The 272,113-nt window shown below is 39.8% G+C and overlaps 31 protein-coding genes and 2 long non-coding RNA genes across 58 annotated transcripts; 16 read left to right on the forward strand and 17 right to left on the reverse strand.

Annotated features, from left to right (window-relative positions):
- Positions 1–8,601: 8,601 nt before the first annotated feature.
- Positions 8,602–11,810, reverse strand: LOC136416016 (transketolase-like protein 2). Its single transcript, XM_066400973.1, has 6 exons — positions 11,429–11,810; positions 10,268–10,603; positions 9,807–10,213; positions 9,400–9,758; positions 9,083–9,349; positions 8,602–9,031 (listed from the first exon to the last, which is right to left on the reverse strand). The coding sequence occupies exons 1-6, from the start codon at positions 11,518–11,520 to the stop codon at positions 8,627–8,629; spliced, it is 1,866 nt and encodes a 621-aa protein (XP_066257070.1). The 5' UTR covers positions 11,521–11,810; the 3' UTR covers positions 8,602–8,626.
- An 8,575-nt stretch (positions 11,811–20,385) lies between these two features.
- Positions 20,386–25,202, forward strand: pink (WD40 repeat domain-containing protein pink). Of its 2 annotated transcripts, none has more exons than XM_066401095.1 (10): positions 20,386–20,579; positions 20,678–20,788; positions 20,991–21,224; positions 21,277–21,771; positions 21,826–22,033; positions 22,083–22,461; positions 22,516–22,864; positions 23,688–23,838; positions 23,893–24,200; positions 24,259–25,202. In XM_066401095.1, the coding sequence occupies exons 1-10, from the start codon at positions 20,493–20,495 to the stop codon at positions 24,475–24,477; spliced, it is 2,541 nt and encodes an 846-aa protein (XP_066257192.1). In that variant the 5' UTR covers positions 20,386–20,492; the 3' UTR covers positions 24,478–25,202. The 2 variants fall into 2 exon arrangements, with proteins under 2 accessions (XP_066257192.1, XP_066257193.1); XM_066401096.1 differs by having other exon boundaries at positions 20,402–20,579; positions 20,682–20,788.
- On the reverse strand, positions 24,534–26,557 carry LOC136416094 (probable cytochrome P450 301a1, mitochondrial). The gene is made up of 9 exons (XM_066401101.1): positions 26,230–26,557; positions 26,071–26,175; positions 25,893–26,009; positions 25,563–25,841; positions 25,344–25,506; positions 25,121–25,290; positions 24,992–25,070; positions 24,726–24,935; positions 24,534–24,668 (listed from the first exon to the last, which is right to left on the reverse strand). The coding sequence occupies exons 1-9, from the start codon at positions 26,550–26,552 to the stop codon at positions 24,555–24,557; spliced, it is 1,560 nt and encodes a 519-aa protein (XP_066257198.1). The 5' UTR covers positions 26,553–26,557; the 3' UTR covers positions 24,534–24,554.
- Positions 26,558–27,539: 982 nt separating this feature from the next.
- Positions 27,540–30,299, reverse strand: LOC136416093 (probable cytochrome P450 49a1). 2 transcript variants are annotated; one of them, XM_066401100.1, is made up of 9 exons: positions 30,073–30,299; positions 29,775–30,021; positions 29,012–29,128; positions 28,881–28,957; positions 28,636–28,831; positions 28,428–28,584; positions 28,082–28,251; positions 27,734–28,019; positions 27,540–27,671 (listed from the first exon to the last, which is right to left on the reverse strand). In XM_066401100.1, the coding sequence occupies exons 1-9, from the start codon at positions 30,239–30,241 to the stop codon at positions 27,561–27,563; spliced, it is 1,530 nt and encodes a 509-aa protein (XP_066257197.1). In that variant the 5' UTR covers positions 30,242–30,299; the 3' UTR covers positions 27,540–27,560. The 2 variants fall into 2 exon arrangements, with proteins under 2 accessions (XP_066257197.1, XP_066257196.1); XM_066401099.1 differs by having other exon boundaries at positions 28,881–29,128.
- A 1,203-nt stretch (positions 30,300–31,502) lies between these two features.
- Positions 31,503–33,349, reverse strand: LOC136416096 (E3 ubiquitin ligase Rnf121). The gene is made up of 7 exons (XM_066401106.1): positions 32,995–33,349; positions 32,899–32,933; positions 32,702–32,843; positions 32,496–32,650; positions 32,218–32,446; positions 32,032–32,165; positions 31,503–31,946 (listed from the first exon to the last, which is right to left on the reverse strand). Exons 1-7 carry the CDS (start codon positions 33,055–33,057, stop codon positions 31,724–31,726), a joined length of 981 nt encoding a protein of 326 aa, XP_066257203.1. The 5' UTR covers positions 33,058–33,349; the 3' UTR covers positions 31,503–31,723.
- Positions 33,350–33,752: 403 nt separating this feature from the next.
- Positions 33,753–40,992, reverse strand: Synd (protein kinase C and casein kinase substrate in neurons protein Synd). Of its 3 annotated transcripts, XM_066401103.1 has the most exons (11): positions 40,799–40,992; positions 38,018–38,215; positions 37,216–37,396; positions 36,520–36,708; positions 36,445–36,456; positions 36,061–36,287; positions 35,886–36,006; positions 35,696–35,800; positions 35,457–35,617; positions 35,250–35,404; positions 33,753–34,935 (listed from the first exon to the last, which is right to left on the reverse strand). In XM_066401103.1, exons 1-11 carry the CDS (start codon positions 40,825–40,827, stop codon positions 34,823–34,825), a joined length of 1,491 nt encoding a protein of 496 aa, XP_066257200.1. In that variant the 5' UTR covers positions 40,828–40,992; the 3' UTR covers positions 33,753–34,822. The 3 variants fall into 3 exon arrangements, with proteins under 3 accessions (XP_066257200.1, XP_066257202.1, XP_066257201.1); XM_066401105.1 differs by lacking the exon at positions 35,696–35,800; XM_066401104.1 differs by lacking the exon at positions 36,445–36,456 and having other exon boundaries at positions 40,799–40,990.
- A 1,638-nt stretch (positions 40,993–42,630) lies between these two features.
- LOC136416342 (cyclin-dependent kinases regulatory subunit-like) lies at positions 42,631–43,198 on the forward strand. The gene is made up of 2 exons (XM_066401461.1): positions 42,631–42,941; positions 42,994–43,198. The coding sequence occupies exons 1-2, from the start codon at positions 42,803–42,805 to the stop codon at positions 43,101–43,103; spliced, it is 249 nt and encodes an 82-aa protein (XP_066257558.1). The 5' UTR covers positions 42,631–42,802; the 3' UTR covers positions 43,104–43,198.
- Positions 43,199–43,247: 49 nt separating this feature from the next.
- LOC136416340 (ATP-binding cassette sub-family B member 10, mitochondrial) lies at positions 43,248–45,961 on the reverse strand. The gene is made up of 9 exons (XM_066401459.1): positions 45,405–45,961; positions 45,143–45,349; positions 44,886–45,088; positions 44,549–44,830; positions 44,262–44,493; positions 44,047–44,202; positions 43,844–43,994; positions 43,553–43,792; positions 43,248–43,504 (listed from the first exon to the last, which is right to left on the reverse strand). The coding sequence occupies exons 1-9, from the start codon at positions 45,745–45,747 to the stop codon at positions 43,276–43,278; spliced, it is 2,043 nt and encodes a 680-aa protein (XP_066257556.1). The 5' UTR covers positions 45,748–45,961; the 3' UTR covers positions 43,248–43,275.
- Positions 45,962–47,491: 1,530 nt separating this feature from the next.
- Taf12 (TATA-box binding protein associated factor 12) lies at positions 47,492–48,451 on the reverse strand. Its single transcript, XM_066401460.1, has 3 exons — positions 48,173–48,451; positions 47,836–48,119; positions 47,492–47,784 (listed from the first exon to the last, which is right to left on the reverse strand). Exons 1-3 carry the CDS (start codon positions 48,324–48,326, stop codon positions 47,632–47,634), a joined length of 591 nt encoding a protein of 196 aa, XP_066257557.1. The 5' UTR covers positions 48,327–48,451; the 3' UTR covers positions 47,492–47,631.
- A 372-nt stretch (positions 48,452–48,823) lies between these two features.
- LOC136416277 (uncharacterized) lies at positions 48,824–54,185 on the forward strand. Its single transcript, XM_066401384.1, has 10 exons — positions 48,824–49,040; positions 50,525–50,660; positions 50,718–50,936; positions 50,989–51,139; positions 51,196–51,307; positions 51,359–51,738; positions 51,791–52,090; positions 52,144–52,284; positions 52,331–52,492; positions 52,856–54,185. Exons 1-10 carry the CDS (start codon positions 48,894–48,896, stop codon positions 52,905–52,907), a joined length of 1,800 nt encoding a protein of 599 aa, XP_066257481.1. The 5' UTR covers positions 48,824–48,893; the 3' UTR covers positions 52,908–54,185.
- A 163-nt stretch (positions 54,186–54,348) lies between these two features.
- Positions 54,349–55,907, reverse strand: Ndfip (Nedd4 family interacting protein). Of its 2 annotated transcripts, none has more exons than XM_066401386.1 (6): positions 55,688–55,907; positions 55,287–55,460; positions 55,124–55,237; positions 54,939–55,059; positions 54,700–54,885; positions 54,349–54,649 (listed from the first exon to the last, which is right to left on the reverse strand). In XM_066401386.1, exons 1-6 carry the CDS (start codon positions 55,742–55,744, stop codon positions 54,546–54,548), a joined length of 756 nt encoding a protein of 251 aa, XP_066257483.1. In that variant the 5' UTR covers positions 55,745–55,907; the 3' UTR covers positions 54,349–54,545. The 2 variants fall into 2 exon arrangements, with proteins under 2 accessions (XP_066257483.1, XP_066257482.1); XM_066401385.1 differs by having other exon boundaries at positions 55,115–55,237; positions 55,688–55,906.
- A 320-nt stretch (positions 55,908–56,227) lies between these two features.
- Positions 56,228–72,163, forward strand: LOC136416276 (nucleolar protein dao-5). 6 transcript variants are annotated; one of them, XM_066401378.1, is made up of 14 exons: positions 56,228–56,539; positions 58,152–58,254; positions 60,154–60,331; positions 60,796–60,961; positions 63,700–63,849; positions 67,677–67,751; positions 67,816–67,873; positions 67,951–68,148; positions 68,293–68,609; positions 68,662–69,866; positions 70,108–70,467; positions 70,532–70,731; positions 70,787–71,055; positions 71,118–72,163. In XM_066401378.1, exons 2-13 carry the CDS (start codon positions 58,152–58,154, stop codon positions 71,050–71,052), a joined length of 3,276 nt encoding a protein of 1,091 aa, XP_066257475.1. In that variant the 5' UTR covers positions 56,228–56,539; the 3' UTR covers positions 71,053–71,055; positions 71,118–72,163. The 6 variants fall into 6 exon arrangements, with proteins under 6 accessions (XP_066257475.1, XP_066257479.1, XP_066257476.1 ...); XM_066401382.1 differs by having other exon boundaries at positions 68,389–68,609; XM_066401379.1 differs by having other exon boundaries at positions 60,157–60,331.
- Positions 72,164–73,192: 1,029 nt separating this feature from the next.
- fid (fire dancer) lies at positions 73,193–80,774 on the forward strand. 3 transcript variants are annotated; one of them, XM_066401116.1, is made up of 15 exons: positions 73,193–73,540; positions 75,578–75,769; positions 75,829–75,932; positions 75,997–76,337; positions 76,388–76,630; positions 76,685–76,900; positions 76,957–77,169; positions 77,475–77,885; positions 77,943–78,240; positions 78,296–78,676; positions 78,730–79,037; positions 79,092–79,263; positions 79,320–79,758; positions 79,813–80,101; positions 80,168–80,774. In XM_066401116.1, the coding sequence occupies exons 2-15, from the start codon at positions 75,610–75,612 to the stop codon at positions 80,304–80,306; spliced, it is 3,714 nt and encodes a 1,237-aa protein (XP_066257213.1). In that variant the 5' UTR covers positions 73,193–73,540; positions 75,578–75,609; the 3' UTR covers positions 80,307–80,774. The 3 variants fall into 3 exon arrangements, with proteins under 3 accessions (XP_066257213.1, XP_066257212.1, XP_066257211.1); XM_066401115.1 differs by having other exon boundaries at positions 77,946–78,240; positions 78,727–79,037; XM_066401114.1 differs by having other exon boundaries at positions 73,194–73,540; positions 78,727–79,037.
- Positions 80,775–82,060: 1,286 nt separating this feature from the next.
- Positions 82,061–89,843, forward strand: LOC136416110 (uncharacterized). Of its 3 annotated transcripts, none has more exons than XM_066401125.1 (4): positions 82,061–82,192; positions 83,534–83,696; positions 85,741–85,832; positions 88,013–89,839. In XM_066401125.1, the coding sequence occupies exons 3-4, from the start codon at positions 85,750–85,752 to the stop codon at positions 89,700–89,702; spliced, it is 1,773 nt and encodes a 590-aa protein (XP_066257222.1). In that variant the 5' UTR covers positions 82,061–82,192; positions 83,534–83,696; positions 85,741–85,749; the 3' UTR covers positions 89,703–89,839. The 3 variants fall into 3 exon arrangements, with proteins under 3 accessions (XP_066257222.1, XP_066257223.1, XP_066257224.1); XM_066401126.1 differs by having other exon boundaries at positions 82,062–82,200; XM_066401127.1 differs by lacking the exon at positions 82,061–82,192 and having other exon boundaries at positions 83,639–83,696; positions 88,013–89,843.
- Positions 89,844–90,632: 789 nt separating this feature from the next.
- On the reverse strand, positions 90,633–92,487 carry LOC136416180 (uncharacterized). The gene is made up of 6 exons (XM_066401234.1): positions 92,226–92,487; positions 91,945–92,175; positions 91,504–91,883; positions 91,189–91,444; positions 90,859–91,124; positions 90,633–90,807 (listed from the first exon to the last, which is right to left on the reverse strand). Exons 1-6 carry the CDS (start codon positions 92,357–92,359, stop codon positions 90,746–90,748), a joined length of 1,329 nt encoding a protein of 442 aa, XP_066257331.1. The 5' UTR covers positions 92,360–92,487; the 3' UTR covers positions 90,633–90,745.
- Positions 92,488–95,002: 2,515 nt separating this feature from the next.
- LOC136416193 (uncharacterized) lies at positions 95,003–102,404 on the forward strand. The gene is made up of 6 exons (XM_066401254.1): positions 95,003–95,481; positions 95,534–96,062; positions 96,116–96,406; positions 100,077–100,296; positions 101,028–101,484; positions 101,538–102,404. The coding sequence occupies exons 1-6, from the start codon at positions 95,064–95,066 to the stop codon at positions 102,359–102,361; spliced, it is 2,739 nt and encodes a 912-aa protein (XP_066257351.1). The 5' UTR covers positions 95,003–95,063; the 3' UTR covers positions 102,362–102,404.
- Positions 96,424–98,723, forward strand: LOC136416234 (uncharacterized). Its single transcript, XM_066401312.1, has 4 exons — positions 96,424–97,254; positions 97,356–97,768; positions 97,816–98,344; positions 98,394–98,723. Exons 2-4 carry the CDS (start codon positions 97,363–97,365, stop codon positions 98,686–98,688), a joined length of 1,230 nt encoding a protein of 409 aa, XP_066257409.1. The 5' UTR covers positions 96,424–97,254; positions 97,356–97,362; the 3' UTR covers positions 98,689–98,723.
- Positions 102,405–102,997: 593 nt separating the features above from the next.
- LOC136416233 (probable methylmalonate-semialdehyde/malonate-semialdehyde dehydrogenase [acylating], mitochondrial) lies at positions 102,998–105,150 on the forward strand. The gene is made up of 5 exons (XM_066401311.1): positions 102,998–103,142; positions 103,368–103,536; positions 103,595–103,789; positions 103,842–104,122; positions 104,177–105,150. Exons 1-5 carry the CDS (start codon positions 103,128–103,130, stop codon positions 105,074–105,076), a joined length of 1,560 nt encoding a protein of 519 aa, XP_066257408.1. The 5' UTR covers positions 102,998–103,127; the 3' UTR covers positions 105,077–105,150.
- A 1,440-nt stretch (positions 105,151–106,590) lies between these two features.
- Positions 106,591–108,261, forward strand: LOC136416221 (lipid storage droplets surface-binding protein 1-like). Of its 3 annotated transcripts, none has more exons than XM_066401300.1 (6): positions 106,591–106,737; positions 107,189–107,320; positions 107,380–107,577; positions 107,652–107,819; positions 107,878–107,960; positions 108,014–108,261. In XM_066401300.1, exons 2-6 carry the CDS (start codon positions 107,192–107,194, stop codon positions 108,018–108,020), a joined length of 585 nt encoding a protein of 194 aa, XP_066257397.1. In that variant the 5' UTR covers positions 106,591–106,737; positions 107,189–107,191; the 3' UTR covers positions 108,021–108,261. The 3 variants fall into 3 exon arrangements, with proteins under 3 accessions (XP_066257397.1, XP_066257395.1, XP_066257396.1); XM_066401298.1 differs by having other exon boundaries at positions 108,018–108,261; XM_066401299.1 differs by having other exon boundaries at positions 107,664–107,819; positions 108,018–108,261.
- A 570-nt stretch (positions 108,262–108,831) lies between these two features.
- On the forward strand, positions 108,832–110,804 carry LOC136416281 (protein ST7 homolog). 3 transcript variants are annotated; one of them, XM_066401398.1, is made up of 6 exons: positions 108,832–108,961; positions 109,021–109,180; positions 109,230–109,470; positions 109,523–109,884; positions 109,945–110,048; positions 110,098–110,804. In XM_066401398.1, the coding sequence occupies exons 2-6, from the start codon at positions 109,037–109,039 to the stop codon at positions 110,693–110,695; spliced, it is 1,449 nt and encodes a 482-aa protein (XP_066257495.1). In that variant the 5' UTR covers positions 108,832–108,961; positions 109,021–109,036; the 3' UTR covers positions 110,696–110,804. The 3 variants fall into 3 exon arrangements, with proteins under 3 accessions (XP_066257495.1, XP_066257494.1, XP_066257496.1); XM_066401397.1 differs by having other exon boundaries at positions 109,523–110,048; XM_066401399.1 differs by lacking the exon at positions 108,832–108,961 and having other exon boundaries at positions 109,021–109,140; positions 109,206–109,470; positions 109,523–110,048.
- A 401-nt stretch (positions 110,805–111,205) lies between these two features.
- On the reverse strand, positions 111,206–124,444 carry fwd (phosphatidylinositol 4-kinase beta fwd). 3 transcript variants are annotated; one of them, XM_066401395.1, is made up of 14 exons: positions 124,098–124,444; positions 121,869–122,133; positions 118,247–118,433; positions 117,816–118,193; positions 117,631–117,764; positions 114,940–115,165; positions 114,721–114,885; positions 114,442–114,672; positions 114,175–114,387; positions 113,920–114,123; positions 113,688–113,869; positions 113,420–113,638; positions 113,108–113,361; positions 111,206–113,061 (listed from the first exon to the last, which is right to left on the reverse strand). In XM_066401395.1, the coding sequence occupies exons 2-14, from the start codon at positions 122,033–122,035 to the stop codon at positions 112,856–112,858; spliced, it is 2,766 nt and encodes a 921-aa protein (XP_066257492.1). In that variant the 5' UTR covers positions 122,036–122,133; positions 124,098–124,444; the 3' UTR covers positions 111,206–112,855. The 3 variants fall into 3 exon arrangements, with proteins under 3 accessions (XP_066257492.1, XP_066257491.1, XP_066257493.1); XM_066401394.1 differs by having other exon boundaries at positions 111,206–113,064; XM_066401396.1 differs by having other exon boundaries at positions 111,206–113,040; positions 124,098–124,443.
- Positions 124,445–126,457: 2,013 nt separating this feature from the next.
- LOC136416174 (coiled-coil domain-containing protein 40) lies at positions 126,458–129,413 on the forward strand. The gene is made up of 6 exons (XM_066401220.1): positions 126,458–126,892; positions 126,951–127,143; positions 127,199–127,567; positions 127,619–127,779; positions 127,835–128,513; positions 128,564–129,413. The coding sequence occupies exons 1-6, from the start codon at positions 126,491–126,493 to the stop codon at positions 129,394–129,396; spliced, it is 2,637 nt and encodes an 878-aa protein (XP_066257317.1). The 5' UTR covers positions 126,458–126,490; the 3' UTR covers positions 129,397–129,413.
- Positions 129,414–129,418: 5 nt separating this feature from the next.
- On the reverse strand, positions 129,419–130,868 carry LOC136416173 (N(4)-(Beta-N-acetylglucosaminyl)-L-asparaginase-like). Its single transcript, XM_066401219.1, has 5 exons — positions 130,428–130,868; positions 130,154–130,379; positions 129,868–130,103; positions 129,710–129,817; positions 129,419–129,661 (listed from the first exon to the last, which is right to left on the reverse strand). The coding sequence occupies exons 1-5, from the start codon at positions 130,682–130,684 to the stop codon at positions 129,436–129,438; spliced, it is 1,053 nt and encodes a 350-aa protein (XP_066257316.1). The 5' UTR covers positions 130,685–130,868; the 3' UTR covers positions 129,419–129,435.
- Positions 130,869–131,140: 272 nt separating this feature from the next.
- On the forward strand, positions 131,141–133,153 carry LOC136416065 (U1 small nuclear ribonucleoprotein 70 kDa-like). Its single transcript, XM_066401050.1, has 3 exons — positions 131,141–131,376; positions 131,427–131,676; positions 131,828–133,153. The coding sequence occupies exons 1-3, from the start codon at positions 131,226–131,228 to the stop codon at positions 133,116–133,118; spliced, it is 1,692 nt and encodes a 563-aa protein (XP_066257147.1). The 5' UTR covers positions 131,141–131,225; the 3' UTR covers positions 133,119–133,153.
- LOC136416066 (transmembrane and ubiquitin-like domain-containing protein 1) lies at positions 133,142–134,985 on the reverse strand. The gene is made up of 6 exons (XM_066401051.1): positions 134,967–134,985; positions 134,764–134,886; positions 134,537–134,695; positions 133,796–134,243; positions 133,422–133,745; positions 133,142–133,362 (listed from the first exon to the last, which is right to left on the reverse strand). The coding sequence occupies exons 2-6, from the start codon at positions 134,831–134,833 to the stop codon at positions 133,182–133,184; spliced, it is 1,182 nt and encodes a 393-aa protein (XP_066257148.1). The 5' UTR covers positions 134,834–134,886; positions 134,967–134,985; the 3' UTR covers positions 133,142–133,181.
- A 296-nt stretch (positions 134,986–135,281) lies between these two features.
- Positions 135,282–139,845, reverse strand: LOC136416014 (zinc finger matrin-type protein CG9776-like). 3 transcript variants are annotated; one of them, XM_066400971.1, is made up of 12 exons: positions 139,681–139,845; positions 139,422–139,507; positions 139,269–139,340; positions 138,957–139,077; positions 138,101–138,282; positions 137,795–138,024; positions 137,388–137,605; positions 137,158–137,276; positions 136,687–137,013; positions 136,118–136,635; positions 135,619–136,066; positions 135,282–135,563 (listed from the first exon to the last, which is right to left on the reverse strand). In XM_066400971.1, exons 2-12 carry the CDS (start codon positions 139,431–139,433, stop codon positions 135,390–135,392), a joined length of 2,421 nt encoding a protein of 806 aa, XP_066257068.1. In that variant the 5' UTR covers positions 139,434–139,507; positions 139,681–139,845; the 3' UTR covers positions 135,282–135,389. The 3 variants fall into 3 exon arrangements, with proteins under 3 accessions (XP_066257068.1, XP_066257067.1, XP_066257069.1); XM_066400970.1 differs by having other exon boundaries at positions 139,422–139,526; positions 139,681–139,838; XM_066400972.1 differs by lacking the exons at positions 138,957–139,077; positions 139,269–139,340; positions 139,422–139,507; positions 139,681–139,845 and adding an exon at positions 138,340–138,945.
- Positions 139,846–140,189: 344 nt separating this feature from the next.
- Positions 140,190–141,242, forward strand: CCDC53 (Coiled-coil domain containing 53). Its single transcript, XM_066401248.1, has 4 exons — positions 140,190–140,363; positions 140,429–140,593; positions 140,641–140,948; positions 141,002–141,242. The coding sequence occupies exons 1-4, from the start codon at positions 140,322–140,324 to the stop codon at positions 141,030–141,032; spliced, it is 546 nt and encodes a 181-aa protein (XP_066257345.1). The 5' UTR covers positions 140,190–140,321; the 3' UTR covers positions 141,033–141,242.
- RpL36A (ribosomal protein L36A) lies at positions 141,091–142,028 on the reverse strand. The gene is made up of 3 exons (XM_066401249.1): positions 141,958–142,028; positions 141,529–141,702; positions 141,091–141,273 (listed from the first exon to the last, which is right to left on the reverse strand). The coding sequence occupies exons 1-3, from the start codon at positions 141,958–141,960 to the stop codon at positions 141,136–141,138; spliced, it is 315 nt and encodes a 104-aa protein (XP_066257346.1). The 5' UTR covers positions 141,961–142,028; the 3' UTR covers positions 141,091–141,135.
- A 1,010-nt stretch (positions 142,029–143,038) lies between these two features.
- Bacc (Bacchus) lies at positions 143,039–146,371 on the forward strand. The gene is made up of 3 exons (XM_066401313.1): positions 143,039–143,228; positions 144,911–145,067; positions 145,124–146,371. Exons 1-3 carry the CDS (start codon positions 143,127–143,129, stop codon positions 145,183–145,185), a joined length of 321 nt encoding a protein of 106 aa, XP_066257410.1. The 5' UTR covers positions 143,039–143,126; the 3' UTR covers positions 145,186–146,371.
- A 1,287-nt stretch (positions 146,372–147,658) lies between these two features.
- Ten-m (teneurin transmembrane protein Ten-m) lies at positions 147,659–227,724 on the reverse strand. Of its 4 annotated transcripts, XM_066401226.1 has the most exons (22): positions 227,555–227,723; positions 205,825–205,891; positions 196,187–196,402; positions 162,846–163,022; positions 161,605–161,913; positions 159,501–159,662; positions 158,511–158,696; positions 157,854–158,131; positions 157,580–157,796; positions 156,948–157,142; positions 156,648–156,857; positions 156,256–156,591; positions 155,993–156,200; positions 155,643–155,669; positions 155,049–155,461; positions 154,607–154,996; positions 154,216–154,465; positions 152,691–154,122; positions 152,438–152,640; positions 150,659–152,079; positions 149,518–150,602; positions 147,659–149,258 (listed from the first exon to the last, which is right to left on the reverse strand). In XM_066401226.1, the coding sequence occupies exons 2-22, from the start codon at positions 205,838–205,840 to the stop codon at positions 148,866–148,868; spliced, it is 8,124 nt and encodes a 2,707-aa protein (XP_066257323.1). In that variant the 5' UTR covers positions 205,841–205,891; positions 227,555–227,723; the 3' UTR covers positions 147,659–148,865. The 4 variants fall into 4 exon arrangements, with proteins under 4 accessions (XP_066257323.1, XP_066257321.1, XP_066257324.1 ...); XM_066401224.1 differs by having other exon boundaries at positions 158,511–159,662; positions 227,555–227,724; XM_066401227.1 differs by lacking the exon at positions 158,511–158,696.
- LOC136416240 (uncharacterized) lies at positions 180,075–180,776 on the reverse strand. The gene is made up of 3 exons (XR_010752691.1): positions 180,709–180,776; positions 180,503–180,652; positions 180,075–180,451 (listed from the first exon to the last, which is right to left on the reverse strand). It is a non-coding gene; the product is annotated as an uncharacterized lncRNA (long non-coding RNA).
- LOC136416288 (uncharacterized) lies at positions 185,582–185,962 on the forward strand. The gene is made up of 3 exons (XR_010752698.1): positions 185,582–185,625; positions 185,675–185,827; positions 185,880–185,962. It is a non-coding gene; the product is annotated as an uncharacterized lncRNA (long non-coding RNA).
- Positions 227,725–245,715: 17,991 nt separating the features above from the next.
- On the reverse strand, positions 245,716–246,395 carry LOC136416070 (uncharacterized). Its single transcript, XM_066401057.1, has 3 exons — positions 246,268–246,395; positions 246,060–246,206; positions 245,716–246,005 (listed from the first exon to the last, which is right to left on the reverse strand). The coding sequence occupies exons 1-3, from the start codon at positions 246,314–246,316 to the stop codon at positions 245,767–245,769; spliced, it is 435 nt and encodes a 144-aa protein (XP_066257154.1). The 5' UTR covers positions 246,317–246,395; the 3' UTR covers positions 245,716–245,766.
- Between the last annotated feature and the right edge of the window lie 25,718 nt (positions 246,396–272,113).

The following is a 272,113-nucleotide window of genomic DNA, read 5'->3' on the forward strand; positions in this document are numbered from 1 at the left end:
ATATTATTTGATATTTAAGTGGATATGTTCCAGTGGGGAAGAAAAGTGACACGTCTTGCTCGGGGGGTTATTTACGTTCGTAATAAACGGTTCAACCCCCCGGGTTACTTGTGATTGCAATTAACACCGGCGAAATTATTTACGAGCTTTGTAATTTGCAATTTAGTCGTCGTTTTCGGTTTATAAAACACACCGCGTGATGAATGTCTCTTGGAACGTACACACATAGTAAAGGGGTTAGGAAAAGAACTTTTCCACGGGAAATTTTAATCATCCTGAAATTTAATGAGTCGAGAAGACGCGGCCACGGATTCTTATTACATTTTAATTGAAGCGACGTGTACCGGTGGCCATATTGATGCTCGCAACAATACCTCCCGTCCCTTTGTACATAAACTTTTAATAGATACTTCTTTTGGCATTCATTATCAGCGGACTGGCGGAGCCCCTTAATCAACCGAAATTTTGATATTGCGGTCGTTTTCTTTCTGAAAAGTTTCGTTCCGACAGTGGCACCCTTAACCCCCTTCCCAAGACCTATTCAAGGCCGTTCGCCCGACGCACGCCGCTGGCAGGTGCTTTTGTAAAATGAATAAATAAGGTTCAGGGGGTGTTTTAATTATTATTTTCCCTGGGCGAGCGCCTTCTTAATTTCTACACAAAGTTTATTTAAAAGGAAATATTATCTCTTAATCTAATGAAGGAGCCCCGCGTTATACTTTGAATTCCACTTCCCTCGGCGTCTTTAACGTCGTTAGGGTTTTATTTTCTAAAGGATACCTGACTCCCAGAAGAAGTGTTGTATCGGTATAGGCGCTGAAAAAGCAAAGATTGTCCCTGCAATAATGGACCGAAATTCCCTGCCGAAATGTTATAAAAAGGAAGGAAAAATCTTAAAACTAGCGCGGCTGCCAGCTCCATCAATCTCATAATTAATTCCATTCCGTTTAATTCTTTTCAAGATGACGTTAATTCAGCCCATAATGGATTCCTCTGGTGATTTATTCTTCCGTATGTTTTGATACAATTCACGATGGGACTTTGATTAATCTTCGCCGAATTTAGATCAGCGTTTTCGGATAAACAGTCTCCATGTCCTATGATAGCTTTCCTCATTACCGTACAGAAGATAATGGGTATATCAAAAAATTCGCTCTCAAGGTGTCATGATGTACCTCATTATTTACCAGTGAAAGAAATTGAATTTAGCTACGGCCTGCGAGTAGTAAACGAACAAAACTTGCTTTAAAGCACACTCAACCACGAATTTTTGTTACGCCCGTTACAACGTTCAAACAAAAACGTTTTTCCGTATGCATCGCAATTTTTGCGTTACGGCACTTCAGTCCAATAAAAGGCGGCTACCGCAAAAAGCAAACAGGAAATACATACTTCAAAAGAAATGTTGGGGAAACAAAGCGATTCATATGAACGTTATGAAGAGCCATAAAATGCCTGTTATTGAAAATTACATTCCATTCTTTTTTGTTTGGACGCTTTAAACGATTCGAATCCGGCTTTCGGAGGGTCCTCCGATGAGCGAATGCGTCCCGATAAGTTTCATTATTTTATTTATTTTTCACATTTATTTGTACAATCATGTTCTCTAATCATTATCTCGAGTTAATCTCAAACAGAAAATAAAGTATCTGACAAGTTTCGATGCTCCCGTTCAATCGGGTAGGATCGGGTTGGTTCGGAGCTCTTCGGAGAATTTGTCACCAATAGCGGCGCTAAGGCCAGGCCCACACACTAACTGGTCTCAAGGTGACCTAACGAATTTATGTCAATTTCCCAGAAACGATTTCCTCCTCGCAACTCCAGTATCTCCACAGTTATTGCTCTGGTTTAAAACCTCTCTTGTCGTCATGAATAAGAAAATAACAATAAGGCCCAATTTACACTTAAATACGCATCGAGAACGTGTCACGATGTCGAGGTCCATGACTGGCACTCGGGTGATAGATGGAGCCAGTGTTTTATAGTCCCCAAGCCAAATCTGGCAGGCCTGGAATGCCAATAGCGACATGACACGCAGTTCAATTGTTCGCCATTGTGTCATTTGAGAGCGTTCGTTCCCCGTCAGGCCAATCAGGATTTGTTGCCGACGATCGTCTGGTTATAATGTTTTTTAATTTATTTAATTTCGGAGCTCTGTGGCAATTTATTAGTGATCTGCTCGGAACAGTGATCCGTTTCCGATCATGATGGGCCACCGGAGGCATCAAGAATATGATGAAACCGCAGCGTCGTAGGGGAGAGGGCGACATAATTTAAATATAATGATCGTTTGTTCGGCACTTAAATTTAAATAAAACAAACATTTTTCTTCGGCATCAGCGGCGGGCATTAAGCCCCGGAATCTTGTTACTGTTGAACGACACCGGAATAAATCGTTTGCCAATAGCAGAGAAGCGGCACATTTGAATAGCAATTTGGCATAAGGAGGGCGAATTCTAATCAGCTTTTATGACACCCGTCGTCTACGTAATATTAGTCTGGTGTAAAATAGCTTTTTTTTAAATTTTTTGTCGAAAGGGAAGTAATGTGTCCGACTTGGTGAAATAACCTCTGCTGATTCGGGTGAATCAACCGTCAGTGTTGTGCCCACCAACAACCGTTCCTCCAGTAGCCAATTTTCTTCACGGTCGCACAACCTCCACCAAAAACAACTCCGGAAATGTCATTGTTCCCTTAAATTCGTTTCCGATAGTTTTCTCCGAATAGAGAGAACATGAATTCAGATTGGAAATTTAACGTCGATCAGATCGACAAAATTACAGTAAAGCTGTTTCTGGATTCGAAACGAGCGCCGGCGAACGTATACAGGCACAAACACATCAAAGCGACAACGGCGGGCTCGCGCTAGATTGCTCGCGATAATTACTATGCAAAATTATTAGCATATTAATTAAAGAAAATGTAATTAAAATTGAGTTGTATCGAGTTATCATGTGGCCCGGAGTGGAGCGCATCCAGGACTGGAATTGCTGCGAAAATTATTCCAGAAGGTTCACATATCACGTCTGAAACTGCACTAGAAACTTGATGCTGCTATGAGCAAAACGATGCCAAATTGCATTTAAAAGTGAGTTTTACTTAAATGGGTGTCATTTTTGTTTTATTTGTGTTAAGTCCTGTACTGGGCATGTCAGTTGATTTGGAAATCATCTCGGAAAGCTTGTCCAGAGCAAATTAGCGTCGAAACATCTTTCGACGCCGAAGTGATTTATACACGCACCAAATTTAGATGATGTTTTTATTAGTGTCGAATCCATTTGCATGTTAATTTTCCAGCTTGTTTTGATCTGTCGTTAAGGATTTCGAGGGCGAAATTGCTTTTCGTCGTACACTTGTTATTAATTTCCGTCTTAATGTGGCCACGTTCCAGATTTCGGAATATGCTTTTTTCATTTTCGAAATTAATTACATTTTGTCGATATTATTTTTCTCTACCTATTCTCTTGTGGCGGAACATAAAACTCCGAACTGTCATGATCTCACTCCGCCTATAAATAAACCCTCCATATTTCCAAAAGGAACAAACATTTGCATTTTAATAGTTCCACATTTCACGTCGCTTTGTTTATTCGAAAGGAAATATTAGAAGAAATTTACCGCGGGCCAACTTTCACGACTGATGGGGGAGACATAATCGTTTCGGTTTAGTTCCAAACGGAGAAGTTATTTGAATAATTCGTTACGGGATAAACGGGCTTGGGGAGGTGGGATATGAAGGTTCGGTCGAAACGATTTCACGGGCCTTAGGGTCGTCTTGTGAAGATATGAAATAACGCGAATGCTCCCCAAAATAATTGTTTTGATTTGTGAAAAAAATGTGTCAAAAAAAAGTAATTAGCATTAGGGTCTTTTCAAGCGTAGTGATTGGTATCTTTGAAACAGTGAGAGTGCTTTTGAATACTAAAAGATCAATACAGGGTGTCCTCGAATTGCGTGGCCAAAATGATACCGCAGATTATTTAAGTAAAAATAAGTCGATTTAACTAAATTTGCTTCAGAAAACGTTTTTCTCAGAAACCGTTGCTTCTAGTGACTTCAATAAAGTATAACTTTTCTAAGTATAAAAGGTAGGAAAAAAGATTTTTCAATGCCAAAACATGACATACATTATGGCACAAAAAAATTGCAGAGGTTTAATGTGTCTTAATGGTCGCTTGTGGTGCCCTCTAGAAAATACAATTAAATGGTTAATAAATTTGAATTTCGCATTCTAAAATACCCTCAGATACGAAATTTCGTGAAATTAGCTCAAAAGAATCGAAAGATATTAAAGAAAATGCGATTTATTTTTTCAACTTTCACACCCTGTAACTCCATGATTATCAACTTTTGGACTGAGGCAAATTTAGTTAAATCGACTTATTTTTACTTAAATAATCTGCGGTATCATTTTAGCCATGCAATTCGAGGACACCCTGTATCTTATTTGTCTTTTTTTTAGTCGTCTACCTAATTCTAACGATATGACTCCGATAGATATATAGTAAAATAAAAAAAGTATAACGTTGATTTAAAAAAAACAAATAAAACTATAGTGGTCACACTTTAAATAAGACACACTATATATCTGCGATTACCACAAACTTCATATATCTTCAATTTCAGTCAATTCGATTTTTTCATCAGGAACTACACAATAATTGATTCACTTACCTATGGAGAAAAACAATACACGAAATTATTATATGTTTTCATATTAAATTGAACTATACATACCTTTCAGTTTCTGTTGTATTTATACCGCCGAAAAACACTTGTACAATTCTAGTGACGCCGCGTTACGGAGAGACAGTAAATCGATTTTTTTTACGTACCCGGAAACACAAATGCCGAATTTATGTTATACATAGATTTAATGTAAAGTGGACTATAAGTAATTACTAATATTATTGGGAAAAACTTAAAAAAAACACATAATTTTTATTAAATATTGGAGCCACAAATAGCAAAAGGACGCCTCGACCGAAGCCACGAAAAACAATTGAACAAATTTAACAATTGCAATTTTCGAAATCAAACATCTAAAAGAGTCTACTAGATATTTTTAATTAGAGAGATGAAAATGAAATGACCTGGACCGGCATATTTCCCTCTTTATTAAAGGCAGTTTATAAGACAAGGACAGAATGTGATTAGACGGGCTGTCAACTGATGCTGCTGACACTACTGTCAACTACCAGCGACTGCTAAATTGCGCCCTTTTTCTTAACCTTAACTTTTTGCCCATGTTATTCTTAACTTTATTACAATAAACACATAGATTGCCAATTATATTTTATAAGAAAACCTTAACTTTTGGAATCTCTTAGGCTTTGAAGCTTTAATATATCTAGTCGTAATTCAAAACACCGTAAGTACCCTTAAGATACCTTTAAATGTAGCTGAAAGTGATTAAATACCCATATTTTTGTTGTATCCAGTAGGAATGTCCCGATATATTGTAAATCATGGTTTCAATCGAAATGTTATATGAAATTGTCGTTAATATGTTGGATAGAGTAGTCCGGATCTTTATTACTTGAGTTGGTTCATTAGCAGTTCATATTAGAAAGTTTCGAGGTGAACTGCAAAGTTGGATCCTCATGAGGGCAAAAATAACAGGCGTAACGGGACTCTATTGGTAGAAAATACCTTGTGAGATTTACAGAGCCAACTAATTGGGCTGTTTTTAGTTAAAATGATGGTTACACTGTTATTTTTATCCTAATGGAGATTTTTCGTTAGACTTTAAGGGATGTCAACATAGTTTATTGCAGCAGATATGAGGTAGGTAATTATTTTAATATTTTTTTTGTGGAATATTTCTGGAACCAGGAGAAACTGGAAGCCCACTGATTTTTTTAGGTTGGTATCAGTTCAGAATATATAGGATAGTTGTAATTTGAATATAGTTAGTACATATTGAATCCCTTGCCTATAAAAAATAAGCACCTTGACACAATATTTGCAGTTAAAATTTAAGGTACCCAGTTGCTAACCTCATATTTCCAAATATGCTGGTAATAAGATTACCATAAGCTTAATTTCCATTAAAATGATAACGGTTGTGTTTGAACTGGTAATTTTCTTAGCTTCTCTGAAAGTTCTCTATATGAATTTGAATCCCTTGAATTAATTAAGGAGAAAGTGTATAAGAATAAGGTCCTCCATGTCTTCGCTCTACCAAATGTCCAATTTTTGAATTTATAGTGTGTATGTTTCATTCACTGTCTACAAATATTTATAGAAAGAGTTGTCACGTGTCCTGAATCTACGTATGTTTGTGACCCAAAATCCTTCATATCATATCTCATGTGACCCGTAAAAATATTTGAATCCCCATACCAACCATTGAAATATGTATAAGTAAACCTTACATTAAATGATGTAAAAATAAATAATAAACATCATGCCTTATACAACTCCATAACTGTTTTGTATGCACAATACACGATACGTAAACTAAAATTACTTTCCTGCTAGTTTTATGTAAATTGCAGGAAGAAATAAGCATAATTAATCAACCCATAATCGGTTGCCTCAACAAGAATGTCTGTCTTTTACAATACGCTCAGGTCGTTATTGAAAAACGCCAATAAGGGATATTACACTTGATTGTTCGTTTCCCATTTTACAGTTAATTTCCCGTAATATTGGACGACAATCGCTTTCGAGTCAAATTGGATTTGCATTGGAAAAAATGGGAAAATGGCCTTCCCCGTGGGCCCGGGCGGGGAAAACGTAACGAATTCATTCCCTTTGAGCGGCGTATGATGAAGAATAGGTCTTTCAATCGCAAAAGTAGCCACTCGATATCCCGACGGATGCATCGCTCCCCCGGGACTCCCCATATTCGGAAATGCGAAATTGACCGAAAGAGATATTGGAAAAGATAATGGAGCGTATACTTGCTTATTCCGGGAGGTACAGTGGTAATTGCAGTCTCTGAGTAATTTTCCTGATGTAAGAACTCACTTAAAAGAGCGTTGGTTCAATTTATCGTGCGAGTAAACGAGGGCGGGAAATCTTTTTTAGGTCTAAAAATATGAAAGCTAAACTAAAACAGATTGCTTGTCAAAGGGCGCTTTCAATAATAAGTTCGTGTCGGGCCGACATCATTCATTTTCGGGAGAAACGTATGAGGAAATTACAACATAATTCGTCAAAAATCGATGAAATTTATTTGGATTAGAGGAAAATTATAGGTGTAACTACCTACGTGCGATAGCGGGGATGACTACGTGAAAAATACTGGGAAGAAGGTCCCGAGACAGCCGAGCATTAATCTTCTGTTTCGTGTTTGTTTTTCCACCTTTTTATCCATTTTCGTATAGGTATCTGGTGATTGCTTTATTCCCAGGTTTCAGCAAATAATACTCTCTAGTTGAAATCAAATTCAGGCCTCGGGCGTTTAATTCGTGGCTCGTACCCCAAATCTAAACAGACAAATACAACCCGGAGCAGCTCCTTCATTATTTAAATTCCATGAAATTTAATCAAAGTAATACGGAATCAAACAGACTGTTATTGATTCTTGAACCCTAATAATTCACTAGGCCGTGAGTTTTCCAAGTTTACACAACTGATCCCTTCAAGATGTTCACTTTCCCACAGGGAGTCATAATAATACTCTCGAATGCAAATACTCCTTAAATTCCTGACAGTTAATGAAATTTCGCCGGAATACAAGAAGGCGAACACAAATAATTTAATGGGGCATTAGCCTGCAAAGGCTGTTGATTCGGAAAGACTGCCAAATCCGGAAACCGCTACAAGTGTTAAGCTTCCATTTAGTCTTAGTCTGATTCCATTATCTCCGTTGCGGGCATTCGACCCCTCAAGATTTTACCCCTTTGGCTTTGCGTCGTCTTTCTTCTTCGCTTTTAGCCCTTTGGGCAGCCGACCCTTTGTCGTTTCGGATTGTTTTCTTTGCGATTTAGAATCCTCCCCTTTACTTTCTAATCCCAACGATTAGGCATTCAACTTGACCCGATTTGGTTTTATTAAATTTCAAATCTACACCGATTTTCGCCGTGCCGAAACAGCAGCAGAGTTCGACGATAAACTGCCAGCTTTCTGCTCTGCTAACGAGCTGATTGCTCACATGTTAGAAGTGACCTTTATCGCCTTGATTTCGAAGCACACAAGAATTCGTATTATTGCCTATATCGGCAATTCCAAAAAAAAAAACGTCATTATATCTGCCAATTTAAAACACCCCAAGCGGGCTGCGAAAAGACAAAAGAGACCGAAATTAGCCATCAGGCCGTGAGGGATGAGGGTGCCGAGGAGGAAGAGGAGGAGGGGGAGCCCGATTAGCGTCCTCTTTTGTCAGTCAAATGATGAATGTCCTGCGATCGCAAAACATCGTAAACTTTTAAACGAACCAGCTCGGAACAGCTGCAATTAGAATTTAATTAATTATGCGATATGAATGAGTCGCTATTCTGGATTCCGCTGCTCGGCCGATATAATGCAGAAAACCGCTTTCTTGCTCCTCGGCTCTTTTCACCGCGAATGATTTAGGACCATTCTAATTTCCTTTTAAAGTCGCTGAATTATTGGGAAAACTTTCCGGCAGTGGCGGCCCCAGCAAAACCATTATGTAACAACGGACAATTTTATTTTAGTATTTAATTACGTCTTGCACGTAGTTTACGATATGTTTGGCGGATAGGCCGTAGTAATCCAGCACCGCTGCGGTGGTGCCTGAACGTGGTACTCTAGGAATTGCCACCTTTCTCACGTAAATATCCCTCACTTCCGCCACAGCTGACAAAACGGCCTCACCAATGCCTCCTTCTGGATAGTGATCTTCTACCACTAAAATCCTCTTGCCAGCCTCAAGGGCGTTCTTAATTATCCCTTCTTTGTCGATGGGCTTAATTGTGAAAAGATCTAGAACTCTTACACCAATACCTAGTTGGACCAGCTTCTGGGCAGCAGTGATGCCTTCTTGCAGAGTTACTCCTCCGCCGATATACAACACTTGGTCTTTACTCGATGACAATATCACATTGGATTTTCCAATCTAAAATTTTCATTGATTTACGCAGTTTTAATTGTTATTTAACAGTTAAACCTGGAAGTGAAAGTCATTTGCGTAGATCACTTTAGTAGGAGGGCGGTTGGTTCGTAAAAAGCACACTCCAGGGGTGTTGGCCGCCATCTCCACTGCCCTTTCTGTTGACACGGCGTCAGCTGGATAAAACACAGTAGCTCCAGGAATTACCCTAAACATCGCCAAATCTTCCAGAGCCATCTGACTGGCTCCGTCCTCACCAATGGACACACCACAGTGGCTTCCCACGAAGTTTACGTTTGTTTGGGAAATGGCCCCCATACGAATCTGCAAAAATAACATGAACAGAAATAATCAGGAAATACTTGAATGAAAACCTGATCGAAAGCTCTTGTAAGGAAAGCGGCAAATGTGGACACAAAGGCTACGGTCCTGTCCCTGCATGAAGCTCCAATGGCTACTCCCACCAAATTCTGCTCCGCAATAAAGCACTCGATGTACCTTGCAGGGTCATACTTCTTTAGCTGCTCTGAGAAGGTCGAATTCTTCATGTCACCATCCAAAGCGATTACTCTAGGGTTATTTTGGGCGATTTTTACCAGAGCAGTGCCATAAGCCTGCCTGGTAGCCAAAGCTTCTCCGATCTTGTAATTGGGAGGGGAAGCCAGCTTGATGTTTTCGATACTTACCACTGGAGCTTGTTGAATTGGTGTGGGGATTGTGTAGTTCAATTTACCTTAATCATACTTCGATTGGTTCCAGAATTATATTGCGGACAACGTACCTTTGTTTATAATAAGCGCTTTGAGATGCTCTAATACCCTATCAGTTTCCTTGCCTAAAGGTTTTCCGTGCCACCCTTCGCGGTCCTCAATATTAGGGAAGGCTCTGCCCTTATAAGTTCGGGCAATCAACGCAGTGGGCTTACCCTTGGTGGCGTTGGCAGCATCAAAAGCATTAACTAGCTCCTCCACATTGTGCCCATCTACTATAATGGAGTTCCAGCCAAAGGCATTCAACCTGGCGTTGTAAATATCCAACTTGTGACCAATGGTTGTCGGCTCGGATTGGCCCAGCCTATTGGCATCGATGATAAGCACCACATTGTCCAATTTGTAATGGCTAATGAAATTTATGGATTCCCAAATGGAGCCTTCAGCGCTTTCACCGTCACCAATCAGACAGTACACCCTGATTACAAGCAAATTTTTCAAAACGATTTAATAAATATTGTCTTCAACTCACCTGGCATCGATGTTATCGTATTTCTTGATGGTATAAGCCATACCAGCAGCAATGGCCAGACCTTGACCCAAAGATCCAGTACCAACATCGACAAAACTGAGACGTGGAGTGGGATGACCCTCAAGATCCGTTCCTAACTGTCGCAGCTTCAAGAGTTCTGATTCTGGAATGACACCATTTTCCACCCATGCAGCATAAAGGGCGGGGGCCGCGTGGCCCTTAGAGAGGACGAAACGGTCGCTAGAAGGGTCACGGGGGGAAGATACGACGTAGCGCATAGTGTTGAAAAAGAGCACGGAGAGGATTTCGGCGATGGAGGAGCATGTTGTCGGGTGTCTAAGGGAGAAACAGAGGAATCAATAATGATTATAATTAATAATCCAGGCAACTCGAATATTAACCACAGTTATTTGACTTCACGGTTCTTTATTTTCCTTTCATTAGTTAGATTTCGGTCGTGAGCAATAATAAAATGTATGAAGTCCCCGTAACACTTAAGTGGTTACTAATTAGTACCATTCGGAAGTGAAGAGATTTCGCATTATATTGAGGTAATCAAATAGAGCCTAACGAGGCGTGATTGTAATCCTGCTTCAGTTGTTATAAATATATTGATAACACAATTGTGGTAATCGGAGTAAAAAATCCTCGTTAAATATAACAAGAAAACATTTCCTTAGTGTTTTAAATTTTAATTCCATCATTAAAGTTATGTAAATAGATGCAGATATAATGTATTTGCGATGACCTCTAAATGATATTGTTCACTAAGGTCAATACTGGGATAATAACGACTGACACAGTAAAAATACTCAAAATAATTGCGATTAACGGATTATGACACCATGACTTCGCGCCATGGACACCCGCATTGAGCTACGTGCTCATCTTGACAACTTTGACACCGTCTTTACTATATTAGAATGTTGCAATTAACGGTTAAACGTTAAAGGCCTTAAAACCAATATACTGTCAATCGTAACTGCCAGCCAATTTTCATGGAAACAGTTAAATAAAGATTGGTCGCATTTCGGTTTCTATGGAAACTAGCCTACCATTTGGTGCTTAAGGCTTAGCATTCCAATCCAAGGTAAAAAAAGGATAAAGAGACACAATTGTAGAAAATTCCTCAATACATAAATTGAACAACACTATTCTTACCCAGAATTTGCAGCTGACGTAGACTCAACACTCAAAATCCTAATTCTAGTAGCAAGGTCCTTGAGGACCTGAGAATCGGTGACGAGCGGCATTTCCTCTTCAAGTCCACCACTTTTCTTCTGAAGTACACGAGCTGACTGGCCCCAAGAGCGTTGATTATGAAGTGATGTTATTTTCTATTTTCTTATCTCTGTACGCACTCTTATCTATTTTGCTCGTAAATAATGAGTGGAAAGTATTAAGTTTTTGTCACTTTCAATGATTATTCGCCTGAGTTATCGGTATCATGCAGGAGTATCTACAAGAAGGAAATTGGTGGTTCTAAATGAGAAATTTTACCTGAAGCGATAATTTTGGCTACGACGCTGCAAACGTCTAGGAACTACTAGCTATCGGTGGTTCATTGAAATAGAATACGGGGGCAAAGGTTAACGATTTTTTAATGCACATTTTAATGAGTGCTCATTCGTGTTTAGGATTGTTTTAACTATGACATGACAACTACCGTCACCACGAACGAAATTTCGATTCTAAGGTAAAGAAAGGTGTCTGCATAGCACCCGAACTACCGACCTAATAGGAAAAAAGTAGATATGAAAAGTTTTCAAATCATCCCAGAGATATTCAAATCGAGGAGTTGTACAAGAGGCTCAACTAATCCAAATATTCCAATCTAGCCGAAATAAAAAAAAAAGTCCCGAAGTTGAGTTTTTCCAAAAATCGCAGTTTTTAAATACCAATTTTAACGTCCATCGTTTTCCACAAAAATTGAAAACCAGAATTGCCCGGTTGTGCTTTACAAGTATGCATAGGCGGGACTCTAATTATTTTCTCTACGGTTCAAAGATGATTTCTGCTGTCGTTGAAGTTTTATAAAGACGGATCAATAAGGAGTTTGAAACGGGCGGCGACCGCGAAAAGCCTCATCCAAGTCGGAAAAGCAATTTCAATAAAACTCCGAAATGGCTTCTTAATACAGAGAGGCATTATGAATATTAATACCCAATAAAAACGTAACCCCGCAGCGTTCCTCATTCGAGTGTAAAGGCACAAATGCCGAACGAAGGCGATTGAGGGCGTTAATATTGGCATTTCCGAACCGGAAGAATCATGAATATCTTTCATTTTTTATTGGCCATTTGTAACCAAATTTATTCCTTGTTTTAAATTAGAGAAAAATTTTAAAAGCCTCCTGCGAGACCTGCAAAAATCGAAAAATCTTACTAATGTCAGTCTCTCCATTTAGAAGATATGTGGGTGAACTTTTCAAAAATTGTGTATTTTTTTGTTAGATTATTTGGTTTTTTTTAATCTAAAAACTCAAAGTTTTTTATTTCGTTTAAGTTTTTGTAACTCCTGTTAACTTTGCCTGAGGAGATAGTTTCCATGAAAGTATTCTGGCCTGAATTTGTAAAAATTATCTTGTCGCTGAAGTTACCAAAAGCTAGAAATTCCAGGCCTTAACGTCGAGGGTACGTTTATAATCATTGTCGATGGTATGCCCAGCGCATCCGGTGATTCCACCATTGGCTAAAGTAAATGGAAGGCAAACACTGTGAACAAGTTAACCTGCTCGCTGGATGAACTCGGCATGCACCTGATAATCACTATGAAAGGTTTACGCTTGCCGTCCGATTTTTCTAGATTTTTCTAGATTTTTCTAGTAGCTGAGAATGTTGTGCAATTCAGCCCCACTTGTGTGTGAGGCTTTATTCCCAAACACAAGGTGTAACATACATATCATCATGGAGATATTTGAAGAGGCAATAGTACTCCGTAAAATTTAAAAAAAATGCTACTAGACCCATGGTCAAAAACGCATCATTTTCGACATACAGAGTGGCAAAGACATTCGGGAACGTCTGAATTAATGCAAAACGTCAAAAATTCAAACAAAATTTAAAAATAGCTGAAACTCGGACATGGCATTCTAGATTATAGACCAGAATATGTAAACTAGACTTTTTTCATTTGCAGCGATAGATATTTTTGCAAATTCTACAAAAACGGTGAATGACACGAAAATACTGCAAGGAACCAAAAACCAAAGAATTGAAAAAGGAATTTAAATTTGATATCAGAATTTATACATAGTGTTTCAGAAAAAGATACAAAGCATAAAATAGCGCATGACTCAAAAACAACACCCTGTATATTGTTACTGACGTTTTTGACATTTTGTTGTAAAGGGTCTTAAAAAAATAAGTGTACGAAGCTCCAGAAATTTAACTCAAGGCCTACATGAGAAAAACGCAAAAAAATGTGATACTCTGCCACACTGTATATAGAAAATTATGCGTTTTTGACCGTAAATCTATTAACATTGTTTTATTATTCTGTAAAATACTATCGCTTTCTGAAATATCTCCATAATGATAGGTTACGCTCTGTGCAATTTAAGAAAAAAATCAAAATGCCGCATAGCAATGTCAAAGTATTTTTTTTGTTAAATACGAAAATGTCCGTTGAATCATAATGTTAGCTTGGTCCAAGGACCTTCGGTACGGTACGCAAGTGATTCACGATAATTGTTTGTTTACATCCGGGCACGGCATTCCAACATCACTTTCGGCAAAAAATACCAAACTATGCGAAAAGATCATGCAAAAAACTGCATTTTATTTACGAAATATCTGGATTTGGGTGTAGGAACTTGATGCATAGTTTTAAAGGAAATTTAATTGTCTTTCGGCACACATGTTAATATATAGATGTGCAATTCCTCCTCTACTTGTATATGAAGCCTTCTTCCCAAATAACACAAATTTCCAACAAAAATGATGTCGCTTGAAGCTGTTAAAAAATCTTCTTGCCGAAACCGTAGAATTAATAATCATTAAAAGAGTTTGGATTGGCATTAGGGGTATAACCCTTTAAGATTGGGTCGATCAGTCCCGGGTATTGGGAAAGTAATCGAGGGATCCTGTCTAGAAAGAGACTTTGGTAACAGAGGAAAAAACTTTTCGTATTAAAGTTAAATTACAGTGGAACACGGAGAGATATAAAAGATAAAGCTGAAAAATAGGCTGTTAGACGTGCCATCAATCATATCCGGAGTGCAGAAAAAAGCACAATGAGACGAGGACTTATTTTTATTAAAACGTTTCCAAATTATAGCGAACCGTAATCAAAGCTATAAAAACAAATTAAATCTTGTAAAATGGGCTTGAATCGTTTAAGGGAACCCATTACCAGTGCCGGTACCCTGTCATTAGGGCCCGGGTTTTGATGGCAGATCTGCTCAGAGAGCCACATTTTGAATACGCAACGTAAAACACTTTGATTCATCATCTCTCTGTCCGATCCGCAATTTGCTTTTGTTGCGATTTTTCGCATATCTCGATGCCTGATTTATTGTCTCACTCCAGACGTTTAATAATGGAAACCAGTCTCATGTAAAAAAAAGCGGAATGTCCCCCGCTAGAAACCGGCAAAGAGGCGAAACTAAAAGTCATCCGATATTAAATTTAATTTAAAATATAAAATGGAACGTCAACAATAGAACGAAATCCCTGCCACGTTCCCGGACGATTTCGGGATGAAACGACCCAAAGAAAGGGGAGATCGGAGTGACTCTACGTTTTCATTCTGGCTGAAACTGTTTTTTATTAGTTACAAACGAACAACGACAATTATATCATTGAATTAAAATGTTTGCTCTATGGAAAGGGGGCAGGACCGTATTCTAAAAATTTACCTAGAAATTTAAAGATTACTGCTATCCCCAGGAGGATGCGTGATAAACATTTTACCTAGACTCAAAGAATTGAAAGAACTCCTCGACTTCGCACTCATTTTTAACTTTTTCCCAGAAAAGCGATTGGCACTGTCAATTTTAATGTAGCGGACACTCGGTTCAACACACGGTTTTAAAAAAATCGAAATTTCGAACAATTCTAACTTACTTATTTTTTGAAACTGTGCCCCCCGATATGATGCTAATTTCAGCTCATTTTTCCCGAAAAAATGAGTATCATTGTTGGTTTTCACGTCACTCAGCTCGACCCCCTCTTTTGCATTGTTTTATAATGCTTTCGTTCTATTTTTCACAACAGCCTTTGCATAGGAGGATTTCCAATTATGACCAAAAGTTCTTAATTACCAAGTTTTGGCATTTAATTCTTAATGGATAAAATCCGATCCTGGTTGTCGGAAAGTGTAAAAAGTGTCTAAAATCTGCTGGGTCACGGTTTCGCAATATACATAGGGTTGAGCGGCGCACCCTATCTCTCTACTGTGTGTTCTCTTTAATGAAACCCGATCCGAATCTGTCTAATGTTTAAAAAATGAGTTTCAACTTCGTACGAGAACTGGGAAAGAAACTGATGGTTTGCGCTATGCAAATTGATTGACTGTGGAAGTAGAGTTGTTTTCGCCGAAAATCATATTGATACACTATCAAATTTAATAAATACTTGGGGAGTTGAAAGGCAAAGAGATATCGAGGGCCTGCGTCCTGGTCACTTTTCGGGCGATTCATCTTGATGGCAATCTTTTACCCTGCTGTCAGCTGTCTTTTCCGCTTTATCTCTTTTTGTTTCTTTATTGTTCTCAATCCAGTTATCGATACACCGCCTATTCCTCCTCGATCCTAAGGGACTTCGCGGGAGATGGATGGATTTTTTATGGTCTTTTGTTATATTCCAATTTGGAAGGTGGGTCGCATACATTACCCCGTGGAAGAATAATAGTTTCTTAACTCCTAGATGAATCGAGATCCAATCAAGTATCTATGCAGATAAGTGCTAATTTGAGCTATGACGAGAGACCGTCTAGAGGAGGGCCTAATTGGATCACGAGGCTGTTAGTTATGCACGTCAGATTGGTGCCCAATCTAATTAGCAGACAATTTGTTAATGTGTTTTATCCCGTCTGCGATTGGATTCCCGTCTCCAGGACTCGAATTTAATAACGGACGAACCGGGATCGATGCGCGCGATGTGTGCCCCGAACATAATTATTGCTCTTGTTTGTCGTCGAGTACGGCCAAATTTGATCTTTGTTGATTGTCTTGTTTTGGAAACGGATTTCCCCGAGGACCCCGTTAGAGGCGCCTCCTTTGGAAAAGGAAACGGGCTTAAAACCCATCAATTTCCAGTTTTAATAGCGTTAGGTTTAAACAGCATTTTCGTGTTACTCCCAACTAGGAAGCGATTGCTTTAAAGGAGTCGCGGCAACATTTCCTCATAAAGCTGCAACTGCAATTTTTTTTCTTTTTTTATGGGTGCTGAAAACGCGACTAATGCCCTATTTACTCAGATTTTTTAAAATTTTTTACACATGAAATCCCCAGCTTGAATGCATTGCAATAACTGCAACATCGCCTTTTACCTGCAGCAATAATGGTATTTCTAGTGGGCAATTTTGCACAATTAAATTTTGCATATCTGTCTTGCAAGGAAGGCCCTTACGGAAAACATGCCGACTGAAAGCTGTTTTGTAACGATTTTTCCACTTAAATTCGCATAACTTCTTCACAGCAGATATAACTACAGAAAGTCGTTGGGTTTTGATGGCGTGCAGACACGCTAAGCGTACGTATTTATCGCCATTACAGTTGAATTATTCACAAAAAATAAGCATTAAATATTGTCGTTCCAGAAAGTCTCATGAAAAGTAAAATTTCCCTAATCTCGTCAAATTCTACACCCCAGTAGAAGAGCTGGAGAGCTAAACCTGGAAAGTGCCCCCTTCCCTTCCTTATAAACAACGTAAAAATGACCTATAACTGATCTGATTTCGAGGAATATGGTTCAAGTCAATCATTCCACATACAAATTTCCCAAAATATACGTCATCTTAATATCGTTTCTTGGCAATATTTTTCTAAAATCAGGAGACGAATAGGAAATTATGTCAATATGACACACAGCTGTTGACATTTTCTAATGCATTGATTGCCACATCAATTTGATATCGAATCCGAAAATGTCCTGCTTCCAAAATTCTGATACTTGTCACCTCTAATATCCTGGATATGCAATTAAGACTTTGCTTCCTCGCCAGCTGGCCCCGAGTCCAAGACAAAGTGCCGCTTCCACATTTCGGTCGATAGCTAAGCTGGAAGCGCCGCCGAGGAGGTGGCGGCTCCTTGCCGCCCCCGGGTGCTCCAGCGACTCTCACTTATTGTCTCTTTTCCAGCCAGTGACGTAACCTACTGGTTTTTCGACACCTTCCCAACTTAAGCAACGACGTCAAAGTGGCATGAAAATGGAGATCCTGAAACTGCAATGTTAACAAGCATACGTCGCTTCTACGTTATTGTCCCTTTAACTTCAGAAAGTAAATTCTGATATCGAAAATTTGTTATATTTAAATATCTGTCACAATTTGGCAACTACGTGGAATGTGTCGATCTTATAGCTTTGTCATCAATTTCCATTGAGGTTTAACAAGTCTTGATTTGACGAGTACTCGATAAACAAAGTTTAACATGCCCCTCTACATCAAGTCATTAACAAAGATGACAGCTTCGTTTGCCGATCAACATTGCCGGGGTTAACAAGAATTCGCATTTTCGATGCCACTGTGTTCCTCCCATCGTAAAACATGAGAAAACTTAAAGATATAACTGCAGAGAAATTTTAACTAAAATTAAATTTAAAGTTGCCGGGGCCGCATTCTTAGACCCGAGGTAAAACAAAGCGGAACGCGAGCAAGAGACATATAGAGCGAGGTATTAGAAGGACGGCTTTTAGATTTATTAATTTAATATCCCTCTCCTGCTCGTCTCCCGCAGAAATTCTGAGTGTTTTCTGAAAACATTGATGCGGTTTCGCACGCCATCGCGGCAAAAATTGATTTCCGAAATGGGGAAGGAGCAATAATTGAGGAAAGATGGTTTTTGTTATTCAGAAATTGACGAAGGAAAGAAGAGTAGGATATCACCCCGCGAGCCGGGAATTCTTCAAATGCGCACGCGCGGTTAATACGTTGCCAAGTTAACTTTTTAGCAAATTCAAAATATTACATAATATACGGGGTATTCTATATAAAAATGTTGGATTTTAGTGCTCCAAGCCTAAGGTAAAAAATAGAAGTGAACACATCTTCTGCATCTCTGACCCTTTGGGGTGAACATGATGAAGATATCTTGCATCGGTAAAAAGTCCTGCGCAGTTAGAAAAAGACAAAAAACCACTCGTAGAAAACGACAATAGTAGAAAAAAAACGGGAATGCGCCCGCCAATGGAGCAGGGCAGACGACGCCGCGCGCAATAAGATCCGCAGCAATGCGAGAAACTCCGCTGCAGGACCGAATGTTCCGATTGGGCCGCGCAGAGTTTCTCGTATTGTCATTGGCCCCCGCTCCCGAAACGACACTCCAATGGTACAAAAGTCAAAATTACGGCTGCTCGTGGAAATCCAACCGAATCCGATTCCGTTTCCAGCATTCCCACGAATTTTCGTGTGATTCGGCGTCGACATCTTCTAAAATCGATAAAGGAGAACTCCCACGGTCATAACCCGAGCTTTGAGTTTCCCAGCTTTAAAATACATTCCCATTCTCATTGTAAAAACCATACAAAGAAGACGTCAGCGATGTGACGAGTAAAGCTGTTAGAGGCCAATATATGAGGCCTCGCGAGATTTACAATATGAAAAACCACCTTTCTCAGGTTGGGAGAGTCACTGAGCATGGTGTGAAAGAAAAACGTTTCATTTTATTGACGTTTTTATGAGATATTATAATTCAGCTCTGCTAGGAAAAGGTGGGGCGCGACCGCAGGCTTGGGGCAACGGAGAGGAGGAGGAGGAGGTGGGAGGAACTGAACTGGAAGCGGAATATCAATAGTACGATCGCAATTGCGACGCCGAAGCTGAAACGTTGTTTCCTGTGGAGGAGCGAGAGACGCGGAGGACTCAGTCTCAGACGTTTCGCAGGAAAAACTTCTCGAATTTGATTAGTTTTTATTGGCAAGCCGGGCCTGCATATTGCGATACCGGAGTAGCCTATTTATAGAATTTTCTGAGGAGTTTATAATAAAGTGCACGTCGTACCTTATGAAATTATGCTCAGGGCAATTTCATTTAAACTCCTCGGTTTATAGTAAAATGCGCACAGAAGAAACGTAAAGTAGCTCATTTTCTCAAAAGAAACTCTTCGGGATTCAGATTGAAGCAATTTTATTCGCGGACAGAGACGGGCTGGGGGTTTTTGACAGGCGGACGGCCCTGCATTGATTTATTGTTCCTATTTGTGGGTTTCATGTAAAAAAAGCCCTTCACGCTGCCAGTCTCGGTTCAAGATTGATGCTTTCCATTTGCGATCCTGCATGCTGGTAGCTCATGCAGACTTCGAAAGCGATACGTGTATGGAAACGTGGCTTTCTTTCTGTTTTGGCGCCGATTTCCCGTAGGAAAAACTTGGTCAATATCATCTGAACTGGTGCATCCATTAAAATAAGAAAGGAAAACCCTTTCTTGTTTTAATGGTCGGTAATAAAGTATACAAAATTCAAAACCTGCTCTGCTTAATTTCAAATAAATTCATTTAAAATTACTTAATTTTAAGTAAGTGGATCTGTCAAAATTAATCAATTTCCAGTACTTTGTAAGTACTTTTTGGCATTCGAGACTAAGGACCAAGCTCATATTATTAATTGTCCTTGGTACCTAACGACTTGTTTTCTTATTCTAAGATGGTTAATATTAGAGTCTCCATCTGTGTTGGATTTTAGGAACCTAGGCTTCAAACGTGACCGCAGCTGCCTTTAAAACTACGTTACCGTGTGAAAATTTTAAATAAACTTTAACAAAATATCTTTATTATGTTCTTCGCTGCATTTTTTTAAACCCTTTTACTCGCATAAAGCTTCGATAAGTGTAAAGAAACTCCGAATAAATCAGCCATCACAGAAGGTCTCACTACCGGCAACAACGCAGCCAATTGTCAGAATTTTAACTTCTACATAACCTCACAATTCTCGGATTATTTTGATAATAGTTTTAACAAATTTATTTATTTTCAATATTAAATAACTGCAACTCCCTTTGTTTAATTTCTGCATTTAAACCCTAATTCCTTACTCCAGACTTCAGTGAATTGGTTCATCTATTAACTATGTATAAAGGTTTCCTCTTGATCGAGCACTCGAATAAAATAAACAGTGTTGTAAAACAGACGTTTCAGTCTATGCGCCGAATAAAAGTAAGATTTCCCTTATAATTTTCAATATTTATTCCAATTTACTACAGTAATTATAATCAAATTCCTCAATATTGTGTTATTTCTGCTTATTTCTTCAGCCAGTGTGCTTCAGCGCTTCTTCGAGCTTTTTGGTATTTGGAGCTACAAGTGGAGGTGTTTATATCTTTAAACGAGAGCCGTGTGAGTTTCTAAAGCTCATTCCTAGCAAGGTAAGCCCCACAAGACCCTGCCTCTATAAATCTAGTAAAAAATCTAATTTGTAATTCCCAAAAGACAGATCACTTAAGTATTAGTTCACACACTTAACATATTATGGAAAGTTTACAACATATATTCAAATATTTTGGTGTGTAGAAGTTCATCAACAATCTCGTCCTCAGCAAAACCTTATTGGAGCACACATATTTATAGGAAGGCTCTGCCGACTTAATCACAATATCCCAAGATGAGAAACTCATGGGAGTAGCCACTTCGCGAGGCCTAATCCTAATTCTTCAAAATTTCATTGAAGATCCCAATCTCCATTATCAAGTGTTCAGTCAACATGAAGGCAGACGCATTACTTTCATAAAATGCCATAAACTTCAGCTCTATATTGGGGATGACAAGGGGAGGGTTTCAGTGGTGTCTACAGACACTGCTTTGGTGAGTTCTAAACGCCGCCTGAATAGCTTTATCAAATTGAGGCTAATTACAGTTTCAAACAAAATCAATGTTTCAAATGCCCGCAACAATATTGATGACCCTTGATTCTTGCATCGTGCAAATCGACTGTTTTCAGTGTTATCTGTTGATTTCTACTAGAACTAAGACGTATTTGTGTAATACTGAAAAAGAGGTTTTTGTGCAAATTGGTAAGAAGGCACGTGAAGGCTGTTATGGTGCATGTTTTCTTACTACTGAGGACTTAAGCAAAGGGGCACAAAACAGTTTAGTGCCAAGCAGCGGCAACCCTTTCCGATCTGCCACAGAGGCAGAAATAATCATCTCAAATAGTGAAACTAACAAAAACACAAAGATCTTTTGCGCTAGACCAGGCGCTCGATTATGGGAAGTTGGTTTTAATGGAGCAAAAGTTCTCTTCACTTATCAGTTTAAGACTGCTTTGGCTAATACACCGTCAAACTTGCCTGTGATTGGTAATGAGGAGGAGTCAGTGCTCCAAATCAGACTGCATAAAGCAAATGAAAAAGTCAGTTTGGTTCATATTAGCTTAAAATAAGTTGTATTAAGTTTCAGTTTATAGATTCCAGATACATTCATGTTTCAAAATTTATTCCCAGTCTGTGATAGATTTGTATCAACTGTTGATTCAAATAGATTATATGTTTTCGATCCCTCAGCAAAAGAGTTAGCTTTTTGGCTTTCTTTCGAAAGTGGCATTAAGAGTGTAGTCACATCAGACAATCACTTGCATATTTGGAAGAACGACCTTCAGATTGTTCATCTATCAGGTATAATCGTCAATAAAGAAATTTGAAGATAGTAAAACCCTAATTTTAGTGGTTGAACTGGAGCATTTGTTATTAGCCACTCTGTACAAGAAACAGTTTTATTTATGCACAGACATTTGTCTCCAGTACAAGGCAGAATTATTGAAGCTTCTTGAAGAGCCATCGAAAAAATTGTACTTACTCTCAGCTCTCAAAAATAGGATTGGCAGTGCAGAGATTTTACAGCAAATGCAGCCAATTTTAGATAGAATCCAGGAAAACAATCAGAGATTATTAACAATTCGACCTCAAAAGGGAAATATAGTTTTAGTGGAGAATTTGCACTGTAGTTTGCCATTGCATCCCGTAGAAAAACAGAGTTTAAAGGAGAATTTCAACAAAGATTTAAAGATAATTCTGAAGCAGTATAAATTGAACAAAACCCATGGGTAAGTAAAGTCGAAAAGTGGAGGCGAAGATATCCATCAGCGCTGTAATATTAGGACTGTGGAGATTCCAGAAGTCACTAATTTACTTGATGCAATAGACCAAGAAGATGTTTTTGCAATATTTAAACGATTTCGAGCATTTGTTGAGGAAGACCTTGACGAAAACGCAACTAAATGGTGTCAACAGCAATATTTAAAGCAAATTTCCAAGAGAAATTTCCCGGTTAAAAATCTGATCGACGAATGCTTTGATTTTGTGGTTGAAGCTCTGTTCACCGAAAACACGTCTCATCAGGATTATTCATGTCCTTGCGGATACCCCTTACCAGAATGCCACAAACACCCTTTGAAATTCCATAAGACTGCCCTGAATCTGCTGGAAACAAAGAGGAACAGCGAAAAGGTGTTTATATACGTATAGGGTGTCCTAAAAATATTGTGTCAAACTTAAGGAGATTATAGAAGACATCGATGAACAATTTATGCCTAGAAACACTGGTTCAAAAATGCGCCGTTTTGGCTCCAAAGTCATTTGTTTAAAAACATAATGTTAGCTCGTTAACATCAAAGGACTTTGATATTTAATTAATTTTTATTAAAGATAATGCAAAAAAATATATAATAAAGATTTAAAGTAACGACTCCCAACCTAATTGAAGGTTGATCTTTGAATCGCCCTCCCGTTATAAGATGTGCGGAACTTGCTGCACGTAAAGAGAGGCTGTCATTACTCTTCTTAACAGTTCTTCTTGAGTGACTACAGGAGTTTCATACATCAACAACTTGATGTAACCCCGGAGGAAAAATCCAACGGACTTAAATCACACTGGCCACCTGATAAGTCCGCCTCTTCCGATCCATCCATCGCCCATAAAAATGTTGGTTCAGATAATCCTGCACAATACGGGCAAAATATGCAGGTACACCGTTATGTTGGAACCACATTCCATCCTATATCTCCTTAGAAATGTTTTGATACTCTTTAATTTAAAAAAAAGGAAAAAAAATATTTATTTTGTTTGTTTTTATTCTATTCACCTATGTTGAATATCGAAATCTTTTGATTAAAAATGACTTTGGAATCAAAACGGTTCATTTTTGACTAGGAGTTTCTACGCAAAAACTGTTTGCCGCAATGTTCCCTTATAACCTCTTTAAGTATGGCACAACTTTTTTAGAACACTCTGTATATTTATTCAATAAAGTTAATTGAGGAAATTTTGTAGATCCTCAAAAACTTGCCTTATTTGTGGAGATACAGAATTAAGACTGAAATTTATGGCCTCAATATGATAGTCCTGATTCAGTATAGTGATTTGACTTTGCTCAGGGAGCACACTGCTGAGCTCACGTACGATAGTTGGCACGATGTTTTAAGTATAGTTTTGAGATATTCTAAAATAATTTAAGCACAAAAGCTGCGAGTTTCAGGTTACTTTGTTAAGATCAATAAAGGGATTTGCCTGAATTGTGATCGGAAAATCGACGTATCATCGCTGATAACCTGGTCCGATTTGAGCAAATTAATAGTGCAATCTTTGGGCTCCAAGAACGCTATTAGAATATTACAGAAGTACCAAAAAATGATACCCAGTGGGGCTTTAGATGCCACCTTCTACCAGGCCTGCATATTTGCCCATACTTTTATGAACGATAATAATTATTCCCCTTTGAAAGTGAAACCTCAGGATCCAGTGGAGTTCCTGGAGGGATTAAAGGATTCTTGCGACTATAAACAGGTCACAAGATTAAAGACTTTTTAGGGTTTTTTTTCTATTCTTTTAAATGCTTCAACAGTTTCAGGACACAATGGCGAAGTATTTCAAGCGTAAGTATGCGGCCAGCAGAAATCCCTGCTACACGGTTTGTGCCGACAATATAGGGCTGTGTCCTGCGTGCAATTTACCTTTGAAGAACGATATTTTGATCGAGAGTGAAACAGCGAAGCGCTGTGGGCATAAATTCCACAAGTTTTGCTTCAATAGGGAAAGGCAGGAGTGCAGTGCTTGCAATTAATATGCAAATTTAATATTAAATAAATAATATATTTGATACAGTTTTATACAAATCATGGTTTTTGAGTGATGCAACGGTTATTTCTGCCTATCGGTCATTTTGAACTTTAGCTCCCCATCTGGCGCGTACATAAACGTAACTTTATACTCCAGTGGTTGATGCAGATACTCCAGTTTGTAAGACCTGACCAACTGTAATAATGCCTGCTTATTATTAAGTTACTAAATATAGGGATTATATCATCTTGCCTTGGCCAGCAAAACCTGTATCTCTAAGTCTGCGAAGCGCCTTCCCAAACACATACGAGCCCCATACCCATAGGGCAACGATGCAAAGGGGTGAATTTTGTTAGACGGCCCTTCAGTGGACTTCATCCATCTTTCTGGTAGGAACTGATCCGAATTTGAGACGTATTCCGGCATGCTCCCTGTGACCAGAGTAGGAAATACCACTTGAACCTTTAATATATTTATTTAAATGTGATAACTTAGTCTTTATTTGCTTTAAATCGTACTCCTTTGGGAACTTTATACCCCAAGAGAACCATGTCCTCCTGGAGAGTCCTGCCATTGCCTATAACTGTTGAGTACATTCTGCAAAAAAAGTCTTTAAACAAATTTTCTGGGAGCAGAATTGTTATCACCTAAAAACCTCCTTAACGAACGCCTTCAAAAACACCATTTGGTTCAGCTTTTCTGGGGTCAAAGAGTCGTTTTTGTTTGGCAGGACTCTTCTCAGTTCTTGGTATAATTTTTCCTGCTCTTCCTGTCTTGTGGCTAGTTGGTAGAGAATCGAGCACACCGCCATTGAAATCTACAAACAAATTATTTGTCCCAGTCGATGTCTCATTACCTTTGCTAACGTACTGTGTCAATTCCCACTAAAATCAAATCTAGAGCTAAAATGTACGCAATTTTTGGGTCGGGTTCTTTAGCCAAAATCCTCTCCACCAAAGACAAATCCCTCTCGTCCTTCGCGGATTTTTTTTTCAGTCTCTCTATTGCAGTATCAATATGCTTCATGCAGATTCTGAAATTTCTCCCGTATAAATTTTGCCACATAATTCAACATCACGGAGCTCATACTCGACGAAATAGTCCATATTTTTAACATATCGCGTCCACAGAGAAGTAGGGAAAAATCTCCAGAAGGGAAATCTGAGTTCCAAAATAGCAATGTTTCTGAGAGCATATTTAGCTGCGTCTATGATTTTCAATGCTTCAGAATCTGGTGATAAATTGCGGTCTAAGCAGCCCAAGCGCACGTCCAAGGACACTCTCCCTATGCATTCCAATGCCCATTTATGGATTTCATTGTCGAAGTCGGGGGGCATTTCCTGATTCCCGTCTTTCATTTCGAGCATCCTGAAGTGCATAAGTAAAGAGTAGTTATTAAGCATTCTTTTATGCATGTACCTCTCAATGAAATCCTTTGTGACCGCCTCGATGGGTTCAACATATTTATTTACGGTGTGAAGTTGCAGAATCGGCTTCTGCACTTTGGTCCTGAAGGTTTTCCATGGTTCACCATGACTGTAATAATTATTACCTATTTAAAAAAAAATGTATTTGTATTATACCTATATAGACTTACACCCCGACTACACCCCCTTCTCTTCCAAAAAAGTCCTTTCTAACTTCTCCCTTATACTTCACTAAGCACGGCATGGAAGGTCTGAAAGGGGTAAGACCCTCTTGCCTAGAACAATAATTATTACCAAAAATTTCCCTCTAAAATAAAAATTTCCTTTACCGATAAATCTTCTCAATTTCATCAACATCGTATATAAAAAGCAAGTCAGGCCTCCCTACTAAACCTGACAACTTCACAATTTTCCCATACTCCTGGTAAAATAGAGCGGACAATTTAGCTACATCAGAAATATCATATTGTCCTACAACGGGGAGAAGTCTCCAAGTGTTCCCTAATACGGGAATTGGTTTGGGGCCAGGGATTTCCGAATATGGTTTTATGGCGTCTTTGGTTTTTAGTAAGGAATCATCACAAACAGCTGTTTGGCATCGATAGCGAATCAAAGATTTGCTCAAGCGAACTGATTTTTTTAATAGTGACATTGTTCCTAATGATGGAACAGTTTAAACCATAGTTTAAATAGTGTATTAAACACTTACCTAAGATTTTTTTGGTTATATGCACGGCTACAGCATTGGAACTGCGCTGGTACTACGCCATGACCCACTTTGCTGATGGTACTTTCTACGTTGGTCATCAAGCAGTAATGCGTACGGGCTTGGAATAAAATTATTATGAATGAAGGTCGGTGGATCCCGTTTCTTTAGCCTTCATAATTTGACGAAGAAACATTTTTATTGGTTTATTCAGTTTGTTTTATCTTGTGTGTACTTTAATTTATTTAATAGCATTTAACTTTACGTGCAAAAGAGGAATAATGTTATTTTTTTAATGTTGATGGTAAATGCGCTTTAGTTTATTGTTCCGTTAAGTTGAGAATACATAGACGCTAGCACTACTGCAACCAACAGATTGTCCCAGAAGTTATTGATATCACTGGCGATTAATAGGTGTCGCCACGATAGATCGATAAGGGTATGATCGTAATTTGTTACTGCAATATAATTTTGTGACAAATATTCAGAAATATGTTTTCATAAATTACAATTTTTTATTTAAATTCTTATGAAATATTGCTGAGAAGTAAAAAAATGCACTTAAAAATCTACAGGGTGATCATTTTTTAAGATCCCGTCCCCATCGATTTTTATGCCCCAATGTATTATTTTCTGTTTCTAACACCCGGTAGGCCAGAAAAATTTTTAATGTAATTTTTAATTTTTCAGGAGTGTGAGCGGTAAATGCGCTTGGGCTAATGCCATTTCATGAAATTAGCAGTACATAGACGCCCATACTACTACGGATTGATAACCGCTCTGACAGTACTGCACATGGCACAACGTCTACTTCCATTAATCGCTCCTAGAGGGCGCCACGTTGGTTTATATGGACAATGATCGCAGTTCCTTCTGATGATGCGCTTGGGTAAGTACTATGACCAATGACATATGGTTGTTTCAATCAAACTGAGTATTATTTTTATTGTTATTTCACGTTTTATCTACAAATTTAAACTTCAACGGTCCGTTGGGCGTATACATAGGATGAATGAAGTATTCCAGTTTTTCGTGGTGATACTCGATTCTGTAGTTTTGTAGTATCTAAAAATAAAACAAGAAATAATTATGTCTATCAAAGTCACTAAATTCGGCAAAAAAAGAACCTTTGCCAGCAGAGTTTGAATTTCTAATTCCGCAAATCGTTTTCCCAAGCACATTCTTCTGCCGAATCCAAAAGGCAGGGACGCAAATGGATGATGGTCCTTCGATAGGGGACATCGTTTCAACCATCTCTCCGGTATAAATTCGTGGCTCTTAGTGAAAAACTCCTCTTGATTACTAATCACATAGTGCTGAAACACTATTTGGACTCCTTTGGGCACTGCAAAGCCGCCTATAACGCAGTCAGAGGTCGTTTGTCTTCCATTGCCAATCACTACAGGGAACATTCTACATAATAACGATTATGGGCGTTATTCGTTTTTTGTAGATGGGTTAAATCAATAAAAAACCTCATAGTCTCTTTGATGCAGGCCTTCAGATAGTGCATTTCATCCAATTTTTCTGGGGTTAGTCGGACGTTTTTCCTTGGAAGTATTCGGTCTAGTTCTTGATGAAGCACATGTTGCTTTGCAGGATGTACAGCCAATTGGTAGAGAATCGAGGCGACTGCGTTTGAAGTCTTGAAATAAAATTGTTTTGTCCTAGTTTGCGTTGTTATCGAGATGTAACAATCTGTTATTTATTAATGCACTTTATTTAGTACTAAAGAATATTGTTAACCCGCCCGGTAATTGTGATAATTTGGCCAAGGCCAGTCAACGCCATCAAATAATTTGATGCGCAAACAGCACTTACCGTATCTACCCCCACAAGAAACAAGTCGAGGGCCAAAATACTGGCCAGTTTGACGTCCTTTTCGCTTTTGAGCACTTTCTGCATCACCGACAGCTGGCTGTCGTTACTCTGTAAATCCAAACTGGTCATAGACTGTTCTATGTACTTCAGGCAAATCCTGTAACCTCCATCCTTGTTAGAGAGATGTAATGGGGGCACTAACACGTACTCTTTAATGCAGTCCAGTGCCTCAATGTACAGGTTGAAGGTGGGAGTGCTGAAGAGCCTCCAAAAGGGGATTTTCAGCTCCAGTATCGGCACATTCAGGAAAAACGTGTTGATGGCGTTGATGAGCCTCTGCGTGTCCGGGGAAGGGTTTTCGTCAAAGCACCCCATTCTCACATCCAAGGCTATCCTAGATAAGGCTGAAAGAGCGTCAATAGAAACGCGCCTAAGCGATTGTGACTAAAGTACATTCCAAGGACCATTTATGAATTTCATTCAAGAACTCATCGGGCACTTCAAGCTGCTCGTTGCGGACCACTGATATCCTGTAAATCACACATTTGAGCCCATTTCTATTAAGTACTAAGTTTAAGTAACACCTATGAACGAACTCCTCCGCAGTGGCTGCGATGACGTCGGCATACATCTTTGCTGAGCGGGGCTGTAGCATTATTTGGTTGACCTTGGACCGGAATTTCTGCCAGTTTTCGCCGTGTCTGTATTAAAAAAGACCTTAGACGTAAACAATCGTCCTGCCTTGAGAATTTGTTACCAAATGTAATTTATGACATCACATATATCACGCAACTAATTAGTATTAATTGAATGAGTTTGCCTTCGTGGGACCGTGAAATGACACTGTAATGATGCCTAGCTTTGCATACGTAATTCGTTATATTGCGCACACAGTCTTTAATAAATTACTCCTTAATATCATTAAAATGTAAGGAGAGAGTGTGCGGATTAGCATATTGTGAAGAATTCAAAGGTCGTCAGAAGTTGTCTGGGTCAAATCATACAGAAATCAGTTAGAGATGTATGAAAATAGGCAAATCAGGCTGAGCAGTTGGTACTGCCATTGTCTATCGTCACAGAACATATCTACTCATGAAAATGTCATCATTATAGGTAAATCTGAGGGAAAACCTAATTTTTCTTTGGGGGCAAGTCGCTATCAACTTAGTGGCAAACTATATTTATTAACTTGAACAAGTAGAATTTTCGCTGGCATGGCCATTCTGACAAGAACACGAAAAATCCACCTTCATATTTACTTCTCAGACCTTTTGCAGTGTAAAGAGAGCCATTAAACCTTGACCAGTCTCACATCTTCCCCTTACTTCTTTATAATCTCATACTCACACAGAAATGACACCCCCCAAATCCCCAAAAAACTCCCTCCTCAACACGTGTTTGTAGTAGTTCAAACTGGGCATAGAGGGCCTTAAGGGCATCGCATCCTCCCTCCGGAAAACGTCCTCGATTTCATCTGGGTCAAATAAAAACAGCATGTCGGGCCTCCCTAACAACCCCTCCATTTTAACGATTTTTCCGTATTTTTTGAACAGGCGCAAGGAGACTTTGTCGATATGCTCAATTTGGAAATCACCTAAAAATGTCGTTTTAATTTCCCCCATGCTTGGGCTGATACTGTGTCAACCTATATGGGGAATGAATCTCCAACTGTTCCCCAGGAACGGTAGGGGCTTAGGCCCTGGAATGCTAAGGTAGGGCTTCACATTCTCGCTTACGTTGAATTCATTACTTGTCACTACACTTTTGGCATTGGTAAAACTTTTCAAAAATCTACGGACACTCTGCGACGTCATTAGAGACTCAATGGAGGTACCATCGGCGTTCCTGTTAATACGAAGCTATTGCGACGTAACAAACACAAAATTCGTTCAGACTTCGGTAAAGGCGCGCTGGTAGTGGTACGAACTTGTTTTAATCGGATACTTGTTTAAACAGCCGGTCAGAAAGCGACTGCCCTGTATATTTCTACAAGGAGCCTAAAAATCTGATTCGGAAAAAGTGAATGCCGCTTACCAACAGTAGCGCAGGTGAGGTATCGGTAACACTCCGTTATTAGTCTAGAGAGTGATTACTTCAAGAGTCTGTAATATTTTCTTTATCAATTGATGCGAGTTTACCAGTTTTTTATGTAACACCAGGAAATACAATAGATCCCATTTTAGTGTGCATTAGTGGAAATCATTTAAGGCCACTGATGACATTCTAACTATTATTCCATTATTGTCACAAGTGGGCCTCTTATATTCAAATTTCCTCCATAAACATGCAGTCAATGTATTGTAGGAAATCATGTGGGCTAATGTCTACCTGAGCAAATAAATCCGTCTGAGTTGTCTAATGATAAAGTTATAACAGCACAATTCTGAATTGCTTGTTCCACAATTCAAGCATTAAAATTCAACATTAAGATCCAATTATATGTTACAAATTACTTTTAGTGTAGTTGGGCGGGGAGAGACCTTTGACGTCTAGTAAACAACACAAAAATTTGTGTTCGCACTAAGTTGCCGACGTTGTAAATTCGAATACATTTTTCCTATTTTTAATCACATGTATTAAATAGTACGAGTACGAGAAAAATTTGAGAGAGACTCCAGCGGAGAAATACATGTAAAGGACTTGGAAAACAATTCATCTATCAATTGTCAAAAACATTACTGTGTATTTTCTTGACAATTGGTGAATAAAAAGTTTTTCCTATCAATTTATTACAATCTAGTACGAATCTGATTGAGATACTGTAAATTTAATCACCCTTTGCTTTTCTTGAATCGCATACAATGGTTGTGAGCAAGATAAACATAAAATATTATTTACATAAAGTAATAAATTTCCACAACTAGTGATGTACTTAACAAATGGCGAAGGCATATGTTTCACTTTAATTAAGCGAAGATACAGGTTAATTAAAATCGCCTTTTCGTCATATACATAAACATACTTCAATGAGAATGACAAATATTCAGAGGTGCTCTGGTGAACAATTTATGGAGTTTCTTAACAGTGGTTGACGCATCTGAAAAACAAGTAAATAAAAAAACTAAAAAAACCGTATTTTTAATGTTTTATTACAGAAAGTAAGCTAATTGTCACGACACATGATGAAGTTGGACAAAACCAAAACGTCTTAGAAGAAATTTTAAAAGTTTAATTTTAATACAATTTTACTGAGACACTTTCCACCTGAACACCTCACATAAATAATTCCCTAATACTTAGTCCACAATAAAACAACCTCCCCTCAAACGAATAATCACTTCTATTAACATTCATTATCATTCAAGCCCCAGCAGATAATTGATTCCTTGCACCAGAAGTAATATTAGTGGCTGCCATGACACCAGCCACCGAATTAAATCCAAAAGCTGCCCAAAGAGCATATGGGGCTTTTCCCATGGATTGGAGAACATTTTCTGAAGATCCACTTTTTCTTTGCAATAAGGACAGGTCTGTTTCTTGCCCACTATGCACCAACCTCTTATGCAAAACTCATGGAATCTATCGTAAACATTTATATCATTAGAAGGCTGTTCTATTAGGGAGGATTAAGAAGATAAATACCAAATCCCTATAATAAACTTACGTATGCTGGCAGCTTAGCTGGTATGCGTTTTCGATTACCCCTTCTTCGTCCGTGGGCACCAATAAACGATTACCGCATATGGCGCACATATTCGGATCGAGGTTTTTTGTTGGGATGCCTTGAGGAGAATAGTACTAAAATCCCTTTTTAAGCATCCTTTTGAAGTAGTTTTAATATCCATTTTACCCCTATGTGTGACGCCATTTTGTCCGCACATATCTCGGAGATATCCCTGCCCAATACCCCGTAATACAACCCATAGAAAATAAATTGCACAGCTATATCCATCCAATCATGGGATTTTACATCAAAGACTAGATAGAGGATCAACAGATTGACCATCATAAGAATGTAACCGACAATTCCTAAGATGTAACTTAACTTATACAATAGGAAGAACCATTTGTACACTAGTCTGAAAATTCAATGATGTATTTGAAGTCAAAATAGTATGAATTTTGAACCTTGGAGTGGTCCCTTGCAATGGTTTTTGCATGGCTTTTCTGAAAATTAAACCAGTGATACAAGAAAAGAGCAGCCAAATAAAAACAAATCGCCACCAAAGGTGTCTCAAACAAATTCCAACTGGAACGATCCACATACCCAGTAATGTGGCTATCTGTAAAATGGCTTTTTCAGTTATTGAACAGATGTTTTAAAGAGAACTTACAGAGTAGCTTCGATAATACCTCCTTTTCCATTCAATAAGAGCTACTTGGGCAAGGAGTAATGTTACAAAGAGGATAAGAATCATCTCAAGGTGCATTTTCTCATGCCCTTTGTGCATTTCATGGATTTTTTGGTGCTCATAGCTGTGCAACAAATAAATGTTATCATCACTCACTAATGAGATATTGGTTCACTTACCGCACTCTTTCTTCTTCAGAGAGTTCATCTATAGACTGAATACAATAGAAAAATTTGCGTTAAGTATCGTGAAATTATTAGCATATAGGTTCTTACCCTATTGCCCAAGATGACAGGATTGTGCAAATTTTGAAAGTCCTGAAAGCTCTGTCGATCCATCCTTATAAATTGATTAACTAAAATTGATTAAGGTTAGTTGTTATGATAGAGCCTTTCATTGTCTTTGAATTGGGGGAATGCAACTTCTTATCTCTTATCACCAGATTTTCAAGGACCGAAATTTTTGGTTTGTTAACACGTCAAAATAGGAATTTCTATTGGTTTTTCTTTCAGTTGATGTAACCACTTTTTCCCACTAATTCATCTTGCTATTTTCAAGTTAAGTTCAGGTAAACTACAATATTCGCATGTTGCAATCAAATGTCAGTGACTGTTGCCGTAATTGACGATTTTTTTTTTTTTTAAATAAATTAACTTCAAAAAATGAGGAAATGAAGCTCCGAAGTGTGAATTGTAGGAAATGTCAAAAACGTCGTATGTGTGCGTTACAGCTTAAATTTTACAATATCAGTGTGTTCCCTTTGGCAACATTGTAAACCGTTCAATTAAAGAATTCCAATGTGTCGCGACAATTTTTAATATTTTAATTTTAGTTCAAAATAAGCCGGGTGCTTATTTTGTTTTTAATGGTATACCGTATATATTAATTTGCATGAAATTTACAAATGGAATTCAAGAGAAATCAACAAATATTTATAGGTTTGGAAAGTGGTTTTTTATATTTATATAATGCTCAGCAGAACACATACCAAACAGCTTTATTATCGGAGCAATAAAAAAAAAAAACAAACAAATCAAGTGTTGTATGTAATTTATTTCAGTTAAAACAGAATTTTAACAAATATCATCTTCCTTAAAATTCAGGAGAGCATGCATAATGACGTCATTACAATACGTCATCGTGTACGCAACTTTGGTCCTCAAAAAGGATTAAATTCGATGGTAAAACAATTTTCAAGGGTACAAACATAAATACAAAATATATTCAAAATAATGATAATTAGAAATGCAAGAAAAATATGATCCATATTTGGCACTATTTAGGCATTTTGTCCCATTTACATCATTTTTAGGTCACTGTTTATTGAGCTAATTTGTTATTTTAACAAACACATAACCAAAAAATCTCGTCAAAAAATTATTATAAAATTCCCTTGTGTACCTTTAATAACCAATTTTGAATTAAATAGGCCCCATCTTTATATAATTTGTTTACTCGAATGAAACACTTAATTTCGCTACCTACCTACAATATGTATATAAGTAACTTTTAGTATACTTTATATAGTTCTCATAAATAATGATTCTTTACAATTTGTACAATTTTTTCACGTGCTATTAGTGATAAAGCATTTTTTGTCTATCCGCTAATTTATACCTACTAATTAAAAAAATTACTTTTGAAACAAAGGCAAATTGGAAATATGTTTTGAACACTTCTCTACTTGCGTTTAGACATCACTTTATATCACGATGAAAATATGTTTCATATAAATTAAATGCTGTCTTGTACAACAAACCAAAAACTTCGGCCTATAACTGACAATTTACACTTGAAAACAACAAACCTATATTATCATATAATACAGAATTCATATTGCTCAATTTTAAAGACAAGAGAATATCTAAACATCAACGTTAACGATAAAAATGCAATAACAAATGACATCTCGTTTGGGGTGGTTTGAAAATTGAGCTCACCTAATCATTTAAAGCACGGTATTCTGCTATTTATTACCCGTCCTACTTAAAGCAAATTAATACGGTCCTTAACCTCTGAACAAGGTTCTTGTAATACTCTCTTACCACACAACCGAATAAACAAATAACAGTAACTAATGATTCACGGAAAATGATCTTATGTTTACGGTGAGACTGCCTCTACATAGTTGGCGGGATAGAGTCCGACTCGCCCGTCTTTTCGTCCTTTGCACCAGCCTTGTTCGTCTTCGTCTTCTAATTTTTCGAATACATCTCCTGGGGGAATAAAATAAAGACTAGAAATCAACTACGGTGGTTTTTTTCATAATTCGTGAACAAAAAATTGTTCCTTTAAATTGTATGGATACAAATCAACTCTCATTTATCTTGATGACATATGCAACAATTAGTCCAACGAAGACGAAAAGTACACTTATATAGGAAATTTCCCATTAATAAACTTTTTTATGACAAATTGATGAATATCCAATTTCCTCTTAGTCTACATGAAAATCAGGCAAGTCCTCTAAATCCTATACATTACCGTGAGACAAAGACGGAAAGACATCCTCAACCGACTCGACACTTACCGATTTTAAAAGTAAGCTCATCACCTTCGGCACCCACATAATCATACAACGCTTTAACAGGAACTCCCGGCTCCCCGTTGTCCACCAAAGCATCGTTTTCCCAGTCTTCTTCTTCGAACGGATTTGACTCGTTCGCTTTAGCCGTCGAGCCGTTCCTGAAACAAAACTCCTTCAAAAATATCCAAATTTTTTATATTGACGACTTACGTAATGGCCGAATCCCGATTTGAGGGACTTTCCACCGCTTTGGAGGGCGATTTTGCTTCTTGCACTTGCGTAATTTGCGCAAGAGGGGCCGTCGCACTGTTGGGCCGAGCAGCCGCCACTGCTTTCGTTCTGGAAGACTTGTTGGCGCTCGCTGAAAATTCCTTAAAACGCACAAAATCATTAGAAACCTTAATCCCTGAAAGATTAGTAAAACAAAGAAATAAATAAATGAAGCGTACATGCAAATCTTCGCCTACGGGCCTTTGGTTGATCAGGGTGATTCCGGCAGCAGAAGAATCTTTGGATTTGCCTTTGTGAATGTCTCGGAACTCTTCCGTGTAATCCTAAAGGCGCATGCCAAACGCAAAAAAAAAGAAAACGGAAAATAAAGATCAATCACATGCAGCGATAAGAATTAGCGCGACTCACATCGAATTGCGGCCAATTCATTGCCATGTTAACACCGTGATTATTCGACCACCATTTCAAGTCCTTCTCGAAGTCCGCGTTGTTGATTGTATGGTACAATTCATCGTAAATTTGATTCAACCTTTAAAACGATTATTAATAAAAGTTATTTCTGTTATAAGCAAAAACCTATTACATTGGATCCTGTGATATGTTGAGATGTTTATGGATATCGAACAAAGACTCTTTGATAAATCGAAGCCTTTGCGCCTCCATCTCTTGACATTTGTCGAAAACCACCGTCATGTCTTCCATGTATTTGGGGTTGTATTGGTTGATTTCCTGCAAAGCTAGCTCGTATTTCTCCCGGCACTTTTGCACTTCCTCTTTGCACTTCTGCACACGGTCCTGCATCTTCCTGACCTAATTAAAACGCTCTTCATTGAAATGGCACCGATTTTGATTATGGGAGGTACTGTTATGAACACACACACACACACACACACACATATATGGATATCTAGCAATAAATATCGACTAGCTAATGCACTCAAATATAGCGGCATAGCTCATCACTCACCGATTGAGACCTCTATAATGTAAAAAAATAATCGACATGATTATAAACTTGAAAAATTGGGAATTTAATGCTTACTTGATCGGTTGAAAAGGAGCTGTCGCCCACCGCATTTCTCTCCTGATTTACTGCGGATTTTTCAGTTTTGCATGCTGTATGAAAATCGGTCTTGGCTTTGTCTACCTTTTGTAGGAGCTTCGCCCATGGTTTCTGGGCTTTTTTGAACGCGTCGTCCATGTCTTTTTTCTCCTTTATGTTTATCATGGTCTGAAATCAAGCAAAAATCTAAGAAAGCGTCTCTAATATCGTCAAAGGGTATTGCTGTTGTATTGGAGGTTTGTATTTATTTTGATAACATTATTTATCTGCATTAATTACATGGACATGAAAGTAAGGCGCATGCCGTCACACCATCCTATTAATAAAAGTGCTTGAATGTTCTTAAAGCGGAATTAAAGAGACTTTTACTTTCGTGCGAGGAATTGAGAGACCATTGTATGCATAACAATTAGTGCACCGTTTAAGAATGGAACATGCACGTTGAAATTAAAAGTGGCTGATAAAAAGGATGCCACTTATCGGGAGGTAACTTAAACGACATGTATAAATAGTAAATTTTTCAATTATTAATTAACCGAGGCTATAAATTTTATTAGAGGTTACGCTCGCTGTATCTATTCAATAACTTATAAAACGTTATAAAAATAATATACTAAAGCTCTTTTTTGTTTGGACAACAATAAATCACAAAAAATGCAAGGAACCGAGCTTTACCTTGTGGTATGTGTCTTTTTGCCATTGTTTCACTTTTTGCATCACATCATTAACCAGACAATCTCGCACTTTACTGTGCAAATCGCACCGTCTATCCGCTTCCACCAAGACGCCTTTCCAGGCCGCTTCCGTTGTTCCATATTCGGGGCCTTTTTCCACTATGTCGTTCCATTTTTTTGACCTAAACAATGCAAATAATTTAACTGGTGACGAAGAGAGCTGAGGAATCTTCGGCAGATACGTAAATTAGATAAACAATGAAAACAGTTTAAAAAAATATCTTGTCATTTGAGGTAAGGGCCAAAGCTTGCACCAAGTCTGGAGCCGGAAGTGCGGCAGTGTCGCCGTTAGAGACAAGGGCGACCATTTTATGGAATATTTTAATTTTCAAAAAAAATTCCACAAAAACATGATTCTCTATTTCAATTGGAACTTGTGTAATACTCGTGGGCAGTTAGTGGAGATTCTGGCGTATAATTTAATTCAACATCTAATTAAATCTAACTAAAAAGAAAACTAAATCTCCGCTGACAAGTCTCAGACCAAAAATGCGACAACGTCGCCATTGACGCTAAAAAAGGGCACCATTTTAATGAAAAACATTGAGCAAATTCCACGTGTTAACTGCACATTTGCGTACTTAAAAACAACAATTTAGCCTGTACGATTCCGGAATAATACGCAATAAATATTTATCAGCAAATCTGCAATGCAAATTCCCTGACTTACCTCATCCTCCTGATTCGCTACTTACGAATAAAAACTCCACCAAACAATGCACTAACAATAAAAGAAGTCTTACCAGGCTTTCAATGCCTTGGCGTAGTTCTTCTCTATTTCCGCCCTCTCATTGACCAACGTCATCAAATCGGCGCACAACTTATTGCCGTCCTCTATCCGTTTGGTGGTCTTTTTATAATTTCCCGGCTCCCAAAAAGAGTCGCTGGTCGCTATCAGCATGTTGTCGTCGCTGTGGTGCGACATCTTTAGGCTGCCACACCTTCAGCAAAAAAAAAATCACTTTAAAAAGCGAACTAATTTGGCAGAAATCAAGCCAGTGCTGCAGCCACAAAAGCACTTACATATCAAAGTTGAAGGGGCATGACCGCAGGAAAACCATCCTCACAAATCCCTGTATCATATTACGTAAAAACTGCGTTTTATAGGGAACGACAAGCACTAATTCTAAGACATTTTTCCCTCCCACTGAACAGGCCAACTAATTCCGGCTTTGATGCCCATTGTGGCCCGCAATTGTTATTGAAAACGTTTCGGAGCATCAAGAAAAATTAAATTCGGGTAACCTTTGCGCAACGTCGACCGAGGCTCAGCACGATTGTTTGTCCACAGTGTAAATACATGGTTTATGGGATGTAAATCAAATCCCCATATTACGGATTTTTGGGGAATTAGAACGCACTATTGCAGGCCTGTGTTTGCATTGATAAAATTTTGCGGAGGAAAGCCGCGGTTTAGAGGAAAACTGACGACTAAATTAATATCGACGAGGAGGGGTTTTAAATAAATTATTCGCATTCTTTTAAGGGCTTCGTCTCAAACGCTCATGCCTGGAAAATTTAGTTTGCCACCCTTAATTTGAACTGAATACACACATAGAAAGTAGCAGTAATTGGTTTAAATATAGACAACCTTGTTCCAATGGATGAATATATCCTATATTGATTCATAGACGCGTAACGTTTTTATTTACACCACTACCATAAGATTATTAATTACAACTATTTTGGGTTTTAGTGCAAGGTAATATTAATTTAAAAATATTGTAGCCTTGCTAGGGATCGAGCCTTATACCCGGTGATTGCTAGTCCGTTGCGATGTCCACTAAGCTATTCAAAGAATCGTGATGTCATTTTTACTACTGTCACTTTGATAAAGGTATGAGTTGGCAAATGTAGCAACGTTGCAAAAATATGGCCGCGCCGCCATTTTCTGATGCTTTTTTCGTTTACAGAAATTTGTGGTATAGAAATTGAAACCAAGTGAACTGCCTTAATTCGCTACTACATACTTGAAAATGACGCACGCACACAGAATGATTAACATGTTTCCTATCACTGTCCACAGAATTCGCAGAAAATTAAATCATGCCGGGAAATTTTCCTGCAGCAAATAACAGCACAAAATAAGAAGTTTGCCTCTACCGATTATCTATTTATTGTGTAATCATTACAGTCAATTATGGATCAATAAGGGCAAAGCTAAAGCAATAAATTAAAGGTATGATTTGCTCCACGCTATAATTTCAGAGTCAAGCCTGTCTGGATCCTAATTTAATGTACGGATTAAAGAATGTAGTGCATAAATGAGAGCAATAATAAAGGAAATTTAGACAAATAAAATGGCTTTTTTTATATAAAATAATGTTACTCCTGCCGAAGACCGCACCCTGCATCATTTTGTAAACGCTACGCTCACACCCCCATGGTGCAATTGTCACACTTACTATTCTTATACAGTCTTTTTGACAAGCCGCGAATTGGAGATGGCAACTCCCAATTAGCATAACTGCGAACGTAATTTTCCCGCACATTTTAAAAATTAATTTTAAACGAAATTAGAAACTCGTTTCACTGCTATCTGAAGCCGCTGCAGACATAATGTTCGTTTTATTCCGTATCACTATCCACAGAATCCCCGGAAAATTAGGTCACGCCGGGGGTTTTCCTGCGGCAAATAGCACTTGACATGTGAAATTTCCTCTCCCAATCGATTATCTATTATTGTAACTCCATAGTGCTGAGAAATAAACGTGCGATAAGCTAACAGCAGTGCAATTTTATAAGGAATATAAACGCTCATCATACCCCATTCCATTTCAACGTTCGCTAAAAACAAATATTTACATATACTAAAGAATATTGCGAAATATGTGCTGGTACAATTTAACAATGAATTTAACTTCCGATTATCGGGACACGAGTTCGTCATCAATTCGCAGGTGCGCGTATTTTTGATCTCCTGCTGGGCACGCCCTGAATCTGATTCCTTTTATAGTGAGCGGAATGCAGACCGGCCGGTCTTCCTCTTCCAATAAAGCCGAATATAAACTACCTGCTTAACTAATGCCCATTAGATAAGCCGTTCGGTCATTGCCAGAGGCCGCGCTATGTGGTCTCAGTTTCATACTATACACAGTTTTTTTCTAATTGAGTATATTGACCTACGGCGGGGAATTCAACTGAAAGAAATCCGCGTTATTTACCTTCTTCAAATTTGACCCACATTCCCGACCAAATAACAAAATATCAGCGCCACGAAAGTACATAGTGTGCAATTTATTGAGGATCCCCTCGTTTGGAATGTGACTTAGAAATCCGCTGCATACAGTTTTGTGCTTTGGAAAAATCCTCTCTTGTTTCTCTTTAGGTAAAAACAACATACATAATTGCTCGCAAACCCGTTAAAATAATAGCAATATTTATATCCAGCGAGAGACAGCTCCGTTAGGCACAACGAGCATTTCAAAAATGCAAAATACGTGCATTTCTGATGCGGCCTGAATCTCGATGAGCACTTGAGCATAACTGAAATATTGTCACGCAAACCATACATCATAACTCACCCATCGTCGTTATCCTTTGAAATCAACATACTTAAAATAATCTCTTAATTCACACACTACCACAATACATGATACGTTGAATTCGGAGTTCTCAATGTGCTTTAAATGCTCCTCAACTCACGACGCGTACCGACAGTTAAATGGCATGGACAAGTACCATGAAAAGTGTGTGGCGAAGCACTGCAAGAGAGACTGGGAACTGGCCTCAGGCTTCATAGAACTGGTACTTGACTTCTCGCGGACCTCTTACCTCCATTTTTTGCAGTGACTGACCGCGTTTAGCTTTGTCGCATAGGGCGGTATCATTCCTGATTTGTTAATAACGACTCCTGACAATATCAAATATTGTGTACGCACCAAAAGCGTGTCAAAAGTGAAATTATGCTCTTTAATTAACAGTAAATTAATCAATGTATTCAATTAAAGTATTACTTGTGCCTGTGTGTGTCTCATAGAACTGAGAGCATCAGCTCTATAAAAAATTTAATTGAGGAATTAAGCGTCAGTGGCTCGCGGAATTATTTATCTGGGAGCCCTCAGGGTCCTCAGGATTAAAGCAGAGAAAAGGCTACAGAAATTTATTAGTGAACAACAACAGAGGTACTCTCATGGGTTAACTCTATGCACTTTGAAGCCTCAATGGTGTATAACTTAAACTTACACAGTATAAAGTTAAAGCTGCATTAGCACTTTAAGGTGCTTTCAGAATGAAAAAGTGTAATTTTAAAAGCTGTGAAATGCACAAAATATTCGTCCCCATGATACTCAGTTTATTATGTCTTTGTAGCAGTACTAAAGGCAAGTAAGCTCGATAGCTTAACAAAACTGCTTTATCTTTTGATTTCATTAGCTAATTGAATTTGTTGAGACTACTGAGAACACATCATATACCAGCTAAAATTACAAATTGAAAAAAAATCGAATTTAACCAATTTACTAGATGATAAAATAATTTCACCTATGGCAATCAAAGCCCATAAACAAAGCACCCATTACACTCAATGACCTCAAGCCATAATATGTAATATTAACGTTATCTATTACCTTCGCTCGTGTTATTTTGCAGGACTATTTAATTAATTTACAGCGTTCTTGTTGATAGAATAACGTCATTTCGCTTACCTGATTGGGTCTAGACTGCAAAATTCACGAAATAAACGATCGCCTGTTTTCTTGTTGTTGACAGTTCTTGTCTCTCAAATTCTTAACGAGTGGTTTGGGAGCTTGCGGCGAATATTGCTGTAGAAAATTCCACATAGAAAAACACCCCAGATGTGCAACAAAGGGGAAATATCGCTAAATTCCTGCTTCAAAGTAGTTTCAGAAATATCAGTTCCTTTTAAGAATTAAGTCAGACTAATCAGCAGGAATAATGTCAAATGTTAATTTCCATGAGCAAGTGTCAAACAAAATCATGGCCATTATTAGTAAGTAGCTACAATTAGTATGTGGCAACATAGCCAACAGTCGCCATTTTCTGGTTTATTTTCGATAAATATGTAGAATATTATGGTATTTCTCATTTCTTAGTGTTTGTCCTTAACAACAAAATAGAAAAAAAACATTTAGTATAAAAATTTTATGATGACAATGCTTCTGGGGACAGAATTTCTCAAGGAGTATTATGAATAAAAAATTTAAACTATAGCACTTAGTGACGTCATTGCTGCAAAAGCATTGGGTTGAATCTAATTTCAGCGGCTTTCACATAAGAATGAAAAATGTAATTAAAGAGACGATTTTGACACTGTTGGCAGACGTAGGATAGTAACTTAAATAGTGAGAAAATTTAATAACATTAGTTTAATTAAGTATAAACAAGTAATTGTTGTACTATTAAATAATGAAAAAGAAAGATTCCTGACTAAATACTCCATTACCTACTAAACCCCATTCTTTTGCCCAATTCACCATCCATTGATCCAGTAAAATTCGTATGTTTAAATACAATATCTCTAAACAACAAATAATTAGTGATATTCTCTTTCCTAAGAAGCCCTTAAAATGCCAGTGGAGAATATCCAATATTCTGAAAAGTACTGTGATAAGAACTTTGAATACCGGCATGTAATACTGCCCCCTGACATAGCAAAACTTGTACCTAGGTGTCACCTTATGACTGAAACTGAATGGAGAAACTTAGGTTAATTGAAATGAAACTTTACCAGTGGATTTTCAATTTTCTGATCTTTTAGGGGTGCAACAGAGCCCTAACTGGGTCCATTACATGCTCCACAATCCTGAACCCCATGTGCTACTGTTTAGGCGACCTACTTGTGAGTTGGATGAGGGATATGCTCGGTAAAGTTTCTATATTCAAATTCTATATTTGTATAATATAATTGTATATTCAAAGTTATTTTGTGATATAAAGGAAATAAAACAAGTTGTTTTAATGAGTTTTAAATATTATTAATATATCACCCATTTACAAATGTCTGTAAAATTTTCTTTTACAAATTTCCTAACAAAAACCTTTAACTTTGGAAGGCTTGATGCTTCATAAGCTCTCTAAAGACCCCATCATCTTTCTGTAGTAACTCCAAGTACTTACCATGCTCAACAATTTGTCCATCTTTAAGTACAGCTATACTATCTGCATTTTGAACTGTGGACAATCGATGAGCGATTGTCAGCACAGTCCGGCCTTTCATTATTCGTTCCAAGGCCTCTTGGACTAGCTTCTCAGATTGAGCATCAAGAGCACTGAAATATTCATGTTCCTTTCTAATAATAAATGGTGACCTGAATTACCTTGTTGCTTCATCCAGCAGCAGGATTTTAGGATCTTTAATTAAAGCCCTTGCAATCGCAACCCTTTGTTTCTGACCGCCGCTTAACATAACTCCCCTTTCTCCTACTAAGGTGTTAAACCCTTCAGGGAGTTTTTGAACAAATTCCAAAACATTAGCCTGCTTAGCAACTTGCATTAATTGCTCTTCAGTTACTTTCTCTGGGTTCTCAGCTCCATATAAGATATTGTCTTTTATAGAGCTGCAAATTTAGAACTCTTACTCCATCAAATACACTAAAGCTACTTCACACCTTGAGAATAATATTGGCTCCTGACTGACAGTCCCAATATGCTTCCGAACCCAGCTGGGATCAAGATTCTTTATGTTTTCACCATCTAAGTACACAGCCCCATCTTGAGGATCATACAATCTCAGTAATAAGGCAGCCAAAGTACTCTTCCCTATTATAGAAAAACTGCATTTTCCCAGAAATTTTTAAGAGTTCTAACGCACCTGAACCACTAGGCCCTACTACAGCCACCATTGTTCCTGGGGATATAACCAATTGTAAATTCCTAAATATTTCAGAGTCTTCCCTTGAGGGGTAAGCAAACTTTACATTTTCATATTTAATATGGCCTTGAAGTTCTTTTCCAAACTCTAATCCTCCTATAATGCATAATGTCAAAAAATATTATATAATTTCATCAATTCTCTGGCAAACTAACCTGAAATAGGAATAACTGGCGTTCTATCCATAATTTCCCAAATTCTTTGAGCAGCCCCAACAGATTTGTTAAGCTCACTATAAAAGCTTGAAAGGCCCCCAATAGAGATGCCAATATAGGCTGCATAAAGAAGAAAAGAGGACAGTTGTCCCACTGTTATTTGATGTGAAGTGACCATCACCCCCCCATAATACAGCACAGAGATTATTATTACATGCCCACTAAAGCCTGTCTATATAATTTTTTTGTATATAGCAGGTTTCACTAAAATAATTTTCTTTTATTACCATTCCATAGAATATTGCCCTGGCTTTTGCCTCCAAATACCCCAAACTAAGAACGCTTTTAATTGACTCTTTATAAGCCTGTATTTCCCTAGGTTCCTGTGCAAATGCTTTAACTGTCCTCATATTAGAAATTTTTTCTTCAGCCACCTTTGTAGAATCAGCTAAGGAATCCTGCAATCTCCTTGAAATACCCCTGACATATCTACCATATATCACAGCCACTCCTGCTACTGGAGGGACAATTGCAAGCCCCACAAAGGTCAGCTTAGCAGACATATAAAACTGCAATTATTATTTGATTGGATTTATATAAAATACTCAAGTGACATGGACCAACCATCATGCTAGTACCTGCTAGGACCATGACAGTGGATCTTAAACCATCAGAAATATTTTGAGACAATGCCTGTCCCACTATCTGAGTGTCTGATGATAATCGATTAATGAGCTCCCCTGTGGGTCGCTTATCAAACCAACCCTGCTCTTGCTTGATTATTGAACTAAACACTTTAGTTCTTAAAGCTTGGGTCATTCTATAACCTTAATGTATGACTTACATATGGTTTTAATTTGAGGGAAGTAATAATCAATTACCTGCCACAGACATAAAGTAGACTCGTCCAAAATTGCATACACCACCTAAGACAAAAACACAAAGCAGAATTCCACACACTTTATTCAGCTTCACTTTGGCTTCTACTAAATCATTAGTAGAAGTGTAAATGATATCTAAGACTTTGCCTAAACTGAATGGAACTGCCATAGTTACTGAGCTTGATATAAGTAAAAAACCTATAGCACCTGGAAAATTTTAGTGTCCAAATAGCCTGACCAATCAAAACCTGTAATTGCTTACTTGTTAATTTCCATTTTTCTGGTTTTGCTAATGCAAATAATCGACTCAAATCAGCTTTATTAATTTTAGGCGCTGGTTTCACCTCAGCGTCTCCTTCTAGTTCCACTTTATTTTCGTTAACCTTCTTAGAGGCCTTCCGTTTTAAAAGCCAGAATACTCTTTCACTTTTCCTCGAGCTCTCTTCAGAGGCTTCACCCCCCACATTCACTGCCACATAACTTTTGTTTTGGCTCACTTTTTCGGCCATCGTTTTGATATTTCGCACTAGATTGATATTTTTGGCCAGGTTCAGTATTGTTGGTAGAGTGGAACTTTTAGACATTAATAGAACAGAGCTAATCATGACTTTACAGTAATAAATCGTTTATGTGATGGATCCACGCCGATAGGAAATGAGAGTAACTCATGGTGCTGCTCGTTTAATGAATGTTAATAGGATTTTTCATTTTATTTTATGAATTAATTCAAAAAACGACAAAAAGTGGAAAATAATAATTTCATGAGATTATGGTTAGGTTAATGACGTTGACATTTGCAAGTCTTCCTCTGCAGTCGGAAACTACACACTGAGTTTAAGTATGGCACCGAATCCTTGTGCTTTGAAGAAGATTGTAAGAGTGTCCCAGAAAAAAATTTTTAAAAACAAAAAATAGTTTGCCTCAATAACGGGCATCATATTTGAATATGAGATCATTCACTAAATCATAGACAAATTCTACTTGAATTAATTATTAAATACTTAAATTTAGAATTTTTAGCATTTAGGCAGGCGCAGACGTGAATGAAAAAGTATGTTAAATCACAAAAATTAATCTGCAAGCATATTTAATAATAAATTTCATGCGGAAAAAATACATCTTCTCTGTGTATAAAAGAACTTACCAATATTACACTAAATATCCTTTTTTATTGTTAGTTTAGTACTTTTTCCTAATTATAAATCGGTACCTCTCATGACAATAAAATTAATAACTTATATTACTGTTTAAATCGTAATTTCTCTTGTTTTCTTCGCGAAGATATAGGTACTTAACTGATAACCATATGTCATGAACTGTAATTATAACGAATATTTCAATGTTGGTTCATAAAACAAGCTTAGTTTATCGGCCCGGCACGTTCACGTACACGTATTAATCTACATCAATACCCAGAGCAATACAAAAGTTAAAAAAAAAGAGAATCCGATGCTTCAATTTATTCATTGTTAGAATATTACTGAATTATCTCTTATTGTATTATTATCTCAGGTAATTAATATGAATAATTATTAGATATTATATTCTTTCTTTGCAAGTTCTCCCTGTAGTGGTCCATTTAAACACAATGAGAAAGGCGGAGAGGCAGAGGGGAACGTATAGAAAAAAAGTCAATATAGTTGCCTCTGTAATCAAAAAGTAAGCAATTTAAGTTCTATATTTGACGACAGACATTTAATCTCTAGGAAACAAAATGAGCGTCCCAAAATTAGTTATAAAAAGCATTTCTCTTATCATTACAACCGACTCACTTTATCATTTGTGACGCTGTTCGTGCCGCGTTTAGTACGTGTGTTTGTACTTAATTCTAAACAAATAATAATGCTTACAGTTTATCTGCGAATGTGTAACTTTCACTCATAACTTAAAGTTTTCAACTTAAACATGGGTCACAGTCATTCCTCGTCACATAAGCGACTACGATCGATATCATCTTCAAAAAATTATTGTGGGGAATTTACGGAAGTTGTTGATCTCGAGTTCAGTGACGTGGTTACCGAAGCCCTAGGCGCAGACACCCCTCAACCCAACATGGCGGAAAACGCACAGGAAATTGTGTACCCCTCCGATCTGATATTGATAGAAGCGCACGTAAATGAGCTGGAAGATCGGGTGTCCGGGATGAGCTCTGATGAGTTTTTTGTTTATTTTCCGACTCTCAAGGATGATTTGCATAATTGCTGGCAAAAGGTGTATGCGGTAAAAGAACAAAATTTGGAAACGAGATTGAAAAAATACAAGATCATTGACCAAATCAGAGAAGCCCTCAGGCGGTTAAACGAGAGACTGCAAAGATCTTCGCAACATTAAATATCACAGAAAAAAATATTTGATTCATGACAAGTTTATATTAATGAACTATTTATTGTAATATTAAATAAATCGCAAGTATAAAACGTTCTCACCAGTAACTGTTCTTTCCCCAACAAGCACCTGTATCTCTTTGCTACCCTAAACCTATAGTAACTTTAATACTTTTTCAATGTCTTTCTAATCAAAGCAGTTCTCTGTTTATGAGCCTCAGTGGTAAGACTCCTCTTATAGGGTCGCAGCTCATCAGTTCCAAATCCAGGAGTCCACATGTTATAATTACGACTAAGAAACTGCTGCACATCTTTAACCTATCAAGGAGCACATGCTAATTCATAACAATCATACTTACAAAAACTCACCTCTATACTATTGCACCTGCGATTTCTCGCAATAAGCGCGGCCCCATTTAAACACCTATCAACAAACTCATCGACATAAGACAAGAGAATTTCTTCCACATCATCCTCTAGGGTTAAAGTTTGGTCAATTTCCCGAACCAGATCTTGCAACCTTTGTTTGGTCACCACTTGGGCTGTCTCACTAGTAGCATTTACGGTCTGTTTGCCTAGCAGCGTGGAGCTCTGAGAGTGGATATGCTGTGCTGGGGGGACCTGCTGTATGTTTTGCACTGGAGGGTTTCTGACTGTTCGTAAAGGGACCTTTAGAGGGATAAAGGTAAGGGAGTGTGGAGCTTACCTTGTATGGGTTGGGACTCTACTATACTGTTGTGCATGATTTGATTTTCCTGAGGCAAAGTGTTAGTGACTGTTGCGATACCGTTGTTTTGGGTGATAAGTTGACCCACTGGTTGGTTTACGATTATGTTTTGTGACTGGAAATTATTTTGCATGTTGCAGAAAGGCTGGGTTGGCCAATTAACTCAGATAATCGAATAAATTCCTTAAACGCAAAATTAGTAGTTTATAAATAAATAAACGGAAATGTCTCACGTCCCGTCGCAATACTGCAATACCGCGTGGCGGCCGCAAACACTATAAGAAATAGGTATTTTCCGAGACAGCAATAGAACCGCCAAGCATGCGCATTAGCGATGCGACATATTAAAACCTATTTATTACCGTACGAGTAGAAATATCTATACAAATGATTAGCAGTGGATAAGCAATTAGTAATTTCGTTATTCATTTTCAGCTTAAAACATATATTAGAATTATTTTTAAAATAACGATTTAAAATTGTGCCTTATATTTTTACTTCCTATTGAGGATTATTACCACGGAGACCCGCTCTCTCTTTTTAACCTGAAACAAAAGCAAAGAACAGAGACACGTCTGGATTATGCGCACTAATGTCGCTTTAGCTGTCAATTTGAGGTTATTGAAAAAAGTGGGGGGACAAAATTGGTCTTCGTCTTGGCTTGTTTCTGGCGCACTAACTGTCTTAAAATATCAGCATCATGGAGTGTTTAATTTGCAAAAAGATTCGAAAAAAATGGTTCCCAATAGATTTCTCCTGCGGAGCGGGACAGCACACCACTAATGATCTTGTGAAGGGGAAGCAAAATACCATCAGAGATGACATTATCGAGTTTCTGGGCACTTCAGTAAGTCCGAATTTTGATAGTTCGTTACATTCAAACCGCTTTTGAACAGGTCTTGTTATTGATTTTAATCTTTTCATTTTAAAGGTCTTGTTTACTGTCCCTTTAATTTCTTGGAGATCAATGTGCTTTGTATAGCCTTGAGTAGTTACCGCTGAAATTGCATTTGCACCTCCAACGGCAATGCCATCTCTAAATGATAGCATTGTCACTGGGATAATTTACATTGATGGTCAAGTTTAAGCCACACCGGTTTTCGTTATATAGGGATTGATTTGAGAAGTAGTCTCTTCCCAAGAAAACCTGTTTTCTACTACAATATTAGACCTTAATAAGGAAAAAAAATCGGGTCACAATTTGCAAGTTATGCACATATTGGAATTTTATTTTTTTTCCTTTAGCGGTGTCCGGAACATTATTTAACGTTGTTATTTGTTTGTTCAAAATAAGACCTTGGGGGAACCTGAGATTTGAATTCATGAAAATTTTGGAAAGATCCAAAAATTTGCCCTATGTAGGAGAAAGGGGTGGCAATGGATGCTTTTACGGTTAGACATTATACCTGCACAAAGGACGTTTGGTTAACTTGAATACCCCGTATATTAGCAAACGCGCTGAAAGGCAATTAAATTCCCTTTAAAACGATGCATCATGTTTCTATCCCTAAACCTTCATATTTGTGAATAAATGCAGTTATGTTTATGAGATTTTATGCATAGGAATGTTTTGGCATTTTTTGCCGAAAATGTTTGGAATGCCGTGCCCGGATGTAAACAAACAATTGTGAATCACTTGCGCATATATCGCATGTCGCTGGGACGAGGAACAAATGATGATCAAGCCGAGATTTTCGTACTAAACAAAAAAATAACAGTGACGCGAATTCATTGGCGCAGAAAATAAACAAAGTTTTATGACGTAGTAAAACAAATTTGTTATCCAACACTATCATGCAACAATCTGATTTTTTTTATTATTGCATTTGGGAATAAGGCCTCACAAGTATGTGAGAGTGGAATCACGCATTATTCTCAATTAAAATTAACCGAGAATAACAGTCATTATTTTCTAAGGGCTCGGAAGAACATTGAATAATAACAACAGCAAATAATTTGGATTTAAGGTTTGGGAGTTGTAGACGGTCGTCACTGCAAAAATTCACTTCAGTTAATTTTTCGTAATGTACAAGATCCAACTAAAAACGTTATCGATTTTTTACCTGGCAGGCAGGGCGCAACAACAAAATAATACTGACAAAAGGTTGAAAATGCACGGGATTCACTTAACAGAAAATATCTCGAAACGCGACAAGAGCGTTTTTCTTCTAAAAATATTCCACGTTTTTCTCGCCCGAAAACTGGAATATTTCAATCAAGCCTACCCATTAAACACATACTATCCTGATGGAATTAAATCAAAGAACCATTCACTCTTACCTCATTCCCATCAAATTTAGTGATACGACCGACCTTCTTAACAATATATAGGTCGAGGATTACTTGAATGATGGCCAGTGCGTATGCAATATCTGCATGAATATGCTCGACGAAATAGTGACAAACAAACAGAACGTTTTCGATTCTATCAGATCTCAAGGAGGACAGAAGTATGCGCCCAAGTTGGGTGAGTGTAATACTCAAATCGCCACCAAAAACGCTCCAAAACCTACGATAATTGCAGGCAAATTTTGGAACTTCTACCAAAACAATTTCGCATACGACTATGGAGATATTACTCCGAGTAACATTCCGAGCACATCCACTTTAACGGGAACTACTAGGGACTCTACGCCTCTAGTATTTATTAGCAACTCTAAACCCTATAATGAGCCAGTCGAGAAAATATTCGAGTTAAGGGAGGGCTTGAAAAGGGAGCTTAGAGAGGACCTTAGGGATATTGGTAAGACTTTTTGTCCCGATGTTAACAATGCTTTATTGCAATGAAATGAAAGATGAGAAGAACTGGTGGGATGGCAAGAAAGTTGGAAGGGGACGGGGTCAAAAGCAGAAGATTTTGTACAAGTCCAAATCGACTGTGATTAAGAAACTGAAAAGGGATTTGGCGAATGTTCATAGTGAGAACTTAGCTAAACGCCCATTCAGGCTGGTATATGTATTTTCCTAAAGGCAGCTATTAATTAATAAAAAAAACATTGCAGTGCTTCCAGCGACATAAGCTTCTTAAGTTCCACTGCTGATGAGAAAGAAGAGTTTCGAGAACAATCAAGTAGTGAAGTAAAAAAGTCAATTAGCAAAAGGGAGCGCAAGAAGGTAAAAACCATCTTTTAGATTAAACTATTTGTTCATTATTATTATTTACAGAAATTAAAACAATTAAAGAAAGATCCAGAGATGACCCAACTTAGATGCCCACATTTGCCCTGCAGGAAACTAAATTTCGATGGCAGTTTAGCCTTTTACACGTCACATAGAATCGAAATCCACGATGAGACACCTTATTATAGTTGTTCGGCTTGTGGCAATGAATACTTTACCAAAGAGCACTTAGAAATTCACATGAGAAACCACGACAGGCACCCCGTTTTATGTGGGATTTGCGGCGTGATGCAGGACAATGTGAGCTGTTACCAGAAACACGTGGAAAAGCACTTAAAATTTTCTTTTCAATGCTTTTTGTGCGACATGACTTTTCTGACCAAAAAGGACTGGAATAATCACATTTTGCTAAAGCACGGACAAAGGTATGTTTCTGTATTGATCCTCAAACTGTTTAGCCCAAGAGTGATGTTTCAGCCAGCTTTTAATGGACACAAGCTCTTGTAAACGTCCAGAATATAGGGTTTTGCAGCAGAAAAATTATGAGAAAGGAAGATCTGATGCCGGTTATAGTCCTACAGCGGGTGATACCAGCTATAGTTCAATAACCATGATACTGTCTACTCAGAACCCAGATAAATTTCGGCCGTATACTTTCAGGACTTGGTTCGTTAGACAGAAGTTGAAGTCCTCTCCAATTAACTCTGAAAGTAAAAGTCAAAGACTTTTGAGTTTAGGGGACGATTTGTTCCTCTCTGAAAAAAACGAAGAGGACAGGTATGTACGAGTATTTTAGAAAGAGTTAACATCGATATTTCACTGGCTTTCAGCGATGCTTCTTCGAGCCGAATCACGGACAGTCCCAGCAGTATTTACAACCAAAACAACATGGTTTCATCACCGTCCATTCGAAGGCAGCGAGGTCGCACCAGCGTGAGTGCCTACATGACCTCTTTCAGCCCTGACGAAAGGTAGTTTTGCCACAAATTTGAGACTCTCTGTATCGATGTTTTGCAGGATCAATGTTCAATCAGACGAATATTTGACTAGACTAGATGACTTACCTGCGTTCAACAGTAGCAACAACTGGTATCAAACCAGGCGCGATTTGGAGTCGCGGAGCAGCGAAATCGAGCAGTATTTGGCCAGCGACTCTGAGGAAGACGGAGAAGCAGTACGGTCAGTTTAGGAAAACAGAGAATAATAATCATCTCAAAAAATGTTACAAAAATGAATGTCAAATGAAACGGCACCGTTGGCGTCATGGTTCAAGACACGTAATATTTTCGTCATTTAAATATAATTTATGTTTAATTTGGGTAAATTTATTATAACTTTGGCAAATGCAGTTTGATCTAGCAGTGAAAAAATTATATCTATATGTCTTAGATTAGTATTGATCAGATTCTTGGATTATATCGAAACTAGCTCGATGTTAAAGTTAACAGCACACTGATAATTCGACCCTTAATTCATGTTAATCCCAATACCGAGTTGCTAAAATCGAATGGTCTTTAATTATTGTAAGGCGTTTTGTTTCAGGACGGGGTTTTTCGAGAGAGGAGATGGCGAATTACAGACCCAGGTGCAATGATTTGAAGGAAATTAATTTGTAAATACTTCTACGTTCGCACAATGGTGAAGTAAAATAAGTTACTTCTTAATAGAAGTAGCACTAGTTTTTTTTGCTTGCCTTAAGGTTAAGTATACAGGGTCTTAAACTAATAGTATATATTGTTTTCAGGTATATAATTGATTTTTGTTAGATCTCGATAAGTGATTAGGGATTGATTCAAAATTTTGTCTCTTGTTTTAGAACTAAAAAAGAAAGTTCGATTTTGACCATTTTCGATAAACCTTCGTTAATTAGTTATATAAATATAAGTACTACATTATTAGGATGCTTTCTTGAATATGTTACGATGATGTTAAGGAAATTTTTATAATGCAATATTATTAAGTTATAACATATTTTTTTAAGCAGAAGTCATAGTTAATTTGGGCATTATTGCAGAGGATTTTTTCCTTCAAAGTAAACATCGACTTTTAGAACTGACATAGACTGAACTTACTTTTTTTATGTATCTAGGAAATACTTCACTCTATTTACACAAAATAAATTGTTTTTGAGCGTTATTTCTTGCAGACACAGTGACAAAGATTAGTTTAGATTTTAAAAACCTTTTCACTATTCTACGAAGTGAAAAGTAGAAAATGTAATTTACGACGGTTATATTTGCGTTAATTCTGTACGCAGGATTGTATAAATTAAAAATAGGGCTGTCATTGTAAGATCATTTAGACACCATAGACGAAACTTGGAACGTATTTGAGGGTATTTTGATTTCTGGTTTACATGAAAGATTACGGAGGAACTTTATATAGTTTCTATTTTTTATCAAATCTAGCAAAAATAACAATATTTATTTTCTGGCACTACATTCTGAATTTTCTTTGAAGGTGCCGCGGAATGTCGCGCCTTTTGATCGTGTTTGAAATGAGCTGTTGGGTTTTTGCACAATAATGTTCTCTTGTACTGTGTACTTGAATACTTTTTTATAACACACACAAACGAAGATTGTAACGTACTTAGGGCAGATTAACAAATTTCTTGCTTTACCGGAATGTCACATCATAGACGTATAAAGGAAATAAATATAAATATTGTAGTAATTTACACTTTATTAAAATAATAGGTATCAACTACTCCAAACCAATCACGAATTTAATATGTAACAAATCAAGTACAAAAGTTAGATTTTGTTGAGAAATGAGTATGCTTAGGAATCAAATTTAATGAAACGCTTGATAGCTTTAAGGCGCACTGAAGGCAGTTTGTTTTGCCCAACGCATCCATAAATTTCCCCATTAAATAAATGTGAATGTTTTAAATACTGACCTCATAATATATTGCTGTTTGGAATGTTAACTTTAAAACCCAGACTATATAAACTTACATTTTTTAGAACACCTATTCCTATAAACTTTGACAAAAAGCAACAAAAACACACAATAATCGCAGTAAAATTCATAAATCAAAAAATAAAATTTTAGTGTAAACAAAAAACAATTTTCACACAATCACAGATCAAAATATTACATAATTTGGCTAATTTTATAACTGAGAGTTGAGAATTTACATTGCATTTTAATTACTGAAATTTAGCACTTAACTCGAAATCTACGATACGAGAGAATACATGAAAATTTCTACAAGATTGTGCTTATAGACTTAATAGAAAAATAGAAGCCTCTCCTGGTGACTGGCCGACAACATATGCCAGCCTCTTTTGATGTTCAAATACTGCAGAATTGCTCGGATGCAAATTATAAGACCTAATTTAGGCGATTCTAGAAAAATTCAAAAGCCAAAAACTGATTCTCACCAAAAGTCATTATCAGCCACCATAACCAGCTGTTATCTTTTGAAGCTAATTCAGTGGAATGCTGGACGATGAATGTCCACTTGGCAAGGGATAAGCCAAAACCAGACAAGGCCCCATAACGGGAGGCGATTGTGTGGCAGAAACACATCAGCAGCAGAAACCCAATCCAATTAAAGATAAATGCCACTGAAAGCCAGCTTTTAAAACTATTTTATTATAATAGACCTTTAAGTTTATACCAAAAAATGCGATATAAAACATAAAATCCGTGCCCAGGAGGCTAGTATCCACATCCTCTGCTGCCTCATTGTCAATGGGCATTAAGATCCTTTGTACTGGCTGAGATCTATATTGGGATGGCTAAACCCATTTAAAAAATTACTCCAAAAACCTACTAATTTTGGGAAAAAATTACATTATTTACAATGGGAACCCCAAGTTCTTCTTCCAAATGCTTCTCACGTTGTACCTCCTCATATGTAGGAAGTTTGCTTGTTTGAGTCGCCACCTCATAAGGTGGAGGAGCATTATAATCAGGCTAAAGCAAATACTTCTGTAATAGTGCTTATGCAGCTACAACCTTCTACCTTGGGGGGTGGAATATCTTCCAGGGACGAACTTGTCGGTATATCCACGTAATTTAAGGTGCAAGGCAGAGCCTGAGTAACATTTACTGCATGTTCGGTATTAGCTGTTATATTTTGGTGTTCCTCATTGATTTGAATTGAATGAGGTTCAGATGATTGGGAGGCATCTGTAGTCTGCATACAATTATACATTGTGAGCTCTCTGATGAGTTTGTAGAAAGGAAATTTCAATAAACTACTGAAATAGACTTTATAGAGGTGAGGAACTGTAATGTTAGATATTTTGATTTGGATCAAAAGATGAGCAATGCGTTTATTGTATATTAGTGGGGTAACTAGATTAAGTATTTAAGCTTTAAATGGTCAAAAACTGCTGCTTATGCAAAAAAAATGGTACTTACAGAGTTGGTGTCCTTTTCCTCGCATTCTTGTGCGGTAGTTAATGGTGATCCGTTCATTGCGACGTTGTTATATGGGGATACGGAGTTAAATCATAATTTCCGCACAATTTAGTGCGATTTTAATGATTTCTAGAGGTTTATTAGACGATTTTAAACATGAATAATTAAAATTAAAATCAATAATTGTTTTTTTCATTACTGTCACTGTCAGCAATAGTGTCGAGCACCTGTCACTTTCCCCGAGCATTCCCGAGCAGATGTTGCCGGATCTTTACATTTTTGCGCAAGTTACAGGAAATTTTCATTGTACAAAAAAAAGTACAATATCTAAATTATTGTTTATGCTTAAGTAGAATCAACTTTTTTATTTTTTTAACGAAAAAAAAATTAATATCAACTTCTAATGTTTCAGACTTCGCAAGGATTCTGAAAACACCAAATGCCTACGTAGTACAATTATTCAACTGCATACAGTACAATACAAGCCCAGATTTGGCAATGCCATCCGTTAGTAAAACAGTCTTGTCAAAAACAAAAAACAAAAAAACAGTCAACAGTTGACGTGCTTGCTGCGGTGGCTCGTGATACTTAGCGGGGCTCCAAGAGAAGCCCGAATTTTCTGAAATTTCCCACTAGAAAACCAATTTTCTTGGTTGTTTTCGATAAGTACTCAATGAACGTCCACCATTCGACGACCTAACCGGGTGTGCAACGCGTATTTAAGACAAGAAAATGTGAAAAACTGGAGGCAAAGTTCAAAAGTGATCTACAAATAGTTATTGGTTTTATGCGTCTTCAACCCACGGATTCTCTTTCCTGTGATGATAATTAATTTACTCTCTTCGCATCAAGGTTTGTAGAACTGTCATTTTGATTGTAGCATTATCCTTGTTGAAGTGGAAATTGGAACCTAGTTGTAAATATTTGAAGTTTATTTATTGCCATCCCAGCCCCAGCTCAACCTCAACAAACTTTTAAAAGTATGCAAAATGTACCGAAATTTTAGGCAGCATAGCTGGGCATAGGTAAAGTTTATTGCCTCATAAAACACATCACCCTGTGCATTTATTACATTTTGGCCAGCTGAGAACATAGAGGTTCTTCAGAGTATTTTCACTGGGATTTATAAGCAGATTGGTTGGACTGAAGCAGTACATTCAAGCTAAAAATTGTTAGCCAATGAATAGTAGTAAACAGCTGTTGCTTGCAGCTGTGATTTTCTCCATAGGGTCATTATTCAAATGAGTTCTAATGACTAATCCACAAGACCACATGAAAACATAACCTTAGGTTAAAGCCTTGATATACCTAAGTTAGATCAATGCTAAGGCTTGGTTTTGAAAAACCTCACTCTCGGGATGTTGTTTTTTCCAAATTTATCCAAGACTGATCAATGGCAATACAAACTTATAAACAAAGATCAGGCTAAGTCATGACACCTGGCCACATGAAGAAATTCAAGTATGCAGATCAGTTTTCCATAGGGCCCAAGTTACACCAAAATAATTGAAAATAAAAAGGCGAATGGGCTGGCCAACAGGGAGAGTAAACAGTGGATTTTACCCTGGACTACACAGAGATGTCTCACACAAAAGGAAAACAATATGGGGATTTAGTGGGATCTCCATACAGGAGGCCACACATGATTCATCCATTATTGAGTTCTGCATAGAAGAGATATTGTAAATGGGGGTTTAAGCTGCGAATGTGGACAGCTGCAAAACTGGAGCATGTACTATTCATTTATCTCCTGCACAAAAATGAATCTGATGTCTTATAACGATGGAGGATTAAGGAGGATTGGATGGTTCAAAGAGAAATAACAAGTGAAAATGAGAAATATAAATATTTCATGAATTCAAAATCAAGGGTAACTCTGAATCATTCACCTTCAAAGGGATTTAATTTCTACCTATCAATATACTTTTTTTGGAAAAAATTGTTCGAAATGTTTTCATTTTATGCCCACAATACTCTATGGTTTTCGAAATTTCCGTGTTCAAAATTCCTCGTGCAATAAGAAATATTTATACATACTTTGAAAAGTATTTTGCAACCAGAGCAAAGAGTTCGTTGGACCAAAATAGATCTCCTGATTAAGCGGACCACCTCATGAATAATTTCGGTTAATTTCAAACCAGAATTCGTTACATGTACGAATTTCTCTGCCATTCTAGGTCAATTTACGCATTAGTAAAAGTGCTTTTGGAGATGAAAATTTGCTTTTTTTGTCTTGTTGATCCTTCGGGGAAGCTGCGACGGTCTCAGCGTTAGCGCAGCTGAAAAATCGATTGCGTTTGAACTTGACCCGACAATGGGAGAGAACTTCCACGACCTCGACAACTCTCCCATTCGTTCTTGCCTTTCAACACGTGTCACCGTTTTTTTTTTGCGGAATTCAGGCAATTAGTTTTATTGTGTATACTACAACGACCGTGAAGTACATGTAAGAATTTTCTTGCAGATGTCTGCAACTGTGGGGACACATTCGGGGACAGGGCCCCTAAGTCTCATGTCGTGCGTGCGAGAATCCTCCCCCTTACAGGACTTTGAGCAAGAGAAGAACGGTAAGATTTAAGTTTGTTTGTATTGATATAAAGTTTGATCAATTTCCGCATTTTGTAGATGAAACATTAAAGAGTTATGCGTTCAAGCAAATGGATGTGTTTATTTATAGTGCTGGAAATGCGCCAATTTCGTTGTTGTACACGGTTTTCCATACGTGCATTTACCAGGTATCGAAGTCGGTAACTGAAAGGCCCAATGGACGTGTCCGCCTACCACTGTAAAGATACCGTTAGGTTTATCGTGGCCGCTCTCGGCAGTGGTACTTAATTATTATTCATACTATGACCCATTCACTGTTTTGGTGCCGTAACCGAAAAAACAATAAAAAATTCAAAAGCCTTTTGCGCCATTCCCCCGAGTCCAGAGAGCAAAAAACCACTCGATATTTACTGCCTTTCGAGATTAGCGCTAATAAGTAATCCTCCATTAAGATAGCTTTGTAGCTACACCTATTTTCCCACTTGTGCTCAATCAACTGATAACTCCTCACGTCACTTTTCTATACTCCAAAGATAACATTCAGGCGTTTTTACCACCGAATTCATCGACGCGTTCAGTTAAAGATACTTTTTACGTGAGTGCAGTTATGCCCAAATTGACGCGGAGCAACACTTGGTCGCCCACCGATGAGACCTCCGACTGGCGCTACCTCAGAAGTAAGTGCCAAAATTGAGTTCATTGCTTGATTAAGCCAACTTGAGACATCGACGCTAATTACTTTGTAACAATCACTGTTAGTTAACTGGGCTAACCACTGCAATCCGGCAAATCTTTTTTGTTATTTTAGACAATATCGACAGTCTCTCAATAGAACTGTATCTGTAAGTACTACTGCGGTTTTGTTGAAATCGTTTGTTGTCGGAAACTGTTTAGTTCGTAGTTCAGTTTAGGATGTGTGCTGGAGAAACAAATGTGGTCACGAGGGAGTAAATATCATTTAGGTATTTGGACAAATTCTCATTATTAGTAACAAAATTAATTGGGCAACCTGCACATTGGTTATGTAAACCAATTCCGAATCAACGACCGATACCGAACATTTCAGACTTATTTCATGTTGGAAATGATTCGTAAGTTTTAACACGCTCCGATAGTTGTGCTCTAGATTTCAGATCTTGTGCGCTGAAATAAGGGAAAAGTTCGCGCTCATCTTCCGAGTTGCAACATGTGCGATATCTACACATGCGAAAATACCTAATTTATATCGGATAAATGCATAATTTAGAAGCTGATGTGCATCGAAGTGTGGATGATGATATAATTTCCAAAGAGCATTCGAATGTGCGTTTAAAAAGAATTGACGTTGCGTTTTGAGGTGCCGAATTTTGAAGAAAATAGGAAAGCAATATGTGGTTCCTATCGACTTTAATCTTCGCAAAATTAGCTATCGCACCTTCATCAAAGTGGTGTTCTCTTGTCTGCAGCTCACGTTTGAAGCAGAGATTTTGAGGATTGTTCTCATTTTTCGCAGATTTCCTGTGAAAACTGTCTGAAAATTAAATATTTATTCACCTAACAAGCGAAAAAAGCAACTCTTAACACAGGAGCGCGAAACCTCGTTCATGAGGTACAGATAAGGGCAACAATCAGGGGAGTGTGTTAAGAAACTTTCTTACGAGTTATGTACACTATTTTTCCCACAAGCATGGATCATGTACCAGACTGGTACTCGAACTTTTCGTGCCATTTTATTGAATATTATTATCGGAGATAACATCTTTTAGCCATTATAAAAGTTTTTTAAAACTTCAATTTAACTTAAGATTAGTCCTTTTAATAATCACAGAAAGATAAACGAGAACAATTTACGTTAGGCTTTAGTATGAAGGTCTCCTGCTGTAGTGCGGGCATGAAAGTCGACAAGACCCAAACCCTCTAGTAAATAATTTGTTTTACAGTAGTTTCCAAGAGGAAATTCTGGAATCCAAAAAAGTGGTTCCGGAAAAAGCAGAAAACTGGAGAAGATACAGTGGTCCATTCCCATTCTCACCATCACCCAGAGCAGAGGAATGTAGATGGCAACCGTAGCAGGTCTACTGGCGAACTGTCCACTGACGAGGAAATTCCCCCTAGAAGGTACTATTTGCGACTTGATTTGTACGTGTCCGTTTTGCCCGAAACATATCGAAAATGCGCATATTGAGAAGCGCCATAATGGACAAAAAATATGTCCTTTTTGCTGTCACTCTGTATAAATAATTTTCGCCCGGATCTTCAAATCTACTGCAAAGTACACTTAAAGTTAATATAAGAAATAGACGAGCCAAACTAAAGTAACTTTAGAGAAAATTGTCAGGTTGACAACGTGGAAGTCACGCGCTAACAACCGCTGTTTATGTTTTGTTTCTCTAATACGTAGGCACGGCGGCCATTTTGCTTTGACAAATGACTCAAAGACCGCCAAAGCCCAAAAATGTCGCAACCAAGATGGCGGTGACTTTGTTGTCAACGTCAGCTTTCGTTAATAATGATATTCAGTGGCAAAACAAGCAGGCGGAAAGTTAAAATTTAAAAGTGCCTATGGTAACGTAATTTTCTAGCCACCATGAAGTCAGAAACTCGGCATCAATGCACCCGGGCCTCAGTGTATCTCACGACAGCGTTTTCCACCCCCTGAATTCGGGTTCCTCCGATTTGGAATTGGATGGAGCGCAAAGTTCCTCCTCTCTCTCCGTTTCGCAACCTTTAGTAGACGCCAAATTACAGGTAAGAACTCTTCAGATTAACATCCCATTTAAATTATCTCAACCAAGGCATTAGTAGCTCGTTAGTCTCATCAAGGGGTGATTAGATAAATTAATCGTAGGCGCGGGTAATTGTTTCTCGGATTTTACTGTGCTGTTCGAGTTGATAAACTCTGATTTACAACCACGTAATCGTCTGCATGTGTCTAGAATTCAAAGCGCACCAATGTTGCTACTGGGGTTAATCATACGAAGTGCGTCGTTATTAAGAGCTGTTGACGATTCTGGATTTCCGCTTGCGGAAAGAAATGCACTCACTCATCTGCTCTTTAAATCCGAGGAAGTTTACGAACATCTGTCTGTAGGTCAACAAACTACCACCAGTAAAGATAACATTGTTGAATAAATTAGCACCTTCTCATTGTTGCTGAAAACTATAATTATTTGAATTACGCCATGTCGCAGTAAACTCGCCTTATGGGACTGGTCGCTCAGAAGGCGAAACAGTTGTGTAAACTAGTATTCAATGCCATATACGGAGAAGCCAAGGTCCAGCCATCAAATACCTGTGAATGCCACCAATTTGTTGTTGATTCCTCGTTTGCTTGATTGCTCTTAAATTGGATAACTCACTGATTGGCGGTTCTATGATTCATGCAGTGAAATGATTGTTTTTGATTGAAAGGAGTAAAACAGCCAAGCCGCATATCGGCTTTTTGTGACAACTTTCGATCCGTCACTTGACGAATGCCTGTGAAATAAGGCTATATCATACAAGTGGCAATATCTACAACGTGGATTTCTCAGTTTTGTTTAATTTATTTATTTTTAAATGCTTACAGCAACCAGTTCGTCGCGAACCGCAATCGGGTAATGTAGAATTTTTTACGTTGCGAAACCGTGGATTTGTGACTTTCATGATAGTGTGTAAATTTTGGGAGATCCTCAAATTTCAGCAGGACAGTTGATTTCAGCGCCGCGACTTCTTCGGGTTACACATTCTCATTCAGCTGCGTTTTCACGTTTTATATTGCGGCAGAACACGCCCTTCTCAGTGTTGCCCTCCACCATTAAATTCTTCGGAATTTAATTGTGACTTGTCATTCGTTACGACACCGAATAAACTTATTTTCTAATCCACCGCCGTAAAAATCGCGATAATACTGTACGTTTAATCTTCTAATACCCAATTTAGCAATAATTGTTACACATTACTTAGTGCGGACGACACGCCGCTAACCGGGTTAAGTTTCTTCAAAGTGTTAATTGTTGATAGTTTTATTAAGGACAATTAATATAAATTCAACGTGCACGAAGCCAAGACTGGTTCCGAAAGGTCAATGTTGAGGCAGGCCGGCCCCTCGGTTCGTAATTATTGTTGTTACACATCGCACACACGATGGCCTGGTTCGTTAACATTTTTGTAAGTTATTTGTTTAAATAAACTATTTGCGTTTTGGTACTTATTAATGAAACGAAAAACGACTGTTTATCAAACTTTAAAATGAGACGTAAACATGGCGACAAAGGAGGGCGAGCGATCGGGAGCGTTTCAATTCTCGTTTGCAGGCTGCGATGACAGTTTTGTGTTGAGATGTAAATAAATAAACGCGGATGTTTTTAAATAAAGCTACTGGAAGTCGGATAAAGAAGGTTCTGTGGTAATTAAATTTAATATAAGGTTTGGTGCGTGCCCGCTATTTTTAACTATGCGTAAACGGAGCGTCAGAATAATTAACAATAAAAATCAGAACAAGGTCGAGATGCCGAAATCTCAATTATCCATGCCCGTGGTATTGTTTAAGCGAGTTTAGTCCGAAATCGAGGTACTTAAAGATTTTTCAGGGCAGGAATATCAATATTTTCTTTCCGCGCTTTTTTTGCCTCAATAATAACTTTAATCGGTAAGCTTTCCCCGACAAATACCAACTGAAAGTGTCGTGACAATCCAACCACGACCAACCAATAAATAAAAACATCTGTTACGCCATCGTAGTTACAGTTTTACGATTTCATTTACCATTGACATTTGCTGCCTCGTTGACGGATATTCCTATCGCTACTGCTGCAGTTTTATCTTTCGGTCCTTTTGCAATGGAAATCGGCCTACGGAAATGATTATTCATTTCGCAGAGTCGACTAGTTTTCAAGCAATGCCACAGTATTGTGACAATTTTTCCTTATCTGGTTTAATTTTCAACAATTATTTACGATTTTAATGCATCATTATCTAATCGTGCCAAACATAAACACTACCATATTTGGACATGCGGTGAAAGGGAGCCATCGAGCCACTTTAAGTTCGATTTTTGGCCGACAAGATTTATTAGCTAACATTGTGCAAGTGCTGTCCGCACCCACGAATGCATGCATGCATATCTAGGTGTATCTGCGTGTTGTCCCATGATGCAGTTACATAAATAAGTCGTCTACTGTCTCAATTTCAATCGTTCAAGGCTGCCCTGCCTCATTGCCCAGCCCTGTATCTGCTTCGGAAATGCTTTATAGCAATTCTAGTCTTATTTTAGGGCAAAATTTAACAGGCTTATGTTATGTAAATTGTGTTTGTTAGTATTGGGTAAAACCGGGATTATGAGGATTAACGGGACATGATAAATCTCAGTCGCTTAACAATATGCTTTCGAGAGGCCTGGGTTAATCCTTCACGAGATTCTTATTAAAAAATTCCCATGAAAATAAAAATTTAACGCTTTTGTTCGTTTGGGGCAAACTTGTACAGTGATTTATAACGTATTCCAGACTGAATTGAGCTCAAAGCTCCGACTGAGAAGAGCGGGAAGAGGCGACACCAGTGAAGACGACGAAGGTTTGCCCAGAAGTCCGCCATGCGGTTCTCCGGCCGCAGCCACCGATTCCTTTCTTATTCTCGAAAAGACTGCCAATCACAAAGTAAGTATGGTTCAGTCCAACATACATTGCACTGCGGAGTTTCGAGATGTTAACGATTAAAGTTTGAGAAAAATATTAAGGAGAAACATCGTGCGCAAGTGGCAGCTTTGCTAATTTAAATATGATGCGGAGAAGATGAGTCAGCTACTACTTTGTCATAAGAAGTAACGAGTGTATCAAAGGCATGTTGCCACTATTGTTTTTTTGTCCAAATATCTAAGGAACTGGAAAACAAACCAGAAATTAAACAAACATTTTCCTCAATGGAGAGCTGCAATCACGAAGAAGCAAATACGAAGTATGCAAGTTTCTTTGTAATACTAAAAAAATAATTAAAAAGTCTTCGTTATTCACACCCGCATCAAAGCCTTGAATGACTAATCAAATATCTGCACCTCTTTTGCACTTAAGCAAGTTGCTATAAGACCTCAATAAAATTATGGTGCTGCGAGTTATAAACTTCAAATCATCATTTGCAAAGCCGCAATTCGAACTGAGAAATGATTAAACAAACATTTAATGTAACTAGCTGGTATCGAACTGACAATACTTTTTGAATGATTACGTGTTGCTTACCAGGAATCTTCAGCTTGAGGGTCTGCAGGACGATTCGCGTGCACAAAACTGCATTGGTCCGCTCGTTACGCGATATTTTAAACAGTGTTTTACATATTTTCATTAGCAGAATATGGAGGACGATTTGAAACCACAAACACGCATTAATCTTCCCGTTTCGCGACATTTTTAAACGTTTTAAAGGGAAATTGAAACCAAAATTCCCGAAAACTGTCATTAACTGAAAATCCGCCGTCAAACTAATTGTTAACTCCGGAATGAGGTGCTCCTGAAATCCTGCCGAATGCCAAATGTTTGATATGTAGAGGTTTTTAATTTGAGTATTGAGAGCAATTTTAGGGTTCGATTGACTTTATCTGGGGAACTTAAAGCAATAACTGACAAACAATTAATTTAAACCAATTTGCCTACAGTTCTGTGTATTTAAAATAAAGTAACCTTTTAGTCCTTCGGAATGGAATTTTCTCGCTGAAAGAGTCAAATTTTCCAGATCGCGAAGCGAAACAATATGGCTTTAACAACACCCCTTTTCAGTGTCGTGACAATTAATCCTATTTGTTTAAGTCGTAAATCCCGATCAAGCCTATAAGTTTCCGTTGATCATAGCCTCTATAAGTACGTGGGCATTGTAATGATCGAACTGTAATTACATTAGGCAGGTGGGCAGTCATTACGTTATATTGTATTTGTACCTAATTGGTATTGCGTGAAAAATATTGCTTTTCTATGCCCACTTGTTTGCAAATTTCTGATCAAGGAGTTATTTAAACTTCATAAATCTTCGTTGCTTATCAAGAAGCATGATCGCAGACTTTCCAAGTAGCAACCTTACGTAATCGGGCAAACAATGTGCAACTTCTGTTTTATCCTTTTAATATCGAACACACACCATTGTGGTACCAATTCAGAGTGCGGCGTGCTCACTAGGCCGTTAGCCGAGGATTTGGGTACCACCGGCAATAGAAAGTATTTCTGTTTTATAACAAGACCAGTAGGTTTCGTGGCATCGTGCCATTATTAGTGCGCTTTTGGCGCAAATGTGTTGAAACAAATTCTTCCAGCAGCGTTTCATGAACAACGTGCAATGTTTTGCGTCGAGAACCGGTGTGAAAAGCGCCAGGACGCGCTCTGGATGAAAAAGATACGGATATACCTGCCCTACGAGGTAATTTTCGTTAGAGCTAACCTTTTAGGCTAATTAGCACTGGATTATAAATTCGCGTTTTAATGAATAATCCAAGCGTGTTCTCCACGTACAAGAGGCAGTTGCATTGTGCTGCTAAAAAGCGGACAAAGCCCCTCCACCGGGTCGATTTTCATGTGCAGGAACCTGCAGCTTTCCACTTGAAGTCCCAAAGAGCTTTTATTCAGTTACACATAAAAAAGGCATTTAAAATTGGAAAAGCTCTATAGCAGTTTTCCCTTCCATGCTGAAACAAAAGTTCCACGGACAATGGCTTAGTTTCATGCCGCGTTGTAAATTTAATAATCCCATTATTCGTTCTGAGCAATTGTTACGATGGAAACAATCAAATATATTCAAGAAGCTGTGGCGTTTCAAATGCGCAGGAGAAATGTGTGTATTTCAGCGCAAAATTTCAACTTTCTTGTAGCAATTAAACCGACGCTAGTTTCGCCGAAAACCCGTGAACAATTATTGCTTATTAGCATTATTTATTGTGCGTGATGATTGGTTATCAAGGCAACTTACGAGTGGGTTTTTTCTCCTAAAATTGTCAATAATGTGAAGAAGGCGCAATCCAAACGAAACTTATATACCTGTTGGGGCTCACGCAATGTTGTCTATATTATGCTAAAAGAGGATGTTCACGTCTTGGAAAAAGGCGTTATACTGGGTGATTCGTAATGCAGCACGTGTAAAAGATGTAAAACAAGTCGCCATAATGTCAAGTTCAAGAAGAATGTTATGTTGTATGTAGGGTGATTCGCAACGCAAGACAGGGGCGTGTCAGGGACATCAAAACAAGCCGATTTTTCCTATGAAATATTTCTCGCATGCCTACGGTTGCTGAGATACTGGTTTCAAATTTTTATGACATTTTCTGAGTCCCAAATCTCAGCAACCCTAGTATAACAAATATCTTTTATATAAATAATCGAATTGTTTTGAGGCCCTCGATAGGAACTTGTTCTGTGTTCATTATGTTGCGAATCATCCTGTTTACAGCATAAAATTCTTCTTGAACTTGACATTATGGTGACTTGGCATGTATCCTCTACACGCGCCTATTTCACATAGTGAATAACCCAGTACGATCCCTTTTTCCAGAGCGCGGGCATCCACCTTTAACATAATACGGACTACATTGCATAAGTCCAAACAAATATTTAAGGGTGGTCTGGATTGTGCCTTTAAATTTTTGAAATTTTTTTGAGGCCAACATCCTAGCAACTGTGGGCGTGAGAAAAATATTTCACATGAAAAATTGGCTTGTTCTGAAACTGTCCACACGCACCTGTCCTGTGTGCAATGCGTTGAAAATCGCCCTGTATTTAGCATAATATTCTTCTTGAACTTGACATTATGGCGACCTATTTTCAAATGGGATTAGCTGTCCGGATCGAATTGAATGGGAAATGTCAGTCTATATTAGCCACTTCTCTTGAGATATTCGTTTAAATAATAAAATCTAATCTATACTTGCGATAGTGCTAATTTTCCACAAACCCGTATAAATGTAGGCGGTCGCTGACGACATCGAGTTGCAATAATAATGCTTATTGACTTATGCGACGTCCATTACGAAACAATGTTTCTAATGCTTCCTCGGTTTGCAAAATAACCATTTGCATCTCATAATGGATTATTGTTGCGATATGCCGCGAACCTTGGCTCGCTTTACAGCTAATAATGAAAAAAAGAAATCCGTAAAATAAGGATTTTATGACCTTATTTTCGTGCGTGCACGCTCAGAAACAAATCGAATTACTTCCCTCAGTCGAGGAGGCCCTACAAGCGGGGATATCGAATTTCCCCTAAAAGCCACTAATACGATTTCTCTTCTCGAGAAAATAAAAATCTGCATTGAGCTACTAAATCACCGGCTTGTAATTATCATTGTCAGCCGAAGATTAAAAACGGTTATAACATTTTACAGTTAGTCATCTGGGTTTCACTAAGTGCGCCTGCTATTGCCGCCGTTCTCAAAACCTAAATATTATTTTAAATGTATCGAAAAATGGTCTTTAATGATTTCCATAAACATTCAGCGCTTTGTTTATACTTTCAGGATCTTCCAACTAAATCCCATAGCACGTGCAGCGATGGGTCCCTTCTTAGTATGGATGGTTCGGAAATGGATGAGGTAGATATACATATATACATAATTTTCGTTGGGATCAAATGGGGTTTTAATGTATTTTTTCTAGGATTCAGTGGGCCCTCAATCCAGACATTCTTCTAGGGTTTCTTTGAATGATAAACAAGGTAAGAGAATTTTACACTCTTAGTCTTCATTTAGAGGGAAAAGCAGTTTACGTTTTCTTTTGCACTTTCGGCTGCAGAATCCGACTTGGAATTCGACGTCTCCACGACTCCTTTAAACCACAGCGCAGCCCATCACCGGGTTTCAGTGAGACCGAAACGCACTTATGGGGCTCCAAGGCGGAAAAACGGCCAACTCTCCTCAGCTCTCCCTGCAACTCCTGAGGTGAACGAGGATTCTTCAGTGCGAAGCATCTCCCCAGAAAGCATCACCACTGGTAAGTTGTGTTTGTGTTTGCAACGCCCCGTATTAAAACCAATCATCATTGCAAATCATCAACTAATACCAATCATTTTATTGTACCGCCTCATTCAGCTTGTGTGTGACTAATTCTCGCTTCCGCTTCGCTTATTCATTCCAGAACCGATAACCGATCTGTACAGCAGCAGTGTGCGCAACTTGCACAACTCCACTTTGGTCCCTTCCGAAGTGAAACTAAAATGTAATTCTTTGCCAGCGGGCGTAGTGCCTCCCTCTTCCAGCTCATTTCGGTTGAGCAGGAGTAAGTCCAATGCAGGCAAAAGCCAGGATGATTCCTTACGCAGTGAGGAGTTGAGGGAGGAGAGGGTATCGCTATTCGAAAGGTTGTTTCCGAGAAGGAGCGGCAAAAAGAAGAAGAAGGAGGTGGTGAAGATGGAAGTGGATGCTGGCAGGACCAGTTTGAATGAGGAAAAGAAGGTTCGAGTGTAAGGAGTGTTGGTTATTAGGGTTGACTCGATGTTTCTTTTAGGGTTTTTCCACAACTCAGATAAAGCAGGCTGTGTGGTCCCAGACTCAAACTAAGCCTTCAGTAGCGCCCCGTACAGGGGCTGCTTCGAGACAACGAATAGAGCCAATAGACATCCCGGCTTCCCCCAAAGAACATCGCTCTTCTGTCCAAATGACCCAGGAAATTTCTCCCCTAGAGCCATCTGTCCTTCAGTCACCTCCGCTTCAATCACCTCCACTTCATTCTTCTCCAATCCAAACAGAACTCGAGAACTTACTAAAGCAACGCCAGTTGGCCCCCAAAGACACACCTTCACCAACTAAGCTTTCACCCCCTCTCGTGACCACTACATATTCTTCGGAAACTAAAACCACCACAGAAGATATAAGAAATAAAATTAAAATTGCAGGTTTGTCCTCGTTACAACAGAGAGTGCTCACTCTAAACAGCGAAGAAGACTTTTCCTGCAAGTCTCTGACGGATCCCCCGAAGCCCGCAAGAGCACTGGCAAAGTCCCATAGTTTCAAGAGCCGGATAAAGGAGGATAAGCCCCTGGAAGAGCCTGATAATGTGACTGAAAAGAGGAAGTCTATTACTAAAGCTTCCTCATTGGACAGCGTTAAGGATTTGGAGGAGCCGGTGAAGAGGTCCGAATTGAAACTTATATTAAAACCTGTGGAAACCTATCGTGAAACTGTAGAGGAAATCGAAGTGGCTACTACAAAAACTACACAAGAAAACACAGTTTTGAAACAAAAAGCATTTAACACCATTACAATCACCGGTCCGAGTCACACTGCAATCGTCAACGTGATTAGCGGCAAGTCCGAGAGCTTCTCTTCTGCGACTTCAGAGAAAACTTCAGTTGAAAATGAGGACGAAAAGAAACATATCACTAAAGACTCTCAAGTCTCGATTACGAAAATCCAACTGAGACAAGAAGCAAAGTCGCACGTACCGGAATTTATGAACAAACAACTGAACAAAGTGGAGGTGAGGCCCTCGAGTAATATTATCTTTTCCATGAAAAGTCCCAGGATAAGCCCGGAGAATTCTCCTTCGAGGCCCAAAACCCTGTTTAATTTCCCCAGTGGGGAAGTAAGTAAAATGTCCAGAAAATTTAGTAAGGAGGACGTGGAGATCATTGAAAATAGTCCAGAGGTTAAGGATGTTTCTCCTCCGAAGACTCCTCCGGTTGTAGCGACTACTCCGACCACTCCAACCAGGTAAGCAAGAGTACATCACAGTTTTTTGCAAATTTTACACGTTACCTTTTATTTCTAAAATTTTGACTTCCTTCAAAAAATAGCAACGTCGCGTTCAACGTTTGTTTGAACAATAAATAGTTTTTCTGTCACATGTGTGGGCATATCAAAGCGCTGATCTTACATTGATTTCGATTGCTTAATAGTTAAATAATTTATGCATGGAAATTTATTACATTTAATAAGATTATTCACTTCCTAGATTCAAGAAAAACGACTCCAAACCCTCCTCCCGCAAATCGTCTGTGATATCCATCACCTCCCCAGAGTCTCCTCCTGTAAAAGCTTGTAGCCGAGACAGAGCTATGAAGATGCGATCTATTTCTCTGGACTCATTGAAAACCGAAGAAAAACTGGATATCAGCACTCCAGATAAATCCTCTCAAGACAGCTTAGACAAGAGAGCCAACGACGGAGTGGTTTTGAGGAGGAAATCCTTCGCTAAACAGAAAAACGATGAGGAGCCCGAATTGATGAAAGTCTTCGCTAGGAGATCGTTGAAATTGAGAGACGAGGATATCGGGCAATTGCAGGAGGCTATCGCCGATGAGCGGAGGCAAAGGTGAAGTTTAATAATAATAAGTCTTTCGTGAGTTTTTGTTATAGGGACTTACTGTTTTCCGCAGAGATTCAGATAAAGAGAATAACAGTGGAACCACTCCTGAGGCGGAGAAGAAGAGCATTATAAAAGAAACTAAAGAGGAAGTCAAGAGCAACAAGCTGCCCCTAATGGAGTTGAAAAAATCACCGGAACTGATCAAAAACCTGGCCAAAGAAGAGCCTGAAGTGCAGATGCGGAAAAGTCTCAACAATAACGTGTTTTTAGGTTACAGATTACCACTTAAAGTGTAATAAATTTTATAATAGAGATATATTTCTAGCTACTCAAAGGGCAGCGAGTTTAAACATGCCCAAAACAATAGTGACTGATTTTCACATAAAAAAGCAGGCGTCATTGAACGAGAGGCGGAGAACTGAGCAGTGGATCACTCCTAAAAAAGCGGAATCCATAGAAGAGGCAAATACTGATACGGAGATGATCATTGCGACTGACACTGTTAAAGAGGAAGTGCGGACGGAGACCAAGAAGAACTTTAGTCAGCGCAGGGCCGAGTGGGAAAAACGGGTTCAGCAGGCTCAAAAGTAAGATGTAAGTTTATTTCCAGTTGGACTTTGCAGGCTAAGACTAAATTATTATTGTGTGGTTTATAGGCGCATTTATCCACCCAGACTTGGAGCGCATTAAATCAGGCCTAGATATATGTATATATTAGTCAAAAAATGTGATAGTACTATATTAATCTAGGACTAAAATCATCATGAAGGTCTTCGATTTAAACGTATTGGTATTGATAATAATAATGCATTTCCATATTAGGAAACTGACTTACTTTTGCACTCACCTTTTAAAAAAAAATACGTTTAATGTAAATACTCTAGTAGCCTTTTTTTATAATTTATATACTTCTCTGTGATTGAGACTTATGCGAGCCAACAGGGTGAAGAAAATTTACACTTCTATGTATTGTTTGCCCTTAAATCTGCATTTGTACAGTGTGTTTTCTAAACATTAAAAAATCGAAGTCATCGTGACAACATCGGCCTGGCATGTGTATCAGAGGTAATACGTGGGAAACTTTAAACAAATACCAAATACGACATTGGCATTAAAGTATTTTCGAGAAATTAATGGCAATGTATAAAATTTGCCAAAAACAGTGCTTATAAAGAATCTAATTTTGACCCAAAGAATAAAAATCTCCTATACTTGAACTGTATGTTTAGGAAATATCCTGTATACTACTAGCTCTTACATAGTATTTCCCTCGTCTTATACAGGGTGATTCGTAATGTAATGGAAATAGACCAGGTACATGTAGAGGGCGTCAAAACAATCTTGTCTTCAGGGTCTCTACAGGCACCCGTTCAGTATTCGTTACGTTGCGAATCACTCTACGTATTATGTAGATATTAGATAAGTGCCTTTTTAAGTTCAATGTTTAGATTTATATGTCGACAATGTATTAGTTCGCGTGCGGAAACACACGTGCAAACTCCCCATTGTGATGAAATTGATATAGTGAACTCACGCTTGCCTTTCAGACGAGAATTTTTGGTGCTTGAGAGAGAGAATTTATTAGGAGATGATATTGTATGATGTGTGTTGATTTCGTATTTATGTACGTATACTGTTAGATTCCTAAATATTTCAAACATTTAAAGTCTTATCACCTAAGAATAAACGTTTATTATGCTAATTTGTTGTGGTTTTCGTTTCAATTGCAACCAATAGAACTTTTGTTGGCTTCAAGAATATCTACATAGATATCTTAACAATAAAATGTCTTTCTATTCGAGTTGAACTTTAGCTGATTCTAGCCTATACTAGAGAGGTTTGTAGTAATGACCTAAAATTGCTAATACTAGCGTAGCATATGATTTGCCCTTTTAAATTGGTTTGGGGCTGTAAACATAGCTGATTGGATAGATTTCTAAGTGATTTGTCGGTGTTATTAGGCAGTAATTGGAGGGCTTACACGTGTAAGTTTTCAAATTCACGAACGATCTTGCAGACTCCTTGCTTGCTTGGACGCAAACGTGGCACATTTCTTTTTGGGACATTTCGCTATTTACTCGATTGAATATTAAGTAATGAGATAATGAAATTAAGCAGCTTGTTTGTTAGGAAACCTGCAATTTGAGACACCGTTGATATTAGAAGAGTGAAGGAACAATGTGGCGTACAGGTGTCAAAAGTGTTATATCGTACCGAAATTTCATAAAAGGTAATCATTTACGAGCCACATTTCACTTTAAAAGAAGACTTTTTATGCAGGAACTAGGAGGATGGAAAATATTTGGTTTAGAGGGCAGAAAATTTGCGCAATTTATGATATTGGAAGGGTGAAGTTATTGGCACATCAAGGCTTATAGACGTTGTCTTTATTCAACTCATGTAGATAAACTAGGAAGGATATACTAAGAGTGCTACATATTAAGTAGTGCTGTTTCTAATAATTGTTGCGCTCTTTTTAGTTTCGCTAAACTAAAAATTAATGAGGTTCGTTAACTGTTAAGTTCCCTCCAGCACAATTTAAAAACCGATGTTAGCGCAGATAACCGAAGTAAGAATCTCAAAAACCCTGAAAGGGAGAGATCTACAATACTTCAACAAAACACAATTATCTCAATGACTAAGTTGATGAATAATTTTCGCCTACATTATCTAATCCCACTCTTCCTCCTTCGCCCAATTCAAGCCGAAGCTGCTGAATCGCGAGATGAAAACCATTAGTTATACGGTCCTCGTCAATGGCTAAAAATATGCCACCCCCTCTACAGTGGGCCCAAAATTCCAATTCACCCAGTTTCCCGTGCTGCCGCGACGCTACCGACGACGCGTCCTGGCGACGCCGCGGCGCATGCCGATGACGTCAATACGCCTCCACATTCAGTCTGGCCGTAGGAATGATTAGGGGATGTTGCGCCCCCTTTACAAACACCCCATGTCTCGACTTTCGGAAACTATGTCCACACACGCTCAAATCGTACGTCCGGGTCGCCTTTGAGTACTGTTCGTAGTGAAACACCCCCCCGTTGGTTCGTGGCTTTGGTTCCTTCCCGGATTCAAGACGGTAAGTCCTGGATAACCCACACCTAATAGTGCGTTTTTGTCCGTCCTCACCCGACCTCTCTGCGCCTCCTTTCGAATTTTCAGCCTCCAAAATTTCGTTATATTTCAGTACAGTCTTGAGAGGTTTTTCAAAAACAAACGTCAGTTTTTTTCCCACCGTCAATTGTTTTCACTCATATAACATTACGTAATGTCAAAAAAAAATCTACGTCACAAGGTCGCTGGTGCTATAATGACGTCAAAATTCGAAGAATGTATCAATAATATTTATTCTTGCAACTAATGACACGTTTCCCCCGTTTCACTTATGAAACTTTTATGACTGTTTGTGCGCACAATTCCGTGTACTACGAGACGCTGTTGTTTAGACTCTGCAGGTCGTAGAGTACGGGGAAACGCTACTTATCTGCAACCCCGAAAGGGACTCAAGTTGTTCCCCCTCGAGAGCAGGCAATATAATTTACAAGTCTAGTGCATTCAATTTAGGGTCTGTATAGATTCCATATCAGATCATTGGACTGAAAAATAGCATTCAATTCTTTCAGATTTTGAGTGCCAACACCTCAGAAACCCATGGAGCATTTTTTTTTTTGAATATCTCAAATTAATCGTTTCTCCATAACCACGCTGAAAACGAATCGTAATATCTTGTCGCAGGATCGCTTGATAACTGTTTCCGCGATATAAAATGGACCTGAGGAGGGTATTTCCGGGCTTCACAGACCTCAATTGAAGCCACTGCATGCTCCATATTAGTCGATCAGAGCGGAAATGGACCTCTGGTAAAATTAAAAACCTTCGTAAAGTCTTCCAAAACGTAATTTTGTATTCTTGACATATTGGTGATCGTGATTTCCATGGAGACGCATATTTGAAATCTTACACATACCGCATCACGTGTTCTGTCCTCAGAAATTTTCTTCTGAGCTCTCAAAATCCCTAAAAAGGACATATCGAAAAGCTCCTTCACTGACCTTACGTTTACGCATTAAATTACGATTAAATTCGCCGATATCAACTCAACACATTCACGATTTGCACAAACACGCGGTTATCAGACGACATAATTTGCTAATACTTGTATAAAAATGTTGGGGAAAGTGTCGCTAACACGCGTAATAAAACATAATGGCCAATCAACACGATTCTTATCACAGATTGTGCTCAACACGCCAAGAAAATGTTTGTTTTTAAGCTTATTTCTTGTTCTGGCAAATCGATAGTGTTTATGCGGATTTGTTTGGAACAGACACTACTCTGGTTCATCGAACTGGGCTTGATCGATTCTAAAATTGGGCCGGAATTTCATTTTCGTTGTAAATGAAATTGCACCGGCAATAATAATATCATCATCGGAGAGGGATTTTCTGACCCAGTTCCGGCAAAAATGCTCATCTCACACTAGAAGGGAACTTTTGTAAAATTCTTAAAATAGAGCGGTGTATAGATTAAAAGGCTTTTGTGAATGGATTAGGTGAGTGAAAGAAGAGAAAGAGATGCCGGGAATAGGGGCGATCGATAGCTTTTACCACACGTTTCTAAGTAATGAATTAATCACTGCTTTCTTTCAACGCTTCTTAAACATTAATATTTCTCCAGCGTCTCAGTAAAACTTTTATGTCCAAAAATCAAATATAAAGCGGGCAAAAAGTTTTATATGTTCCACGTAAACGCCATACTTTGTGTGTAACAGATTGAGAGATATCGATTCGCAAAGCCGAAAGAGAAAAGCATTTTTGCATTAAACTCTTCTAGAAAATACGTCTTTCCTCCTACAAATCTTGAGGTATTTACTTAAAATCGTTCTCAATCTCCAATCCCTGATGCCTCTCGCCTAAATTAGCTCAGTGACGAATAAATTTTCTTGACAATTGGTGAATGTAGAAGAATTGAAGAGACGATCTATAGTACATTTCTCTCGGAATTTCATCGTAAGCGCGCCTTACTGCAACGCGCTTCTAACTAATTCTCTCCTAGTCACTTTATAAGGCCTTTTTAGTCTATAAATAATGTTTTTCCAAATAATAAACTTTTCCAGACATTAATCTGCAGAGCAGCCAAGGGTCGGAGATGGCTGCGAACGAGCGAATTTCTCGCAGCTTCGCCTTGGAACAAACTTACGTCCATGAGGTGTACGAACAGTACTACGACAATCCGCACAGCAAGCCTTGGCCCAAAGTTCAAGAGTTTTTGGAGAAGCTGGAACCTGGAGCTCTAGTGTGTGATGTTGGTTCGTAGCCTCAGGAAAATAATATATCGAGAGATATGCTCAGTGGGGATTTGTTTTAGGCTGTGGCAATGGGAAATATTTGAAAGTAAATAAGTCAATTTATAATCTAGGAGGGGAGAAATCAATTAGACTGAGTGATTTAGCTAGGCAAAACCAAAACGAAGTGAGTATTATTACATAGAGAGAGAGATCTGGGAAAGGATTTTTAAAACGATTTTCCATAATAGGTAATTAGATTAGATAATTTGGCACTGCCATTCAGAGACAACAGTTTCGACACAGTACTATCCCTATCGGTGATCCACCATTTCGCCACCACCGACCGAAGGGTGAGCGCCCTAAGGGAGATGACCCGAATCCTGCGAGTGGGAGGTAGGATGATTATCACGGTGTGGGCAATGGAGCAGGACCATCGAAAGTTTGAGTCGCAGGACGTTCTAGTGCCATGGCGAAGACCCAAACTGAGAAGCGCCTGCGATATTTCTTCTTCCACAAACTCTGAAGACGATATTCTTCATCCTTATCATTCTTATAGTCAAGAGGATTCCGAATCTAACAAATCTTTTAAGTCTGTCTTCATTTGTTAACATATTTCAAGTACTAAAAAGCATTTTTTAGGTTTAGAAATACATTCAAAAGAAGATCGAGAACGAACAAGCAACGAGCAATGGACCCTTACCGTAAAACCTCCTCCGGCAGCTCCTCTCTCTCCTCCCCTAGTGAAACTTGCTACGGTTTCGTTCGAAGGGCCTTACAGAAAATCGCTGGAGGTGGGAGAAGAGTTGTAGCTAATTCTTGGTTTCTGGACAACTGGATAGCTTGCATGCACAAACAGCAGCCCCTCCACAAGCGCTACCGAAGGTACAAAAATCCACCTTTCCACAACCCCTGCATCAAAATAATATCTTAATACAGGTACGACCCAGACGGGTGCGAGTACTGTGAATGTTCCGGCTGTGATAATGTAGAAGATCAGCCCATTGAGCTCCTCAGGATAGATGATGAGGAGCCTAAGCAGATCTCCAGAAGGCAGACATGCCCAGTGTCTCAGATGAGTGCTGATATTGATGCGTTTAAGTCAAAGAGCATGAATAACATAAGAAGCAGCGCCCCGGAGAGCAATAATAATCGGTAAATACGATTGTGGTTTGGGAATGGGTTTTTTTGATAAGTCGAGTGGGTTTTAGGTGTAAATTATCTAAGAAGCAGCAGGACAGTCAGGGTAAAGATACTTCCGAAAAACCTCCGATTTTGCTAAGCAAAAACACGCTGAAGAAGCCGAAATTGGTTAAGCAAAAAAAGTCACTGTGCGATGAAGATGCGGAAGAGGCTTTAGATCAGCCCACAGACATGAAGGATTTAGTTAGGGCTCTGCCCGATTTTAAGTCCTCCTTGTCAAGGTAATATTTATGGTATATTCATTTTTGCAACTTTACCAGCATTGCATTCCCATCAAAATTCAAATCATTTATGTCTCAGTATTCTGTCAGTTTTTTTGATATTTAACCGAATTATTGTCATTTCTTGACAATGGCGAATGTAATTTGTGAGTAAATTAAGCACCTGAAAATGTCATTTTGAGCACTTTTTGAGGCTTTGAGTTTCACTAACTATAAAGAAAACGTTGACTCAATATTTTCATTGATTAGTAGCATTTTTATGTGATTTAATGACGTTGAAAACATTCATAATTCTCACTTTTTAGGTACGACAGGGGCGGTGTGTTGAAACAGCGTTCGCTAAACGAGGAAATCTTGTCAACCGACAGACTGAGAGAGAAAGAAAGACTTAAGAAAAATATACAAAAACAGACCTCCCTAAATGAGGACCTAATTTACAAGAGGACAAATACTTTTGAGTCTATAAGAGAGTCGTTTTTTGCCGTAGCCTCCTCTAAGGGCTTTCAGCTGTTCAAGAACGGGCTAACTAATAGGATTAAGAACTCCACGACAATGGAGAAAGTCACTAACGCCTCCTTAAAAAATGGATTCGTGAAGATATTCCAGACTTGGAAAGGTGGAGAACTAAAATCGCCAACGAGCAGAGACAACGAAGGAATCAAATTATTTATCCCTACCTGCCAAGTTTCAGAACAAGTTGAAAGAACCACTGAAAGGTGCCGATTTACATGGTGACGTAATTAAAGCCCTCCTATGGTTTTTAATTATTACAGAAGACACTCAAAGGAAGACGGCTCAGATTCCTCAAAGGACAGCAGCCTGCAGTCGGACACCAGTGTAGACTCAGAAGACTCCTTCGCTTCGGTAATTTTTGTGCCTAAATCGGACCCCATGTCCCCGATAGGGGGACCGAGCTTTTCTGCAGGACCCACATCACCGCTTCTCAAAGGAGGCTGCCACTCGGCCCCCCAATCCCCGAGGATAAAGCAATCAAGCTGCCCCACCAGCCCTAGGGTCAAACAAATCCCCAATGGGATGCATCCATTAACAAAGCAATTGAGTTCTCCAAAAGTGAGTTCAGGAGCTCCTCATTTGGTTGAGGTCGAATAACCTTCTGATCTTCCAGCCTTCTACTGAGCTACTTTCCACGGCCGCAGCCTTTTTTCCTTGTGATAACGATAGATTAAAACCCGCCAAACTCCTGCCAATGCAGCCAACAATCAAACGGGAAAACATTAAAATTTTAGCTCAGAAATACTCAGTTGCGCCCATACCTCAATTCAGGCGGACTACCCTCAACACACCCTGCAGTCACAATGCGGAATCGATCTCTGTGCCAATCACGAAGGTCACGAGTCCGGACCAATCTCCCCCTGATAGTTCTGAGGCTTCGAGAGCGGAAAAACTGAGAACGATCCGGGAAATGTTGGCTCAGAAGCCTGAGTTTGGAGTTAAGTCCAAGGCGCGCTGTCCCATTGTGAGGAAGATTTCTGATCCTGCAAATAAGGTGAGAGGAGTGGGGGGTCTTATTAATCTCAAAATCAATTTTGTCTGCAGGAGCAAAGCTTGGTGAAGTCCATCCCCAAGTTAATGAAACTGGAGATATTTAATCCGGTGGAAGACGATGATAGTGATAATAGTTGCGTGTCTTCTCCTGATTCGGTGGAGAGCGTCAAGACTACTGTCCAGAACTTAGGAAATGGAGGAGAAAAATTCCACTTCCCCGATGCAGCTGCCAATCAAAAAGCTCTTTTGGAAGCTGCAGCCAATGTTGCTACAAGCCTGGATGAAGCCGTGGAGAAGGTGATTAACTCAAAACCCAAGAAAAAGCTGCCTTCAGTAGACGTTTTCTCAATTCTACACAAAAGGTGATGCTTCATTGATTTCATTAATTTGCACCTCGTTAAAACCATAAATCTTAGGTTTTCCTCCTCAGACGTGACCCCCCTCCTGGATGAAGATGAGGAGCTCAATGATGGGGAATCTAGGAGATCCAGTAGCACCTGGAATGAAGAGTGCCAGAAGCACTTGACCGCATTTGCAGATAAGCTCAGTGAGAAGCTCATGAAGGAGTTGGATGAGTATCAAATCACGGTAGTTCTCAAGCCTTTATAGTAAATATTTTCTATGTCTGTCCTTATTCTTCTCAGATGGACAACATCGACGATCCCTACATTCATCGCCTCAGTGAAGAACTGCACGATTTGTCGATTCTTAGCGAGGAGATCAAGAAGCAAAATGAATACCTTACGCGTCTTTCCCACAAAAAGAATAATTGTGATTTCGTGGCGTGTTCACCGAATCGGACGAAAAATCACCAAAATACTCGATTGATCAATGAAGTGCTGCCTTGTGTGAATAATACTAGTGTAAAAAGGTTTAGTGTGAATTGTAATGTGCCCAAATTAGAGGAGGGTTTTAATGGTAAAAAGCTGGAAAGTTATCCTTTCTGTTGCACTGACGGGGAGCAAAGCGAGCGGAATGGGGATAGCTTGGAGATTGGGGACGGAAATAGGAGGACCGAGGAGAGTCGCTCTTTAATGGGAAAGGAAAGCTCTTCCTCAGAATCCTTCGATTCAAGTGAAAAAGGTATTGAAAGAAAAGTTTCTTGACAATATGGAGAATGGTCGATCTTCCTTATAGGAAGTAGCAGCAATTCCCTGTTATCCAGCGGTGCTACATCCATCAATTTCGGAGGCCAATCCATCGCTTCTTCGGTGACGGACCTCACTGGGGAATCGAGGGACGGCTGCAGCAATGGAGGCAGCACTGCCTCCCTAGTCTCCATCGAATCCAAGGAAAAAAACAAATTGGATAATCTGGACACTTTATCCCCTGGTCATATGAAGAGAAGGGATCCCTCAGGCTTGAGTGATATTTCTGCAGATTCCTGGCCTCCCGACGAGATCGGAGGAGATATTACTTATCATAGGTATGAAAGCAAAGGTGATTTGTGGGTCTTATTGAGAAGTATCGTGGATTTTTCTCTATTATATAGATATTACCACGTGTTCCGGCAAGGTGAGCTAGAAAAACTAATAGAAAAATACGTGGATGATTTGCACGTGGTGTCGTCCACGTATGAGCATGCCAGCTGGTGTATCATCGCCGAAAAGGTTCAAATTTGGACCATCTGACCGTCGAGTCATCTTTATAGCTTTAAAATTGGCCTAAATGTTCGGCCATTCTTTCGCACAATGTATCATATTTCTAGTATAGATCTTGTATGCCTTTGAACGCCCCAAATGCCTGATAAGAAAGGACCATTTACCCCCCATTATAGTTTTGAGTTGATTCTCTACGCTGTCTACCTCAGAACCATGTTTCGTTGGGACCTTTATATGCCAAAATCAGACACTTAATGACTGTATTGCAAAGGGATGAAGGCCCTTTCTTAGCCGGATTTGGCGCATGTAGATACTTTAGGGTACTTTACTGTACATATTTGTAGCGTTAGTTTCACGAGTCTTGGTTTGTCGCATCTTAGAGTTGATACTAATAATAATAGATAATAATACGAGCAAAAGAACGTTTACGTATGTTTTCAAAAATGAAATCTTTCATGTTACTAATTGGCGAGTTTTAAATAAATGCGTTATCCTTTATGAGAAGCATGTTTGCCTTTGATTTAATTTATACTCGTTCGAATGCAGGAAAGGTGAAAGTACACAAAAATCAACGCCCGGATTCCAGTGAATAGCTAATAATTATGTAGATGGATTCTGGTCAGGGAGGAATTCGAAAGTGCTGGTCATTGTATGGTCTAATAAAGTGAGTGTCAGCATTAATAAAAAGTCTGTTTTTCTTTAGAGTTTTTCCGGGTTTTTAATTTCTGTGCAGATTCTGCATTATATGGACTGTTACGTTCTCAGCCCTACTCCTACAAATAGAAAATGTATTATCGGCACAAACTCATACAATTTTCTTGACAATGGCGAATAAACACTTTCAGTGGTTCCCTCTAAGGGTCATTACTTGAGCTACTTAGCGGGAAATTCCGAGGATTTCCCAAGTGTCAATCTAAGCGCCATCTACCGGAATGCGCCCCTTATTGAAATCCCTCGAATTCATTTTTGGGTCATTCAATTGTTTTTGAGGGTCTTTAACTGCTTTAGCATGATTAAATGTATCATTTACTATCTAATCAATAATTCCAGAATAATAATTAGCCGATTTAAGTGCTCAAATGGTGTAAAAAGAGCTAACTGTAACGTTAATACTCTACAGTTTCCAGTGCTATTCAGAACTTTCATCTCCCGTAAATGCATATCCTTGCCATCGGCAATTTCCTTTTTAAGACATCAATTCAGTTTTTAATTGTCGATTTGCTATTCTAGCCCAGTCAGAGAGTAAAAGCACGACATGCTGCACTTGAAATATCAATTAATGCTTAATTGCCTTTATGTGGCTCACAGGCGAAAGTATCCTTTCATACAAAAATGATCGATTCTAAGGTCTACAACACATACTTCAGTAGCTCAGCATTTTTTCTTCGCATTATCTACTGGACTATACCGACGTCATACGATCAAACTCGGCCACCTCCCAGACAGAAATGAGTACGTCTGATGGTGTTGTGATGTAGTCTGCTTTCAAAATGTGACCGTGACCACCAAGCTAAGAAACCTTCGAATCTATCACATTCAAAACCCCATGAGAAGAACAAGCGCGCTTCGCGGAGCTTGTATCCAAATACCGGCTGCTCTTAGTCGTTTTTAAGCATACAATCAAGTTTTAACAAAACACACGCTTTCGTCGCTCTTGGTCAATTAAAGATCCAGCAGGGACGATGATGATGACCGTAATCGTGATTAGCTTATGGTTTTTTTGATAGTAATTGCGGCTGTTTGAGAGTGAAGTGAGTTTTTAACTATAGTTCAGTGATAAAAAAAAACGGAAAAGCTGCAAATAGTGAGGACATTATTGGGTAGTACAGAAGGGCCTAGATCTACCTACTGAACGTATGATATGATGAGGATTTTTCATGAACTTAAAAGATGTACTTCTGTTAATAAGGAATGAGGTATGCAAGTAGACATAGAACGCATTAGATCTAGAAAAAAACTAATTTTTATATTGTACAAATCCGTGTTTATTCGTGTCAACGATGAATTTTAATGTTACTCAGATATTTACAGACCTACAAAATTTCTCTCCGAAAATATTTAGTCATCTTTGAGAAAGTAAATCTTGCTCGTTCGTTTAAATTAAAAAACAATTTGTGCGAAGTTTTCTGCCCGAACCTTGAACCAAATTACGGCTGTTTAAAACTTCTAAAATCAGCACATGGGTGAAACAGAGCGATTTGTTCAAATAGCAGAAATACCTGAGCATATCTCAAGATGGTACAGATGCATGCAATTTAGCAGTTTACGGACCAAGATTAGGGTCAATTAGCAATCAAACAGGTGACTTTAAGAAGCGTTTGTCTCAGGGCAGCATTCTTTAATAATGACAGTCGTTTATGTTGAGCAGATCACTCTCATTAAAATCTTATTAAAATCTTGATAAACCCCAAAGCAACTGCCAACTTTCTATCTAAGAAATTTCGTTTTACATCTCCTATTTCTTAAATCGCAACACCAAATTCTAGTGTCAAAACACAATACATACATTGTGGTCTAGTTTAAAATTATTCATTGTATGTAAATTGCAGCTTGAAACCAAAGTTGGACAGGATTTGTGAAATAATTCCTTCACCATTTGTCCAGAAGAAATCGTAAAATGTTTTACGAATCAAAAGAATTGTTTCTTGGTCATAACGTGCTGCCTAGGTAATAATGAATATGCATTTATCTGCATCAAAATCGTGAATTTTGCGGCAATAGTAATGTGCTAATTGTCGAAGTCCCTGCGGCATAGTTATGACAAATAAATTACACACACAGATACGAATAATTTCAATTCACCATTCTGGCCAGAAAAAATATAATAAGTTACGTTTTATTAATTATTTTGGGTTACAAAAATGCTTTTAGTTATTTATGATAAAATTTAATATTTCAATAACATAAAGTCACCATTAATGATATTGTAAATGAATACTAATTAACATCAAATAAAAAATGAAAAGCAATATACGTCAATTCTACTGCAGGATTCCTATAACGAAGAAGAGGAATCCCCGTTATGCTACAGCTAATTAAGAAGCAGTTTAATAGGTACCGTTTTTTCTTATGTGTCTTCAACCATTTATAAAACAAAAAATAACATTACCGATGCATCTTAGGGGACGTTTAGGAGGTGTTCAAAGGAGCTCTGTATAGGACGAAACTCTTTGAATACTTGAAAAAGCTCGGTTAATGGGTCATGTAGGTCCGTAAAACGAGGTACCTATCGCAACCTGAACGTTTGTATGTTCCAGGTGGCGTCAGCTGATATGGGTACCGCTACGTCGAGAGCTTCAACCTGCAGCAGGGGCCTTCCAGCAGTACCGAATACATTAGTGATTCTTCCGTGCCCGAATACTGTGTGGTGCGCGACAACTGATCGAAAAACATACGGACCAATTGGCGAACGTAAAAAAGGTAAGACTTTTTGTATGTTATTGCACTTTGCATGGTCGATTTGGTTGTTGAACTCGCAGATATATTGTATGCAAATTTGTCGGTACAGAGGTTCAAGTCAGGACACGTGAAAATTTAAGCATTTTTTAAATTCAATTTGTCTTTTCTCGGACATTCACCGTGAAAGTACGCGCCCAGTTTAGTAAGGGTTTAAGCGTGTCATGAGCCACGGTTGAAAATTCTCAGGAATGCATGGTCAATATTCGTAATAATAGTTCAGGATTAGACGATTTCCAGTTTGTACGTACACTGAAGCTAAGCACGAGCCAAACGTGATATAACTAACGGAAATGAGGTCCTTAGACGGATTTAGGCACCTCGTTTTCGTAAGGAAATGGCCACTAAATGTCCTTCAGATTATTATCGACTTCGTGCAAATGGTAAATAAGTTTAGCTTCAGTATCGTCACTCTCTTTAATAAGGCGATAGTGAGAAAATTCCTTTTCGTTACACTCTCGGTAGCTATTAGAACCTACATGCTAACTATGATTATGGGGACGACAATTTCATGTTGGGTTTTAGTTGTTATGTCATGAGGCAGAATCTCTATAAATCTCCTTCCTCTGCGAACCTCTAGAGATCCTCTAGAAACATTCTTAATGTAAATGAGACGGGTGTAACCGTAAAAAGTTGAATTCAAGGTGCGCCGTTACTGCAGGAAATAAACCGCGACCTTTGACATGGAATTACTGCCGCAGAAGGTTTTTTTAGTTCCCAGATGGCAATACGGATTACTGTGTAAGCCGAGAAAAGGCCTGGAGAACTCCGAATTAAGTCTTCATTGTTCTTTCTCCAAATTTAGATGCGCCTGGTTTGAATACGGCGGCGAAAATTAAATCATTACTGTTTTCTTGTTTATATGGTTGCCTATGAGGGTCTTTTTTACACAGCACTTCAGGCTATAAATGATTCAGACAACAGCCGTTTTATTAAATTTTATATCCTTTATGAAATGTCTTAACAATTATTCTAAAATGGAGTTTTGTTTAAACTTTTGGGGCATTTAATCAGGTCGTAAAACCCTGAAACTTCGGACGATCATCCCTTAAAGAGCGCCCCCGTGTGGTTCTTCGCTCAAAGACACAAGAGGTGACGTCAACAGGGTTAAACAATTTTACACAGTGAGGGCAAATCTCGATTTCGCGGGTCAATATGAACGATCACATGAAAGAGTGCGGGAATAAAAATTGTGGTTTGACTCACTGCAAAAAGTTCAATTTGTCTGCATACTCTGCCCTTGAAACTACGGATGAATGACCATCAAAAAAGCACCTTTATTAATAATATATTGATATTATATATTATTAGTACATATAATTATTATTTTTACGCCATTTTTCCTCTATTGCCAGACTGTTATGTGACACTATTCACATACTCGTGCATAACAGTCATCCACGGATCGCACAATGGAAGCTTCGATAACAGCCATGAGAATACAAGAAGTACATCCGCAATTGCCAAAGGATGTTTGTGGAAATTTCTGGTTTTAAATCGCACTTTCTGGTCTAACAAGATGATGTATACGGGAATGGTAATAGTGATGTCGTTCGCATTGACACTGAGGAATGTAGAACGTGTAATTTTAAAGTCAAAACGCAAAAATACCGTTGGCGGAGTACACGTTCAGCTAAGCATATTTAGCAGCAGGGTTGTTGGAATGATTCCACGATAAAACGTTTGAGTAGAATCGTATTCATGTCAGACATCAATCAGGCGATTATTAAATTTTTATGGTTGGCAGAAATCGAACACGAGCCTTCCATGACGCCATACGGTATGTTGAGGGAATTCGATACCGTTAACAAATTAAAGAAATGCCAGGAAGGATGATATAAATAATTATATGCCTTTCAAATATGTGTTTCACATAGGTTTGTAGGCCAAAACGTTTGATACTTGAATCTGATTATGACTAAACTCTGTATTTACATCGCCAAATTGAACAACAACCAATTACTTCTTGTAATACCCACTAAACTAATGCTTTCTCTATCTTTTTCAGGTGGCAATAATGCGGGGCCTAAGAACTTTAAGTGTGCTCTCAGTGACTTTGTCAATAGTGTGTGGTATGACCTTAGAAACAAACTCTACCAGGTACCTAGAAGCCCTTAGAATAGATAACGCGCATTCCAAAAACGTTGTAAATAGCACTTTTAGCAATAATTATAATTTAAATGTAACTAAACATTACGTGGTAAGTGGCACAAATACCTCATCATTAACTCCTCGCTCTAGTCCCGCACCCGTTGAGGGTAGCGCCACGGTCCAAGTCAGGAAAATTTCCAGGCCCAAGACTCCACCAAACCTTCGAACTACCCAAAAATCTAAATCAGTCACCCGAAAACCTCAAAAGCAAAAATTCAAGCTCTCAACTCTAGCCCCTCTGACCATCCATCTAACCAAACCCACCCCTAAAACGCCCCACTCAGGCTCGACTCTCAAATCCTACCCTGGCACCAGCACTACCGCGAGATCCACCACCACGTTGAAAACCAAACCTAAACCCACGCTAAAAAAGATCCTCATTAAGTGGAAGGATGAGACTGCCGATCTCAAGCAAGATTGGTATGAAGAGGGGGTGCCCTACCCTAATCCCAATCCTGAGGTCACCTCAAGCTCCCCCCCCTTTTCCATCAGCGAAGACTCCCAGATCCAGCCATCAAGCACTGAAGACAATTCCATTGATGCAATTGAGATCCTCTCGAACTCCCCTTCTGAGCCTCTGCAAGGGGTTCCCTCGATTCTCCCTCAAGACTCAGAAGCAAATTTAGAATCTGTAGTGGTCTCAGCAGATCCTACGAACCCCATCAGCACTTTTAACTTAGACATGCTTCCAGCCGCAGATTCCGTCGGAGACCCATGCCCTACAGTCCATATAGCAAGCGCAGTTTTATCACCTATGCAACGACAAGGCTGTTCTGATTTAAATCTAGTGATGAACACGCACTATCACCAGAATCAGGACACCAGGAATCCCTCTGGGATTAACACATATGATGCGGCAGCTGAGGATGGGATTGTGGATGCTGCTGTAGTCGAAGACCCAGGAATTGCAACTTACGCAGACCCAGGGGTTGAAACCCTCGCAAACCCAGCATCCTCAGTTGCCGCAGGAAGTCCTGGAGGTAGCGGAGGATCGGGGGGCGCTGGAGGCGATGGAGGGGGCCTTCCTGGAGGTTTCCAACTCCCGGATTTAAAAGCCATGTTCCAAGCCATCAGTTTATTGATGAGTGGCCTCGGGTGGCTCTTGCAGAGGCTCATGAATCCCTGGCTTTACATCATCCCCATCATTCTCTTCTTTAAGCTAGGATTCCTAGGCATTATCACCCTCTTCCCTTGGTGGATCCCGCTGGTGTTCCTCTATTTCAGTGTGCGTAGTGACGAACCCAAAAACACTGTAAGCCACGTTAATCACCATCACAAGCCAGTGGTGATTAAACATCAAAACGGGTGGTTTTGGGACCATTACACGAAAAGCTGGAGGGATGTCTATGATCCCCATAAACATAGGAGCGATGATGAGCTAGATGAGGAAGGTTTAGATGAGAGGATTAGGAGTTTTAGGGATGCTTTTGTGAATGAAGAGGATGAAGAGTTGCTTAAGAAGAGGTTTGAGGATAGGTGAGCGAGGAGCAGAATCGTGGCGGAAAAGCGTCTTGTAAGGTCACAATCCTCAATGTTTTAAATGAGGAGGATCTTGATGATATCTGCGGATCTCACTCCCTCTCTCTCTCTTTCTCTCTGTAGGCAGATCATTTTCCGGTTAATATCCTTCAGGACGCTATAAGGGCATGGGGTGGGTAAGAAATTATTTATTGTAAATGTGATGTATAAATTAGATCGTAATTATCCTTAGAATATGTCCATTTTATGTGTTAAAAGTAAGTTACTTAAGCCTGCAAACTGCGAGATTTATTGTTGACTGTTGATCTCACCAGATAGCAGTAAGACTAAATTCACACGTATGGTTGGCAACCAGCAATACATCGTTAGCATATAAGATCATATAACTCAAATTTAAAAAAATCATGAGCTGTATCAAGTGTGCCCAAGGATCTCTCAATTCTGGCCAATTCTTGACTCTATTAGCTCTCAATTTGGGTCTTAAAACGTAATATAATTCGTTCTTAATCATAGATAATTTATAATAAACATTTATGTATTGTTATACTATGGTTTCTCTCTTGACCTATTTAACTCCCATTACCCCCATTCAAACTCCAACGTACCAGCCAAGCACGCATTTCAAACACTAAACTCTGTCTTAATTTCAGATCAGTCCCCCCACCCATCAACATCACCATCGAAAATGTCCCCAGTCCGACCCTGGACTCAAACATATCAACCACAAACGTCCTGGACGTACGAACCCCTCCCCAAGTCCAAAGCCAAATCAAGGAGAAAATCTCCAGTAAATATTCCATTGAAACTTCCCATGCTGGAGTGGCTATACCTATTGAAGATGAGGTGGAGGAGATCACCAAGAAGATGAATTTTTACAAGTTGGAGAGACCCACAACAGCAAATGGGGGTTTGTCCACTTGGATTCTTCTAAGTGGGCAAAGCACCACCAAGAAGCCCATTCTGAAGCCTCTTATAATGAAGGACGAGAAGAGCAGTGAGACTTTGATTCTCAGTGAAAAGCCTGCTTTAAAACCGATATTTAAACGGAGATCAACCACTTTGAGACCGGCCACCACAAGCAGCAAAACCACCACTACAGTCCGGATTAACTCGTTTTCACCATCCTCCCCTACAAAACTCACCAAAATCAAAGCTTCACTGCTGCGCAACATCACCACCACCACCACTACCACTGCCGCCCCCATTATCACAGAACTGACAACCACCTATCAGGCGTCTGGGGCCCTTCCCATTGAGGCCAAAAATGGGGATCTAGACTTGCCCTCCACAAGTGAGAGTACCAAAAAAGCCAAGAAAACCCAGAAGAAAAAAAAGAACAAGACCCGGAGACGCAAGCCGAGCAAATCCAGCAAAGAGGGCAATAACAAGCTCAAAGAGGAGGAAGACTCTCCAGGAACTCAGCTTTACAGCTACCTGCGCAGTGAAATTATTCCAGTCACAGTAGGAGTTAGTCTTGTAGGTCTGCTGGTCACGGCAGGATTGGCAAGTTACTACTTTCAGCCGTTCACAGCTCTAAGACGGAGTGATCCAATAGATCGCAAAGATACAGACGGAGGTTACTACTACCAAGATTCCTCTTACTCTAACGCGATGCCCGAGGAGGAGGCCATAGGGAAGGTCATTGCAGGGATGCCTGATAACGCCTTGCAGGATGGTGGGGTGGCTTACAAGCAGCCCACCTCCAGGAATACCTACCCTCAAAATGTTAGGTACAGACATGTGGATAGGCGGTCGCAGATTTACATGAACCCTTACGGGTCTGTTGAAGACGTTAAACTGCATGATAGGAGCGTTGCTACTACCCCCTATGAAGGGGACTATAAAGGGGTCAACGATAAGTTTGTAGTGGAGGTTACTCCTGCGATGGTACCAGAACACGGGCCTAGAAACATTAAAGGGGAAGAGGGACGGAAGTTTGTTGTGGGAAATATTCCTAAAGAGTTCTTCTCCTCCTCTGGTGCTTCTCCCAGGAACATTAGGGTGAAGAGAGGGGCCTTATTGCCAGACGATTCTGAGAATGAAATTCGAGATGAGGAGGAAGTTGTCATTATGCAAACCACCACGGAGAACGTTGAGGAAACCACCACAGAGCTGATCACCACAGACGAAACCCCCAAAGAGAGCACTCCATACAGTGTGATCAATCCCAGCGAGAGCACCAACACTCTTTTTCAACTTTTCTCGGATTTGTTTAAACTTAAGGTTAAGTTAGGGCTAGAGCTAATCCAGAATATCACAAAGAGCGTATCAACGTACGTTTCAACAGTCCACACGAGGCTTGATCAGCATTATAGGAAAGCCACCAGGTGGAATCAATAGTATCTGCATGCTTAGTCTTAGAATTTAAGTGTAAGTAAGCAGTATTGGTTGGATAGGGCGAGTTTGTGCTTATTCTAGATCATTAATATCCATTGTAGAACTTTATCTGGAGGCTTAGAGTGGAAATTCCCTTAATTAGAAAATTTTATAAATTGGCTCTTAAAATTCTAGCGCATTCATCAAGAATGCTCTTATAATTCCGGCGCATTCGCCAAGAATGCTCTTAGAATTCCGGCGCATTCGCCAAGAATGCTCTTAGAATTCCGGCGGATTCACCAAGAATAGTCGTCAGCAATACGCATTACCAAAATAAGAATATCTCAAGGATGGAAGAAACTATCAGCTTAAGTCTTCCACCAATCGATAGAGGATGAAAATTCGCATCTTCAGATCCATCATCTTAAGCATGCAAGGAAACTGTCTAGATCTAGAATAATCATGAACTATAATTTATGCTTAGGTTAGAATTCTGTGACTGTTTAGAAGGTAAATAACGAATAGGTAATTTACCCAGTGTTACGTTATCATTGCCTGCTAATATCAAAGCTCAAAAATAATTGGCGATGATAATTAAAACGCAAGGAATATTGGGTAAATGATGACGTCTTATCTATTTAAATAAAAGTAAGTTTTAAGACTGTGAGATTTGTTCGATTTCATCTATTTATGGGTTAAAAATCGTAAGATATAAATAAATATTTAAAAAGTGCTTCATCATAATTATATTCGCGCTTTTATGCAGATGATCTTTTGAGGTTCTGTTAATCTCATACAGGTGGCAGTACATAGAAAAATTTCCAAAGGCTTCAAATTAGCATACAAGACTAGCAACCAACAATACACCGACAGTATTCAAATGCGCAGTCTGATGTCACAAATTTAAAGAAATAATGAGTGGTCAGTTATTTTGAACTCATTGAAATCTTCATTTGAGTTACATAAGGAAGAGATGTAAAGCGACTTATAAAGGAATAATTTATTGATAATTAACGGCAAAAATATCTACATCAGTGGAATAAATTACTATAAAATAAATAAGTGCGCTACTTTCCATTCATTGCAATGGGCACCATCATGGCCATGGTGGCAGGAATCATTCCTGCACCTAAAAAAATTCTCCATAAATTGAAGCCGTAAAACCTGAATTACCCCATACCCACTGCGGCCATTACGGCCCCAGGATCCCCATACTGAGGAACAACACTATGACTAGACTCTTCATCATTAGTAACCTCGTGTTTATTGGGCTTCCTCTTCTTCCTTTTCCCCTTCAGCTTCAGTACATTTTGCTTCTTATCGAACTGTTGCTTTGCCTGTTCCACACTTTCAAATGTAGACTCGACTTGCAGCAAACCTCCGTGGGAGGTTGTCATGTTTACGTTGGAGCCCTTGAGGGGAGGTAGAACCGTGAGGCGCACTCCTCTGAAAGAAAAAAATCATTGATTAAGAGAATGAGTAGACGCGCTTTGAGGGAGAAAAGTGATACCTTGAGGCCCTTAAAGTTTGAGTAGGCGAACTAGTTGCTCCATATGAAAGCGATCTGGCTCCATTTCTCGGAGGCTTATATCCTTTGGTGGTGGACAATAGCACCCATTCGCCTTCTCCATTGAAAGGATGCCCTTCGGAGTGGACCTCGATTTCTGAGCCTCGTCGGTTGAATGTCTCGTAGGGGTTAGATTGGGGGAAATTTGCAGGACGACCATCAGTAATGATGTCCTCGTAGGGGTGCTTACAGTCTTTTTCTGAAGAAAAAAAGCTCAATTCAAGATTTGCTCCAATGGTATGCTTTAACTAGTATTACTGTTGTGATATGAGTAGGGCCTCTGTGTGCTACTGTCAGAGGGGAAATGAGTCTCCAAATGGATCTTATGTCCAAAGTATGCAGTGGGGCGTGGAGGGTATTTGCTAGGGTTCGGGGTCGGTCTGAGCCTGTCCCCTCCTTCATAGTAACTATCAAATCTATCTGAAGACTCGGTGGGCCTATGATACACGTAAGGGCTAGGTGGGGTTATGGATATTGGGCGATTAAATTCCAAATCATCTTCGTGCAAATAGGGCCTCTGGCTGCTTGCTTCAGGGACATCATACTCATCCCATGGCCTTTCTGAGGAGGGCTTGTACTTGCTTTGCCACTTTGATATTTTGGATACTGACCATGGGACTGGATCCAAGCTCACCCATCTAAGAGAAGAGAATTAAATTATATAAATACCGAGGAAATAAAGAAAATAGTAAGACTTGCCCGTTCCTGTCATCAAAAGGGTGGTTGTGCCTTTGAAGGTCCATTAAAGTCCATTTATTCGCTTTGTCTTTGGCCCTTTCACGGAGGTTGGGATCGTGAGTCGTCTGGTCCTTGTTGTACTTTTTGGTGAAATTCTCCAGGAATTGAGTCAAAGAGATCTTCGAGTTTTCTTTGCGGTCGTTGCTGTTAAATTCCGCGTTCGAGTGAATGCTGCGGGGCGCGTTCTCGGACCTGCCAAACCAACATTGAATCGTCGACGTGGATTAACACGAACCACTTACCGCCCTCCTGCAAACTTCCCCCAAAACCCGCCATCGGCCAACTTCAAACTGTCACCCACACCATCCTCACCCTCTTCAGTCCTCACCACTACACTCAAGCAAAAAACCGTCAATAGCACCACTGCGTAGCTCATTTTGTCAAATCGTCTACCGGCCTCAGTAAAACTGGAGGGTTTACATTGAACTTGAAAGCACTTGAGCCAAAACGAAGCTGACGAAAGTTCGGTTTCTCGGTGAAATGGGCCTGAGCGGCATGAAGATGGTGACTATAAATGTGTATGGAGCCCCCTTCTTTGTTTAGTCCGGGCGCGCGGGTATAGGAAGTGGGCAGTAATTGGGACCAAAGAGAGTAAGGATTTTAAGAGGTGCTTCAATAGCAAAGGATTGTTGCTCTTATTTTGAGCTATTGGAGAGATTTTCAACAGGGTATTTTTTGCTAAGAGCGAAGGGTTTTTGGTGTGTGGCGAGGGAGTTCGGGTTGCATAAGGGGCGCATTCGCCATTACGTCAGGGAGGAAAATTAAACTGAATCATCCTGCTAATATTAGTCGAGCGACGAGCTGTTACCACATAAGTTCTCGTACTACATTCCCTGTTTAAATTCCTGCGCTGCAATTTCATACTCAACGGTGACAATATAAAAATCTCGCGATCCGGCCTTTGTCGGAGTAATAATTGTACCAGTTGATATCTCATGTTCTTTTTGGACCCATCACCGTTTGTTATGATTTCTTTGGTTCTCGTAGAAAGTTGGAAACGCCGCTCTTGACGTGAAACCAACAAAGAACATTTCGTAGAAAGGCTTTCTCCCCGAGGCAATTACGTTTCAATGCAAATTATGCCGGGCATGCAATTTGAAGATTGTTGTTATTATCCAACTTCAATTAGATGTAATACTTATCGACTCTCACTAGTCAGAATTGGCGCATGTAGGCTCGCAGTTGTTTGCTGAGTGTTGCTCTGGCCCAATTTTCCGATTATTATAGCGGGTATAGCACCTACTTAAGACGTTTAACCTACTGCGGGACGTGTTTGCTTAAAGACTTTCCATTTCGTGTAAAATGTCAAATGCTTATTACAGGCAAAATGTTCCTGTAACGAAAATAATTAAACTTGATCCGCTTCGAGCCATTCTGGGTCATTTTTTTACTGATCGCTTGACTGGCACACAAAAGAAAAACATCATGGTCAAGATGGTAAATTTTACGGTGTAACCGCTGAATTTCTCGCAGATTTGGTTTATTTTTCCGTCACTTTCCTTTCGATTTCTATGAACCGGTCGTTAGATATCGTCTAATTTTATGGTCAATGTGACGGCAGGCCTCAAATAAACTGCTCGTGAAAATAGGCGAAATGGCGGGATTTTCGTTCATTTTCCTAGGCTTTCACGGTTTTCATCAATTCACTTGAAGGAGAAATTTTCATGTTTGGCGGATTTTCGATTTTCGGATAACTAAGAAGGTTACAGGGGACGCTCAAAAAGTAGCAATTTTGTCTTTGAACACCCTGAATCTTAGGAATACCTCCCCCAATTTGATCCAAATAAATTGTGTCAAAAGACCATTCCTTGTAAAATCAGTGGCGTAGCCTGTTTGCCAGTCAAAAATCGTTTCGATATCGTATGAATCCGAAAATAACAATGTACAACTGAGTACATTGCCATTCTTGACAAAATGGTGATTGCACGTCTGCTCGTTTAGGGGTCAAGTACAATATCTCGAAAGGTACTTGAGAACCTTTTAATTCCTGTTCTACAAGAAAAATTAAAGGGAGGTTCATAAAATTCCTTTCTTCGTGAAAGTTCAGCAATATTTGTTGTAATACTCCGAAATACGAGCGCCCAAAAGCGCTGACCATTTTCGGGAGCAGTTTAAGTCTACACGAACGATCGATGCTGTGAATTTCGCTTATTCAATTAACCCCGCACTAACAGAACCCATTAAACGTCATGTAGATAGTTCAGTGGATTAAGCAGCCTTTCTAGTAACTGTTAAGCACCAATCACAATTATAATTTCAACAGTTATAGCTGTATAAGAGAAGACACGCGGACAAGATAGACAAGGAGAGGCGGCCTGCTGGTCACCTCTGTTATTCCGCACTTCCTCAATATCAGCTGGATATTGTCCCCCAAATCGAAGTTTGACCGCTCCAGAGAACAAGCGACCCAGTGCCCACCTCTTCTCCGTGCAGAAATCGGGGTGCAAAATTCGCATAGATCATAACAGCACTTGTTAATTAACCGGACGCAAAACACACATTTTTGACTTGATTACGGCTCTAAGGTTTCTATATCAACTCTGACACGCCCTTTAACGCCGGGAGATCTGCCAAGGCATTGCCGAGCAATTCTGTAGATAAGCATCGATATCTGCGTTAAATCACGGTGGCAAAAAGGCCTAACTGTAACGTAATTGAAACTGGAAATTTTATAACATGAACCGTGAGAAAAATGACAAGATTTATCTCGATGCTTAAACCGAGGAAAGTAACGCAAATTGCGGCTGGTGACTTTGAGCTACAACATCCGCAAGCGATTTGCGTTAATTCCGATCGGGAAGGCATTTGCAAACGGTTCAATGTCGTCATTTGATTATACGGAAACACATCGTAATGGGAATGCTTAAAAGCATGTGAAACTGCCCGTGATGGTCGCTTGTTTGAATGTTTCAAGCTGTATTACAATGGAGAAATATATCAATAAGTACTTACTTGCTTCGTGATGCAAGAATTACATTGTACTTGATAATAATTATCTCTTATCAATAACGGAACACGTAGATACCCCTGGGTGAATCATCCACAACTCAGCTATTGCGCTCAGTTCCGTTGAAAGAACCATGGCGCTTGAAGGCTACACGATCAAAGACATAGAGAAAGTGATTACGGGCATTAATGGCAAGAAAGCAATTCAAGTCGATATCGCAAGATTGACGGCTCCCGGTGAAAACTACATTAGTTTGGTGTTTGGTGTAGACATCTTAGTAGAAGATGAAGAAGGAACGCGTGAGACCATTAAAGCTGTGGCCAAGCGCCTGCCTCTTGCAGACATGAAGGATGGCATGTCTGTCATGTCCATGAAGAATGAGATTAAGTTTTACTCTGACCTAGTACCCCTGCTCACCGAATTCGCCGCGAAATACGGAATCGCCACTGATTATTATCCGAGATATTTAGGCTCAAGGCTGAGCTTGGACTCTGAGAAAACTGAACCCGACTCAGAGTCAGTTTTACTAATAGAAAATTTGCTTCCTCAAGGTAAGAACTGATACTTTATCAGCTGATCATGACGAGTTTACTCTCTCTTCAGGCTATTTCAACGAAGACAGATTCACGGGCTTCGATTTGGCAGCAGCCAAGGCGATCCTAAAAGCTCTCGCGCAGTTCCATGGGATTCCCCTGGCGATCAAGTTCAAAAATCCAGAACTCTTTGAGGTGGTCAAGCAAATGCTTGATCGTTCCCCCTTTCCTGAGCCACCTGAAGACGGTCCTCATGAAGATGCAGGCCCTCCAGATAAGCTAATGTTCGAGAGCATACTTAAGATTCCTGCCTTCGAGCCATATGTGGGAAATATTCAGAAACTGCGGGAAAATTTGCCACCTGCGGAGGAGCGGTTTGGCCGAAAAGGAAAGGAGCCTTGGAACACACTAAGCCATAATGATTTCTGGATTAACAACATGTTGATCAAGGTTCCAGGAGAAGATTCATCAAAGCATATGGTTAAATTGCTCGATTTCCAAATGTGCTCTTATTCCCCGTACGCCAAAGATTTGGTCTTCTTTTTGCTGACCAGTGTACGCGACGATGTTCAGAGAAAACACTTTGATGATCTACTTAGGTTTCACTTTCAATCAAAACCGCAGAAATTTTAATAACACAAAAATATTTTAGGTATTATTACAAGGAATTGACCGCACTTCTGACGAAAATCGACGTTCCAGAGCTGAAGCTTTCTTATGAGGAATACATGGAGGAAATTAAGTTAGTGGCAACAAAGTTCGAGATTTCTCACTCACTTTTCTTTTGCAATATAATTTTTGCTGCTAAAGAGAGCCTGAAGGATCACTTGACTGGGGAGGTGGACGTGTTTGACCAAATTAACTCCATGATGAGCAATTTGGGGGAAAGGCAGATAGAAAAAATCGAGCTTGTTCTGAAATTGTGCGTCGAGAAGGGATGGATGTAAGAAAGTAAAGTGTAACGAAAAAATTTAATAATCAAAATTGTCATTTAATTTTAATAGTTATTGAAAAAGTGCTTTTTCTTCGTGTAATGCTGTTTGGTCGTTTTTCTCAGTATAGAAAACGTCAAAATCTTCTAGAAGAGGCGTGACTTAAATATCGTGAGCAACCAATAAAGGGGCTGTGAGTCACTTCACGACCAATGAAATTCCTGCTATTTCCCGCCATAAATTGAATCAATATGTATTAGCAATATTTCATTATGCATACAGAGTGTACCTTTGAATACTTCGCATCTGGTTTATTTTGAACTACGTTCAAAATATTGAAATTTGTCGCGAAACAGCGATTCGTTTTTGACGGGGGCATATTTAGCGCTAAATACAGATTTACCAGAACGCCAAAATTTTCTTGACAATATGGTGTCTGGAAATTACATTCTCAATTTATAAACTGGAGTAATTTTAAAATGTTGAACATGTATTCTTAAGCTTAAGGCAAAAATAAATCGGGCTTAAACAAAATTAACCAAAAAAGTTACAAATTACATTAGTATTTTTCAAATCATCGAGTTCCTCGCACCCAACGGAACCAACCACAGTTCAAAAAATCTAATTTGTATAATAGGAGCGTAGTAGCATCACAAGATTTTGTTTAATTTTTAAATTGACTGGGAACATTGCGCAACCAATAAAACGCACAAAATTATTTGCTGATCACTTTCCATCATTTATCAGTTTCGACTGTGTAACGCTCCAAGTTCAACAACTGTACTCTGCTAATTGTAAAATACTTTAATAAATACCAGTCATAACTTAATAAACTTATCGAGCATTTTTCCCCAATAAAGTAAGTACCTTATAAATGAATTATCGGTGGGCATTGGATAAAAATCGAATGCCGAATCATCGCCACAATCATCCTCACGAATCACTTTATTAAACTTCCAGTATCGTCATGTCGTTGGTAAACTACTCAATAAAAGATATAGAGAAAGTTCTCAAATTAGATGGAGACAAAAAGGTGTCAAAAGTTAACATAGAACGACTAACGGCTCCTGGGGAAAACTATGTTAGCTTAGTGTTTCGTGCGGATTTTCACCTGGATAACAATGAAATCATCCATGCAGTCGCTAAACGACTGCCCCTTGGGCAGGGAAGCAACGACCTCAACATCATTGCAATGAGGAACGAGATCAGATGGTTTTCCGAAGTGGTTCCTTTAATACAACAATTTTCTGAGTCCTATGGCCTTGAAGCTGCCTACTTCCCTAGGTACCTTGGTTCAAGGTTCAGTCTGGATCGTTCGAAAACAGAAGCAGACTCTGAGGCTGTGCTAATGACCCAGAACTTGAATCCTCAAGGTAATTGTAGCGCCCCAATTGTGAAGTTATTAATATTATTTCTAAAGGTTACATCAACGAGGACAGGCTGAAGGGTTTCGATTTGGAGACTTCCAAAGCAGTCCTAAAGGCTCTGGCAGAGTTCCACGCCGTTCCTATGGCTGCGAAGTTCAAGAAGCCTGAACTAGCTAAGAAAATCAGAGACTTCCTTGCGAGCACTGTTCCTCTGTTTCCAGAACCTCCAGCAAACGGGGCTGTAGACGACCTTGTCATTCCTGAATTGTTAGTGTTGAACAAGACGCTGGAGATGCCTGCTTGCCAGGATTATGTCAAGAATTTAAAGCACATTAAGGAAAATTTTGCGTCTATAAATCAAGGACTTGTGGGACTTGCACTGGAACCATGGAGCACGATTTCTCACAATGATTTCTGGACGAATAACATCATGGTGAAGTCTCAGGAGAGTGGGAGAATTTTGGTGAAAATCCTGGATTTCCAGGTGTGCATCTACACTTCTTATGCCAGGGACGTGATCTTTTTCCTGCTAACTAGTTTGCAGGACGATGTTCAGAGACACCACTTAGACAGTCTCTTAAGGTTCGTTTTTAGTTTGATTAACTTGCAGCCCATCACCGAATTTTAACAGGTATTACTATGAAGAACTAACTTCAACCTTAAGCAAAATCGATGTCCCCGAACTGAAACTCTCCTACGAAGACTATTTAGCGGAAGTCAAGAGAGTGATGATCAAATACGAAGCCATACACGTTCTGTTCTTCTGCAGCATGATCTACGCCTCCAAGAGTAATCATGCCGATCATTTAACAGGGGAGACTAACATGTATGATCATATTATCAAAGTGATTAATAACATGTCTGAGCGAGCAAAAGAGAAGATCGCCCTTGCTGTCGAGTTAAGTGTCGAAAGGGGATGGATGTAATTAATTTTATTGAAAATAAAGTTTTTTTTTTATTATTAACGAGATTTAAATTCGCCGCTCAAAATTCCGAGGTTTTTTTTGACACTGAAAAGTCCTTGATGGAATCAGGCTATTTCATTTGTCATTATGCTTCGTTGCAGGTTGAAGTAAGATAGAAAGCTGATCTAAGATAACATTTGTCAAAATGAATAGCAGCTGGCCTTGGGACCATGTTTCTTTTTGAGTGTTTCACTGAGAGAAACCACCTATTGTGGGAGGAAAATTGGATACACGGAGAAAAAGCACTTATTAAAAAAATAATAATGCACTAATCGTTTACTTCTTCATATTTAATAACTTGATAATTTAATTTAATTGACACTGCTCCTCAGCATAACAGCTTTTTTCAGTACCAGGAATACGAAACGCTTAAGTTAATTCCAGCGAAACTGATTATTTCTAGACAAATTAATGCAGTGGAACTGAACTATTATCATTTCCTATGGCAACAAAATTCTCATTACTGCGCTGATGCGATTCTAAACGGTCACTTAAACTATAATCGAGTAGCAAGCAGCTTCACTGGCAAATTTTTCAGCTTTATTTAAAAACAATACGTTGGAGGTTTGTTAATGAAATCATGACTCGTAAACTATTTAATCTCCTTATCAGGTCAAAAAGTATTGGCTTTTGAAAGTTCGTACATCATCAGTCATTTTTACCATCAGAATGTCCCAGAACGAGTATCCAATTAAAAACGTAAATTGATAATGTTATGAAAGTCATGAATGTAAGCGCATATTTTACATTTCCTTTTATCAGACACAACACATGTATATGTGTGTATATATATACGTATATTCCTGATTGAATTATCCATATAATCCAGTCACTGTTTCGATTCATCTGAAGCCAGCATGTCAATCCAAGGCTACACGATAAAAGACAGAGAAAGTAATTATAGGCATAGATAGCAGGAAAGTAATTAAAGTCGATATTGCTAAATTAACGGCTCTCGGTGCAAACTACCTGAGTTTGGTATTTGGCGTAGATATCTTGGTTGAAGATGAAGCAGGAAGACGTGAGACTACCAAAGCAGTACCGAAATGGACTACCGAATAAACTCTTGTCGCGGACACGAAGAACAACTTCAATGGTGTAGCCATGAAGAATTATATTAAATTTTACTCCCATTGCTCAGGAAATTTGCTAGAGAACATGATCAGTGACCATTACGCGAGACATCTAAGCTAAAAACTGAGTTTAGATCCTTCGAAAACTGAACCGAAGTCAGAGACAGTTTTACTAATAGAAAATCTCTTTCCTCGAGGTAAAAAACAAAAAATTGTCAACTCATCATGATAAGTTTGTTCTCTCTTTAGGCTATATCAATGAAGCCTGATTCACAGACTTCGACTTGAAAGCAGCGAAAGTAATCTTAAAAACTCTTGCGCAATTCCATGGAGTCCCCCTGCTTATCAAGTTCAAAAATCCAAAACTCTTTGGAGAATCAAGAAGTTGCTTAATCGTCCCACCTTCCCGGAGCCGCCCAAAGGCGGTCCTCATAGACCTCCTGAAGATGATCCTCCTCTTCCTCCTCCAGGTGGTCCTCCCGGTCTTCCTCTAGGTGTACTCAGTCCAACATTTACTTTTTGAGAAGCTAATTAAAATTCCTGTCTGTCAACCATACATCTTTTCATGAAGAAATTCAAGGTGAATTCGCTGCCTGTGTGCAAGTGGTTTGTTTCATCTATCATTGGGCTTTACTGAGGGCTGAAGTGAAATAGGTAGCTGATCTAAGATGGAGAGCTGTCAAAGTTGTATAACTTTGGGATATCTAAGCCACGCCTCCTACTGTGTTCTACACTGAGAGAAGGCGTCTATTTTGAGGAGAAAAATTAGGCACACGGAGAAAAAGTACTTAATAACAAAATCTGATTATTTAATCACTCTATCTGGTAGTGCTGGGAGATTGCAAGCATCAACATGTTGTTTACCTACATATGAAAATTCGTAATTCATTAGTATTAAGTTAATTCCAGCGAGTCTGATTATTTCCATGACAAATATCCTGTCTTTAATAGCATTTTTTTAATTGTAGGTTAAAAACTAATGCAGTGGAACTGGACTGTTATTATTTTCTACAGTAGCAGCATTCCCACTACTAGTTATTATAGTTGCTGATTTGCTGATTCAAGTGCCAAACGTTCACTTAGATTTTTATCGAGTGGTAAACATTTGTATTACTGCCAAATATTTCAGGGTTATTTATAAACAGTACATTAGAGATATCTTGTGAAGATCATAGCACGTAAATTACTAATCAGTCTATCAAATTCGAAAATATGATATCTTAAAAGTTCATAACAGAATTCCATTCATCCGTCACTCTTATTACCAAAATGTCGTCATTGACGGAATATAAAATTAAAGATATTGAAAAGCTCATCGGTGATGGCAAGAAAGTAGTAAAAATCGACATTAAAAGACTAACAGCTCCTGGTGAGAATTACCTAAGTTTAGTGTTTCGCGTGGATGCTTCAGTGGAAAACGAGAGAGGAGAGATCGAAACCATCAATGCAGTAGCAAAGAGGCTTCCTCTGACCGAGAAAAATGTGGATTTCAATGCCTTGGCAATGAGAAATGAGATTAAATGGTATTCTGAGATTGTGCCTCTTTTGACAGAGTTTGCCCAGGAATATGGCATTGAGACTGACCATTACGTGAACTATTTAGGTTCCAGATTCAGCTTGGATTCATCAAAATCTGAAGCTGATTCTGAGGCAGTACTGCTACTTGAAAACCTAATTCCTCAAGGTAAGTTTCTGATCCGTTGAATGTTTAAAATGTATTGAAAATCTAAATTTAAGGCTACGTAAACTTGGAGAGGCACAAAGGTTTTGATCTGGAGACATCTAAAGCCATTCTAAAAGTTTTGGCGAAATTTCACGCAATACCGTTGGCAAGCAAATTTAAGAAGCCCGAGCTTTTTGCACTTATCAGGGACTACCTACAGAAAACTGTGCCGAATTTCGGTCAAGGAGAGGGAAATCAAACCGGGGCCGCCCCTTCAGAGAAGCTGATTTTAGCTAAAGCCCTTGAAATCCCTGCCTGTGCGCCTTATGTACAAAACATCAAAGCTCTGCAAAAAAATTTCGTGCCAATGAGTGAGAGATTCAAGGCCACAGGCAAGGAACCATGGAACACTATCGTGCACAATGATTTCTGGGTCAATAACATGATGATCAAGGCCAATGAGCAGGAACGTAGCAAATCTCTAATCAAAATACTGGATTTCCAAATTTGCCTCTATACTTCCTATACCTGGGACGTAGTATTTTTCATGCTGACCAGCCTTCAGGACGAGGTACTCAAGCAGCATCTCGATGACCTCATCAAATATTACTATGAGGAATTCACAGGTCTTTTAGACAAATTTGATATTCCGGAATTAAAGCTTTCCTACGACGACTATTTGGAGGATTTGAAGCATGCTGCTACTAAATACGAAGTGATGCATGCTTTGTTCTTTTGCAATGTGATTTTCGCCCCCAAGGGGAGCAAAGTCGACCACTTAACAGGAGAGGTTGATATGTTCGAACACATGATCACGATGATCAATAATCTGGGGGAACGATCGAAAGAGAAAATCTCTCTTGTGGTGGGGGAGTGTGTCAAGAGGGGGTGGATGTGAGGAGGATGAGTAAAGAGTAAAAGCATGTCATAAGAATAATTTTGTCCGTTCTGGTTTTGTATTTTCTTGACAATATGGTGAATACAAGTTACGTTCACCATATTATCAAGGAAATATAAAAAACGGTTAATTAAAGTACTTTTTAACTTATTTATGCATGTTCAGTCATTAATATATTATCTTCTATTAAAAAATACGTTCTTCCAAATCTTTTCGCCCTTGAACCATCATAATCCGAACTTTAACCGCCTCTCTTTGGGTCACAACAATCCCTTTAGGTCGGTACCTGCAGCTAACGGTATCTACCTACCAGTAAGCAAGGTCTTATGCATCTTTTGCTCGTATATCCATGTAACTCATTACAAAACACTGATAAAACTTACTTAATTCAGTTTATAATGTGTGTAAATTTACGATAACCTTAAGCACTGCAAGGTAATGGTACCCAGTTGAGTGGGTTTACTTCCAGTTGGGTCGAAGCTAAGGCATCACGATAAGCACAGAATTTACCTGCCATTAAATTCTCATTGAATGTCTGCGTTTCTTGTCTTATAATTGAGTTTTTCGCGTCAATTTACCGATTTTTGAATGAGCCGATTGTTGAGGTTGATACAGAGACTTGCAGAGTAAACACATGCAAAGCTGTAATGGAGGGGACTTCGCTGCGAATCTGAATGTGTTATTGATGTGTTGTTTTCATTATCATTTATACGGGTTTTGGTGGTATTTTTGTGCTTTTCATCAAGGCTGAGATATTTTTCCCGAGATGATACGTCCTTCCGTAAGTATGCTGTAGGGGGGCCTCATAAATGGCGGCTTTTAATGGACATCTGGGACTAAGATTAATATTAAGTCAGCTGATTGATTAAATTACGTATAACATATATGAGAAGAACTCGCTTTCGCTTTATATTCAATCCCTATTAAACACCCATTGTATTTTAATAACACTTATCATGCCAGTTCAGTTTAGTTCAGGTTAGTAACAACCAAAATCCTCCTTCAGGCCTCCCCTTTGCTCAATGTTCTCAAACGGCAATACTCGAACCTCGCTCCATCCACCAAACTATTCATCGATGGACAGTTTCTGGACTCCAAGACGACCCAATGGGTGGATCTGCACGACCCTGCTACCAACAACGTGGTCACCAGGGTACCTCAAAGCACCCCAGAAGGTTCTGGACTTTCAAAACCAGGCTGAAGGGCCTATATGTTTATACTATTCTATTATAGAAATGAAAGCTGCAGTTGAGTCGAGCCAGAAGGCTTACCAAACTTGGAAAAACACCTCTGTTCTGACACGGCAGCAGTTGATGTTGAAGCTGCAGGCAGTTATCCACAGGGACATAAAGAAGATTGCTGCCAATATCACCCTGGAGCAGGGAAAGACCTTGGCCGATGCTGATGGAGACGTTTTAAGGGGAGTACGTAAGTTTTCCCGTTTTGGTTCTCGATAGGAATTGCATTCGAGGTGTTTCAGAGGTGGTGGAGCACGCATGCGCCGCAGGCACCCTCCTGCAAGGCGAGTCCCTTCAGGGCATCGCCAGGGACATGGACGTCACATCATATAAAGTGCCAATTGGGGTAACGGCAGGAATTTGTCCCTTTAACTTCCCAGCTATGGTGCCATTATGGATGTTCCCCTTAGCATTGATAGCCGGAAACACTATGATCCTGAAGCCATCGGAGAGAGACCCGGGGGCTACAATGCTGCTCATGGAGCTGCTCAATGAGGTGGGATGCCCCCCTGGAGTCGTTAATGTTTGTAGCAGTCGTATTTTGCATGTAATCGATTATTAAATTTTACGACTTAAGGTAATCCACGGAACTCACGATGCTGTGAATTTCATCTGTGACCATCCAGATATTAAAGCCATAAGCTTTGTCGGAGGGGACAAAGCCGGCAAGCATATTTACGCCAGAGGGGCTGTCAACGGCAAAAGAATCCAGTCCAATATGGGGGCCAAAAATCACGCCATAGTGCTTCCCGATGCAGATAAGAACACAGCCCTGGATTCCATAGTCGGGGCTGCATTTGGGGCTGCAGGTCAAAGATGTATGGCCTTGAGTGTCGCAATACTAGTGGGGGAGGCTCAAAAATGGGTCCCTGATCTCGTGGAAAAAGCCAAGAAGCTGAAAGTTAGTGCAGGACATGAGCCTGGAACTGATGTGGGACCAGTAATTTCCCCTCAAGCCAAACAGCGAATTCTGCAACTCATTGAGGCTGGAATTAAGCAGGGAGCGAAGTGTCTCTTGGACGGCCGTAATATTAAAGTTGATAAATATCCCAACGGTAACTTTGTGGGGCCTACTTTGCTCACTGAAGTTCTTCCATCTTATGACTGTTACACTCAAGAAATCTTTGGGCCAGTTCTCTCAGTGATATCTGCCAACACCCTCGAAGAGGCTATTTCCATCATCAACTCCAATCCCTATGGAAACGGCACCGCCATTTTCACCACCAGCGGCAACCACGCCAGGCAATTTGTCCATGAAGTGGATGCTGGACAAGTTGGAATCAACGTCCCAATTCCAGTTCCATTGCCCATGTTCAGCTTCACGGGATCTAGAGGTAGTTTCCATGGAGATCTACACTTTTATGGTAAACAGGGCTTGAACTTTTACACGGAAACCAAGACGATAACATCATTGTGGAGAAAGGGGCTGGTGCCAGCTAATGCAACCCCTTCGGTGGCTATGCCTGTACACAATTGAGAGGAAAATGGCAATATTATGAGGTTTTCGGGTGTCAAGACTGCAAATTAAATTAATGTTTTGTATGAGTTTCATTTGGGAAGATTGATTGAAAGACTTAATGATGAAATTGCATTCCACACATGCTTTGCAAGACAGCAATGTATTGTTGGTTGTATATAAATTTTCATAGCTAGATGTACTAAATATTTTAATGTTGTCCGATTTTTTTACTTTGAGTTTTTTCTTAAAAATTACCATTGTAGGATTCTTTTAGTTCTATAATATCCTGGAGGTTTAATATCAATTTATTGCGCGATTTGATGATAATTCAGAGTAATAACATCTGTCTCAGGACATGTTCCCAACCAAGTCGTTTTTTTTTATAATATAATCATTCATATAAGTACACTTTTTGCAGCTTTGAGCTGCCATTCTCAATAGCGATCTTATCCATAAAATTATGCCATTATTTGCACACTTTCAACGTAATTTTTTATGTATTAAGTAAAATTTACCATATTGTCAAGAAAGAAGAAATATTTTCTTGACATTATGGTGAAAAAAAGATTCACACTAAATTATCTTGCTCTTTTTCAAACCCCTTAACAATCCCTTATTGGCCTGTTGTTACTAATTTCACCTAGTTAACTTACCTAGAACTTTCAGCAGCCAAAAAGAAGAATAAATCCTTTGAAGAAGATGTGTTACAGTGGTACCCTCAAGTCAGTCTGTAAATGTCCACTTTGGGGGGTTTGACCGTTAAATTCATTTAATTTTTTTTCTTTGCACCTATTTTTGTAAATGGCATATTTCTAAACCGAATTTTCAATGTTCTTGAATTATATGAACAAATTCGAAGTTGAGGAAAGAATTCTAGAATGAGTTTAATGTTTAATTGGATATAGTATTTAATGATATTGATGAGTGAAATTGACCAATAGGAACGCGTCTTTATTTCATAACTTTATAGCACCCAGAATTGAATCTATGATGAATTATTGATAAGGAAGCCTTGTTAGTCACCAGACTGGCGGACATGATGAACTTTGCACCTTTAGATCGAGTTCAAAAAGCAAATGGTCGTACTCCACGCCAATGGATTATACACCAATATGGGAAAATGTCTATGTAGAGTGTATTCCATTAAAATCTTATTTCAATAAAGACGTGTCATGTAAATGTAGACCACATAAAATCTTAATTGCCATTGATTAGGGGAGTTGAGGGTGGCGTTGTAATTAATCAACTGCCAGCTGAGTTTATTTTCCCCCTAATACGCTTTAAAAGACGCCGTTATTGGGTGTTTTAAATTACTGCAAAGTACGGTTTCTTGATTTTAAAAAATAGAAGGAATAATAAGATATGTGACCATCGTCCCATTGTTAATTAGTCATGACTTGAAAGAATTATCCCAAGACATAAATAAATAAAATCCCTTGGAGGTGAACTTAACGACTTCTTATTAGATGATTATCAGCGGTACCATCAAACATGGGAAACAGAGTATACATTGCGTCAAGGTTTAATAAATTAAGTCGACTCTGTGTAGAACGCATTTGAACGTACCGATTAATGCGATTCAGTACTTGTAGCTGCTTGTATAGCGATCGTGTAAAAAGCCTGTTTGTCGTTTTTTATAATATTTCTTGTTTTCTTTGTGTGGAACCGTGACCGTTCTGGTAAGTTTCAAAACAGTTTTCGCTCTTTAAGTTATGTATTGCAAAATATTTCAATTTCTCAAAAAGGAGAAAAACTCCTTTTAGAGTCTAATAAATCCATGAAATTCAAGTTAAACAAAATAAGAACTAAATTCCCCAAAAGTATCAGAAAAAATTCAAAACTATTTTTGTCCTTATCTCCCCTAAACAAATCAATCAACTACAACTTTAACATCTCGAAAATAGCTCCTTCAATGACACTAAAGGTCACTGTGGACGGCTCTAAGGCTTAAGATAATATTAAAAAATACTTCCTTTATCTGTAAAGCTATTCAGACTATTATAATAATAAAACCATCTATCTTTTGTCGCACAGTGATACCGTTTAATCAATCGCCAAGAAAGGGGAATAATTATGTGTTGTAGTTAATTCTAAAGTCCAAGATATGTCTATTGTATTAACAATTTACAGAAAATGTCGACTTCAACTGAAACCCCAGCTACTCCATCCCCAACCTGCATGGAATCAGTTAACAGGATCGCCAAGTTCCCTGTGGTAGAGTCTACCCTTCAAACCGCCCATAACATATACGAAAAAGTCAAAGTACGTGGCGAGCCCTGATTTCACGATTACTTCTTATTCATCACAATGATTAATAATAGGATTATAACAGCGTGACCAACTGGACGCTGCAAACGGCCGAAGACACCGCCTTCAAGGCGGTAGACATCGCCAAGCCCTACGCAACCCCTGTAATGAAGAACTTGGAAGGTCCCATCAAAAAAGTGGACGACGCCCTTTGCTCCGGGCTGGACTACGTCGAAAGTAAAGTACCTGCAGTGAAACTACCTCCCAAAGAGGTAAATATCATCACCATCACCTCATTTACTCCATTTCCACCATCATCACCCTAATCGAGGATCTCCTCAACCAGTTACTTCTGCAGATTTACGAGACCACCAAGGGGTACGTCACCCCCGCAGTGGAGACAGCTAAACATTTGGTGGAACCTGCGGTGAAGGTTTTGGAGCCTGCTGTGACGAAAACTCGCAATATTGTAGAACCCATTGTGGAGCCTATTGTGGAGAATGTGAAGCACAGGGTGGGTGTTAATTGATACCATTGAGGGTTAGCGTTTCATGAATTTGAGGGTTGTTTAGGTCGATGAGTATTTGCACGGGAATCAGGAGGAGGCGCCGGAAGGCCAGCAGTCCACTGAGGCGGCTAGTGGATCAAGCGGCACGTATGATACGTTTCTCAATACTTTGTGGATGTACTAATAGAATTTTCTTCCAGGAAGTGAAGTTATATGCCAAGATTGCGAAAAATAAAGGAGTAATATAATGAAGCCCTTTCGTGTAGTTTTAAGTTTCTGAGTGTTTAAGTTTTTTATATTAATTATCTACTTAATTTAATACTCTCAATAACTAGTAATAATATTCTCTCTGGTTTAGTAGGTATTGAGATTTACGATGTATTTTTTTATTGCATAATACGTGTAAGACTGTTTCTTTTTAAGCAAAATAAAGTTGTTGTAAGTTTGATTTATTGTTTACGTAGTTAATTTACATTCACCATATTGAACAAAAATAGATTTCGCAATAATTATAAAAGAGGGAACATGTCTCGCCATCTGCAAGTCGAGGTCCAAACTTAAATTTCAAGTGCTCAATATTGTGTAATATCTTATCAATTCATTTGATTGAATTCAAAGGTTTTAATAGCTACTCCTGTGGAAAATTTTGTAAAAAAAAGTACTTTAATTGATCATTTATTATTTAATTCAACCTAACTCATAAAAATACAATTAAGAGTTCATTACTCCTGCATTTATCTTTCCAATAAGAAAACTGTATCGTAGAGGGCACTACTATAAGTCTTACTTAAAATGCCCTATTGCCAAATCTAACTACACAATTTCATAGTGATCATTAAAAAGGAATTTATTATCTAATATCAAACATCTGACTAACAGACGAATTGGTTGCACATACGCTTGTGATATATTCAAAGCCTACTTGAGGTTTTCATTTTAATAATCACCCCTAATAATATAGATCCCTGTGTATGATTTCTTGAAATTTCAAGGATACTGAACTAATTCTTGCGTAGCGGCAACACTGCTAATTTTGTTCTTGTCAAAAATTAAAGCAATTTTGTTAAAAATAAATATTTAGTAATAATTTATTTGCATGACCGTAAAGCAGTTTTTCTTAAATGAAACGGCTATCGTTAATCGGCTAAGTAAGACTGGCACAAATTCCCCTTCAATATTGACATATAACATTTCCCCCCCTTTGCAGAGCGTTCCCCAACAAAATGTGGGATTCCTCTATGTTTCTCAGCAATTTAACGCCGAAATTCTACGTTGCTTTAACCGGGACTTCATCTCTCATATCAGGCCTGATTCTCATTTTTGAGTGGTGGTATTATCGGAAATACGGAACTTCTTTTATCGAACATGTATGTTGCTCCTTTCCAACGGCAGTTCCCCTTATGTTATTGCCTTTAGATGTCTGCAAATCACATCAGCCCCTGGATAAGTGGAGAGTACAAAGAGGATACATCCAACCCCCTGACATCACACTCTATGTTGCCTGAATGCAAAGTGTGGAGAAATCCCCTTAGTTTGTATCGAGGGGCTGAGTATGAGAGATTTCACAGGGCCACCAATAAAGACCCCTTAACATACTATGACATGAATCTGTCAGCTCAAGATCATCAAACATTCTTTACATGTGAAGTCGATGCTGGTAGGCACTATCTCAAATGCATTTTGTAATGTTACTATGATAATAATTTCAGGAAAAGCTGAGTATGAGATAATGCAGACTGCGTGGAGGGAGAGAAACCCGCAAGTGCGGGTCAAAGCAGCACACAGTGCTCTTGAAAAAAACCCTGATTGTGCCACTGCTTACATCCTCTTAGCCGAGGAGGAAGCCCCTACTATAACAGAGGCTGAAAAGATACTTAAACAAGCTTATAAAGTGGCTGAAGCAAACTACAGGAAGTCTCAAGCATTGCAGCATCAAGGGAGTCTTATGGAGGCTCAGCACAGACGAGATACAAATGTGCTGATTTATGTGAAAAGGCGTCTGGCGATGTGTGCGAGGCGGCTGGGGAAACTTAAGGAGGCTGTTAAAATGTTTAGAGACTTGACTAAGGAGGTACCACCTATTATGAATGTTTTGAACATTCATGAGAATCTTATTGAGGCCCTGCTGCAGATGCAGGCTTATGCTGATGTGCAGGCTGTGCTGGCTAAGTATGACGATATTTCCCTGCCCAAATCTGCTACTATATGTTACACTGCTGCGCTGCTTAAAGCCAGGTGAGGGAGACTAAACTTGTTGGTTTGTAATGTCATGTAATTGTTTCAGAAATGTGGCAGATAAATTTTCTCCAGACGTGGCGAGTAAGCGGGGCCTTAGCAACGCAGAGCTACAAGCTGTGGAGGCTATTCATCGAGCGGTTGAATTCAACCCTCACGTCCCCAAATATCTTCTAGAAATGAAACCCTTAATATTGCCCCCTGAGCACATCCTTAAAAGGGGAGATTCCGAGGCGCTGTCTTATAGCTTTTTCCATTTGCAGCATTGGAAAGCCATTGATGGAGCTTTGAATTTGCTTCACTGCACTTGGGAGGGCACTTTCCGTATGCTTCCTTACCCCCTAGAAAGGGGACACCTTTTCTATCCCTATCCAACATGCACGGAATGTGCAGATAGAGAACTGTTGCCTACGTTCCACCAAGTTTCCGTTTACCCTAAGAAAGAACTGCCGTTTTTCATTATTTTCACTGCCGGGTTGTGTTCGTTTACCGCCTTGCTGGCACTCCTGACTCACCAGTACCCAGATCTAATGGGCGCAATAGCCAAAACCGTTTTGACATGGATTTCCTTGCCGATTTTCTATTTGTACGAGAAGATGGAGAGTGTGGTGCCGCCTAATTTGTGGCAGCAAGTAATACGGATTTAAGTTGTTTGTATTCGGAGTCCGGTGGACCTGTTTCTTAGAGAAACTGCAAGACATTACTTTTTCCAGGTCCCTTTAAGTGGATTTAAGAAATACAGTGTTTTATTGAAAATGGAACTCTGCGTTATATTATTTAGTGTTTAGTGTTTAGTTATTAGTTTACTCGGTACAAGCGCTGGCAAAAGCCTCCGTCGTAAGGTCTCTGGAATATTGGGGCTTCTTCAGTGACGCAAAATTAGTTGTATAGGGAAAATCTGAGATAAATTAGCATTGCAAGTTTTTCTTTGGAGGAATAGAAAATGGGACAACAGGACAATATGAGACAATGCTTAAAGGAACGCAAATAGCAATACACGGGCACAGTTTTAGAATAAGCACATGAAATATATGCTGATGTGATTGAGCAGCGCCTTGAATAAGGGCGGGTTTAAAAAGGGTGTTTCCCATTATTTTTAACGTCACTTTTTATTAACGTCAGTAAATGATGACTGAAATAAATTAACTCCATCGCTCTTATTAAATTTTCATTTTTATTGGTAAATAGATACATATCATACTTAAATCTTCTCTCAAGACACGTATCAATATCCACATCAATCTTTCTTTGTAAACTATAACGTCGTCGAAGCATACAAAGGAAGATTGACCATTTAACTTTACCATAAAAGTAAAAAATTGAACATATCATATCATAGATCATTTTGATTTAGGAGCTGGTTTAAACCAATTAATTACAAACATTTTCTAAATCTGCAATGACGAGTGACTATCAGTCTTTTGCATATAGTCGCTTTTAATAAGAATAGATATCAAGAAAATGGTTAGAAGAGCAAAATTAATAACGCAATTAAACAATTTTCACCTAATGATTCATCAAAGAAAGACTAGAAATTCCCTAAATGCGCACGTGAGTGATGGTTTCACTGAACCGTGATAATTACAGATACAATTTTAACAAATTTATTCTATTAACTTTCCTCCGTTAATACAGGCATATAAAATGGATGGATACTTGTCAGTTATATTATATTACGTAATGCTAAGAGATAGGAGAGTTTATATACATTGTTACATTAGAATAGAGTACATTAAATTGCTCAACAAATACACACCAACAAATGCCTCAAAACAACCTTTATGAATGCGAGAGATTTACCTATATCGATTCAATTGAATGTCTTTTAGGATCGTAGGAGAAAGGTGGCTATGAGAGAACTACTTTAACAGTAATTTTGAAGGCCAAATTATCTTAGATATTTTCTCCCAAAAACCAACGAATAACATAATGGTGATGGCACTGGTACTTGTGATCAAGAGCAGTTATTGACGATCCCGATTGAGTTAGCCCTGGACTCTCAATAGCGTGTCGTTTATAATTCAACCAAATAGCGATGGTAAACTTAATTTCTGGCTTGCGTTTCTCGAAACCTATGATACCCCGTATAAAAATACCAAATAATGTAGCAAACGAATGGTCGTATATGGCTTCCCCGAGACAAAGGTCTGTTATGTTCCTGACAAACGTTACATTAAATTAAAAATTTGGCCCTAATAAGACCATGTACACATTTCAAAACCACAACTAAGAATCAGTGCCTTCGATGATTTTTGGTATGTATCCACCTTCAAAATTGACTGCAACTTAGAACTCCGAAGTTACTTAATCACACTCACACGCTCGCGATCTTCCTTAAATGAAGGTAAATAACATTCGCACTGAGTATCAAAACCTATCTAAATCCTTGACTCACTCATCGATTAAAAGACGAGCCACATAAATCTATCTTGAGCATTTAATAAAACGAAATTAAACACACTCACTTAAAATAAACATAAAGTGTTTCGGAGATGGCTCAGTCCATTTGGTCTCGTGGTAAAGATTACAAGGAAGCTATAGAACCCTGTACCTTCTTCAAACATACCTAAATTAAATTTATAAAAAAACGTTAAATAATGATGATTACAAAGGAGTATTTGCGTGAAAGTATTTCATATACTTCTTCTGTCCATAAAACCTGGTAAACAGGAATTTCTCGAAATTTCTTTTGAGAAGAGAAACCTTCTGTACAATGTCACTGGATCCAAAGTTTTGTTCTATTCACTCGGCCCAACACTAGAGCTCGAAAGTTACTAAACCACACATTCTTGGAAATTATCACAAAGCTATAGTATCCCGTTGGTAAAATACTGATACCCGTCATATAACTTAGTCGACAGAGAGTGGATACTTCCCTCGACCATGCGATTCACCTCCATCTGAAGCTGGTCCTCGGTCAGGTTCATGTGGAAGCGATTGCGTAGGTTTTGTACTGTTGGAGCTCCGGATTTGAAGCAGGGAAGTTGGTTGCCTGTAACATTCAAAAACGTCTCTTCTGCACTCTTAAGCAACAAACTTACTGGCAGCATGCAACTTACTAGATCTCATAATCTCCACTAAATCTATTATGGTTCCATGATGTTTGCGGGCGGCGACCAGGCCTTGCAGGATCAAGATCTTGAAATAGGCGAACATGTCTGAATGCTCGCCGCCCATCACTTCTACGAATTCGTGAGTTAACTTAAAAGGCGACTTTTCGAAGCCCAAATTCTTCGGCGATGTGGAGAGGATAAATCCAAAGTCAATGTGGATCAAATGCCCGTCGCTTTTTAAGAGAATATTCCCATTATGTCTGCATGCGAAAAACTCACTATAATAGGCTTCAGGGAACATTTTTGTGTTTCTCTCACCGATCTTTGACTTGAATCAGGTAGCAGATGAGGCAATATGCCGCGCAGCTTTGCACAAAGTTTTTCTGGGCGGTTAGGAAAGCTTCAGAAGTTTCAGGCCCGAATTCCTTTTTGAAATACTGGAGCAGAGAGAGCTGGCAATGTTTTTTGATTTGGTGCAAGGACACTGTATTCAAAATCGGTTCTATTAAGCCGCTATCGTCTGACAATACTAATATCCTATAAGAAAATATTAGAGACAAGGCCTCAATTGTACTGAAAAATATACCTATAGGGGTGAATCCATAGAGACACATGCTCCATTTCCCAGATCTTCTGAAACACGGACAAGAGCTGAAAGGCCATCAACTCTTGCCGCAAGTCATCGCCGCACTTTACAATACACGAGAGCAGCTTCCAAGTAGCCAAATGGCCGTAAGGCGAGGTTTCCCTAATACGAGTTTCTTTGTCCTGCACAAAGAAAACTACTACAAACCCCCCTTAAAAACTCTAACACTTACCTGCCAGGGCTCCTTTAAAACTGCAGCAGAGGGATCTTCAGGATCATGAGTAAACTGTCTGTTCTTTTCCTCATGGAAGAAATCTGACAACCTCCTTCGAATCTCGCTGGCAGGGATCGACACTGCAGGAACGCCCGAATCGCTAGAATCTTGACTCATCTGCGATATCGTGTCTCTGTCCACTGTCTTCTTCATTTGAGTGTACTGGAATTTACTATGTTACATCTGTATGGAGGCATGGAGGGGTATAAGAACCTGCTGAGAAATTTCATCGTCCTCTTGGCTCCACTCGGGATCGTTGTCTTCATAACAACTGCCGCATACACTGAAAGCCGATAAAGAGATGGAGTCGTGCTTTAAATTCTCCTCAGATTTTGTATGCCTCAAAGTGGACATGATTTTACTGGGTACTGAGGAAGTGTAGATATCCTCCACCTCCACCACTTCGATATAGACTATATAGGGAGCCTATAAATCCATATTTAGCTACTTCTTCCCAATCGATTTCATAGTTAATCAAACCTTGTCTTTGGAGTTTAAGACTGCAGCTACTTGAGGAGGAATCCGCACTACAAAATGGGGCGATTCCGTGTGCAAGGGCAGCCAAACCCTCGCGGGTAGATTGAGGTTTAAAGTAGTGAGCTCAGCTACAAGTCTCGTAGTTTTCGCCTCTTTAGTTGGTATGGAACTGAGCAGTTTTCCGATTAGGATGAGCGCTTGCATGAACTCCAACTCAGGCCTCAGTCTTGGAGCCTATCAACTGCCGTTAATTTCCTTCTGACTTAGAAAAATTTCACTTACAGAGCAGGTGCATTCAGTCTTTTCTCCCCTAAGATCGTTCACCAAACTGCGTCTGCTTTCGAAACACACACAGCCGTTCTCAAAGGCTCTGCCCGAGCTCAAGTCCCCGAGGCTCAGTTTCGCGGATCGCGGCTCGATTGACCCCAATAAAGCGGAAGCGTCGCTCTTAATTAAACCTTTAGTTAAAACAACGATTTTGCGGAATAATTAGCATCGAACCTGCGATCTCTGGTGCGACTTCTTGGAAGGAACGGTTAAGGTTAATGAGAGCGTCATCCTATCTTGAGGCAATGAGGCCTGACCTTTGGGCCTTAGCTCTTCGGAAAGTATTAAGTTGCGCAGTTTAATGCCGTGTGGTTTCTTTTTTGAGGGAACTGTGGCGTTGGTACTGTATGCGTGCAGTAACCAAGCGCACTTCAGAGAAAAATCAATGGAAAGTCGACATCTGGAAACAAAAACGATCATCGACGATAAAATAAAATCGCTGCAAAATGGCAACTACGCAACGTTCATTTGTCACAATAACATGGCGAACATGCTTGGCAACTATGTGATTGTGACAAAGACAAAGAAAAATGGCAGCCAAAATTTAGGAGTGCCAGGTTGCTACATTGACAAGTTTTTAAACTGAATTTTCAAACTCTCAATCCCGGACCGTTATTTACTTTACAATCGGAATTAACCTGAATCTATCCAAACCTACATTGCGGGTGTATTGACTCATTGAACATTGTTGATCTAGACAACCAAAAATCTGGGGCAAGGTGTGAAAACTATTTAGCTCGAGCATATTTACACGGGGAGGAAAGGCAACGTGAAACTTTACAATAACCATAACAAACGTTTTCGTCAAAAATTGTGAATCTAAATATAGTGAAGCCAAACGGAAATCGAAAGTCCAAAGCTTGAAACAGCCCCCGCCTAGATTACGTTTTTTGAAACGACCCAATTTACGTCTTCGCCCAGGAATCAGGAAATGGGGCGCGGCGTCATAATGATGGGCCAGAAAGGCTAAAATGCGGCTGTACATTTTACTTGGCTCTCCTACATGTCATTTATTATCGCGAAATGGGAACGAGGCGTATCATAAGCGAAGGGTGGAACGGAACTCCCGGCTGAAAGCTCCAAACGACAGAGTTATTGTGTATCAACTTTGTTTGTTTCGTAGAGCGATTATTGCGGCTTATTCCATATAAACTTTCTTTTCGTATTAAAACTTCCGCATCGACACTTGATATCTCCGAAATATAAATAAACACTTCTCGTGGGAATCGAAATTTTTCCTAGTAAACAACAACAAGCAAAATTTAGCCATTGCCAAATTAAAAAATATTTAGATAAGTGGCTGATTGGATATGCTCAGCGGTTTGCAGGATATTACAAACATCGCAGGCGTCGATTTGCCAATAAAAATAAATTACCCAAGAGTACATATCGCTTTATAACTGAATGTTTGGGCTTTTAATTGGAAGATTTTAAAACAGCACCAATGAAATTAAATAGCCATGAAATGCGCTTCCTACGATAACAGAGAAGCTCCGGAATGTGGCGTTGCAAATATGACATCGTTAGTGAGCAAAACACACACTGAGACAACTTAACTTAAGCTTTTTCTTGAAGAACCAACCCGGAAAAATAAGTCAAATATCCGAAAATTTTGTCAGCGTGGCAGCATCGCACTCACGTATGCCAGCTGTGTTATTTTGAACAAAAAACGTCGCATTGTTGCCATTTCGCGGCAGATGATTTAATGCGTGTTTTTTTAAAATTTCATTCGGGATTAACTTGTCGCACAAAAGTAGGGGGTTATTAGAGCGAAAATGAAGGGTTTTTATCATTAATTGTTTTACTCGTTGATCACTAGTCAAAAAAATAGGCTGTAAATTTCGGGATTGTGAAAAGAACTGTGGCCAAATCAAACCAATTCGAGTCGAAGCGTGTTTGTTCTCAAATAGGATATTTCATTTGAAAACCTAGCTCTGGATTCTATCTGATGCACAAAGATAAATAGTATCCCTGTTCCTCGACATTACAGTTTTCGTATCTGATAGTAGACGATACTAAGCAGATGCGGCTGCTTAGGTCTAATTAGGCGATCAGTACTATTTTTGGGCTATATGGCGGCTGCCAATGAGATGCTTTATCAATTTATCTCCACTTATTTAAATGTACTCGTGGGCGACTCTAGAAAAAATACAATTATAAATATTTACAGTGTTTTCGAATCCAGGTGCTTTTAACTGAAAAACCGCAATAAAAAGCTTAAAATACTTAAATTCCGACCGCAATCGTGACGCAAAACTGTAAACCATAATATATGACCTCACAACTTGAATGGAAAACCTTTGAAAACGAATCAGATATCTGCAGCATCCAATCGGCCTGTAATTGGCAACAGAGCGACATTCAATTGTCACCACACTATGGCCGACAGGCCTAGCTGTCATATGAGTGCGACAGAGAGAAAACACACTGGATCTCTGTCGTTTCTTGAGGGCCAAGTTGCTAAAGTCGGCTTCCTTCAAGAAAATTTAACGAACTCTGATCACGAATTTTTGGATGAGCGACAGTCCTGTTAAACATCGTTGTGCTGGATAATGGATTTCCTAGTTTTCGGCTATGCATGTGTCACTCATTTACCAGGTAAAACGCCCCGTGTAATCATTAGTATGCGACAATGTCAGTATCAAACCATGTATCAAGGCCAGAGAGATAATTAGACATGAATGACGTTTAAATTCTGTATCAATTAGAAACAATAACTATTTTCGTTATATACGCGGTTATCGTGTAATGAAACGATACGTTGGTATTGTTATATGAAAAAATATATCAGTGACATTTTTGTTTCAAACAAAATAAAGGTGATAATGTAAGACGGTAAAGTTGCAAATAAATTTCCACACTTACCGATATACCAGGTATCTGTGTATCACTTCGGCAACCTCATGCATTTCGATGTACATGCAGACGAGCTGCGGCAGATAAAAATCCACTTCCTGATCGTTGAATGTGAATAGTTTGTTGACGATGTAGCAGAGTACCTGTAAATGTCCCTCAATCAGATGGAAGTACCATTAAACGGGAGCACTTACTCCCGGCTCTTTGCTGTTGAACAAATAGTGCATGGCCATGGACACGTCGAAGACTTTGCTCTCCAACAACCTCAGCATTCCCGAACTCTTCGGAGGGGGCCGTTGCCCGTCCTCCTCCTTGCAGTCACTCTCATCACTTTCACTACTATTTACACTTATAGTACACGTAAGATTGTCTTTAGTCCTCGGGGAACCTGCGGATTTATTTTGGCACTTCGGTACTGGTTTGTCTAGGTCATCCAGGCTTTCGCGGCTCTCGTTGGATAGGTGCTCCACGCTGGATTCCCTGGTGGTGTCGCTGGTGTCCGAGCCGCAGATAATGCCGCTGTCGTCCGAGCCTAAGGACGCCAGTTCGTCTCGTTGTTTCGCCGAGGAACTCTGCGAAATCATTTTATAGCAATCAAAAGTGACTTAATCAAAAGAGGACGTACCTGATGTCGGACGCTGTCGCATAAAGTGGCGACAGCCACGTTCTCACATTCAGGGCTAGGAGTGACGTCTACTTCGGGGATTTTCTGGAGGGCTGAGTCTAGGGACCTGTTCCGGTGGTGGAGGGTGAGATGGGAGGCGGGACCAGCGGTCACTTGGGCCACAGGGGGCAGCAAAATGCCCATGGACCTGCAATAGGGTTGAAAAATCGCCATATTTCATTAAAGGGTCTCAGTGGAAATATAGACTTATTGTGCTGGGACTACCATGGGTTTAGAACGCAGCTACGTAAAGCATTTGATTGTTCCCCTGCACCGGCAATGCAAAAGCACTGCCAGCCACGTTCAAAAATTACAAGTCCACCCATCACGTTATTTCAATGCTTATTTTGCATACTTTTTTTCTTAGTCTCGGACGTAGATGGTCCTTAAGCTCAAAATAAACAATACCCCATTGATTGTCTTAACAATTACAACCAACAAATCTCCAAACTTAAACAGCTTTCTCTCTCTGCACCGAAAAAAAAACCACATATGCTTCTACATTTCACTATTTCATGAAAGAGAAACCTTTGTGGTTTGCCCGTCAGTCACAGACTCATTGAATTAGAGACTAAAAATCGACATGTCTCAGTTCAAGTACCCTAAATGTCTCTTATTTTCCTGTGTTCTATTTAAAAACGCCGACACGCCCATCGAGAATCCTGAGGGCGTTCAACTCCATTTTTATTTATTGGTACTTTACACTTCGGCGATTCTGGTGCATTAAGTGAGCAATGCACCGACTATATGTGTGTGCTCCATTTTAGTTCCCATGACCTTCTTTCCCCAGTATGTGCCCTAGACTGGAACTGATTTAAGTGTAAGTCCACAGGATGTCCCTTAAGTCATTTAATTTCGATGAATCAACCATACCACGCTGGCAATTTTAATTTAACACTAAACACTCGGCCGTTTCATTTCCATTTACGCACCACAGACATTTTCTGCATTCCATTTAATTAATATGGCGTTGGCGCGCATTCCATCACTATCGCCAACCGTGATAGTTGTGTGTAAATTCACGATGCAGGACTGTACTGAACAGACATCTCTGAACTATTTTTAATTCCGCTAATTAGTCCGTGCACTCCTTTGCAGTTTCATACACCAGAGAAAGTGTTACAAAGGCATTACATCTGGTTAAACAATCCCCTCAAAACTAACGAGGTCATCGGCAATTAATCTCATAATAAAGTTTTATTGTCTAAACAAATGCATTGTGTCGGGCTAAAATTGAATGTGTCCACTGAAAATGTTCTCCCTTTCTCTGAAGGAAGTAAAAGCTTAACGCATCTGATTAGGCTTTTATATGGCCGTCGAGATGTAATTTAGTATGCGAGGCTCTTTAGAGCACCAATGGACCGGATTAATGCGCTGTGAAGTCCGGCCTAGATAAGCTCAAGCTTTATGAGCAAATTGTTAATACTATAGCATTGATAATTGCCATAGTTTTAGCAATACGTGAGGCTCAACAATGCTATCACCATATCCTCTCCTAATAACAAGAGCGTCCGCTCTAAGAAAACATGCGCATCTGCCTTGGGAATTTACTCACGTAATACACACACCTAATGTTTTATAAATTAGACTTTGTTTTATTTATGTATTTAAAATAAGGAAGCGGACGGACAGGTAATATAAATCTGTTCCTATTCGGATTTATCGGTTTTATTAAAAAAGTCGATTCCAGACAAAATGGCGAACGATAATAGCACTTTTTTGAGTAATAAGCGAGTATTCGAAAATAGGCCGCAGAAAACACCGTTCTCAACACCTTGACAAAAACAAAATTCCCGCTGACTAAGGAAGTCCACTTGGCGCTAACGATATACACCACGGACAGGCGAGACCATGCAAAACAAAAATAAATGTACTTGAGTGTAACAAATTTAAGTTTGTAGTGTCTGTTTCCCTGATTTCGTGAATCATTCGCACATTTTTATCAACCAGACTCCTTCAAAAAGCTCCCAACATTATTCTTTCTCTCGGCAATTTCGATCATTGTTCGTGTCGAGTATTGCCCGGGACTTGTTATTAAAAATAATCGAGCTGATAACACTTTACGCCAATAAGGACTAATTGCACGGCTTGAAAATACGCAGAAAAGTGTATCAAAGAACGGGCAGGAAATTGCAGCGATGGTACCTAGTACCAGCAGCTTTCTACAGCGGTGCAGGTCTACTTTCATTCAGCCTGCCGAGACGAAAAGTGAAAATTTGTTTTGCAGAAGTCACTATTTAAATTTTAGATTTGCAGGAAAATGATGACAAATCTCGTGCTTTCGGTAACCGTGAAGGTATAACCAGAAACAACATAATAAATGATGCACTGAAGGGGGCTTTAAATTGACAATAAGATAAGGTCGAATACGTCAATTACGTTAAGCAAACAGTAGGAACGACTTTACTACAATCAACGGGAATTTTAGCCTCTTAATAGACATACAGAGGAATTCTACCTTGTGGGCGCAGTTGCAGAACAATATAATTCATATTCTTGGGCAAACTGCGTAACCCATGATTCCGTTGGCGAACCAACATAAGAGAATACTGCGAAGAATCCCAGCTTGTTCATAGAACGACAATCGCCTATTTATTACAAGAAAACCCAGGCAGATCTGCACCTAATTGCACGAGCCGGCAGATAATTGCAAAACGAATTGCTGACGCAAAAAAATCGCTTGAAAAAATAAAAGAGGAAGTTGCGTTCAGCTGCAATCAAATCAATCGATTCTAATAAGGCCAAATCGTCCTTGGGACTGGGAATTCATCTCAAAAGGTTTTCAATTAGCTAAATGCGACATTCATCGGTTTAACGAGGCGGTGTCACTGCCTTCCTGCCTCGTCTCAGCACTAACAAGTGTGCCTAATTTCGGGAGAGAACCAAACTACCGGCAACGACGCGATATCTCCATAATGCTTGGGGGAAAGTTATCCAGCCATACAAGCTCTTGGGTGTAGATGCAGCAGGGTTGCCAGATGGGGGAAAAAGTTCAAGCAAACGAAGCTTACTGTTATAAATAAAACCGCCATAAATCCCCTTCCGACAGGGCCATTAAGCTTTTCGTAAAAAGGTCGTATCAAAGGGGACTGTTACTATTAAATTATCGTGGAATGCGGGTCCCCTGTTTCAAACCTATTTTGATTTATGTTTATATGTTGAGGCTCTGTGCGCCCAACAGAGGCAAAAGCCCGCATTCTGAAGAGAGCCACAAGAGATTCGTGAACGTGTATAGAAAGTAAATGAACATGCTGAAACACGTGTTCACGCATTGGATACGAGAGATTAGAGGTGCCATAGAACGGGAACCTACGAGAAACGGTTCTTTCTTAAGCCGATTTGTCTGGAAGGAATTCTTTTAGATTCAAAAGCGGGACATAGAACTTATAAGGCAACACGTCTGATTCATATTATGTGAGAAAACAGTGACTAATTCATTTTATCTCAAACGAGGTCACAAACTGGTCAGATGATCCCCGCATGCAAAGCTTGAAGGCAACGTGGATCTTCTCCCCTCACATCCCGACATTGCACGATTATACAATTTCACAAAATTAATCCTCCATGCAACACCACATCTTACCTGAAATCCAAGCTTAAATTCCTTTGATGATTGCTGAGCCTTCCCCGGTTTCCTTGTGGTCCATTGACAGCAGCTCCTTTCCCATGCACTGCAGGCACTGCGTCCCTGTAGCCTCCGATTTTGGGCCTCCTCAACACCGGCTGAGGGAACGTAGTCCCAGTACTCATTGCGGTCCCTCAACTACCTCCCGCTCTCCTCGATCATTGTCTTGTGCTCTACGCTGTACATCGCGACCACCATGGGGTTCGTAGGATGATGAAGAGGTCTGAGAAGTTCATACATTTGTTGATTGTTTCGAAGCTGTCGAGTGTTGATTTAATCGAGATGCACACTAAGGTTCAAAGTGGATTTGATTGAATCCCTCGAACCAAATCTTGGAATGGCGATGATTGGAATGTTTTCCACTCACACGCTGATAAGGTCAGTGTCTGAGTATGAGTAAGTGCCAGAAATTAGTGTAGTGATTGGCACTGCGTTTGCGGGCAGTGATATAATACACATAAATAAACAAAAGCGTGATATTTCGGATGCAAATGCTTTTGCAAATTGATGCTAGTGAAGCCAATTAACGCTGGTTTTAGCCTGGACTGCCTTGTAAATTAGAATGTGGCCTTGTCATAACCACCAGTCTCCAGTACCTGTTACCGATACTGAGAATATGGTTTGGGTGATGAATGAGAATTATGTTCGGTTTCATCTCGACGATTGCCTAATGCTCTGGATGAAGGAAGGCCAAGAGCGGCACGGAAAACTTTATTAAAAGCATATTTAAAATGGAAACTAGGTTTTCTGAAAAGGAGCAGAAGCTTGAAACCTAATTAATTATTTTAATAAGGAAAAAGATGCAAAACGACCTCTTTTTATGTTGAAATTATTGCAGCTAATTTCTGCAAGAAAGCCTCAAGGCGGGCTGGGGCATTAACAAGGGCAAATAATACAAAACAATAACAAAATGAATTTTATTCATATCTATCAACAGGGAACAAAAAATAAGCTCTCGAATTTGGGAGATCCTTCATGTAATCCAGAGAAATCCGGTACTTTTTTATCTTAACTTTTAGAGAGTTGCTGTGCATTACGATAATCTATATTTATGGTAAATAAATTTAAATCACCGGGCATTTTAGGTGAAAAGGACGCAAAACATAATACCACTGGGCAACCGCTATTTAAAGTGCACATACAACAAAGCCTCGCATCTATTTATTACATTCTGTGGGGTTAAACATATTGAATAACGAGGGGCAAAGGCAAGAGAGCATAAAACACAAAAATACATCCCATATCCTGTATATCTGATATATAGGTTTTTCTCATTAAAAGTCAAAAAATCTGATGATTCAAAAATGAACTTTTTGAGAATTATTAGCTCTTATGTTTAAAGCTGTTAAAGTAACTAGTACATTGTAGTGGCAACAAAAGAATGAGTTTTTTGGGAGGAAACCTAATTCTCAAATTGTAGCCCTATGTAACATAATGTACAGTTCAGCTACAGCTTAAGCCTTAAGGCAAATGAAAATTACCCTTAAGGGATACACAACCTAAAACAACTTTGCAATTAAAAATATATCTTATTTAGGACATGGTGCCACTTGAGATGACATTAGGGTTGTTGACCCAACTCTCTCTGTAACATAGTTAAGGTATTTATGCTCTCACTCAACCCTCTCTTACTCCCCTCAGATCCCTGCCTCATCTGAAAGGGTTATTCCCCTTGAGTATTCCCGGTGCCTTCTCCAAATTTCAGTTAGGGAGTTATTTTAAGAACAAATTTAATAAATAACCAGGGTCCACAATTCAAAATAAATATGATTCCTTCAGAATCTGACTAAGCAATTAACCCGAGGACTGATATTAAGAACTCTAACTCATATGAACACAAAGGGATAAACCTCAAAACAACAAACTTTAAAGATCAGCTAGAACCAGTTGAAGTGACCCTAATGAATTTCAAGTCTTTTTAGAGCCTCATATAAGTCTCAATAAAAAGCTCAAATAAAGCTCAACAGAAGCTGTATGAGAGGCACAAACAATGGTCAAGGCTTTACCAAAACTGCAAATAAAAACGAAACCAAAACAAACACAGGAAAAGCCCATTTTTAAAAATCTTATTGTACATTCTAAAGCCTACAAGGCAAACCCAAATAGGCCTGTTTGCTATGCAAGGGTGTGCCAAAAAACCCCAATCAACCCTACCAAAGCAGAGCTACCCTAATACCCCAAACACACCTTACTTCTCTTGGTTAAAACCATCCACAATTGTTTCGAAAATATGCAAAACTACTAAAATAAACGTATAATTAACTTTCTATATGTCGAGCTTTGGGATCCTTGAAAAAAATACGGTCTGAACGTCACAATACCTTCCAAATGGTGGGGTTTTTAGCGCGACTAACGATAGGGCAAACACTGATTTATATGAACAAACAATAAAGACACTAATACGTCGATTTCGTGTTTAGTTTTATGAGATTATGCGAACAATGTCAGATGAATAAACACGGAAACATTCTATGAACGCGGTAAGACGCCATGTTGTGACATGGAGGCCGACAGGCTGCGACTGCAACGCCCCGAGTGGATGGAAATTGGAAATAAACTGGGACAAGCAACGTTGCCATGCTACACGATTATTACTGATATACGCGTCTTTTTTCGTTACTTTCTCACAGATTTTTTGAGTTTTTTATTCTCCTGTCAAGAAGACCTATTTTCAATACAGTTAAAGAAATTTTTAAAAGTGTTAAATTGAGCTATATGGCATATTATTGTAGACACAAAACCAATAAAAAAACAAGAACTCGGAAATGTTTCATAACAACGTGGCAATGTTGCAAATTTCTGATTCATATAATTTACATTACGAGAGCTAGTTGAAAAGTACTTGAATAGTCCATTACGAGGGAGGTGCAATTTTAAATAAATTTTTAGAGGGTTCTTCATCAATTTCCGATTAATCTGCGAGTTTTTATATTAAAACTGCACACGCACCAAGCACAAAAGCATCTCTCTTTTTAATTTATTTATGACTGTAGTAATGCCTAGTCAAAGGTAGATTCTTCGACATAAAAAACTCAGGTACTCATTCTTACTGAGAATTCGAAATGAAATAAGCAACATGTCCGGAAACGCCAAGACTGGAACCGAACAATGGCCGATAACAGAATGGGAAATGGACTAAAAATGTAGAGCTGATGCCAGATAAAATAGTTCAAGGCGCCGCTTAACAGACCACCTTGAACTGCGGGTTTATTTTTAAAGTAAAAAATCCTGCAATTATTTCGCCTTGAAAACATTATGAATGCACATCAAACTCATTACCTACCTAAAGGTGCAAGAGAACATAAGTTAATGGCATATCTTAGCAGCAAGTACTTTAACAATATGCTTACGAGCTCAGCTTCCTAGTTCAAATACCTCATTGAAATAACTGATAATTCTGGGCTTGGCATGGTCTGTATAGTTGGCGCGAATTACATTTTCGTATGCAAATAAACAATACAGTTTTAGATTAATTTCCGGTACCTCCGACGGTGAAAAGCATCGATCTATGTATGATTAGTCAGTCATATGGGCGAACACATGCATTTGTATTACCCCATGATAAGTTAACCCCCAGAACAGCACCTCTCCGATGTTGAGAGATACAGTTGAAATCGTTTAGACATGGCACGTGATAAACCGTAATGGGGTGGTTCGTATTTTTAGTACAAGCAGGGTAATTTATTACGGGCACCAGCTTGGCTATAGTATTGTTTATTCGCCCCGACTGCGTCGTTTAGCAGAAAAAAAATTACATGAAGCGTTTATCACATATTTTCGTCGCGACACCAAGGATTTATTTTTCCTCCCTTATGAGCTGCCAGTAGTTTGTAAGGTCCTCCCTATAAAAACGAAACTTTTCCGCTACGAATCATGCAGAAAAAAATGTACATAAATGTATCTATTATTAAGTCTGTTGTGTATCTCATCGTAATGGAAAGAAAACCAAATGTGTTAGCAGTGCGAACTAATGTAGGTAATTAAAATTCCATATCTAATTAAATTTAGGTCAGTTCTAACAAATCATCTCGGTAACGAGCTGAAATTTTAAACATTCAGGGTAATGGTGTTTAGGTCTACTATTAATTACTACGCGAGTGTGAGCGCTTCAGTAAGAAAGTTGCTGTTTTTGGAGAGTTTTGGAGAGTTTTGGTTAAGCACAGGACTTTCCATTAATACATGGGCACGGTTAATGCCCCCAGAACAATTTCAACATTGCGGACTATAATAGTTTTAAGTAATTTCATTATAACACTGGTTGGTTTCATTACGAAGTGCTTAGTACAATTACGACGGTTTCTGCTAATTAGTGGAAGCCATAGTATGCATATGCATAAATGGAAATTAAGCTAATTATGCTCTATTAGGTACTCGGTTATTTTTTAAAAGTGGGAGTGTGGGTTTTCCGGTAACACTGCTCTGATTCACCTAGTTCGGAAAAAGTCGCGACGAATCCGTTCTTATAGGGCAAATTTATCGATTAAACAGGTGCCCTAAACAAACCTTCACTTTTACCAGTTGAACCAACAACGTCAAACGGTTGTTTCCTTTCGGATCCCTTTACCACAATTTAAGAGCTGATGGCTGATAAAACCGAAGAAGAAAGAGCGGTGCTCGATCCCGATCACCCGCTCCTAAAGCGGTTTCAAGAAGCTTTAAAAGAGCACTACCTGTCCCAAATCAATAGATTGAAGAACGAAATTTTCGAATACGAAGCCGATACTAAGAAAAAGAACGATGAAAAGGGTCAACTAGGGATTCAAGTTTACGAGCTCCAGCAAATTGTTTGCACGCAACAAAAAACTCTTGACGAATTGGTGAACGACGTGCAAACGATGTCTGCAGCACGACAGGAAATTGAAAATCAGCTGCAAGAGGAGAAAGGAAGGTATAAGGAGGTGAGGGAGAGGCTCATAGAGGCTGAAAAATCGAATTTGGAACTACAAAATGAGATCAGTTCTGTCAATTTGTTAATCAACCAAGTAAGTATTAGCTGGACCCGTTGTTCGGGTAAAATTATTAAATTTTATTTATTTTGAGGTGTCTCAATGGGAGTCGAGGATCAAGTCCAATATCGCGGTTAATCAGAGAATCACCGAGAAAACCCGGAAAGACAACCTGAAACTTTCGGAAGAAAAGCGCCAGCAAGACGCTCAAATTTACAAAATAATGCGTTTAATTTGGAACTTAGAGGCCGAGGTTGAAACGATGAACATGCAGATTAAACTAAAAGGTATTGCCGATGAGCATAGAAAATTTCCTTTCTATCGAACGAAAATTAATTTCAGAGACGGAACGGGAAGAACTAGAGCAAACAGTGGCTCTTGGCAACATCAACTTGGAGGCCCTTCAAGCGGAATATCGCTGTTTGATGCATTCCTGGAATTCAGTGGTGGTGGCCATTGGAAGCAGAGACCGCATAGTTCAGTGCTTGAGGACAGAGGAAATGAAGGTGCACGAGAAAATTAAAAGCACCGTATGCGAGATTAATCGAGTGAAGAAGCTGACCAGAAAAGAAATGAACGAAAATCAAAAGTTAGCGATGACTAAAAGAAGAGCGGAGGCGGACCTCAGCCGTTGCAAGCTGCTCCTGGACGAGGAGATGAGGAAATATAATCAATATGCAAGGAATATTGGAGAAATGCAAGTAGTTATTGGTGAGCCTCATTATGAGTTTTGAAGCTCAGATCTATGACGAGTTTTTGCAGACCAAACTGATAGAGACATTGCGAGAACGAGCGAAGAGATCCGAGTAAAGGAGATGCAGCTAAAACAAATTGTTAAAGATTTCGATAAAATTTACATAAGAAAATACCAATTAGAGAAAACTCTCTTGGAAAATTTAGAGAATCAAGCCGCCAACGATTCGGTAATTAAACTGCGTTCTTTCAGATACTCGGAAAATGACTGAGGTGCGTTTTCAGGTCGCTGATAACTTGTACCAGAACCTGAGCGCGGCAAGGGAAAAATGCAAAGATTTGGAAATCATCATGAACGAGGTCGAAAACAAGCAAACCAAATTATTGTTTGAGATCGAAGCCCAAAGTTCCCAAAACGAGGAGAACCAAAAAGCCTTGAGCGATATCGAGAAACAGAAGAAGGATTTAGAGGACGAAGCTGAAGGCATCCGAACAGAAAAAGATCGTCATCAAGTGTTGTTCTGGAAAAAGCAGCGTCACTTTGCAGTCTTGAACAGTAAATACGAGAAAATCCTGGAGAAAATGCAGGTCAAAGTGTTGATTTCGCCACAAGAGCTCCGCATTGTCACCCTGGAAAAGCAAGTTCTGGAGACGCAGGACTGCGTCAAGCACCTACAGATTTTCTGGCTGCGCGAACAGAAAGGCTTGCTGCGCGTGTCGCAGGAGCGACAGGAGCAATTGCATCAGCTCAATCTCCTGAAAAAGCAAAACATGATTTTGATTCAGAAGAACTTGAAAGTCAGCAACGAGCTGGAAAACTACAAGAAGCAGGAGGAGCAGGTTTTGCACAAAATCAGCAACTTGCAAAACCGGACGGTGGTGCTATGTGACAGTTTGTATAAAAAGAAGGATCGGAAAGCCAATTTGGATAAGTCCAATTATCATTTGCAGTCGCAGTACGATGGTAAGTGCAGCAGCAGCAATAAAAAAGATAAAATATTTGTTCATGTGCAGGAAAACTCAAGGACTCTGAGCTGGAGTGCTTAGAAATCGAGGCAGAAATTGCAGACATAGAAGAGGAAAAGGCGTGCTTGAGTCAGGATTTAATAGAACTAAACAGAGAGGCCCTGGAATGGGAAAAAAAGATAAAACTCACCAAACAAACCAAAGAGGAAATTAGAGGAAACAAGGGGCAGACCAGCGACATCACAAACATGAAGCAAGAAATACAAAGGATGAATGTCATTTATAGCGGTCTGAAAAAAGCCCAGGAGAAGCTGGTTAAAGACTTGGAGCATTGCGTGTCCCGCAGAGATGCCATTTTCATGGTGGCTGAAGCTCGACAGTCTCGCTCTAAAGTCAGCGAGCAGAAAACGCGCATCAACTACACGAGGAAGATGGACGATATTCGGAACAAAATTAAGAAATTGGAGAGTGAAATGAAGAACACCAACGACAAATTAATGGCGATTTCGAAGCAGAGATTGCTCATCGAGCAAGATATCGAGAACAACAAGAACGACATTGATCTCTGCGAAAGCCACTTCAAGACTTTGAAGAAGCAAATTGAGAAGCGCAAAACTAGTAGACAGCTCAAGTTTGAGCTCTTAGTGATGACGCAGCGTCAATTGAATGTTTACAGGGATTTGGTGTTGCATAGAACGCCATTTTTGCACACTAAGAGAGAAAATATGCAAGAGGAGTATACCATTCAGAAAGATTTGAATAACAAACTTTCCAATGTTGTGATGAATCTAAAGTCAGACTTCCCGGATCATCAACATGTATTTACAAGGCTGTATAATACCCTAAAGCTCACAGAGTACTCCCAGTATCTTGGTACTTAGGTTTATCAAAGAAAACTAGATGTTATAATAAAATCTATATTATTGGCAAACAGCATATTCAATAAGGGGCTGATCAGTTGTTGAATTCATCACTGAATAAGGGAATTTCTCCATACCATTACAGGCAGCCCCTATTGAGCCGTTTCTATTGACTGCAATAATACCCCCAAAGAATGTGGGAAATTTTACAGCTATGCGATTGATGGCAACCTGTGCTGCTTGAGTGGGGGTTGCTCCTTGCCGCATTAGCTCCACTGCTAAAAAGCTATTGCAAAATTCAGTAAAATTACTCTAAACAGTTCTGACAACACACCTAGGAAGAAAGCGCATCATAACATCTCCATCTCCAGTGCCTGTTGCTGCTCCTACTTCTGCATCCGCATAAGCTCCAGCTCCTGGAATTGGAGAATCTCCCACGCGCCTATTAATGAAAGAGTTATTCAGGGTTATTTCTGATGGATTGATTAGTACCCTGGGATTTTATGGTTGGCCCCATTTGTTGAAGTTCCAGCCACTATATGACCCTCACTATTGATCACAATCATGCCAATTGTGTCATGATTTCCAGTGTTAAAGGCACTAAATTTCTCAGTGGGCACCTCATTGGTTAACAGAGGATTACTAAATCTATGTTTCAAGGAACATTTACTGCTCTCTCCCTTTGGGAGATATGGACCACAGCTTGTTGTGGAATCTGGAACTACATTCTAAAGTACATTGGTTTTAGGCATCATTATGCAGTAATTCTGAGGCTTACTTTCCAAAAATTCGGCTGGCAGTTTGCATTTTTCCACTTATTGTGGAGTTCTCTGGAATAATTGGTTTCTAAGGACTCATTAGGAAAGCCCAATTTATGAGCAAAATCTCCAGCAAGGGACCCTACTAAAAAGGAATGTTCAGTGTTTTCAAGCACCCTCCTTGCAACCCCAATGGCATCTTTTACATTCCTTATTCCCCCCACGGCCCCCATATTCATTGTATTTCTGGAAATAAAGTTATGTTTGTGAGGTCTGAAGTTTTTTAGAGATTACCCATCAAAAATTAGAGCATCAAGAGTAGTTTCTCCTTCCTCGTCAGGGTTTCCACCATAACCCACAGTAAATTCGCATTGTAAAGTTTGACACGTACGGCATCCCTCGATTAAGGCATCAACAGCCTGATTTGAGTTCTGGAGTGTGGTCCAGGCATTTTGGGTGGCTTGAGTAAACGCCCAGGTATTGACTACCACAGGAACCACTGCTTGACACGTTGAAATTAATAAAAGAATTGTAAATATAAAGACGAACATTTTATCAAACTGGACTAAGATCTATAAAAAAATAGTGATATTAAATAACGACGATAAATCGACGGCTATTTCTCAGTTTTTCCGCCATAAGCAGAAATTATATCTTCGCTTAAACTGAATATCATAAAATTTTATCTTTATTATTCATTAATACGTTTATGAAATACTTTGTCTTACATTAATTAACAACATTTGATTGATAATTATTATGATTGATTTATTTGAAGGTGACATGTAAATAAAAACAAACCTTGAAATCAAAGATAACAAGGCACAACAGAAGACAAATATGCTAGTTCTGTGGATCTATGCTGACATATTGCTGTCCTACTTTACTGCAATTAGAGAAACAAAGCAGGAAGTATGTTGCAACTATACCCTTGCATCAATGAAATTAAATTTGACCATGGCGACACCTTAGGGAGTAAACAAAAGAGACATAACCTCAAATTCGTGATAGTAAATTTTATAACATTATTAATTAACTTGAAATATGCGAATTTAACTAATATAAATTTAATTCATCCGTATTGTGATAGAAATGGAAGATACGCTGAAAAATTGGTCAAAATTTGCCAAAATTTACGACCCAACAAAATGCGCCTCCATCGATGGAACGGACTGTGAGCCTCATGATAGAGCTGTAATCCGTGCTATCAACAGTGAATACAGACCCAATAGATTTGTTAAAGGTTCTATGAACCCAATAATTTAATGTTGCATATTCAAATTGTTTCTTCAGGGCGGCCAGAATGCACAATATTTGTCAGTCGTCTTAACCACAACACCACCAAAGAAACCATCAAAGAATTGTTTTCAAAGTATGGAAAATTAAAAAGGTTCAGAGTGGTGAAAGATATTGTGACAGGCATGCCTAAAGGGTATGCCTTTGTTGAGTACGAGGAAGAAAATGGAGCAGAAGATGCTTACAGACTTGCCAATAAAAATGTGGTTGATGGAAATACCATTTTTGTGGACTTTGAATGTGAAAGGTAGGTGAACAAACTTAAGTAAAACAATTTAAGAATGCAGACTTAAAAGGAAGATCACTGAGAAAATGCAGGAGATCCTGGTCAGTTAAAATATTTTAATTATTTCAGAGATATATAGAATAAAAATCAATCATAAAGCAACATTTTACAGATTATTAAAAGGTTGGAAACCGAGAAGGCTGGGTGGGGGATTTGGGGGAAAAAAGGAATCTGGACAATTGCGATTTGGAGGACGTGACCGCCCATTTAAAAAGCCAATAGCTTTGGAACTAAAGGAACAAGGAGAAAGAAGACAGAAGGAGAGGGAACGGCGAAATAAAGAAGAGGAGCGACGTCGCAGGGACAAAAGCCGAGATAACCATAGACATACTTTATCTATAACTAAAGATCATACAAATTCTCCTGGCAAAACTAAAAAACGAGAGCGTTCTAAATCTAAAGAAAAACCTAATAAACGTCCTTCTCCAAAAAATTCTAAAACTAAGTCGCCGTCAAGAGAAAATGGCACTTCACAAGAAGACAAACTACCATCAAACATCAAGAAACTCAACTCAGACTCGCCAATACTGGACAATAAACGAGAACCCAGAAATGAGAGAAAAGGTTCTGGAGAGAAATCTTCAAGAAGTGACAGAAAAAAATCTCCTAAACCAATAAGGAAATCCAAAGAACATTTTAATGATAATAAAACAATAACTAAACGACGTAGATCGCCATTATCATCCCCGAGAAGAAGACTACAAACGCCACCAAGGAACAATGGTAGATCTCCTTTAAACAAACGCAACTCCTTCAATGCTAGATCGAAATCTCCTTCAAAACCCCCTCGACGAAGACAATCTCCTTTGGTAGATCGAGGAAGAGCAGCCCCTCGGCCTCGATCCCCGCCTTATCGAACTCCTGTAGACAGAAGAATTCCTCGATCTCCGGAGAGAAACAGAAGCAGACCTGAATACTCACCAAAAAGAGAGCGTACTAGACGCTCTCCTGATAGAAAACCTTCAGATGTTCATGTAAGAGCTTCAAGAGAAAACTATGATAACCATAATCAGTTTGATCAGTTGACAATGCCACCAAACAGTCAACAATATTATAACAGTCTGCAGTATGTCAATTCATATGACAACTCTCAAGAATTAAACCACTATCATTATCCCATCAATGATACGGTAACGGCACAGTATGGTATAGGTGGTTATGCCACATATGAATCTCAAAGGAGTACTGAAGGCGCCAGCAATCATCAACAAGGTTCTTTATTGCACAATTTTGATAGGGAAAAAGATGGATATTTTGATGGAAATAATCAGCAATATTCCCATCAAAAACAGGGTTTTAAAGGAAATTATTTGGGAACGCAAAGTTTTCACGATGTAGGGCACTCATATCAATCTTCAAGAGGAAAACTGGAGCATACAGACAAACATTATTCTTCACGATAGTGTAGAAAAAAAAGAATGTTCAGTTGTATTAATAACAATGTAATTATTACAATAAATGTTCTACTATTGCTGTTGCTCTTCTATTCGCTGGGTTCTCGAAACGCGTATCCTCAGGTTTGTATTCGGCTGCTGCTGGTAATCGTCGTTCGGCAAATAGGCTCCCACTAACACGATTGAAAATATACCTGTAATTATTATCAATCCTATCGTTGCCGTTACTGTATAAAGATGAGCGTAAACGTATCTGGGAAAGTGAAAAAATGGCGTTTTGCAATAACATTTAAGAACAGGCGTTTAACTTACCTGAAATACCAGGCAGTCAGCAAGATAAAACTCACTATGGCAAACAAAAAATTGCCCAAATCCCAATCTATCCCTTGATTATTATTATTCACATTTACAATGTGAGGGAAGTTATTGTTTCTGGGAAACTGAGGCCCTGATTCATTGACGTTTTCCTGCGCTCTGTCTCCTAGAGTAGGCCTCTTCTGATGAATCAAACAGTGCACCACGCAATTATCAAAGAGACCACAGTTTTGTAAGCTTTGTTGGTTTTGTTTCAATACATGACCATTGAAAATGAGCTTTACTTCTTTATTTGAATTTAATTCTCCTTCAAAATGCCTCCTAGAAATTGGAATTCATTATTTTTTTTTAATAAGTAAATGGAAAAAGACCTCTTAAAATCCCCTAGCAGCTCTTCAAGTCGCCCATCTACAGCTCTAATATTATCATTAATGTATTTAAGTTTTATAGTTATAGTGTTGTTTTCTTGCGAATCTTGAGGCCCCTGAGCCACTTTTGCATCTGTTACAAATGAAGTTTGAGGTGTCTCAACAGCACCCACAAAATGGGCAATTCTCCTCTGCCTCAACTCACTCTGAGCATCTGCATCCATGGTTTCAATAATATCGCTTTCTTCCATATCTGAAGTTTGCACTTGCAATGATGACTCTGTGTTAACACTACTACTGTCATCTGATTCTTCAGGAGGATGATTCTCAGATATATTACGTGCAGATGGGGGTTCGTTTGGTGGTGCTGCAGTGGCGGTCTGAGTAGATGTTTCTGCAGCTTCTTCTGTGATTTCTGTTTGGACAGATGTGGAACTATTTGCAGCACTTCCTATGGAGATACATTTTTGATATGCAAATGTATGATGTTTAATAGCGTTTTCGGCTTATTGCTCCTAATTGGTTCTGCCATTGTTCCATAAATAATCTGTGTTACATTGTTCTATAACAATTTTTCCATCAGCAGAGTGTGTTTGAAACTAGATTTGAGAGCAGTTTTTCTGAAAGTCAAAAACACAACTCGAATTATTGCATGATGGCCCTTTAAAGTTAAACACTTTAATTGCCCATCAAGCAATTTCAGATGGTCCCTAAGCAGTAAGTCGAAAACGCTATAAGACATACCCTCTGTTATTGTAATTGACTCAGTGTAATTTGTCAATCTTCTGGGTGGGACCCGAACACGTAGTATGGACCTTCCAGAATGTCTGCGCCGATCTAAAAGTAAGACAGTTCGAACCTGTCTTGGGTCAGTAGTGCTAGTCGACCACCAGGCAATGTAAGCTGAAAGTTTTGGTGACAAAAGAGCCCTGCTTCTAGCGATTATCTAGTGAGTGTATACACACACTCACCAACAACTGCTGCAAAGAGAATAAGAAAGAACTGGGTAACTTCGTCTCCAATGCCTTCAATCAGTGACATTGTCGTAGGGAAAATTTGGGCTCATTTATGGATTAAATGAGAATATCAGAGGGCTGAAAAGGGAAAGGTCATTAAGGGGTCAAAAAGTATTGGGTGTTATGTATCAATTTAGAACTGGAATTTGGCTACTTACAAGATAAATTAACTGTTAAATATGTTGCTTTTTTATGGTAAAAAATGAAACTTCAGGATAAGGGAACTTTAATACTTTATATAAATATTTTGGGGTGCTTTGACAATGTTAGACAAATGAAATGTGATACATATCCGTCCCACTTTACCAGATGGCAGTAGAATGAAATGTGATTAGTCATATTGATCAATATATCAAGAAATTAATAAAAAATGGCGACTGGGTGTCCAATCAGCAAAACAATAGAATTACGGTAAACGAATTTCCCGTGCTTAGTATGAAATTCTAGAATACTCATTAATTATTCAACAATAATCCTTTTTAAAATAACCATTTATTTCACTTAGTCTATTACAAATTACATGACGTGAAAGGATTCCTAACTATCAATTCTATAAAAATAGAAGCAATATTATCAATAATTCAAAAAGATTGGGCGGCCATGTCATCAGCGCAAATCCCCAACATAGCCAAATCGTCATCTGGGGGCAACGGCGGAGGTTCTAATGGGGGGTGCATGGCTGTATCATACCCAGGCGATTGATACGCAGGATAATATGCGTTCTCAATCTCCGCAGAATGATTATTATGGCCGACCTAAAAATAAACGATTCATAAATTACTAAAGCGCAATTATTAACATAAAACTTACATAATTATTTTCAAGTAAAGGTTCTTCAACTGGGGCAGGAATCGCTGGCGGTGGTGGTGGAGGAGGAGGTGGTTGTGCAATTTCTTTTTTCTTCGGCGGGTTAACTTCCCTGGGAGGGGGAACGGGCATGATTTGTTCTACTGCAGTGGGCTCAGGAGGTGCTGAAATCGGTGGAATGGACGACAATACAGGAAAACACACTACATCCGGCCTGGGGATGTAGGCTTTGGCTAAATTGCCAGTTTCGAATCTTGTCTTCCTCCGCGGCTCGTACTCTTCCACTTTAATCTCTTTCTCTTTCTCCCCTTTATCCACTCTCTTCTTGAACAGTGGCATTCTACCGATGAAGGGCAGCTTTTTGTAACTCGGAGGGCCTGGAGGCTTCTTCCTCGAGGAATCTCCGCGGTCCCTTGGCTCGGGAGAATCGGCTTTGGTGCTTTTGCGAGGCCTGAAAATAATCTTGAAAAATAAACACAAATTTTAAAATAATTAAGCTAACCTAAATTGAGGGGACTCAGCTCTAGAGCTTTTCCTGTGGTCGTCTCTATGGGAGCTTCTAGCTCTATGATTGCGGCCATCTTCCTCCTCGCTCGACCTGCGTTTACGAGTGTGCTCTTTTGCAGTTTTAAATCGGACGTGGCTTCGGTCCTTATCCAGCACACGATTCATTTCCTCCTCTTTACGTTTCCTTTCCTTTTCAGCCTTTTCCGCCACGTCCTGCTCTTGCCGGCGCTTTTTGTCATACAACTCCTGTTCTTCCCTTTCCTTCTCCTTGCGTCGCTTCTCCACCTCCATTATCTTAGCTTTCTCCATTTCTTGTTTGGCCTTCATTCGATCTTTTAAACTCTCTAGTAAATTCTTCTCGGTTTCCGGCACAGGATTCGAGATAGTCATCCACTGATTTATCACCTCGTCTTCAGTTGCTTTCTCTTTTTGGTCCTCCTTTTTGCGCACGTCTTGCATTAGTTTTTCTAATATTGACCATTTACTCATGTCCTCATCCATGATGGATTTGACCTAAGTTTTGAGATTAAAAGATAACTTAATGCAGGTTTAAAGATAATTCACCTGTTGCATATTTCGCATAGCCACTCTTATGCTTTTCGCCTTGTCCTCCCCTTTTTCAGTCTCCTCTCCTGAACTGCTATCTGAACTACTAGAGCTGCTGCTCGACGAATCGCTGGACACTTCCTTCTTCTTCTTCTTTTTCGACCGCTTTTTCTTTTTTTTCTCCTTGAGAAAACTCTCGTCTGAGGAACGTCTACGGTGACGTTTCTTGGTTTGTTGCTTGTCGGAATCTGTGGAATCGGCCCCCTGTTTTCCACTGCGACTCATCGCAATTTCGCGGTCTTTCAACCATTCGGTCTCCCAGTGTGGATTTTGCTTTACAAAGTTCTGGAATATGTCAACCCACACTTTGAACCAACTCTTAAAATTTGCAGCCTAAGACAGTAATGGATTGAAAAGACCTTTCAAAGAGCTCAGTTTTTTTTCTTAAATGATCAATATGAAATTATTTCTGCCTTAACGTACACTCACCTCGTAATTTTGGAAATGCGTTTGGGATTTTAGATGATGCGATGCACAGTGTAAATCTCCGATCCATATGTCGCATAGCTTGCAATACCATGAGGGGGCCGAAATGAAGAATTGAAGACCTAAGTGAAAAATTAAAGACCTTTTACACATCCACAGTGCACATGTGGCTTTTTTATTTTGCCCAAGATGGGTTTGCGCCAGGACACTTAGATTACAGGCTCCTTCTTTACCTTTAATGGGGACTCTTTTTTTAGGTGCGTCATCGTAGCTCCTCATCAAAGGTTCCATGGGCAATTTGTGCCAAGGGGTGGTATCCACCTCGTTTTCCTTGGCTTGGTCCTGGTGCCGCTCGCTCTGCAGGTGCTGCAAAAACTCCTTGGCCGTGTCTGGAAATTTGTCACAGGCCCGACACCAATGCATGCCCGTGTCATAGTACACGTAACAGTGTCTGAAAGAGAAATTCAAGACATAGAGCTATTATGCAAGTACAAATTCAACGCTGATACTTCTGTGTTTATCTGAAAACGAGGCGACTCCATCGAAAGGAAAATAAACACGCAACCAGACCAAACACTATTTATTATCAATTATGAACAAAATTTCCTTAATAAAACTACCTATAAATATGTCACCATACCTTTCAGAATCTGAGTCCCTTTCGCTTTTATCTTTACCCAAGCGGGAATAATTGGGAGAACTAGATCGCTCCCTGGGTTCAGTTTTAGGTGTGTGAGACCCAGCTTCAGGTTTCGAGTCCTGTTGCTCAAGCTCCGCTTCTAAATCCATCGCCTTCTTGCCATCTTTTATAATGCTGGACAGCATTTCAATGACGTTCAGAATAGCTTTAAGTTTACTGTTAATTTCATCCTGAAAAAGGCAATGACACCAAGTTCTAACATACACCTTAATTTAAACAAAATTAGCTGCGAATCAAAAATCTCACCTGAAGCCTCTCATTCTCCTTGAGCACATAGCGCAGTTCCTTCTCAGATTTTTCATTGCCAGCCAATCCCTGCTTTTGCAGTTTCAACTCTTCCAATTCGCGGCGCAGCACCATCGCCTTTTTCACATAATCCTCCCTCTGTTTCGTCAATGTGGCTTTCTGTTGCTGGATTTCTTGCACAACTAAAAGAAAACACTCTTTCAAATTAGGTTCCTGAAAAACTTGTAACATATAACAACTTTATTCTAATATACTCCTGATAAATACGGGACATTTTATCAATCAGAGTGGGTCCCTCCATCAAATGGCTTTTATCCATGACAAACCCTACGAAAAGAGGCAGTTAAAATGGCGGGTCAACACTCAGTATAAAAGTAATGTAGTTAGTTAGGATCTAAATACAAACCCTGCTTTTTGTAGTCCCGGTTGAGGCCGAATTTGATGGATTCTGCTCCCGTTTTTATGCACCATAAGTGAGTTTATTTATGCATTGGGGTGATCAAATTTGAATCAAATGATTTAATTGTGGGCTCAAGAATATGTCTGTGTGCACATGATACCACCAAAGACACCGTTACTTAATACACAGTACTTAATAGTAACTATTGTATAATTTATAATACAGGATGTTTCCACCTTACTTTATCCTAAGGAGTGTTCTTTTAAAATTGTGCTATATGTTTAGGAAACACCCTGTATAACTTCTTAACTTCTAAGATTTCAATAGAAGAATTTAGTCACCTAAACATGTCAGTACCACGAGATTCTAAAGATATTTACACCATAATAGCAGAACCAAAAATTGACATTGCTTACCTATAACTAAAAAGGTGATAGTAATTAACTTGAAGCTTACCTTCTTTTTTGGGTTCTGTAGGAGGTAGGGGAGGCTGTGGTGGGTAAGCTTGCATCCCTGGAACTTGAGACCAATCAGTTTGCTGTTGATATGCTTCTCCTGGAGGTTGGTGCTGTTGGGTCTAAAGAGAGACAGAGAGAGAAAAAGAGTGAGCCCCACCTCACATATAATAAGAAAACTAAAAGTGGAATGTGATGGCAGCCTTAAGGTTTGTTTTTCTCTTTCATATGATAACTGTTAGTGTTGAAGTTTACATGTTTTCCTTACTGGTGCAACAATGTATAATACAATAATAGGCTTGTGCATACATACCTGATATCCATAATAGCCATAAGGGTATGGGTAAGGATAATTGCCATATCCTTGTGGGTAATTCGGGGTTGTCTGAAACAAGGAAAACCAAATGCCAACAACAAGAGATTAAAATTAAATTCTAGAAACTTCTTTTATATTAAATACACTCACATTGTTATACATTTCTTAACCTGGATCCAAAGCTTGTCTGTGTGGATTCAAGAAGAGATGAAGGCTGTAGACACAATTTGTAAGGCCTGTTGATAATTAGTCTTGCTGTAATTTATAGGGACAAATCGATTTAATAGCGAATTATTGAAATCAATAAAAGAGACGCCATCCATGGTGTTTGGTGGCGACAAGGATGTCCCTGTCATGCCGGTAATTTTGTTCTACACTTTCGCAGGTATTACGCTTTAATGATACTTACTATGCGACCAATAAAGGGTAAATAACCGTCTTGGTGTTGGAAAATTCGGTTTAATATTTAACTATATGCCCTTCAAGCAATAATAACGTAAATTGTTTTAGTTTTTATAAGCCACTTTATCCGCCATTTTTTATTTTAATTAATTAGTTGACGTGAATGACTGTCATTGGTGACAACTGAATCCTATTGCACTGACTTTGAGGAATTCAGGTTAGACAGAACCAATTTACTTACGAAATTCTCTGGATTTCTCAACTGAATCTTCATCAGCCATGCTTCAAAAGATTTGAAATATTAACAAATTTATTCATTGTTAGGAAGACATTAATAAAAAATACATCCCTTTGGTAAAATAATCAATGTCACCACCAAAATAATCACGTCATTAGGGCCCACAAGAATTCATGTACTAAACAAAGAGAGAGATACACGATTTAGTCTATACTACTCAAACATAGATGGTCTAAATTATGACGCTATTGGCGTTTCAGTTGTTTTTTTTAATTTTTGCTCATGGAAATTATCATTTTTTATTTGACTATTGTTTAATGTCGTTTTTTATCCCTGATCTTCCCATATAAGCAAGTGATAATAACTGTAAATCCATTAAAAACTCAAGAATTAAACTCTCCATTTCCAACATGCAAACTTCCCAAATTACCACCCAGGTAGACTATTCTCAGGTAACCGCAGAGAAGCCCTTTAAAAGAAAGAAAACGCATCTACTTTCTCATATATATGCTTACAGATACCCCCAATCCAACAAAAACGTATAATAGCCTTTGTGAACCATTTTGTCACTAGTACTGTATCATTTCTGAATAATTTCTGCCAATCATGTGAATCACGCTTTATGGAATTTGAATATAAGACTCAGAAAATTGAAGCTTCATTGCTAATTTTAGAAGCTCAGGTGAGATCCTGGACCTCTAGAGAGTATGAGAAAACTGTTATTTACAGCTTTCATCTATACAAGGATTAGATTCTCGCGAAACACCCAAAGAACTGAAAGAAACTTTTCACCAGATAACTGATATAGAACCTCAAAAACGTGCATCTGAAGCTGTAGATAATGTAAAGCTAAACCTAGATATTCCAAATAGTGTCGTGGAAGAGGCAATAGATAAAACAGATGATACTTCTTCTGGGGTTAAAGCAAGTGATGATCCCAGATTTGCAAAATTTTTTAAAATGCTGAAATTTGGGGTACAAGAAGAGGCTGTTAAGCTGAAAATGCAGACTGAAGGAGTTGATGTCTTAGTTTTAAAGTAAGTAAAAAATTGATGCTTTGATTATTATTATTTCTTTGTTGCAATTCTAGTAATCCAGATTTGATAATCCCAGAAGAATAAAATTTATTTAATTATTCGAAGGATTAGGCATTAAAACACAATAAAGGACATAAGAAAAATTGGTTGAAACGTTTTATTAACTTAAAAAATTACACAGTAAGGTCTAGAACTGAATCATTTGTCCCTTACGCTTTTTGTCTCCTCCAAGCTCAAAGTGCTTACACCTCTTAAGAGGAATCTGTTTCCTGTATTTGCAGTCTGCACATTCCATTCTCAAGACGATTTTCTTGGTTGTTTTTGCCTATAAAAGCGACAACATAAAGCTTCATACAGACTTAAACATTTCACCACACAAGGAACTGAATGGCAGGGCAAGGAACTCATAGAATTTGCAAATATATATCTCACTCCTTCCAAATCATAGATTTGTTTGACATTCGGTTCGTTGTGCCGCTAAATATCTGTACTCTTCAAAAGACAGTTAATTTGAAGTTTTAATGATTCATTGAAGGCAATATTTGTTCATTTTTTAATAAAACTAAGATGCGAAACATACCTTTTTACGGAAAATAGGCTTGGTTTGACCACCAAATCCCTGCTGTTTTCGGTCATAACGCCTTCTTCCTTGGGAGGCATGACGTTCTTTCGACTTCTTGTACTGTGTCACTTTGTGAAGCTTGTGCACTTTGCACTTCTTGCAAAACGTACGCCGTTGTTTCGGTACGTTCACCTGAAAGCAATTTATTAATTTCTTCCGAGAACTTTAATTGGAAAGAACCGTTCTTCTATCGGTCCTTGTAGGTCAACAAAACTTGACAAGTTTAACATAACCTTTGATGGGGAATTAAAAATGTTAAATCAAAAACAATCTTTAGAAAAACACATTTAACGAAACATGGATAGTTCTAATTTAATGAAATAATTTTCTACGAGGCCTAGATTAATGAGATGAACGCAGATCTTCCGTTTTAGATTTCACACTCACCATTTTTGCTTTTTGTAGGTAAAGAAGGGAAACATGGAGGGTCTTGAGAACGTCAAAATTGTCAAAGTCACGTCATTCGTTCTGATTTGTCCATGGTTACTTAAGTTACACTGAGTGTACATGTGGTATGTTTACAGTGTGAGTGTATCTCAAAAAAAAGAACAATTTTTCTCTAAGATTTTTATACAACTCCCGTTAGAGCATTTCGAAAATTCCCAAAAATTTTGTAAAAAGGTTGTTTTAATTAATAGACTGAATAATGCAGCTTTGTGTTGTGGCTATTTATTTTATATTTGGGTTTAAGAATTTTAAACCTTTAGGTTAATAGCTATTTCTAGTTTGTATGAAATTGTCCGTTAGGGGTCGGCCATTATACTGGGCGAAAAATATATTATATTGCTGACAGGCCAGATTTGTTCTAATTATTACATTGCATAATCTTCAATACAAGCGATATTAGTGTCGTCACAATATTTCCGAATTTCTTTATAGATTTTTTCATTATTTTTATTATATTTTTATTTTATCTTGCCCATTTTCACTTTTCCCCTTACAGTCCAAAATGCTGGTTGCTTCAATCTGGCCTGTTAACAACATGGCAGGCCATTCTCAATTTCTTGTGCTTTTACTTTTATTTCTGAATAATACCACTTTGTTTAAATGAGAAATTTGTCATATTTAATAATAATTTGCTCAGTATCCATTTTAAAACATATTGAAGCAATAAATCATTTTACGAGTACCTCTTTTACCTCCCAAATAAGTTTTCTTTCAGCAGCGCGAAATAATTTGAATTGCGCCCCCTAACCGAAGCATCATCAACCAATTTCCTAATCTCGAAGCAAAACCCCGGCCTCAAACTCTAATCTAGAAACCCTCATTTACCGAAACTCATTAATTTATTTCTCAATAATTTAAAACCAGATTCAAGATTATCTTATTGCAGAATTCTTAGATTCGTTTAAGAAAAGGTTGTAAGACGATTTGAGTATTGAATTTTGCTTTTTAAAGAAAGCCGGCTGTTCGGGTAAAGGCGGAGTCGGTCGGCTTGTGAGGCGCCATATTAATTTTTGAACCAAGCTCGCTTGTAGCCGGCCCAGTAGTGTTTTCGACCTTCTCGTGAGAGCTTCTTCAGAAAGAGGGAAAAGTCCCAAAAAAATATAAACAAAATGAGTACGAAAGAAAACAAAGAGGTTGCAGTTGAAAAGTTGGAGAATGACAAAAGTGCGGACGCGAAGTGTGAATTAAAAGGCACCAAGCGACCGGCCGAGGTGAGTTGTTAGCACATTTTTCCATTTTCATTTTTCACGCTTTTTTCCGTTCACCGCCATGGTGACATGTCCTAATTAAGTCCACAGACTCCCTAATGGTATTTTCCGTTACTTTCCTTATAATCCGGGCTCATAATTAGAGTATTCCGACTGAAATAAGATGACGCTTGTTACCATGTGAGTTTAAAGACCGGTTGTAGAAAAAGCGTGTAATGGCTTCCTTTCAGGAGCTGTACAGCGTGTTCGATTTAGGTGCAAGGCGCTTTGGCGTCAAATGTTCAACCACAGGTTAATGCTACAATACAATATTTTCCGTAGTAACTTTGTAAACAAAATCCAAAGCCCATGGATCCCGCCATAATAACGGCGACGCCTCGTTCGAGGCTAGCCAGCCATAGTCCCTCCGTCATACACGCACGAGCATCCCTACAACATGGCGAAATCAATAGACTTTCCGGGCGGCCCCTCGTGGCGAGACTACTGTTTTGGTATTTAATTTCGCATTTTCCGAGCGTCTTTTGTCGAATCCGATGTTCATTTTGATAATTTTTTGATTTCCCATTGGCTGCTGTCCGAAAATGACCACCGTCACTGCCTACTTCGATTTTGGTCCATTTATAAAATCGTGGTATGGCGTCCATAATGAGCAGGCAAATATAAAAATATATCAACTGCTAATTTAATTTCATATAAAGTACGTAGTTTTTGGATATTTTCGTGGGGAAGTTTGGAGATTGATGACGTTGTAAGTTTTCCCTCCACAGGGAAGAGGTGCCTGGAGCTTCATATACAAAATATTGAGAAGCTTCTATACAGAGTGTCCCAGATTTTAGTCCAGGAATCCTATAGAATTTGTAGAAATATTTGTGTTAGTATAATAGGTCAGTCCTATTACGTTCATACTAACAACATGCTTCATGTTAGGCAAATCTCAAACTTGGGTCACCCTTAGTATTATTTTTTATAACTCCCACATTTTTATTTTGTTATATTGGGTGTTTCATTGCCATTTTAATTCGTAGGAAATGTAATTTTGAGTGAGAAAGTGCATTTGGACGTATGTGAACAAAGACTTTATTGCTGAGATAGAGGAGAAAGTTTCAGATTTTTCATGCTTCCAGTTCTTGGAACCAATCAACTGCACCATTGTCAACTTTTGTACTACTTGTGCAACTTTTTAACTACTATTTTAGTATCAAACACAACACACTACCTAACTGATCTTTAATATTTCAACACATTATTATCAATATTGCCTTTAATATTTACTTTCATATCTGTATAGTGAAGTATTTACTGATTACCAAATCTTTAATACATATAACATAGATATGCCTCCTTACACCTGATAAAAAACGCGATTTAATTTTTGCTAGCACATGGTTTAAACCCTCTTATAAAAATTGCATCATGCCAAACTGTCCTGCATTAGGCTAGCTAAAGACCTAATGTGTTAATGAGTCCAGCATGGCATGGGAGGGGAACGGCGAGCGCACCTGAAAGACCGGAAGTCAATTTAGTTAGAGGGCAGATGCCAGACACGCGTCTTTCAGACCGCATGTCAATTATTATTATGCGGTGAACCAATCTATCTTAAAAAGCACCCATCCTATAATAAGCCTATCTGAAATTTAAAGGTTCTTACATTTAAGAAACACCACTATATGGATTTAAATTTCTAGGACAAAACTGATGATCCAAAGAAGCAAAAGAAAGAGGAGAATGGCGCCAACTCGGAAGGGGAGGAATTAGAGGAGGAAGAAGAGGAGGTCTTGGAAGAAGAAGACACTGGAGAGGAGGAGATTCCTGAAGGGGAAGATGAGGAAATTGAGGGGGAAGGTAAGAAATGAAGTTGGCTAAATGGATTACTGTAATAATGCGGTGGCATTTTGCAGAAGATGATGAAGAGGACGTAGAAGGCGAGGAAGGAGTAGACGAAGAGGAGGATGACGCATAATGAACCGGATCCCTTCCGGTGAAAACGATCTGTGACGGACATTCTCAGTGCAAATACAACCAGAGTTACTTTGTGGCAACGTTGCCACTTCACCCATCCATGTCATCACGTCGCCGCCCTTCATCCTCGTGACACTCTTGTCTTGTAGCATGTCCCGTCTCAGTTTTTTTGCCACAAAATAGCTCTCGAATTTGCCGCTGATGGTTAAAAAAAAATAAACAGTGACCGTGCGATGTGTGCGAACGCTAGCCGCGGTACCTGACCTCTTGTCTAACTTATTACTTAACTTTCCTCCCTTCGATTTGTAAAAATGTCCAATTTATGTAAATGATAGGTATAAATTTTAGTTTAAGTTTGTTTTTACCTTGATTTTTCGTCACAACTAGTAGTGGGTTTTATTTTTGTACAAAAACGCATTCATTCTTATCGAAGTCGTTTCCATTTTTTTTTACTTAATCTTATTATCAGAAACGTAGTAGACACAGTAATTATTAAGGGTTTGTCGCCGTTAACAACCTCAATATTAAGGGTAGCAGTTGGGTTAATTGGAAGTTGTTCTCCGCCGTTGAGTATCGATTAAGGGCAATAAGAAGTTTGTAGGCTGAAATGCATCATACATAAAATTATAGCATAGAGTCAATGATTTTTTTTTAAATCGGTGTGTTTTTTGTATGTATGATAAATCCTTGTAGTTATGGTTTTTCTTAAATTATTTAGGAAATTTACGTTAATTAGCGGTGCTAGTTGCGTACTCAGTCACTGCCAAATGCATGTCTTTAATTGTATGTAAAACTCTGGCTGATGAGCCTCCTAACTTCCGAAATTATTGTTCCAGAGTTTGGAGATTTCAAAGGGTAATAATTTCTAAAATTCCAGAGGCTCGTCTTTGTTGAATGCACCACGAGTGTATGCGAACCTGGCAAGATCAAATGATTGCGTTTTTCCAGGTGCACTAATACGTAATTTTTAACCCGCAGGAGTTTTGTATATAATTCTACGATCATTTGGTGCGTTTCATTCCAAGGAATAATGATTTTTTGATCCAGTTAGAGCGGGCCCAATCGCTCGATCCCATAGATTTACTGAATTCGATGTAAGGAAATAATTTATGAAAAATTTTGTCTTCATTTGTTCAGTGGTGTTTTATTTTGATTGATATAAATGATGGATACAAATTGTTTCATAAGGTTTTGTCTTATTTCAGTAGGTTTTTCCTGATATTCGGAAAGGTGTTGCGGATGGTTCTAAACGGAAATGCCAGGTGAGAATAACAGACGAGATGGTACAAACCTCGGCGTTGTCACATTTTCAGTTTTATTGCCGTTCTATAGCAATTGTCTCTTACGGAAGTTGTGCCGAGATTAATTCAATGATGCGAATTTAATTAGTTTTATCCTTATTCCCCGACATTTACCACTGTTCTAGTAAGTACCACATTTCGGTTAGAAAATATATGTTCTTAAAAAGCCAATTTGAAATATGGGGTTTTAAGTCTGGCAACGTTGCAAATATTGGTTTACCGTTAACCTAACTTTTTGATTGTTTTTGGGTCGCGTACTTAAACTTCAGTTGTGATTTCTCTTTGTTTATTGTGGCACCAGGGCAAACATGGAGTTAATTAAGGTTTCAGTAAGCAAATTTTGCATTATTTGCGATCCTACAAGTACAAGTACGGGGCTGCATCAATTAGAAGCTTTCCGGTTGACTACTTAAGGTTTGCTTTAAGTCTGCTTTTATGGTATTATAAAATAGTGGATTTTATCTTTCGACGCTACACATTAATCCCACGCTTGCGTCTTTGAAATTCAATGAATATCGAATTCAAAAGAGTTAGGTAGATTCAATAACACTGTGACCTGAGGTTTATTGTGGCCTGCTTAATGTAAGGCGCCCTTGCGGTCATTCCTATGTTAAGGTTTCTAGTGAACCTTGATTTTAGCGGGAACAGACCAAACCTCTTTGAGTTATGTTCGACAATCATCGATCAGTAGAGTTTCTTTAGGTACTTTGGTTCCTAATCCGTCAATCCACAGGGGCAGAAATGGTTTTTCGAATAACGACTTTTCTTCCAATTCAAATGTGTTTCGTGTGATACGTGAGTGAACCGTTAAAAAGAAATCTAGCGTCCAGGAACGTAGCTGAGTCTTGTTCGGTGGATTTTGTAGCTATTTTAGTATGTATCTACTGCACATAGATGGTGCTTATAGTTTTACACAATTGAAAATATCTGAAGAGCTGTTCTTCACCGAAGATTTTTTTAAAAGGAAAAATCGCCTATTTTTAATTTGTTATTTATTATTATTTTACATATTCTATCAGTTCTTTTTATTCATAATAATTAGTAAAGAATCGTCTACTTTTTGTTAATGGACTTGGTCCATGCGTTGCGTCCCTGAAATACTCGTCTCATCACCAAGGTCAGGAAGATTGCGTAGCTTGCAGGCGTCCTTTCACGCCCAACAAAACTACCAAATTACTTTCTTTAGTAAACGATTATATTACTTGAATTAAACAAAATATATTTACATATAAAAACAATATACACAATGAAATATATACATAGATAAAATATTATCTTATAAATAAAGTTCCTCTCCGAGGAATGTGCCGTTGCGGACAACAATTGCACGTATATTATAGGAATTTATACGATTATCGAAACGAACAAAAAGTCGATAATAAGAAGACGTATTGCTTTCAATTTTTCACATAGTACTCTTAATCCTCAAAAAATATCACTATACCACATTTGGCTTATATACTTTTGTTCTGGCAAATTTGCAGATTCCCTCAACGCAGAGTAAAGAATTACGCTGATTTGGTGGGCCAACGAGGCGGGATTCTATCACAGGCTTTTGTAGAGATGTCCGATTATCGAGATTGGTCTTCGTTGGTCCACTAAATCACCATAAAAAAAACGAGCTTTGCTATTAAGTCTCCTATTGCTTACTTGCTAAGTAAGTAAATTGATCGATTAGGGTTTTCAACAGTAAGTACTTTCTATGGCTGATGTACGGTGATACTTGAGAGCGGCGGGAAGTATAAACCTAGAAAACTTAATAACCCATACGTAATCATAGGAATATATACATCTACACTGATTGGAGTATTGTTCTTGCCTACGGTCTGTTTAATATCAGTCTATTAAGCCGAAATTTCAGGCCAAACTAAGAACTAAGCGGAATTTCGTTGCCAAGTCAGCCTGCAATTTGGCATAAACTCAAGAGATGATTTTGCGTATTGAACCCATGATACACTTCGCTATATTATGGTATTAATAATATCTAATAGAATTCCATATAAAAAAGCTTTTTATGTACAGAATATTACTATAATAAAGTATTGCCTCAACTATGTTCTTTTAATAGGTGGTTGTTCTGCCTTATGATAGCGATCATTAGGAGTGTCTATAGGCTACCCTGTAGGAAAAACAATTTATTATTATTATTTCTTATTAAATAGGCCTTTTGATTGCTTTTACACAATAATGTACAGAGACGGGAGCAGCATCTCCTCTCGCACTCAATTGGACATATCAATGGCTCATAAGAAAAATAGCCGCGCATATTAAAAAATAGTCTCTTCTATCATAAATAATAACCTAATTAATGTACGAACGACTAGGATTTGATGAGACGATGACTCTATATGGCACATAAAAATAACTCTCTTAGTGTTCATCACTGGTCGTGCCGATGTATCCGGCCTCGTCTCGTTCCGCTTTTCCGCCTCTTCCTCTTGGAATCCCTCTGGAATGCCACGTTTCCAGGATCGTCGGCTAGTTGGGGGTATTTGTGTATACTGTGAATATCGACCCCCTCGTAACCGTCTACGTCCCCGTGGGAGACCAGTTCCTCCTTTTCCTCCTCGGTCCAGTCGCCCCTCCCTTGGAATCCAGCGGCGATCAACTGCCGCTCCAACTCCCAGGCTCTTTCGATGGCCCTTTTATGAGCGTGCCTTAATATCTTGTGCGTTTCCTGCTTGGGGTCTGCCCCGTACTTTATTATGATCACCGCGTCTGGGTTGTGCAGTCTGAGCTCTTTCAAGGGGGTCAGAGATCCGTGCTCCGTCACCTGAAACGTCGATAATGATAACGTTTAAATACAAAGACAATAATAGCTTATTTAGGGACACTGTTTTTTTTAAATATACAATAGATGTTCAATCTTTAGTGAATGTGACCTTTTTTTCTAAATCCCCTTTTTGTATCGTTTTAAATGTTAATTCACCCTGATCAGGAGAGCGAGCTGGGTGCTATAACCTTCGTGGTATAATCCGGGGCTCTCCCTCTTCATAAAAAAAAAAACGTCAATCCCACGATTCGATTCTTACCTCGTGCGTTGAAACGTTGAACATCCCGCCCAACCTCCTCAGCTCCTCCGAATCATCCCTTATCTTCAGCACGTTGTCCTTGACGAAATAGAAAAAGTCCTGTTCGTGGATGCTGAATTGCAGATTCAGGAAAAATGAGTTGTTGAACACTGAAGTGACAACGTCCTGCACGACCCCATTGACCCCCTCCACCACGCTGACCAGGGCGCGATTGCCTACACGTGACACCAACACCCCCTCCCCAAATACAGATTTCCTGTAAGCCACCCTGGGCAGCAAATTTCTTGTTTTAGGTTCTTTTTTCAGCAGCGGTTTTGGCACGAAATTTATGTCATAAAACTTCTCGTTCACTTTATCCACCATGCACTGTAAACCTGACATTATCCCGAAATCTGGAGCTAATTGAGGGGCCGATACCATGGCCCTAGGAGAGTACACCATGCGGCCTATGTACTCAGACCCCAGCATCTTCCCTATGTCGTACCCATACAGCTGCAGCCACCCTTTGAGACCCGTCATATACCTCGTTGACAGTTTCGAGTTAATGGGGTCATTATTCTGGAATCTGTAGATAAAGATGTCCGTAGGAGTCGTAAGCTTTGAGGCAAGTTTCTCCCATGCAGGGGTCACCCACTGACCAACTATAGGATCATAGAATCTCTTTTTAATATATACAAGTTTGGTATTGGGGTCATAAATTCCCCCATGAAAGTCCACGGGGAGATAAAAATCAGGGTTGCTGTCCAAGATGATGTTTCCAAAGGGAGTCCTGCGGATTTCTTTAATGAGATTTCCATTGATGTCGAATAGCGCCAAGGGAGATCCATTTTGGTCGGATGCCACGTAGAAGCGCTGTTCCAGAGTTTCAACGGTGATCAAAACATCACGGGTATCATAGAGGAATCGGAAGGTTCTTCCGGTTTTTGGTAAATGTAGATGGGTGACTAAATCGGGGGTGCTTGGGTTGGCGTAGAAAAACTGAGTGACGTTTCCTTTGTCGTCGTTCCAGGCTATGAGGCGGCTCTTCTCGTCGTAAAAGTACCAAGTTTGGAATTTGTCCCTTTCGAAAGCGTGAACTAGTTGGCCTGGAAAAAGCGAAAAATGCGGCTTTATTGCCGTTGTTACTCACATCATGACTTACCTTTAGGATTGAACCGGTACTTCTGCTCCCCCCTCCTCACAACAAATCCACTGTTATCATAACTATTAAATTCCACATCCCCATACTGCACCACCCTATCCCCGCTATCATACGCTAACGTAGTTTTCTCCTTCTCCTTTATAATGCTTTGAATATTACCATTTTCGTCATACACATACTTCCAATTGCTGCTTCCGACCACCTCCAAAACATGCCCGTCTGAATTGTAGTCAATACGATCCATGAATTGGGTCCGGCCCACTAACAATTTCTGTTGCTTAATCCTGTTTCTGAAGTCGTATTCCAGCTCCAATCTGAACACATCGAATGATTTTATGTTGATTAGAAGAGACTTCAATCGGCCATGATCATCGTAGTCTATGATGCTGAAGAATTGTTTGTTGGTGTCCTGCATTACTGATCTATTGAAGGTGTTCCTGTAGATTCTTAAATCGCTGACAGTCTCCAGAACTCCCAAATTTTGATTAAACTTCAATTTTAACTGAGGCATCTCCTTCCCGTTGATGTCTACGTCGATGCTGGATAACCGGGCATTTCCATCATACTGATACTTGTAGTGGGCGTTGTCCAGTCCACTTTTGACATTGAACTTCAGCCTTTCATCTTTGACCAATCCAGAATGGTACTTAAATTCCTGTTTGAGCTCAAAGTTTGGCTCAATAATTTCAACGTTCTTGACCAGCCCTAAGATATCGTGGTAGGTGTAATGAGTCGAACTCATGCCTGCCAATGTAGTTTCTAGTCTTCCAGAAGAATCGTAGACGTAGGAAACTCTTGCTGATTGATGAGGGAAGATTTTTGATAAAATCTGCCCGTCGTCATTGTAGGTGATCTCATAAGGGTGCCGATTCATCGGGGAGAAGTATTGGTATTTGAAGAATCCCAATGAGGTCTGCAAAGAGAAGGTGTGGATGTGTCCTCTAGGGGTTGTTAGAGATTGTAATGCTCCAGAATCATCGTATTGAAGAAGATAATCTGAACCTCTAGGGGTGGTCACTTTCAAGGGCAAACTACCAAACATATCTTTGAAAGCATATTGCAAGGATGATCCGTCAGCGTACTTGATCTCGTACAATCTTCCAGCTCTATCAAAGCCATAAGTTTCGCTTAAATCACCCCACTTCCAGCTGCTCAATCTACTGAATCTGTCATATTCCAGCTCAACTTCTGCGAAAACCCCGTTCCTGGGCCCGAACCTGATGGGCCTGGATGATCTGTCATAGGTGATGTTGAGTAGATCTACTTTGTCATCCATGAAGACGCTCACAGAGGCAGTTTCCCTATCATATTCCATAGTGAGGATGTTTTCACCGTTGACCCGCAGTTTTTTGCCCACTTTTGCTATGGCTCTGGGGATGTTTTTGTTGCCTTTGGCGTTTTGATTAGGGCGGACGTAGTACCTAGAGGAAAAAGCAGAACATTGTAACATCAAAGAAAATACTTATGTGTTCCAGATCGCTGTGGACGATCCAGATGCGAGGTCAGAGAATTAAGGCAGTTTTAATCTATAGCGACAATCATGCTTCACTCAAGCAGAGCTCAAAGTTTAATGCCATGAAAAGGAATCGATATCTTCATACTAAAGTGAGCGTTATGCTCCTTCAACATAGTGCACATTCGCCAAAACGTCTACATCGAAATCATTTGTTGTGGACAATTTGGTGAATGTGACAGTTTGCCGCATCATCAAATTGTCCTTAAGATAGCAAGGCAACTTTCTCTATCGTGTTAGCTACTGTTTTCTTTGTTAAAACTCACCTCCATTCAAAGCGATTGGCCAAATCGCCTCCTAACTCCGTCCTTTGTTTGCTGGGCACTGGATAACTTTCAGCCAAAAGAACATCTTTGTCTGCTAAAATATTGTACGGGACCGTGTCTGTTGTGGTAATATGTGACCAGGCACTTATAGAAGAAACTCCTCCATCAGGATATAAAATGATTTTGTTTTCCGTGTCTTCAACCTGCAAAAGAACACCTAGTAACCTAAACCTTCCTGTCATTCGCACCATACCTTAGTGGAAACACTGGATCCTTTGATGAGCATTGCCAATTGCCTTTCGTTATTCTCGTTTACTCTCACTGTAGCCCCTTTTACGCTCAAGTCAAAGGAGAGGCCTATGACCTTCCCAGTAGGAGTTACCGCTGAAGTTAGTCTTCCAAATTCGTCATAATTATACACATAGCTCCTTCCACTACTATCCAATTTGGTTTTTAATAGGCCTGTAGGCCCGTGATAATCAAAAGTGACGTTGTAGTTGTCAGGGGTACTCAGCTCGTGCAACATCCGCATCCTCGTCATCTTCAATCGGCACTTCTGCCCTTTAGTGTTTTCAATAGAGTTCACTTGTCCAGAATAATCCCTCAGGAGAAACACTTTATTTCCAGCAGCATCAGTCACAGTACTCAATTTCCCGTTGTTGGTGTTTACGTTGTAAGTGAATAAGTAGCTAGTTTCCCCTGTGAGGATGTTCTTGGTGGCGATATGCTGCCCGAAACGGTTGAAGATGTAAGTTTCTTGAGTCTCCGGCGAGTAAATGTCGTACTCTCTGGATATACTAGTATCAGGAATGCTGGCCATTACTGAGCGGATCCTACAATTCGATTGATCCCCAATGTGCACGTGTCCGTCCGGGCTCACAGTCACTGAGGATATTGTACTAAATTTGGAGTTTGACGCCAAATAGTGATCGGCATCGAAGCAGTCACATCCCCGTTCCAGGCAATTGCATTTGGACTCGGCACCGGCATACGCAGTGATCTTCCCATCAGTCCCAATCACCCTTACTCTGTTAATTCTCTGACTATCACTCTCGGCCACGTATAAATCACCAGCAGAGCTGAAGGCAATACTCTGGGGCATTACCAAAGTCGCATGAGTAGCCAGGTCCAGGTCAAAGTCCATTAAAGGAGGAGTGCAATGGAGCGGTCGCCCAGCGATTATTTTCACTCTGCCGTCTACTGTGAGCTGCAAAATCATGTGATCATCGATAATATGCAACGTATTGTCCAGGGGGTTTATCGCAAGATCCGTAGGCCATCTCAAATGGACTTCTTCGAGGTTTAAAGTTCCTTCGCACGGCAAAGGTTTCCAGTGAGATTTATGCATGTGATTTCCGATTACTGTAGTCACAATTCCATCTCTGTCCACCATACGGATGTTGGTACCGTCGGCGAAATAGACAACGTTGTCATTAGATACTGCCACGCCCTTGGGATAGGCCAATTTGGCGTCTCGGGCCAAGGCTCCATCTCCACAATGAGCCTCGTCTCCTGGAAGGCAGCGCTCTCCAGATCCCACCACAGTCTCCCAATTGCGATCGGGATCAGAAAAGTCGTCTGAGCTGCGCACGCGGATTATGCGATGCCCTTCGGGGTCTGAGATGTACAGAGTTCCGTCCATGGGGCTCAGAGCCATGTGGTAGCGGTAGAAGACTCGGGTATTACTAGAAAGAAAAGACATTTTAGGAAACTACTACTTATCTCAGAATCTAATAGGGATGTTGCAATAGAAATTTGACAATTACTGCGATGCTTACTTGAGTCGCACCAAAGTCCGCACGGATCCATCGGTTTGGATTTTCCTAATCAAATTATAGTCACCCACGTATATGGCTCCGTCTCTATCGCTCTCGAGCTCCATAGGAGCCAAAAGGCGCTGCTTCGAGGCTTGCCCTTCGCAGTCCTGACAGTCCATGGGGCGCTGATGACCATCCCCCATGGTGGTCAGTATTACCCGAGGTTTGTGCTTCAAGTAAATGTTAGAACCGTCTCCTTTTTGGAGAATTCCTGAAAGAAATTCATAGGTCTAAAATGAGCCAAAATGGGTACGCTTATGTCCGGTATGGGATTTTTAGCGTTTACGCAGAAGGAAGGAAATTCCAAGCTCTTTCTCGTAGATAATAATAAAGCTACCATTAAATCATGTACCTTCATGGAAATTATATCTATGATGAATATCCAGGTTCCACCCTCCAACATCCGAAATGCTCATGTCGTGGCCGCTCAACTTGGTGGTTTGCACATCCCAAATCACATCTTTGCAGTCGCTGTACTGATAGCCCACCTTCACTATTGCAGTAGTCACTCCATATACCCTTTGCCTATAGACGTTCAGTCTGTTCCACGCGTAAGTGAACTTGATCACTGGGTCCGCTTCGAACACTTTCTCGAAGAGAATCCCTTCAATGGTGATGCGCAAGTGAATGAGCTTTAGAGTGGCCGGAATTACGTCTGGAGTGAGCTGAAGCTGGATTGTGGACAGATACCCAGCGGCACGGGAGCTGTGGTAGACCAAATGGAGGCCAGTTCCGGGGATACCTTAGAAGAGCATTAAAAACTGTGCGGTAGTTTGCTATTGCGGTGTACCTACCTAAGCTCTCTTGGATGACCTGCGACTCCGCCAAAATGGCGCTTTTATCCGGGCAGGCCCCCTGAAAACCATGCTTCCACGTGGCCAAAACCACCGGCTTCATGGTATCGTAATCGTGCGTGGTGCAGGGCTGCGGCACTGAGGCTATTGCTTTCTCTTCTCCCAGTGTCATTATCACGTTATCGATTATCACTACTTCGTTCCACGGCACGAACACTATGTGACTTTGGGGCCTGAACGGGGATCTTCCAAACTGCAATGTAACAGCCCCGCCGCCGTTCACCAACAAGTCGAACCAGCCGTCGTCTCGTGTGAGGGTGAATCCCTCCAAGGGGGTGCTGGTGCTTACGCGGACGCCCATCAGGCCGATGCCCATTTGGGTCATGACGCGCCCCCGGACCACTGCAGAGCGACTGTACAAAATTTTAAGAGTGAGTTCATGTCTCCAATGGAGCTCCCTATGATCTTAATACAGTATAAGCCAACTGAAAACGTCACAAACACAGTGGGTTGAAATGAAAATACACAATAACACAAAACAGATTTGTCCTAACTACGAGAGTCGTCTACCGTGCTTCTTCCCTTTATATTTACCTCGCATTGAAGTGGTTCCAAAAGACACTGAGCAGCATAAAGGGGAAAGAAATTTCATTCAATTAGTCCTATTTTTTCAGTATATATCCCAAACAAAACTAGGATTGATCGATGTTTCAGAAATCTGCAGGTTTGAGTGCTTTTTGCCGGTGAATAAACTTTGATTGTGGGGTAGAAATAAACACAAGGGTTGAGAGAGAGAGAGAGTATGGTAACAACAGAAGTTACGACAAAAGGAGGTGTGTTTTCGACTGGGGCACAACAATGCGTCTATATAACAAGTTGTTTTGCAACAAGAGGAAACATATAACATTAGAGGTTCAATCGGAGTAATAGTTGATTGCCTATACCTTTCATTGAAAGTCTCCTGCCGGGCGTAGTTCTGCAGACTACCCTCATCAATCAGAAACTTCATTCTTTCGAAAAACGAGGCCGTAATGGCGGGCGGTTGCTTTCTCAGGAGAATGTCTATGGGCTTAGGAGAAGACACGCAAAGCTGGCTGCTTTTGCAGGCGGCATTGGCGCAACACTCCGGATCCTCGCAGTCGGACAGTCCATCTAAACCATCGATCAGCTTCAACCCCTAACTCTTAACAAAACCGCATTACCCTACCTTTATCGTTATCCCTTCCGTCATTGCAGTTCTGCTCCAGCAGCAAGCTGCAATCAGGCCCGTCCCATCCATTGTCGCACCTGCACTCCCACATCCCATCTCCGTTAAACCTGCACTGTCCATGGGCGGAGCAGCTGTTGGGACACCCTTCTATGGTGCAATGTTTCCCATTCCATCCGGTGACGCAAAGACAAGTTCCGTTTTTGCACTGTCCGTGTTCGTTGCAACGTGGATCACACTGCTTGAGGTTGCAGAATTCTCCTGCCCATCCGGGATCGCAGTGGCAAGCTTCAGAGACGCAATGCCCATGATTTCCGCAATCCAGATCGCACAGCTCTGTTGCAGAAATTGATTTTTAACTTTGTTTTTCTCGGACGTGACACGGGGGCTACCTTTGGAGCAGTCCTCGCCGGACCAGCGAGGTTCGCAAGTACAGGTCTGCGACTCCAGATCGAAGGAACCGTGCCCCGAGCAATCCGGCAAGCACTGCAGTGCTTCTTTGTCCATTTGAGAACAGTCGGCCCCTTTCCACCCCTTTTTGCAGATACAGGACCCTTCCAGGCAGTACCCGTGGCTCGAGCATGTTGGATGAGGGCAATCAGCTATAGAAACCAAATGCACATTTAAGTCTCAATCCAGCCTAAGTCGTTCAGTAGTCATGCACAAAGGTTAGTGACAGGGGAGGGTCTTACCCTCCTCGCAAAATTTCCCCTTGTACCCCCGGATGCAGTTGCATTTGCCGTTAGCACAATGCCCATGCCCGTTACAATCGGGCACTTCGCATTCATCATGCCGCAGCTGGCATTCTTTGCCTTTCCAGCCTGGATTGCACTGGCATTCTCCATTGATGTACTCGCCGCGTTGGCTGCATAATACTGGACACACGCCTGTGCGTAGAGAAAACATAGATTTGACATGCCAGACAAGAAATGTGGGTTAAAATATCCAGAAGATGCTACAAGCATCAGGATCTTGGAGATTTTGGACTTTAGTTCAGAACTATCCCGGATTTTTAATGAGCGTCCGGAACATGAATTAGAGATATTAATGAATATACAGGGTGGGGCAAAACCGAAGGTACTGTTTTCTGCCAAAGACAGTGGCTTCATTTGTCAGTTTTGTAAAGGAAAAGTCGCGTTTTTGGTGTTTGAAAACCAGGGGCGTATCAGCCACGCAGTCCAAAAATAAATAAATTTTTTAAATTATCCACATCGATCTGTTACGCCACTGGTTTCTACGTCTATCTTACAGTGGTTGCACTGCACGCAAGGTTAGTAGAGAAATCGGCATTCAAGTGTGTCAAATCGTGCCCTTCCAGACTCACTTTCACTGCAATCGTCCCCTCCAAATCCAGGATTGCACTGGCAATGCCCCATGAGACACTCCCCCTTGCCGCTGCAGCCGTTGGGGCAGTTGTGGGTCATGTCGTCCGCAACTTCAGCCTCCATGGTAATCTCCTGAGGGTCTCCGTCGTCGTTGTACAGCGAGAGGAACCAGTGGCCTTGTTCCATGTAGTGTGTGACCTCTTTTTTCACTATAGACTGAAATGTGATACCCGTGAACAATTTCTGCCATGGCTGATTCTAGCTGAAGCTCACGTGAGAAGCTCTGGTAGTTCTCGCTTTGAATCCGCTCAAGACCTCTAAAATGTCATAGTGAGTGTGAGTGGGCAGAGCGTTCCGTCTGGCGTAAACGCCTATGCTGGCCCCTCTAGGTATGCTGTACTCAAATTTCACGTACGCAGCTTGAGGATGATAGAACTGCATGTTCCAATAACCATAAGGGGGGATTTCCTTGGTCAATCTCTGCCCCAGAGAAGTCTGCGCAAACGTAGTCCCATCGGGGGGAAATGATTGTACGGGAAATGTGCGGGCACCTAAATCAATACCCTCATGTTAAATGGCTCTTAAAAACTAAACAAATCATGCAGATTACCCAAATCTTCTATACACAGTAATTCATTGGCAAATGCAGTTAGTCAAGCAATAACAAAACCGATGGGATCGCTTAGAGCGTGCATCAGATAAGGAGCGCCACCTGAGTTAATGACATATTGGCGAAATGAAAGGCTTTATGGGTGTTATTAATGATGGTACCTATGGAGAGGATGATCACGATGATGATAAAATGCCGTTATAGGTCACAAATGATTCCGACATGTATGCGTTTGAATTGAACACTTGAAAACTGCTGGTCAAATCAAAGTGGTCATTGGACCACCGTATTTTGATTTGCCCAAAAATTCATGCATTTACCTTCCAAAATAAGAATGGTGGGAGGCGGAGGCAACTTCGTGGTAACCTCCGGACAATTAGTACTCGTCCACATCTCCTCAGTAGTCAAACCCGCCTCGGTGGTGCTCAATCCTCCCTTCTTGCGCCCTCGGTACTCCTTAGAGGCAAACAACCCCTCATAGTCATAATACTCCGAAGTATTCCCATCTAAAAGTTCGTGAGACTCCTCTAAACATGGACACTCGCACTCACAAGCCCCACCCTGCTGATGCTGTTGCGAGTTAGCCTTAAAAGCGCCCTCATTTGTGTTTAAGTTAACAGAGGGTTCGTGCCCGTCGGTGGGCACTGAAACCGAAAGCACATAGACCGAAGAGGTGGAAAAAGGGTTCTGAGGATCCGTGGATATTGTTACGTTTACTTGAACATGTTTAGAGGAGGAGGGAGGAATTTCGAAGACTTTTACTGAGGGAGGCGTGGAGTTAAGTTGCTGTAAAACCAGGTTTTTGGCCGCAAAGTTGTCCGGCTGAGGAGGAGCTACCAAGTTGACGTCAGTGAGTTCTTTGGAGGTTTCCGGAAGCTTCGCTTTAGTTTCCTCATTACTGAACTCATAAACGAATATCGGAGAGTCTCTTTGAAGTTCCTCAGACTTATTTTCTTCCTCATTTGAAGATTTTGCTTCAAACAGCTCTCCATACAAACTTTCTAAGTCGGCCTCAGTGGTAGTTGAAGGCGCAGAAGTTGACAGAGGAAGTGAAGGCACAGAATCTTCTTCTAGCGCTTCATCAGTGGATAAAGAGGAGGTGTAGGGACCAATATTATTAGTCGTCGAAATAACACTCTCAGTAGTGGTCTCATCACTCTCATGCGACAAAGAAGAACCCTCAGGCCCCACAGTACTAACATGCACACTACCTACATGCTCAGACATAGAAGTGTTGCTTGGAAAAAACACTGCATGCGGTGGACTAACTTCTCTACGTTTGCGGAAGTAAGGAGGGTATCTAGATTTACCTCCGGAGGACGACGATGAGGGGGGCGTCTTCGGCCTGCTCGACGTGGAGTGGTTGGTCTCCGATGGGGCGGTTTTGGAAGCTGGAATGATTTGGGTGTTGTCGCCCACGAGGACCGAGCATGGTTTCGTGCTCTGATATGACCAGTTGAGGATACTAGACGCTGAAAAAGAACATGGAGTCGTCATATCGTGCAATGGATACATATGAGGAATGACAAAGATCGTGTCAAAGATCTCTCTAATTATTTCAGGAGCATCGAGAAAAGGGGTCAGAAGTAGTGCGTTGACCCTTCTCCGTGATTCAAAAATGTTTTAAAAAAATATTATTTGTCCCGCTACTGTTGAAAATTTTTAAATTGTCGCTCTGTATGCAGGGGCGGCTTTAGCAAATTTAGAGTCCTGGGCGAAAATTCTAATGAACGCCTCATTCCCCCAAGAAAAACCACCCCTCAAGAATGTCCCCCGCCCTGGGCCATCGCCCAACTTGACTCTCTCATAAGGCCGGTACTGCCAGTACGTTATAACAATGAGTATTCACGCGTAATAGTGGTGAAATTGTGTTATCACTAACTTCCGCTGAAATTGATATGTTATGGTAGCGAAGGATATGCGGTTAAAGCTTTGGTTTATAGCCATTCTAGGATATTATGAAATATTTATAAAATTAGAATATTTCTCAGTTCTGGTTATTTGATACAGTAATATTTTGTATGCGAAGGACCCACCAGGAGAAGAATGTAGTAAATTGCACTTTCTGAAAAAGATTTAAATATTTTTAGGGAAAATGGATTTAAGTTTTTTAATATCACTAAAGATGTGCGTTTTCTCCCCTTTTCAGAGCCGCAAAACTCGACTTTAGAGCTGCTGCCGTTCCCGAGATATTTAAGTCCTCAACTAGGACTTCTTAGACGCCGGCAACTGAGCTAAATATTGAGTGCACTATGGTAAAATTGCAAATATTTAGCATGAAACTGCTTTTTTAGACGCGAATTTCCGACAATTATTGTGCTTTTGCAGCATGATTGATGCCATTAGATAGATTTTGAGTTTTTTTTTTTTTTTTTGAGAAATATCACTCGGCCTTCCCGAATCGGGTCCTGTTTAAATCTATTTTAAAGTCTCATAAATCCCCTACAACATTCTTCAAATTCCATGTATCCATGTGAGGCGAACTATTACAACAATTTCCCTTCATTAGTCCTGGGCAGGACCAGCAAAGCAAAAAGTTGTGACATCCACCTTATTTATTGCCGAAACGTGGTGGCTCAATAACCATATGCTCGAACAGCTGTTCTAGGTCAGGTAAAAGCTCATCCGAAAAATGGGCGAAAACACAATGAAGAGGACCCTTCTCCATGAAAAAAACTAACGTTACAAATGATTTCCACTTGATTTTTTCCCGGCGCAATGATATTATGTTACCATGACCGATAAATGGAACAAGAAAGAAGTTTAATTCGTTTTTTCTGCGGACAAATTACGACCCCTCGTGCTGGGACTTCCTGGGCGGAAAGGATGAACCTTTTAGGGCGGTTAATGGGTTTCTGATGGTATCGTACGAGAACAAGTAGCAAAATGTGGTACTGTACAAAGGCAATGTGTAATAGGCGCCAGATGTTGGCACTCGATACGGGGTTACACAAACAAAGATTATGGGAACAAATCGCCTTTTTTGTCTTTATGGAAGCAAATAATGCGGAATGGATCTTTAAGCTCTTTGCTGTCAAACAAGTACACGCAAACCTCAAGACTTTTTGTTCAATCGGGCAACATTGTCTCTCCACACATCAGACACCTTTGTCAAACCTTGACGTGCATCTTCAAAAACAAAAGTGTAACGCGGTGTTGCCATTTCCTATTCCATCGCAAAATCCCTTTAACGACAAGAAACCATTATTTTCTTCTACCTAAAGATTGCCCCACATAAGCTTCGTTTTCGGACAGTTCTATTTTAGGCCTTATCCTTTTATTTCAATCTGTTTAGACGTAGGTGGCGGCATCACGCGGTGAAATAAATAGGCCTGGGCCCGTAACAAATGACCGCGTTTGCGAAACACCGCTTTTTCGTTGACCCCCTTAATGGATCGTTCAGTTCTTACTTACCAGAAATATAGGACAAAGCAGCAGTCAAAACCACACATAGGACTATACAGGCGATCGCAGTGCACTTCCAGGTGCACCTGGAAGCCAGGCCTTTCCTGAAATGGAACCTGGAGGCAGCCGGAGGAAAGTGACTGGAATTGGGCCTCCTTAGGTTGTTCCGGACGGGTAAAACGGGAATTTGCGCTCCATATGGCAGACTATTCGATCCGGGCATCCCACCTCCAGGCAGGGTCGAGTTCTTGAAGTCTTTGGAGGGACTGCTGCACGACGAATTCGGCTTGTAGTCGATCACTTGGTTTTTCGAATGATCTGCAATCAAAATGATTGTTAATGGAGAATCTGAATTGTTGCAATCTCAATTTTCAATATCTCATAACACGGCCATTATAGCTATCGCGTCTGGGCCCATTATCTGCCTACGTCTTCACACGTTCCGTAATGGACCTTTCGGAGATCTCTAATAACGAGACCAAAACAGGTTCCGCCATACTTACCATGGCCATATGGAATGTATTGTTTTGTAATGTTTGCAATTACAGTTTCAATACCCACCACATGTAATGGCGATTCTCGTGGGTTTCGTTTATGCTGCAATGCAAAACGCCATCGGTCACTCTCGATGCCGATAAGATTGCTTGTTAAATATTGGGAATTTGGTGTCTTAATTGCGCAATTGGGAATGCATGAACTTGACCCCTATGGATAAGGAACTTGGGGGTTTGCCCATTTTCGGAAGGTCTATTATGCACAGTTCACACTTCCTATTTAACCACCATAGCCCCCATTAGCAGACAACTTAAAATTCCTATAACAATGTCATAGGTAAAGCTCTGGGCCGTGGGCAAACCACCTCTGCCCTAAGCAAATATTTAAGGGCTGCGATAACCGAATTTGCTAAGGACAAAGGATCGCTCTTGGGCAGGAAAATATTATGTTAAGATTAGCAGGGTAAACAAGACCACTATTCGAGGAATTAGAGATAAAGGGAGGCGGACCAGATATCTCGCTCTTCATTACGTTTTTCATCACGCATCAGATGCAAAACGACAAGTACCTAATTACGAAACAATAGGTTCCCATATGCCTAATTACCACCACCATATGGTGGGCTGGAGGAATTCACGAAAGGGCCCAGAAAAACGTCCATCATGACGAAGGTAAAATTCTTAATAACTTCAACAGCAGGCAAGAAATCTCTGCCCAACCGACTGTTGGGTTCCTCCTAATTATACGTGACTTACTTAAGGTTCCACTGGGTATATACACGTTCCCCGAAGGGGTCCGGACTAGACACGAGGGTTCGAAATCCTGGTTGGGGTCCTGCGGGGGGGCCGAGGCCAGTCGTCCATTCAACCTGCTCATTGTGGGGTTCCTGGGGGGCACATCAGGGGGACGCGGAGCGCTGTCTAGCAGACAACCTGAAAACGAAATGTAAATTCGAAAAACTGCTATTCAAATTTCCATGAGGTGATAACATCTCTGGGATTGATCAAACGAAACGCGTGGCAAATTGCTTTTAGGTGTAAAAAAACGAGAGATTAATCAGCGCTTTTCGGTAGTTAAACAAAAATGCCTTTGTGCAATGTTGGATGAGAGGTTCGGATGATGCCACGCAACATTTGTTATTCTTGTTCTTGAAACTTGCCCTCGGTTAACCTCAAGAAATGTGTTTGTTTGCCTATCTGCGCTGCTCAAGTATTGTTTATAAATTTAGTAAATTGACTTCCTCTATTGGGTCTCCTACATGGTTTTCACCTCTCCGAACGAAATCGCTATAGATCCACATTATCTCCCTCTCGGAAAAAGCCATAAACGATAATTTCCTCTGGATAAGTGGGCCCGGAAAGTGCCATAAACAATAAACGAAAGCCTCTCCCTGTCTAATACCACGAGTATTTATTTTTTAAAGTTCCACACCATCGGGTAACAACCATTAAATCCAGTTGCATAAATACAGATAGCGCCGTTAATAAACGACAACTCGCTCGTACATCATTTCCAGTTCCAAAATAGATCCTTAAAATTAGAGAGGACACGTTTTAATGGCGGGGAATCCAGGGAAGAGTCGCGATCCAGGGAAATCTGGATTGAGCTTTGGGTGTAGAAGGCTGGAAGTGTCGCTCGCCACACTGAGAAAAAAGAGCTATTTTGGAAGGAGTAAAATTTTAACTGTTAATTGAAGATTTTCCCCAAACTCAGTGGCGTGAATGATGACGGATGATAAGGGCTGAATGAGACGTTCAATTTGGACGCAACTGTAGGGCCTTATTTTTCCAGAAATCAGATAGTTTGTCATGCGCTCATGCAATGTGAGCTCACTTCGGCGTCTCTAATTGCTTCTAAAAGAGGACATTTCTTCAAAACCCCCAAAATTAATCAAATAAAAATTGTCCTCCTTGAGTAGAGCAACGGAAAATTCAAAAACCATACAGGGTGTCCCACTAAGAAATCCCGGAATTCTGACATTTAAAAATTGCCGGCAAACTTCGAGCTTTTTTTAAAAGCATTTTGCCGTTCTTTTGTCCACACCCACAAGTGAGTCTCATGTGCAGGCATTGCCTTCCCTCCAGTTATTTCTTGAAGACCCTAGAAAGTTCAATTCTGAGCTCCGTGATTCCATCCACAGAAACCGAACTGTTCACAATCCCAATCCAGCATACAGATCCATTTTCTATTAATATCGATCTTCTAGTAAAGTGCCTGAATACTTGAGTGTAACTGATATCCCATGAATTTAAATTTATGTTCATGAAGTATATCGGATGAGATCTAGATCCTGCCATGGAGATAAATTTAGTTTTAAGATTTTTAATTAACCTTTAAGGTTTCCCAATGGTACCACGCATTCTTTCGGATTTATTATATCTCGAGGAATCTAATAACGGCGATGCCGCTTTCGAAATGATAATCCATACATAATTGGTATCTATACAAATACCGTTTTTCTTTGTTTAGTGTGATTCTGAAAAATCCCAATTACCAGGGAACCTAAAAATAACAAAAACTACGTAATCCAATTTCGATTTGTTGTTACGAGCAATATTTCCAATCGATGTTGTCCAGGAATAGATTTCTAAATTAGAACACTTAAAAGCTTCTTGTTCCAGACGGTCCAGCTGCCTGGAACAATGTCTGCGACATAACATTTAGGCATAAATATTTATTTTGTTGAAAGCCGCTAATCGCAATATTGAGCGGAAACTCGCATTATCAACGGTTTGGTTCCATGGAAATTTGTGTTAACCGAATCGTGTAGGTTCCCTCAAGGTTCCCTTGGTGCGTAATTGCGGCCCCCAAATAAGGATCATTTTAGATCGTACTAATAAATAGTGGTTTGACTTCGGCACTAATAATAGCATCAATTATCTCGCTTCTTAGAACGATTTTCTTCACATTTGACCCCCTTCTCTGGTAATTAAAAATTAATCTAATTTTTTATCGGGATGGCTGATGATGTATTGTTTATAAACGGCTATTGCCTCCTTTTACAGTCGTCCATCTGTGGGGATATTCAATATACAATCGGCTGTAACGAACGCAGTCTAATTAAAGAACCCATTAATCTCTCTTCCTAACAAAGAACGAATTACGATCTTGTTTTCTCTATTTGGAGTTATCACTCAAGGGGAAAAAAGCATGGGAATCCACTTTAGATAATGCTCAGAGTTTAAATCAAAGACAGATGTTTCTAACAAACCCAAGTTCCCTCACTTCTTCCACTAGAAACCTCTTCCCGCTACCTCAATCCAGAAGAGTATCCGCAAACAACGAGCACTACCTCAAATTTACCCCTAAATCACCTCCCCCAACCCCCAATTTTCGTTCACTATCAACACTGAACAAACACAATTTAACACTAAAAAAAGAAAATTTCCATCAAGGGGACATTACATGGAGAAAACTGCTGGTGTCCAGCTTCGCTGTATTCTCCTGGAGGTGAGTATTGAGGAGGTCGTTCCTGGGTGCCATCGAAGTGCTCGTACCGATCGTAAAGCGCGTATCGTTCGTTGTACGAGTCGTTCTCTTCGCCGGGCCTCTGAAGAGGTCCGTACGCGTACGGCGATATCATGATACTGCCGAGAGCCGAAGAAGAATCTAACCCAAAGCCGAAAGCGTCCCACGATCGTCGTCTGTTTAGGCCCTAAAAATCGGTAATCGGGGGCACGGCCGTCTTGAGTCGAAAGGGCATCCCCTAGGACAGAGCCGGATTGAGGGGTGCAAGGGAAATTCGGATCCCCCTTTTCACACAGTCAAACGCTTTCGTTAAGTCAGCAAAAGCTCACCGATAAAAGTTGAACTTTCTGGGGGAGAATTTTCTTCACCGGGGAAATTTGAAAAATTATCTTCTGAAGCAATGATAAGTGCTCCAGCATAGGAATAAACCCAAAGGAGTGCTTACAATCTCTTCCGAAAATGTATAGGGTATTGCATTTGAACAAGACAGTGACGTTTCATGACCTTCCTGTACGAATACCTTAATGTCTCAGAAACATTATTGCAGAAGGAAAACTGTTGCTCTTGAAGGATGTAAATTAATAATACGAAAATATAGAGAATATCGCCTGCTTAGGCCCTAAAAATAGGTGATCGGGGGCACGACCGTCTTGAGCCCAAAGGGCATCCCTCAGGACAGAGCCGGATTTAGGGGGTCGCAAGGGAAATTTAGCCTCCCCTTCTCACACAATCAAAAGCACTTGTTAAATAAGTAAAAGCTCATGTATAAATTAAACTTTCTGGGCGAGGTTGTTCTCGGCCAAAAACTGCGTTTGTAATCGTGATTACCCTGAAATAATATAAATGGAAGTTTCTGGGGTTTCTAAGTGACCTGAAAGTAAACAAGGAAGTCTGAAGAAGCCAAAATACCCGAAACGAAAACTGTAGGAATTTTTAATTCATGTAGACCGATCTGGTTAGGTAACCCTGTAGAAGAAAAGCCGTGGAGAATGAGACTTGACGGAAACCTTGACAATTTGGCGGCCAACAGCTCGATTATCTTATCAACCTTGATTAACCAATAGACAGTTTTTTAGAGCAACTTCATGATCAAAAACGGAATCTTTGATCTTCTCAGTGCGGCCCAATTAAATCGTACTACCCCGCTTTCGACAACACATTCCAACTGCCCTAATTGGCCATTTTTTTATTGACCCAATAGACCCAAAAATTTCGCCAATAAGACCCATAAACCCAATCTCGGACCCGCAAACAAGGGCCTCAAAGTCAGTTTTTTAAAATACAGTTACTCTAAATTGCCCCTCTATAAAACGTTTTCTAACAGCACTTTGTAGGGTTTACTTTTTACGAGTTTTCGATGCTGAGGAAAGGGATCGTTAAAAAATATCAGTTTTGTTTATAGATCATAAAGACGAACGTAAAATGTGGTCAAGGAGAGTCCAACAGAGAATTTGGAATATTATGTCCTGGCGGCTCTATCCAGAGCGTTAATACATTAAAAAACGTTTCTGCTCTTGTGTAGTAATAACAACACGTTACACGAAACGACTTTATCTGCTTCAGAGCTCTTATTATTTATTAAAGCTTTTAATAGCCTCAAGTATTATGACTTCATAAAAGCGCCATAAAGCTTTAGTTCTATGACCTGCTATCATTTGTCTTGGAGCTTAATGCCTAGACACTCCACATTCTCAGATGGGGCCCCTCTTGCACACACGATTACCAAATTTCTCAATGACTGACTCTTGAGAAAAGATTGCATGGAATCGTGTCAAATTCCTTGACCAGGTGCAACATGTCCCCAAATGCTAATACGCACAATGCATCCATCTCAGAAATGGAATTTTCGGGGCCTTATGATGGCGTATAATATGGGACCCTCTTACAAATGTTATTTATTGTTGCTCTCGAGCTAAAAGGTTGCTTTATTGTTATTTCGATAATCTCCTTAACGCCAAAGCTGCACTCTACAGAGCCGGATTTGCCCGGGAAAAGGATAGACCCTATATTTCTCCTAATGCTCTAATGGTGGTAGTTAGTGTGTGGGGTTCCAGGAACACTTGTGGACCACTTTATGAGGGTATAAGGCAATAAAATGCTTTACGGTCTGATTCATAACTCTTCACCCCAGTCGAAGTTTCAATGCCAAAGAGATTCGATTGTGTCCAAAGTCAAAAATATCTCGTCGAACGAATTTTGCCGTGCACTCACAAAGCTGCCCCAGTTTTGGGTATGAACAGGTAATTTACCCCTTTCCGCTTTAACAGTTCGCAAATGGTAACTATGGTCTGCCTTTGCGACGCCAATTGGCACCAATAAATCATAGCCGGAAATGCATGAAAATCTGATTAGTCTTAAAGGATTTGCAAGAATATGAAACACCTAGCAAGGGGTGTGAAACAAGCCCTTAGGGCCCATTTAATATTCGCAACTTCATTCTGGAGGTACCTGCAGACGCGAATCTTAGGGCCAATTGCTGAAGTCGGTGGCAAGAGAGTGTAAAATTGGACAAAGAGCCTCGTCACGCTCGTTCACCGCCCGAACTATCCCCCTGATAAACTTAATCAGCACGTGAAAAATCTGACCCATAGAACCTTCAAAGTAAACAAAAACTTGTGGTTCATTCGGCTCCCAATCAGTTTCAAAGGCAGGAAACTGCTATGGCTCTAAGGGCTAAATTATTAACACACTGGGTAACTTTACCAGGGGATTGATTTCCAGGGAATCCAAAATAACGAGCAAGCCATCGAACCTGACTGTCTGGTAAGTTTACCATTAATACATCAATATTACCGCATGATTTTGCCGTGAAATTCGATTAATGTAAGGTCAATAAACAGACCCGTAGCCAGCTTGGTTTCAGAATGGGAAAAGACTTTGCCCTGCCATAAAAAAAATGGCAATTTTTTCAAAAGGGAAATTGCAAACGGCAACGCCGCATTTCACTTTTGTTTCCATTGTGACAGGTGACATTTATTATAAATTTTTAATAATTGTGTTCCCTGATGTTGCCACGTTTACTTTCGATCTGACATCACAACTCAGGGCCGTCTCAGACTAATTTTCGACACAGGGGGAGTTTAAATTAATTAATATTTTAGGGATGACTGGAATTTTTACTTGACTGACTTGATGCATTGAACGTACGAAAATGGGGACTTCAGAGGTGAGATAGAAACGGCGGAATAACAAATGTGTACTTTAAGGGTAGCTACAAGGGTCGCGCTCTTAGGGCTGACTACAAGTAATGTCGATTGTCCTGAAGAGTACCGGGTCCATGGTTGGATGGCGACGGTTCTAGTTAACCGACAAAAGAAATTAATAGGCGTGCATATAAAACCAAGAGGAGAAGACAATAAAATTCGAATTACACTTATGTTTGCGGTCGGTTTCGCTTGATTTACGACGCTGATCATAAACTTTGCCTTCAATTTGGTTTTTATTGTTTCGAGAGCCAACTCGAGCAGAGTATATTTGAATACAAAAACTCCGTATTGTGATTTGTCGCACTCGGATAGTTTCGTCGGCAAAAAATCCACTAAATTCTTATTTCGCATCAGGAAGAATTCAATGTGAAGTGACCGATCGCACTAGATATTAGGGAACAAAGAGGTGATTGATGGAGCGCCACCCTTCCGAAAAACACGTCCGGACCCTTCCACCTTAAAAACACTTTTAAATTAGGCCCGAGCAAATTCTCCCCGAAATTTTTGATTAATTAAAATCTATGTAACCCTGATTTTTTTGCCCCATAGAGATAATTTTTGAAGAAACAGCTGCTTTTTAGCGTTTACTTACTACCGCAGACAAAAGGATGTTAAGGGCTTAAACAATACCGATGTCTGACTGTATGCCCACCCAAGTCAATTGCGATCCATTAACATGGGTTTGTGGCCACATACAGAGTGAGCAAGGTTAGACAACAAAAACAATGCGGACTTGAACGTAAAGGCTGGCACACCTCATAATGATGAGGTGGTACTACCAATATAAATGTGAATACTGATCAACTACCTACAATATGCCGAGCCTACTTAATATGCGGGACAAACCTAATTTGCATAAAATGCACTTGTGCCTCAACAGAGGCGTAGTTTGTCTATTATACTCCTTCACCATTTTGTGCGGATTTTCCGCCTAGTTTATTGTCTGCGTTTTGCACGTGCAATCACGCCACCGGCTTTATATTTTCGATCAGTAATTAAATTTCTCATTAGCATCGCAATAACACTCCGGCTTGGCGCAATCACGCGTTCTGCCGACCCGTTTGATTATAATTCGCCGACAAATTAATTCCCCGTTTGTTTTCACCTCGAATTTTCGACGGTTAGTCGGCGCTTTTCATACAAAGCTCCATTGTGATCAATTGCCATCACTGCATCGAGCAGATTTCTAATCAGGCCGAGACAAAAGGGATAAAATTATGTGTGGAGCTAAGCGGGGCGCATCCACCATCTCGGGCAGAAAATATCCTTGTGGCCATAAAGTTCTGAGAAGTTGATGGTATGGATGGAGATAATTGAGAGTCTCAAATGATGTGTGGCGCATCCGCCAATGTGGACAGAACACGGAATCAGAGTTGTGCAGTGATGATTTTATCAATTTACCAAAAGCTAGAATTGATTGTATAGAGATATTTAGGTCATTTCGGCTATACCGCAGCAGTCTCACACATCAATCAAACCCTCCCCGAAATCCTTGACGTATATCTAGTAGAAAAACCGAAAGAATCCCCATAAAAGCCGGCCGCATTCGGAAAAATTCGATCCGAACACACACATCTCAAAGAGGGGGTATCAAAGGCATTCCCGACCCTCTAATTTATCGCGAGTAGGGCCATGCCATTGCGTGTGCCCTACGACACAGAAACCCGCGTTTCCGCCATATTTCTTGGCCGATCGGGCCCCTCTTTCTTATCGGGAATCCGAAGCCTCTATCTGGATGTCTTTCCGGCCATCCGAGACTGCGGTCGCGTTTTGTAATATCACCCCCTTTCACGCGATAGCACCACCACGTGTATAGTATGTATTTTGGCCAGGCGAAGGTATTTCTTACCCAGGAAAAGAATGTTGATATCCTTCTTAAACATGTGGAATCGTTAGAACAAAATCGGTTCCTACAGTTGCCATGGATTGAATGGCTGATAAATAATGAATGAGGCCAAAATCACAGTGATGTAGAATATTTTTCTCTTGAGTTATACAATTTTCAAAACTGTTTTCCTCGGAATGTAAATTTCGTTTAGCAGCCGTTTTCGAATGCCCATGGTTGAACGGTTGGAGTTATTTATTTCGACCATCTCCTTTGTTGGCAGTGTTAACCTCGTTGAATATTTATTGTAATAATTATATAGTGTACCAAAGATTAATGGCCTGATTCGTATTATTATTTATTTCCAGAGAAGGCGCTTTTTTTTTAATTCCACCATAAATAAGTTTACAAAATCAGGGTCGCAACACCGAAAGGGTGTCAGTAAATCATAATAAGTACACCCCTATGGTTAAGGGAGTGTGATATTGCGCATTAACCCTCGTGTTATTTCACGGTTTAAGTATAGGCCCGGGCATGTATTGACTTCGCCGATATTGAGCCATAACCCGAAATCCTGATATTACTCCCCATATTGTATTGAAACCCTTGTGGGAGTAAAGCTCTCTTCAGTAAGCACCTGAAGCTTTTAGCGAGAGATCATCAAACCACGCCTCTATAATTAAAGGAACGCAGCAGCTAAATGGGACTGGTGTCATCATCATCACAATAATACAAAGTATTCTGGAATTGTATGTTTACCGGCGAAATCATGTGCATGGGTGGCAGATAGTCTCCATATCTTTTGGCCACATTTCCTGTTCTGCCTAATTAGTCGCTTCCAGATGCCTTGTGTGACTTGAAAAAACCCATTTTTCTCCAGTTCCCCAGTGCTGAAAGTGTTAAAATAGGTAAATGCTCAGTGACTGGCAACGTGGCACAGTTCTTTTGTTTTTTTCAAAACAAGATGGTCGGATTAAATGTTCGCGATGTCAATGTCAAATAAAGCAATCCAATCACTGTTCCTTGTCAAATCAAGGTGGCTTAGAAATAGTATTTCAAGAAAAGACAGTGGCGTGGCATACCTTTATGTAGAGTTAAACATTTTTGGTTTTTTTTATTATTGAAAGTACGTTCTTGCAGCTGTTTAATATTTAATACTGAACAAAATCACAGTGGTGTAGAATGTTGTTCTTGTAGCAGTCTAGTTGTTGATTTATTTGCAATAATAAAAAAGTATCGTTTATGAGATACAGGGTGTAAAAGTCTGAAAATCGCGTTCTTCAATGCAAGCAAAACAACAACAACACAGTTTTTATTATCAATTCATTAACTTGTAAAGTACTACAGCACAAAAGATATTTTCCGCTCCCCTTTGCAATATAGGGACAGGCATTCAATTATACTCCCTCAATGGTATTACCAGTCATTCATTACCGGGATCTTTTATTCAAGGATTCTCAATTAATAGGTCTCTATACCTAGTAATCAATCACTTACTTCACTTAGGCTGTAAAATGCATTTATTCCTCCTAAGAAGGAAGGGTGAGTCGCTCATTGTTGAGATTCTATATGGGAGAAATGGGAATTAGGAGGAGGGCTCTGAAACTGCCACGTTTCTCTATAATAAAACGCACTGTGACTAGATTTATCAGCCGAAAAGTGAGGTGAATTAATAAAAAAAGACGATTTTTTGGGAGAGAAAGGTGGGGGTTTTTGATCGAGTTTTTAAGGTGAAAATTGATGCATTTCACGCAATGATAATCAGTTTTGGGAGCTGAAAATAAGGAGAAAGTGATGGCATTTCTCATGATGGAAAGAAAGTGGTTATTGGAGCAGTTTGAACAGCGAAAAGGTGAAGAAAAATCAGCTCAGCCAATGTAGTATTTTGTTTCATGCGTGAGTGAGGGAAGTTTTCGTCCCAAAAGTGGATTTCTTAAGATATTCATTTTGCCAATAACTGAGCTGCTTCTGAATCGTGTTGCTGCCCGTTCCAAGAAATGGTGCAAAAGAAAAAGAACTTCCTCATTCAGGACATCTTCCTCTGGACCCCTTTGTGGCAAAAAACAATAATTAACGAAGTTGCATAAGAATTCTGCGCAATTCAATTATTTTCTTTGTAAGTTGGAGACTCTCTTTTGTGTTTTTCCAATTCGGTTTTAATCGAGTTACCCACTTGGCATTCGAGTTTTTTCCACTCCTCAAAGAGACGTGCTGGGAGTTTGCGAGCCGATTAGGAGCTGGCCAGTTTAACCTTGTTTAAGAACAAAAGCGACGTTTTTAATTTAAAACCACTTACCACCCATAGCGACCACGAGAAAAAAGGCCACATCAATAGGAACCCGAAGACTAAATTATGGCCATACACAAAACCTTATGGTTTGTCGAAAAAACGGCCGTCCTCCTCGCCCACCCACAGAGTGAGACGTCCGAATGTGTAAGAAGAATTTGAATGAGACTGGCTGGGAACACTGCAAGATCTAATAGATAAATTAGTGTTTAAACGGCTCGGATTTGAACAGATGGCTCGGAAGTTTCAAGGCCACTTTTTCCTCTATCGTTAATTAGGCCAAATGAAATTATTGTCCTGATGGCGGTCTCGGTGAGTGGGTACTTACATGAAATTTTCAGTAGTTTCCAAGTTGGCTTGAGGCTTTAAGGCCGGCTAACAGCATTAAGGATCGGTGAGGAAAGTATAATTGGAAAATTACTTCCACAAAATTGCTCCTCGGTTAAGCTACGAGCTTAACACGACCGCGGGTAAAACCGAAACTAAAAATAAAGCTTCATCTTAAGTGATTATTAGCCGCTACGAGGTGCGAGCTTTGTATGCAAAATGCATACTAAATCGGCCCATAAAAGCACATTTGCATCTGTTTTGAGTCATCGAGAATTTGTAATTTGTGTGTCTTCTTTGAAGCCTATGATGTTCTTTGAATTCCATTCCCACTCCAATTATGGGGTGGAAAAAATGAAAGGGAGCCTCCTCTGGAGCCAGGGCTCGCACGCCTCTGATGTTTCCGCGAATGAGAGTGAATTTGTTGCGTTTGTAAATTCTAGCTCTGGCATGGGAATTTAAATTTTTTTCAGCGAGAGGGTTGATTTATCATAGGGCTTTAAGAAATTGCCTCTGCTAAGTTTTGTCTTGATGAGGACTTAGGGATTTTTGGAACAAAAAGAGCCATTTCGAGGCTCTTTAATCCACAAACAAGACCGACAGGGGGTAGGGTTTTTAGCAACTTTCTCAACAGTTCTTTAAAAAATCAAGGCCCGTAAAGTTGCGCCAGTGGTTTCCTATGGGGAACAGCATCCAAGGAGTGTCTTAAACAAGACGTTTTGGGTCAAATTTCCGCCTCGACCCATGAAATTCATGTTTAATTCAAAACCCGTACGGCCAGAAATTTTCTACTACTTGTGGATTAGGGACTAATGGAGACTGCACTTGGACACTCACACCCAACTCTAACACGGCTGCAACGCTCCCCACCAACGAAAGAGCTTTCGGCTCTTTCAATAGAAAGTTCCTTGGAACATTTGCTATTTGATTCTGTTAAGAAACTGGTGTTAATAAGTTTCCCAGATGTGACTCAATTATTAAACTAAATAAGCTCGCAACAAGAGCTTTAATGGGTCGAGCTTTGATTGTTCTATTGTCGAAGTTTTCTCGTAGTTTAATTATTGTCTTCGTGGATAATCTCGCTATTTATTTCTCCATAGTTTACGTCTTGAGGCGTGGAAACCTCCCTCCCTGTACAAGGTACGACATAAACCCACCCATGGGCGAAAACATAAAGGGCACGTAAATCTTCGTAATTGCGACGTTTTAACTGAGAAACACTTTGTTAGGCTGCATACGCGACTTTGCGGGAATAATTCAAAACGTGTATTTGCATGTTTTCACCGCGCCCATAACCATTCTCGTATGCGCTTTGTCTTGCTGCCTGTTTAGCATGTTTTTACCTGACAATTATGGCCCCATTTAAATTATCCCGCTTCGTGCATTCCGGGGGAGCTTTATTCTTACCGGTTTTAACTACCCCATCGACTTCTAGATGCAGAGGAACTTAATTTATTAGGGGGGAAGCCACCCTGGCGTGTCAAAAACCCGTTCGAAAACCCTCCTCCGACGTTGACAAATTCATAACATAAATCCACGACGCCGTATCTATCGTAATCTACGGAACAAATGACCCAGAGATAGTCACTCTTATTATGTGAAAATGGCTTCGTTTCGGGGCTGTATAGTAATTTTTCTTGCCGCGGGCGGTAATTTTTGCTGGTAAAAATCCCTGCCCATGATCCTCGAGGACCCGCGGCACTTTTCCTGCCTGCTCACCGGGTTTTACTGCCGTCTTGCAGGCCATTATCTTCGCCACTATAATTATCTGTTTTCCTTTTGTTATATCTACAACATCCGAACGCGAAACAGACAGCTCCTGCAGTTAAGGTAACTAATCTGCGGTGATTGCTCTCCTGAGATCCCGGAGCGATCCTGCTGGAAGCCCATATAACATGGGTCTATCGAGCCAGACACTCTCCGAGGTATGGGAAATTCGATTAAGTGTATCGACACCACGGAAATTGTGTTTTTCCATGTTTAAGTTCAAGTCACGCTAAATCACTTTGGAACCCCATAAAACTTGCTTTCGGTTAATCGAGATTTCAAGCGGGTCTTCAGGTTCCTGGGAACTGCTCCGAAAATTCATACACTACTCAAATTAGCTTCGTTCTACGGTCCTAGAATACCCTGTATGCTCTCGAACCCATGGATTGCTTTATCCGAGAGGAACGGCTTTCTTTTAAACGGTTAAATGGACCTCGCTAGTGATTGGTGAAATGGGCAAAATGGACGATGGATGCGACGGACATCGCATATGAGGCATATAACAAAGTCGCGGAATCTTATTTTTCAAATGAAACCCCCTGTATATTTCCGGATGTACGGGAACCCCATTGGAGAACTCTTCATCATCGAAGAACCCATCGTTTTTTCATTCTTGTCACCAACTTGGGCACGCGCAATTATTAGTCACGTGCATCTTCCATTGTAACAATTTCCTTCTTCAGTGCCTGATCATGTCATTGTTATTTTTTAATCAATTGCAGCAGGATAATGTCGTCGTATTGAGCAGCTGAGCAAGAGTGACTTCTGAATAATAATCGTGTGATCACGTATAGAACCCACTCATGACGACCACCTTTCATGGCACAAAAGAACGAGTATGTGCGGTGAGAAAATGCGCCATTATTATGCATGGACTTCTTTCATACAAATCGCTCTTTATTGTCCTTTCATGACTCAGTTCGGTGAGGTGTCAAAGATCCTGATCGGTCATTATAAAAAGGGACGTTGCACATTTCTCCGAAATTGTTTAGAATCCTTCAGGCTAGAGAGCACTGATCGAGCAAAAAGACGTTTTCTAAGTAGAATATTTCAAGAAAAAATGATATGGAGCACCCATGGAAATAAATTCGTCATCTCGCTATGACAGACATAGAGGACCAGCTTGGAATAGCACCCCTATTTCAATATGTCTTCAATCCCTCGTAATAATGTCGCGACATATCGGGCCTACATCAACCCTCGAAGAGGGCATCCTTCGAGATGGACGGTTTGAATAATATTCATGTTGCTGGCTAAAAAAAAATCGAAAAAAGCGAAGCAATTTCAGGTGTAAAAGTTCATGCTAAAAGCTGAATGAAATTGAAACTCCAACCCAGGGCTAATGAAATGGGAGTGTACGTGCGCAAAGTTGTAATTATAGAGCGCAAGCTGGGAACATCGCAATTTTTTTAATTTCCCATAATATACAAGACGGTCTTTAGGGCTTATTGAATATCCCTTTAATACCTTCATTTGCCGAGGGTTTTATGCATCCATGAAAATATCCAGACTGTGCAAAGCTCTAATCAGACCGGCACGCGAGTTGTAACTAAATATATAAACAATTAGGGCGGCCCTAATCGCGAAATCAGGCCTATTTTAAATAGTTACAACAGAATTGCTTACACTTACAGCATAATTATAGCGGTTACTGGCCGACTCGGGTAAACGGGTGAATTTTGCATGAGGGGGATGCGTGCCGCATGCAATTCGTTTTTGAGCCCCCGCTATAAATAAAGGGGTTTGCGCAAATTCCAAAGGTTTAACTGTGTATAATCTGATTATGTGGAAAAAAGCACAATGAAATATATTGTGGTCAGCGGGTCAACAAATTAAAAAACAACGTTTAGCGTGGCACCTAAGTTTATTTTTTCTTTTACTCTATTTGGGGATAGCGCTTCACACGCAAGTGTAGGGAACACTGCAATTGCACACTGGAAAGGCACACTATATGGGGAAAAACAAACAGAAAATGCCGCTAAAAATAACATTATGATAAAGTTTTGCTAAAAATTTACGGGGCACTGCACTGCCTGGGCACACGTCCGCCACTGATATTCGGCCGCACTGAAAGCAACGTGCTTGGGCATCGCTCCGCCCTTCAGAGGCCCGGACGTAAACGTCACAATATTCTCGGTATTGTCAATTCAAATGTTTTTTTAAAAGTGTGATTTTTACTTGTTTTGAGCGGGGTCCAATGTCGTATGAAAACCCATTACGTTTCTATGAAATTAATCTTCAGCTCCGCACAAAGTTTTCCAAATTTTCTCCACATTTTCAATGGAAATTTGATACTTTTTGCGAGCGAAATGGGGGGAAATGCGAGAAGGCCATCAATACTGACAAGCGAAGCAGCATTGTTTTGTTTCCAAATCCTTCTTGACTCAGAGCGTCGCTTTCGTGTGACAGATTTTTGTAAAACCACGTGACGAGTGGATAGTACTGATAATAATCACATATAGTAAACGCCGAACAAAAAGTCTCGCACGTCATCAAAGTGCTATGTCGCGCTGTTGCCAGACTTCCGAACAAATCTTTGAGGCGATATAGATATAATTTGTTTCAGGACAGTCAATGTGATGTAATAAAAAAATGCTTTTCATTAAAGAATTTATTATTGTGTAAGTAAATAAAACTCTATCTATCTAATGATCAACACACAAACAAATATGGGTTTGCGATTGATGGCAACCCTGTCGGTTTAAAATTTTTCTAGTGATCATGTTTACATCTCAGTGGAATTATCGAATTTTAGCTAAATGACGTCACATCAAAATTTCTGACCATATTTTACTATATTTAAGTTTATATTTTAATATATATGTACCTATATGGCCATATTCATCATATTTTTAATAATTAATAGGTTTTACTTTCGTATGATAATGATAACTAAATAAGTTTCATATATATCGCTTACGAGATAAACATAACCAATGTGGCCATGTTATTTCGTTATACATGACGTGCGAGACTTTTTGTTTGGCGTTTACTACATAAACAACTAAACAATAATACACATCATTTCTAAGAATAATCAGCATAAAAAAGAGAACCAAAGAAAATATTAATTAAATTAGGTACCATAATTAAGCACCAATCACTTAAATCAACCTTCTGGAACGATTGCATGACAAAAACGTTCCTCAGCAATTGAGAAGAGGAATTTCTGAATATTTTACACATTCGCCATTCATTCATTTTATTTGATTATTGAAATTGTTGTTTTTCTACTCCGTTCTCTTAGATTCTGAAAACGGTGCGTGATTCATCACCAAAATGTCAAGAAAAATTTTCGTCCAGCCCTTGGTAAAAGGTGACTATTACTCAGTTAGTTTTAACTGAGACAACAGTGTGCAACAATACCGTTGACCCTCGAAAATGGTTCCGAGTTCATGCAAAGGTCGTCCGTTTCTAATCACCTAAAGGTGCAAAAATAATAACCAAATTACGGATTTTTTGGGGTTTCTCCATATCGAGGACTGCAATAACGAATTCGGCAGCATGTATGCATTTGGCAGTTCTTTTCCAAGCATTTTTCATGGGGCCCAAATTACCGTAGACAAATGTAGCCGTCACTAACACGAACGCCCACTTGGAATTTTTCACACTTCGAATGTGGACTATACGAATAAAATTAAACTCATTTTTCATGCACCTTTTTGCTTTGCAACACATCAAATTCCCAGCTAAAATCATCGTGTAGCTAACTAGAGGGGATCAAATGGCCTTCTGTAGACGACTATTAGAGTTCGGTAATAAGAGCCTCGAAGTTCGGTCCCTTTTTGCCCTCCACTTGGTAGTAAAACTTTCTAATGGTCGTAAAACTGTTAATTCGAGGTCTTGGTAAGAATATCGACGATAATTGGCCCTTTTTAGAGTGAAAATGTATAGAAATATGCCCATAGCTTTCGCTAATAGGCACAAAAGAAAGCTCCTGAGCCCCAAAGTTAAAAATAATCGAAAGAGTATATCTCGCGCACTTTGCGTTACTGCGTATGGTGGATTGCCTGTATTCCAGGGTAAACATGTTATTCGTAAGGTTTAAGACCTCTAAAAGTACATTTATCATTATCTAAACTTAATATTTGTAATTATAGCTGAAAAAGTTCATTATCACCGACGTCAAGTCCGTATTAGACAAGTTCCAGCTCTCAAGGTAACGGGCGAAAAACGCCCATAGTTTCACCGTATGTAGCTTACTGATATGTACTGTAAATGCTACAAGTACATTCACAGTACACACATAAAACTCACAATATGAAATTCCTCTATAAACAAACTCTCTTTAAGTCTTTTCAATGGCCCCAATTTTGATGATTTTAATGCCTCCGACTTCCTTCAGTGGTGTGCCGACCCTGTTAATTAATTAATGCTTAGCTAATGCTTTCAATTCTGCAGGAAATGCTGGTAATAAACAGGCCATAGACACAGCATTAAGGAATCCTGGGGCTGTTGTAGGAGGAGTTTTAAACATGGCTAAAGGAGCGGTCCAATAATTATTGGGAAAAATTTGAAGCATTTTGTTATAGTCACCGAAGGTCGATTTTTTTAGGGAAAGATTGCGACTGATGTAATTAGCAGTCCCAATGGTGGGATACAGAGGATCGCGGTCGACGGCCTGTTCATTGGGATGTAGGATCCGCTTGGGAACGTGAAACTTTGTTAGAATTTTATAGTACTTTCGTAAATAAATTATGTTATAACAGCAACAGTCACATTCATGAAAGTGGGGAAAATTAGTGGCGAAAACCCATTTTATCCGGAGATCTGCAGCTTTTTGAGGTGTGCAAGGGTGGGCGAGTGAGGGCAATTTTTTAGGGTTGATCTCCCCTTAAAGATCTGATTGAGTTCATGTGGTTCTCCAGAAAAGCTCGAGAAAGGGAATTTCAGATTGACAATTGCAGAGAAAAATGCTTGAATCAATGTCAATGTCAATTGTGTGAAATCAATGTCAACATGTTTTGACATGCTTGATGTCAAAACAATGTCAAAACATGTCAATCAGGATATCTAATGTTCCAGCGGTCCAAAATCTGCTTCGAGCAAACCAAAATTAGCCAAAGTGAAACAGTTTGAAGGAAATATTGGGCGATTTCAAGGTTATGCTGTGATCAGATGCCGAATCAGCGATTTATCTGGTTTTTATTTGTTTTGCTGGAAAAAAATCAAGCACAATGCTGCTGCCAAAAAAGCGGAATTTCAGGCCAATTATTGCCACTTACGCGAATCGAAACACAGGTCCAGTGCACAATACATTCACGATCGATTAACTATTAATTTCAAATTTCCGCAAAACAAAATTCCCGCACTTTGATAAATTCGTATAAAAGGCGCAATTACGTTTGTTGGAGTCCTCACCTGGAAAGGGCCAATTATCAAAATTGCTTAAAACAACATCATAGATTTGAAGGTGTTTATTATCGCAATAATTATACATCGATCAAAGTTGAATTATTTTGGGCCAATGATCGTGGAAAGCTGGAAAGAAAATCAATTCACGAAGGGGAAATTCAACGGAAGAGTACTTACAATGTCTTCCACTGTTTTAAACGTATCATGGATGATGTTACCAGGGATGTTTCCTATATTTCCAATGGAAGTTTTAACGGAGTCTACAGTGTCGTCAGCTGAAGCCAAATCCACCACTAAGAACACCAGAAAACTAATGAATGCAATTATCTGGAAAAGGCATTTTGGTAAACAACAAAAATAGTTAAAACATCGAATCTTGCTACCTTCATTTTGCTTTTTTTTGGACTTCACTAGAAACTCAAGCTACTGAGTATCCTGCCTTGCACTTTTCGAAAAGCTCTGTATGTACTGATAATGAAAGCTTATTTAAAGCTTTCATTATCAGTATATTTTAGCTATAAATTATCTTCTTACAGTTTTAATTATGAGCGAAAGTCTACGTTTTCTGCAAAAAAATATTGATAATTGTACAAAAACGGCTCAGGAGTCATTTCCAATTGCATAAATGCGATAAGATGCTTCAAGGGAATTCATGACAGGAAAATCTTCAATTTCATTGCAACTTCGAGTTTTTTTTTTGGAAAAAAAGTGCTTAAATTTGAGAAAAACTCGAGCAAACACATCTTCGAATGTTTTTCAAGACAAATTCCTCTTTCAGTAAGTCATGGCTTCAAGTCGCAGGTCAAACCACATCTCCAGCCCTGTTCTTCCAGTCGCGTTAATTCGAGTTAGTTCTGGTTCACTCTTGCAAGTCGCTCTTCGATTAAAGATGGAAATTTTAAGGGCAATTTTAAGAGCAAATTTAAGGGGAAAGGAGGAGATTCTTCTTAAAGGAAAACTCAAAATTGTAGTGAGATCAAGTTATTTTCGACTGGTTTTCGCAGACACGTATCAACATGTTTACGCAATTGGAAATTACTTTTAGGCAGTTTTTCTATTCGTTTAGATTTTTTCCGTGAAAGCTAGAAATCTGTGCATAATTAGACCTGCAAGACATCAATCTACTGATCAAATTTGCTGATTGTGGGGGCCTAAAATAATCGAATATTTCACAGCAGGGCTTTCAGCAGTTTATTGTGTTTCTGGTGGAATTTTAAACCAAAACGAAGGTAATCAGCTTTGGTGTTCTAAGAATTTTGGTGATTGATCAAAATGTCCTTTTCAGGTAACTGCATTCGTTGCTTTTTTGGTGTTTTTAGCGATGGGTTCGGCTTCAGCTGACGACATTGCAGTCTCGGTTAAAAGTGCTCTTGAAGATTTACTGGACGCCCTTGAGGAACTCCTCAACGGCACCTTAGGGTCAGTGTAAGTAACACAACAGCATAAATACGTGCCCTTCTTGAATTTCCTCTTATTGAATTTATTTTCTTTCCAGCTTAAGAGGATCGTTGGCCGCTGATAATCCAACTGTAATTATTATGCAATTGTAGCGATAATAAAGACTTTCAAATTTATGACGTCGTTTTGATAATTTGCCCTTTTTCGCCAGGATTTCAACAAACGTAATTGCGCCTTTTATACCGATTGATCAAAGTGCGGAAATTTTGTTTTGCGGAAATTCGAAATTAATAGTTAATCGATCGTGAATGTATTGTCCTTGCTGCAGAAAGCTTTTGGACAACCGGACAAGTTTTATTTTGCTTCACACGCTTTAGCCTGCAATTTCAATTTACCACATCAATTCTTCACATTTTATTTAAAAATCCTCTTTGTTTAACTTGATGTTGCTGAAGCTTTTCGACCACTGACTGAAAATGCCGAATTTTGCTTCACATGTTTAAACGCGCAGCGTCTAGCGTCTCTTCGCCCTCTGATTGGCTGAAAGAAGCGTATTAATGAAAGCGTGTGAAGCCAAATTCTTTACGTTGGACTCGTCCAAACCGAGGAGGCAAAAGATGCCGATTAGAGGAAGTTTCTGAGCTCGAATAAAATTAACGTTTCTGATTTTGCCAGACTAATAGTGAAGAAATACTTGAAAGTGCTCGATACAGCGTGTGAAGCAGGGCCGTGCGTCTTGAGTAGAGTTCTTCGAGAAGGATTTGACTTTGGGTAGTACTTGAGATTAGGAACGTCTTCGTTCGGAGAAATAGAGGAATCTACGCTCAGGGCCTCATTTTAACGTTAAAATGAATGTCCCGGGTAGTTTGAAGATAACGCGAAAGCGATTTTCACTGGATTTCTTTTGCCCAAAAGTTGCAGCAAAGGAAGAGGTTTTTCTTAAAGGCAAACTTAAAATTGCAGCGAAATTCAAGTTTTTTCTCGTACAGTTTTCCTAAAAACTTGTTGTTGCATTTGCGCAATTATATATCGTTTTAAGACAATTTCCTTCCAATTATTGATTTTTTTCCCAGATAAGCTAGAAATTTATATAATAAATTACCCAATGATTAGAACTACAAGACGTTAATTTATGACTAAAATTTTCTGATAGTGAGAGCTTTAAATAATCGAAGATTTCAAGGTAACTTATTCAGTAACTTATAAAGTACAGTTTTTAACACCAAAATGAAGGCACTGATTTGTGGTATTTTGAGAAATTTTGTCTTTCATCAAAATGCCACTTTTCAGGTAATTGTACTGGCTGGTTTCTTGGTGCTGTTGGTCATCAGTTGCTAGCATTGTAGAGGGTTTAAGCTCAGCTACTAAAGATATCCTTAACAAAGCTAATACAATTGCTGAGAATGCACTGGTTAATGTTGAAGACTATGTCTACAGGGTGTTTCAGAGTTGTGGTGACAAAAGCCTAGAGGAGATTCCTCTGACCAAAATAAGAAAAAAAGTTCATGCAAACATGGGTCCACAGGTGCTTTGTTTCCGAGATACAGGGTGTTAAGTTTAAAAAAAAGAGAAAAAAACAAAAACATACAGATTTTAAGCACTAACGTTGTTGACTTCCAGCTCAAATCAATACAGACTACAATAAAAACAATCGTTTTGTTTAAAAAAAAAATTCTTAGCATTGTTATCTCTCCGTATGGAGTTCAGGGACGTACCGAAGCATGGCAATGTATTTTTTTCTGGAAAACGAAGTAAAACACGAAAAAAGCTAAAAGACAAAAATGTACTATTTTTGTGGGGTTATCTGAATATCACATAAAAACCGCAAAAAAATACAGGGCGACAGGTTTTCTTGCAAAAAAATAACCGACTTGCTCGCTGGATACGCTCCTGGAAATTCTGGATGAAATTTACTGGTTCAGCAAATGTATAATAATTGTTTTAATAAACCGTAAAAAATGTATTCAAATAGGTAAATGCGCTTCTAAGCGATAAATAAAGAACTTTTTATTTTAACTTAACACCCTGTATCTCGAAGATAAAGCACTTGCGGCCTCACGTTCACATGAACTTTTTTTTCATTTTGGCCAGAGGGATCTCCCCTAGGCTTTTGTCACCACAACCCTGAAACGCCCTGTTTGGGATTGTTGTCCCACACGTAAAAGATGTTCGATGGATTTTGTATCTAAGCTGTAGCCTCCTAAAAATGGGCTTAAAATCCGGATAATTCAACTTTGATGACGATGTAATTGCTGAGTAAATAGAAAATTAAGAGTTCTAGATCTACGATTTCGTTTTTTTTTTAAATAATTTTGGTGAATGGCGCTTTTCCAAACAGGGCACCACCACCTAATGTGTCTTATATGAATTTATCAAATGCGGAAATTTGAACTTAGTAGTTAATCGATCGAGGATGTATTGTGCACTGTACTTGTGTTTCGATTAGCGTAAGTGACAATAATTGCCCTCAAATTCCGCTATTTTGGCAGCGGCAATGTGCCCGAATTTCTTTCCAAAAAAATAAATATAAACCAGGAAAATCGCCGATTCGGCCCCTGATTACGGGACAAAACTTGTAACAATCCAGCACCTTCTTTGAAATGAAATTGCTGTCCAATTTGAAGGACGTTTTGTCCCGAAATTTGTCAGGGGTCGAAAAGCTTTAGTCCCATAGAGCCAAACAAAGGCGACTTTTACATAAAACGTGAAGTAATAATGAACTTGCTTTGGGCAATCTAGCAGTGAAGAAATTCTTCTAATTGAACGCTGAAACTTGCAAAGCAAAATTTGACATGTTTTAGTGATCCAAAAGCTTCTTGCAGCACAGCGGAATCGCTCCAAGAGGACTTTGTTTTGCAGTTTGGAGCATCATTCGAGGTTAATAAGGTTCTTGTTTCCGCCAGTTAAATAATAGAGAAACGGATCTTTGCATGTTTAAACGTGCGATGTTCTTGCTGTCGCCAAATTCTAAAAGTACTTGAGATTACAAGTTTAAAGATGCGAGCCAAGGTGCAGCAGCCCTTCTCGCAGAAGAGGAGAGTGGTTCAAAAAGGGCTTAGCTTTGAGGAACATTTGATGTTAATTATATCCCAGTTTTTCCCATCAAAAGGTGGAAAATTGCTTGAAATTCTACCTTAAGTCAGCATCGAGCAAACTTAAGTCATGTTTGCAGCTTTTTTTGCGTTTTTTCCGCGGAGGAGAATTTCCCAAAAAAAATTGTGTTTTGAGGCACATTTGTAAACGGTTTTATCTCCGTTGTCTTCAATTTAAGTGCAAAGAATTCCGTGCTAAAGCTCTTAGTCGGAGCAGTTTTTTCGGTCGGGTCGGTGTAAGTTAGCAAGTTCTTGATTAAAAATTGAGGTGTGTAGGTTTACAGCCTCGTTGAAGTGTCACACAGACGAATTTTGACCTTTCCTATCAGTTTGAGGAGTATTTGAAGGCAATTTCCACTGTAATTTTATTACCCAAAAGTTGCGTCAGAGAAAGAAATTCCTCCCGAGTGAAAGCTCAAATATGCGGCCAGATTGATTTTCTTCACTACAGCTTCGTTAGAAACGCATTATCTCCTTTTGGAGTCCATTTTTGCTGATATTTTAATTTTTCCTCCACCTGAGGCATCTACTTTTACATGTCCCAAGCGTCACAAACCACAGAAAAACTGCACGGATGACTCGTAGCAGCAAAAACTTCTATAATTTCGCAGTCGATTATCGCTAAGAGAGTCGCGTTAATGTGTTTTTTTTTTCAGAAAAGCTAGAAACTCGTACATAATTAGAACTGCAAGACGTCAATTTACAGATAAAATTTGCTGATAAGCGAGGGTTTTAAATAGTCGAAGATTACAAGGTAAAATATTCAGTAACTTGTTGAGCTTCTGGTAGAATTTCAGCAGCGAAATGAAGGTACCGAGCTTTGGTGTTTTAAGGATTTTGATCAAAGTGCCTCTTTTAGGTAATTGCGATCTTTGGTTTCCTGGTGCTGTTATTGGTGGGGCTCACTTCAGCTATTGAAGAGATCCTAGAAACTGTTAAAAATGTCGTCGATGATGTAATGGTTATTCCTAAAGAAGCCATCGGGTCGGTTGTTGACTTAGCAGACAATGTTGTAAGTATTTCTCCATCGAATTGCTTCCTCTTTCAATTGTGTGTCCTTTCAGATCGATGGCGTTGCCGGCAAATAATTCAACTTCGATTATGATGCCTTTACTGAGAAAATAGGAAATAAAGAACTTCCAGATTACGAATTTGTTTTAAATTATTTTGGTAATTGGTGCTTTCCAAGTCAGGACACAAACAAATGTAATTGCGCCTTTTATACGAATTTATCAAAGTGCGGGAATTTTGTTTTGCGGAAATTTGAAATTAATAACTGATCGATCGTTAACATATTGTTCACTGGAACCGTTAAATAGCTGTTATATTTCGATTCGTATAAGTGGCAATAATTGGCCTGAAATTCCGCTTTGTTTGCAATGGCATTGTTCCCGGGTTTTTTTCCCGGCAAAATAAATACGACTCGGGGAGTCCCCCGGACTCGGCCCTGATTGCGGCATAAAACTCGAAATAATCCGATACTTTCTCAAAATGAAAGCACTGTTCGACTTGCTCCGGCAAATTAAAACCCGTCAAAGTCTAATTTAAATGGAAAAAGTTACAAAAATACGCCGGAGAAATCTAATCAGCCCGAACGAAATGGGCCTTTCCGGAAAATTGTGACGATATAAAACTTTCAAACTTGCAAATCAGCGAAAATCTCCCGGACATTATTTCGAGTTATGACGGGGAAAGAAAATCATTATGTCACACCTTCGTCTATTTGCGTTAACGACCCTCATGTTATTTATCTCAGCCGGTTGTTTATTTGTCTTTTATTCGGGTCCTGAAGTACTTAACAATGGCAGGCATGCAAGAACAATAAACCTTGCGAAGAGAGAGAAAAAAAAGAGGAGCAAAGTAAATAATTGGAGCGCCCTTTGTTTCCCAGGAAAAATCGTTGGGAAACTTTGAGGAACTTTTATCCGGGGAAGGTTCGGGTTTTTCTCAGAATTAGAGGCATTAGAGCTCTTAAGACAAGACAGATGTCTGTGGCGTCAGGTGCCCCTAAATGACAAAACCTGACTGACAAGACCTCAATGACAAGTTCAGTGCGGTTATTACGCAGGTTCCAGTGCTTTCAGGCAAGTCCGCTGAAGGCGCTATTGGCAGGTCTGAAGATGGTGATTTAATCCGAAAATCAGGCGTTTAGACAACCGAGGAAATATCGGGTCGAATAACCCCTCGATCCTGCCAATTTTGCAGGCTGAGAATCGAGCCGCATCTCTAGAGCTGCCTTGAGGCGAAGATGTACACGGAGGAACAAAAAACACAAATTTAAGAAAGTTTCATAACTTTATTTAAATTAAATTAAATTAATTAAAATTGAAATGCCGAAAGCAGAGCTGGAATTCAAAAGCTTGAATTTTCTGACCACTTTTCAAGCTAATTTTACCCATTAATCTCTGGAATTAATAACAACTTTAATTCCAATAAAAGCAGTCCCTCCCTTCTGGTTTCGTTCCAGACGGGTGGCGATTCAAAACGCATGATGGTCACGTGCCACCGGGGGGTGGTGGGGTGGATAGAGTGGTGGGGGGGGCGACGTAATATGCTTTAACTCTACCGACAATGGCAGTATCATTAAGCTGTCACTGTGTATATATTACGATATTCGCGGAGATTAGCTTACTGCTTCCCCCCGTGTGCGTCGCACTCCCCATGCAGGGTGGTTCCTGCCCCAAATTCAATGCCCCCATAACAATGTACCCACTACAGTCCGGAGCTAAGCGGAATTTTATAATATTTCTATTTATATGCAGATGTGATAACTGGGCCCGGAATAAACCGGATCCCCGAGCTCTCGTTAGCTGCGAAATTACCTCTTGCCTGTTAACTTCATTTTTCTTTAATTGTGCCGGAGTTATGACGGCTTCGGGCCTTTGTCGTTTGTCAATAATAATTACTTCATCCTTTTCCTCATTCCTCTCCCTTCGTCCTCGTGCTCGTAAAACTGCACCTGTACACAAAACATGCGAAAGTTTTAACAGCAGCGGCGAGGACAAGGAGGAGGAGGAGGAGGAGGAGGGAGTTTTCACTGTTTTCGAGGGACTTTATTTATATGTTTTCCCATCAGTTATCCGAAAGTAAATTTAAAAACTGCTAAAGAAAGACAATAGAGAAAGGGAGGGCGGAATAATTAATTGGACCGGCCTTTATTTTCCTTGCGAAGGAAAAGCGTTAAAACTTTGGCGAAAATTTAATACCGGCAAAGACAAGAAAAATCCCATTTTCTTCCACCGGGGGTGGGAAACGGACTAAAACGCCCTGATTGCGTCATTACCGGTCCTAATAGGATCTTGTCTACAATCAGCAGGGGAAGGAAATCGTTCAAATAAAATCGACTATTTCACTTCGGGTTCTCTGTTCGCTGTCTTTGAAGGGCTTTTTTGCAAACTTGTCCAATTCCCGCACCGAAAAGAAAGTCGGTAATTTAATTAGAACGAACTATTTTCCATTATCTTTTCCTCGTAAATTATGGACAGAACAGATACCACCGAAGCAGTGGCGCTAATCGAAGAACCGAGTGTTCGGTAATTTATTAACCGTTAATTTTAAGGATGCGATCGATTCCATTTATCAGAAAAGTTGTATTAGCCGAGCTTACGCCGCATTGGACGCAACGGAGTCGCACGGGGAAGATAAAGTTTGGTATTGCCGCCCGGATTTGCGGGCGTCAAAATCGCTTTGCCGCACGCGTGCGGCAAATTTCTTATTTGTTTGGCGATAAAATGGCTCGGATTCTAAGCAAAATTCTTTCAAGCCGTGCAAGATCGTTGTTAATTAATGCTCCCCCATTGATGCACGATTTTTTCGTCGATGGAGAAAGTGCAGGATGTTTGAGCCTCTATCGGGCACATTTAGCTCCCGAGCTAAACCTGCAATCTGACACGCAGGTTAGTTCAGGTCAGTTCAGGTTCGGAGCAGCGCGTCGTCGTTAAATTGCCTAATTTTAACTACATTGTTGAATTTTTCCTGATAAATCGGTCGATTTAGAGGCTCCCAGAAACTGCCCGAAAAACCACGGACGCGTGGAAAACCGACAAAAATAATTCCGGCAAATTAATAAAGGACTCTTCGACCCCCTGGACACCCCTCTAACTTTTCCCGAACGTGTTTGCTCCCATTCCAAACACACCTTCAGGATTTATGGCCCCATTTTTCCGATTGCTTTATGCCTTTTTAATTAAGTTTCTGTGCGTGTCCAAAGCGCGGGCCTGCACCTCGATCTCGTCCAAGAAGTAGAAAATGAGCTCGTAACGTCGTCCCCCGTATGGCCGCCTTAAATTGCCCTGGAAATGTCGCAAATTTGATTCCGACTTTTCCCTTCGTCCTGTCCAGATTGGCCATCGACGCTGGCAATCATCCGCACGGACACAAAAGAGGGTAAATTGGGGTAAATACCCACTCGCGTCGGGTTTTCAAGAGGTGATAAGGATATATTACGGCTATAAAGGAAATTGATATTCTTTCTCTCGCTTTCTTTCAAGATTTCGCTCCCTTATAAGAGCCTTAAACTAATGCAAAAAAATATTTGGCCAATATTGTTTGCTTTGGAGTCTTCGGGACTTGTATAGGTAGCAATTTATTCCCTCCGCATCCCCCCCCCGAGAAAAAACTGCCCTCGTTAATCACGATTCCGGAACATTCACGTAACAACTTTTCAGTCACGTGCAACGTTTTACAAGCGTCCCGACGAAGGCCCTTTAATGACGCTACCTTTAGGCAACTCAGGAGCGCGAGGGGGCGGGGGGTGGGAAAAAACTGGGCATTTCTACCAATTTCGTTAAGAATTTCCCCATTTCGCGCAGGGTCACGTACCACGAAACAGGTAGTTATCATCGGTGTATTATGTTAGATAAATGCGCCTGGGAACCTCCTCCTCCTCCTCCCCAATCTACATCCATAAGTACTCGCATAGGAAATTGATTTTGCTAATCTGCTTATCTGAAATAACTTCTATACAAACTGTCTTTTTCGCGTGGGGTTTAAAGGATATAAATCACTCCCCGAATGGTCCCCAAAGGCCGGGTTTTCACCCTTAATATAACTCTGTTGTTTGTTTGTTTGCTTGAAGGGAGTAGATTTGGATATTTATGGGTGAATGAGTAGCGTGCCAAAGCGACGTTTCCCTGTTAAAAAAAAAGCGCTGATAAAGTGATCGAGGATAATCTATATGTCATGGATTTCAGCAGGAGAATATCAGTTTGTGTTTGATTATTTTTTAAAGCGGACGTGCACAATGGGTTTATCAACTTTTACATGTGAAGCAGTTCGCAGAGGATTAGCGCCGCACAAGTCCGTCTTAAAATGTAAATTTCTCCGGTTTAGAGGCGCAAAGATAATTATCCGGGCTGTCGGAGTGCCGGGGCCCTTTATACGGTTTCATAGTTCTGAAATCCGATTAATCCAGGCCGATCCAGGCGAGAGGCAACAGGAAGTCGTCCGACGCCATTCCGGCAAAAGGAAGCCCTGCCCGGGCCCTTTTGGGCTAACTTTCCACAATTGATGCGCAGTCAGTTAGCTCAAATTTAATAATAATTCGGGAACAACTTTGCTGGACCCGTTTGTGGTCATAGACCAGTTTGGTGCATAGTTTTATTTACTTTGGGAATTGCATGAGTAATCCTTTATCACTCAATCCCTTTAACCGGTTGGCTTTATTGGTGGTTCTGAGCCTCTGCAGGTGCGCCTCGCTTTCAAAAAGTCCGAGCAATCTCTAAAACTGCACGTAACTATCTAAGCTTGAGCCTCAAGTCATCGTTGGAGACGCTTCCGCATTGTTGAATTTTAACCAAATTTGGAAATTTTTATTCGATAAATTCGTTGGTCTGAAAGGTTCGCATTTGGCGGTTTTGAGCCTCAATAAATCACCTTCAGCCCCAAAAAATCTGAGCTAAATCTGCTGATTGATACCCGAGTTCCGAGCACGAGCCGCTAGTCGTCTCTGAAGACGCCCCCAAATAGCTGAATTTTAACCAAATTTGGGAATTTCTACTGGATAAATTCACCGATCTAGGAGGTTGGCACTCGACGGTTTTGAGCCTCTATAGGCGCTCCTCTCCTAATAATAATTCGTCAAATGTTATAAGTTCAATATCGCCCCTTGACCTGGATCTTAAACCCATATAGTCTCTTTTAATATTCGTCGATGGGAACGATCAATTCATTAAATGAAGCTGTAATGAAATACGCATTCTTGAAATAAAGAGCCCTTTTCTCCCTTCATGTTTAAATGCGATGATTCTAAATTTAAATTCTTACGTTCTTCATAGAAGGACGTTTTTTCTTAGGATAAAGGGAACGAAGCTCTGTTGCGATAGCAGTTCTTCGAAATTTATCGTCTAAAAGCTCTTTTTAGACAATAAATTTCAAAGATTCTTGATGAAATAAAACGTAGTATGCCCCTGGCTTACGTTCAAAGGAAGTTTTAATTTTTCGAGGACGCCCCTGCTTCTAGGGTTAAGGCCATGGGCGTGCGGGACTATTTTACGATCAAATCGTTTGAAGACTACATTAGGGGATTTTTTCGCGTCAAAGATTTCACTAAGCCTCTGTCTCTCCTGCGAGCAATTCGCTCCTGATTCGTGATTAACAACCGCCTTAATTTTGTACCCCAGTCGGCCCTGCTCCTAGCACTGAACCCAGTGGCGCGCGAGTGCCATTTTAAGGGTCATATTGGTTTTTGTCCGAGATGGGCCTACTCCCCTGTTTTTCTCTTAGACAAATCAACAGTCAGCATGGAATTGCTCTCAGAAGCGTCACACACAAGTTCTTCTTACGGTTCCGCGAAATTGAGCGTAATTTCCGAAGTTTCCCGAACATTCCCAGAAGTAAAAGGTCCTTCTCTTTGAGTTTTTATTATTTACCAATTCTTAGTTTGTCGTTGGTGTTTTACGCGACAGTGAATCTGAGAACGTGCGTCCCATAGTAAGCAAAGCTCCGCTAAAAGCTCTGTTTCAATATGCCGCAAACATCGGCTACATTTACCTTCCAGTGAATGCTCTGGAAGTTCAGCAACCCACTCCTCTGGGGCATGAACGTGAAAGACGTTCAAATAGTTGGAGGAGGAAACTTTTCTAACTGCAGATAAAAAGTAGAAAAGGCTTCCGGTAATTAATTTCCAGCACCTACACAGTTTCCTTGAGAGAATTATTGACATCGTCAAATTCAATCCCTATGAGAAAACGTCCTGACTCGGCCCTATTTTAATTGAACTATGTCATATACGACACAAATCCCCTCGGCTGTAAGTCGAAAGTGCCCCTGGGAACTTCCTTATGTAGTTATTAAATGTGGATAAGCGCACGATACTTCCCTGCTGCAGTCAGCAGATTTTCGACATATGAGGGGATTTATTCGGTTTATTACTGGAGATCGCAAGTACCTCTAATAAACTACCACCGCTGGATCGAACCTGGAACAACTTGGAAAGGGAGTTTTACCTCTGGCTCTTGGGGAAAGTGTCAAATGTATATCCGCTCATCTCAGAGTTAATAACTTCGAAGCAAAACTGCCACGGGCCCTTTGAAATATCATTCTGAAGGGCCCGCACTGGATCATTCGACAGTTCGTTCAATTAACTACGGTCTAGACTGAGGGCAAGTTTTCGAACCGGTCGATAATCAAGTTCGTGTAAAATTCGATGTTAAAGTGTTCGTATGGATTTCTTGCTACAGTAGAAAATTTCGGAAAGTTGGGTATATCGAGGATTTAGGTAAAATAGAACGGGAAGCAGGTTCGATGTCGTAGAGAAAGGCGGAGTGATCTTGCCATTTCAGATATTATCGTTAGTTGCGATGGAGGTTGCAGTATACGTAGCTGAAGGTATACAACACAGGGTATTTGTTCGTGCAGCTCAACTCAACTCTATTGGGGCAAAGCTGGAGCAAAAGCTCCACTTTCCTCGTTAGAATCATTTTAAGCAACGTGGACATGCGTTGGCCGGTAGGTTCACCAGACCGTGCTCCATTAGATTATTATTTAGCCTTTAAGTGGTCGCGTGGATAGCGCGACGCGACTTCTCGCGTGGCATCATGTGTCGCCAGCACATAAACAAGCATAATTATTTTAGTATTATTGAATATCTAAATTAAACAATCTATGCGAACTTCCAAACATCGTTTGAGGAATAACTTATAGATAGAACTCACAGATAACAAACATACGCTTTTAAATTCCATGTGGCATCATTTGTCACCGCGCGACCACCTAAAGATTAAGGGGAATTATGAAAGATCTCACTGAATTGACCATAACATGTGACACGTCGTCGTAATCAGAAGAAAAAGCTGAATTCAAACACGTGGAAATCCAAGATGGCGTCGATAAAAAAACAAAGCTGATGATGACTGAAAATCGAAACGTCGGATTTCAAATATAACACTCTAGGAGAGAGAAAGTCACAACGATGAAGTGTCAATCATTTTGAGTTACCTCGCGAGATATGCCGAGAAAAAACAATTTTCTCGAGCTCCCCAATGTTGAGATCCAGAAAAGGGACACCCTATACAGAGCCGCACTTGCATCCTCCCCTTCTTTGACTTATTTCTTACGCCATTCCTTCGAGGCAAAATTCATGAATTAGAAACGAGAAATTTTACAGTGTGTACGTGTAAATCCAATTGTCGGGAGCCTAAAGATTGATATAATTCTGATCTCATCTCCGCAATACTCGTGTGCAAAAATAAGAAAGGGATGTAAAAGGGTTCGACCTTTAATCCATCGAGAAAGGCTTTATAAAATATGATCGTCAGGCGGGTGTTCGCTAGTTCTGGAATTATGTTACGCGAGCGATGCCATTTGCGCCCTGAACCCATATGGAATACACAATACAAACGAGGGACGGATATTTTACAATTCAAAGTATGTTGTTATTGAGTTTGCCGAGGGGAATTAGGTTGTGGCTTTGTCGATTTTAATGTTTAATGGCAGTTTCAGGGTTAATCCCTAATAATTCCTGACAATGTTCGTATCCCATTGATGCCAGAATTCTGGAAATTTCAACCCTCCCATGGGACCCTAAAGCGAAATTACTCCGAAGAAAATCGGTGTGTATATGCAAAACGCTTATCAGGGTGAAAAATGCGAATGGAAATTTCGCGATGGTAATAGACAGGCAGTGATTGATTACATCGACGCACACCCTAATCGCAATGAATTTGGAAAGCGCCTGGATCATGGAACGGAGTTTGTTTCTGCCTTCGATTGAAAGACCTTTAATTTGTAAAGAAACGTGAATCGTATAACGATCAGTTAGGACACATTTTGCGTCGTTGTTGCTTTAGTGACCCTCAGCCGAAGTTTCGACGACTCCTTTCAGCTTCCGATATGAAAGCAAACATAAGTCCATTATGTCGAAACCAGAATTTCCAGTGGCAGAGCACTCTCAAGCACTAAACCGTTATTCTCAAGCACACAGAATCTAATTTCGCCCGGTGGCATCAATGGGATTTCACTAATTTCAGCGATACAAATATTTGCCCTGCGCTTCTACGTTCTGGCCATTAAATCATCGGGGCCCGGGATTTCTAATTTTTAAAATGGATTCAATTTATTAAAGTGCGTTTTCTGGTGCTCCCCGGTTTCATTTCCAACTTCTCCATTACGTCCATGAACGTCCGAAATTATTATATATAACGCCATCGACGTGTTACGAAATGCGAATCACGAGATGCTCTCTCGTAACGGGGGATCTGGATATTTTTGAGAATTCAATTTTTTGACCGTACGTGTGATCCGCGTTTCAGCTGGAACTTCCTAAATTGACGGCTAAATTTTTTCAGTTTTCCCATGGAAAGGGACCAATTTTGAGCGTCGAGAAATTTGCGCGCGATTTTCAAAAAATGTGTGCGAAGATCGGAGATCCAAGCACGCCTATGACTTTTCCGCATGTGGACACACTAGAGATTGCCACACTAACTTTGCAGCTCGATCGGGAAGGCAGGAGCGCGCGAGGAGGGGGAGAACAAAAAAAATTAAGAAAATCCATCCCCCACATGTTGAATTCTGAAAATGCGCGCCAGCTCGGAAAAATCCAAGTGCGCTACTGACTTTTATTGGCGATTATTAAAAACCTGGAAATTATAAACCTGGAAGAATTTTTAGAGACCCGAACTTTATAACTCAATTTCGCGGGAGGCAGGGGCGTAGCAAGCAGGGAGAGGCAGGATGAGGATGCCGAAGAGGGATTGAAAATAATCGAAAATTGACTAGAAAAGTCGACTTTTTTGAAGGTTGAACTCCGAAAAATCAGATACCTGCCTGACTTCCCGAGCTTAAACACCGGAATTGCGGGGTACATTTTCGAATATTCCAGGAGCTTCGATTCGGCTAAACACCCGATCGAGGATAACTGAGTCTTAGATCAGCTCCTCTGAACGCTCTGTGATCATCTCCATAAAAGGCATGAAATAAAATTTAATCAAGTCTCCCTCCCTAATACCGAAATAAGTAAATCGCTTTTACAAAGTCGGAATTATCCGTGGAAACTGCGATTATTACGGGAGTATCTCGAGTAAAAGTCCGGGTTGATTGAGCAAAAGACTGGGACTAAGGCCCAGTGAGCAGCAACAGAAAACGATCCCTTTGAAGTTCCGAATTTATCGACCTTTTTCAATTTCCAATTATTCCTTGTATTTGAAGATTTTCCCTTTATTTTATCATACATTTGGGCGTCCAAATCACATCCCAAAAATGCAATTTTCCCGAATTTAAGGACAAATCCTCGGTTTTTCAATGGGTCTAAGAAATTAAAATCGGCAACTGAACTGAAAGAAAATCTTCAAATACGTATAAATTGAAATGGAGTTGCGACTGATACGAAAGGGCTTTAGCCGAGACGATTTCGACTCTCTTCATCGCTTTTTAGCCGCATTGACTATTACCGTGAATGTTATCTGCAGTATTACCGGAAATCATCGAAGGGAAAAATTTCACTGCGGTTGCAAATGAAAATTACATCGCCCGAGGGTAAAATAATTCCTGAACTAGTGGACCCGAATGGCGTTTATATTTTACAAGGACAATTCCTGCGGGAGGAATTGTCCTTTGACAAGCCGGACACAACGGTCTATGTGGCAGCGATATTTCAATACAAGAGAAATTGCCTGTTCCTTCAGTATATCACGAAACTATGAAATTCAAGGTAAAAGCAAAAGTTAATTGGGCATAGAGATTCGCCAAATGCCTCGCTACACATCAATAGACTCTCATACGTTTGAAGTCCAGGATCGCAAAAGGCCATAAGCAAAATTTATCCGAAGCTTTTCCATTTCAAATTACGCCCGTTCCGCATTTAGGGGATTACCGTTTTATATCAATTTCCCCTCTGATGGAACCTAAACTATAATTTAATCTCCCTGAAACTCACCGTTATGCACCAGAAGGGTGGAATCCCTGGCTAGAGCCAGCTCTGAGTCGGTAAGGGTGGCGTCTGAGGCGTTTTCTGAGGTGGGAGTGTCGCTCAACCCCGCTGGTTGCTGGTAGAGAGGGTGTTGGTAGGTGTGGGGGTCGCCGTATCTGCGCCCTACCGATTCTTCACCCTCGGAACCGCTCAGACTGTAAGCGGGATATAAACGCCCCTTTCCTGCAAGATAAAATGCTTCCCGTCAGTTTTTTTGCAAAAAGGAACTTGTTATGTTTAATTCGAGTTTCGTGATGGGAAGTCTGTGTGGATTACTTAAGGCTGTCCGAGTATGTAGTATGATATACGAATATAATAAGATCTTTCATAGTTGCCCATAAATCCAATGGAGCAAGATCTGGTGGACGTGCAGGCCAGCGTATGCCCACATTGTTTGAAATTACTCTAAGGGGAGGAAAATGGGGATTTTGCTTCAACAGTGCCATGATACTCGTACAAAACTCTTCAGTGTCTCCTGGATGAAAGATTTGAGTGATATGAATTTTGAACAAGTGATACTTATGATTTTTTGCGAGTTCTCCATGCTGCCTCATAAGATCCGTCATTTTTTCTGCTCCAACTCTTGTTAAGTAGAATCGTATAGAATCTAATGGAGAATCCAATTCATTGCCGTTTACTGCTTTTAGGGGGTTTTAATACTTTACTCACCGCCTATGAAATTTCCACTTCATTTCCATTTGGTCTATGAACACGTATTTTAGCTCAAAAAACGTTCGAAATTGGGCCGACTCTCTATGAAGGAATAGAAATTCAGCTATTTTTCTTCACTTGAAAAAGACGTTTTACCGATAAATTCACCGAGTATCAACCATTCACGTCTGAACCTCCGCCACTATTCCTCAATGGTGAAGCTTGAGAATTTCTCTTTCCCTGACTGCCCGACAGTTCCTGAACAATTAAATCAAGCAATATTGAGCCCAGCGAACGACCCCACATATCCCTCCTTCTGGATATTCCATTATGGACATTCTAAATTTTTGATGTAAGTCCGAACAAGCACGAAAAGCGGCATGTTTTGTTCGGCACAGTGTTCCACATTTCCGAGTGAATAATTGAGGGCGACCGGCTGCGGTCTCACTGCTAGGAAAATGAAAAAGTTATTTCCGAAAGAAGTCCCTTAAATAATGGCAAGAACGTTGTCGCCCTTTCCCCCGAACGAAAGGTCATGATTCATGTATCTCCTGCTGCATTTTTCAGGGATTAAGTTTTCATCAAGTTCGGCGACTGTAACATCTGATGCATATGAAGTTAAATGTTTATGGATTTGAGAGGCGGAAATTCTCCATGGCCCGAAGCTCGAAATCCTGTCGTCCCGTATTGATCCTGCAGGAGACACCCGCACCGTTCGAACTCGTTCGGATTTCTTCGGCCTATGCAGCAGGAGCAGGGCCGCTTTTAAACTACAACGGGGTGAAATTTTCATTAAAAAGTGACTGGCACGAAAACAAAGCGGAAAGTATCAACGTGTCACACACGCAACAAAGTCCGTCCTGCCCCCACGATCCAGATCGGCTGAAGCCAGAAAGGAACAGGAAATTAACTTTCCCAACTTTAATAGCTTCTTTCCAAATTAACGTGCTTTCACCCTGTATAGTGCACGTTAACAATTAACCTGTCCGAGTTTTATGAAGAAAAATATGCTGTTTGTCGGTAATCGCGTGTGGCTTATCGCCGCTTCACTTGCATTCTGCAAGGCCCCTTTGTGCCAGGATTTGCTTCATTTTACTGCCTACCTCGAACATCTCCCCACATCGTGTCCATCAACGAAAATATTCCCATATTCATCACTTCAAGGCCCATTTGGCCGGGCACGCGATAATGAAAAATGTCGCAACTATTTGTAACAAAACAACCCATTTATAACGTGATTTTTCCGTGGGGTGCAAATGGCCCCCATTCGCGGCACGACTCCGCAACAATAGGGCTCTCTCTCATTGAAACGAATTCGGTCTAATCAGAGCACCGAAATTAATTCAACATACACAATGGAGGTAGGTTGCGTATGATAACCATCTCTTTACGAGTACTGGGTACATATGTATACCCTGCATGCGGGGATTATTATTTCCAGGCACCCTTTTGTGTTATTCAGGGGATAATTTGCGGAAGAACCTGACTTTGGGTTTTGTCGTTTGTACAGCTGTTACAGTTTGAAAAATTACTTAAAAAACAGCTCATTAAAATATCAGTTGATGACAACGTTCGTCTACGAGAGGGTGGAATTTCGGCACTTGTTCGCCTGAAGATACGTCGAGGTAATTCAAAATGATTGACACTTCACATGTTCAGGTCGGTTCGTTTAGACCTTTCGTAATTCCCCGTAAATGGTAATCTGATGGGGCTAGATCTGGTAAACGTGCCGGCCAACGTATGCCACATAAACTGGAACATCGTGTAAAGGGGAAATATTCCTAGAGTTTAAATTTCTGAATATTAGACGTCATCCTGCGCATTGTAATTAAAATTTTTCAAATACAGTCAAACTGGCCTGCTACTTACCTGCTTTGTCAGATGTTGGAAACTCTGCAGAGTAAACAAGAATATAGGGGATAAAAAGAGAATGTGCATTAAAGGCCGTCCCGTCGGGGAATTGTCTGAGTAATAGATAAATGCATTTTCCGGGGAATGAAAAATAAATATCGGTTAGCATAGCAGCAACGTATAAGGGATTTCCATCAGATATATCGGAGAGTATAAATATTTCAAAGGCGCATTTGCTGCAAGTTGCCGGGACTGAAAAAATTAACTCTGTCCTAGTTAGAAGCTTCGGTAGCAAGTTTTACAAGCCCGGAAACGGGAGTTTGAAATTTCCATTACATAAACCTGAGTGAGTTTTCCCAGCAAGCGACCGCGAATGCACACAAGGAAAGGAAATTGCTCCAGAGACAGGCCGGGTCCTATTTCAATATTATTAGACGTAAGACACGACTACTGAAAATTAAAGCCACTCTCTGTCTTCTGAAGGAAGCTTGCGGCTTAACCGATTTTCATTTCCACTGTTTGTCTTATTATATTTACCTGCTCGGCTCCGGGAAAATGGCAATTTTTAGGCGAGTTTTGCGAGCGAAATATTAAGAAAACATCTTTGGGAACAGTCCATGTCAGGGCGGCTTTTACATACTATAATCTCGTTACTGTAAAAACGAAAACAAGAAAATACGGGAAAGCCCCGGATAAAGGAAAATGTACACTGAAGGAAATTTGCCGAAGCGGAGAATGCATGTGTATGAATTATTTCCCTAGGCAAATTTAATGCAAAAAACTATTTTGTTTCGTAATCGAGTGGGATACGATCAGCGCTTCCCTAAAAATCTCTACGAAGAAAAGGTGAAAAATACCCCTTTTCTGCATCTCCAAAGAATAATTGGCCAAGAGGAGGGGGTTCCTTTGTCCAGGTCCTTTTTTATCCTCGAAAAGGCAGGAGGGTGTGAAATAGCGCGACAACTAAATAGGCCCTCGCCTTATCATGTTTTATTGTGGCGGGCAAAATAATAACACTCGACAAAAGAAAATTTCCATACAAATTGCCCACTTCCCCCCGGCCTTTATCGGGACATTACCTTTTGCTCTTTTAGCATCGATCCAACTTTTCATAGGGCGTAAGAAAAAACAAATGCGTGGGGCCCTCGTTACGGCCCCCCTTTACGCGTACCTTGCACCGGGCCAATTTAAAATTGGAGTTTAGTCAGCCGTTACTCCCCAGGAAGGGAGAGCTTCAGTTTATATATGAATTATGATCCTCAGAGTGGGTATGTGGAAAATTGAAATTATAATATTCGCAGTGCAGGAAAATTGGTTTTTTAGCTAATTCAATCAAAAGTCATTTCTGCGGCCATTCAAACTAACAAGTCGGAAGGTATTGTGACAAACAGCAGGGCGAACCCCCTGCGGGACGACGTTGCAGGGAAAAGCGCTAGATGCGACGAAGGCGTGTGGCGTGTGTAGCTGAGCAAACACGAGAAATTTTTATATTCAGGTGTGCCGGAGGTATACAGTGTGCGCAAGATAAGGATGCACTCAACAGCGATTTAGTTGGGGCTTCGTCTGATTTTGCCTCATAAACAGACGGTGTTTATGCTGTAAAAATCACTGTTGAGGCTTTACCACCACCCTCAAAATCGTCAGTCCTGCCCGAGCTAACCAAACTACTCCTCAATAATTGATTTTGCTCGAGGAAACGTAATTTTCTTGACAATGGCAAATGTAGCTTATCCAGGTGTCCATCCATCGTCCATCTATACAGGGGGGAACTTAAGTGATGTCATTAATTTTAAGGGGCGATTCCTTGTCATATTTCGCGAAAAAATGTTCATGTAAACATGCGTCCTAACTTGCATCATTTTCGAGATACAGGGTGTCAAAGTTTTATTAAAAAATCCACCATAAATATCAATCAAGTAAACATTTGCGACGCCACTGGAATTATTATTTAAAATGTAATAACGTCCAACGTAGCCACTTATTAATGCTAACATGCCAAGTTTCATCAAAATAGGCGCAAAGCTTTTTGAATAATTTAAAAAAAAATCGATTTTTAATAAAACTTTGACACCTTGTATCTCGAAAATGATGCAAGTTAGGACGCATGTTTATATGAACATTTTTTCGTAAAATATGACGAGGAACCACCCCTTGAAATTAATGACATCGCTCAAGTTACACCCTGTACATCAAGTTAGTCAGCCGTGGGAAGTTTCACTGAGGTTCCATCCTCAAATTATTTCTTACTGAATTTGGTTTCGAGGCCTGTGCGGCGCCTATTGAGCTATTTAACTGCGTTATCAAGGTAAAGTTCTCCAAAAATTCCATTAATCAATGGCGAGCGAACGTTCCCAATTCGACATTTCTATTTATCTGTGGCGATTCCGCACGGTTTAAAGACGTTGAAAACTGCTGGACCCGCAATAGGGATTAAAACATTTCATGTGAAGTTTACAGCCGCAGAAACAATTTCTCGAGAGTGTTTATTAATATATTCGCCGGCAGAACAAACAAACTTAAGCACAAAGGCACACATTTAGCTGCGTAGAACCCCGAAAATTTAAGTAAGGGCTTTCCGAACCTGTTTACACCTCTGGCATTACAACTCTCCGGGAAACAATTGATATTAATTTCTCTCGTAACTTCTCGTAAAATTCCAATTTTTGAACAATTTTTGCCCCGATCGAACGCATTCAAATGAGATTTTTCTACGTAGCGGAGAAGCAATCTTCTGCTGTTTACTTTCATGGAATAACAAACGCTCCAGGTTGTTTTCTCATCAATAACTTGTTTATCGGCACTCTTTTAATTACTACTACCCCTTTTAATATAACGAAATCAATGCAGCTAATAAATAACCCGAGCAATCAGCCTTACGGCCCCCGGGGACCCATCTTACGCGCCCTGTCACCGACCGCCGTCGTCTTTGTATCCGGATGCCTCTCCAGATTGGGGATTTTTTCTACGCCCTGGAATCGAATTAATCCTCCGAAACGTGTTAGTAATGACTTCATTAACATCTATCAATAATGGAAACGTACATACATTTATTACCGGGGAAATAAAACGCATTTAATTAAATTATTTCAATTTCGATTCACTGCCGAAGTCATTAATATGGTTTTTTGTTCTCTGTTCCATTTGTTAGCTGCGTTTCTATTATTTGTTGCGGTGTGCATTAAACACAATCGTACAAACAGCAACTTGAATTTTCGCTATAATGAGTTTATTGAACGATTTTTTTCCCGTTTGATTCGTGTACATACAAGTGAATTTCTTAATAATTACGAGCTTTAAAATCGCAATTGAGCATGTATTAGGGCTAATGCAGCTAACCTATTTCCAGCGATTTATAGACTCTATGTTAATAAAATTTATGAAGCAGCCAGTGGTAGTCATGCAATTTGGGACGGTAAATTTATAATGAATTCCGGTGTGTGTTGGCTGAAATTTTATTATTTATCGTTTACAGAAAAAGCAGTGCAACGGAAAGTTCACGTTTTGACCTATTAACGGTTTAATCCACTTGTTTTGGCTCCCGAAGCCAAATCGCGGGAGAAGAAATTTTGAAAAATCACAATTCGCTGCTTGATCTGGATCGATGGTGATCCCGAAGAGAGAAAAATCCTCAAAAAATTCACTCTCCTCAGAGCCAAATTCGACTCGAATTAAACCAGCGCTTTCCACTCCCTCAACTTCAACTTCCACATGAACGTTATCGACCACTTTCGTTACCAGTAATTTCTTCCGAACAAACCGTTTCCAGGCAATGCCCGCCCATTCTAAACCTCACTTTTGTGCATGAAACCCTTTGGGCTCTCGGGCGATCTCAAATTGCTCTATAGCTGCCTTCATCTACATTTACCATGAATCCACTCCAGCTTGCATCAAGGCATTTCATCAATCAACAGACGTATTTTCGCACATAAAACCCATCTGCGGTCTGTTCTTCAACTTTCGAACTAACCTGAATTGCACTGTAGCCCTCCGCAGCTACATTTATCACAAAATGTTTATGCGTTTTTGCCGTCTAAAATCATACGCAGCTCGACTAAGATGGATCGTAGAAATTTCAATTTAATTTGAGCCCAAATGTAGTTGGTGCTGACTACATTTACTGAAGTGCGTTTTTACTTCATTCGCGTATTTTTTCATATTATTATCTACCAGTTTCAAGCCTCGGCAAACTTATTTTTGCACCTAAAATTCGCTCGTGGTGTGATTTAATTTTCTTCCTCAGCGTTTGAATCAACTTGAATTATTGCACTGTAGCCCCATGCAGTTACATTTATCACAGCTCGTTCCACGGCAATTCTGGTTGTTTTCCAGTGATTTAATGCCGGAAGAAAAATGTTCTGCCGTCTAAAATTACTACGGACTGGGGTTGCTACTGACTACATTTACTACACTTTCTTGCGTTCCAGGACAGCGCCCGTAGAATTCAAGTTTTGGCCCGAATCGCGCCGTGAGCGTCCCGGCTACATGTGCTACAGCTTATTTCTAAAATGTTTAATTCCATTTCATCCCATTTGTTTGCTCTTAAAACTCACTTGTAGCTAGATTTCGGCCGGTTCCTTGAACTTCAGCTGGATTTGCCCTGCAGTGACTCGACTACATTTACCATCGAGTGCCTCAATTTCGCTGTGCATAAACATAAAACGAACGTGGCAACAATGCAATTTTATTAAGTATCGTCGACTAAGACTAGGACATTGCCGTATCTGTTTCCCAGCCCGGAAACGGAAAACAAATCCCCAAAGCCGCAGTTAAAGTTTCCAAGTTAGAAATTAGAAATCCTCGGAGATAATTTCGAGCCTAATTGCCCCACTCTGCTAAATTAACGGCGAAATTGTGCTTCGTAGTGTTGAGTTTATTATGGAGGCTAAAAATGGATTACCCTGTATGATACGAAAGTTTATGGTGCAAGAAATGCGACTGAAACTCGTTTCATCTAGATTTTGGAAAGTCACAAATGTAAATCGTTTACGACCTCGTAAAATTGGCTGAATTGATTGGTCTGATGTGCCACTGAAGAGGGAACGACGAGACGTGCTCAGCGTTTCATTTTATTGATATTTTAGATGTCCACTCTAACCATTCGCGAAATAAATGAAATTTTATAGCTGCAATGAGAGAGGGCGCGATATCTGTAACGCCTGATTCAAAAACAAATTAGTGGAAGCAAGAAGCGGGACAAAGGGAAAAAAACCTGGAAATCTCTCCTTCAGGAACAAAAAAGGGAAATAAAACAATATGCTGCCGAGACAATATTTTCGCCTGGTCGCTTCCTGACGCTCCCCATCATTTCAGGCAAGTTTTATGAAGCTCCCGTTAAATCGAAAGATGGCAGTTTCACAAAGGAACGAACAGTGTATATGTAGACTCTATCCATCATTGTTCTTTCAGATTTAAATTTTTGCATCTCACAGTACCTTGAAGGGGTTCTTTGCTCCCTTGGAAAAAATCCGAATAAATTGCTCCGCGATATGAAATGAAACGTAATTTCCGTCTCCTTTTCACCCGAAATTACCTATACAAATCTTAAGGGATTTACGGGAAATTCGAGGCGACGACACATCAGCAGGAAACCCGACAGCGGCAGTAGGAAAGTGCGTGAATATTCGACAGCCGTCGAATTTTTACATAACAATGGTACGTTTGGCGTCGTATTCAAGGCGGCATCTCCCGACAATCATGCAGATTCCTGCGGGAAAAGCCGGAATTACGTCGGATCGGGGGTTCCCTGGGGAACAGCCTCAAAGCGTGCCCCAGGAACAGCTGCAGTAACTCTGCTTCTAGATATCTCTATACGGGAACACTTTGATTCTTGATAAATATCGGAAATTTCCAATAAGGAGATGTTTTTAAGATCGATTTTGTGATTTTGCCTGTTCATTACGTATTCGTCCTCTCGTCCCGTAAGTGCCAGATTTTCGAGGAGTGGTTTAACGTATCCACTAATTGCAGTTCTTCCACGTCAGTGTTTTCTACGAATCTGGCTGTAAATTTTACCGTTGATGCACAACACATCGGGGCTGCTGCGAGGCGAATTTCATTGTTGTAGAAGGTCTACTAAAAAAGCGGCAATTTTTCAAAGCATCGAATGCTCCTGAGACGTTTTTACGGCGTTCGCAAGTGTGACCCACGACGCCACTGCTTCTTCACCAATCTGGCCGCAAATCTGGCGGTTCGTATGGAATATCTCGGAGATTATGCAGTCCGAAGGCCATGGGTGTAGAATGTCTCTTTTAGCGATGAAACATTTTTGAAAATATTCAGCTTTCGTTGGCTTCTACGATGCGCTAAAAAGGTTTCACGCCACTGTTTGTTTCACGATCAGGACGCAAATTTTACAGGTCGCATACGGCGTCTCGGGAATCGCTTAGTCCAAAATTCGTCGGACGCAACATTTATTTTCTAAATAAGACTTTTTAAAATTGCCCTAATGGAGGGCATTCTCCGTAAGTAAGACATGCTTAATTCCCATTCATCTCCTCCTGGAACAAGGTTGTAACATTCTAATTCCTGTCTATAAAGCTGGGAAACCCGATCGGGCGGTTCCGCAGTGACCCTACCTTTGTAATGTCTTTACGTTAGCATTAATAGGGTAAGCTGTAGGGCGGAAAATTACTTTGTCCTCCTGCCAGAATCATCCTTTAATTAGAAACTGGGATCTCCCCATCACCGTCGCCCGATGACATCGGATGAAACCCACTTTATTAAAGCGTCAAAGACGCTTTAATAAAAAAAGGTGAGCAGTATTTTGCATTTTTTTCTCTGGAAAGCCCTAATCTGGAATCTAGGTGAATTCGCACGGATCCAGGGTGTAATGGCTTGATCTCGGAAATGGGCGATCCATAAATAATGTCGCCAGAAGAAAGGTCCGAAATAAAAATGCCCCAATCAATTACGGCCACTGTCTCGTTTCCCATCCTCTCCGATTTCGTTCTTCCTCTTCCTCCAGTGAATCGGATTATTTATTTATCGGTTGACAATTAGTCGCGGTCGTGCTCGACCTCAGAGAGGAAATTTGTGACAAAAGCAATTTGTTAAATTGAATGTCACTTCTCTATTGCCAAAAAAAAATCTATATGTGTACAAACCTTGCGGGTAGCTCATTGCGAAGCGGGCGCATGTGTCTGGTAGCTAGGCCAAAGGACACACACTCACCTGCAAAGGAAAGTCGCATTAAAACCACTGTCTCGACTTAAAAGCTACTTATGAAATCACTCTTAAAAGTGCCGAGAATCTCGATAAAAACCCTCTTTTAAGAGAAATAAAAATACAGATAGGAAGTCGGGAAAGTATCGCAACTTCCAGGCCCTTTGTGTGTGCCCGGATCAAAAACAGAGTTTATGGACTAAAAGCTGCGCCATCTGATACACCCAGTACGCGGCGATTTTTCAATAAACTTAAGTAATGTCTCGTATCATGCTTCTCGCCTTTGAAATTTCCTTTCTTTTCATAGGAGAAAATCTTAAAAATCAAACCCGGAAAAGGGGATTTTTAGATTTCCCCAAGGGGCAGGATTCCTCTGCTTTACCGATACAACTCCGAAAGTTTAGACTTGTAGGAAAGTTGGGGAAACTTCACATAATGAAAATACGCACCCGGCGATAAATGCAGGGAGGGGGAATTCTTGAAATAATGGCGTCTGTCTGGCCAGGAGAATTACGGCATCTCGCTAACTGGTTTATGTGCGGTTATGTAGCGGAGGGACTATCGAGCTCAAAGACATAAATTATGCTTTTTTTTAAGCTGCAAGGGGTGAGGGAAGTGTCGGCAAAAACCTCGATACAGCGGATTCTTGAAAAAAAGCTCCTGCAGACTCACAAAAATTTCAGGGGTAAAATTCTCTCAAAACGCTGAAACTGAGATAAAATTTGGCCAATGAGTAGAGAGATTTGATAATAAGTCGGAAGTTTTCCTCAAAAACTATAAGTTCAATGTAATTTTGCTTCACTGAAGAAGTTACGAAATTCCTATCCGCAACAAATAATTTCTGTAAATTAAGCTCCAAAAGTTGTTAAAATTCATTTCAGAATCAAGCTTTTTCCTTGATTTTCGTAATTAGTTACGACCCATCAGCCGTATTTAGCTCAGAGATCAACTTCAGTATCAGTGGAAATTTGTAATTAAAGACTTATTTGGAGCCTCATTGGTGAAACTCATGACTAAGCAATTTTCCAGAATTTTGTCTACGTGGCAGAGCCTTGTTTAAGCTTAATTTCTTCCACGATTAAGTAAGGTTTCTTGCAATTCTTCCAAATTCTTATAGAGCTACTCATCAAGGTTCAGCATTTCTGCATCCGAGGCCCTCAGATGAGATCCTAAATCCTTTAAATTTATCACGGAGTAAATTGTCACACATTACATCTTGCATAAATAACTGAAAATAATTAAATTCGAATCGTTTCCTCTGCTGTTCGCAACCTAATTCTTTGATGTTTGTCCGCACTGTTTGCCGCTTTACGCCCGTTTAATTCCAACATTTTTCCTCTCTGGCCGCTTTTCCCGGAAAAACCACAATATTAATAAATTCCTTTTATTTCCATAACGTCTGGCTCGTAATTAGTTTTAGCTACTAACAAGGCAATTTATTAAAATATATTATTATTTCGTTGTGCCGCTAAACAAATATTTAATTAGTTATTTATTGTATGTTTTCGCACAAAGAGACATCGCCATTGAACAGAAGAAGTGTGGAAAGGCTCACAAAACATGTGACCGAATGCGTTGTAAATTATTAATATAAGTCCTTTGTAGAGGCTTGATACTGGGGCTCAACTCTGGTCCGAAGGGAGGTCCGTTCCTTCATTATTAGTTATATAGAGGGAAAGGCCATTACGTGCAGACCCCTCACTGAAATAAATTGCCTGGAATCAGGCCGGCCCCCTATTAACGCCCCGAATGTGAACAGATTTCTGATCCCGTATTTTTGCAGAGTTATTACGAGAATCAGGCTTAATTAGTCATTAAGCGAGCTTGATAAAAAGCCGCGACATTTTCCTCTCGAGTTTGAAAGAAAACTTTCTTATACAGCCTTAAGGCGAGGAACGACTTAATGCGATTGTCCCGCGAGCCTCGACTCAGACACCCCCGAGCATTCGCTTTCTAATTCTTTCTCTTCTTTTATTAATATCACGCCAACTTCCGATTAATCGCGACATTTTTTTCGGCAAATAGAGAACGTCAAAAGTTGGCTAACTGTATCCAAGTGAGCCTTAATTACAATTAATTTGCATAAAGTACGAAAACTTGGCAGGGCGAAATACTTGCAGGGCATTAGCGAAGTTGGCAAGCGGGGGGATATTTGTAGCATAATTATCAACCCCCCCGGTATATTTATTCACTTTAAGTAAAGCCGAGTTTATGGGGGGCCGATGAGAGGAATGGGAGGGGAAAGCGACCGGAAATTTTCTAAACTTCCTCCCTGAGAAGTGGAAGAACTGAAAAAACTGATCGGTGTCTGATCAATGCAAGTATAAACAAATCGACACGTGGTTCTGCAAAAGTGCGTCACACGAGAGCGACGCTTTTTCATGAAGAAGGCTCTGGAAACAAAAGAATAACTCTTCGCCTGTCAGTATTGATGACGTCCCCGCGTCTATTCCCGCGTCTCTTCCCGTGTCGGTCGTGAAAATTATCAAATTTCGAGTGAAAATGTGGACAAAATTTGTACGGAACTGGAGATTCATTTCGTAGAAACGTATGGAGCATTCGAACGTGATTAAGCCACGCTGAAAGCAAGTAAGAACCTCACTTTTATGACTAGATTAGATTATGACTAAATGTAATTCGGCAACACCAGGAATATCGCGTCCCTTACGCTCGGGCCTCCGAAGTCCCACGAAGGCCGAGTAACGTAGTTGAAAGCAGCTGTGTTGCCAACTATGTTGTTTAGCGGACGTGCGACCAGACAGTGCATTGCTGGGTCAATTGTTAATTAACATTTATTATTATGCTAATTTTGAACTCAAAATTCTCAATTCTTCCTTTTGTTTTTTGGGAATAAAGCCTCATACCCCAAGAAAGGTCGATTCGCCCTGCCAAGTACGAAAACTTGGCAAGGGGAACTACTTGCGAAGCATTAGCGAAGTTGGCCATATTTATTCAGTTTAAGTAAAGCTGGGTTTATGATGGAGTTAATGAGAAATGGCACAGCAACTCAAATTCCTCCAAATTCCCTCGATGGAAAACGAAAGAATAGAAAAAACATTTACTCGGCCCAATTCGGCAAAACGGGACAGAAGAAAAGATAAGAAGGTAGTCGGGTATCTTGGTGATGGATGTAAAAACTACGTGCATATGTTGCCAAGAACAGTTCACCGGGATGGGAATCTGCATAAATATGACATTTCTTTCCTCCGCTTCGTCCCTTATTTTATCGAATGAATCACGTTTAATGCCATAAAAACACACACGGATTTTATGGCCCCCGAATACAATAAAAATTTTATTTATTAAAATATGTCCCTCCCGAAGTTTTTGCTTCTCGTTTATGGGGAACATAAATATTTCGGTATAAAGGTCGCATATCATCAAAGACCGATGAGAGTGCATGGACGTTTTTCAGTTTTAATCCCATGTAATTTACATTTCGCCAAGCACCCTCCCGAATGTCTCTGTGGCAATTCAATTTGGGCATCTGTCGATCCACCAGCAGCATTCGATCGTGTAAAATGCTGATTTATCGACGTCATGTGGCCCATAATGCGATATGTTAATTGACCAGCGAGGGGTGTCTTGGTACCAATTTAATATTACGGAAAAACATTTTCGCCACTGTAATCATTAGTTCGTCGGCAGAAGCACGTGTCCTTAAGCACAATATACATATAAATATACACGTGGGACCCCGACTTTTCCTGCTCCAATTAATACGAGCAAATATTTGCTAATTGCGCCATCTATCTTGCGCGAAACGCAATTATGTTTTCAGAGTGCTTTGGAATTTCGAATGAAAGTTAACAGTAGATTTATGAAGAGAGAAGCGCCCTTTAGGGGGCGCATCTCAGCCCTTTTCGGCGACGCTAAAGGGTTCGGCTATTCGACTATTATCGCTGATTTATCGCCACTTTTCGGTCGGTCTGTGGTTGTCTTTAGGACACTCCTTACTTGCAATAACAAGGGCTATATGTTATTCCAACTTGTTAAAAATCCCGGGTGTTTGCCATAGGAAGTAAATGCTCGTCGCCTGCGTGCATAATGGACAAATGGCAGTGGTCCAATTATGTTTAAATTTAACGCGTTCTCCAAGATTGATGTCATTTTTCTATTTTTTTTATAATAAACTTTCTTTAAAAACTAACATAGTAATCCAACCATCGAAGAATCACCTTGTTACGTAGACCCAAGATCTACGTCTCGATTTTTTTAACCAACACTCTAGAGAGGCATTATTTACGATCTCCAGGGACGGCTTGACGTGATTTTCGGTGCCAATCATTGTGGAGGTGGTTGCCGCCCTAAATGGGGATAAATTATCGTTTGCTTGGAGCAAATGGCCTCGGGGACCATCTGGGCAATGTCCTGTTTCGTGTTAACTAGGCCAGATTAAGCTGTGATGCGAACGTAGATACCTTTTTGATAGATAGATAGATACGATAGTTCATAGAGATTATGTAATGGAGGGTATAGAGCTCGCTGTGTTCTCTAAGTTTGAAGGTGCCAAGAAAACTGGGGGATCTTGCTGCTTCTCGCTACAGTTCAAATACTCGGGCTTTTCCCTATACATATATTATTGTGATTTGTGGTGGATATAGATGTTTAAATCTTTCGATGTCATGCTCAATCTGGCTCTCTCCAGGTCTCCATGCAGACCGATAAGTCAGCGGCAATGCTCAATTATTCCGCACTATCCCCCGTTAGCTCGGTATTTAATGGCGTCACATATTGCGTTTCCCTAATTGTCCGGTTCGGTATTTAATAAAGCACAACTGCGAATTCTATATTGTTCTTCGGGCCATTTGCTTGGTCGGATTAAAGCAAATAATGAGTTTAATTTCGCGCTTCTACACGGAGCCCCCGGCTGCTGTTATACGCCGAGTCCGTTTGCTTTAACACTTTTACAGCCAAATTGGCGAGAATCTATTTCGTAGAGGAGGAATATCATTAAGTTCCTGTGAATTGCCTCGGCGGGGTTCGTTAATGATGGCTGGATCGTCCGCGAACAGTGCCTCTCTCCCCAATAAACTCATGGGCGATAAACCGCTCCATAAAAAACGGCAAATTGTAAGCGGAATCTCTGGCGTTTCTGGTTTATCAAGGCGGATTTCCGTTTTTGTTTTATTTTTAACGACGCCAATGGACTACGAGCCAGTATAATAATTTCAGTAAATGTATGCCGCCCACGGACACCAAACGGCGACTTTTTAGGCCGTCTTTACAATTTATATGTGCGCAATATCCGCTGCTCTATAATTATCTAAGTTCTGTTCATTTAAATTACCACGAATTAAGCGATAAATTATACGTGTGCCATGATTATACACATCGGAAGAAAGTGTCCTCGATGATGGGCGGAATCGCTTGTCTTGTGGGGGCTGGAAGGAGGGGGGTCAAGTTTGAATTTATTCTTTCGTTCAATTTTGAAGCGCTTTAGAATGAACTCCAGGTGTTCTGAGACGCCACTGGGCGCTTCAATTTTTTTACTTAAAAACGTAGTTATTTCAATCATAAAATGACAAAACGCGTAGATAATATCAGCTGAAAAACCAGTGGGGTATCAGACACAATGGGTTAAAATTAGACGATTAATTTGAGATATGTTTCAAATCCACTTATTCCCGAGACATCAAAAGTTGAAATCTCGTCCCCCTTTGGCCTGAATATGACTTTCATTGACTTTCCCCATGGACATTTTTCCAGTGAAACTCGTTTCCATCGCGAATTTCCACCCTGCGTAAAAATCCCCTTTCGAGGGGGGGTTCAAAATTTATGACTTCATACAGAGTAGCACAATAATAATTATCATTAATCACACGTTATGAATGGCAAAACTTGTACGACGCCTCACGTTCCGCGTTTCACGCTGCCGCTTATTTCGAATTTTCATATTAGGGCGGCACACACTCTTATTAGGGGGAGAAAATAAGGGTTAATTTTTCAGCTCGTTCCGAATCAAAACTTACGCCCTTTCGATTATTAACTCCATCAAGTATGAAATTGGACTCCGTTTTCCCGCTTGCGTAGTTCTAGGCCACGTGTCTTTGTGAAAAAAACGAGGAAATCGATGTGTGTGGCGTCGTTTCTGTGTAGAAAACTGTCATAGTCGTACTAATTGCAGGCGTTCCCCTTTGTCGGATGAGTTATACGTTAAAAAAAAACCAATTTCTCGCATTCCCCTCTAATGACTCGAATTGTCTGGAAGGCTTCATATATTGGCTACGGTTTCCTTTAATTTTTGTAGTCTGTTGCTTTTTTGCCAATTAGTCTTCTTTAATGTGCAATCGGGATATTAAGCTAAGACAGTCATATTGGATTTAATTTTCTCTCTTATTCTATGTGGGATAACGTTCCGCACACCAACAAGGGTGGAATTGTGCACTATTCTCGGTTAAAACTGATTTAAAACAAGATGTAACCTTGACTCTTCAGGACGAAAGTTTTTGTTGACATTTTGGTGACCGTCGTCTGTACCCAGGGAGGAATCGTGATAAAAAAAAAGCGAAAATTTATTAAATTAAATTGTATGAAATATGGGAATGTTAGATCTGTGTGACACTGAAAAATCCTCGTCTCAATCACTGTTCATGTTATCACTCCAAAAGGTCGATTTGAGGTGACTGATTGGTGTTTGATCATGTCAATACAAACAAACCGACACGTTCTACAAAAATGCGTTAGACGGGAGCGACGCTTTTTCTCAAGAAAGCTTTGGAAACAAAACAATATCTCTTCGGTTGTCACTATTGATGATGTCTTCGAGTTTCCTTCCGTCTCGCTGGCGAAAAAACCAAATTTCGAATGAAAATATGGAAAAAACTTGAAAAAGTTTGTGCAGAATTGAAGGTTAATTTCGTGGAAACCTAATGAGTTTTCGTATGAAATTGTGCCACGTTGAAATCTGGTAAGTCACACAGTTAAAATTAGATGTGATTTGACAATACCGGGAATATCGTGTCGTTTATGTTCGGATCTCCGAAGTTGCACGACGACTGAGCAACAAAGTTGATGGGAACTCAAATTGAATTTCACTCTTTGCCAAGGGCTCGGACGGAAACCCTTGTTGACGTTTCGGTAACAAGTCTATCGTCATCTTCAGACGTTCCAAATCCCCCCGATAAAAAACACATAAAATATATTCTCTAAAATTGGAATTCATACAAAGGGGTATCTGATTGTTTTTTAGACGATGCGCCCGACTCTATTAAAAACTCAAAACCCCCCCTCGAAAACCTGTGTTTGTCCTCAACTTTAGGTTTGAATTAGGGGCTGCAATATAATGAAAGCTGCACCCTCCTCCCTGCTACGAGGCCGTTTTGCAGCTGTTACACTTCCTCAGTACACATCATACAGCTGATGATGGGGTAAAATAATTAACTTTTCAGCTTCACTGCCCAAATTTATACCTGCCAGTGTTTGTCGAGGGGATTTAGGCACGCTTAGGTCACGTCTTTCTCATTCCGAAACCGGAGGTGCCCTAAAAGCTGACTAACAGTGCGTTTGTTTTGTCTTTACCATCAAATAAGGAATAAAGAAGAAACGAGATTCTCCTTATGTGAGATAGCTGCTTCTGCTCTGAACAAGTTTGATTGTGCTTCATTACATTCCATCGCTGAATTAATACATCGTTTTGGCTCGGAACAAGCTTGAACTGCTTTTTAATGGGCTTTTAAGGCTTTTTAGGTGTCGGGGAAGCGTTCTTCTAAAACGGATTTTTGATGGCTTTAATGAGACAAATTTTATCACATATTTTCGGAAAAAATTCGGTACAAGCTCAGAGATGGTGGATAAGCGGAGCTGAAGACCGAGGAACGCCTACGGAGTCAAAACGGGTTTTTGTCAAATCGGTTTTTTCCTGCTCACCTATAGAGAATGGCTGTTATCTTAATGAAAATCTCGCCTATTGAAAGCAAATAGAGAACGAGCGTGCTCGGGATTTTTAAACGGATGTTTATTGAATACAGTTTCAGAAAAGGGAGTCTGTTTCCCATATAAGATTTGAGTGAAATAAGTAGACAATTTACCGGATATTTTCGTCCTCCCAGCATAATTTCCAGGCGTAGTCGAATTTGTATTGGTCTCCCAAATTAAATGGCTGTCGTTTGACATACAGCGAATCGAAGTTGGATCGATCGTTTTTAGAATCGTAAAGGATCGTTGTGACAAAATATTGAAACCGCAGATCGATCGGACCATTTTCAGTGGAGTAACAAGTTAGTAAAAGTCTCCAAATCTCCCAACTCTTCAAATCCGTTAATCCCCTTAGAGACGTTTCTGGTTTCTCTTTCGTTATTTTAATGTCAAAATTGGCAGTTTTCAGTGGCGTACGAAGAAGCAGAAATTCTTAATATGGCAAAAAGAAATGCTGAACAGATCTTTGAGCTAATAACGCATTTTATGATTCGAACGATACATTTTCAGCCACGCACACGAGATGAATGATTCGCATAAAAGTGAAACACGTCCAGTAGGATTAGTTGGGAACGTTACCAAGCAAAAAGAGCCCTCTAAACTTCCCCATCTCGATCGCATATTTTCCATTTTTAACGTCACACTTTCGGAGAGAAAAAAAATAGAAAAGCGATTGCCCATCGGATCCCTTTTTCCTAGGGGCGGCAAGATAGATAGTCCAGGAATGAGTGATGACCGAGCACCACCTGAGGACTTTTAAATTTGAAAAAGGGCGGATTTCCCTTTTATAGTCTTGTTGCACCATTTGGCAACTCGGCAGAGTTAAAGACATATCTCTGGTTCAATAATAGGCTTAGAAGATTAAGCTTTTGGGGACAGATATATCGACCCTCGGCTCAATGCTCTTGGGTATTCATAAATGCGCTTATCGTAAAATTGAAAATGCTTTTAACCCGAATGGGTCTAGACTTTAGAGTCATAAACTGGGCCAGATAGCCCCCAGATTTATTCGACGATTTTAACAGGCAGGAAAGAAACACTTTCTCATGATGGATTATTTTTTTGGTTGGGGCTCGTTTAAGGCATCTTAAGGGCCAATAACTGCCAGATATGGGAGTCGTTTTTAATAGGTTTTAACTTTTTCAGTGGGTGGCACGAACGTGACTTTTGGGCACAACAAACACCTATAAATACGAGGCTTAAGCACACGGTATTTGCCATCCAAATTGTCGATAAATCAACCTGCGTGTGGCATTAAATGGTATTAAGGGGGGAAATGCATTTCCTCGCCAATTTGTTGGCACTGATGATCAATTGAAATCCATAGGGTTAAGAATCTCTTTCGTCTGCATTGTTTTTGTCCGTTGCATGTGCCCTCGTGCTAATTTTTACTGCAAATTTATAATCGTATTTATTTAATTTCAAGATTTTAATCTCATTAAACCGAATTGTGACAATGGAGAACCAGCCAAACATTAAATGTGCAAACAGGGCGATTAAAATAATATAACCGAGAGGACAAACACAATGGGCCCCCCAAATTGCAGGGCCGGCATTACGAATTAAAGAGTTATTTGTGTCGTAGACGAGCTGACAATTCCCATTTTGCGCTAAATCACCCCTCTATTCAATGGAGACATTCCGCCCTTTGCACAATTTGTCCACACAGGCAAAATGCAGCTGCCATTATTATTGTAAAGTGTGTAGTTAATAAAATTTATTAGAGATATCTACTATAGAACTCTATTAAAAAAATTCTATTAGATGACCTACAAATGCCTGTTATTTGTTCGACATTATATAATAACCAGTGGCGCATTTGTCTTCCCGGATTTTTTACCACCCTTGCGACACGTCTCTAAGTTTTGAAATCCGGCTACATGGCAGTTAGGCACGAATCTGATTCCCCAAAATTGGAAATCACTTTTAAAACACAGAGTGACATATAACAGTGCAATTTTCTTGCTTCTTATCTACGAGACAGAATTCTAGAACGAAGCGGAGTTCCCATCCAGTTTCCAGTTCGCGTCAGAACTAGAAATGTAGGAGAGACCCTTTGAGGTATTAGGAAAGTTCGAGATTCGCATTGGCGAGTTTCCAGACTGAAATGGAGCTTATTAACTCGTTTATTGCTTTACATTCAAAACACACACGCAACAGTGTCCTAGACATCCCTAACAATAGAGCAAAGATAAATCGAAACCCGATACGAGCCATCGATCATTCTCTGGGACATAATCGAAGGCGTGGTCCTGATGATTAATGGTCCTCGCAACCGAAACGCTGGTTCCCTACAAATCAGCCGCTGCCAGAACGTGTGGTTCTTATAATGGGTTCATCGCCTACACATACATTGCAGATACATACGTTGTGTCTCTCATGTGGGAATCTAATGGGAGATTTATAGGTCTAGTAGCTCCCAGCTTGAGCTTTGAGCGCGTTTTTCCAGGGAAATTTGAGACAGAAAAGGCGTCTCTAATTAAAAGTATAGGTACCTAAAGCCATGTAACTAACTACCGCAGCTATCCAGGCGAGGCTCAATTATAAGTTTCCGCGGATTTGGAAAAATGTTCCAGAAAGGAAATCGGCCTGGAAGGAAATAAATTTATGCGGCTCTGTTTGCTTTGATGTTTTTTTAAGTACGTCGTTAAAATTTTCGGTCGCTGATTAGAGAAATGCGGGAACAACGAGTGCCTGCCTGCCTACCTTTGCTCTGGATATAAGTGCGTTGCCTGGATGTGGTTCAATTGGGACTGTATCAAGACTATGAAAACGTTGTAAAATAGCTAAAGAGGTTGAATCTCGTTCAGATTATTAATTTAGCTTTTTGAGGCAATAGCTCTGTGGGATCCCGAGGTATCAATGCTCAAAATAAGGGAAGGTCATAATAAAAATGACCTCTCTATCATTGCAAATTTTCAGAATTTGCAATGATAGAGAAGCAACATTGAAAGGCGTTTGACAGCTCGCAGGTCGGGACCTGCTCGATTAAAACTCAAATAAAACCTAAGTGCGGCGTTGCCAGATTCACATAGTTTTCTCTTAATTAGAAGAAGGCTAGTATTTCTGCGAATGTAATTTACAGATTTACAAACTTATACTTTACATCCAGTCATACCAAGTCCTCGTTGACTATGTTGCATCATTCGAACTCACCTGAAACAAAAACAAACATTTTAGTATTCTGTGGGACATGTTTAAGCAAATGTCAATTGGACGCAATAAACCTCAAACAGTGGGAAACGTTTGATCGTTTCGTTGTGGGCCAGTGATTGTCCATTACGATGGAAAATTCGATCAAACGTATAGTTGGATTTGCGTATCTTCGGGCATGTACAAAGGCGCGCCGAGATTGGTGCAATTAGAGCCGAACTTAATCACATTATGTTTACCAGTGTATGCGATTATTAAACGGCTGGAGAAAGGACTAGTAAGGACGTGTTTCTGTATTGTGCCGTTATTGCCAAGAGGGAAAACATTAATCTATCGAGCCAGTTCTTGGATGACTTTATTGTTGAACAGGTAATTAATATACTACTGTATCTTAAGATTTGGAAATGGGGCCTCATACTTGAGTGTTGAAAATATAATTGGATGGGTAACCCAATAATACAGTTTGGAATGAGATTATGTAGAAAAGTCAACGTCGGCGGTTGACATTTGATGGTTGTCAAAATCGACAAGTGAGCTGTTGCTATTGATAGAAAACAGTTGAACAGCCACATACATGTTGTATGAGCGTTTTCACGAGTTTTAATTATATCTCAAAACCAGGTCCAGAATCCAGTTTATCCATATAAAACTACATTAATGATGCACTTATCCACATTTCCATGGTCTCTTGCCGAGTCCAACTCCTAAGACTTCAATAATCTTCCATTCGCCGTTTCCATTGACCCAAATATCCCTTAATTACTACGTAATATCGAATTTCGGAGGCGCTGCGGCATCCAAAGTTAAATCCGTCCGTCTCGGTGGACCTTTTATCGATTGTCTTTTGTCTTTCCCCGGCCCGAGCGATTCGCCATTGTTTTACAAGAATCGTAATTTAGTCGTGATGGCCTGCTTTCGAGTCTGATGATGGCGAAACTCGAATTAGGCGAGGGAAACGCCGCCTGTCCTCGTATGTTTTCCCCTGTAATCTGGTTCGCGAGGAAACGTGTAGTTTAAGACTTAATATAAAACTGTTCCGGGAAGCGTTCGTATGTAAATGGCTGGTTCATTTAAATAGGAAAAGCATTGAAAAAGACGTAAGCAGTTTTTGGGCGTGTTTCTGCCTTTTATTGTCTTTGATAAAGTTGTTATGTAGATCTCTCGAGATAAGGGAATATATGAAGGAACAAAATATGGGCTTAAAGCCCCATTTGTTCGAGGCCTAATGAGCGGATACTGACAGATTTATTATCGCCCCCATGGGCCGGTTATTAACCTGGAAAAGAAAACATCAAAGTTTTCGGAAATTTATCCGGCAAATTTGCGGTCTTACCGGCCGAAACTTATCCGAGAATATCTGGAAAGTTGGCGCAACTACTTTCCGGACCCAGTGATACGTAAACGGATCCGGGAGAGATGAAACTGCCAAAGAGTTTCCTATCTGCCCATAAAACTGTTAAATGCTAATGCGCCGTTTTATTACACGGATCGCTTCAAGTGAAACCGTATTTTCTTTCGCAAAGTTCGAAGGACCAAAACCGATCCCCGCGGGTAGATTTATTCAGATTTATTCATTTAAGGCTTCAATAATTCTTCTCAGAAGGAAAAAACTTAATAACGAGTGAGGAAAAACATCGCAAATGGAATCCCATTCTCGGGCCGATATTACACTTTATGTCTTTCTTAGTTGACGTGTTCCTTATACTCTAATCTCTCCCCATATATACGTCTTCTTCGTTTTTGGGGTGTTGCCAACATCAGATTCAAGTCTTAATTAAAAACGCTCGTGTATTTCTCTAACCCGATGGCAAACACTGGAGAAGAGACACGATGATGGAGATTTAGCCGATAAATGACAGACAGAGGACGAAGGAATTTGGAGCAATAGAGCCGCGCTTGCGGCAGTAATAATAGCGAAATTCAATATGCCGGCTCAATTAAGGCATATTTGGGTCAAGAGTTGCGGGACAAATCCATCGAGGAATTCTAGAATGGTTTGTCGAGGGAAAATTGAAGCGAATAAAATAAATAGAAAGCTCCCTCTCTGTTCTAAAGCTGCTCAAATAGTTATGAACGAAAAAATATGTAGAAGTGGCTGTTGGTGTATATATGCAGGGTGTCCATGATTAAATTATAATACCTACATATGTGTACTCTTCCGGAAACGAAAATTTACCTCATGTAGAAAAAGAGGATGGCGATGAATGCTTTTACGGTTAGATATTAAAAACGATTAAAGTGCGTTTGGCTAACTAAAATACCCTGTACGTTAGCAAATGCGCTGAAAGGCAATTAAATTTCTTTTAAAACTATGCATTAAGTGCCTATACCCAAATCCTGATGATATTTTGCGAATAAAATGCAGTTTTTTTTGCATGATTTTTTCGCATACGAATATTTTGGTATTTTCTGCCGACAGTGGTGTTGGAATGCCATGCCCGGATGTAAACAAACAATTATTGTGAATCACTTGCGCACCGTACCGAATGTCCTTGGATCAAGCTAAACATTATGATCGAGCCCAAGTTTTCGCATTCATCAAAAAAGCGCAGTGGTTGGAATTCAGGCAAGTGGCGTAGATAAAAAAAATCAGTTTTATAACTATGCTGCAAAACAAATGCGTCAACCACAATAGCTTCAAGATCTTGAACTTGCAATGCTGTGCTTCAGCGCTCGAGCGCCTTGAAGAGACATTTTTGGACACATGTTAACAGGAATTTAACTCTCTCCAAGAAATCATCTACCACATTTCTGAACCGAGGCCCCACCAGAGGACGAATTAATTAGATATACGTGATGGATACAATATACCGATTCACCCATCAAACCGGCAAGGAAATAGGACAATGTAACTTTACACATTGTAGTAGGGTCGGATGCTTTCAGTGAATAAACAAAACAGCCGCGAAGTTGTATTACGTTACTTTCGACCACTATTAAGTTCTAAAGGGATTTTGAATAGAACAGCGGATAAAGGAGTGGCTGGAGGAAACACGACACCGACGTCTTGGGAACTAGCAGCATAGGGGCCTTTTCTCTACCTATATACTCATTATCTACGCCAGTTAAAGTTGTAATCAAGATAAATTGTAACGATAATGACTAGAAACGTTGAAGAAAAAGCTCCCATCTTTGTTTAATGGATTTTTTACCATCCCTTGATTGAGGTTCTTTAGGGGTATGTCACGGGCTAAACCATCGACTCGAACTTTGGCAACGTCACCCAGTCTACACTCGTGTTGATTTTTATTTAGCATATTATTCGACAAAATTAAAGATTATTACGAATTTCTGCTTCATTCATTCTAGCTCTGCGTTTAATTAACTCCAGCGCTTTAAAGAACGCTTTCGATCTTATTAGTTCTCGTCCGCTCAGTTCATCGCAAGTCAATTAAATGCTGGTGTAAATCGGCAATGACACCGGCAAATGTGTTAGGCCTGCAGGAAAATATCTTATAAGTGCCATCTGCCATATCTTTTTTGCTGCACCTCGTCCAAGTTCGGTGCAGGATGAGGTAAAGCTATTCGAGGGTGATTCAAATCAGAAAAGGTTTCACAACTTATTATTATTAATTCTTTTAAATTGTATGCTCTTTCCTAGTATCCCCTTTTTTACTACTGTTTTCCCCCGTCCCTTTTTTACTACTGCCTGCTCCCGGGGTACCTGTAACGCAATCTACGATACCTAGTGTAACATGCTCTCGATCGATATTAATTTGACTAATAAAGCAATGACCCTCATCCCTGTAAATGGCCCTATCGATAGAATTGTTTGTTCAGAACTCGATTTCTCATGTAGTCGTTTGCGGAGTGGTTGCGTTAGCCCGTGACAGCTTAATTAGTTATCCCTCTGGTAAAGCCAAGGAAACAAAAAGTTATTAAAAATACTCCATTTCCATCATCATCATTTATCAGCAGCAGCGCTTATACTCCCAACATGGGCTTATTACCGACGACCTCTTTTCCAGAAATAAATCTTAGCCATCCATGTTGACGCAGTTGGTCCCGTTTCCTGCGCCAGCACCCGGGATTATATTTTATCCTTTCAAGACGCTGAGAATATATTTTGCTCTTTTATTCTCGTACCTGCTTCTCGAATTAATAATGTGTTTTGTGTGCTCTTATCGCCGCTGCATCGGCTCCTCCAAGCGGATTTTCCAATGTGGAAGGCAGCCCTTATTTTCCTTTAATTTCCCTCCATCATCGGCTCGGCTGTTTAACCGAACACGCAATCACAACAAGAAGTTACAGGATTCACGCTCGAATAATTATTCTCTTCCTGGATAGATTCGAATATATCGCCCGGGAAATCTTAATCTGATTAGCTTTTCTGGCAATTACGGAGATATGGGCTTTTGTGCCAGACGCTGAAGATGTGACACGGATGATTGGGTGAGGTGAAGAGTGACTGAAAAATCATGCTGGGCAGGTACGCGACTGCGCCTGCTCCATTACCGTTTTCTCTCTTTCTCTGTCTAACTAAATTTTAATAATAAACTTTTAAATTACGTTTGACTTTGAGCCTCCTTTCGGCACTAATGACCGCAAATTAGATCTGCAGGCAAATTTGCATTTAGTCACTTTTACTTCCTTCATATTCATCATTTCTGTCCTGTCTTTTTTTCTAAACTTTTTTTGCGATGGCTTTGATGTTTCTGGATTTTTGGCGTGCTCCTGGCAGAAATTCGACAACATCCATTAACACCTCAAATCGCCCTTCTATCTCGAAAAGTCAAGGAGCTCAAGCCGATTAAACGAGATTTTGAGCGCAATACTCTTAATACAGAATTACAGTTTTTGTCATCATCCGTGCCTTCGCAACTTCCATTTATTTATCGACAAAAACGAATAATCGATGTTTTGGCTGTGTGTGATCTGAACCAACTTCAAAGAGCACATTTTTCAGTCACACATGCCAACAGATTTATTGCGGCTCTAAGTGGAAATTAAATGACATATGCTGCAAAGCACATCAGGGACAATGTTTTGTTTGTTTTTGTTTAGACTGCGACTGGATCATTCCTGGACCTTTAATAATGAACCTAAAAATAGCTCGTGTGTTGGGACACTTTATTTGATGCTGTGCAGTATGTGTAACTTCCCCATGCAGCAAGAAATTCCACTTTGGAAGTCTTTTAGCGAGCATAAAGATGTGATCTCCCCTGGATAAACACTCACCCTCTCATACCTAGAGGCAATTTAGGTATTTGGGAATCAAAACTCGAGAGCATTTTAACATTTATCGGCGTTTTACGATGTGGGGTGAACTATCCCGTCGAGCCACGCTTCCCGGGGAAAAGTCTCAACGTTTATTGTTTAAAACACCAACGGATTACACAACCAAATGGACCTGTTTACCCGACAAACATCATTCCACTTTAAATAAACAGGAATTATAATTGGAAGCGCCTTTGAATATCGGCCTTTCATGCTTGAGAGAGGCTGCTTGGGGCAATTGTGTCGAAGACCTCCGGGAACTTGTTAATGTAAAGCGATTGCGATCGATGAGAAACTGGCACCTACTCCTTGGGCAAACACTGGAAACCAGGGAAATCCAGAAATTCATTCGCCTTAGTCCTGAGCAAAGTGGGACAACACCCTCGTCCCGAAAAAGGACCATTTTCGCCGAGGAAGACTGTAAAAATGTCAAAAACATAATGCCGCTAAACCAGAAAAATCACTTAGGAAAACCTGGACGAGGTGGGATTTGTTCAAGAGGGAATATTAAACCATGAAACGTTTGGCATATATAAACCGCCCCCTCCCCTTGCCTCCTCATCGCCCCATCGCGAAAAGATCAGATCGATAGTAATTTTGGTAATTCAGTCTAAAACATCAAGATGGAGGCGCAGAGGAGCGAGTGTTTGTCCATGCCTCTCAGTCAAGACGGATTTAATCAATTTAGCTATTTGCTAATAAGATTACGGTGAAGCACTTCGTTAGCCCAAATTGCTGCTGCAGCAGAAAGTTTCCTTCAGTTTACTTCCAGATAGCTTTTAATTGAGAGCGCACTGATGATGGCGTAATTAAAACTGCCCGACAAAATCAAGCTCAACATTGCGGCCCCTGTACTAATTCCTCGACTTGTATTTGACACGATCGGGGTGACTATTAAGGGTCGTGTATGGTGGAGGTAGTCACGCGATGTTTTGCTTTTGACTTGTCAGCGAGAGTTCTGGTTAATGATCTCGTTTTATCCTTAACCTGATTTCTACCCTCATTTGTCGTGAAAACGTGCAATATATTAGTCCTGATAATACGCGAAAACTTAGAGAAATGGGTAGAAGGATTTCTATAGGCGAATTAAACTTCGCGAGTAACAGATTCAGGAAATTGCGCCATGTACTGGGTGTTCTGAATGGAAAAGTGGAGTATTACCGCTCCGGAGTGAAATTAGGTTTCCGAAATTTTTGGAAAAACCATAAAGACAGTTATAGGAAAGTGGTGGGGGAGGAGTTCGCAATAGTTAATGATATGCAGGGAAAATTTGAGCGTTCAAGATTTTAAGAGAATTATATCAAAAACTCCCTTTAAAAAATGCAGTGCCATTATTAATTCTGAAATTACTCGAAAACTAAAGGATATATGGAAAAGTAAAGTTTTTGCATCCCAACATAGCAAACTTAGTTTTCGGAAATTACGAGAGAATTATATCATGAAGCTTCAAACTATACAAAAAGTTATTCAGAAAGTTATAGGTGAGAGTATTTCTGAATTGCTCTTTGTGACTGCTTGGTTCATAATATTTAATAATATACAGGGGAAAAATTGTGTATTCAAGACTTCGGCAGAATCACGTCGACAATTCCCCTTAAAAAATCATTGAAAAAGTGCTCTTATTGATCCTGACATCATTCGCATCTTGAGTGAAATAGGATTACGAATTTCTTCAGAGAAATTCACGCTAACAAATATTTTGCAAAAGTCACATAATGTGCTATATGAAAAAGTGGATTTTTAGCGTCAAAAGTAAAAGAAACAATGCATAATTGAATCGAAAATGTCCTAAACATAACTCAAACAGTTTTCCAGATTTTTCACGTTATGAAGTCTCACAGGTTTTGACACAAAATCCCGTTGTTCTCTAATAGTGCCTCATTCGGATATCGATTTTTGCCTTTCCATTGGAGTGCCTTTGATGAAGAAATCGCTTTGCTCGCTTTAAGGAAGCACACATTATACCTACCCATTCGTTAATTCATCCAATTAGGTTGTAACAATGTGTTGTTGTTTCAACGTACGCTTGTAACGTGGGAAAATGCATTAAATTAGCTACGCTAAATGGAGTGAGTGCCTTTGTTTATCACATCGACCGAAATGGGCGTTAAACGGATCGATGGGAACTCTATTATAATTGAAAAATACACATTTTGCTATCTGGACACGAAGCAGGTAATTAAAGAGACGGACGACAGCAAGAAGAATTCTTTCCAGGCTGCTCTGAAATAGCTTCAAAAGCTTCCCAACACGTTCAGCTATTCCATGGTCGGGGTAATTAGCGGAGATAATGTTTATTAAAGTTTTCCTAAAATAGTTTGGAAGCTGGGTACATACACCGGACGGCGCCACAGTTTATTATTGCCACCATTAAATGTCGATGACATTTGTTCGAAGAAGTGCCAAGAAAGTCGGTTGTTTGCTGGAGATTACGTGAGCCAACAACCATTTGCTCTCTGGATATTTGAGCGTGTTCGAACAAGCTGAATTGCGAAGAGGAGTCGACAGAGCAGCGTGAGCATTTTGAAAATGACAAAGAAGAATCTCGGAAAATTGCATCAAGCATTTTTCAGCGACTTTCAAAGCCGCACGCCAATGAACTGTGATTTTTTTCATTTTCAATAATAGTAAACCAGTTGTGGTAATTAAATCAAAGACATTCATATAGCATTCAATGTAATAAATTTTTAAAAATTGACATAAAAAGAGGAGCACGCCACTGCATTGCGAGTTACTCGATCGCCAAAATCCTCTTTGGCAATCCTTAAAATCTACAACTTTAACTATATAAAAAGCATTGACGTAACAATCGGTTTTTGTTTGCTCATGCGTGCACACGCGCATGAATTCGAATCAATGGCGTAACAAAATGAAATTGTAAAAATCTAAAGAGGAGTTGCAAATGAATTAATACTTCAGACGAGTCCGAGCTTCACACCTTCTGGCGCATTCGCGTGCTTCCGAAACCAAATTGATCAAATTATTCAATACGCAACCAGAATTCATCATCGCCATCACCGCAGCCGCTATTTTTTTCAAATTCCATTAGCGCTCTCAATCTGAAGAACTAATTTAAGTCGCTTAATCTCCCGAAATTATCCACTTTAGTGTACACGAAGCCTTCTCTCAATATAATAAAACTATTTTGAAAGTCATCATTTAAATAGCCCGTGTGTATCGACCTTAAGCCCCTCAAACACGACTTCTTATCGCTGTTCCGTCTTTCATTTAGTTTTTAACAAGAAAAACCGTGTTAGCTACGCTTCATAGCCGCGATGGGAATGTTTGTGGCACGATGAAAGAACGCTTAAGCCCGCCTTGATGAAATATGAGATTTTAATTACTATTTTATAATAATCTCCTCTTTCGGGGACTGGAAATACTTGAAATAGTCCACTGACCTCCATCGGAGAAGTTTTGAAGACATTTTTCCTCCCGTTTAATTCCTTTCGGTTGTATTTGAGGGGGTGAGAAATTAATAACAATCAGGGTGCCATCTGTTAACCTGAATTACAACCCCGAACTAATTAGACAGACCTCGCAATGGCATATAATTTATTTGGAGGTGTCTTACCGCTGCTACGCACCGTTGCCCCTTTGGCACTATCATTATTCATTGCTCCTTGTAGATGCCGCTTAATTATTCAATCTGATTTCCTGTCATGAAACGGCAGGATTTCGGAACAAGTATATGGACGAAAAAGGGTATCAGATACAGCTTTTTGGAAGAACTGGGAATATCTGGAAAGAAGGAAAAACGCCCGGCCATAAAGATCCGTATCAAATAATAGAGCTATAATTCCGGGCGAAGAAATATCCGGAATTAGTTTCTTAAATAAATGAAAGTTTCGAGGCTTTAGCTTGAGTAGGAAAATACACAACAGGGTTCATAATGGGATATTTGTCGGTTTTCATCACGATTTACTGTACGTCTCAAACCCTATTCCCGGTTGAGTTCAAATGAAGAAGATTTCCAGGTTGTCTCCAAATGGATAACGCGTACTCAATCTTCACATGAATTACCAAGCCCTCCTTGGAACATGAAACCTTCTCCTTTCCAAATTTGAAAGCCTCAATTCTGGACATTCTGAAACTCTCTCGGGAAATATTTTTCGGTGAATGAGCAGTTATGATCAAAAATCAATAAAAAATGATAGAGTGCCTAAATTATTCTGTTTTGGCCTTCACATAAAATCAGTTTTGGCGCACTAGATGCGTCCTCCATTTAGCTTTTAAATCTGCTGTTCGTCACTACTTACAGCACTCAATAAGCTATATGCATCATTGGCGTGCTTATGCCGATTTTGCAACACTCAGCAAAACTTTTCTTTCCATTAACTCTTTTTTTAATGCTGGCTATTGCTTCAGAATTGCGTTCAGTACGCCACTAACAACTGCAATTTCAAGTAGAAAAATTACGTTTGAATATATGGAAAGAATTTAATCTAAGTTAAATGTAAATTGCCAGAGGCGTCACCAGTGGGATTAACAGATTAATTGAAAAAATAAGCTTTAAAACACAATTATTCACCTCTCGGTACGTATCTGAAGATAGCGATTTTAAATTGAAAAATTTACAAATCAACATGAAAACGTTCGGAAATCTAATTTGAGTTGAGACATTATCAGGTGCATCGCTAAGGGCGTTGATGAATATGAGTTTTTGGATTTTTTAATTTTTTTCTGATAATCAATGGCGGACTTCGTTCTCATAGTTTCTACGAATGTCGATTAGTAAACGATTTTTGTCATTTTGATCCCTTTTGATAGGTTTCTGTATTCAGAAAAATCACTTTTTCCTTAAGGTTTTGACTTTTTTAACCCCTTTCGGAACGATCCTGTTCTTTTCTTACGGTTATGGTTCGTATTGATATATCGTCCTTGGTAGGCACATGTTCTTTTAACTGCAAATACTCGAATTTGAAATTACTTGGTACTTTAATACGCTTAATATGCAGTAAATCATTATTAAAAATGATTTTATACCGTGCGCCTCCGTTTTTATTGGATGCAAAGGCAAACTTCTGCAGCGCAACCTTTTAAGATCCTGCAAATTTCTAACTTTCTATCTTCAGTTTTGGTTTGGTTAGTTAACTGGACGGAGGATTGGCCCTCCCTTGAAGAATATTATGATTCATATGTCCCCATTTTTACAAGCTTCATGATGAAGAATGATATTGTAGAGCCCTTATCTTACAGTCAGTGGCGGACCTGGAGATATAACGGATACATTCGACCGTTCCATTTTAGCGCAATCAATCATTCACATCAATCCTCACACTTTCCACCCCTTAAAGCTTGAATTTGTCATCCCCATCCGCCTGAAAACGGGGATATTCGTCCCAGGTGCGCACTTTTCACCGGCAAAAACAAACATTTACCCACCGCTTGTGTAGCAACAGCAAGTACTGTTATTGTGTTTATTATTATTTAATCCACACCACTCTCATCAATCATCCGGATTTTTCAACAAGTCAACGACACCACTAGAACTCGAAGAACCTTCGGACACAACACGCATATGAAAGCTTTGAGCTTTAAGCTTCGCTCTGACCGACCGATCGAACTCAACTGGCCCGAAAGTTGGCCCGAACTCTGTATAGTTGAATCAGCGGCGCGTTTCCACCCTCCGCGACTTAACCCCCCCTCCCTGTGGGGGTGGGCGATGCAGGGGCGCGCGGATTGATTAGTTTTGTTAAGCGGCCCCAGAAAGCTGCGACAATCAGCTGTTGACGGAAATTTTAGGTGTTTTTGTACGAAAGTTTGCAGAGTTGGTAATCTGAGGCTAAGAAGGGCAGTTCCCTTAAAGTCCTTTGCGTGTCAACTTTGCAAGTTTGTAATACAGCAATGAAAGTTGGGGTTAACCGGGTTGGGAAGTGACGTTTCAGAATTTTCCTTCGGAAATTGGTCAAAAACTTTATATAATTAAAAAGCCCTTAGTTTTAAAAGCTGCAGCATCCGCATTTCATGCACTCCAGGAAATAGGTTACCTTAGGTTAGTGCAAGTTCAAGCCCTTGTTAATACATTTTTAATAATTAAATTATTTTTTAAATGAATAAAGTAATGAAATTTCTTAAATTCTAAAAAATTCTAAAATAACATAAACTCTTATTTTTACTGGGAAGTGTGCAGATTGTTTCAAGACCGAGAGTTAAATTAGTCATACCGGGGGGTATTCAGTATTATCTTGCTTATGCCTTAAAAATTCTGATGAATATGGCAGGCCAATGACTTCAATATTTCTAGATTTATAGAGCGTTCTCTGCAATCAGAAAAGCGAGGGGAATTTTTATAATATTCCCCATTCAAAATCCCTTTTAAAGCTCTGTATCTCCGAAATAAGTATAGTTACGTTTTAAATAAAAGTTCGTCAAAAATAGATCGGGCGTCTGTTAAAAAATCCACTTCGCAGTGTCCGAAAAGCGACGGAACTAAAACAGGAAAAGTTTCTCGCAAGAATCATCCTGGAAGAACCGGCTTCCACTAAAACCAGGAACGGATCCAGAGGGGCTGAAAATCCTGAAAAAGAACTATAAACGACCGAATTTTTTTCAAGAATAGAAACAAAGGGGCGAGTTTCAATAGATCTTGGCCCCTTCGGGTTCAAGTTCCCCAACAACTCGCATTCAAGAAGTGTGATTTAAAGGGGGCTGCGGTTTCGGCTTTCCATTGATAAAGGGCCGGAGTCGGCAGGCCGGTTTGCGGCCCCGACAAGAGCCCATAAATCACCGACAGCCCAACAAACAAACATGATTCTTGGTGGTTGCGGTATCCGAGTCCGACCAGCTACCATTAAATACGCTGCGTCTTGATTCCTCGTTTATCATAATTGGGATTCTTGGAGTTCGTGCTTCACACGCCGGCGTTTTTTCCATTGCAATCGAACAATGTTGAGTACAAAATGGTCTCGGCCATACCGGGGGTTTCCATATAAGAGCAAAGCGTTCGGGCAAATGCAGAAAACGAAGAAAAACCATGCGAGAAGAAGAAAAATAGATGGGTACGGAACGAAGGTAAGGAACGGGCGCGGAATACGAAATTGTTCGTTTGACAAGATAAAAGTTCGGGTTTGTTGTATACGTTTATGCAAAACTGGGGAACGGTAATGGAATTTCCTTTGCCGCTGCCGATTCCTTTTACGTAGATATACGGAATTATCCCGTAAGAAATAACGCTCCATGTGGCCAAGTTGACGGGATTTTACGGCTCAAAAATAACACTCTAAACTTTGACCGTAAATTTCTTGATCCCGCCTATAAAAATAAAACTTTATACCTACGCTTCCACTAGGTGTTTGGTTAACCAATTAAGGCCTCAAATTACACATCTCAAATTACGGAAAGCCGCTCTAATGTAGAGATGAGCTCTTCTGCACACCGTCTTTAATCTCATGCTTGCTGATGCAGGCTCATCTCTAACTGGGGACGAAAATAAAAGAAAAATTTAAAAATAAAAGTTCACTTTTAACCGCAGCAAATGCTCGTCACAACAAATTGCTGGTCGGTCCCCAATCCCGCTGTGACATTTACTTTCTGAATAATGCCTCAGGATTAGGGGATTAGGGTCCACGTTGCCCCTCCTTTCGACGTCACTGCTTCGCAGGATTAAAATTTATATATAACCGAATGAAATTGTTAATTATTAACGTTTTTGTGCGGTGGTTGCTTGTCAACACAAACGGAATTAGTTACTACAAATCTATTGAAAAGTTTGTCAAGTTTGTCTGGAAAAGAGCGAAGAGTATGGAAAGGACAAGGTTGGCAGATGTCGTTTGAATAAGATCGAGAAAGAGGGAGAACGGGCTCCAATGTTATTTATTGAAAGAATATAGACTTCGTATTAAGGAGACAGTGGTCTGCCTGGTTTATCAAAATTTTCATTAACTTTTCAAAAGTATTTTTTAGACTCATCCTTCAATACGACCTTGATTTAATCTCAATTGATTTGCAAATCTCAGTTCATGTATAAAATTTCTTGTAAACCGATGTCTCTTTAAGGCAGTGGTGTGCCAGGTTCATCAGAATTTCCGTAAATTTTCAAAGTATGATTTAACATACATCAAAACTCACATATAATTGACCTTAAAGACACAATTGTTGGATATTTAAGCTCTCAGTAATTTAACAAGTTGGAAGTGGCTTCAAGATTTGTTTTGGGGATAACCGACTATATGCAGGTGAAATGCCCTAAATCTTTATGGCGTCCCCGAGTTAACTATTTCGCACATACAAGTAGTAATATTTAAAAATTCCTTCAGAACTCGAAATGACACATTTCCGTGTACATCAGTCATTACCCGGAAAATCCCAATGCCAGTACTAGATTTGAGTCTCGCATCGCATCGGTGTCTAAACACAGAGTAATTCGAGGCTTTTGTTGGACTTTGTAGGGACACGGACTGTGAGTCCTTCCAAAGTGACACCTGGCTGAAACCACGTGACAATTAAAAGCCTTTTTAATCCTGGAAACGCGTCCCAATTTTCATGCCTAGTATCCATGTAGATTTCGACTCCCTGAGACAACTCTAGGCATTAATTTGAACACGTTTATGAGCCTATTAACCCGAAAGTAATAATAAACTGGTTGAATGAGATCATTTGTTGTTGGAAACGATCAAATAAACAGGCCATAAACTACGCTTTGGAGTGGCTTATTTTCACTTCCGTTTAATTAGTAATGGTGGCATAAGAATATCGTTTGATTAACGTTTATGGGTAGGCCAGCATTGCAATGGCGAAGCTGCAATGTTGCATTGAGTAGGTTCGTTATCGAACATTGTTATATGTTGCAATTCACTAGCTAGTCGGGACCGATGTGAGTAATTACAAGGTTGCGAATAGCATTAGCGGAAGGAGGACAAGGGGAGGAGGGGGGGCAGAGGGGGGAGGGGGCGCCCTTTCCTTAATTCCCATGTTTTTCGGGGATGGCATGCCAACACAATCTTAATCACGTAGTCTCATTAATTATGTCGCCGTCTTCCAGGGCCTTTTCCAAAATTTATGTCGCTTAATCTGGGAGGATATTCAAGGCAACGGACGCCATACCCTCGGGAATTATGGACAAGACATGACGGTTATATTTCTACGCCCTTTAAGCCTCTGATGACGACACTGAAGGAGTTGGTGTGTTATGTCCGGGTCATGCTTTTAAATTACCCACTTTACGTTTTACTGCAACGCGGCTGATTCGTTAGAAAAAAGTCGAAATTTAGGTTCATAAATTTCCAATAGTAGACCCACTAGAAATTAATAAAGACTGAGCCAAAGCAAATTATTGCGAAATTAATTACCCCTTTTATGAGCCCGGCGTTTTCCTGAAAATGGAACAATCCGTCCATGGCAAAAACTTGAGCTTCTTTAATAAGTTTGCCTCCCTTATTTTCATCTAATTAAAAGTACGCAGAAATCTCATCCTCGCGATAAAATTATTTGAGTGAAGTCTTCGAATTAACTCTCGATAATTTATTATTAGGGAACTTGGCTCTCTAATAAGCAGTTTTCCAGGAAAGTGCCCTACAAAGGCTTTTGTTCGCCCAAGAAACCCCGTCGGCTATTTTCGTTTAAAGTCCATTTTAATTACGTATCATTTGGTATTTTCCCGACTCGACAAAGCTTTCCAATTATTGGTTTTACATGATATCACGAAGACGCAACCGAAAACAATTTATTGATTGCTTTCTATTCGTTAATGGAATTTCATAATGCGGCCTACATAAAGCACAAAACAACACGAACCACCCCCTCCCCCCTCTATAGTTTTTATTCATTCCCCCCCAATTTTGGCTATCCCCAAGGGCGGAAAGAATCTCCGATTTTTATGTTAACTGAGTTACTCAGTCCTCCCTTCTGTATCCTGCTCTCTAATCAAATTTTATTCCCTGTTGGTATATACCGTCAAATCACCGACCTTTTAGATGAATTAGTTTTTTATTTCTGCGCTTTATCACTGCGATTTTGATGCACAAATTTGGTATTTTCACAAAGCACCAAAACTTCCTATATGCGTGACAAAGCTCAATTTCCAAAGTGAGGTTAATCTCCGAAATTCGGCACAGTCTTATAGACCCTAATTCCGTAACTAATACTCCAGATCAGCCCTACAAAGCCTTAGGGAGCGTTAAGATTTATATTTTGTTTTATGACAATTTTTCCTTCTAGCACTTTCTTCGACAATCTCTCGTCAATTGTGAATAATTTCTACAATTAGGTCCCCAGTTGTCGAATATAAATTATTGCTCACAATCAGTTATTCAATGCCATTGAATATGAAGGGGAAATACTATTATGTAATCGGCGTATTCGGTATCCAAATTACCCTTATATTAGTGAGGAAACATAATAGAATACATGTGTCATTGAAGGGAGACTCGAAAGAGGGGCTGTCAAGGCCTCATGTTGAAGCCCATATACTTCAGGAGCTTCAAATCCTTTTAGAACCTACGGATAATTGAAAAACATTTTTATTCAATACCCTGTAGATTGTGAAGCGTTTTGGATCTATCAATCACTCAAGCCATCTTCCTGATGGTGCCTTTATCGGTTTTTGAGCAATTTTTGAGCCTTCACGAGCGCATAATTTGAAAAAGTTTCTAAAATTGTCGCATTGTTGTTGGATTGTATGTTTACAATCCTAAAACTCTTCTTTTTCTACCTACGAACTTCATAGCTTGACGATGACAATCCCGTTCTTACGCTAAAACTTTACTTTTTCATATTTCACGCCCTGCAAAGGTTACAGATTCCCGTAGGGAACCTCTATAGCTGTCAGAATTTTTGAGTTTTTAGAGTGATTCCTATATCGATCCGGCAACCCCGTGCACTGACCTATCAGTGTGTTTGTACCAATTTTGCGAAAACAATCGCGAAACGCAGCGTTGCCATTGAAGACCAATTCCGGGGATCAAGATCTTAGTATCGACTGCGGTAAATAATAGATACCTCCCGATGCCACAAAGTCCCAAATGACGCGCTGGATTGAAACCAATTATAAACTTTATGTATTTAATAGAGAGGGCTTTATTGTGCTCGGAACAAAGATGCTTAATTGCCAATTGTTAAACATTAAAGACAATCAACTTGTCGACTATGAACTTGACTTCCGTTTATTTAATTTATGTATGTTTAATGTGTCACTCTTCATTCTTGGGCGTAGGTTTTCGCCTAAAAATGCCCCTTTCAGGGCTGTGTTATCACATCGGAGCAATTTCCGGTGTCCATTAAATCACTTAGAATGGTAAAACAACAAAAAGCACTGATGCACTTAAGGCCTTGTTTGTACAAGTGTAAATGTCGTTAGAAATTAACCCCAAACGATGGTATTTTTCCAGCCATTCGTGTCTTCTCTGAGATATCACGTAAACACACACAGCTGGTTTTGATGTACCTCACTTTAGTCCACGGCTACAAACCTTCCTAATCCCCTTGAAAAATCCCTGTATTGAAGGGGTTAAAAAGGGAAGAAATATCGAAGATTGGCGCAAGCTATGTCAACATTTTGAGTTAAGGAAGTTGAACGAGTAGCGAAGAAATTGGGTGAGTAACGATAAGCTTAATGCCCCGGACTAGTGAGGACCACCCAAAAACTCCTAAAGGAATTTTTGTCAAAAACCTAGGAACATGTCGCCATAATATATTCGGTTGTTGGAAGGTGAAATCTGCTTGAAGTTGTCTGTCCTCTGCATCGGAGAAGAACCGAAGATAAATGTTGGCGATTTCTAATGCACGTGCAAGATCTCCGGACCGAGGACGGAGACTCAACTGATTAATAAAAAAGATGAAAAAACTGAGTAACCAGGGATAGCCTGGAGGCTCCGGATTAGTGAGGACCATACAAAACATTCAGAAGCAATTTTTGCCAAAAATTCAGGAATACCTCACTATGACACATTTGATTGTTGAAATGTGAAGTTCCCTTCATGTTGTCGTTTTCTCTGCATCGAAGAAGAACCAGAGATAAATGATTGCGATTCCTAATGCACGTGCCAGATATCCGGACTTCGATTTATTCTTGGCGAGAGGTTTAATTGAATATATGTCAGACCTGAATGTCTGCGATATATAGTGCAAAAGCGTCTGAAAGGGCCCGCAGGATGCATTGAACTGGGCCGGATCCAATAATATCAGTTTGGAACGCCGCACTGCAGAAGGATTTAATTCGAAAGCTTTCTCAACAATCGTGCAACATTTTTTGTGGATAAACTGCAAGTTGATTAGGAAAGTTATTTCCATTAAGTTAAATGGGATTATTCATTACGATTTCAATAGGGCCGGTAATGAGCGCTATCCAGGTCAAAATGGAAATCGATCAATTTGCACTTTATTGTAGCTGCGATATGGGTGTGAAGTTCATCTTTTGCGAAGTTGGATCTAAAGTGGTTAAGCCGGGGCCCCAACACAACAGACCACATCGTGACGTTTGCGAAACTAATGCCCGTACATTAAGTGAAGCTTGCTCAAGTTTATTTCCAGATTTCCAGGAATTCATGCTGCAACGCCGCTCTGAAAACCGCTTAAAATGAGAATGAAATAATATCTTGGGTGTGGCACTGAACCTCATTCAAATGCTCACTGATGAAACATCTTACTGGACACCTCAAACTCCCCTTTTGCTAGGAGCTTTAATTTATCTTCAGATTTTAAGAAACTTTGTTCAATTTTCATATCTAGTCTATTTTTCCTGCCATTTCATGATTTCTGCCAATACGATCTGGTCGATGTTGAATGGAATTATAAATTTTGTGATTACAAAGAAACATGTCAGCTGCATTAAGATCAGTGGCGTACACCACCTAAAAACATCCTTTGGATTCATTGCTCGATTTTAGAGGGCGATTTTGACTGTTTATTTTAGTGCCGTTTTATTTAAATTTGGCAATTTTTACGTTTATAAAGAAATATTTTAGCAATCGCTCTGTATAAAGATTATTGGCGTGTCTTGACTTATGCATAAACGAAAACGAAGATTTCTTCAATTTTTTTCTGAAAGTTGCCATTTCGTGTTGGTATTTAGAATAATTTTGATTTGGTCCCAATGAAATTTTCGATTTTTCTAATTAATAAGAAGGCTCCTTACTTTCAGAGAACAATTAAAATTATTTCAAGAACTGGAAGTGATGGATTTGGGGCTTTGCTTGGAAAATTGCTGGCAAAAAGTGGAAGTGAGGTGGAGACATTTACTATCCAGAGGAACATCTGGAAGGATGGACTAAAAACGGGACTAACAAATGGAATGCAGGTGAATACTGCTCACTGGATTTTCGCTCTAGTTGTTTTGACTAGACGAATTCGTTTTTTCCCATTGTTAAGGAGCTTAAGTCGACGCGACTCTCAGCAAACAAATTCCAGCCGAACTGAACTTTTTACGCACTTAAATCCCGATTTATTGCGACTTTAAAAAAATAATAAAAAAGACCTGAAAGTTTGTTTTACCTTCGAAAATCGCATTTTTACGGGCCCCCGAATTTAATTTCGCTAAAAGCGGCCATTATCGTGAAACTGGCCGCGTAAAAAAAGTTTTTTTGCGGACGCGATCGAACTTTAAAGTTGATTAAAAACATAAAAGGCCCGGCCGGGATGGAAGTCTTTTAAGTCAATTGTGTTACGCAGTGATTTTTAGCCAAGGCGATCCAATCAACGGCCGGATTAAGGTCCTAATCAAAAACTCGTTATTTGGGGCGCAACCCCACGGGAATGCCACCCTTTCGGCCCTTCAAATTCCACTCCACATGATAATGGTTTCAATTATTTCTCGACGCTCATAATAGAGTTTGCAGGTTAATGTTGGAAAAAAACCCAGAGAAATTTCGCAGGATTAGATGCAGCAAGGAAACCGTATTAAAGCGAAAGTTTTAGCCATGGATGGATTGCTCCACTTCCGCGAAATATAAATAAGCTCATAAAGCTGTAATTAATTTCGTTCCCGTTGAACAATATTAGTTTCGCATAATTTTAAATCTGGCTCCTTCCCAACGTCGACTGCGGGGAAGCCCGGCAAAAATTACTACATTCAAAGGAAACTTTGCGAAAATATAATATTTTCAAGGGATTCATCCCGGCAACTACAAACGTGAACAAAGGAACCCTTTAGGCGGCTTATAATAGCATTATTACGACAGGCAAAAACCCCGGATATATGCCAGACTGGAAAAACCCACATTGCATCAGATTAAAGTTGAGCGATCTGGGCCACACTTTAAGGCACAGCGACTCGCTTTTTCCATGTTTTCCATGGCATTATGCAAAGATATCGGCCAGTGTCATGTAAGACGTGAATAATTGAAAGGGCAAGAAGCGAAAATGCATGCAAATTTCTAACGAGCACGGCACTAGAGGCACGTAAGCACGGCGAGAGGTTATTTTTGCGAAACAAAAGCTCGAGTGTCGTCATTAATATTAAAGAAACCCTTTCCTACATACGTAATGAGCCGCCCTTTGGGTTAATATAGATTAGATCAATTTGTTAGCTGCACTTTTAATTGTCCTCGGCACGAAATGCATTTTAGGGCAACCCAGATCTCCAAGTGCTGAAATGCATAAAATACATCGGGCTTGGGATCATCGAGGAATACCGCGCACTGAGGGGGAGAATCATGATTGATAGTGATTTAATGTCGATGCGGAAACCCGAATCTAGTAAATGCGAAAGTTCCCATCTCCTTAAATGAGTCGTCGAATACAGCGAAGAATGGGAATTTTTGAAACAAATCTACCGTGCAAAATGGATACATTAGAGCAACAATGGCGATTTCCACTTACGCTAATGGATCCCCAACTGGGAAATAAATTTCCCTGTCATGATTTTGTTTTAGAGTTAAATTGTTTTCGCTATGATTTCCGTAATGAAATTGTTTCCTAAGAAGTGTTTTAACGATCGTTTTTTGCCCTAATGTGGACTGAAGAGCCCTTTAATGACGACAATTCCCAAACAAATCCCCAGCAAACTTTTACGAAATATTTCAATTCAGAAGAGGCGAAAATGTAATTAAAGTGTTTGTGTTGCCGTAAAGAATATTAATCACGCGCTGTTTATGAGAGCCGAAGATTGCCAAAGTTGAAGTCAAATTTTCCCTAAATTAAGGGAATTAGATTAACGACTAATTTCCAGCAAAAACAAACTAAATACAAAAAAAAAGAAATTAAGTCCCCAAATATTATCCCACTTCGCAAGGAAATTAATTCAACTCCGCTTTTCGAGAAGGAGTTTCGACAGTAGCGCAGCCATTGTAAACACATCAAACGCTTATTTAGACCGAACTCAAACCCCGAGATGACTAAATAATTACAACGGAACCGAAATATATTCAAGTTACACTCCTTAATGCAAACAGGAGCTCACCCGTAATAAATCCTAATTAAAACATAGCCGGCCCTACGCCCTTATATAATGCAAATCAGGACGGAATGTAGCGAGGACCGGCCTGCAGTTGTAATACACATTTCCAGCTGGAAATTGTCCCCGGGCGTTTTGGCACAATAAACTGGAAACTTTAGAGCCAATTTACTTTAGTGGCTAACTCTTTTGGTTAGCTTCTAGGGTTAGGGCTCTATATTTTCGATTTTCTTGTATGCCCAGAAACACCAAGAGCCAAGTGTTATGTCCTCGTAAAGCGTGCACTTGTGCATTTAAGTGCGTGGTGTGAGCTTAAATATACCTCTATTATCGTGGAAAGTAACAAATATGATTTTGTGGGGAATAGTTACGGGGAAAAGAAATATGTGTATTGTATATTTTTAAATTGTGATAAATCGGGATTCGTAAGGGAAAACTGCAAGAAATAAGAAATGCAAAATTACTGAAAACCTCAGATAGGCATTGAAATCCATGAACTTTCATAGTACATGACAGGCAGTGGCGTGCATCGCGATCTTAGAGCTTTTATGAATTCTTAAAAATTAGGACCACTCTTTCAATGTCCAGTTATGTAGCAAGAGTCAGTTAACAACTAACTGGCAGATGAAGTGTTTTTAAGTTCAAGTTCAAACTTAACCAACAGTTAAAGAAAGGACAGCTAGATGAAACGCCCTCGCATTTACCAGAGACATTTTGACTAATGGTTACCCCTGACCGTAATGCAGTTTTAGCAGGACATCGAAGGATCCGCCCTCTGTGCGATGAACAGTTAATTTTCTAAACATGGCGTAAACGGAGAAAACCCACGAATTATCTACCGTAACAATTGATTTTATCACTGAAATTCGAGACCTCCTGCCTTTCATTGCCTTATGAGTTTGAAGCTTTCGCTTTGTTATAAAACTCGTAGCCTGCATCGCTGTGTTGTTAAAGAACATTTCCCTAAAACTTGGCTCTTACTTGACTTATTCCACACGCTCAATGCATCTCCAGACTTTAAAGTTAGCCTCTAATAAAAGTAGACGCAAACGCGTTTTATGCACTTAAACTAAGTTTTCCCGCAATAATTCACGTCGGAATAAATAAACAAACGGGTGCAACACACTCGAAAGAAGAAGAAAACATAAAACCATGCCAGCCACTATTTCAGCAGCGAGAAATTTCCGTGTATTATGCACCAGGCACAAACACTACAGCGGCGCTGGGAGTTGGCCCGAGTTTTTGGCACCGGGCCAAACCGTACTTCTTTTCGGCATCCGGCAAAATCGATAGACGAGCGTGTGTTCGCACAATATTCATTGACATCCGCTAGGTAAATCCCCGCTTTCAAGCAAATTTTCGCAGGCGAAAATCAACCCGAAACTCCCCGGGGCGCAGTACAAAGAGCCCGGCAAAATTGGCGACCGGCCATCGTTAGCCCCAAAGTCTGCGCGACAGTAAAGATAATTGGCCCTAAAGTTTCCAGTTTATCGTTCCAGAACCTCCGAGGCCAATTTCCAGTGAGAAATGTGCATTTTCAGGGCCGGCTTGTCGTCGTACATTCACCAGCGATTTGCATTATGCAAGCGTGTATGTTGCACGACCTGTTTTGATTGCAATTTATTGCCCTAGGCAAACTCTAATAGAACCTCGAACCTAAAACTAAGATATCGGTCATTTAATACACGTTTCTGGAGTTTTGGAAGCAAATCTACCAAAATTCGCGTTTTGAAAATATATTGGTGGTGATGGCGACCCATACTCTCACACAGACAAGGGAGAAGAGTTTTTGAACAATAACAAACTTAGAAACACCTGCAAAATAGGTATTTCCTATTGATTAAATGGTATTTTTATTACTGATTTACAACCGATTTAGCAAAAATCAGATCGACGAGGGTTAGGAGTTTGCTAAAGAATAAAATATCGGAAATACCTTATGAAAAGTTAAGCAAAAATTATCATGCTCAAAATGTCGATTCGAACATAATTTGAGGGGACAATTCCATGAATAAATCACCCAAATTGAACCAAAGGAATCTTTGTAAATATATTAACAAAATTTATTCTGGCAAATTGTGAGGATGATATAGGAATTTTAACAATGTGCCACAAGAATTTCTTCCTCCTTCTTCCTAATTTACCCTGTGGCAAATTAAAATTCGATGGTCTTTATTCACACACTTCGTATACATGAGTGGAATAATTCTTTTGCTAACTATAAAAAAATATCAAATTAATGCCCTTTCTTGACTTCCACTGAACTGTCAGCCTTCAGGGGGTGAACCATTGCTGAATAACAATTTGCATTCCCCAAGGCAAACACAAACACTTGATTACTTTTTCACGTGCCCAAACTGGAAATTTTAATAAACCCCCGCCAAGTGGTGAGAATCGCTTAGGCAGGGGTGATTTGCTGAATGATTAATGCTTTGCCAACTATTTGTCATTCTTCTTATAAATAATGGTTATCGTATTTGACCTCTTTTTTTTTGGGATTCTATTAGTGGCTTTATCAATGCAGAACATTCTGCACTGGATTCGATTGAATTCAATGTAGATTTGCGAGAATGTCCCCTCTTAATGATTGTTGGATTATTCATTATTTGCGTGTAAGTTTACCTCTAAGACCCATGACCCTTTAACATTTATATGAGACGTATGAATAATAAACCAGCACGTAGGAAATATCGCTCGATCCTTCCGTGGATAAGAGAAAGCTTTGAACAAATACTGGTCGTTTATTGCGATGAAAATTTCAATTATTTATGATTAAACATGCGTAATTATGTTTATTAAGTTTCTGACTAATTTTAATTTGTTAAAAAATTCAGAAGTTATCAGAAAATAATGATTAAATATTAGAACAAATAAAAAAAAATATTTACATTAACCAAATAACAATTAAAATTTACGTCTCCAGAGTGAACTATCAGACCGACGAAGGACGGGAATTTTACGATTTTTAGTCTTCAATTTCCCGTTGGAATATCTAATAAATTATTGATAATCGCTTTTCAGTAAAAGCTTAAATAAATTAGGACTATTAGACTAATAAGGGACAAGAGTTTTTAAATTTTCACGCTTTCATTGAGAGTTAAAATGCAGAAATGATTTTTGCTTTAAGTTTACGTTAGAGCGCACTCAAAAATGGCAATTTAACATGAGATTCAAATTAAATGCGGAAGCTCAAGTTAATGTAAACTATGCGAAACTGGCAGATTAAAGAGGGGAGCCGTTTGTTAACAAATGCATTTAAACTGTTTACAATCTAGAATAATCATGTATTTAAGGGAACTTTCCGTTGACTGAATGTTAATCCGCTCCTCTAACGAAAGAAAAACATTCATTAATGAAAAACCTGTCATTAATAAATGCTTTCATTTTTAACACAGGAAGTTTTCAGTCACGGACAGTAACGTAAATTCCAATGCAAACTAGAGCGATTTTCTATAATCGAAAAGTGAAATGTTTAAATATTTTTCCAGTTTAAATTTTTTTTGGTATCTCCCATCCTTCCGATTATTAATCGCTCTAATTACCAGATCTACGCGGAACACGGGAGTTTTCGCTCAAATAGCTTCTAAAAAAATAATTGACGATATTCCATGTTTAGGAAATGTCTTCAAGAACATTTGATAAATAATGTGCATAGCTGAATTTCTTTTCGTACTAAACAAAAGTTATATTAGGTCATTACACCGATGAGAAATGGGATTTCTAAAGTTTTTTACAGGTTATTCGGATTTTCTCGAGTATTGCAAGCTGTTATCACTAATTTTCTCTCCAATTTCCCGTCATTTGGAACTCGAAGAACTATTTAAAACCCGATGAAGATTAAGGCGGGATTCAGGACTAATCTAATCAAAACCCTTACACCGACGAGGGTCAGGAATTTTGTAAATTTACCAACTTCAAATTTTTTCAATTCGAAACCTTTGAGGCGTGTTTTTCCATTAAAATTGCCGTTACGCTGGCAAAACGAGCGACAGCAACAAATCGAAACCATGTAAAATCGGCTGTTTAAAGTTCAGGAATAAACCACCCAAAACTAGAAGATCGATAAGGGATGGGGATTTTTCTAAATAAATTCAAATATGCCGCAAAACAACCATGCAGGTACCCCAAACTTACCAGCCAGGATTGCAAGACTGTTGGCCAACGAGATCCAGATAACCTAGTTACATACCAGTCACTTTACAAGTCAAAAACTATTCACAGACACTGAATCCCTCGGTTACGCGAAGGACAATTTTGCCCTTAATAGGTCAAAGATTGGACGATTCACATCTCTCGGTAGATTGAGGGATAATTGAGATTTGTTTATATTATGTAGAGGCGTGTGCGTTGGATGCCCGAAGCGATGCCTCCATCAGCTAGAGCCTCTTTCGTACTAAATCCTCTTCAACGTCGAATATTGGAGGCATTCGCAGAGGACGTCGACCACCGCCGGGAATCGATGCGCCGCGGCGGACGTCGGTCCTGCGCCCCACATAGCACATCATCCAAGATTTGGATGGACCACGGTTTTCAGGTGCCAAATGCACTGCTAAGACTCACCTCATTAAAAATCAAGCTCCTAGAGAGGGCAATTTTCTTGGTAACTTTTAGACTTTGGCCGAAAAGAAAGTTTTCGGGGGTCGTTTCCCACATTGCAGGATGAGCTTTTTCATGGCATCAATACGGCGTTCATCAGCAAAAAGGCAATTTCGAAGATTTTGATCTAGCGGCATAGAAAATGTTCGACGGGGGAGCGAAATGTTATTAGGATTTAATGATTTTCTTGCCTACGTGTGAGCACAATAGATATTAATCTATCCGAGTCTGGGGCTCAGATACTCGATTCGATTATCTGACGTTGAGGCTTTCTTAATTTGTTGAAAGGAACTTTCGACATGATGGAATGATTTTATTCTTGTCTGGAGCTTTTTTTGATAGTTTTACGATCTATATTGTGAGGGAGTTATGTGTATATGCGTATATCGAGTGATTGAGCCATTGAAATAGCTTCCATGCCACCCAGAAAATTGGCACTCTAAGTGAAAATCACCTGGTTTCATAGATCAGATTTCGGTCTGAAAAATAAAACATTTCGTGAAGTACGAATGTCAGTGGAACTACGCCTGTGTTTTCAATTATGACGGGACTGGTACTCGGATTTTGGGAGCCTCTATAACTTTTTTTAGCCTACATTTATTGATTTCTGTTCGTTCTTTTTCTCTTTATATCCTCCCTCATTGAAAATGCAACTAGTATGTCCCTGATTTTTTAGAAACAAATTTGGAAAAACTCCGCTATTATTAAAGAGAAGGCACAAATCAACGTTAAACCTTTTTTCACGAAAGTTAGTCGTAAGGGCCCAAATGTGAAGGAGCTCTTTTTTTGAGCCCCATATCGGGGTAAGGAGGCTTCAAGGGATTACTAGTTTCTAGTTATTAGTTTGAGGTATCACATAGATTCTCTCTACGTGTAATGAAAATCAAACCCTTCAAAAACAAATCAAAGACGTCCTAATTGTGACGCGCACAAAGTGAACAGCTCCGGGGGGTGACAAACGATCACCCTTTTAATTCGGCCACCGCAGCATTTGCTTGCCTCCGGGAGATACATTCGTAAAACACACATTAGTGACGAAGGGGGAGAGGGTTGCCACTGAAATATTTCAATTTTCTCACCCCGGACACTCAATTTATTCAGGCCCGGGGGCTGCAGATGGACGTACATCGATAAATTAGACTCGTTAAAACGTTACGTAAAACCATGTGAGAGGACCGAAAGGCCATTCAAGCCCTGATTGCGCCCCAAGACTCACGTACGGCCCTGTTTGCACAGCTCTCATGACTTCGCTGCAGTTGACTTAACGGACGTGGACAAAAGGCCTCACAAATTGCGAGGAATTGAGAAACAAAGAGAAAATAATTTGAAAAAACACTGGGTATATTTTCAAATCTGGAATATTGATAAGGAAGAGGTAAAGACGTGAATCGTCGGTCCCTCGGTCTCTTCGAATAACTCATCAAATTTTATTGAGGCAGCAAAATCCTGAAAGATACTCGACTCTTCAGGGATTTGGCCCCTTATAGGGAAGATTAACTTTCCAGGCCCCGGCAATACTTCAAATCGAATTAAACTTTATTAGGCTTAAATATTTCGTATTATTGAGTGAAACGGGGTTTGCTCATTTCGCTCTTTTCGGGGTCTTTCATAGACAATGACACCTTTTCATTGGGCAGCGGCGCCCAGACAATAGGCCATTAATTACCGATATACCACCAGACCCAAAAAGGGCCAAAAAACTGGTCGTTTCGCAATAGCAAGCGGCACACTTTGGCGCATCGCATTTGCAGTTATGAGCCCCAATTTCACGGTTGGCCGCCCCCGGGGCCGCCGCCAAATCTGCTCGTATATCTATCGATGGATAAAATTCATTACTGCGCCCTTTGGCGGCGGCATGCGCCCGTGAAATCTCTATACCCAAATTCTAAGTAAATTTATTCGACATAATTACGGCGGTCCAGGTAGGAAAGTTGCGGCGACAGATGCGCCCCCGGAAGTTCCTCCTGGAAAAGTTTCCAGGCGTTTTCATGCAAATGAAATCCTCCCCCATGCATGAATTTCTTATACAGCACAATTTGTCTCGAATAAAAGTAACGGAGTTGGAACTAATTGCTGCCACGAAAGTGCCCTTTTTGCACACCCAGCGATCAAATAAAGTTTTCAATGAACATAACGCACGTTAAGGAATTTAATTACCAAACACGACACGTTACGTGATTGTTACGTATGAACGTGGCAAGGGGTGAATTACCCCTGTTTCGGCTTAAACTCGACTAGACAGTAATAAATAGCCTTAACTCGATCAGTGGGAATTTGGGAAACTTTCCGCATTAATCTCTGGCTAGCCTTGAATTCGTTATGGCCGAATTCGAGGAAAAATCATTGATATACAGGTAAAGTCGAGGAATTCGCGTCGGTCTGTGGTGCTGTTGTTGAATTATGAATTTCAAAGCCGCAGGAGAGACAATTCGGCAGGAAAGTGGGTATCCTATTTGCATGGAGATTCGGAAAGTTTTCTGGAAAGTTCGGGAACATCTGGCGCGAGTCAAGATGCTTGTTTCTTTAGTGCTGGGTGTTTTTAATTAGTGTATGAATTCGAGGTTTCGTGGGCCAGAATCAAATGTGTCATTTGAAGAGCAGGAACGTTCGGATTGTGATATTTCCAGGTCGGGCCGGTCTTCCAAAGTGGGCGAATACGAAAATCTAAAATTCAATATTCAGCTTGCCAAGTCGATTGACTCTCGTGAGCTCAGAGGGTTTCTAAATTCAAAATGGAGTCTATGAAAACTGAGGCATTCGGATTTGTCAAGAGTCAGGGTCGTACTGAAAAAAATGTCATAAAGGTAACTCCTCGCTTTTAAAATCGGATTACGCTGCTGAATTTATAGGATTTTTAAAGATAAAATCGTGTGTGAAAAATATAATTTTCAAATCTGTTTGTCGAAAATTAGGAACGTATTACATAGATTTTCAAATGGGTAAAACCTGAGCCAATACTGATGTCGAACGAATTAATATACAACCACTCAAAATCGAGCTACGCCACTGAATCTATAGGGTCTTTAAGATGTAAGTTGTGAAGTGTCTACCCATAATAGTTTTAACCCTTTTCCCCATCAACTTGAACTCATTTAAACTAATTTATGGATTTTTCCATCGTAACCACCAAACTACCACCCTTCTTCTGTTACATGATTACCATCGATTGCACTACATATATCTCGTTAGATTCGATATCAAATTTGTGCTACGTCATTGGCCAAAAGGCATTACGTATAGAAAATCATTTCATCTATCCATTTAATGAGCATTTGAGTCACGATGATCGCCCCTCGCACTAGATCAGTGCCACGTGTTTTTCTCTATGAATCGCCCTTCTGAGAGGCATTGTGTAACACTCTATACATCATAATCGACGATCTAGTGTGGAAATTAATGGATTATCGATTTCTTGGGTTATTGCGATTAAATTTACTCTGGAACAATGTTACTTTTTCCGTGAAATAATGGCTCAGAGAGACACAATGAGAGTCATTCTTTGAACTTGGGCATTTAATTGAGGAAGAGGCAGTTCCGACTGGCTTCCTATTGTCTTAGCCCCCTTTTATCTTGGACGAATTTAAATAATACGCTTTCTCAAGCGGGATTAAAACCACAGCAATTTCCAAGTAGAAATTTATTTTAGAAAATACTCGTACAAAAAGGATTGTTTTTAGACTACGTTTACTACGGGAGCATCGCGTTGTTCTTTAGCTTTTTCGGCATCCAGAAGCTGGATAGTTTTGACTTCGCTGGCATAGGCCACTCCACTGACATCATTGCAGTAGTTGCCAGAGCAGGAGTAGCAGTTGAACGTGGACAAATCGGGATAATAGGAAATCAGACTTCGATAGATGTTGTTGCAGGTGTCTCCGGAAGGATCGCAGCTTCTGGACACCACGAACTGTTTTTCTGGAAAAGCACTTTAGTGAAATAGGCGGATTTATGAAAAGAATCGTTTCTTACGGGTAACGTAGGAGACACGTGTACAAACGTAGGAGTCCGAACAAGTGGTGTAGTTCACTGCGGGGTAAGGGCTCATTGGGTCAATGCATGCTGTATGGTCCCTGTCGCTGTAAGAGTTGCATTGGTAACACCCCTTGGAGAGTGCCCCTAATCGAGAATTCACCCCGGTCACTGCATTATTTTTATTATTATAAAAAAAAAAACTCACCAGCAACCATAGAGACCACAACCAGAACAGTGAAGTAGATTTGAGACATGTTGTATTGAGGACTAAGACCGTTATGCTAGTTGCCGCTTTAATTGGCCTATTTATAGTTAAGTAAACCTGTGTTTGTGTTTTCCATAGTGTTATCTTATTTACTTTATTCGAGCCTTTTCGATGGAAATCGATTAAGAGGTTCTAACAAGTGCTCATCTGCTTTCTGGAGTGGGCTAGGAATAACGGATGGATTAGTTCCAAGAAAGCATAAGCTAGGGATTTCTAGTGTTCACGATTGCAACCGCTTATGTTTTCTAGGCAGAATCGAAGATAATCAGTTGCATAAAGTTATAATGAGGCAATATAAATAACGACAGTCTTTACTGAAGTCCAAAGTTGGGGAACTTCTTATGGAATATGTCGTCTAATACGGTTTTATGATGATATGTTTATAAAGTTGCCGATGTACGTCGAGCGCCCTTTTGATGTTGCCTCCGGATTTAATGGAAAAACTTGGACGTCGTTATTAAAACTTTTCCCTTGATTTTTCGCCACTAATGAGAATACGGCGTCTTCCTGCGGATTCAGATAAACAGAACTTCTTCATATGTGCTCCTGCTTTTTGACGACTCCTCGAAAAGATTTCTAATAATCTGCATGCTTTGATCTCCGCTCGATTCCTGATAAAAATAAATCGACCGATAACCATTCATTTATCGTTTCATTGGAATCTTGTGTACACAATGGGATATCCTTGAGTACACTGTGCATCATAAGAGCTTAGATTAGTCTAGTTTGAATTGTTACTCACTCGCTTTTGATTAATTTGATTAGCTGATTTGAAATAAACAGATTAATGAAAGAACACATATGTAGTGCTGTGCATTAATCGCGCCCAAAAAGGCAAATTCGGTCTAAAACCAAATTGAGTAATATATCCCTCAAAACTCTATTGATAAAGAGACGAATTTCCTTCGCCATCGAGTCAAGAATTCGCACTACCGAGCCTCCGTTAAAGCTTCCAATATTGCCTTTTTTCGACTCGACCTCGCTTTTGCCGAGTTTCAACGTTAATTCGGATAATCGCAATATCAGACATTCTCAAATTTCAACCCAAACGAAAATTTCATGATTCCGTCTTTCTGCGGATTTAATCTCGAAGGAGAGAAGTCTCCGCTAATAAATTTTACTAAAAATATCTCTCGGAAAGGAAACACGGTCGAGGAAATAAATTCACATCGCAATAAAAAGGAATAAATGCGTGGCCTGTCACCGGGACAACTTAATTCCATCAGCGTCGCAGTTTAGGAAAATTTAGTGAACGTCGGCAGCAGCAACGGTTATTGCATTAATTCATGCAATGAACTAGAAAAGTGGACTTTTGCGGACGCTAGACGTGTGCAGAAATTAATAAACCGCGTTTCAGGACTCGTGTGGTGTCCGGGAAATGTTATTTCTAACGCGAGTTTGATAGATAAAAGTCCCCGTTTCACTTGAGAAGACAGATGAGAAGCGAAGTTGAATGTGCACTTTTTACTTGTTTTGACCTGAACTAACCTGAATTAAATTAATTTGAGATTTTATTACTGCAAGAATTAGGTCGAATTTTTCTTGAACCATATTAAGTAAATATTGGACAAAACCATGAGATAGAGGCGTGGTTCCTCATCAACAAGTAAAAAAAGGGGCGTTATTTTTTGCGAAACCACGCCTCCATATCTTTATCGAGACCTAGTAAGAATCTATAAGAGGTGTGGTTTATTTTAATCGAGTTTTTAACAACCGATCCGAATCGGTGTAAGAGGCAAATCTGGAGAAACTACACCCCTAAGCGGGCCGAACATTTGGGATCCCCGATGAGAACGCAGCAGAGGCGTGGTTACGAACGCGAAAATATTTAAAAATGTTTTCCTGTAATTATATTGAATAGCTGGCTAAATTTCGCACTGCGCCACTGAGTTTCGACAAGGCGGCATATCGATGAAGAGTGTTTTTCAGCAATGAAACTAAATATCGGTATTCATTTGTGCAACGCCACGGATTGTCTACTAGGTAACACATTTATTAAACATATTTCTGAGCAAAAAAGTGAGCTCCGACTCTATGAAAATTAATTCTGTACATGGCCTCAGTTAGTGCAGCCATCAGGGCTTACAAATGCCCCTCCATTAAATAAAAACGAAAACTGACAAAATTTTGTGCTATGCCATTTTATTTTCATAGAGCGATATCTATATTAAAAACATTAACACGCAAAAAACTCGGGTTTTCTAAAAAGACAATGCCGTACCAGTACCTTTTCTTCAGTTCTAATTTAGTCGTTTTTCAGCAAGTTCTCCACGACCATAGATTTGAGTCTTTTAACAAAAACTCCGTTTACTTTGACGACCCTAGTAAAACTTCGACTGCAATATTTTACCAGTGAAAACGTACCAAAACTGCTCCAGACAGCTAAATGATTTTTATAACAAATCTAAACACCGAGTGACGTAATTTCCATCGCAGTTGCGCCTGTATATCCCGGAAAAACGTCCCGTACCGGAATCGAATCAGGATTCAATCAGAAGGGCAAATAGTCATGTGATTGTTAATGTAATTTCTATGAATTTGCCTATTGAAGGGCCCCCAGTCCGGCAATGTGCAAACGGTCAGGCCGTTCGACCGTTATAACGCGAAAGATCTACATGGCACAATGTGGCTTTTGCCATTGTGTACTTCGACATAATGGAGTTTCCAGAGGGCCAGATCGGTGTCTGATGGCCGAAAATTAAAAACGAAACTTCGAATCAAATATTTGCGAATCTGGAGACATCCAGACGAGCCGGGAATGGTTAACTGTAAATCAAAATATTGGCCCGGGAGAGCTGAGGAATGTTTGTCTTGCAGACTTGGGCTTAATATTCATTAGCTGGCTCGAGCTCATTTGCAAACTGATTCAATTTAGGAGTCGAAAGCTTCAAGTCGAGGTTTACTGTGCTCGCTGTAATAATTGAAGTTTCCTCATTCGAAATTTATTTCGTGATACCTCTGTCATCGCCCTGGTGGGACTCTTGAAGCATTTCTCCATGAGTGGTTGGCATCAAACGGCTTCAGGTCGCAGTTTCAGCAATAAACCATTATAAAGTTGACAGTGTGAGATTAATTTCCTGGCATCTAATGGATCGGTGAGTTTTAAAAAGACTGAAAGAACTCGTTAGAGCAATCACGTAGAGTTCTATTAGTTTCATTTCGGAGTTCGGTGCAGTCGCAATCACTACTAAAGGTTTCCTCCTTTTCCAAACCGAATGACAGTGGGAAATAATGCCTTTTGTCTCACGAAACTTTCGTTTCTCGCTTCGAGACACTTTCCAGTGTGGGCTTTTTGAACGTGCAATTTAAAATCAAAAAAAGTCTTTTTGTGCGAGTGGTTAATTCGGGGAATTACCTGCAGGGGGTACCTCGCAAACATAAATCTCGGTTTAAAATCCTCAAGCCGAACTATTACCCACATCAATAAAGTGCGAAGTAACAAAAAGTAGATTTCCAGTGGAGTGACGCCGCAAATAAATTCGCTTTCGATTGATGATTCCGCTGTGAGTGAGCTCTCTGTTTTTGTCTCTCCTAAAGAGGCGATTAAAGAGCGCTCTTCCTCCATCCCATTAGTTATAATAGGAAGAAATTCCTATCCTCAGGCCCATTTATTGTATCAAATTGCCTCCATATTGCGCACTGGCGAATAAAAAAGGAGGAACGGGGCTGCAGACAAAAATTGTGACGTTCTCATGGGGCTCTATTTACCTCTCGCTCTGTTGCCGCAGCTTAACCTGACATTTCAAGTTTAATTTTAAAGAAAGACCCGCTTAACTGGGAAAATTAGATTTTTCCGGTACTGTTCGCTTTGCACGGAATTTATACTTTAAATTGCTAACTTTTCATCCAACGGTCGCTCGTTTTTTCTCCGACTCGGAAGTAATTACGTTTCAATTGAGCTGCAGTACACTTGTTGAGGCTCTACGACACTCGTAATGATGCAAAAAGCACGTAAATCCATGCCGATGGCAAACGGCCAAAAAGGCACAATAAATCACATACACCGGGTATAATTTAATTAAGCCATAACAATTTATTTTCTTCCAAAATGCCAGGAGTATCGACGTAAATCACTGACCCACCGAATAAGGGCGATGCGTTATCCGAATCCAAATAGGGCACGAATTCTAATTGGCTGAATATGTCAATAATTTTTTGTGCGACCGATCAAAAAGTATGCACTCTGGATTTAGTTTTTCTTCCTATAGATAGTACCGACCTTATCGCGTACGTTGGGCGACGGCCCATGGTCCCAGCCCAGGAAGGTCGGCGAATATTCCTGGTCGGCGTTTTTCTTGAGCTTAGGGGGGAGACGATTAAAAATGTCGCCAAGAGTGTCAGACTTGCCAAGGCTTGCATTATTTCCGTTCAAAGATTGAAAAGTAGCAAAAAATAGGTATCTCCCCCTCTTTGACATTTTTCAAAAAAAAATTTCGAAATTTTTCATATGTTGTTTAATGGTCCAACGGACCCATATGGGTTCTATATTCACCGTGGATACCCAAGTTGGGGTCGCGGGACATTGGGAAAACTGTATGCATGCTGTCCAACATTACAGCTATCGCAGAAGCTTGAGGCCAAGTTGGATCATAAATTCGATCTCATGTACGCGAAGAGAAAATTCGTTTCCTAGTATGTTGGTGAAGGGATATAAGAAAACAAACTTTGTAAGACCCGCGAAGACACTGCTGCCTTGGAGAAAGTCTATAAAGAAGACGGAATGGAGTATGGAGGAGGTGACGGCGGTGAAGAGTATTAAACATTCTGTGTTATTATAACCCTTTTGGGATTTTATAAATTATGATTTCTGGTTTTGGGATATCAGAAATGTGCGGTGAAAAACTGAGTATGCTGAAATGAGAAATGAATGAAATCCAAGATTGTGGAGGTAGCCTGGTTGAATGAGATAAGGCAGGAAGAAATTAAGCTAATGATGGTTGCGAAAATCCAAAACATCGTATTGAAAATCCAAAACCTGGAGATTAAAGGATGCTAATGAATAAGCGTAATTTTTTTTCACATCAGTTCAAAAAAAATAAAAATTTTAAGAAACCGATTTCTCCTGATTTATTCCGGAACTAGTACAAATTTCTTAATTTTGAAACGCAATTTTGTTCGATGTAAAAATGCGCAATATTTCCATAAACGACTTCGAATCTTATGCGGTTTCTGAGATCCCAATGGTGAGCAGCGAATTTGAATAACCCTGTATCCACGATATGTGTATAATTCTCCCTAAACTTTTCAATTTCCAAGTTCGTTCCCCCCTATACATTACACGAGCATGTCGGGTCCTCAGCCCAATCCCATCCACCACTTTACGTTCCGAAAAGATGCAATCCCGCACCGAAATTCCTCTAAGAGCTCTAAAAATAGCCAATATTCCCTTCTGGCACAAAGGTGAGAGTGGATGTATAAGTAGGTCGCCTGGACCTTTCTGGAAAGGAGAAGAAGCTGCTGCCTGTCGGTGACAGATAACGGCGAATCTCCCCCCTTCGGCAAGGCCATTAGCGCACCCCCAACTAAAGGAGGGATCTTCAAACAGGTGTTACTGGCACTGGTTACGTCGATAATGAGATACTTCTTTTGTGCAGCAGTTTATTTTTCTGGTGGTTATTATGATGTGAAAGTATATATGATCAAGTAAAATATGCATGCTGATGAGTCATATTACGCAATGAAATCACAATGAAATTCTGAATATGTCTGACACTTTGCCTGAGTTCTGTCGCTTCAAAAACTAGAAAACATCCTGGGTTGTATACGTTTAGAGAGCTCATCGAGGAGGAGTTATTTTTTGAGGCAATTGCTCTGCAATTTCCGGGTTATTGGAGCTGAAGCAAACTCAAGCGACGCTTTCGCCTGAGTATCTTTAAATGAATTTTAAACTCATATTGAAAATCAGTGATACTGTAATAGATTATTTGTTATCAAGAAGCTACAGTGAACACGTTAAATTCTTAGAATTTAGGTTCGCAAAGCATGATAATTATGAACGTTAATGGCTATGAAACCTCACCACAAAGCGATAAACTAAATCCATATTCCACAGATATGCCTTCAAGTTCCTACATGGGAACGTCGAACATCTCTTGTTCTACCACGGAATGCCCTAAAGGTTCTGCTTCACACTACGGCATCGCAGTACCCGAGAAGAAGATTTTAAACTCCGATAACGCTGTAAGATTCTCTGGGATATTTAAGAGGGCTGAGAGCATGAACTGAGGTCATGCCTGATATTTTCCCGAGAGATACTAAGATTTTAAGGGGTAAGTATATCAAACGACTTAAAAGATAAAATAAGACTCTGCAGTAAGAGACTTACGGAACATTACTGTAACTCCTCCTAACTTCCAACCAAGACCCTAAATCGAACTAAACCAACATGGTTGCCAGAAATCGCATGAGAAGGTTCTGACACTAATCGGTATAGGCATATTGGTGATCTTGGCAGTTTCAGCAGGATTTTACCTGAAGTATAGTCTGATAGCTCCTGATCAAAATCTGTGAATTGTCAACGTAAATACCGAAATAAGATGTTCTAAGCATGAAAAAAACTTACGACATTTTACGCTTTAGAGAAAGGTAAAGGTGGTCTTAATGCAACTAAAGTATCTGAAATCGTTCATGGATGGGTTCGTCAAAAGCGGGAAGCTGAACATGACCTACGCCTTTGGAAATATTACAGAAATAAGGAAGCTTTAATGTAACTGAGAGTCGGTAAATAAAACTTGAGAGAGATTTTCATTATCGGCTCTGGAATTGTATAAACTCGCACGAATAGTTCCATTGCAGTCTATCGGAGTGTAACAAGAGCCTGACCAGAAAACATATATAAAGGCGAATCCAGACCATATATCCAACTGATGGGCATTCCCTTGTAATTTCTCGCCACAGCCAGAAACCACCGGACGATTTCTATTGAGTGTCTTCCCCGGAATACTGATAGGGTTGTCTTCCCACTTTGTTTTATTCCCCAGTTAAAATAACCGAAAACTCATATATTGGTTTTTATTCCTGGTCCACGCGATATATCGACAGTAGGGCCTTATCTATATTATGGCCCTTTTTTTGTTTCGGACCATTTTTAATTTGCAGTAAATTTCTGCTATCTCGAGGAAAATCGAAGTTAAACTTCCAGGAATTACCTTCAATCCTGTTTATCGAAAAATTGGGCGATTTATTGCAGGCGGAGAGATAAATTAAGAAAGAATTCGAGGTTTTCACATTGTTACCCTTTGCTTGTTCTCATTGTTATTTTACTTAAAAAAGTAGAATCAAAGTGACTCCGTATTTCAGAAACTAAGCGAGATATTGCAAACAAGGTTAAAAACAAGGGCAATTCTATGGTTTAACAGGTAAATACCTCCGACTTACTACCTTAGAAAAAAAGAATGTCACGTTAACGAAACCAAGAAATAACCAAACGTTAAAAATATTGTAGTTTCTTGAATCGGTAAGTCTTGACGTATTGGCGAATGATGCTTGCCGTAGCACAAATTTAATACAAAACCAATTTACTGATGATCTTCCCGCGGTTCTGCTACGTGATTGGATGAAAACGAATTTGACAGACAAAATTTCACCAGAAATTAAAAATAAATCAACTCTTCTAGTAATATTTCGTACTTTTGGAAGAGCATTTGAAGCTTTAAGTTATAGTTTTAAGCCATAAGTGATTTTTTATAGGTAATTTCTATACTATCCGGAATAGGCCAACCGAGGTCCTGCAGTTTGAAAAATTGAAGCACTTTCAAAATCACGAAAAAAAAACTCAGAGCGGCCGCATATCTCAGAAACTAAAAGAGTAGTTACGACGTGGTTTGCGCAGGCTTATGAGTCTCATCGAGACGATTAACTTGAGCTACGGTTCAAGGCGGTTCGTTCAGAAGGTCTCAAGGTGTCGGCTCAAATTTCGAAAAGAAGTGTTGGTTCCTTTATTTCCAAAGCTACATATATCCAGAGTCGATAGATCATCCAGAAAAGATTTATTTCTATTTCTCAAGAAAATCCGTCGAAGCAATACTTACGTCGAAGATCAAACGCAAAGATAAAGGCAAATAGTCGAGTCAATAAGTTTAAAATTTATTTGAAATAGCATCGTTGTTGGCTTCCCCTTATGGAGGAAAATACTTTGTCTACTAAGAAACTTTATTAGGTATTTCGAGGAGCTTCGGTGATTGTTTGGAACGATATGGGTCCTCGCTTGAGCGCAGTTTAAAGTTAAATTCAGGCTCTAAATACGGGGTAGTAAAAAGGGTTTTCAAGGGGTTATAAACAAGTGGAAAAATCTGGCTGTGCTAACAACGTCTTCATGGTAATAAAGAACACTTAGACTAGGACAGTTAAAATTAGTTTTCTGGGGAAAATTTGAAATTTTCGGTATCGAAGAGCTTCGGGGGCCCCCTAGAGAAATCAGCGTTCACCGGCTGATATTGCCTCTTAATTACGTTTTCGAGTTTCGAGCAGTTGTATAGCGGCCGCATTATTTCCCTTTGATTAAGTTTCCAGGGTAAATCGGTGTAAAAAATATTTAAGTTTTAATTTAACTTCAGACGTAGTGCACTTAATCCATAATTGCATTTTGTTATCTCAGTTTTCCTGCAGCAAAATTTAAAAATAGGACGTTATAAATTTGTACTGTTATCAGTAGTTTTTATGCTCACCATGGCTCTTAAGCCTTATTAGACTTTCGACAGCTAAGGCTTATTTATAAGGCGAGAATGCTTCTTGGAGGAAGCTTGCCAAAATGGTTTTGAAGAGCAAAATCCCTCAAAGATGCTTTATATTATTCCATAAATTGCATTACTCGTTGTACATCGGGGCAATGTGGCATGATTTAATCTCATCCCGACGGGATCGAGTCCCGTGATCTCTGGTGACCCGTTCGGGATTCAATTATCGGACTTTCGGGCTGGAAATGGCAGGTGTCCCGACCCGATTTGCATTTTGGATGAGTGCGGTCGCTGCAATTTCACGGCCTATTTTAAAAGTAAAACTTAATAAATATCGTCAGAAAACGAGTCAGCAGAAAAGTGACACTTTGCCGCGACTCAGCACCAAAACAGGGGGCCAAATAAAGCCGCTTATGCGATGCATGCTAATTGCTCATCAGCAACTCCCCCTTGATTAATGCCCAAAGTCGGAGAGAGTCTGATTTATGGGTTTTATTAAGGGATTATTGATATTTTATACCTATCAAATTATAAGCCAAAAATATAAACAGGCAACGCGAGCAGCAGTAAACTTCCAAATTCCAGACCGAATTAATTTCTGGAGTTGGAGATGGTCCAGACAGTGGCCGCCGCAAGTTATGTCCAGTTTAGCAATAATCCATAATTTAATGAGACACAGTTGGCCGTGAAGTGTGTACTAAAATCCAGAAGGTATTTTGAAATTAGCAGGGTATTTTATAGGGCTTGGAGGAGGTTTTCCAGTCAATAGCCTTTTATTGTGGTTGCAGTCGTTGTGTTTAATCATATTCTTCATCACGCTAGTGTCTCTTCTCTTTGACCCATTCCTTCGCACCCCTCCGGCTTAATTTTTCTATGGGCATCTTGGGGATTTCAATCATGACCCTCACTCCTCCCCTCAAGCTCATATATAGCTATTCTCAAATTGCCCATTCACATACTCAACCAGCTCTTTTGCCTTGACCACCCCTAAAACATAAGAGGCTGGATAGTTCCTGTCTGCCTAATGAGCAACCCCAAAAAGTACTGCTTCCTTGACTGTCAGATGTCTCATGAGGATTTCTTCCAGCTCTCTAGGGGATATCTGGTCATATCTAAATTTGAAAGTTTCAGCAGTTCGGTCGATAATGTATATATAACCGTTTTCATCGTAACAACCCAAAACTCTCAGCTTAAACAAGTCATCCTGGTCAAATACGTCCCGTTTAGAGTACTTGTAATAGTCACTCATTTGCAAGGGGGACTTAAGACAATTTTTACCGGGTTGATTGGGCCCTAAGAGCTTTCCTAAGTCCAAATCCACCACCGTAAAATAACTTTAAACTTTCGAGGTTTTAATAATTAAACACACGAACCTTAAGCTGCATCCCAGGCAGAACTGTCCCGCTTGAAGAGATTTTCTCCTCCGCCCTTTGGGGACTTGTGTAGTCCTGTTCAGCAACATAATTCTCCTCGATGGATGCGTACATAAAGTTGACGTGTGAATGCGAGAAATAAGCCCTCAGTTTGAAGATCTATTTGGAGTCAATTACAAAACCTACCAGTTGTAAAATAAATAAGGATGATGTGTTCAATAGAGAAGAATTGGGAGTGCAAATAGATTTTGGGAGACGACGTAGTACCGCTGTTGAAGAACACCAAAGTCATATCTGAGATCTTTTACGTCACCTGTCTAAACGCCTCTTTTCCTTCAACTTTATCCATTAAATCCAAGTTTTCATTTACAATTGTCAGTGGCTTGAGGCAAACGATCGCAAGAGATTCCTGAATCTACGGTAATTAAATTCCTATACAGGATATGGACGTAATTTAGGAGGAAGAAAAAGAAGTACGAGCAGATGTTCAGAAGTGTATCTTGAAGGTTCTGGAAGGTAATGCGGGAAAATCCAGGGAGGTAATTATAATATTGGAACTAAAGTGTATTTTTGAGCTCAACTTACCATTGGGAAAAAGCGCTCTTAGTCACAACCAACGTGGGTTCCAGCACTTGCAAAGTTCGAACCACATCATCGAATATTTGCTTAGGTTCCAGAGAAGACATCCAGGCATCCAAGCATAAACTGACCATAGCTGGCACTATATTTCTCAAGTTGTTTTTGCAGCGTAACGTCACAATATCTTTGGCCCTGATTTCCAGTCTGTGCAGTTAAAGGGCCACTCTAACGGATTTACTTTTAACCTTCCAGTAATTATCGTTATCATTTGTTGTCTATAAAGAATGGAAAAGGAAAATTTGGAAAATTGAGTTACCGATCTCTTAACCTTTCGGAAGAAATACTCTCCAATGCTTATGGCGATGGTTGAAAATTTCCAGGTCAGGCTCTATAAAACGGGGTCAAAATCGGACATTTTACTAAGTCTTTGTCGTAAGAATAAACGCGTTTTCTTGCAGGAACTCTGTAGTTAAGCTGTCACATTGAGATACAGCAGGCCTGAACTTAATTTTAAGTTCAACTTGGTTCAACATATTGATTTTATGCATTCCATAAATCGAAATTTCGAATTTTGCGAGTACGGCTCTGTACCTTATTTGTCAGTTAATGTGATATAACTAAGATTATTAAAAATTGCTTTATCATACATGTTATTTTAATTGAACTGAATTCAGTTATCACATGAATTTGCGAACCCTGTAATCATTATTTTTGTTATCGTCTTTTCCTCGTTAAAACCAGAGTTGTAGCATAACCAAAATGCCAAAAAATTCCCCAAGTATTAGTCTAAATTTGGAGGATTCCGACACTGGTTTTGGTACCTGAGGAAGATCAGCTTTACTTTCTTATTGTAGCAGGGAAAAATCCCAATTTGAATACCTTTAAATCTTATTCATATCCAAGGAATTTTGCAGTTAATCTGAATTCCAGGATTGAGAGAGACCAGATTTAAACGCTGACAATTAGGGAGTTCTTTGAATCTCAGGAAATAAACCGACGTGAATGTTCTTCTGAGGTTGATTCTGGAGCTGATCGATTGTCCTCCGGAGCCCGAAGAGTGCATTCCAATACAAAGAAATGTGAGATACAAAACATCGCTATGTTTCATTTAATATTTCCCAGCTAAATTCACTTTCAACAGAGGAACTGGCAATAACAATGTGTCATTCAGTACATTACATCGTCTCCTGAAATCGCATCCAGTGCCGCTCCATCCATTCGCAGCGGCTCTATTTTTATTTAAAGAGGCAGTTTTAAAACCGATTATGGCCCTTTATGGCTCTAAATGTGGCTCTGCGGATCTAGCATATGAATTAATAAATTATACGCGCGATGAACGGGCCTTGCTGTCTACGACTTTTTGCCTCAGGGCTTTGTTCCAGACGTTTTCCAGGTTTACACTCACGTGTGCAGCAATGTGCATTTGATGCACGAATAAATCGGTTAAACTGTATATTTGAATAGGAACGGGAAATGCCTTTATCCAGAAGAATGGGCGAAGAAATGAGCTGGACAACGGCCAAGCAATGCGCTTCGGATTTATTTCCTGGAAAATCTACTCGGACGCGGCCCTAAACGGCGATTGTCCCTGCCAGAGAACCTGTAAAAAATCTGGAGAATCTATAAAGGAATTCGATTGTATGTACGTCGCAGGATTCGGGGGTAGATTTATTTTCAATTTTGCCATTATTGTGGCACAATTCATGCGGCACACACGTGCTGCAATTTAACGTTTTATAAAATATAATTGATTAAAAGTGGGCGCAATTAATTGTTGCTGCTGGCCCTGGCCATTTCTAAATTAAGCCTCGGTGGCAGTAATTGATGCGCCACTATTAATTACCACGTCATTTCCGCCAGTGGTGCTGCAAGGTGTGCACTTTACATGGGTCATTGTCTTTGTCTGGACGTTCAAATTAATCGTCCCATATAGCATCAAACTGCTGCAGTTCAACCTCGAGATGAGGCAAATACGAGGAAATTTCAATCAAATAACCTTTGAAATATCAATGCAAATAAGCCTCTCGAAAATTTTCTTTTCAAATAGGAAAAAAACGTCTTGAACGCATCCCCGTATTCTACAAAGCAAATAAGGGCCTGTCCTGTCTATCCTCGGGAATAAAACGATCTCTTTTGCCCGAAAGTTACGCCTGAACGGGTCGTACATTCTTCGAAATTGTGTTTGTTCAATCTGCAATTCAGATATCATCGTCTTAAGACGGATCGGAATACATCAATCCATATTACTTTCCAGAGTTTAACGGGGCGAAAATCGCGCTTAATGAACGCGTTTTTCGCCCCGTATAATTGCCGGGCCCGTGCCAGTCAAACGAAACTATATAGTAATCCAATAGCCAGGTTATTAATCCTGGAAAAGCCTCTGGATCCAGGTTAGTGATGTTGGATGGGGCGCATTGCGGATCACGTTGCGTCCACCATTAATTGGATCAGTCTGGATTTGGTTTGTGGCGTAGGCTTATACGGACAATAAATCTGTAAAGATATGAACTGGAAAATTGGACTGTTTGTATTATGGAGAGGCATCGATGACGCACCGATGACGGGTTAAGATCCGCTTCAGCTTCGTCGTTAATAAAGGCTTCTGGAAGTTGGTGAAGTTGGAGGAAGACCCAATTTTCAGTTCGGTTCCTGAGATACGGACGCTTCCCTGATAGTTAGCATATTGGCTGGCTCCAAAATCGCCCTGGAAGCAAATTTCGCGGAAACAATCTTTTAACAAACAAGTTAAAGAATTTTTGCAGAAACACGGGACGTCGGACGAAAGAAGAACGACAATAGAGGCCGGCGGAAGAGTGAGAGCTAAGGCAACAATGAGAAAGTGAGGAAAGGCGGACAGAAAAGGAAAGGAAACGACCTGGATGCTCTCAAATCTATTTGAATTTTGCCTCCCGTTCCAGGGTCTTATCAATATTTTATCGAATGCAACTTTCGGTTGCGAGGGCCGCAATTCACCGAACTATCCAAACTTCCTTAAAACAAAAACAGAAATCGGAAAGTTTACGTTCGACGATAATCGTCCAGAGTCATTAAGAGTCCTATTGCTTGTTTGCCAAACTCGTTAAAACACGAGAGTCTGGATTAGACCTGGGCCCTTAAAAAATAATTTTTATGGGAAAACTTTCCGGATTCGTTCCGTAAAGTGTGCATTCAGACAAAATATTTTCCACTTTATGCGGGATAATTTGAATTTCGTTATTAGTTCGTCGCTTTAGGATCAATATGGCATAACTTCTGGTAATAAGGGGAATAGTCCTGTAGGAGTGGAGTCACGTTTAGGGAAAATGTCCTGGCGACTTTACATTTTGCTCGACAAATAATAGATTTGAGGCGATAAAAGGGATTCTGCGACACATGGGGCCCCAATTACCTGGAGACAATTCCCACTAAGTAAACGCAATCGAATTGTTATTATATTTCTTCGATGGACAAAGACATTCATCAGGGCGTACATCGTTACGTATGCAAATGAAAGTACATAACGTAAATCTAGACCTCAACTGGGGTCAGAAAATTATGCAAATTCCCGCTGTATGTGTTGGGGAACCTTTGCAATTCGCAGTATTGATTAAACGACAAATCGCTCCCTCTAGACTCATATCGCTTGCCCTTTCGAGTGTCAACCAAAAAGCGGCTCAAGTTTTATTGGAGCCTCTAAATAAAGCAAAACTGAGCTGAGAAAATGAAAACTACCGTTTAAAGCCGGCAAGTCAAGCGCACGGCAATATCCTAGACCTTATAAACCGGAGGCTAGGAGGAATTAATTGTAATTACGACCCTGGAGATTCATTAATCACAAACTCGAGTAATTACGGTCTTGGCTCTAAGTTTGTACATACGCGCAGCTCTGAACAATAGAGCGCCTCTGATTGGAGAAGAAAAAGCGTTTTCAACTCGGGGATGAGAGTTCTATCTCTTTAATGAAGGGATGTTTTTGAAAGGAGTCGATATCGTCACGTAATGAGGTCTCAACTTAATAAGTCTTGTAAATATGGCTGCCAGGTGAAAAACATCACAATACGTAGGTATTTTAATTAAACCGTGGGAGAAACTTTTCCGGCAATTAGTCAAAATTTAATTAAGGAAAAAAGGCCTCTTTGTATTCGCAGTGCACCTCAGAAATGGAGGAATTCCTCCGTTCCAATCGACCAATGCCTCTTTCCAATTAATTAAACGCGAGGAAAAATAGGCCTTTAAATGCCAGATTCTTAACGTTTTCCGAGTAAAATATCGCTTCCTTCATTATGCGTTTTTTCAGCAGTAGCTGCGTCCATAATGGGAAATTGAACTCGTAAATTTCGTCTCGAATATAACTGCAGGTGAATTATTTTCTCCTTGAGAAGTTCAATTCAATAATAAATTTCAATCGATGTTCTCCAGTCCAGGCCTCTTCAGTTACTAGCTTTTATTGGAGAATTTCCAAAAAACGCCATCCAAGTGAAGGCAGAAGAGGCAGGTGAATTAAGGACAACTTAGCAGAGCTGTTGCTTTACCTTCGGGTCCAGAAAGCGACTGGATCTAGACCGTTATGGTGGAGTGAAAAAGCGATTCGGCCTATTTCTGGTAACAGTCCGTGTCCTGAAAGTACCTGAAAAAAATTAGTAATTTAATTACTCGGAAATTAAAAGAAATTATGTTGAAGACAGTAACGGTTACTTATAGATTCGGAACATCCGAAAAAGTCCTTTTTAGTCGCTCAGAAAAAGCGGCGTGGCGCCCCTCTTTCCTTCTAAGGTTTCCTTCAGATCCAATCACGCAACTTGGAAAAAAGTTTTTGCCATTTTTTTGACGATTTTTGGAAGTTTCATGTGATTTGATTTTCAAGAGTTATTTCAACTTTTTTTGAAGTTTTTAAGAGATTTTCGGAAGTTTCTTGAAGTTTCGATAAATTTTTTTGGGGAATTTTGAGGTTTCCGGGGATCAGCCAGGATTTCGATTTTCCTGCGACGCTTGAGGCCTACGAAAAGTGGAACAATATTACCCGAATCGACACAAAAGCCAAAATATTCCGCAGGCAGACTGACGCGTATTTAGATCGCAAATAGCGACTCCCCTAAATCCCCATTTACCTCCTAATCCGGAGGTTCTTGTTTAGACTTATCGATAAATCATAAAACAGTTGGAAACTGCTGGTGCAAGACACATAACTTGCGGTGGTTCTTGTCTGGTAAATCCATGTTTAAGAGCGAAAATTAATTGGCGAATTTCCAAAGTGACGTCAGCGGTGGTGCTGTTAAATTATGAGGTCGTGTCGTAATTTGTAGCTGCTTGTAATATTTTTGAAAACGCACGCTCCTGAAAACTAACAATAGACATTAACTAGGGGGGTTTAAAGCGGGGGCTGTTCACCACCGAATTATTCCTGTGTCAGGCCGGGCATTCGCATTAAAAACCACAGAATTAATTGCCAAATAATCCCGAAAATTAATTGTTTACCGGCCCTGGAAAACTGGCGTTTCGAATCCAAATTCGTTTTCCGAATTTGGCTGACTCGCAAAACTATGGCTAAATCGCTTCCGCCAAACTATTCGCTTTAAGTAGGGTTTACAGAGAAGTAATAAGGCAAAAATGTCTTATCAGCTCCCTAAACTATAGAGGAATTTCCAGTTAAACTTCCCCGGTTGGTCACGGTAATTGAATTCGACTTCCAATAAAGGTTTCACTGAAAGTTTCAACTATTCAAACTCTGACAAGAAACGTTTTGGATTCCGGTCCGCCTGGAAAGTTGCTTATTTCGGGTTAATCAAAATTGCCTTTCTTACCCGGATTAAACGGGAAGTTGTTGCTTCTTTCACCGACTCGAGCACAAAGCTCAACGTATCTGGAAATTGTCACTTCTGAAAGTTTCATTATATTTCAAGAGTCCACCAGGCTGCGACAAATCTTTTATCCAATTTTCTGGATGGCCCTTCCGATTAGCAATTAAACAATATCCACGTAGGAGAGCCGCTTTGACGTCTGGATATTTCCATAATGGCGGACTGGAACAACGGGAATGCTTGATTTTTCGTGCGGCCCGAATTAAATTTTCATTTGAACGTCAATATTGCCGCTTTTAATAAAATTAGCGTTTTGTGCCGAAAAAAGTAACGACGTTACTTCGACCTGTTGGTTTCATTTCGCATTCGCAATTTCGTTTAGCGGACGCATAAAGGGACTAACGAACCGTTACATCTGGAAATAAAAAATCATACGAACGTTTACATGAAGAGAGGCAGAATGAGTATTTGTGCATTGGGAGATCGACATTTCCCAGAAAGCCTCCAAATCTGCTTACGAAATCACAAATCTAAAGTTCACTTATGGGGATCCTAGGGGACCTTAAATCGAGCGCAGAGGCGCATGGAAAACTGATTGTTCTTCCGCTAACTTAAGATTCCTTACTAAAGTTCTTACTAAATCCAAAATCTCAGTTCTTTCTGCAGACTCGTGGCTGTACTATAACATGCAGCGGAATGACTTACTGAAATAACCGAAAGTTTTGATCGAGTAATTTAGGTTCTAAAATTCTAAATCCTCTTACTAAACTACAAATCCGAGTAGGCATTGCAACTCGTGGATTTGACCTAAATGCCCTAGAAAACGCTCGTAGATTCCCTCGAAATTTCGGCGGAAAATTGCACGAAAACCAGCTATTTTCTCCCGGTTTTAGATATTCACGCAGAGCAGCAAGAAACGTCCTCACAAACAAAAATCACAAATTCCTCTAAATTTTCCGGTCCGTAGATTCTCCCCAAACACAGCGAACAGCTGACTGATCATTAAACATTTTATCGAAATTATTGGAGCTCAAATTAGTAAGTACAAAAAAATTTTAGATCTGCTTACTAAAGCAGAAATCACACTAAATTCCGTAATTCGTAAATTCCCTCTAAATACAGTGAAAACCCATTATTTTATGCAAGTTGCCAGTAGTAAGTAGGGACTTTTTAGAATTCCTCACTGTTGAGGGTTACTTCAGTGGGTGAGAAAAAGAAAAAAGGGAGCACCTGATTACAACACGATATATTACAGACTAACTGTTTAAAAAGAACACACATCCAAAGGAACACTAAAAACGCTGACCTCGCATATACGTTTGGCGGGCCGCCTTATCAATATTATTGCTTTTAGGCAAATTAAGGTTTTCTTTCTTCAATACTCTCCCTAAAACTTAACTAGAATAAAGCAATAAACAACACAACACTAAGATAGAATTTTTTCGAAACTTGTTAAGCCTAATTTACCTTTTAGAAAATTAAATCTTGGTCTTGCTAAGGCCTTTGTAAACAAATCAGCGATTTGCATTTCCGACGAAATGTACTCTATTTTTATTGTACTTTTAGCATAAAGATCTCTTATAAAATGACACCTAATATCTATATGTTTAGTACGTTCGTGAAACTCAGGGTTTTTGGCTAACTTTATCGCACTCATATTATCCATGTACAAAGTGTTTTCCTGTTTTGCCTCGCTAATTTCACTTAGCAATCGTAACATCCACAACATATCTTTGGCCGCACTAGCCGCGCTCACATATTCCGCTTCCGTAGTAGATTGAGCAACACATTGCTGTTTTTTTACTACGCCATGTCACCGCTGCACCACTATAGAGGCACAATGAACCTGTAGTAGATTTTCTGGTCTCGACATCTCCTGCGAAATCTGCGTCGCTGTAGGTCATGAAGTCTCCAGTATTGGAATAAAGCAATCCAACATCTTCTGTTCCTTTTATATATCGGAGGATCCTTTTAACAAGTTGACAATGCGCTTTCGTCGGTTTATCTAGTGCTCTGGAGGCAAGACCAATTGCAAACGCAATGTCAGGTCTAGTCACTACTTGTAAATACATTAGATTTCCCACAATTTCTCTATATGGAAAATTGTCTTCTTTTTCAGGAGATTTAGTTGCTTTCCATCCAGTTTCTATGGGAGTTGATACAGCGTTTGCTTCCAGCATTCCAAAACGATGTAAAATTTTCTGAACATAACCAGCTTGATTGATAAAAATTGAACCATCCATTAATTGATGTATCTCAATTCCCAAATAATTGTTTACCTCTCTTGTAATTTTTGCTTCAAACCTGGAAGTTAATTGACTGAGAAGTTGATTGGCTTCTTCTTGGCTATTTGTTGCAATTAGGCCGTCATCGACGTATAGAAGTAGTAGCAGTTTATTTTCATTACTTTCTTTGAAAAATAAACATGAATCCGCACTACTCTCCCTTAAGCCACAGTGTATGAGGAAATCTTTAAATGACCGATTCCAACATCTAGGGGCTTGTTTTAGTCCATATAGGCCTTTGTTCAATTTACACACTCTTTCTGTCCCATCTTCAAACCCTTCAGGCTGCTGCATGTAAATTTCTTCTTCCAATCTGCCGTAAAGAAAAGCTGATTTAACGTCAAATTGACTTAAATTTAATTTTTCACGTGCTGCTACACTTAACACTGTTCTGATAGTATCAAAACGTGCCACTGGACTGAAAGTTTCTGAGTAGTCGATATCTTTTTCTTGAAAATACCCTTTTATGACCAAGCGAGCTTTATAACGATCAGCACCTGTTCCATCTGAATTGTGCTTAGTTCGATAGACCCAACGATTTCCTATAACTTTCTTATCTTCTGGTGCATCAACCAGTAGCCACGTATTATTTTTCTGTAAAGAGCACATCTCTTCCTCCATCGCTTTTATCCAGTTTTGTGAGTTCTCTGAAGAAACTGCTTCTCTGAAATTTGTTGGTTCAAATTCAGCAAACATAGCTACAGGAATTCCGAAGTAATCAGGTCTTTTTAGCATGCTTCTGTCACGTAATTTTGGCAAAACTTTTGGTACCTCCTCTTTGGTCTCTTCTAAATCCTTGTTTTCAACGTCTTGTTTGTGATCTTCAATTTCAAACGTGGTAGGTGAGAGAGTTTCTTCTTTAAAGACAACATCGTGGCTTAGCACTACATCATAGAGCTCTGGTACCCACACACGATATCCTTTGACACCTTCGAGATAACCCACAAGATATCCTTTAAGGGCTTTCTTGTCCAGTTTACGACGCTTTTGTTTCGGCACGTGGACAAAGCATTCAGTGCCAAACACTTTGAGGTCGTCAAATCTTGGCTTTTTGTTAAACCAAAGTTCATATGGTGTTTTTCGGTCTAATCTTGTAGGTCCTGTCCTGTTAATTACATATACGGCCATATTAACGGCTTCTGCCCATAGATATTGAGGAATTTTAGTATTGGAGTATAACATTGAGCGAGCTGCCTCCATTATGGTGCGATTGTCTCTTTCAGAGCTTCCATTCTGTTCAGGGGTATAAGGAGCAGTGATCGAATGTTTTATTCCTCTGTTACCCAGAAAAACGGATATTTCTTTACTGGCGTATTCTTTTCCTCCGTCCGAACGTAACTCAACAATGTCTTTTCCGAATCTTGTCTTTACTTCATTGCAGAATAATTTTAGTTTATGTTCTACTTCTGATTTTTCACGTAGAAAATAAACAGTACGATACTTGCTATGATCATCTTTAAATAAAACATAATATCGTTTTTGTCCAGGAGATTGCACACTCATAGGTCCACAAACGTCAGAGTAGATAAGCTCTCTTGCATTATTTGAAATATCTTCCCTTCTGCTAAAACGCTCCCGATGTTGTTTGCCATAAGCACAAGCATCACAAAAAAGGTTGTCATTGGTAAATGCAATGTCAGAGTTCCTAAGAAAGCATTTCACATATTTTTTGTTTTGGTGACATAGGCGTTCATGCCAGAGTTGCAATGTATTGCTCATAGTCGCCGCACAAACGATTTTCGGCAAGATCACACGTAATTTAATTCGATAAAGATTATCGGCCTCGACTCCAACAGCGATAACTTTATTATTTCTAGTAAAGAAACACTGTGAACCGTTATTTTTCAAAATAAAGTCAATACCTTTCTTAGCTGCTGTTTTAACCGAGAATAAGTTCTTAGCCATATCTGGTATGAATAACACGTCATACAATGTTGCCGTTATCCACTCTTTGCCGTCAAAAGATTCTACATCTATGTTACCTTGACCTAGTGCTAGTACTTGGTCACCATTTCCAATGTAAACTGCTACTGGATCCGGGAATTCCTTGTACTCATAAAACCACTCACGCTTATTTGAAATATGATTTGAAGCACCTGAGTCTATCAACCAATAATTGTCACTGTTCTCATTAACAATAGTATTCCCAACAAAAGCTTGTCTTTTCGATTGATCACCTTGTTTTGACGAACAGTCTTTTATTAAGTGTTCTTTTGACCCGCACGAGAAACAACCTTTGCAGTCTTTCCGCTCATGATTCACTTTCCGACACAAGGAACAGCGCGACACGTTAGAGTCCTCTTTCTGTTTCTGAAAAAACTTTTTCTTCTTGAGAAAATTACCTTTTAGGTTTACTTTAGATAACAGGGCGACTGTGGATTCCTCCTCTTCCTCCCGCTGTTTTTCCAAACGTAATTCTTCAGTTAATAAACGAGTTGTTAAGGTCTCAATGGTCTTTTTAGAAGCTTGAGTTGAATCCCAGGCACTATGAAAATAGTTAAACTTGGACGGCAAGGTTGATAGAATTCTTGTGATCAACATGGACTCAGGAATGTCGCCTCCCAGCTTTTTCATTTTGCTGGCCAGTTGCTCCAGCTTTGACACATGGTGTGCAACATTACCATTGGGGTCCCACTTGAACTCGAAGAACTTCTTTTGCACTAGGGATAAACTTTCATCTGATTTTAAGTCGTACACGCTGTGCAATTTCTTCCACATTTCTTCTCCTGTGGCACAATTCATCAGCAGTTGTAACGGTTTGGATTCCACAGTTGTGACGAACAGTTTTCTTGCCATCCTGTCACCTTTGATCCATTTTTTAAATTTCTTTTCATAGTCCAGTTCATTTTCTTCAGGCCTTCTTTCAGTACCATTGCAGATGTCTAACGCATCTTCACTGTCTAATATCGTTTGTATAACAAACTGCCACTGTTGCCAGTTTTCGGAATCACGTAGTTTTTCGATTCTAGGCTTGTCGATCTCCATTTTTTTTTTTATGGCAGATAATACACTAATTTTGTAATTAGTCGTATAATTGCGAACAAAAGCTCAAACCGACACTTCTCACTACAACACTCGCGACTTACTCTCACTCGCACACTGGGCCCATAACCTGTTGAGGGTTACTTCAGTGGGTGAGAAAAAGAAAAAAGGGAGCACCTGATTACAACACGATATATTACAGACTAACTGTTTAAAAAGAACACACATCCAAAGGAACACTAAAAACGCTGACCTCGCATATACGTTTGGCGGGCCGCCTTATCAATATTATTGCTTTTAGGCAAATTAAGGTTTTCTTTCTTCAATACTCACTAAATCAGAAATCCAGTGCAATGGAATAAACACTCGGATTAAAAGTGGTACTTGCAGCATCTTTCCTTTCCGAAATCAATTCTGACGAATGAGTCTGTTTCCGTTTCTGGAAAGTGTGAGGAAACTTCCGTAAATCCTTAGTGATTTAGTAACATTTCTCCTGGAACGTTCATATGTTTCCTGGATGATTTTACAACTGTTTTCCTGCAACCTCAGCTGAGCGACTTTATCCTGCAGCTGAAAGTCTCCTTCCTCCCCTATAATTAAAGCCTTTTGTGTCAGTCTTCGAGCTTGTTTGCCTGCGTTATTGTTGGAAAAATCTACCCAACTCCATTGCAGTTCTGCCCTGATGTAAAACTGTGTTTCGCATTGAGTTTTATTCATTAATTGGAAACTCAAGAGCCGAGTTTTCGTGAAACTACGCAAATTAAAGCACTTGGAGTCGTCTAATTAGCGTCCGGTAGTCGTCTGCATTGTGTGCTTTTTTTGAGCAAAAGAACTTACGGCCTGTATTTAGATTTATTTGAAAGGTGTGTGGAAAAAGAGACTTTTTCCTGATTGGTTGTCAGCGAGTTTTGAATTTTTCCTCTCCCCCCGAGGATAATCCCGCAATCCGACTTTGATTTTGGGGTGCGCAAATTCGTCATAAAGACCGTCACGAAAACAGTGGAATTTCAGTCACATCGGATGTCAGTTGGGCCGTTTAATTTCATGGGGCCCGAATTAATCCGGTCAAAAGCGCTGAGCAAGCTTTCGTGTCGTCGATCTAACGACCGACATAATTAGTCAATTTCACAGGGACTGGACACAGCACCGTTATCAAAAAGTCGTCCTAGTCAGTATTTTTTTGCCGTGACAAATTCATTAATCACAAGGCCCCATTGACCGACCATTAAATCGAGATTTCAAGAATTCACTGAGTGAGGTTTCTAATTAGTGTCCATTCTCCGATTACCGGACACGTGACCCCTCGCACGTGTCCATTGTCCTTGACGTCCCTGCAAATTAGGTTCATTAGCAATTTAGCACACCAAAACGAGTGTACGAATTCCGACCCAGTTAGGGCTGTATTAGGTTTGGTGTAATTGCGCGAATTCGTCTTGTGCCCAATTTGAGATTCGCGGAGAACAAGACTAATCCGCCCCCTCTTGTAATGAGGGGGCTGCACTGACCTTCCTCGGACAAACAAACATCGTTATCGACAGTGTCCAGCCCGCTGCATTCAATGCAATGGGGAATTAATTGTGCCGAAGCCTGTCTCGTGTAACGCCCTATTGTCAGACCCTGTCAGATTATAGAGCATTGTCTAATATTGATTAAATGGGCCAAGGACGTTTAGAAAAATAAAGGACCTTTACACTGCGTTTCCAAGGGTCTAAAACCTTGACTGGGTTGGTCAAAATCAATATATGAATTATCGCCCTTAAAATTCTCTCAGTGCGACGCTGCGTTTTGGAGGAACCGAGTTGAAAGGCTCTCGATTCGGCTCAGTTTCAGAAGAGTCAGTGGCGCGGCTCGATTCCGAGAGGTCTACGACTTTTTTCTAATTAGAAACTCGTGTTTGCTCAATTGCACCTCATGGGAATCTCGCCCGGCACGCCGCTGCTTTTTTGATAAAATAACCAAAGAATTTTCTGGTATTTTTGCCGCCGTTTGCACCAGAAAATTTGGTAGAGATGTAGTAAAAAGAGTACAGATGGCGCTGGCATGATATTTTACTGCAGGGCTAACAGTTTGCCGGTGATATTGCCAATTTTTGCCTGCGTTTAATTAACTCCATAGAATTTATTCAATCCGCAGAGAAACCGCCAACACTAATAATTTCGGCCTTATCGAGAAACCTCCGCATTTGCTTTTACCCACTGAACAACAATTCCGCATTGCTATTAACCTCAACAAAAAAATGCTTCTCGAAATGCTTAGCAGCTCTTACATCTGAATACGACCAAATCTACGGGACACGGTGATAGACCAATTTCCTTTTATCAAATGTCGATCACTATTCTGATGTGTCAGGCCGCATTCTGAACAGAATTCTTCATCAGAAAAGCCATACGATCAGCCTCTATAAAACATGTCCTGCTACGTGGACAAGTTGGCAATTTGACCATCAATCTGGACAATGAACATGTGATGCCTGAAAATCAATAATCTGCTAGAAGAGTTGGCGTTAAGAGAAATTTGGGCAATCTGCTTGCCATCAAAGCGGTGAAGACGTTTAGAAATGAAGAGAAGCTAGGAAAGAGCGACAAGAAGCTCAAGGAATGTCATATCGCGAAAGCTAACGAAAAGTGCTTGAGATATTTGAAAATTGGAGCTTTAGGATTTCAAGCAGTTGCAATAGTTGTACGTTTTGCCTTTGTAGGGACTTTGTACGTTGAATTTAACCGAAGCGAAGTTATACGACATAATGCTAATTAATATGGAAGGGAGCGAAGTACTGGATTTTTAGGTCAATATCACCAACGTTTTCATAGATATCCACACTCTTCAACGCGGACACCGCTCTTTTCAAGTATTTATTAACGTACGTTGTCCAATAGTGGAGAATTTTGAAGGTAAATTAAACAATTCCAGGAGAGCTTGAAATTCCTGAACAATAAATTGCTGACTAGAGTGAGGGTGGTATTGCTGGAAATCCCGTTTTCACCCCCCGCATTAACGAATGACTTTCAGAAAATCGAAGATGCTCTTGAGACAATTCGTAAATTCGTTTCCAGCTGCAATTGCGCCTCCTGTCTCTCGGACACGGTCAAGATCATCTCTCAGTAATGACCTCATTTGTTTGCGTCGTGTTCAGTTCATAAGAGCTCAATGGTTCCAGAGAGAAAAAATTATGTCGAATTGGAATTCCTGCCAACGGGAAGAAAATCCCATTAGACAGACTTTTATAGTCGCAGTAAGTGTGGATAAAGCTTCATCTGTCGGTGACAGTTATCTTGTTATATATAAAATAAAAGTAATCTTACGATGTGTAATTTTCTCTGAAGCCTCAATTCGAGGCTCCATCATCGGAAACGTCGCCTCTGAATTGGAATCTCGCTGCGAACTTGTATTGCGACAGCAGTCCCGGAAATAGTACTGCAGGAGCAACGCCTAAGACTGAGAGACTTGGAAAGCTGTGGCGGTCCAGAGCGATTCCCCAATGGAGCACCCCCTCGCGGGTCCCACTCCTCAATAAATCGAGCTAATTTGGAATTTTCGTAGCGTAACAAACATACCAAAACCGCAAATAAATAGCGCTCAGTGTCGATTGATGATTCAATCTCTGGTTTTACCTCATCCAGGGTCGTTGTTTATGCGACTGTCACAGGCCCGTCGATCCCACTTGTGACGTAACCGTGGTTTATGGGGTCCAGATTTATGTCCCGTTATGACCGGATTTATGGGATCGGTTATTTAATGTGTCCAGATACAGTGGCGTGCACAAAAGAGCTCCTCTAATGAATGAGCCTGGATGGAATTAAAGGATCCCTGTCTTCTGCAATATTAAATTTTGAGGTTGCCAGGCACGGGAATTACTGAGGGAGATTTGAAAAGATTTGAGCAGTTATTAAGGTGAATTTTCCGCGCTGATGGAAATTCCTCGGTTTAGTCTGGCAACAACGAGGCAGATGTACGAGAGATAAAAACTTTTCCAGGAGACTTGTCTAACCTTCAACTTGAGCGCGTAAAAAAACTCGGGGGAAACTCGGGAAGCCCTCCTGTATCTTTTCTTTCTATCAAACTTCGCTACAACCGGAATTGCGAAAGATTGTTCCCCGTTTTAAACAGAGGCCAGC

The sequence above is a fragment of the Euwallacea similis genome, chromosome 22 (genome assembly GCF_039881205.1).
Source record: "Euwallacea similis isolate ESF13 chromosome 22, ESF131.1, whole genome shotgun sequence".
Lineage (NCBI taxonomy): Eukaryota > Metazoa > Arthropoda > Insecta > Coleoptera > Curculionidae > Euwallacea > Euwallacea similis.

What these genes read in the sequence shown, in the direction of transcription:
- LOC136416016 (XM_066400973.1), bottom strand. Translation starts at nt 11,520, where the DNA reads ATGCCGCTCGTCACCGATTCTCAGGTCCTCAAGGACCTTGCTACTAGA. An exon ending in TACGATAACATCGATGCCAG is followed by an intron (nt 10,214 to 10,267) that starts GTGAGTTGAAGA and finishes GCTTGTAATCAG; the next exon opens with GGTGTACTGTCTGATTGGTG. An exon ending in CAAATGACTTTCACTTCCAG is followed by an intron (nt 9,032 to 9,082) that starts GTTTAACTGTTA and finishes TGAAAATTTTAG; the next exon opens with ATTGGAAAATCCAATGTGAT.
- pink (XM_066401095.1), top strand. Translation starts at nt 20,493, where the DNA reads ATGTATAAAGGTTTCCTCTTGATCGAGCACTCGAATAAAATAAACAGT. An exon ending in AGTCTATGCGCCGAATAAAA is followed by an intron (nt 20,580 to 20,677) that starts GTAAGATTTCCC and finishes TTATTTCTTCAG; the next exon opens with CCAGTGTGCTTCAGCGCTTC. An exon ending in TAAAGCTCATTCCTAGCAAG is followed by an intron (nt 20,789 to 20,990) that starts GTAAGCCCCACA and finishes ACATATTTATAG; the next exon opens with GAAGGCTCTGCCGACTTAAT.
- LOC136416094 (XM_066401101.1), bottom strand. Translation starts at nt 26,552, where the DNA reads ATGTCACTATTAAAAAAATCAGTTCGCTTGAGCAAATCTTTGATTCGC. An exon ending in AATATGGACTATTTCGTCGA is followed by an intron (nt 25,507 to 25,562) that starts GTATGAGCTCCG and finishes GAGAAATTTCAG; the next exon opens with AATCTGCATGAAGCATATTG. An exon ending in TTCGTTAAGGAGGTTTTTAG is followed by an intron (nt 25,071 to 25,120) that starts GTGATAACAATT and finishes CTTTTTTTGCAG; the next exon opens with AATGTACTCAACAGTTATAG.
- LOC136416093 (XM_066401099.1), bottom strand. Translation starts at nt 30,241, where the DNA reads ATGACGTCGCAGAGTGTCCGTAGATTTTTGAAAAGTTTTACCAATGCC. An exon ending in GAGATTCATTCCCCATATAG is followed by an intron (nt 30,022 to 30,072) that starts GTTGACACAGTA and finishes CGACATTTTTAG; the next exon opens with GTGATTTCCAAATTGAGCAT. An exon ending in TCATAAATGGTCCTTGGAAT is followed by an intron (nt 28,832 to 28,880) that starts GTACTTTAGTCA and finishes ACGCTCTTTCAG; the next exon opens with CCTTATCTAGGATAGCCTTG.
- LOC136416096 (XM_066401106.1), bottom strand. Translation starts at nt 33,057, where the DNA reads ATGGATCGACAGAGCTTTCAGGACTTTCAAAATTTGCACAATCCTGTC. An exon ending in CTGTCATCTTGGGCAATAGG is followed by an intron (nt 32,934 to 32,994) that starts GTAAGAACCTAT and finishes TATTGTATTCAG; the next exon opens with TCTATAGATGAACTCTCTGA. An exon ending in TCTGAAGAAGAAAGAGTGCG is followed by an intron (nt 32,844 to 32,898) that starts GTAAGTGAACCA and finishes TTTGTTGCACAG; the next exon opens with CTATGAGCACCAAAAAATCC.
- Synd (XM_066401103.1), bottom strand. Translation starts at nt 40,827, where the DNA reads ATGTTGATTTCAAAGGATAACGACGATGG. An exon ending in CCGTAGGCGAAGATTTGCAT is followed by an intron (nt 35,618 to 35,695) that starts GTACGCTTCATT and finishes GTGCGTTTTAAG; the next exon opens with GAATTTTCAGCGAGCGCCAA. An exon ending in TGAGCTTACTTTTAAAATCG is followed by an intron (nt 34,936 to 35,249) that starts GTAAGTGTCGAG and finishes TTATTCCCCCAG; the next exon opens with GAGATGTATTCGAAAAATTA.
- LOC136416342 (XM_066401461.1), top strand. Translation starts at nt 42,803, where the DNA reads ATGCCAGTGGAGAATATCCAATATTCTGAAAAGTACTGTGATAAGAAC. An exon ending in AACTGAATGGAGAAACTTAG is followed by an intron (nt 42,942 to 42,993) that starts GTTAATTGAAAT and finishes CTGATCTTTTAG; the next exon opens with GGGTGCAACAGAGCCCTAAC.
- LOC136416340 (XM_066401459.1), bottom strand. Translation starts at nt 45,747, where the DNA reads ATGATTAGCTCTGTTCTATTAATGTCTAAAAGTTCCACTCTACCAACA. An exon ending in GGGCAATATTCTATGGAATG is followed by an intron (nt 44,494 to 44,548) that starts GTAATAAAAGAA and finishes AAAATTATATAG; the next exon opens with ACAGGCTTTAGTGGGCATGT. An exon ending in CTGCTGGATGAAGCAACAAG is followed by an intron (nt 43,505 to 43,552) that starts GTAATTCAGGTC and finishes TGAATATTTCAG; the next exon opens with TGCTCTTGATGCTCAATCTG.
- Taf12 (XM_066401460.1), bottom strand. Translation starts at nt 48,326, where the DNA reads ATGCAAAATAATTTCCAGTCACAAAACATAATCGTAAACCAACCAGTG. An exon ending in AGAGTCCCAACCCATACAAG is followed by an intron (nt 48,120 to 48,172) that starts GTAAGCTCCACA and finishes CTTTACGAACAG; the next exon opens with TCAGAAACCCTCCAGTGCAA. An exon ending in GCAGGTGCAATAGTATAGAG is followed by an intron (nt 47,785 to 47,835) that starts GTGAGTTTTTGT and finishes GCTCCTTGATAG; the next exon opens with GTTAAAGATGTGCAGCAGTT.
- LOC136416277 (XM_066401384.1), top strand. Translation starts at nt 48,894, where the DNA reads ATGGAGTGTTTAATTTGCAAAAAGATTCGAAAAAAATGGTTCCCAATA. An exon ending in TTAGCTAAACGCCCATTCAG is followed by an intron (nt 51,140 to 51,195) that starts GCTGGTATATGT and finishes AAAACATTGCAG; the next exon opens with TGCTTCCAGCGACATAAGCT. An exon ending in GAAGACGGAGAAGCAGTACG is followed by an intron (nt 52,493 to 52,855) that starts GTCAGTTTAGGA and finishes GTTTTGTTTCAG; the next exon opens with GACGGGGTTTTTCGAGAGAG.
- Ndfip (XM_066401385.1), bottom strand. Translation starts at nt 55,744, where the DNA reads ATGAACGGATCACCATTAACTACCGCACAAGAATGCGAGGAAAAGGAC. An exon ending in GGGTTCCCATTGTAAATAAT is followed by an intron (nt 55,060 to 55,114) that starts GTAATTTTTTCC and finishes AAATGGGTTTAG; the next exon opens with CCATCCCAATATAGATCTCA. An exon ending in GTTTTATATCGCATTTTTTG is followed by an intron (nt 54,886 to 54,938) that starts GTATAAACTTAA and finishes GCTGGCTTTCAG; the next exon opens with TGGCATTTATCTTTAATTGG.
- LOC136416276 (XM_066401378.1), top strand. Translation starts at nt 58,152, where the DNA reads ATGTCTGCAACTGTGGGGACACATTCGGGGACAGGGCCCCTAAGTCTC. An exon ending in GAGGAAATTCCCCCTAGAAG is followed by an intron (nt 60,332 to 60,795) that starts GTACTATTTGCG and finishes GTAATTTTCTAG; the next exon opens with CCACCATGAAGTCAGAAACT. An exon ending in GTTTGAATGAGGAAAAGAAG is followed by an intron (nt 68,610 to 68,661) that starts GTTCGAGTGTAA and finishes TGTTTCTTTTAG; the next exon opens with GGTTTTTCCACAACTCAGAT.
- fid (XM_066401114.1), top strand. Translation starts at nt 75,610, where the DNA reads ATGGCTGCGAACGAGCGAATTTCTCGCAGCTTCGCCTTGGAACAAACT. An exon ending in CTCCACAAGCGCTACCGAAG is followed by an intron (nt 76,631 to 76,684) that starts GTACAAAAATCC and finishes ATCTTAATACAG; the next exon opens with GTACGACCCAGACGGGTGCG. An exon ending in TTTCTGATCCTGCAAATAAG is followed by an intron (nt 78,677 to 78,726) that starts GTGAGAGGAGTG and finishes TTTTGTCTGCAG; the next exon opens with GAGCAAAGCTTGGTGAAGTC.
- LOC136416110 (XM_066401125.1), top strand. Translation starts at nt 85,750, where the DNA reads ATGCGGGGCCTAAGAACTTTAAGTGTGCTCTCAGTGACTTTGTCAATA. An exon ending in TTAGAAACAAACTCTACCAG is followed by an intron (nt 85,833 to 88,012) that starts GTACCTAGAAGC and finishes TCTTAATTTCAG; the next exon opens with ATCAGTCCCCCCACCCATCA.
- LOC136416180 (XM_066401234.1), bottom strand. Translation starts at nt 92,359, where the DNA reads ATGAGCTACGCAGTGGTGCTATTGACGGTTTTTTGCTTGAGTGTAGTG. An exon ending in GGGAAGTTTGCAGGAGGGCG is followed by an intron (nt 92,176 to 92,225) that starts GTAAGTGGTTCG and finishes TTGGTTTGGCAG; the next exon opens with GTCCGAGAACGCGCCCCGCA. An exon ending in GCCCTACTCATATCACAACA is followed by an intron (nt 91,445 to 91,503) that starts GTAATACTAGTT and finishes TTTTTTCTTCAG; the next exon opens with AAAAAGACTGTAAGCACCCC.
- LOC136416193 (XM_066401254.1), top strand. Translation starts at nt 95,064, where the DNA reads ATGGCGCTTGAAGGCTACACGATCAAAGACATAGAGAAAGTGATTACG. An exon ending in TGCGTCGAGAAGGGATGGAT is followed by an intron (nt 96,407 to 100,076) that starts GTAAGAAAGTAA and finishes CCTGATTCACAG; the next exon opens with ACTTCGACTTGAAAGCAGCG. An exon ending in TGAAAACCTAATTCCTCAAG is followed by an intron (nt 101,485 to 101,537) that starts GTAAGTTTCTGA and finishes TCTAAATTTAAG; the next exon opens with GCTACGTAAACTTGGAGAGG.
- LOC136416234 (XM_066401312.1), top strand. Translation starts at nt 97,363, where the DNA reads ATGTCGTTGGTAAACTACTCAATAAAAGATATAGAGAAAGTTCTCAAA. An exon ending in CCAGAACTTGAATCCTCAAG is followed by an intron (nt 97,769 to 97,815) that starts GTAATTGTAGCG and finishes TTATTTCTAAAG; the next exon opens with GTTACATCAACGAGGACAGG. An exon ending in CACTTAGACAGTCTCTTAAG is followed by an intron (nt 98,345 to 98,393) that starts GTTCGTTTTTAG and finishes GAATTTTAACAG; the next exon opens with GTATTACTATGAAGAACTAA.
- LOC136416233 (XM_066401311.1), top strand. An exon ending in ACCTCAAAGCACCCCAGAAG is followed by an intron (nt 103,537 to 103,594) that starts GTTCTGGACTTT and finishes ATTCTATTATAG; the next exon opens with AAATGAAAGCTGCAGTTGAG. An exon ending in GCCCCCCTGGAGTCGTTAAT is followed by an intron (nt 104,123 to 104,176) that starts GTTTGTAGCAGT and finishes TTACGACTTAAG; the next exon opens with GTAATCCACGGAACTCACGA.
- LOC136416221 (XM_066401298.1), top strand. Translation starts at nt 107,192, where the DNA reads ATGTCGACTTCAACTGAAACCCCAGCTACTCCATCCCCAACCTGCATG. An exon ending in TGAAACTACCTCCCAAAGAG is followed by an intron (nt 107,578 to 107,651) that starts GTAAATATCATC and finishes CTCCTCAACCAG; the next exon opens with TTACTTCTGCAGATTTACGA. An exon ending in TGGAGAATGTGAAGCACAGG is followed by an intron (nt 107,820 to 107,877) that starts GTGGGTGTTAAT and finishes AGGGTTGTTTAG; the next exon opens with GTCGATGAGTATTTGCACGG.
- LOC136416281 (XM_066401397.1), top strand. Translation starts at nt 109,037, where the DNA reads ATGTGGGATTCCTCTATGTTTCTCAGCAATTTAACGCCGAAATTCTAC. An exon ending in GAACTTCTTTTATCGAACAT is followed by an intron (nt 109,181 to 109,229) that starts GTATGTTGCTCC and finishes TATTGCCTTTAG; the next exon opens with ATGTCTGCAAATCACATCAG. An exon ending in GCTGCGCTGCTTAAAGCCAG is followed by an intron (nt 110,049 to 110,097) that starts GTGAGGGAGACT and finishes TAATTGTTTCAG; the next exon opens with AAATGTGGCAGATAAATTTT.
- fwd (XM_066401394.1), bottom strand. Translation starts at nt 122,035, where the DNA reads ATGAGTACTGGGACTACGTTCCCTCAGCCGGTGTTGAGGAGGCCCAAA. An exon ending in CTATGGATTCACCCCTATAG is followed by an intron (nt 113,639 to 113,687) that starts GTATATTTTTCA and finishes ATTTTCTTATAG; the next exon opens with GATATTAGTATTGTCAGACG. An exon ending in CTGATTCAAGTCAAAGATCG is followed by an intron (nt 113,362 to 113,419) that starts GTGAGAGAAACA and finishes TTTCGCATGCAG; the next exon opens with ACATAATGGGAATATTCTCT.
- LOC136416174 (XM_066401220.1), top strand. Translation starts at nt 126,491, where the DNA reads ATGGCTGATAAAACCGAAGAAGAAAGAGCGGTGCTCGATCCCGATCAC. An exon ending in CATGCAGATTAAACTAAAAG is followed by an intron (nt 127,144 to 127,198) that starts GTATTGCCGATG and finishes AATTAATTTCAG; the next exon opens with AGACGGAACGGGAAGAACTA. An exon ending in AGAAATGCAAGTAGTTATTG is followed by an intron (nt 127,568 to 127,618) that starts GTGAGCCTCATT and finishes GAGTTTTTGCAG; the next exon opens with ACCAAACTGATAGAGACATT.
- LOC136416173 (XM_066401219.1), bottom strand. Translation starts at nt 130,684, where the DNA reads ATGTTCGTCTTTATATTTACAATTCTTTTATTAATTTCAACGTGTCAA. An exon ending in GCCAGCCGAATTTTTGGAAA is followed by an intron (nt 130,104 to 130,153) that starts GTAAGCCTCAGA and finishes AATGTACTTTAG; the next exon opens with AATGTAGTTCCAGATTCCAC. An exon ending in GCCAACCATAAAATCCCAGG is followed by an intron (nt 129,818 to 129,867) that starts GTACTAATCAAT and finishes TTTCATTAATAG; the next exon opens with GCGCGTGGGAGATTCTCCAA.
- LOC136416065 (XM_066401050.1), top strand. Translation starts at nt 131,226, where the DNA reads ATGGAAGATACGCTGAAAAATTGGTCAAAATTTGCCAAAATTTACGAC. An exon ending in ACCCAATAGATTTGTTAAAG is followed by an intron (nt 131,377 to 131,426) that starts GTTCTATGAACC and finishes TTGTTTCTTCAG; the next exon opens with GGCGGCCAGAATGCACAATA. An exon ending in GTGGACTTTGAATGTGAAAG is followed by an intron (nt 131,677 to 131,827) that starts GTAGGTGAACAA and finishes AACATTTTACAG; the next exon opens with ATTATTAAAAGGTTGGAAAC.
- LOC136416066 (XM_066401051.1), bottom strand. Translation starts at nt 134,833, where the DNA reads ATGTCACTGATTGAAGGCATTGGAGACGAAGTTACCCAGTTCTTTCTT. An exon ending in GTCAATTACAATAACAGAGG is followed by an intron (nt 134,244 to 134,536) that starts GTATGTCTTATA and finishes GTATCTCCATAG; the next exon opens with GAAGTGCTGCAAATAGTTCC. An exon ending in CTGCTAGGGGATTTTAAGAG is followed by an intron (nt 133,746 to 133,795) that starts GTCTTTTTCCAT and finishes TCCAATTTCTAG; the next exon opens with GAGGCATTTTGAAGGAGAAT.
- LOC136416014 (XM_066400971.1), bottom strand. An exon ending in AAAAAGAGTCCCCATTAAAG is followed by an intron (nt 137,277 to 137,387) that starts GTAAAGAAGGAG and finishes TTTTTCACTTAG; the next exon opens with GTCTTCAATTCTTCATTTCG. An exon ending in CTTTACTTGAAAATAATTAT is followed by an intron (nt 135,564 to 135,618) that starts GTAAGTTTTATG and finishes GTTTATTTTTAG; the next exon opens with GTCGGCCATAATAATCATTC.
- CCDC53 (XM_066401248.1), top strand. Translation starts at nt 140,322, where the DNA reads ATGCAAACTTCCCAAATTACCACCCAGGTAGACTATTCTCAG. An exon ending in CCCAGGTAGACTATTCTCAG is followed by an intron (nt 140,364 to 140,428) that starts GTAACCGCAGAG and finishes ATATGCTTACAG; the next exon opens with ATACCCCCAATCCAACAAAA. An exon ending in GTTGATGTCTTAGTTTTAAA is followed by an intron (nt 140,949 to 141,001) that starts GTAAGTAAAAAA and finishes TTGCAATTCTAG; the next exon opens with TAATCCAGATTTGATAATCC.
- RpL36A (XM_066401249.1), bottom strand. An exon ending in AGCCTATTTTCCGTAAAAAG is followed by an intron (nt 141,274 to 141,528) that starts GTATGTTTCGCA and finishes TCGCTTTTATAG; the next exon opens with GCAAAAACAACCAAGAAAAT.
- Bacc (XM_066401313.1), top strand. Translation starts at nt 143,127, where the DNA reads ATGAGTACGAAAGAAAACAAAGAGGTTGCAGTTGAAAAGTTGGAGAAT. An exon ending in GCACCAAGCGACCGGCCGAG is followed by an intron (nt 143,229 to 144,910) that starts GTGAGTTGTTAG and finishes TTAAATTTCTAG; the next exon opens with GACAAAACTGATGATCCAAA. An exon ending in TGAGGAAATTGAGGGGGAAG is followed by an intron (nt 145,068 to 145,123) that starts GTAAGAAATGAA and finishes GGCATTTTGCAG; the next exon opens with AAGATGATGAAGAGGACGTA.
- Ten-m (XM_066401224.1), bottom strand. An exon ending in TGCTTTGTCCTATATTTCTG is followed by an intron (nt 159,663 to 161,604) that starts GTAAGTAAGAAC and finishes GTTCTTTTTCAG; the next exon opens with CGTCTAGTATCCTCAACTGG. An exon ending in TCAACGTTTCAACGCACGAG is followed by an intron (nt 149,259 to 149,517) that starts GTAAGAATCGAA and finishes TCGACGTTTCAG; the next exon opens with GTGACGGAGCACGGATCTCT.
- LOC136416070 (XM_066401057.1), bottom strand. Translation starts at nt 246,316, where the DNA reads ATGTCTCAAATCTACTTCACTGTTCTGGTTGTGGTCTCTATGGTTGCT. An exon ending in TGTGGTCTCTATGGTTGCTG is followed by an intron (nt 246,207 to 246,267) that starts GTGAGTTTTTTT and finishes ATTCTCGATTAG; the next exon opens with GGGCACTCTCCAAGGGGTGT. An exon ending in ACGTGTCTCCTACGTTACCC is followed by an intron (nt 246,006 to 246,059) that starts GTAAGAAACGAT and finishes GTGCTTTTCCAG; the next exon opens with AAAAACAGTTCGTGGTGTCC.